The sequence below is a fragment of the Homo sapiens genome, chromosome 8 (assembly GCF_000001405.40).
Source record: "Homo sapiens chromosome 8, GRCh38.p14 Primary Assembly".
In the NCBI taxonomy this organism is placed as follows: Eukaryota; Metazoa; Chordata; class Mammalia; order Primates; family Hominidae; genus Homo; species Homo sapiens.
The window spans coordinates 73,943,144-74,231,501 of record NC_000008.11 but is presented as its reverse complement, the minus strand read 5'-3'; the positions used below and the strand labels follow the sequence as shown (position 1 = coordinate 74,231,501).

The window sequence follows — 288,358 nt, the reverse complement described above, 5'->3', positions numbered from 1 at the left end:
ATTCAAATTTTGTGTATAGAAATAGTTTTCCATTTTTACTAATAATAATCGTGTTAATTTTTTTCTTCAAAAAATAGTATTACTAATCTAAAATGCCATGGCAGGCTATATTTGGGGGTTTTCGTTGGTTCACTGAAACTATCAACAATTCCCCTGGATTTGTTTTGACATTCTAAAGACTACCTGAGTAAGTTATAAAGGAAGCACTCCAAACCTTTCTGCTCCCCTGCTACTAGCTTTCAGGAATGTTAACACTGCCTGTGTGTTCAGTACACTTTGGTCCCTAAGTCCCCTGCAAAACCTGAGCTCTCCTTTTCACCTGACCATAGCTCCTTGTCAGCATCGCCACACCAGTAGCATGCTCAGAGTTCACCAGTGAAGTTTGACAAGCAGATCAGATTAGTTGGGGATATTAATTTGAATAGAGAAGTGTAAGAAGAACTGAATTTGGGCATCCTGGTCTTCCTTTCTCAGATGCCATTTTCTGAAACCAAGTATACCCTTCCTTTTGAGTCTTCCCCATATTCCTTGAGTATGCCAGCACCAAACATCACATGTCCAATCCTGGTAAACTCTAAGGATTGTTTTGGTGTCTATAAAATGGGAACAATAACATCTGCTTCCTAATGTTTTTTTATAAGAATCAAATTAGGTAACTTTAGTAAACTCCCTGGCACATAGTAGACTGTCAACATAGAATAGATACATTAATAGTCTCAGTTTTATTAGCAAATTTTTTTTTTTTTTGAGACAGAGTTTCACTTTTGTCGCCCAGGCTGGAGTGCAGTGGCAGGATCTCAGCTCACTGCAACCTCCGCCTCCCGGGTTCAAGCGATTCTCCTGCCTCAGCCTCCTGCGTAGCTGGGATTACAGGCGTCCATCACCACACCCAGCTAATTTTTTGTATTTTTAGTAGAGACGGGGTTTCACCATGTTGGCCAGGCTGGTCTCCAACTCCTGACCTCAGGTGATTCACCCATCTTGGCCTCCCAAAGTGCTGAGATTACAGGTGTGAGCCACCACGCCCAGCCTTATTAGCAATGTTTACTTATTCCTCCATCAAACGTTTATTATATGCTTAATTGATACTTCGTTAAATTCATTGAAATAAAAAATTCTACCAGCCTTAGGTCATTAAGCATCAGGTCCTGCCCTAAGAAATGTACTCTTCATACAGAATCAATTGTAGTTTATACAATTAAATGGGTTTCTTCTCTAAAGCAAAGGGCAGATAAAATTCAAAGCTTTTTGGCCAGGTGCTGTGGCTCACGCCTGTAATCCCAGCACTTTGGGAGGCCTAGGCGGGCAGATCACGAGGTCAGGAGATCGAGACCATCCTGGCTAACGCGGTGAAACCCCGTCTCTACTAAAACACAAAAAAATTAGCCAGGCGTGTTGGCAGGCGCCTGTAGTCCCAGCTACGCGGGAGGCTGAGGCAGGAGAATGGCATGAATCCAGGAGGTGGAGCTTGCAGTGAGCCGCGATCGCGCCACTGCACTCCCGCCTGGGCGACAGAGCGAGACTCCGTCTGAAAAAAAAAAAAAATTCAAAGCTTTTTCACAGTCATCAGAAGGTACAGTGGTGATTACATCTCTCGTAAGAGGCTTAGGAATATTCAGTAACAGAGCACTCATATGCACTAGGTACAACTGTGCATTAATGTCTATTACAAGGACTGCATGATAAAAAGATACAATTAAAGTGTATAAGAAATGATCCAGACAAAGGCTTGCCACGATGATTATACTCTTCGTTGTAGGAGCGAACTTCCTGGTGCGTGTAGAGCCTCAGGATTTTCACTGATAATGCAGAAATGTGTTAATGGGCCTAGCTATTATGTTTAATCACTATGGTTATGAACACAGGCAAATGGTTTTGGCTTTAAATAACATTAATATAGTTAATCAGAAATAATAGCATGGCAAATTATCATGTCAGATCTTCCATAACTGAGTAGTCAGGGTAGCAACCATTAGTTTATAAGTTCAGTGATTCTTTTGAATAAAGAACAGAAAAGATAAAAACATATCTATTCCATTTCAGTGTAGACATCCAGATAGCTTATCTCAAATCCGGTGTTAAGCTAAACTCTTGTGCTTTTCTTCAATAAGTAACAAGAAACAATTCTACTTTAAACATGTCATTTATATTTTAAGGAAAATATGACATTAGATGAAAGTCACTTCCTGGGACTTTAAATATTAGCCGTTATGTCATTAAAACTTTTTTTTTTTTTTGAGACAGAGTTTCGCTCTGTCACCCAGGCTGAAGTGCAATAGCACACTCTCGGCTCGCTGCACCTCAGCCTCCTGAGTTCAAGCAATTCTTCTGCCTCAGCCTCCCGAGTAGCTGGGTTTACAGGCGCCCGCCACCACACCCGGCTAATTTTTGTATTTTTAGTAGAGACAGGGTTTCACCATGTTGGACAGGCTGGTCTCCAACTCCTGACCTCAGGTGATCCGCCTGCCTTGGCCTCCCAAAGTGCTGGGACCACGCCTGGCCCATTAAAACATTCTTTCACTGGCCGGGTGCGGTGGCTCAAGCCTGTAATCCCAGCAAAGAAAAGAAATCCCTTTACTGGGATTTACTGTAATCCCAGTAAAGAAAAGAAAGAGTGGAAAAGAATATGTACACACATTTAACATCTGTATAACAATTTATTATCATGTTATTTAATCCTTATAATAACCCAGGAAGCTAAGAGGTATTTCCTTTACTTTGCATATGAGAAAACCAAGGCACAGAGAGGTAGAGAGAATTGCTTAACAGAACACAGCTGATAAGTAACAGAACCAAGAGTCCTACCCAGGTACTTCTGGCTCTAAGTCCTGAGTGTTGCTTCCCCTACATTTCAGGCAGCTTTAATTCTGTCCTCTGGCCACCAGGCATTTAAAACACAAAGCCCAGTTGGAGAGTCCTTCTGCCTGCCATCAGGCAAGAGAGCAGGAATGTTGAGTCCTTGTGTTAATTGGGACATTGGTAACTGTGGTTGAAGGCATTGCATTTTCTGTTACATGAATGAGAGTCATTCTCAAATCCATGTAGTAGTTTATAGACATTTCTCTCATACCAGATATGAAATTGCACCTCATTCTTTAAGATTTGCACACTCAAATACTTCGATTTATCAGACAGTTCTCACATTTGCAAACCTACACATAACTCCCTCTGTCCATCTGGGTAGACTTTCTCGCTTACTTTTGAAAGAAAAAAACTGTTAAAGATGACGATGGAGTCTGCACGTACAGATTCCATCATGTCCTGCTGACCTCCCTTAGGAAGCCAGATTACTGGCAAGAAGGCACAGACTGGCAGGAAGCAAGGGGGCTTTTAGAAAAACATCCTGATTCTTATTTTGTCCGTAGATGTGTGTAGGACTTAGGAAATCAATCCTTCAAAGAGCAAAAGACAAGCTCCCTATCTGCCTCAGAGAGTTTATTCTCAATACTAAGATTTTCCACAAATGATAAAACTAGATGATACACAGAAGAGAAAATGCAGAGGGTCAATAAACATGAGAAGATGCTCAGCCTGACTGGTAGGCAGGAAGTACAAAGTGAAATAATTCTGAGACTATTAAAGTCCAGGGCCTTGTCACATTGATTACATTCTTAGCTGAAATGGGAAAAGGGCCAGATGTGAGATCAGGACTGGATCTTAAATTCAGATCTTCTTTACTTTCCAGCTCTGGAAAGCTTTCCCTGATCATCCCTGGCTGTGAGAAATGCCCTTCCCCATGACTCCAGACCAACTGACTCTATTCTCAGCACTCCACCCTGCAAAGCAATCAACTGCTTTTCCATCCGTCTCCACCCCTAGGCTGTGTGCTTTCTGCAGGTAGAGACTGTCCCATCTCTCTATTCCTAACAGTGCCCCATATACACAGATATTGAATAAATGTTAACTAACTGATGAGTGAATTGATGAAACCAAAATAACCTTGTCCTTGGACAACTCACACATTAATGTAAGATAGCCATTTTCCATAACACTCCCTGAGCACCTGATCCCGCAATTCTTTTGTCTCACACTGTCAGTGTTACTATGCTAAGCGGGGAGTGGGGGTTGAATATTTTGTGGAAGGGTAAGAAGTTTTAAGCATATGCAAAAGTCCTGCTGAAAGATCAGTAATTTCTATTTTTAAAAAATTATGGCCGAGTCCCTTTGTAAAATTGGTTTGCTAAGCAACTTGATAGTATCTCCAAGAAGGCCAGCAGATCATCTACCTTGGCTAAGAAAATGATTTCTTACTTCCTTAGAAAGACTCATATTAAGATCAGTGCATGGCAGAATGGATGCTAGGAGCTTATTTTAGAGATAAGAGTTCCTGATTCCTTATTTACCTTAGCATGGCAACTGTGAAGATAAGAGAAGTGGACAGATTAGAGCAACGTTGAGGAGACATAGTTAACCCTACATGGTGATCAGTTGGTGTGGAGGATAAAGGAAAAGTTGGATTCAAGAATGGCATCCAGATTTCTGGCTTGGGCAGTTGGCTGCATGGATAGAGAACGAAAGAGGAGGAGCAGGTGTCTGCAGGTGAACCAAAGACACTGAATTCACTTTTAGACATGGTGGACCTGAGAAGTCTATGAGATGTGCCAAGTAGATAGAATGTACAGGTCCAAGGTTCAAGAGAATACTGTGACCAAGATATGTACTGAGTATAGAGAGACAAGAAAACACTTAAATGCAATTGTTTGTTCTTCTCTTTACAAATTATTTACCCATTCATTGAAGCAGGCCTCTCAGCTTAACAAGGCTACATTCAGTAAAATTTTTTTAGTATGGTAAAATACACATGACATAAAATTTACCAGTTGTTGTGGTTTGGCTGTGTCCCCACCCAAATCTCAACTTGAATTGTATCTCCCAGAATTCCCACATGTTGTGGGAGGGACCCAGGGGGAGGTAATTGAATCATGGGGGCCCATCTTCCCCATGCTTATTCTTGTGATAGTGAATAAGTCTCACAAGATCTGATGGGTTTATCAGGGGTTTCCACTTTTGCTTCTTTCTCATTTTATCTTGCTGCCACCATGTAAGAAGTATCTTTCGCCTCCTGCCATGATTCTGAGGCCTCCCCAGACATGTGGAAATGTAAGTCCAATTAAACCTCTTTTTCTTCCCTGTCTTGGGTATGTCTTTATCAGCAGCATGAAAACAAACTAATACAGTAAATTGATACCAGCAGAGTGGGGCATTGCTTAAAACATACCTGAAAATGTGCAAGCAACTTTGGAACTGGGAAACAGGGAGAGATTGGAACAGTTTGAAGGGCTCAGAAGAAGACAGGAAATTGTGGGAAACTTTGGAACTTCCTAGAGACTTGTTAAATGGCTTTTCCCAAAATGCTGATAGTAATATGGACAATGAAATCCAGGCTGAGGTGGTCTCAGATGGAGATGAGAAACTTTTTGGTAACTGGAGTAAAGGTGACTCATTATATTTTAGCAAAGAGACTGGTGGCATTTTGCCCCTGCCCTAGAGATTTGTGGAACTTTGAACTTGAGAGAGATGATTTATGGTATCTGACAGAAGAAATTTCTAAGCAAACAGCAAAGCATTCAAGGGGTGACTTGGGTACTGTTAAAGGCATTCAGTTTTATAAAGGAAGCAGAGCATAAAAGTTCAGAAAAATTGCAGCCTGACAATGTGATAGAAAAGAAAAACCCATTTTCTGGGAAGAAATTCATGCTGGCTGCAGAAATTTGCATAATTACCAAGGAGCCTAATATTAATCCCCAAGACCATGAGGAAAATGTCTCCAGGCCATGTCAAAGACCTTCACAGCAGCGCCTCCCACCACAGGCCCAGAGGCCCAGGAGGAAAAAGTGGTTTGGCGGGCCAGGCTCAGGGTCCCCGTGTTGTGTGCATCCTAGGGACTTGGTGCCCTGTGCCCCAGCCACTCCAGCTGTGGCAGAAAGGGGCCAACATACAGCTCAGGCTGGGGCTTCAGAGAGTGGAAGCCCCAAGACTTGGCAGCTTCCACCTGGTGTTGAGCCTGCAGGTGCACAGAAATCAAGAATTGAAGGTTGGGAATCTCCACCTAGATTTCAGAAGATGTTGAAAACGCCTGCATGCCCAGGCAAAAGTTTGCTGCAGGGGTAGAGCATTCATGGAAAACCTATGCTAGGGCAGTGCGGAAGAGAAATGTGGGGTCAGAGCCCCCACAAAGAGTCCCTACTGGGGCACTGCCTAGTGGAGCTGTGAGAGGAGTGCCACCATCCTCCAGACTCCAGAATGGTAGATCCACCGACAGCTTGCACCGCACACCTGGAAAAGCCGCAAACACTCAACGCCAGCCCATGAAAGCAGCCAGGAGGGAGGCTGTACCCTGCAAAGCCACAGGGGTGGAGCTGTCCAAGACCATGGGAACCTACCTCTTGCAGCTGGATATGAGACCTGGAGTCAAAGGAGATCATTTTGGAGCTTTAAGATTTGACTGCCCCACTGGATTTCAGACTGGCATGGGTCCTATAACCCCTTGGTTTTGGCTGATTTCTCCCATTTGGAATGGCTGTATTTACCCAATACCTGTACCTCCATTGTATCTAGGAAGTAACTAGCTTGCTTTTGATTTTACAGGCTCATAGGCGGAAGGGACTTGCCTTGTCTCAGATGAGACTTTGGACTGTGGACTTTTAGGTTAGTGCTGAAATGAGTTAAGACTTTGGGTAACTGTTGGGAAGGCATGATTGGTTTTGAAATGTGAGGACATGAGATTTGGAGGGGCCAGGGGCGGAATGATATGGTTTGGCTGTGTCCCCACCCAAATCTCAACTTGAATTTTTTCTCCCAGAATTCCCACGTGTTGTGGGAGGAATCCAGAGGGAGGTAATTGAATCATGGGGGCAGGTCTTTCCTGTGCTATTCTTATGATAGTGAATAACTCTCACAAGATCTGATGGGTTTATCAGGAGTTTCCACTTTTGCTTCTTTCTCATCGTGTCTTGCCACCACCATGTAAGAAGTGCCTTTCACCTCCCACTATGATTTTGAGGCCTCCCCAGCCATGTGGAACTATAAGTCCAATTACACCTCTTTTTCTTCCCAGTGTCAGGTATGTCTTTATCGGCAGCATGAAAATGGTCTAATACACCATTCTAATGATTTTTAAGTTTACAGTTTAGTGGTATTAAGCACTTTCACATTTTTGTGCAGCCATCACCACTACCTATCTTCAGTAGATTTTTTAAATTAAGATTTATTAAAATTGCCTTTTAAAAAACGACTTTGTAATTAATTTCACTATTAGAAGCTCTTTTTTACTACAGAGGTGTTTGAAGTTATTACATAACTTGTTGAAGTTATTGAATATCAAATTAAATATACAATTTTTCTAATTCATTTTAGAACAAGGAATTTGATAATTAAACTACTGTTAAGTATCTGTGGATGCTTAAGCTGTCTTCAGCTTAATCATGAAGGGCGAGGAGGGTTTTTCCTTACCAGAAGGAACCTGGGCCTTGCCATCAGGCCTGAGGGCACAAGAGGAGCAGCTGCTGATCACTACTGCACAGGCCCCTTCCTGCATGAGGGGACACAGGCATCTTTTTCCTCCTTCCTGTTGTTTCAGCTCCCAGTGCAACTGAGTCTACTGCTGAACTCAGAAATAAATTTGAAAACCAACCACAAAGTTTAATCTTGAAGTCCACCAATATTTTTTAGTTATCTAATTGGAGAGGTCTTCTATTTACTTATTGAAATATGAAAAGAAAAGAAAAAAAAAGAATGAAAAAAAAAAAGGAAGCAGAATTAAAGCATCTGTAGGCCCTGGAAAACCAAAAAGGCAAAAACATCTCTTCTTCTCAAATGCCCTTTCAGTTCTCTTATCCTCTGGAAAACAGTAGTCATCTATTAAAATGTTCATTGATCTACAGTTAAATGGTAAATCACTGGATAAACCAAAATTCTAAGTTGCCAAAATCTCAGCTGCTTAAAAATCTTTCACTAGCATACAGAATTATTATCAGGCAATCTTATTCCTCTTTGCCAGATATTTGCTTTCCCAGACATTTTTAATCCTTGGTCATGACGATGTGACCTAATTCTGACCAATGAAACTCTTCTAGAAAATGTTTGCTTTGCTAAGAGGGCTAGGTATCAGAGAGCTCAATGGTGTTGCACCTTCCTTTTTTTTTTTTTTTTTTTTGTCTGTCTTGAACATAAATGTGATCCCTTCTGCTATGGCAGCCATCTTGCAACCATGAAGCAACAAGTATAAGATGAAAAACCAAACAAGAATTGGGAAAGAGCCTGGATCCTTAACAACATTGTTGTATGTTTCATGTTAAGGAAACAATAAATGTCATTATGGTTTAATTCTCTTTTTAAAAAATCTCAGCTGCTATTAAAATTGCAAAAAGAGGAAGAAAATTATTTGTACCTTATGTATGAAAGAGATTATCAACAGTATTCATGCTTGTCATTTGCATCTAACTGAAAAATAAGAGACCATTTTATAAATTGATTCATTTCTGTGCTTAGAAGAGTTGGCCTTCTAAGACCTCAAAGACCCTGAATAGACACTAGCACAACCTCTGGCTCCTCCATGAGCGTTCCCTGCACCACTCAGCTGGAATCTTTCACTGTCCTCTGAGGGTCTGACTTCCTCTACAACCTCATAAATTGCACTAATCAAACTCTACTTCAGTCACTTCCATTTATTGAGTGCCAATTTTATGCTGTCCTCTTGAAAATGTTTTGTGATGTTTTCTTTTATTCTTTGCAATAAATAACTATGAAATCATCGTCATCATCATGCCCAATTTTACAAATTAAAAAAACAACAAGGGCCAGGAGCGGTGGTTCACGCCTGTAATCCCAGCACTTTGGGAGGCTGAGGTAGGTGGATCACAAGGTCAGGAGTTCGAGACCAGCCTGGTCAATATGGTGAAACCTCGTCTTTAATAAAAATACAAAAATTAGCCAGGCATAGTGGCATGCACCTGTAATCTCAGCTACTTGGGAGGCTGAAGCAGAATTGCTTGAACCCAGGAGGCAGAGGTTGCAGTGAGCCAAGATCACACCATTGCACTCCAGCCTGGGTGACAAAGCGAGACGTCGTCTCAAAAAAAAAAAAAAAAAACACGCACACAATTGGACTCCCTAAGGTGACTTGTATATCCAGTGGCACCCACACAGCTGGTAGTAATAGGGCTAGAATTTGAAACCAGATTTATTTTTGAAGCCTGTCTCACAGGGTTTGTGAGAATTGACTTCCCAGTTTCTTTTAATGGCGTTATCAGCCACCATTCCCTTGGGCCTGAAACGGGACTTCTCTGTTTCTGAGCCATTATTGCTGCCCACACATTCTGCCTCCAGTGTGCCTCAGATGATCCCCTTTTCCATTCCCACAGCCACCATTCCAGTGCAGCTCCTCCTTATCGCCAGCTGGAGGGTGACAAGCACATCCAAACTGGTCTCCCTGCCCCCGATCTGCCCTCTCTACCGCTGCAGCTAGGACTTTCCAGAGATACAAAGCCAAATCTTTCCAAAACGCCACTCTGAGCCTCATGCTTCCTTATTCAAAAATGTGTACCAACTTCTTTGCTGTCACACACATTGGAAGAAAGAGGGAAACGGGCCTCCGTGTATTCCCAGGATCAAGTCTAACTCTTTCTGATTAAGAGTCTCAGTGTCTGAAGAATGTCAGAGGCTACCCCCACCATGGGGTCCAGGCCCCCTGCTGGGTCTCGGCTTTTCAATGGCCAGCCCTTGGACATGAGAAATCAGCGGGGGAAGGGGCAAAGAGCAGGCTCTGGTCGCTCGGAAAACTCACTGGAAACTTGAGGGCTGCATCTGTGCACCCACACGCAAGCCAGGCAGGCCTGAGACACTTTGTCAGGCCTATGCCCTCCTGTCATTGGAGTGCAAGAGGGCTTCTGAAGGACCCCCAAGTTCCCCCAAGGAGCTGCTCAACACTAAGGGGACCCCCACAGACTGGGCCAGCCAGATTTTCCAGCTTCACATACACACAGCCTCAAGCTGCTGTGCTTCCAGTGGGGAGTCTCTGCTTTACAAATGATAATTTTACATTCACTAAGTAGAATGAAGAATAACTTGCTTCTTGATCCAAACTACAGGAAATAAATCCCAATGGAACCATCTCTCCTGAGGGGATTTGCAGAAGTTGGGCTCTCCACTCTGCACATCTGTGATCCTTTCAAGCATGACTGTTTTTTCCTTATGATGTGCTATTTATTTACACCTGTGTAATTATTTTAACTCAATGAATATGTTCTTTTATTTTACTATAGTAACCATTTTATTATACTATATATACATTTCATAACATCGTGTTATATGTATATAGACAATATAACATAATATATAGTGTGTTTGTGTATTTAGAGTATGTAACACAATGTTATGAAATATATATATATTAAAGTGTGTGTGTGTGTGTGTGTGTGTGTGTGTGTGTCTCACTATGTTGCCCAAACTCCCGTCCTCAAATAATCCTCCTGCCTCAGATGTGATTACAGGCACGAACTACCAAAGTGCTGGGATTACAGGCAAGAGCCACCATGTTCAGACCAAAATATATTTAAAATATATATACCTTAGGGGGAAAAACCACTTAAGTGAAAGTACTCTTATATTAATATTTATAACTGAGAATGATATTTTCATATCCATCGAAAGTGAGCCCAGGTTTTTATAAGATTGAGACCGCCTAGGGGTCCTTCTTGGACTCTGATTCTCTTTCCTTCTCAGTGCTGGGCCTCATTCTCAGCCAGTCCCTCCCAGGTCTCCTTTCCCACATTCTGCTCCTCTCTCCACTGAGTGTGGGCTACAGACTCCTGTGGAAGACAGCGCCTCCACTTTGGAGTCCTCCCTCACCCTGACCACCACCCTACCCCACCACACACATACCCTCAGCTCTGACCCATCAGGCGTAAAAGAATGTGTCCCTCCCAGAAAAGAATGTTAAGGGGGTGGGTGGGAGGTGGGGGATGGTAGGCCCCAGGTCCTGTGTGAAAACACACTAGCAGGCTCTGGGGTATCCATCAGCCATCTATGTTGATCCCCCTCTCTCACCACCCAGCACCCAGGAGTGGGCTGCATCCTACAGACTCAGCTGCAGTCCAAAGCTACAAGCTATGATCCAGATCTGGATGTCACAGGTTGGGTTCCCTGGGAAGATAAAACAGAGATTGGCAGACATGCAGATGCCTATTAGTGCTCTTGGCCAGCACCTGTGGTGGGGACAGAGCAGGAGAGGGAGAGGTTGCCCCAGGCGCAGCCCCAAAGAGGACCTCAGCTGACTCCATGGGGACCTTGAGCTCTGAGAGAGCCTTCAGAGTTGGCACAAGTTGGGCAAAAGACCCAAGCCTCAGTTCCTGGGTGTGGAAGGAGGTGAGACTGTGGGCGAGGTAGTCCCCAAAGGACTGGCAGCTGAGGGCCATCTTCCTGCAGCACGTCTGACAGCCAGGGGAGTAAGTTCCTCATTCCTTAGACACTGGGTCCTTAGAGCAGCCAACACTCAGGGGTTCCCTCTCTGCTTGCTGTCTTCAGCAACTCCAGGGGTCCAGCTCCAGGAAGTCCCCACCACCACTTCCCCTCACTGGGACTATGCCTCCTCTAAGCCCCTCTAGCACTGCCACTGTGTGGCCCCTTCTGTTTTGCAGTCCAACCTTCATGTTTAACAAGCCAGACTGCACACTCTGAAGGCAGTGACACACGTTGTTTATACTGCCCCTCCGCACATTGTGCCTTCTCCCCACGGAGCAGTGTATTTCACGGGGCAGAAGGTGGGCTCACATCTGGACAGGAATTCTTACTTGTTGAAACAGCTTAAACAAGCTATTTCAACTCTTTCCATCTCGAATAGCCCAACTATAAAAATGGAGATAACGCATGCCTCTCTCTGGGTTGTTTATTCAGACAGCAAACCTACCCCAAGAGACCACGGTGTACCTTACACCCTGTGCATATATTATTCCTAGTTCTTACAGCATTTCTCTTTTCATGGTAACAATGCCATTGCAGAAGGTCACACAGCTGTGAGTGATAGAATGAGCCTTGAAAACTACGTGTGCCTGATGCCAGTCTTAGGTCCCTGATGCTGATTCTGTACCTGTGGAATGAATCCTCTTTCCAGCTGCATCTCCTGTGACTTCTCTCCAGCCTCACAGGACTGCACACACGGTTCCCCAAGCCCAGCACTCCTCACAGCCCTGCCTGTCCTTCCCCTCATCCTCCCACTGCTGAGACCTTTCTCATCCCTCAGAACTGAGCTGCAACAACACTTCCTCGGCAAACGTTCCGTTATCTGCCATTTAGAACTAATAGCTCCTGCTTCTATACGCAAAACACTTTCTTCCTACTTTACATAAGTTCTGATGTCATCTTCCTTTGTACCATGTCTAGTTATCCATAAGTCTGTCTTCTTCAATAGATTGTAAACTCCTCGAGAGAAGAGACAATCCCAGTCATCACTGTATTCGTTGCACTTAGCATAAGGTTTTTTTTAATACTAAGTGTTCAAAATGCATCTGCTGAATTTCTTTAAAAATTATAGTTCTTTTGTTTCAGAAAGCCTTTTTAATGCTGTGATTTCAATGCCTTAGGACTTTTTGTGATGTATTTTGTTCAAGTTCCTTTTTACCTTGTTTATGGAAAGAGCTTAGCTTTGGAGAGAGTCACCTGGGCCAGATGTCCCACTTGGCTTTCATATCCAGGGACTGTGGTTTTTGTTCATGCTTTTGTGTCCACCCCAGCCCTGCAAGCAACCAAGTTAGGCTGTTGGGGGCTTTGGCACATTGGCAAACCAGTGATGGGTGGAAGTGGACCATCATGAGCAGATGGACCCCCAAGCCAGCCAGCACACCAGGACAACACGACTGAGGCTCAGGGAGGGGGCCATCAGGATCACCAGATGAAAGTAATATAGGCAGCAGTTCTTCAGCTTCAGCCTCCATGGGAAACCAGGAAAGTCAGTGTTGCCTAGACCTCAAGGTGAGGCAAGTTCTCCTCTTCTGCTGGTCCCTCAGCCCTCTCCAGATACCAGGGAGAAGGAAATCCTGTGCCTGCTCTCTCTAGACATCTGGTGTCATAGCTCAAATGCCCACTTCAAGCCCCATTAACTCACCTGAGAATGAGCCAAGAAAGAGAGGGAATCAAAGATGAAGCCAATCTGCCACCTTCTCAGAGCAAGGCTACTTAGGTGAATCAAAGTAAACTAACTTTTCTCCTGGAAGAACACCATGCTAGGTGCTATGGGAAATACAGAAATAAATTCTACTCCCCTGTCCTCAAGCAGCTTACACTCTAGTGAAGGAGACACATACACACTGCCTCTCTGGCTCCCTTTGGATCTCCTGGCCCCGTCATAAGGATGCTCACTACCTTGCCATTGAAATGCTGCGTCACGGCAAAGGAGAAACAGAAGCAAAGAGCTGGCTCACTCACCACCCAGACAGCACCACTGACCGAACAGTGCATTCATTAGTTACAGCCTCTTAGATGACTTATGCAATTGAACTGTCTTTAGCCATCAGCTTTTACAGCTCAGATCAATGTGTTTCTAATCCCCAAAGAACAGACACTGAGTGCTGGGAGCCACAGCTGCACTGAGGAAAAGCTGCACTCAATGATGGCTTGTTTTCAGGCCAGTGTTGGCAGACAGGAAAGGAAGCATGCCAATTATCTGCATTTCCTATTCTAACAAGCAGTATTTTCTCCTTGTGAGGCATCTGCTAGTTCCATGCAATGCTTTTACGAAGGGAACAAATAGAAAAGCAAATTCTTTTGCATCCATTGGAATCTGGCAAGTTCTTCAACATGGAGACAAAACTCCACAAAGGGAAGCAGTGGGGAAAAGCAGTGCTGGGAGTCAGAACTTCTCTGTTCTTTCTTTCCCCAGCCTGTGATAGGCTAGTTCAACACAAATTTTTAAAAGAGTATTGAAAAGGGAAAAAAAAAATTTTAAGGCAGAACAGAGGTAGGGAAAGGACTATGAGCCTGATTCAGACATGTGTTAGCAATAAGAAACTCTTCTGTTTTAATAATTCAAATATAAAAGAACTGAATTCGACTTTGAAGAGTAAAGCACTTAAATGACATTATTTGGAACTCTTGAAAGCTTTGGATCTGGTTCAGGGTTACTTAAAATGTGGTAGATAAGTTTAGAAACCATAGTTAGGTCCCAAACTGAATTCATCATCTCAGTGAACTGTGCTCCAATCCCCCCATACTCCAAAGCTGTGTCCTAGGCATCTCCTTTTCACTGTCCAAATCTAATCAATTACCAGCTCCCATCAATTCAACTTTTCTAAGTATTCCTTGAATCTACATCCCCCCTTCATTTTCACTAACTCAGATTCAGTTAAGCCTTTAATAACTTCTAAACTACATTGTAGCAAAGGACTTCCTGAACAAGGTCTGTTCACTTGTGTTTTTCTTGTTTGTTTTTGTTTTGTTTTGTTTTGCTTTTGTTACCAGAACTGTACTACAACTTCCCAGTATGATGCCCTGAAAAATAACAACCCCATGTTCATGTCTGCAAATGCACCATGCTTCCTCATGGGCTCTGTGACTTTCTTACATGTGCTTTCACTTTCCTGGAATATCGTCTTTCTCCCACCACACTCATGCACCTGATAAATTTTACTCCATTCTCCAATACTTAAGTCAGTCATTATCTCTCCAGAGAAACACTCTCCCTTGACCTCCTCAAGCAGAATTAAGCACCCCTCCTATTGCTGTAGCATGCAGTAATTGTTGATTTCCTTCTCTTTTTTTCTCTTCCAATGTTAGCTCACTGGAAATAAACACTACACCTTATTCTCCTTCACACAGTATGCTTGAGCCAGGCACTAAACAGTTGCTCAACAAATCATTGCTGAATAAATGAATGAACAAATCTTTACTGAAGGAAAATGAGCTAAACCTAAGGGAGGAAGTATACTGCTTAGGTATAATAAAAACCTTCTTGTTTTATAAAAATGGTTTTATAAATGTTTCACCTTAAGCTCATACCATATACAAAAACTAACTCAAAATGAATCACAGGCCTAAATGTAAGAGCTAAGACTACAAAACTCTTACCAAAAAAATATAGGAATAAATTTTCATGATCTTGGATTAGGCAATGGTTTCTTAGACATGACACCAAAAGAAAAATAGAAACAAAAACAAAAACCAAACCCTAAATAACTTGGACTTTATCGGAATTTAAAACTGTTGTGCTCAAAGAACACCATCAAGGAATCAAAAAGAGCCCAAATAAACAAAGCAATCCTAAGCAAAAAGAACAAAGCCAGAAGCATCACTTTACCTGACTCCAAGCAAAGCTATAGTAACCAAAAGAGCATGGTACTGGTACAAAAACACTTAGATCAATGGAACAAATAGAGAACCCAGAAATAAAGCCACATACCTAAAACCAACTGACCTTTGACAAAGTTGACAAAAATAACAATGGGGAAAGGACATCCTATCAAATAACTGGTTTTGGGATAACCAGCTAGACATATGCAGAGAAATGAAACTGGACCTCTACCTCTCAATATATACAAAAATCAATTCAAGATGGATTAAAGACTTAAATGCAAGACCTCAAATTTAAAAATGCTAGAAGGAAACCTAGGACAAACTCTTCTGGACATAGGCAAATAATTTGTGACTAAGACCGCAGAGGCAAATGCAACAAAAACAAACATTGACAAATGGGACTTAATTAAAGAGCTTCTGTACGGCAAAAGAAACAATTAACAGAGTAAACAGACAACTTACAGAATGGGAGAAAATGTGCAAACTATGCATCCGACAAAGGCCTAGTATCTAGAATCTGTAAGAAACTTAAACCAACAACAACAAAAAACAAATAATCCCATTAAAAAGTGGGTAAAAGACATGAACAGACACTTATCAAAAGAAGACATACATGCGGCCAACAAACATATGAAAAAATGCTCATCATCGCTAATCATCAGAGAAATGCAAATTAAAACCACAATGAAATACCATCTCACACCAGTCAGAACAGCTATGATTAAAACATAAAGAGTAACATATTGGTGAGGATGCAGAAAAAAGGGAATGCTTATACACTGTTGATGGAGATGAAAATTAGTTCAACTCCTATGCAAAACAGGATAGAGATTTCTTAAAGAACTAAAAATAGAACTACCATTTAATCCAGCAATCCCACTACTGGGTATACACCCAAAGGAAAAGAAATAATTCTATTAAAAAGACACCTGCACTCCTATATTTATCATAGCACTATTCACAATAACAAATTCATGGGATCGACATAAGTGACCATCAATGGTGGATTAGATAAAGAAAATGTGGAACATATACACCATGAAATACTACTTAGCCATAAATAAGAATGAAATCATATACTTTCCAACAACATGGATGAAGCTGGAGGTCATTATCCTTAGTGAATTAATGCAGAAACAGAAAATCAAATGCCACATGTTCTCACTTGTAAGTGGGAGCTAAACAATAAGTACACATGGACATAAAAATGGGAACGATAGGCAATGGGGGGAGGGGAGGAAGGGGTGAAAAAATACCTATTGGGTACTATGTTCACTATTTGAGTGATGAGTTCAACAGAAGCCCAAACCCCAGCATTATGCAATATACCCATGTAACAAACCTGAATATGAACTCCCTGAATCTACAATTTTAAAAAAGAAAAAGAATACCATCAAGAAAGTGAATAGATGGCCTATAGAATGACAGAAAATATTTGCAAATCATATATCTTATAAAGGACTTGTATTTAGAACATATAAAGAACATTTATACTCAAAAATATAAGGACAAATAACCCAATTTAAAAATAGGCAACAGATTTGAATAGGCATTTCTCCGAAGAAGATATACAAATAAGCACACAAAAAGATGTTCAGCATCATCTGTTATTAGGAGAATGCAAATCAAAACCATATTGAAATACCAATTCACATCTACCAAGATAACTAATTGAAAATGACAAACAAAAAAAATGAAAATCAGTGTTCCAGTGGCCATTCATTTGGGTTTTATGCCCCTTTAACCAGCACACAACTGGTTAAGAGGGAACAGGACAAAGACAATGTGAAAAAAATGATCATATACATTAATTTTAGATGCATCAAGTTGACTACAAATTTAACATCAGGGCACATATTAATTCGGGATTACCTTACATAAAAAGTAAGTCCTGAGGTCATAAAAGTTTGAAAATTAAATGATAAGAGTAACCTGGAATGATTAGGGTATACGGAGAATAACAATAAGACAGTGGAGAGCTATGCATGACTCTGATCAAGGGATCTTCTATAAAGAGCAGACATATCTAAGAGGTGGATGATCACAGAGCATCAAAGCAAGGTGCTAGAATCTAAACATGTTGAGGAAACTCATATGTTGAAACTTGATCACCAACATGATGATATTAAGAAGTGGGGGGCCTTGGCCAGGCACGGTAGCTCACACCTGTAATCCCAGCATTTTGGGGGGCCGAGGCAGGCGGATCACCTGAGGTCGGGAGTTTGAGACCAGCATGACCAACATGGAGAAACCCCATCTCTACTAAAAATACAAAATTAGCCTGGCGTGGTGGTGCATGCCTGTAATCCCATTTACTCGGGAGACTGAGGCAGGAGAACGGCTTGAACCCAGGAGCTGGAGGTTCTGGTGAGCCGAGATTGCGCCATTGCACTCTAGCCTGGGCAACAAGAGCAAAACTCCATCACAAAAAAAGAAAGAAAGAAAGAAGTGCAGCCTTTAGGAGGTGATTAAGCTATGCAGGCAGAGCCCTCATGAATGGGTTTAGTGACCTTACAAAAGAAGTACAAGGGAAATGTTCACCTCTTCCATCATGAGAGGACTCAGCAACAAGGCACCATCTTAAACCCGAGAGGAAGCCTTCACCAGACACCAAATCTTGGACTTCCCAGACTCCAGAACTGTAAGTAATAAATTTTCATTGCTTATAAAGTTCCCAGTCTATGGTATTTTATGGTACCACAGCTGCATGAACTAAGACACAGGAGGATAATAGGAGAAAAAGGAAACTGACAAATAAGTAGTCAGGAGAAGACACTGAACAATATGGAAATACAGATTGTTTAAAGTATTGTTTTAACTCAACAATAAAAAACAAGTCGATTTTAAAAATGGGCAAAGGACTTGAGTAGACATTTCTCTGAAGAAAAAAATATGCAAATAGTCAATAATTACATGAAAAGATGCTTAACATCATTTGTCATTAGGGAAATGCAAATCAAAACCACAGTGAGATGTGGTTTTTTATATAACTTCATATATAAGCTTATATATGCTTATATAAGCTTATATAAAACTTATATAAGCTTTTTTATATAACTTCATGCCCGTTAAGTTATATAAAAAAGAATTGAAAGCAATGACTCAAACAGATATCTGTACACCACTGTTCATAGCAATATTATTCACAATAGCCAAAAGGTAGAAGCAACCCAAGTGTCCATCAACATATTAATGGATAAACAAAATGTGGTATACACTACTGAGCCACTAAAAGGAAGGAAATTTGGATATGTGCTGCAATATGAATGGTCTAGAAGACATTATGCCATTATGTTAAGTGAAATAAGCCAGACACATAAGGACAAATATTGTATGATTCCATTTATATGAGGTACAGAGAGTAGTCAAATTCATACACACAGAGAGGAGAATGGGGAGTTAGTGTTTAATGGGTACAAAGCTTCAGTTTGGAAAGATGAAAAAGATTGGAGTTGGATGGTGGTAATAGGTACACAACACTGTCAATGTATTTAATGCTACTAAACTGTATATTTATTGCTTGAGATAATAAATATTACTTTATATACATTTTACCACAATGAAAAATGAAATAAAATAAAAGAATGAAGTGTTAGTACATCCTACAACATGGATGAACCTTGACAAACATTATCCTAAGTGAAAGAAGTTAGACACTAAAGGTCACATATTGTATAATTCCATTTATATTTAAATGTTCAGAATAGGCAGATCCATAGAAAGAGGAAGTCGATTAGTAATTTCCAAGGAACATAAGGAGGGGAGAAGAATGGGAGTGACTGTTAATGGATACAGGATTTATTTTACAAGGATGAAAATGTCCTGAATTTATATAATGGCAGTGGTTGCACAACTCTATGAATATACTAAAAACCTCTGAATTGTACACTAAATTGTACACTTTATGATATGTAAATTACACCTCAATAAAGCTGTTCTTTTTAAAAAATGTTTCATGACTAGAACGGATTACACATCGAAAATCTAAATCTCCCTTTCTATAAAATTGTGGAGTAATATAAACACCCATTGATCCAAACTGGTTTGGGCTAGGAAATAGGTGGAATTGACCACTTCTATGATCATTTAGAAGGTTAATGAGACAATTCATGAAAACCAAATTGATAAGATGTAATTTTTGCTTATCATATTGGAAAATGCCGTAACGTCCAATAACTCACATTGCTATCTGCAGTGGAAGACAATAGGTACTTTTATATACTGTTGGTGAGAATGCAAATTAATGCGAGCACTTTGGAGGGCTGTTTGATAATATATAGTAAAATTCAAAATGCAGTTGCCCCTTCAATCTAGTGATTCCTCATCTGTAAATTTATCCTAGAAATACATATTCAAATGAGTAAATATATATGTCTAACAATGTTAATTGTAGTGCTGTTTATAATAGCCAAAATATCAGAAATAATTTAAATATCTACCCATAGAGAACATGTTAATTTTAGTATTTTCACACAATAGAATACAATGAATGTATTCAAATAAATGAAGTACATCTACATGCATTACTCTTGAACAATATCCAAGTACATTACATTATAAAAAAGCAAGGTGTTGAATTTGGGTAAAATGAACCTGCTAGTTGTCTACCCAATATTCATCCTTTCCTTCATTTTTACTAAATAAACTCTGATTTTATTTGGCTGCAAAATACCTGTCTAAAAGGTTCTATTTCTCACCTCCGAGCCTCCCTTGCTGCTAGGGCTGGCCAGTGAAATTGAAGTGAAAATTGTTGTGTAGGGCCTTTGAGAAAACTGCTTAAATGAGACTAACACAGCTAGAAGACACAGTATTTTGCCCTTTTTTTTTTCTCTGATAAAGTAGCTTTGAGGATAGAAACATGCTAAACATGATGAAGCAGAATGATCACCAGGGAGTTGCCATTAGTCTGCCTTCCTGCCTTCCTCGGACTTTTACATGACAAAGAACAACAAATTTCTCTCTTGTTTTAGCCACGTATGTGGGGTTTCTGTTACAAGCAGCAAAATCTTGTAACATATGATCTTATAAACATAGATGAATATTTGGTATACACAAGATGTTAGGGCAGACTACTGACAGTGACTTGGTGGTCTGAGCTGGAAGGAAAATGTATTTATTGTATACTCTTTAGTATTGCTGAAAGTTTTACTATGTCTGTAGGGAACCCAGCTTATAGGCTACCTCAGATTCTCTAGCTTCAGCCCTCTCCTTGACCTCTTTCACTTGCCCCACCCATCTGGTCCACTCCAGTGAGATCAATGGTCAAAGTCTCTGGTTCTTCCCACTGCTTCAGATGAAGTGACATCCTGTGGAGTCTGACTTCTACAACAGCTGCCAAGCGGTCAGGGGATGCAACCTGAGGGCACAGGGCCAATAACACCCCATACGGTGAACTTTAACTTATGGAAGGACAGAAAATGGGAAAGAACCAACAAATAAATGTCTTTGTCATTCATCCCTCCATGGACCGCTGCAGGATATGGTGTTTCTGCATATCTTGTCCAGAGCCATTCCAAGGGGCTGACACACTTGTGAACAGCAGTCACCTTGTATGTATATGTGCAGTAACACACCACCTGGTGTTTGCTTCCCATCCTTCCCTGCCACAACACCCCTTCCCTTGCTCCCGCTGCCTTGGCATTGTACCTCCCAAGTAAGCAGTAGCACTTCAGCTTTTCCTCAGGTGGCTTCCCAGACTAAGGCATGTATCTCTTTTTCAATTAAAAACACTAGTTAATTTTTTTTTTAGAAACCTAGTGAGCAGAGCACAAATGAGGGCACTAGACCCCAGCCAGTGGATTGGGAGGTACTCCATTCCATAAACTCTTTTATTTCTGCAGTTAACCAAAACATGAAACATAAGTCCTTTGTTTTTCTAGCACAGCCCAACATCCTTACTTTTCTTAGTATATCTCATTAGGCCTTTTACATAGCCTAACAAGCAGTAAACAATCAAAAATATTTTAAACCACAATACATAAAAGGATATGAATTTGTACCGAATGACTGAAACTCAAAGGGACAGAGCTAAAACCAGGGATGTATGAGAACACCTGCCTGTGGTGTCCTCATCTGACTTTGCCTGAAATTTAGAGACAGTCAAAATCCCATCATCCCGGAATCTGATCTGTCAGACTGTAGGATCAACATCAGAGACTCCAAGGCCACGCAGTGCTTTCTATGTTGACACCAATTCTAAAATTGACTGGCAGCCAGTATAAAAACTGCAGGCCTAGGGAGCCATGTCTTTGGAGCTAAACGACCTAAGTGAGAATCCTCATGATTGCATTTTCCAGAAGCTAGAGTAATGGTCACATTCTTCAGGCAATCTTCTGCTATAATGCAGCTTCAAAGTCATCAGCTTCTGCCTGTACAACAGGGAGCCAACACTGAGAGATGGAAGGATTATCGGCCAAACACATACACAGCATTTACAGTACCGGGTATGGAAGGCCGGACCTCCAGCTCCCATCTCCAACTCTGACTCTGTTCAGTAAACTGAAGCACCCCTGCATCCAGTCTGCAAGTATCAGTGTGACACATTATACCCAGGAACAGAGAGAAATTCATTTGCACAATTCATGTTGTGCCTGTATACCTTGGTGTCACCCTCTCCATGTTCTCTTTGTGACTTAGAATCCTTCTGTGCAAAGTGAGATGGCCTCACACTGTGAACATTCTCACAGCTCTGCCAGGGATAGCTTTTGTGTCTAGGCACCAGTGAAATACTCAATATTCCAAGCATCGTGCTAACCACAGGGGTGCCCGATCTTTTGATGTCCCTGGGCCATAACGGAAGAAGAAGAATTGTCTTGGGCCACACATAAAATACACTAACACTAACGACAACTGATGAGAAAAAAAAAAAAAAAAAACCTCAGAAAAAGCTCCAATGTTTAAGAAAGTTTGCGAATTTGTGTTGGGCCACATTCAAACCCATCCTGGGTCACATGTAGCCCGTGGGCCATGGGTTGGACAAGCTCGCGCTAACAGAAACAGAAACAGAAACAGAAACAGAGCAAGCAGGTTCCAGTGTGCTGCACCACCCCAGAGAAACATCAATGTCAACTCCTGATATGAAGTCAAAATTGCTGCTTTAACAACAAATCAAGAACATGTACACCCTTTTTCATAGCTGCGTTGTTCAATGGCCAAAAGGTAGAAACAATCCGAGTCCATTGATGGATAAATAGATAAACAAGATATGGCATACACCTATAATAAAATATTATTGAACTTTAAAAATGAAAGAAATTCTAATGATGGGTTGATAGGTGCAGCAAATCACCATGGCACATGTATACCTATGTAGCAAACCTGCACATTCTGCACAGGTATCCCAGAACATGAAGTAAAATAAATTTTAAAACAAATGAAATTCTAACATGTGCTGTGCTATAACATGATGAACCTTGAAAACATTATTTCAAGTGAAATAAGTCAAACACAAAAAGGCCAATAGTGAATGAATCCACTTATATGGGGTGCCTAGAATAGGCAAATTCATAGAGAAAGAAAGTAGAAAAGAGTTTACCAAGGGCCAAGGGAAGGAAGAATGGAGAGTTATTATTTAATGAATATGGAGTTTCTATTTGGAATGATGAAAAATTCTGGAAATGGATAGTGGTGATGGTTCAGAGCAATGTAAATGTATTTAATGCCACTGAATTGTACACTTAAAATGGTTAAAATAGTGAATTTTATGTTATGTATATAATGCAATTAATTTTTTTAATCAAGAGAAAAACATTCTGTGAATAGAGGTACCTACTTAAAAATAAGCTATGCCCTCATTAAATATTTATTGTGTGCTAAATTTTGGACCAGAACTTTTAGGGAGTATGGATGCAAAATCTCAGGAGTGGTCAATGCCTAGAATCAGTTAAGTAAATAAGAAGTCAGTATGAGAAGCTCAAATAATAATATTCACATATGTAATAAAGTTTAAAAATAATTTACATTTGGGTTATATTTACTCAGGACTCTCTTATTCTACTTAATTCAAATAATGTGTGGCGCTGAACCAAGCTACATGTTCAGTAAAACGTTAGACACTAGTACGATTGTCTGTTATTGTTATTCTACCAGTGAGGAAACTGAGACACAGGTTAATAACTTGCCCAACAATTACTATGTGGCAATGCCAAACTAGTCATTTGACATTAATATTTGATATTATTCTACTAAATTACAATTACCTCATCAAATTGTTCTCATAACATATAGAAGTATCCATCTTTACCAGGGCACAAAATATTCTTTCTCATTAGTTACTTAGTATACAACTGCTACAACACATGCTAAAATAACAGAGGCTTAAACATAGTAGGGTATATTTCTTTCTTATGTAACAGTCATGTCTATTTCCATAGGGACAGTTCTGTGGTGCTGGGAACACAGGTTCTTTTGATCTTGTCTTCTGTCATTTGTAGCATGCAGCTTCCATTTTGTAGTCGAAGATGGCTGTTACAGCTTCAACCATCACGCCAACATTCCAGCCTACAGAAAGAAAAGAAGACTGAGTAAAAATGCCTTCCCCTGAGGACACAGCCCAAGGGTTGCACGTATCACTCATGTTCACATCACAGAACTTAGCCTCCCAAGCACACATAGGTGTCATGGAGCGTGGCAGTCACATACATACCCAGCTTAAACTGGGGGATATCTGACTAAAGGAAGAAAGGAGGTTGTTATGAGTGGACAGTGGCAGCCTCTGCAATACTCACCCTTTACATCTGGACAAAGTTAGTCAAGGTCCCTGGTTCCCAATCGCTGGGCCAGGTCACTCTGGCTGGCTTCTCCTCCTTACCCCATGCCAGCAATCCAGTCTGCATGGAGCTTCTTTGCTGTGCTATCAGTCACTGACAAACGAATGCAGGTGTTAGGAAAGCAATCTGACAGGAAGATCTAAGGTAGAAGATTGGAGGTTTGCATGGGAGGAAATGAGATATTCCCTTAAATCAACTCAGTTTTTTCCATGGGTAACATAAATCAAAGGAGTGAGAGGACTAGGAAACTATATGACCTGCAGCAACTAGAACACACAAGTCAAAGGCAGTCCTGCCCACAAGGGCCTCAAGAAAACAGCATTTAAAGGTCATCAAAAAGCCAAATACTTGAGGAATGTCTCTAGATACCCTGGCTTGTTAAGAGGGCTGTGTCCTCTTCATTTTTATATCCCCAGCAGCTAGGATAGCACAAGACCTAGCACAAAATAAAAATGAACATTTGTTTGGCACTTTACAAATTGTTTTCATGACATTATCTAGTCTTTACCAAAGCCCTCCAAAATAGTTACTATTGTTGTCCCCATTTTCTAGATGATGAAACTACACATCAGTGGGCGCAGTGAACCACTGCCAAGAATACACGATCAGGTAAGGCCAGAGCTGGGACTCAAATCATTTAAGGGAAAAGTTGAATGTGAAGAATTTTCTATCTTAGCCAAGACATTTATTCTAAAACTAACAGCACTCAGCTTAACTTTTAAAATCTAATACTTATCGTACTTACATAAACTACTATTTATTCTTGAAAACTGTAGAATATAATAGCTATTGTGCACATCATTGGACATGCATCTGGTTAGCCTCTAACACTAAATTCTGTGCATTTTTGCCCAGCGCCTTATCTGGGGCTCTCCCTCCCAGCGATGCTACTGCCTCACTGCCCCAGCATGGATGAACACGTGGAGACAGGGATTTAAAGCAGGTTGGCAGTAGGAGTGCCATAGCCAATCCAGATGGGATTCCCCCATTTCTTTTCTGACTCCCCTCAAATCCACCTTGCACTCCCTGTCAGTCGCAGGCACTGGAGTGAAGTGAGAAGCAGATGTGATGATGGAGCAAATAGCACTAAACGTGAGTTCAGGTCTAATGGGTCTAATCCTGACTCTGACACTGACTTGCTAAGTGGCCGTGGGAAGGTAACTCAGTGTCTCTAGTGTCAGTTTCCTCATCTATAAATCAAGGAGGACAGCAGCTCCACTGATAATTCAATGAGAAAATGGAATCTCATGAGATACCACAAAGGTGCCCAGCACATAGTAGACCCACAGTAAATGTTTTCCTGGAATTCGGCAAATGGAGAATATTTATTCCAACACTTTTGTTTTATAAATGAAGACACTCGGGCTCAGAGACGCATGGTATAGTTTTTAATGTGACCCAGCTGGTTAATATAGAGCCAAGAATGGAGCCTTTTTACTCCTGGCCTAGTGCTCTGTTTCATGTATCAAGCTGCCCTGATGTGTGGAAGGAGAGGCTATGGAAATCCAGAGGAGTATGCATGTTGCAGGAGCAGATTTAGATAGCTGCAAATCTCAGGATTGGATTTGTACATGAATACACACATGCACGCACACACACATACACACACACTCTGGAATTCTCCTTGAAGGATGAGACCTTGTCGTCTCATTGTCTCCTATATTCCCAGTGCCTAGAACACAGCTTGGCAAATAGTAGACCCCAGACAATATTTTTGACTGACTAATTAAAACACACACAAAGCTGGGTGCGGTGGCTCATGCCTGTAATCCCAGCACTTTGGGAGGCCGAGGCGGGAAGATCACCTGAGGTCGGGAGTTCGAAGAGTAGCCTGACCAATGTAGAGAAACCCCCTCTCAACTAAAAATACAAAAAATTAGCCAGGCATGATGGTGCATGCCTGTAATCCCAGCTACTCAGGAAGGCTGAGGCAGGAGAATCGCTTGAACCCGGGAGGTGGAGGTTGTGGTGAGCTGAGATGGCGCCATTGCGCTCCAGCCTGGGCAACAAGAGCGAAACTCCATCTCAGAAAAACAAAACAAAACAAAACAAAAAACAAAAACAAAACAAACAAAAAAAACACACATGCACATATTTTGTCAAGGCAGAGCACAATTGGAACTCCACTGCTTAATCCAATAGAGTCATTCCTAGAATGTAAGCCAGACTACTTGTGCCCCAGAACCTTCTATCACTCATTAGAACACTCTCTCTACCCAATGCCCAGTATCCTAAACATTCTAAAAGCATTTATGTTCCAAACAGCTTCTCGACCATCAACACTTAGCCTTCTCTCGTCTCATTGCTTCTGGGCTTTGACCCTTCAACAATCTGTATGAAAACAGGTGGGATTTGGCTGATTTAATGAGCCAATAGATAGATTAGCAAGAATGAATACAAAATCCTCAGCACTCTAAATAGTATAAAGCAGGGTAGTGGGATACAGCAAAAGGTCAATGGAAAGTTAGCCACAAAAATCTCCAGGAGAAGAAAAATGACTGTAATTCACCACTGTTTCCCCTGACACCCAGAAAGGGACATTGAAAGAACATGAAAGAATCTTATCTAAAGGATATATGCTGTTTCTTTTTCCTTGAGGTCCTTAGGAATTATGAGTTGTTACAAAGGCAGGCTGAGCCCCATTCTTGAGAACAAGCATTTGATAAATGTCTCTAGACACCCTGGCTTGTTAACAACCAGGATATAGGATTCCTAGACAGGATGGAAAATGTAATTCAAGGAAGCCAGAAAGGAAAAGATTCTGTAAGACAGAAGAGAATTGAAAACATCCAAAAGCTGATAAGTAGAAAAGGAGATATGGACATAAAAGAGACTGTTATCGTCTATAAGAGAAAGTAGGCTTCAATCATTTATCTGTTGATCTATTTATTCACTCAACTAGTCCTTTCTGAACGCCAACTATCTACAAGCCCTGTGCTTGGCACTGTGGAAACCGTACAAGCGAAGACATTGACTGGCTCAATGACTGTGGGAAAATAACTCGACAAGACTCAGGTTCTGGCCACAAGGAGATTATGCTCCAATGGAAAGGTCAGGTTTCAATCAAATAACCATGCGCATAAATGTAAAAATCTTACTTGGGCAAGTTCCATGAAGGAGAGGCTGTGATTATAGCACACACTGCTGGTGCCCCACTCAGACCTCTGGGATGCCCTTCGCTTGTTTAGTGAGCAAGCCCATGCCTGGCTGCTGCAGCTGCTGCCAGTCTTTACCTAATGGCTGATGCCTGCAGCCTTTCCAGAGCATTGCCCATGACATTTCCTGCAGGAAGTGCTTGGAAATTCACCCACCCATGGCAGCGCACGGCCAACCACTGACTGGGGTGGGAATGCAAGAGCCCCCCACATTTGCCTCAAGGCAGGACAGATTCAGTTTACCCTCCTGCGCTCCTTTCCAAATCAGGCTGAACCAAACTCACCTGAAACCTCATTCTTGTGTGGCTCTTTCTCCTTCCCTATCTTGGTTCCTTTACTACCTTTCAGTTTTTTTGGCGGGGAGCACTCCCTCAATAAATCATGAGAACACACAACCCCTGCCCCAGGTTCTGCTTTTAGAGAACATGATCTAAGACAATGATATTCTGAAAGTATATAATTAAGAGATTTGACCAAGTCAGGGAGGCCAGGGAAAGCTTTCTGAGGAAATGACTATGTTGAAGTGAAAGGCCAAGTCAAAATTAACAAAATGGGTTGGAAGGGAGGAGCTAGCCTTCCAGGCAGAGGAAATAGCATGAGCAGAGGTCTTGTGGCATCAGAGAACACAGCTTTCTCGATTGCCTGAGAGGGACCTGATTCATTTAGCCTCTGGAGGGTAGAAATGGAAGTTCCAGGAGGAGAGATTACAGTTCAATAATTTGACCACCATAGCGAGCTGTAACAAAGGAATGGTTGCCTTGAGAAAGACAAGTTCTTGTAAATGAGAATGCTGGTACCTGTCAGGGAGATTACATGTGGCATTGGGTGGGATGTTGAAATAGAAGCTCCTTAACGTTTTTGGTTTTAAAGTTCAGTGATAGAATGTTAGACCTGGTGGGTAAGGCTTTAGTAAATAAAGCTATATCTTCAAATTCTGAGCTGGACAGTGGGCAGAGTCAGCCCCAGATGGAATTGAGGGGTGAAAAGGGTTATTTCCATGTGTCCCAAGTCCTGTTTTCCCCAGGAGTGCCACAGAGCCCTTGGACTGACCTTCCCCACAAGGCCTGCTTTCCCACTGACAAACTGGGCATGACAGCTCACAAATGTCTGGTCTCACCCAATTGTACATCACAAGCGAAGGTAGCCATTGGATGTGTGGATTTTGGAGTTAAACTGCCTGATTTCAAATCCTGTTTCCCTATTTCCCGCTTATATGACCTCAGGTTAATTCTTTTTCTGCCCCAAGTTTTATTTTTCTCATCTGTAAAATGCTAATAATAGTACCTACTCTATAGGTTTTATTAACAATAAATTAAATAATAAACACCACTTTGTGTGCCAGGCACACCATAAATGCTCATTAAATATTAGCTGCTGTAGTTTAAACTAAGGAACTAATTGCTAATAAGTCTCAATGCTGCTCTTTCTAGAAAAGCGTAGTGTTTAATAGCATGAATTTGGAGCCAGTCTGCCTGGATTCAAATCTCGCCTCTACTACTTCCTTGTGTGACCTGCTTTGGAAAAGTTCCTTCATAGCATTTCCATTTCCTCATGTGTAAAATGGGGATAATGATAATACCTGCCTCAGGCTGTTGTGGGAATTAAATGACTTAATAGCTGTAAAGCACTTAGAGACTATCATAAAGGAAATATCAGTAGGTACTAAGTATCATTAGTATTTGTAGAATTATTCCTATTTTTAATGGTCATTCATTGATAGTTTGAAACAATGAATCTGCATTAGTGAAAGGTCAGGCAGTACAGGCCTCTGGGGAAGTTATTTCTAAGTGGGAGGGCTTTTTGTGCCTACCAAATAGAACCATGTGTGTGAGCGATAGCTCTGCCTGTCTGCTCACAACCCAAACCACACCTGCGGTTCTGCATCTGAACCTTTGGGAGGTCCCCTGACCACCATGGTATAGAGATGGGAGAACAGGGACCTGTCACTCATGCAGTTATTGGGAGGGGGCTGCACAAGTGGGGACCAGGCTGGGCTTCCTCCCATACCCTTGGTCCCTGTGTCCCTGAGGCACTCTGGTAGTCAGTCATTGTGGGAAGGGCCACATCTCCTTGTGACAACCCTTTCCTCCAGACCCTGATGATACCAAACCCCTTCTGTAACTTCTACTATAGCCACAAACCATTTCTTATTCATCTTTGCCTTCCCAGAGCTTGACAGTGGACCTGACTCATACCAGTTGCTCACTAAGTCTTATCGAATGAACTGGTCTATCTACAGATGGCCTCCATCCCTGGCTGTGGTCTCCTGACCAGGACTTTTTGTAGTCATGATGCCAGCTAGCTTCTGGGGCTCTGCATTTGAAATATTCTTCAAGGATTTCCTGGATTTCTAAATCACAGCAGTGACATCTTTATCCATGATTGTCAGTGGTCTCAGAGGAACACTTCAGCAGAACATTCCAGGGCACCACCCTGGATAGAGCTGAGAGATCCAGCAAGGTGGACATCACCCCAGTCTTCATAGCTTCACCCCAGGGGATTCCATTTCAGCTCATCTAGGTTTCAGAAGAGAGGTTCTTAGACCACTTCTCTAAGACAGTCTTCTAGTATGTTCTGAATGCTCTGAGTTATTTGAAGACTGCATTATTTCCTCACAACTTCACCCAAAGTTCTTGATATGGCCTCTCCTGATCCAAAATATCATGACCAGAGTGCTATGTGATATTTGTCCCTCTTTATTTCAAGATGCATAAAGTGTAGAAATATGGGGTATAACACCCTGAAAATATTGCCTTGCATTTGATGCTTTCACATACTTTAAGTTAATCCCCACAAACATTTAGAAGAATATTCCTTCCATTTTATAAAGAGGAAGTCGAAGCTCAAGAAGGCTAAGTGACTTGTGCAAGGTCCTTCAGCTGTTTGATGACAGGGCTGGGACATGCCTTTGGGGCTGTTAGTTTCTATTCTCACTAGAAGTCATCATGGTATATCAGAGTGGGAAGGGAGCCTACAGATGAACTAGTCCAATGTACTCCTTCAGATTTGATGGAGGAGGAAAACTGAACTCTTTCTAAAAAGAAAAAAAAAGAAGCTGAAGGCAAGTCTCCAATGAATTCACATGCAATATATGATGGGGAACAATGGTGGAAGGAGGCAAAGCTGAATTTATCAACAGCTTCAATGCCCTACAGGGTGATCTAGGCCATTATCAGTTTGTTCTACTAAAACAAACACTAACCCCACTCTTCATTCAGCCAACCATTATCTATTGAGGGCCAGATGTGCTAAATGCTGGGGAATCAGAGGTGAGTGGCTCCGTGACATTCCACCCTGTGGGACTGCACATGAAACAGGAAAATCAGTAGGTTACAGTGGAGTGAGGTAAGTCATATAATGGGAATACAAGGGATGGGGAAGGACTTCCAAGGCAGGCACTTGCCCCAGCTTAGAAAGTGCAGCAAAGATTCAAAGAGGAGGTGATGCAACTGAGTACTGCAAGGCTTAAGCAGAGATTGCCAAATAGACAAGGGGAAGAGGAGGGTGTTCCACGCAACAGGAACAGCTTGGGCAAAGTTGGGGGGCTTGTAATAGCTCAGCATGTTGGGGGAACTGCAAGTGTAGCTGGGAATGGGGTCAGTTCATGAAAAGTCTTGTTTGTTAGGCTAAAGAGTTTTAACTCAATCCCAAAGATAACAGACAACCATTGAATTATCTTGTTTTTTAAGTGGAAGTGATATAATCATAGGAAGGTTATTTAAGAGAGAACACATTGAATGGGGAGCATAGTTAAAAACAACGGCAGTCACATAGGTGAGAAAAGATTAGAGATTGAATTAAGGAAGCAGCAAATAAGGTGAAAATGTTTAAAGTATATTTGGCAATTAGAAATTATTGGGCTTTGTGATATGAAACACAGGAGAGAGAACAGTAAAAACTGACTCAAATTTCCAATGAGCAACTGGGAAGATGGGACCATGCTCTAGGACAGAGGAGAGGTTGGAGGGAAGTGAATGAGTAGAGTCGGGACACACTGAAGTGGAGAAGCCCATGGGACATGTGCATGGAGATGTCAGCACTAGGAAGTATGAGCTGGAAGCCCAGGAGAGAGGCCTGGGATGGGCCTGCGGTCTTTGGAATCATTGATAGATGCTAATTGGAGTCACAGGTGTGGACGAGCTAACCCAGGGAGCACACATTAGCAGAAAAAGAGCAAGGCTGAGGACAGATTTGGGGAAACATAATAGTTCAGAAGGTGGGGAGAAGGAAAAAAGAAAAGTGTGCAAGGGACACAAAGAAGTGACGAGAGAGGTAACATAATAGAGAAGAAAGTGGAGTCACAATAAAGTGGAATAGAAAAGGGAAGAAAGCAACGGAGCTAACATTTATTGAACTCTGATTATGTACTCAGTCTTGTACCCGGAGTTTTACACATGTCCCTTACTTCATGTTCCTGGGAAAATCTCATGAATGAGATATTAATATTCTGATGTAACTAACATGGAAATGGTAACCAAGAAAGGTGAAATAACATGCCCAGAATCACATAGCTACTAAGGGGTGAAACAGAATTCAAGGCCAGACCTTTCTGGCTCCAAAGCCCACAATACTGTTTCCATAGCATAAATTGCTTCAGAAAGGTGAAGTCGAATAGGAACTAAAAAGAACTGTAAGAGTGTAAGAGGACATGGTCCTGCCAAGGGTGAAGCTTCATTGCCATGAATTACAAAATGAATAAAAGGTAAACAAGCAGAGACAGTGAAGGTTAGAGGAAGAGGACTTTTTTAGGAAAATTGCCCTTACCCACTCAGCAAACATTCCGAAATACCTTTGACTGTACTCATCAGGTGCCACGTACTGTTCCAGGCATTGGAAATACCACGTCGCTGCTCTCAAGGAGCTTGCATTTGGGTGATGGGAGACGTACACTCAGCATGTCACATCAAACACACAACATAAGTCAGTTGGTGGGAAGTGCTAAGAAAAGAAACAAAGCCAGGAAAGGGGTAGAGACTCAGCTGGGGAGGAAGGGGAGGCAGGAAGGTAGTATTTTAAATAGAGTGGTCTCTGATAAGGCAACAGTTGAGCAGATACTTGCAAGAAGCCCTTGAATGGGCAAGGCATGAAAACAACCCCAGGCAGAGGGAAAAGCAGGCACAAATGCCTACAGGCAGGATTCCACCTGTGTGTTCTAGGATCAGCCCAGGGACCAGCAGGGCTGGCATGAATTAAGCAAAGAGAAGAGGGATCAGCAGGGAATACAGTGTGTTGGACCTCAGAGAAGTCAGCAGGAGACACAGTGTGTAGACAAGAAATCTGGGTTTTGTTGTCAAGAATCCTCTGGAGGCAAGAGGTGCTGTCCTCCATTATTCATCCCAAAGAAAGAGATGACTGGGTCAGGGATCTCCAGCAAATGCGCCCATCCTCACCTCCCTTCTGGCTGGAGCAGTCCAGAGGGGGCCTGGAATGGCAGCATAGCAGTGGTTAACAGAACAGCTGGTGAGCCAGGGTCAAGCTCACAACAGGACACTAAGTGGCCTCCCCAGCCACTGTCTCAGCCATCATGCCCCTCCCTGGCCTTGGTTGGGTGTGACATTCATCATAACCACCAGGTGGAGAATAACCTTGAATATTCCTACTTGCAAGTCTGTATCTGCCCAACCCATCACCAAGACCACCCACCTCCAAGTACATCTACTTAATTAGACAACAGGAACCACAAAAGGAATGGAACTCCTCAATAGCCAGAAACTTGAACAACCTCAGAGAGATGCTATGTGCCAATGTGGCTTCAGGGAATTAAAGGCTGGTCCTCTGCTCAGAGAAGGTTTACTGGGTGTATGAGTATCAGCCCTGCCCAGTCCCATCTGCTCCTAATGCGAAGAGTTAATTATAGACATGGACTCCACGGTACAGGGATTCCCAAGGGCATCCTGCCCCGGGCCTCTGCAGCTGACCACATTCAGCCTTCTCCACATCCCAGGAAGATTCCATGTGAGAGCAACAACAGACACAGGTGGCCTCAGCCCGAAGGGCGTATTAACCCTATAAAAAAGTTTTAGCTTTTGTTTAGTTTTTGTTTTTGTTTTTGTGACAGGGTCTTGCTCTGTTGCCTAGGCTGGAGTACAGTGGCTCAATCACAGCTTACTGCAGCCTTGACTTCCTGGGCTCAAGTGATCCTCCCACCTCAGCCTCCTGAGTAGCTGGGAATACAGGTGCACACCACCATGCCGGGCTAACCTAGAAGAAAGTTTCGGAGCCGGTCATCCAGCAAAGGACCATTTATCATGACTTTGCTGTCACCTTGATATTCTTTCTTCTAAGCCTATTGGTAGTATGGGAATATCAATTGATGTCATTAATAGTGGATGCAGCCTCCCTTCCATTTCCTTAAGGGTGGTAGAGGCACAGCTGAACAGGAAGCTCCTCCCTCTGGGGGATTTTCATAGCAACCGGCTCATGGGGAAGGGCTTTGGCACACAATGAAAAACTACCATCCACGAGGAGCAGCAGAAGCCCTTGTAACTGTGTGAGTGTGATTAGCAGACATTGCCATGCACCTCTTCCCTCCCTAATTACGTCTTAAGCTGAGCATCTGATTTTTTTCACCCCAGTCTAAGGGTTTCACCCGAATCAGAAGGAACTATTTCAGAGACTGTGTTTCTTTGCTTGGTTTTCTACCACCTAGGGTACTATTTTGCCTTATCTAATGTGCAATTCTGGAGCACGTCCTCAAAGCACAGGTCCATGTAGGTAACATGATCTGCAGCAGGGCTATTTAATAATTTAGGCCATCAGCTATCTTGTCTTGTCAAAAATCTTCAAATGATTTTAGTTTTAAATAGAAATTTTAAAATATAACCATTATGTATGATAAATATTTTAAATTTTCATTTTCTTCATTCTGCTAAGTTTGAATTAATTCCATCTTAGCCAAATAGCTATTATAGTATGCTCCCAGAGCACTACAACATTGGTGACTCTGGTCTGCTTACTTGTTGGTATCTCTTATTAAACTATTTAGACCCCATAAAGCACATAATATAAATGAATGAATGGATGGATGGATGGACAGATGCATACTTCACATTGAAGATATCATATTAGCAAAATATAGTATCTAACATTATGGGTCTAATATTATCCTAAGACCTACAGATGTCCTGTGTTTGATGGGGGAATGTTTTAAAAAAGAATGCAGTTAGCCCAGCAATAGTGTCTGTCAATCATTCTAGGAATGGAAAAGTGTTAAAGGAGCGGAAAGCCCTAAAATGTTCTCAGCCTTAAAACTGAGGGGAAATGGATTCTGACCCAACAATTAGAAAAGTCAGGGAGCAGATGAAAAACTCACATTTTCTCATGAAACAGAAACAGGACTGTCTGTAATATCTTTATAAAAATCAATGCAGTATCACTTATTACACAAGCAGATACTCACTTTTTTTTTGCATCTTTATTCTTTTTATAATTATTAAGGCAACAAAGTGTGCAAAATTAAAACATACAGAAATAGATTATTAAAATATAAACATCTCCAGGTATCAAGAAGTAACCATGGTTATCTTTTAATTACTGTATGTCCAATTCATATTTCCTATGCAGTTTTAGTAAGGGAGCTCTAAAAGAAATTGAACTCTTTCTGGATGTCCATGTCCATTCACTCGTTTAAATTTTATTTTCTAATTGAATATTGACCATCTATAATTGTATATATTTATGGGGTACAAGGTGATGTTATGATTTATGAATACAACTAAATCAAGATAGTTAACATATTCATCACTTCAAATACTTAAAACATTTTTTGGTGAGAACATTCGAAATGTAATCTTTTAGCAATTTTGAAATGTGCAATACTCTATTATTAACTGTATTCACCATGCTGTGCCCCATCCATTCCTTTTAAATATTTTTTTATATGTTTAGGGGGTATAAGTGCATTTTTGTTACCTGGATATATGGTGTAGTTGAAGTCTGGGCGTTTGGGGTAACCATTACCTGAATTAATTGTACCTCATAAGTACCCATTCATTCTTTAAACAAGAGTGTTAGCTCGGCCAGTTGTGATGGCTCACGCCTATAATCCCAACACTTTGGGAGGCCAAGGTGGGAGTACTGCCTGAGCCCAGCAGTTCAAGATCAGCAAGGGCAACATAGGGAGACCACATCTCTACAAAAAATAAAAAAAAATTTTAAATAGTTGGGCATGGTGACACATGCCTGTAGTCCCATCTGCTCAGGAGGCTGAGGTGGGAGGATCATTTGAGCCTGGGAGGTGGAGGCTGCAGTAAGCCATGACCATGCCACTGCACTCCAGCCTAAACAATAGATCAAGACCCTGTCTCAAAAAAAAAAAAAAAATGGCATCAGCTCCATGAGGGGAGGAATCAGGGCGTGTCATGTTCACTGCAGTATCCCTAGCACATAACAGGTGATCTATGAATACTTATCACCTATATGCAGAAATATTGCTATCCAGGGTGTACCACACTCTATCCTCAGTAAGATCCAGCAGTGGAAACTCTGGGTAAGGTCCGCTTTCATGGAACTAGAGGATAGACATGATTACCCCACCCTCCCCTGTTTGTGAGAAGCCCTGAGACCCATGCTCTGGACTCTGTTCCTCTCTTCCCCCCCTTACCTGTCCTCCATCCCTCCAGGAAGATCACCTGGATGTACTCCAACCATACTCCAACCTGGGTTGGGCCCCCATCTCTTGTAGTCTTGCACTTATTGGAATTTATCCCCATCAAAGCACCTGTCACACTAAAATGTCATTTATTTTCCTCTCTCTACTCTAACAGACTATAAACTCACTGAGACAGGAACTATAGCTTTTTCTTATGTTTCTGTTTTATCTTTGTATTTGTAGCCCAATCCGTTATTCATAGATGTTTAATCAAGGAGTGAAAGACTAAGTCAATGAATACGTAGTCACACACAGGAATGGGATCATTCCACCGAAAGGGATTTAACCAGAATGTGTGGCTCTCATGGTGGGAATTTCAGGAATGGGGCAAGTGAGAATCTCTGGGCTCCTCATATCCCGGGAAGGCAGCTGCTCCTTTGGCTATGCCGGGGTGAGCCCTAAAAATACTGGTTCTCCTTTCTACTCCTCTCTTCACTCTCTCTTAACTAGGCCTTAAACTGAGCACCTGGTTTATGCTTCACCCAAATCTGTGGGCTCACAAAATTTTCTCCATGTAGACATGTCATTTTCTTGTTTACTTTTCTACTCTGGGCTTTATTCTTTCTATACCTGATACGCAGTTTTGAAAAAAAGCCACCAAATACTCAGATCTTGCAGGCAAAGATCACTTGTTATAAAATGATTTGGGGCAACATAGGGTTTCCTTATTAAAACTTTCTTCAAATTGTCTAAGCTTTTGCAGGCAGAAACTCCAAATTCCATGATATAGAAAACCCTGTTTTCTCCATTCACTTAAAGCTAGGTGAAATCTACATCTCTAAGTCAGTTAGAAATTTTGTTTTCTTTTGTCCTCTACATTTTGTTTCCACAAGAGAAACTTCACTCACTTTTTTAGCCACCTTGTAGAGTCATACTGGAAACCGAGATGAATCATCGAGTTTCCACGGCAGCTATAGGAAACCTGAGCTGGGCAGCTGGACACCAGTATATAGAGGACATAGAACACCCATTTTACCCAGACAGTGCTCATTTATTTTCCATAGCATTTTAAAACTGGGCCTGGTACCACTATTCATCCTATTTATAGTTTTACATGCAACATAATATTTACTCCGGACTCTAATAGGAATGCTTCTTATAAATGTCAGTGGATTATTTACTATGGAACACTAATTAGTTACATAAATGCTTTCCTTTTCAGGGTGGATAAGGAGGAGACTGTTAATGCTTCTTGGATTAACCTCACATTATTGTTGTTTGAAGTTCTTTTACATTTAAGACAGTTATCACAAGACTGCACAACTTTGCATGTATTGTACATCTGTTACTTAAGTAATGTGAAGCTTTTTCATTTTAACTCACACGGTGCAATAAAACAGAATGTGAAGGCCATATACCGTGAGTTAAGAGAAAATCACTGCGACTTGACCATGAAAAAAAAAATCAGCTTGGTGGTTTTAATTCATACCATTTTTATAGCAATTAGATCAACTATGCAAAATAGTTATAAATGAAAAAGCATTGAAAAGTCAGTGGTCTCAAAGGAATTATTACAGTGCTTGAAGTCTTGGACTTTCAGGAATTCAGACCAACAGCAACAGTAAATAGAAAATGAGATCTATGTTTGGAGAGCTGTCATACATGGGCATGTTTCAACTTGGGGAGTGGAAGAACATGTTTTCCCCAGTTCTGATCACAAAGAGATTACCAATATGAAAAAAATGTAATGACTTCTTAAAAGATTATAAGTTTTAAAAAGATTATATTGCATTCTTGACAAAGGAAGTAGCATAAAATTAAATCCTGTATGTGAACAATACTCTATCATGGACAGAAATTGTCATAATCAACTTCTGTGCTTGTTTAAACATTATACTGATGACTGTGGAGTTTTCTCTGTACTAGGTTCAGCTCTAAATGCCTCACACGAATTGTCCTTTGATCCTCACATGAACCCTAGGAGTTAAGCCCTGTTTTTCTCCCCATTTTAAAGAGGAAGAAGTTAAGACACAGAAGATTAAATAACGTCCCCGAGGTGGCACAATGAAGCTGGAATCCACAGGGCCAGGTTCTCAAACTGTGCTTCAGGGATCCCTGGAGCTACCCAAGACCCTTGAGGTCAAGACTGAGGTCAAGTCCTGGAGGTCAAAACTATTTTTGTAATAACACTAAACTCTTACTTGCCCTTTTTGCTGTCATGCTTTCACAAGTATATCAGAGTTTTCCAGATGCTGCATGACAATGCAAGAGATTGAGTGCAGAAGCAGATATGGGAGTCCAGCCGGCTTCTGTTAAGGCAGGCATCAAAGAGATGTGCCAAAATGCAACAATGCCATTCTTTTCACTAAATTTTGTTTTTGTTTTGAAAAATAGACTTATTTCCATAAAAACTGTGCTGTTTATATTAATATATAATAACTTTCTTTTTTAATGAATTAACAAATAAATGCTTAAATTTTCTTAGTTTTAATTTCTATGTACTAAATATCTATAGATGTAACCCACATAAACAAAAGTTCTTTGGGGCCCTCAATAATTTTTAAGGGTGTAAAAGGGTCTTGAGATAAAAAAAATCTTGAGAATGACTATAATACAGTCTTTTATATCCTATAAAGTAAGCACCACTACATAACATACGTTGATGACAAAAGTGGTTGCAATAACATATCAGGATCTATATCTTGTCAAAAATCTAGATGGGGGAAAAACAAAATATCAGTCCAGGATCCAAAAGGCTTTGACACCTGGATATTTGGACACCTGGCTTTGGAGCTGAGATTTAAAATTTTAATCAAAATGTGTTTCTTTGGCTTTGAAGAGAACCATTGGTATAGTGTCCCCTCTGCCTGGAATGTTTCCAGATAAGGATAGGCTTCACGTGTTCACTTTATTCAGATCCATTCTTAGATGACCTAATCAAACAGGCCCTCGCTTGCCATCCTACCTAAATCATCAACCTACCCCCAACCCCTCCATTACTCTCTACCCCTTGACCTGCCTTATTTTTTTACAACAGTCATCACATCTAACATACACATATTTTTTCTGTGCCCACACCCATATGAATTGTAAACTCTGTGAAGGTAGGAATGTTTATCGTTGTGTTCACCTGTTGCATCCCCAGTACTCAGAATGGTGCCAGAAACACAGCAGTGACTTGACAAATGATATGGTTTGGTTCTGTGTCCCCAACCAAATCTCATCTTGAATTGTAATCCCCACATGTCAAGGGAGGGATCTGTAATCCCCACAAGGAATGAAGATGATTGGATCATGGGGGCAGTTTACCCCATGTTATTCTCATGATAACGAGTGACTTCTCACAAGATCTGGTTGTTTGATAAGTGTGGGGCTCTTCCCCCTTCATGCACTTTCTTTCTCTCTCTCCGGCCACTTTGTGAAGAAGGTGCCTGCTTCCCCTTCTCCCATGATTGTAAGTTTCCTGAGGCCTCCCCATTCATGTGGAACTGTGAGTCAATTAAACCTCTTTCCTTTATAAATTACCCAGTCTCAGACAAGTCCTTGATAGCAGTGTGAAAACAGACTAATACAATGAATAATTATTTGAATAAATGAATGAATATTTTATGTAAAAAATAATATAATGAAAGAGCAGGAACAAAAATAAAACAGTTGCTTTAAGCATAAGTTATCTAAACAAATCGGCAATTGTCAGCAAATACTCGAGGGCATAGATGTGGCAGAGACAACATCGTATGCCCTCCGCATTATTTCCTCTTTCTGAGCACACATTTCTAGCTTCCCTAGTAATTGGGGGACTAAGTTCCAGTCAGTGCTTCTCAAATTTGAATGTCCATGCAAATCACCTGGAAATTTTGTTAAAATGTAGATCTTAATCCAGTAGGTCTGGGGCCAAAAAGTATATATTTGTAACAGTCTCTCAAATGAGGTTGATGCTTTTGAGGGTTTGGTGTAGAAATAGCTTCAAAGTGTGGTAAACTTTGAAGTCCCAAAAATGTCCCAGATAGAACCAATAATACCCCAGTAGCAATGAGCACGCCTAACACCCAAATCTGGGTTTCTAATACCATTCTCCAATAGAAGGAACCAGGGCTCTTTGGAGAAATGGCTGATTCTAAAGCTGGAGCAGAAAATATGAACTTGAAGTATCCTCTTGTGCCAAAAAGTAAGGAAGGGCTTACTTATGTCAAAGAAGCATAGGAGCCAGCTAAAAGAGTCCCAGTGGCCAAAGCTAAACAACTCAACCACAAAATAAGGTACTGAATTATAATCCAAAGTATAAAATAAATATCCAAGAGCCCATACTAATATAAATAAATTAATAAATGGGATATTTTCAAACCATACATCAGATAAAGGGGCTAATGTCCAAAATATATAAGGAATTCATACTGCCTTCATAATAGGAAAATAAATAACCCTATTTAAAAATGGGCAAAGGACTTGAAGAGACATTTCTCAAAAGAAGACATAGATAATATAAAAAATGCTCAAGATTTGTAATAATCAGATAAATGCAAATTAAAACTATAGTGAGACTTGTGAGAATGGCTATTATCAAAAAGTTGAAAGATAAGTGTAGCAGAGGCTGTGCAGAAAAGGGATCCCTTAAACACTTTTGGTGGGAATATAAATTAGTATAGCAATTTTGGAAAACAGTATGGATGTTCCTCAAAAAATTAAAAGTAGAACCACTATATGATTCAGCAATTCCACTGTGGGGTACATACCCAAAGGAATTGAAGTCAGTGTGCCAAAGAGATGTCTGCATGCCCATGTTCACTGCAGCATTATTCACAATGGCCAAGAAGTGGAAACAAACTCAGTGCCCATCAACAGATGAATTTTTTAATGTGATATCTATACACAATGAAATACTATTCAGCCTTAAAATACACAGACAAGTTTGTCATTTGTGACAACATGAATGCACCTAGAGGATATTACATTGAGTAAAATAAGCCCAGTATAGAGGGACAAATATCATATGGTCTCGCTTATACATGGAATCTACAAAAGTCATACTTATAGAAGTAGAGAGTAGAATGGTGGTTACCAGAGTCCGGTGAGTGCAGAGGTGTACAGGGAAAGGGAAGACATTGATCAACGGGTACAAAGTTACAGTTAGATAGGAGGAATCAGTTCTGCTGTTCTGTTGCACAGGGAGACGATTATAGTTAATAAGAATGTATTGTATATTTCTAAATAGCTGAAAGAGGATTTTAATTGTTCTCACAACAAAGAAATGATAGTTGAGGTAATGGATATGCTAATTACCCAGATTTAATCATTTTACAATGTATCCATGTATTGAAACATCACATTGTACTTCATAAATATATATCATTATTATTTATCAATTTAAAATAAAATAAGAAAATAAATGGGAAACAAGAATCAGGCCTCCCATTCAAAAGAATTTCAAATAACTTATGTAGCTATTGCCTACTACCTAGGTACAAGTTATGCTTAATTATTCTTTCCAAAGAGTCCAGTATGGGAAGACGGGAAGAGGGTAATGAATACTACTTCAGCTCAGGGATCAAGGTCAACATCAACAGCAATAAATCATGTTGATGATGTGCACCTTTGATATGACGTGAGGAAAATGGCACCTCACCTCTGTGGTCTTCCTCCCCAAAACACACAAAAATGGCTGAACTGTAAGAAAAACACAAGACAAGTTCCAAGAGAAGGGGATCCTGCAAAATGCCTGACCAGTACTCCTCAAAACTGTCAAGGTCATCTAACATGAGGAAACTCTGAGAAACTGTCACAGCCAAGAGGAGGTTAAGGAAACGAGGCAGCTAAATGTTATGTGGTGTCCCAGATGCGACCCTGAAATTTTTTTTTTTAAAAAAGGACACCTTGTAGAAACTAAGGAAATCTGAAAAAGTATAGACTTTGGCTAATGTTAATGTAGCGATATTCATTCATTAATGGTAATAAATGCACCAAACCTATATAAGATGTTAATAATAGGGGAACCTAGGTGCAGATTTATGGGGATTCTCTGTACTGTCTCCTCAACTTTTCTGTAATTCTAAGACTATTCTAAAAAATATTTTTCAAAGAATGCCTTGTGATCCCCCAGCTCTTTCTTCCCCTTCAGAGGCAGACCCTGCTGAACCTGAGTCAGGACCTCCTTGGATTCCGTGCCCTAAAGAGCTCACTTGCCTCACCCTGGTGCCAGCCCTGTTCTGCAGGAAGTTCGAGGACAGCTGATAAGGATCTAGTAGGTCTGTAAGATGAAGGAGGGCCACCTGAACTGCATACGTGTAAAATAAATAATAAACATATTAAGCCACAGAGACTTCAGAGTTTTAGAGTTGTTATTGTTGTCACCCTACTCTGGCTAATATAATAATCTACCTCAGGGGTCAGCAAACTATGCCCTGTAGACCAGATTCAGTCTGCAGATTGTTTTTCTATACAAAGAATTGGTTTGTTCCTTTTTAATGGACTGAAGGAGGAAAAAGAAGAAGAAAGAAGGGGGGATGCAGGGAGGGAGAGGGAAGTGGGAGAAGAAGGAAAGGGAAAGAAAGGAGGAGGAGGATGGGGAGGAGGAGGACAGGGAGGAGAAGGAAGAGGAACAGAGACCATAGGTGTCTGCAAAGCCTAAAATATTTATTATCTAGCCCTTTGTAGAAAAAATTTGCCAACTCCTCATCTACATCAAATAGATCATCTACTTCAACAAAGGTTATATCTACACAAATGAACTCTTCAAAGTTTCAGTTATAACACAGACCCTACCATGAGAGCTCCCAACTCCACTATGAAATGGCTTCTTTCATTTCTGAAATTTATTCAGAAAGTAGACCTTAAGAGGTTTCCAGTGAAAACAAATTAGTATCAGTTATACCTCTGTAGAAGATATGCCTTAAAAAATGAAACACGTGCACTTTGGGAGGCCAAGGTGGGCGGATCACGAGGTCAGGAGATCGAGACCATCCTGGCTAACATGGTGAAACCCGGTCTCTACTAAAAAAAAAAACAAAAAATTAGCTGGGCATGGTGGCGGGTGCCTGTAGTCCCAGCTCCTTGGGAGGCTGAGGCAGGACAATGGCGTGAACCTGGGAGGCAGAGCTTGCAGTGAGCCGAGATGGCACCACTGCACTCCGGCCTGGGTGAGAGAGCAAGACTCCATCTCAAAAAAAAAAAAAAAAGAAACACATTATTAAGCACCCAAAAACACATTTGTTCATCAAACCACATGTACCTAATTCTATTTTTGTAGCAGTAAAAGGTATTTCATTTCCCTTGTTATGTAGAAATGGGCCCTCTAAAAAATGATACACCATACTAATTTCAAAAGATAAAATTTCAGGCTGGCTGTGGTGGCTCACACCTGTAATCCTAGCATTTTAGGAGGCCAAGGTGGGAGGATCTTGTGAGACCAGAAGTTTGAGACTGGTCTGGGCAACCCCATCTCTGCAAAAAAAAAAAAAAAAAAGAAGAAGAAGAAGAAGAAGAAGAAAATTAGCCGGGCATGGTGGCATCTGTAGTCCCAGCTACCTGGGAGGCTGAGGTGGTAGGATGGCTTTAGCCTAAGAGTTCAAGGCTGCAATGACCTATGACAGTGCCACTGCACTCCAGTTTGGGAGACAGAGCAATGCCTCATCTTTAAAAATAAAAAATAAAAAGTTTAAAAAGATAAAATTTTAGCTCTATAAGCCCAAGAAAGAAGGCATTTCATAGGTGAGTGTGGCCAGTTATCTTCCTTTAGTTAAGCATTCCTTCAAAAGAGTATAACGTTTATGAGAGACGCAACAATTTAAACATGTTTTCATTTTTCTTCACCATGGGATACTTTTTTCTGTGATATAAACTCTTGACAAGTTTGGAGTCAAATCAAGTTAGGAAGAAATTCAATCCATGAGGAAAATAAAATATGTTCCATTTTGAATCTGAGGAATCGGAGATTATTAGTGCCTATGTTTTCATTCAGCAAATTATTGATAATAAAATTACTGGTTAAAGGCTTACAATGCATCTTACACTATGCTAAGTAGACATGTGCACTTGAGTTAAAAGATATTTATACAAAGTAAAAAGCAAAGCTCAATGAGTTTACACATGCAACTATTTGCGTGCATGTTTGTGTGTGTACGCATGCACCCACACACAGTCAGGAACAAACAGCCTATGTTTCAAAGCTGTGTTTGTAAATGATTTGGGGGAGGTTTAGGACGCATTTACTAATGAAAAAATAATATTGACGTTGCTTGGCAGATGCTCAGCTGGTTCACAAAAGACAAATATTGTGGTGTTGGTAGAATCTCAGGTGTTGTAATAGAAATTCTTAACTAATCAATGGCATGATTTTGTCTAAGATACAGCGCTGGCTGTGCTGAGCCATGAGCTCTGCTCACCATTCTAGTTGTCTGTGCTTCTGATTATACCGGCCAGAGAGCATCTTCTTGTCCTGAGCCCCACTCAAAGCTGGCAGCTATTTTACTGATAAGTTAGGTTGAGGGGGTGAAGGTGGCAGATGGCTAAGACCTGAGAAGAACTGGCTTCACATAGCAAGGGAGTTGCAGGGACAAAAGTAAGTCCTCTTCCCCCAAGACTTAGGAAACAGCCAAAGGCTGAATTGATATATTTGGGCCTATCATTTTCTTTCTTCAGATTTTCTAGTGCCATTAAAAGAATCCACCTTACCCACTACTCTATGATTTCTCATACTATTATTAACTTAAAAATTTCTCATACTACTCTTTCATTTCTTCATACAATTCTGTGTCAGCAGTAAAGTGGTCCCTGACATCTTGCCTTCAATGAGTGCTTCATTACAAGTGACCATGGGCAGTCATTGAATTAGTGTTCACCACTTCATGTCATGGTTGCCAGAATCCCATAACCAATACTAATGCAAATTTCATGGACCCCCTCCCAATTTTAGTTTTTCCCATCCCTAAGGATCTGTTGTCTGGATTGCACTCCCCATTATTAATTTCTGTATCAAAGTTCTTGATTTCAAGCAAGAAAAACAACGCACACACATACCTCTGAATAATTTAAGAAGAAAATAAATATATTGGAAGACACGGAGTGCCTGGAAGTCCAGAGTACATTGGTAAATGCACAGAAAGCAAATGTAGTTTCTGGACTCAGTGCTGGGGCCACAATCTTTAAAACATTTCTCTGCTGGGCGCAGTGGCTCACGCCTGTAAGCCCAGCACTTTGGGAGGCTGAGGCCGTACAGATCGTGAGGTCAAGAGATCGAGACTATCCTGGCCAACATGATGAAACCCCATCTCTAAAAATACAAAATTTAGCTAGGTGTGGCGGCACACACTTGTAGTCCCAACTACTTGGGAAGCTGAGGCAGGAGAATCACTTGAACCTGAGAGGCGGAGGCTGCAGTGAGCCAAGATCGTGCCACTGCACTCCAGCCTGGTGACAGAGTGAGACTCCATCTCAAAAAATGAAAAATTAAAAAATAAATAAAACATTTCTCAATAGTAGTCCCTGTATCTTTATTTCTCCCCGTCTGGATTCAAAATCCTTGGCAGAGCCAGGTGCGGTGGTTCGTGCCTGTAATCTTAACACTTTGGGAGGACGAGGTGGGCAGATTGCCTGAGCTCAGGAGTTTGAGACCAGCCTGGGCAACAGGGCGAAACCGCATCTCTACTAAAAATATAAAAAACTAGCCGGGCATGGTGGTACACGCCTGTAATCTTAGCTACTCAGGAGGCTAAGGCATGAGAATTGCTTAAACCCAGGAGGCGGAGGTTGCAGTGAGCTGAGACAGCACCACTGCACTCCAGCCTGGGTGACAGAGTGAAACTCTGTCTCAAAAAATAAATAAATAAATAAAAATCCTTGGAAAGAGCATGAAATTAGCTGAGCATGGTCACATCCTGGTATGTTTATTGCTGGAGATATGAAAGAACATATTCCTACAGTTTGTACGAAGTGAAAGAAAGCCCGGCCTAGCACAAATCAGCAATCTCTGCCAGCTCCTCAAGAATAGAAAGGAGGCCTGGGTGTTGGGTACTCAAAAAAATTCCAATGTCTACCAAAGTTTTGGCCCCATTCTACTGCAATTATATGGGTATTGTCCCTCTTTCTCATAAGCTCTGAACTACTCCACCCAGACACTTGCTTTTCTTTGTATTCTCCATATCATATGGCACATTGCCTGACTCAAAATAGGTGATCAAGAAATGTGTTGGATTGTTGTTGTTTGTTTTGTTTTTAATACAAGAGCTCATAGAGCTCTTGAGAGCCATAGACCAGAGGGTTAAACTAAGTAACTAAACATATTATATATATATATAAACAAGATCAATAATAGTTAAAACACCCTGGACCCAGCAGCAGGGTCATCCTGAATTCACAGGGGATGAAAGGCCAGGTAGCTAAGAATAGCAGTCATTCTGACCTGGGTTGCACAAAGGAAAGGGATCCAGGAAGAGGTACCCAGAAACTGCTGACCAAGAAAACCTGTGAATAAGTTGGGATCAAAATCTAGACTCTATAAATTAAAGAATTTTTTAAAACCTCATCCTATTTTTTTAAATAAAAATGCCCACTAAAATACTGCATTTTTCAAATGCGCCCAAAGGAGTCTAGGCTTAGTGTAGTTGGGAGGCAAGGCGAAGCTGAGTTGACAGGTTGGCTGTTTGAAGGGCTCATGGTAAGGGTAATAGTAGGTGGAGATCCCAGGATGGGACAGATCAAGAGCACAGATGGGGTTTGGAGAAGCTCAGGGCAAGAAACTAGGGAATTCCTTTCTCCTTGATCACTCGCCTAAAGGAGGAAGGAGAAAAAAGAGCCAGGGAGGGAGGCAAAGAAAGTGAAGTTCGTGTGTGTGTGTATTAGGGGTGGGGTGCAGGGGGTCGAGGAGAACTGGAAGGACAGATGCCAGGACAGCCATCTCCAGGAGAAAGACAGCAGCACTCAGTGAAGGCTCTCTGTTCCAAATTGCACTGAGGGAAATGGACCAAATATGTACAGCAGAGTGAAAGACCACCCATAACTGGGATTCCACAACTGAAAGACAAACATCTGCAAATTCCCTTCATATAGTTAAACATTTATGGTCCCTTTTAAATATGTAGGAATTGGACTTACTAATAATTAGAACACTTCCTCTGTCCCACCACCTCTCAGTTCTCAATGCTCCCATGAAGTAGATAATATTAGTATAATTATTGCAGACAGAGTGATTTGGGATATGAGAAGGTGTCACTTGCAGTCACTCCTGGGCCTTGAAGTTCAGAACTCAGGCTGCTGTGGCTGCTTCCTGGTTTGATTAAGATACATAAGTTATAGTTTTTTTTTTTTTAGATTTTCTGATTCCTTTGTTAAGTACCAGTCATTTTGTTGATTAAGATACATAAATAAGGCTAGTCGTGGTGGCTCCTGCCTATAATCCCAACACTTTGGGAGGCCGAGGCGGGTGGATCAAGAGGTCAGGAATTCGAGACCAGCCTGACCAACATGGTGAAACCCCATCTCTACTAAAAATACAAAAATTAGCCGAGCATGGTGTTGCACGCTTGTAATCCCAGCTACTCAGGAGGCTGAGGCAGAAGAATTGCTTGAACCCAGGAGGCGGAGGTTGCAGTGAGCCAAGATCGCACCATTGCACTCCAGCCTGGGCAACAGAGCTAGACGTTGTCTAAAATAAATAAATAAATGATAGCTTTTTTTTTTTTTTTTTAGATTTTATGATTCCTTTGTTAAGTACCAGTCATTTTAAATTCAAAGGACCTTTCTAATCTCAGTGTTCAACTGGGTGCCTTGGACATTCTTGCCAGGTAAGTAGTATCTTTTGGTTCAGGCATCTATTTATATTCATTCATGGACCTTTTTCTGGCCCGAAGCAAGTAAATGCTCCAGGTTTAATTTGCAATATGGAGAAATGGGTGTTGGGTGTCTGTTCATCTTGACACTAAAATATTTTTGGTATTTTATGTCTTACACTTTTACCCAAATAAGACAATTTAGAAGTTTTCCAGTGATCACTATTTCTTATGCTTTAGATTTCATTATATACAATTTCATTTATTCCTAGAAAAGAGCCCCTAAATAAGCTAGATGATTAAAAATATCAGAGTATGAGTTAGCATCAAAGAAATTTTGACTTGCAGTATGATTTTTCACTGAGTTCTTCAGAGAAGCTTAGAAACTTCTGAGAATTGAGGCATATTTTGAAGAGAAGTGGCTTAAATCAATGTACATGGCATCTCTTAGTGTGTGTTAATTTAATCCTCTGAACTACCAATATTTTGTAGCAAGGCTGTTCTTCATGATTATATTATATGCTCAATGTTGTTTTATATAATTGACATTTCCCATGCCTATTTCAACCTGAAACATCTCTCCCAAAGAGATTACAAATATCTAAAGGGCAGAGCCTGTGACTGAAACTTCTTTTTGTTTCTCTACAATATCTAGTTTGATGCCTTGCCTCAAGTACATGCTCAATAAATATCTGATCATTGACTGAACCAGCATAACCTGGAAATGATTAAGATGGTGACCAATCTAAAAGAATTGCAAGAGGAGCTTTGAGCCCAGCACCCACCCAGAGGCTTCCTGCACATCAGTCACAGCAGAGGGTGACCCCACCTGCCCACTTGAAGAGTGACTTAGGCCTCACTGTTTGGGGCTTGTCTCCCATCCCTTTTACTTTCATCTGAGAGATCTGATCGGCCATAATACTGAAATAAAAGTTCAAAAGAAATTATTTAGGCAGATAGTGAGGGTAACGAAGTCCTCAGTAAGGTTTCCCTTTTAACGAAAACCAGCCCCCAAATCATTTCTTTTCTAACAAAAGCAGCCTGTAAAATTGAGCTGCAAACATAGATAAGCAAGCTTTCCAAAGCTTGCACAGGGGAATGCTGGTAGCTGTGTCAATAGGAAGAGGCTATCTGGGGGCTAGGCATGTTCAAAATGGAGCATCCATCTTCCCTTTTCTTTGTCAACCATGTGTACAGTAAGGATCAGACAACATGGAGCTGGCCAAGTAGAAAATCCATTTGCATAATGAAAGATTAGGGTGAAATGGCCAGCTTCTTCCTGCACTATGTTAATGTCACACCTGGTCCAAACAATCTTTGGGCCCTATGTAAATCAGACACTGCCTACTCAAGCTCATCAATAAAACCCTGTGCATTTCACCACAGAAACAGAAGACCCACTGGGGTGTCCCTCTCTTTCTGCAGGAGGGAGAGCTATCCTCTTTTCTCTTTCTTCTGCCTATTAAACCTCCGCTCTTAACCTCACTCCACATGTGCCCATGTCCTTAATTTCCTTGACATGAGACAACGAACCTTGGGTATTACCCTAGATGAATGAGGCCACTTCAATACTACATGTGCTACTGTACCCACTCCTGCCTCTTTGGTCCCAGTCCTGGACTAACAGGGTGGCAAAGTCACATAAAAGAAATACTCCAAACACAGTAGTCATGCATGCAAAAGGCATTACTATCAGAAAGGATTTGCTGAATCAAAAGGGGCGCTCACCTGAGAGCACAGACTGACTCGAGTCATTGAGGCTACTTTCTGAATTTGAGCTTAGACAAGTAAAACCTGAGGGAGTCCCGTCCTTTCAAGGATGTCCTAAGAGCTATCAAGTCTGGTCCCACATTTGGCCTGATTTGTAAAAGATCTGAACAATAAATTAGTTGAAGACCAAGCCTAGGTTTAATTCCATCAAAGAGTTGACGCAGTGAACTCAACTTGATCAAATATTCCCGATTGAACCTAGCAGAATTAACTGACTTAAATAAAATATGTATTCAGAAGCAACACCGGACAAGACATGAATGAGACGGATACAAAGATGACAGCCACAGGTATAGACACCCTTGGCATACTGTCTATTAGAAGAGATAAAACCCATTTTTTGTAAATTTAAAAACAACATAAAATGTTGTAGGTGCCATAACAGAGGGGCATGAGGAAAGTGCTATAAGAATTCGGAAGTGTGCCAGGCACAGTTGCTCATGCCTGTAATCCCAGCACTTTGGGAGGACAAGGCGGGTGGATCATCCGAGGTCAGGAGTTTGAGACCAGCCTGGCCAACATGGTGAAACCCCATCTCTACTAAAAATACAAAAATTAGTTGTAATTCTAGCTACTCGGGAGGCTGAGGCAGGAGAATCGCCTGAACCCAGGAGGCGGAGGTTGCAATGAGCTGAGATTGTGCCATTGCCCTCCAGCCTGGGCAACAAGAGCAAAACTTTGGCACAAAAAAAAAAAAAAAAAAAAAAAAAAGAATTCAGAAGTGGGATTTTCTTCTACCTGTCAACAATCAGGTAATGTTTCAAGCCAACATAGCATTGATAATAGTTGGGTTGGGCCAGAGCTAGCATGTGCGAAGGGGACTAGTGGGAGATGAGTTGAAAGGGGAACTTATGGGACTTTAAATTCTTAAAGGGACCTTAGGGGACCTTATTTTTGATCAAGGAGTTTGGATCGCCTTCAGTGGACAGAAGGAGCTACTCTAGATTTAGAAGCAGAGGAGAGTTAAACAAATTTATAGAAGTCCCTTGATTTGGACTGAGCTCCAGCAGTAGGCCCCAACAGACCAAACCAAAATGGAGTCACTCATGCTAAAGTTCCAAGTTCGAAGTTATTTATCTGACCTTTTGAGAAATCAAGAGGGCAAGATATAGCCAACTCCCCACACAGGCCAGTTTTAGCTGGCAGGATAAGGAAGTCCCCTCGGCTGTAACCCTTACAGGGTGAGTAACCTAAGTAGCCTAATACTAACTGATCCACTTTTTGTTCCCTGTTCCTGCTTTCTTCAGCCTTTTCCTGCCTAAAAAGCCAAACTCCTCTGCTCAGCAACTTGGGGCGCCTTTCCTAAATGTTTCAAGGAGATGCCACCCTCATTCATGAATCAGAAATAAAAGCCAATTTGATCATTTAACAAAATTTGTTGTAATTTTGACTCTTGACAGGAGTGTCATGAATTGTTCCTGAGGATGGAGATTCATGTCTCAACGTGGAAAACAATGAATTGCAGCGGAGAGAAAGTAGAGCTGAGATAGAGCAAAAGCCAAGGTGTTGCTGGTGTGGCAAGAGGAAGCAAACCACAGGAGAGAGGAGCAGACACTGCACTTAGACAACCAGAGAAATAAATGACTTCGAAGGAACACCATGAACAACATCAGTGTGGGCTTGTCTAAGGTATTTCTAAGACCCTCATTAAGCAGGGAAAGGTATAGAAAAATGTACTTTTTAAATAAAATATCTTTCTTAATTCAAATTTTATCTCCCAAATAAACTTTTAATTTACTTTTTTGTAATGCCAAATTAGGCACTTCAGATTTGAAGTTAATCTTTAAATCTGGGTTTTTCCCCCCTCTGCCATCTTCTTAAGCACATACCAATGGACAAATCCAAAGTTTTTTCTCAGAATGATTCAAAACCAGTACTTTGTATTTCATTTACTTCTATTTAAACTTTATTTTAAAAAATCTACTGTGTTTTTCTCAGTATAGCTGAAGAAATTGTAAACATGAAGAAGGTTTTTGGCATATGTCTAAGTGTCACCATCCTGCCTCTCAGAATTCTAAGCTACTTTATTTTTTATATTTATTTATTTATTTTGAGACAGTGTCTCACTCTGTCACCCAGGCTGGAACACAGTGGCATTGAGAGGTGACAGCGTGCTGGCAGCCCTCACAGCCCTCGCTCGTTCTCAGTGCCTCCTCGGCCTCGGTGCCCACTCTGGCTGCACTTGAGGAGCCCTTCAGCCCGCCGCTGCACTGTGGGAGCCCCTCTCTGGGCTGGCTGAGGCCGGAGCCGACTCCCTCTGCTTGCAGGGAGGTGTGGAGAGAGAGGCGCGGGCAGGAACCAGGGCTGCGCACAGCGCTCACGGGCCACTGCAAGTTCTGGGTGGGCGTGGGCTCCGCGGGCCCCGCACTCGGAGCCGCTGGCCCCGGGCAGTGAGGGGCTTATCACCCGGGCCAGCAGCTGTGGAGGGTACGCCAGGTCCCCCAGCAGTGCCGGCTTGCCAGCACTGCACTCGAATTCTCACCGGGCCTCAGCTGCCTCCCCGCAGGGCAGGGCTTGGGACCTGTAGCCCGCCATGCCTGAGCCTCCCCTCCACCATGGGCTCCTGTGCAGCCCGAGCCTCCCCGATGAGGGCCACACCCTGCTCCACAGCGCCCGGTCCCATCGGCCGCCCAAGGGATGAAGGGTGCGGGCGCATGGCACGGGACTGGCAGGCAGCTCCGCCTCCGGCCCCTGTGCGGGATCCACTAGGTGAAGCCGGCTGGGCTCCTGAGTCTAGTGGTGACTTGGAGAAACTTTATATCTAGCTAAGGGATTGTAAATACATCAATCAGCACTCTGTGTCTAGCTCAAGGTTTGTAAACACACCAATCAGCACTCTGTATCTAGCTAATCTGGTGGGGACTTAGAGAACCTTTAGGTCTAGCTAAAGGATTGTAAACACACCAATCAGCACCCTGTGTCTAGCTCAAGGTTTGTAAACACACCAATCAGTGCTCTGTGTCTAGTTAATCTGGTGAGGACTTGGAGAACTTTTATGTCTAGCTAAAGAATTGTAAATGCACCAATTAGCACTCTGTGTCTAGCTCAGGAATTGTAAACACATCAATAAGCACCCTGTCAAAATGGACCAATCAGCTCTCTGTAAAATGGACCAATCAGCAGGATGAGGATGGGGCCAGATAAAGGAATAAAAGCAGGCTGCCCAAGCCAGCAGTGGCAACCTGGTTGGGTTTCCTTCCATGTTGTGGGAGCTTTGTTCTTTAGCTCTTTGCAGTAAATCTTGCTGTTGCTCACTTCTTGGGTTTGCTCTGCTTTTATGAGCTGTAACACTCACCGCGAAGGTCTGCAGCTTAACTTCTGAGGCTAGCAAGACCACGAACCCACCGGGAGGAATGAACAACTCCGGATGGGAGAAAGGAACAACGCCAGACGCGCCGCCTTAAGAGCTGTAACACTCACTATGAAGGTCTGCAGCTTCACTCCTGAAGCCAGCGAGACCACAAGCCCACCAGAAGGAAGAAACTCCGAACACATCCAAACATCAGAAGGAACAAACTCCGGACACACTGCCTTTAAGAACTGTAACACTCACCGCGAGGGTTCGCGGCTTCATTCTTGAAGTCAGTGAGACCAAGAACCCACCAATTCCGGACACAGCGTGATCTCAACTCACTGCAATCTCCACCTCCCAGGTTCGAGCGATTCTCTTGCTTCAGCTTCCCAAGCAGCTAGGACTACAGGCGTGCACCACCAGGCCAGCTAATCTTTGTATTTTTTTTTTTTTAGTAGAGATGGGGTTTTGCCATGTTCTCCTGGCCAGTCTCTAACTTCTGACCTCAGGTGATCCACCCACCTCAGCCTCCCAAAGTGCTGGGATTACAGGCGTGAGCCACTGTGCCCAGCCTTAAGCTACTTTAAATTTGCATTTTCAGCCCAGCATGGTGGCTCACACCTATAATCCCAACATTTTGGGAAGCTGAGGCAGGAGGATCGTTCTAGGCCAGGAGTTTAGGACTACCCCAGGCAATATAGTGAGACCCCATCTCTAAAGTTTTTTTAATTAGCCAAGCATGGCAGTCCTAGCTACTCGGGAGGCTGAGGTGGGAGGATCACTTGAGTCCAGGAATTTCAGGCTGCTGTGAGTTATAATTACACCACTGCATTCCAGCCTGGGCAACAGAGACTCCATCTCCTAATAAATAAGCATTTTTGTCACTGCTGTCACGAAGCAGATTCCTCCTCCTTACTCGTTACTGACTCCATATCATTTCTCCCAAATTCCTCAGATACTACGTAATGGCATTTACAAAATTCTCCAGTATTTTTTTAATGGAAATCTCTTGTATTTACTACTGATTGGATCGCTGTGAGCCAAAATAAACTCCAAGCTGAGAACATGAAGTTCTTGCAGGTATTCCCCATAGCAATTAAGAGGATATTACAAAGCTAGGAATCCTGGTTTTATTGCACTGCTTTCATTGTTAAAGTTTACCAAGTCAAATGCACAAAGCCGGGTGAAAAACGGGTTTGTCTGTTGACTTGAGGCCTTAAGAAAGTATGTGTTACAGAAAAGTTGCCAATGATTTCATCCAGGAGTAGTTGTTACAACCATAGAAAATGTTTAGATGTTGAAGTTGAATTTCTACCAAGAGTTGTCACCATATGACTCCATTGCCTATTGGACTATTTATGTGTACAAATCTCTAGGGTGTCTCCTTTCAGAAATTCTCGCCATCTATCTCATCCTCTCTCCTCTTCTGTAAATTTTAAGCATAGATATTACCAGAAAGGGGTCCTGATCCAGACCCCAAGAGAGGGTTCTTTGATCTCGTGCAAGAAAGAACTCAAGACAAGTCCGTAGAGTAAAGTGAAAGCAAGTTTACTAAGAAAGTAAAGGAATGAGGCTGGGTGCAGTGGCTCACACCTGTAATCCCAGCACTTTGGGAGGCTGAGGCGGGTGGATCATGAGATCAGGAGATCCAGACCAGCCTGGCCAACATGATGAAACCCCATCTCTACTGAAAATACTAAAATTAGCCGGGCGTGGTTGTATGTGCCCGTAGTCGCAGCTACTCAGGAGGCTAAGGTAGTAGAATCGCTTGAACCCAGGAGGCAGAGGTTGCTGTGAGCCAAGATCACACCACTGCACTCCAGCCTGGGCAACAGAGCAAGACTCCATCTCAAAGAAAAGAAAGAAAGTAAAGGATTGAAAAATGGCTACTCCATAGAGCAGCCCCCAGGGCTGCTGATTGCCCATTTTTGTGGTTATTTCTTGATTTTTATGCTAAACAAGGGGTGGACTATTTATGTCTCCCTTTTTAGACCATATAGGTTAGCTTCCTGACATTGCCATGGCATTTGTAAACTGTCATGGCCCTGGTGGGAGTGTTGCAGTGAGGATGACCAGAGGTCACTGTGGTCACCATCTTGGTTTTGATGGGTTTTGGCCAGCTTCCTTACTGCAACCTGTTTTAGCAGTAAGGTCTTTATGGCCTGTAGCTTGTGCCAACCTCCTGTCTCATCCTGTGACTTAGAATGCCTTAACCATTGTGAATGCAGCCCAGGAGGTCTCAGCCTCATTTTGCCCAGCTCCTATTCGAGATGGAGTTGCTCTGGTTCAAATACCTCTGACATAGATATATGAACATATAGATAAGCTAAATACCCATTCTCATCATGTGCTGAGGGGACCACCATTATCTGTAAATGGGACCCCTTAACCCAACTACACTCTGATTCCTGAAAAGTTTCTCCTCCCTACAATTATTTCTGGGTCTTCGAGTTGTCAAGCACAACTCATGGTCATTTCCCACATCTCTGCCCTGGCAGCACTGGTGCTGTCTGCCTGTGAGGTGTGAGTGTGAGCCTCCATTCAGCCATGAGATGGTCCCTTGGTGGGTGACCCACTGGCCAGGCACCCATGCTGGCGGGGTAAACCTAAGCCATTGTATCGTGCCAGAACATCAATATAGCTGACACTGGATGCTACTTCGGCTCCAACCTGAGAGAAAGGGTGCTGGTATCCAGGCCAAGGGTACCATTTCCCACTGCTTCCAAATTTTTCAGCCCCACTCCTTGCCACTGGCAAGACCTTCTTCTCCTCTCCCCTCACCTCACCTCCTCTCCCCTCCCTTTTCCTCTTGCCACTACAGAATAAATCAGCTGTGTTGGCAGCTGTCACTGGAACTGGTGCGCCACTGATGTGCAGGAAACACCAAAGTGCCAAAGCCCCTGACATTCAAATCACTGCACTCTGTGCCCAGGTGCAGAGGACCTCTCTCTCCCCATTTTGTGTTTTTCTGTTGTATGCCTCTCAAAACAATGCTGCTTTGTACTCCCAGCGTTTCAAAGAGAGTTTGTGTAAAAACAGCTCTTCTTTCTTTTTTTATTCAAATAGCTCTCCCCACCCCCACCCACAGATGGAGACACAAATCCTTTAGGGGTTGGGGGAGGGACAAGAGAGAAACCCTGCTATACTCAAAATCTTCGTTTCTTTTTGGTGCCTAGGGCACCATTTGACCAATGGCCTGGGGCCTCTTTGAATCTCTTCTCCTTCAGATGATTTATTTCTGATGAGTTTCTTCAGTTCCTCAATGAGACAGACACCTTCAAACACGCCCTGACATTTCTGAATCCTGAGGAAAGATTCTCCTCCCCACTTCCAACCCTCTCCATCCCAAGGCAAGGGAAGAGGACCCAGGGAAATTATCTGTAAAGATGGGGTGCCTTCCAGAAGGGGAAAGTGATTTTTCATTCTCTAGGTGGACATCAGCTGAGCTGAGAAGTCAGTAGAACCACCTCATGCTTCCATCAGAGCAAAGCAAAGCATGATAAATTTGGGGGAGCACTTCCTATAAGATCTCTAGCATTTGCAGGCACACCCAACATAGAGCACAAAGCCTGCTTTTTATCTAGAGATTTCTGAAGCTGGGAGGGTTGGAGACGTTATAACAGTGAAGTTCATAAGCCCGGAAAGAATACGAGGGCGGCCCTTCACCTCATCCCAAATCCTTGTAGCCTTCAAAGGTGTGGGAGGGAACTTCAGCAGTTCCTGTGGCTCCACAGGAAGGAGCACAGCGTAGAAAAGGAGCAGAAGCCAACAAGATGCACAAAAGGACACAAATGGAGATGACCCATCCAGAAAGATGCTTAGGAACGTGAACCACTGTCAACAAACCAAAGAGAGGCATAGCTGGACCCTCGCCATTAGAAGGGGCTGAGATGAAACTGAACTTTACAGAGACCACACTCATGAAAGAAGCCATTGAAACTGCTTTTGCAAGGATTATGATAGCAAAAGAAGTCTAGCATGGCTGACTCCATCCTGCTTCTAGCCTCACAGGCTGGCTATCCTCACTCACTCCTGAGCCTAGGCCAAGCTAATGATGGGAGGTATTTCATTTATAGTTTAACTGTGAAGCAAGGTTGATAATAGTCCCTCACTAAAACTGACCCCCTCCTTGCTCAGGGACTGAAATGACCTTTGTGAGGCTAATGAAAGGCCATAGGCCAGGCATGATGGGTCACGCCTGTAATCCCAGCACTTTGGGAGGCCAAGGCAGGCGGATCACAAGGTCAAGAGATCGAGACCATCTTGGCCAACATGGTGAAACCCCGTCTCTACTAAAAATACAAAAATTAGCTGGGTGTGGTGGCATGCACCTGTACTCCCAGCTACTTGGGAGGCTGAGACAGGAGAATCACTTGAACCCAGGAGGCGGAGGTTGCAGTGAGCCGAGATCACACCACTGCACTCCAGCCTGGCAACAAAGTGAGACTTCATCTCAGACAAAAAAAAAAAAAAAAAAAAAAGGATAAGATTAGCATTGTGGGAGGGTCCTGAATTTTGCTAAGATGTATGTATATTTCAATGACAACCAGCCATTGTTCCCTAGCTTGCTTTTCTATCATCACTTACTGCTCAGGAGCCACATAGCCAAAAGTCACAAGATTTATGACTTCCCCAGAGCTTCTACAAATGACATCACTACTCTATAAACTAAGATTGGTCTTTTGCAATGTTTTTCAGACGTTTGCATTCTGGCAACTCACTAACTCTACTTGGACCTGTGACTCATGACTCAGCAGGTCCTATGGCCCCACCCAGAGACTAACTCAGCACATGATGACCGTTTCCCTCACCCTTATGACTTCATCCCCAACCAATCAGAGGCACCCATTCCTCTAGGCCCCACCCACCAAGTTATCCATGAAAACCCTAACCTGAGCTCTATGGGAGACAGATTTGAGAATTAACTTCCATCCTCCCACTTGGCCAGCCCTGCAATTATTAAACTTTCTTTGCTTCAAAACCCTGCCATTCTTGGTAGACTGGCTTACTTACTCAGTGAGCCAGAGTAACACTGGGACTGCCTCCCTCCTAAGAAGAGTTTCTACTGGTGAAAGGCAAATCGAGTCATCACTCTTTTCCTCCTCACCAATCAATGGATATAGCTAGAGCCTAGAAGACAGCAGGGAAGAAAGAGGTCCTAGAACCAGAACAGTGCCCCTCCCTGACCACCCAACCCCAAACTACAGCATTCAGGAGAAGAATTAAAAGATAGTGGAGGGGAGGAAAAATATTTTTTCCTCACCCATCCTAGACTCATGGTGGAGGCCCCTATAACAAAAGACAGACTAACAAGAGAAAAGCATACACATTTATTTATGTTTTATGTGACATGGGAGCCTCCATAAAGTAATGGAGATCTGAAAAAACCTGAATGTTTTATATAGTAGGTTTGATGAAAAGTGGATATTTGTGAAGAAATAGGATAGGGCAAAAAGGGTGTATGATGGTAATACAATACAATAAATAATGGTAATAAATAAATGCTAAATAAATAAATTAGCAAGGCCTGTTTTTTCAGATTTGTCTCTGTGTGTCCCTGGGTCCTTAGAGATAAAGATGCTCCTTTCCTCTGTGTGTAGGGAGGGCACCTCTCACCTGAGGGTCTTATGACCTGCTTCAGGGAAAGATCAGAACATCTTTCCTAGGTTTTATGGGCTGTTTCAGGACAGAAAGGTAGGAGAAGATCAGAGAGACTTTGTTGCTTCTTAAGTTTGCTCAAATTCCTCCAGCTTAAAATTTGTGGGGAAATAAGCCCCAACAGTATACCAAGACCTCTTCCCTAAACTCAAACCTGGCTGGGGTGAGCAAAGTTTCAAATTGACTATAAGTTGGAGCTTTAAACTGGATTAGGCTGTCCTGGGTTTAAATAACTAGAAATGACTGGGAAGTTATCAAATCTGCCCAAGAGGCTTTTACGATTCTGCTATTAGGGAGAAGCAGAGATCCAACATAGCAACTGGAAAGAAGGAAAACTGTTACCCATCAAGTTCATACTGATCAATAAACAAGTTACATTTGTGATACTTTTCTCTTAAACACAGCTCTAAACACCCTTCTTCAAATCTCCCTTCCAGGTTTAAAGTTGATGTTCCAGACTGAGATTAGAAGGAAGTCTAGTAAAATGTCATGGAATTCCTTTTCACTTTGTGAATTAAAATTATTCAAACTTAAACCTGTTGGAACATAAAATGTTCTTGGCCATGAGAGGAATGTGGCTATGCAGCCTGAGTCACATGGCATGCAGTTACAAATTCTACTTTTTTTCTCTGTAAATACTTAGGAAGACCAAGCAACACCAAAGATAAGACTCCCTCAGATCACTGCCCCACCTCAGGGAGGAATAAAGTAATCTTCCTTGGAATGTAGCAATTGGTAACCAATCAAATCGCTATGGCATACACACTGATCTTGTAGGGAAAATGGGTTTTGAGGGTTTTTTTATTTTGTTTCAGCAGGTTTTTGGAGAACAGGTTGTGTTTGGTTATATGAATGAGTTCTTTAGTGGTGATTTTGGAGATTTTGGTGCACCCATCATCCAAGCAGCTTACACTGTTGAATGGAAAATGTTGTAATCTTGCTGGAACTTCTTTGTCTCTGCTGACATAAGCAAAACCTTAACTCCTCCACTTTGGAATGCTGACCTCATTTGTCTAGAGTTGGTGTGTCCTGGGTGGCTATCCTCAAGTTTTGCATTTGAATAAACTTCATACTTAATCATATTTTCTGAATCTCATCATTTAAGGTTGGAAACTTTTTCTTTACAAGTCCGAAATTGGTTTGGTAAACTTTGATAGCCCCAAGTTACCCCAGGAGGGCATTTGCCTATGCCCTCATCTCTTCTCTGTATCTCTAAGTTGAAGCTGGGGTGGTGTTGGGATGAAAGCTGTGAATACGGAGGACGTGTAAGCAGTGCAATTCTAAGACACATTATTTTTATTCCTTCTTCCTCCCACTGCAACCACTGCTTCTGCCTCTGCCTTAAAAAGGCACTTGGAACATCTAGTCAGCAATGAACAAACCTCTGTTCATGTTTTGCAGCAAATATGATCTACTTCACCAATTTAATGCACGTGTCAAATAACATCTCATTTATTACTCTGATTAATTCCTCAAAGCTGCATCTGTCTTCATCATCAAGTACTCTATGATCGCCCTCTTGAGGACACTTTCTTCGAGTATCCAAGAACCCCACAAATTTACTTAATCCAAAGGAAATGAGTCCAGATGAAAAGTGAGAAACGTAGTTGCCACTAGCAGCAAGCTTCATCCCCACCACATGGTGTCACTGTTGAACACTGGTCCTGCACAGTCTAGCAACCACGGTGTTTTACTCTTTGCCAGATCCCTATATAACCCTGGAGGCCAGCTCTCTTGCTTCAGACTCACAGCTAAAGTACCTTTCTCCAGAGCCGGAATCAAGCCAGTAGGCTTCTAACCTTGGCCACGTGTTATGCCCCAGCCTTCTCCCAAAACCCTTTGGACTTTGTGACAAGTCCAGGGTACCTAATCCCCCATACTCCAAGAGCAGAGTTGCCTTGTTCAGCCAAACAGAAGATTCTGTTACGCCCTTTAAGAATACCTTTAAAAATACCTTACATTGGCCGGGCATGGTGGCTCATGCCTGTAATCCCAGCACGTTGGGAGGCTGAGGCGGGCAGATCACAAGGTCCGGAGATTGAGACCATCCTGGCTAATACGGTGAAACCCTGTCTCTACTAAAAAAATGCAAAAAATTAGCCGGGTGTGGTGGTGGGCACCTGTAGTCCCAGCTACTCGGGAGGCTGAGGCAGGAGAATGGTGTGAACCCGGGAGGCGGAGCTTGTAGTGAGCCGAGATCGTGCCACTGCAGTCCAGCCTGGATGACAGAGCAAGACTCTGTCTCAAATAAAAAACAAACAAACAAACAAACAAAAACCTTACATTATGCACACGAGGGAGTGTCATGCAAATGACTTTTCTGAACAAAGATCTACTCCAAAATTGTTTATTGTATCCACCTGCACAGTGAATTACTGACAATTCCTCTTGCTAAAAAGAATTTTCTTGGGAACCCTGTTACACATTTCAGTCCTTAATTGATAAATTTGGAAGGATGCTGATTTTTTAAGTCTGAAATGACAACCATATTCTTCCTTGAGGAAACACAATGGTAATTTGGTGCCATGTTATTTAATCATAACCTGATATAGTGAATGTCCTCAAGATCTACTTTCTTGTGACAGGAAATCATTTTCCTTAGTTTACAGCTGGGCTTGGCCAATGAAAGGCACCTGTGGACCCCTCCTCCAGTACAATGGCCCTGTCAGTAGAGCCACCCCCTGCCTAGATTCCAGAGGCAATGGCTTCCTGCTTTTGCTACCTCCAGAGACTGCGCTATCCCTTGTTGGTTTTCTGAATCCTACCTGGGCCTTGAAAAAAGCCCCCTCTCTAGACAATCCTCACATTTCCAAGTTTTCACGTGCCATCTATTTTCTGCTGGAACCACAACTGACACATCAGGAATAAGATTAGCCAGGTGTGGTGGTGGGTGCCTATAATTCCAGCTACTTGGGAGGTTGAGGCAGGAGAATCGCTTGAACCTGGGAGGCGGAGGTTGCAGTGAGCCAAGATCATGCCATTGCACTCCAGCCTGGGTGACAAGAGTGAAATCATCTCAGAAAAAAAATTTTTTTAATAAAAAATATAATAATCTTTATTATTTAAGCAAACTATGCTTCTGCTTACAGTGACTGTGTATACAAAATGCTCCTCCGTGGCCAAATCGAAGAGGATTCTCAACCATAGATATATCCCTGGGCCGGAACTTAAAAGTGGTCCCTCTTTTAATACTGAGGTTGTCCCTGTTGAAACTCAGGTGAATTCTTTCTATAGCAACACCTGGCAGCTCTGGGCCAATTGCAAATTGATTTTCAGTCAATTGGTCTTTCAGTATATTGGTCATTTGGTGAAATGATTTTGGGAAATTGACTTTTAGGCAACTGGCCTGCTTCCACACACAAATACCACTCCTCCTCCCACCCCCAGCCCACACATTCATTCCCTTGTTGTTTTGATCTTGAACTTATGTCTCTTCCACTACTTTGTAGGATTCTTTAAGAGTAAACACCATGTGCTATTCATCTTTGTATTTTCCCCACTCCTCTCCAAGGGCCAGATACAGTGTTTTGTACTAATAGCTGCTCAGTAAATGTTTGTGAAAGAGGGTGAACAAAGTACACAGTGAAAGGCCAGAGCAGACAGGCTCCAGCAGAGACAGACAAACTTCCACACACCGGGAGGGCCTCTGTCTCAGCATGAAACTGTCACTGAGAAAGAAAAGAAAGAGGGAGTGAAAAAAAATGGACAGAAGGAAGTTTTCAGAAGAGAAAGATGGAAAAAAAGAGGGAAAGAAAGTTAAGGAATGGGAAAGAAAGAGGAAAATATCTTTATATAAATCTACCTTAAGTAAATATTTATGTGTGTGTGTGTGTGTGTGTGTGTGTGTATAAAATCAATGACATGGGCAAATAAACAGCTGGAAGGATTTTGTCACATGACATTTTGATTGTCTTTAATAAAGCCTTTTCAAAAATTGCGGCCAGGCCTGGTGGTTCACACCTGTAATCCTGGCACTTTGGGAAACTGAGGAAGGAAGATCACTTGAACCCAGGAGCTTGAGACCAGCCTAGGCAACATAGTGAGACACCATCACTACAAAAAATAAAAAAGTTAACTGGGCAAGGTAGTATGTACCTGTAGTCCCAACTACTGGGGAGGCCAAGGTGGGAGGATCACTTGAGCCTGGGAGGTTGAGGCTACAGTGAGTTGTGTGATGGCATCATTGCACTCCAGCCTGGACAACAGAGCAAGACTCTGTCTCAAAATAATAATAATAATTGCTAGTAATTACATAATGCCCAAAACATATCTTCCTTAACAGTGTTTTCAAATTTTGCTTCTCAAACTCTGCAGACTGTTTTAACTGCCCTACCCCCCACCAAAAAAAAAATATCTTGAAATTTAAAACTCAAACCAGAAGGCTGACCAGGATCCAAACATGAATATGGTGGATCTGTCTCTGATTTCTAAAATAGGACCAGAGAAATTACTTTCCCAGCAGTATTTTTAGCAGCGTGAGGGAAGGAGCTCCCTGTGCTGTTTCTTGGCAGGCTTGCAGTCTGTCACTCCTGAGCCTGTCCCCTGAATCCTCCCAGCTTCGGCACCAGTCAGCATCTTCACTCCTGCCTGGGTGCCACTCAAGTGGCGCTTACCGGTGTTCTTTTGTCTGAAGTGAGGACATTTAAGACAGCAAGAGATCAATCCCTGACAACCATGTTGAGAAAAGCAAACAAAATTCCAAATAACGAAACAGTTACAAAATTCCAGGAAAAGCCCAATTTAAAAAGAAGCTAATTCACATTTGTGTAGAGCAGGTGCTCTATATATTTAATCAGCCCCTTGGAGAAGCAGATATATGCTCCTCTTCCTATGGATAAGGAAAAGGAAGGCTTAGAAAGGTGACATAACTTGCCCAGTGTTCCTCTGCTAGTTAACAGTGAAAGCAGTGCTTCATTAAGAGCCAACATTTGGATAGTGCTCTACTGTTTATCACACGCTTCTGCTCCCTGACCCTTACAATGAACCACAAAGATAGACTGGATAGGTATTAATCATCAACCCCATTCCACAGAATGGAGAACTGCGTTTCAAAGAAAAGAAAGTAAATTCTCTAAGTTTGCACGGAGGGAAAGAAGCAGCACCAAGGTTCAAACCCATGATTTCTGACTTAGCGGAGCCAGTGCAGCCTGCTATCCATCACATCTTGCTTCTTAGGCAAGAGGGGCAGAGTGATTGGTATTTCTTAGGCAAGGAAGTAAACTGCCCAAGACAGGATGGCCTGGAGAGGATATCAGAGTAGTAAAACAGTGCATGACATTTCTATATCAAGATAATCCCTAGATACCTCTATGGCTCATCCTAGAAGAAAGGAGGGTGATGGGTGTACATAATTGACAACACCTGGCATTGGGTTTAGAGAAACCCCTTCCTTGCAAACTAAGACTCAGGAAAGCAGGGTGAGCATATGTCCCATTTCTCTGGGACAGTTGTGATCTAGGGTATTGTCTGGTATAATGAGGCAAAGTGCCCTCTTTCACTTCCAAAAGCATCCCGACTTGCACAATAATCATGTACTCACCTTCCATACAGGAATTTGTATTTCACAATTTGCTAAAGCAAAATGCTTCTCCTACCTTCTTTTACCCTCCAAAACATAACTGCAACACCAATTTTGATCAAACAGGTGTGTTACAACATACCAATGTCAGGAATCCACAAAAGCAGAGGCCAGACTGAGCCAACTCATGGGAAATTCGCACTTTCTCAAGATTTTCAAGTTAGTGAACAAAACAGTAAATCATGTTTTCTTCCGCAGGTGCATTGTAATTATGGCTCCCTAGAACTTTCCCAAAGCAAGTGTCATTACTAAGAGACTGCAAGAAAATATCTTACTGCTGGAGTTCTTTGTTGCTATAATAATGAGACTAGATCTGGAGCAAAAGATGCAACTTCACTTTTTCAAAATCACACATACTCAAGGTATAATCCAAGATGGCACCTTAAATTTTTACATGCTAAAATAAACAAAAAAACCACTAAGTGTCATTGTCCCTAGCATTACCACTACAAGAAGAATTCGCTAACCAAAGGTGTTGAATTACTTTCAGACATGGTAGCTTGTCCTTGGATGTTTTAAAATCAGCTCATGAGCTTATAGTTTCCTAAGCAGCCTTTCTGTCTTCTAATTGCCTTTAAAAGGACAAACGGTAAAAGCTGGAAGTCTTTCCAAGCCCCTGGGCTTCACCCCAGGACAACACACCACATACTTTCCTGCATCAGCATATCAGGTTGCCTGTGAGCAAGAGAGCCCTGCCTGCCATGAGTTCTTTAAGGATCCATTACTGTGTTTTCCAGGCACCTATGGGACTTCTCCCTCCAATTTCTCACTTACTGGCTTCAAAGACGACTCTCAATGTCATCGAGATTAAACCAGCTCTTAGGGAGGCAACATAATGCCGTAATTAAGAGCAGAGCATCAGAGCACAAGACTGGCATCCAAATCCCAATTCTGCCACTTACAAGCCATGTGACTTCGGTCAAGGTACTTACCTCCTCATCTGTAAAATGGGGATGACGGTGCATAACTCATAGAGTTTGTGTGGGGACTCGAGGATATAAAGTAGGAAAACCACACAATGCAATGCCTGGCACATAGTGTGTGCTCAAAAAATATTTTTTATCTCTTCTTAGAAATTGAACATGGCTTAAAATTTTAGTTTACTTGAAATCATCAGGGTAAGGGAGAGGGTGTTTTTCATAGAAAAAACATAGAATTTGGAACCAGAAAACCTAAATTCAAGTTCTGTTTTTCCCACCTACTGGCTTTCATGGCTTTGGATTAATTTCTTTGAACCTCAGTTCTCTTCCCCTATCCGGTAAAAAGATGATAAATATATTCCAGGTTGTTGAGAAGGCCCAATAAAATAACACAAGGAAAAGTGTTTTGTAAACTGAGCGAATGTTAATTATTAATCAAAATGGGACTAAGAACACATCACCTGCACAAATGAAAGGGCTAACAGGTAACTAAAATGCCCAGTTTCTTTTCTGGAGCACCACTTACTCAGGTCTCAGGACCAGGCTGGATGGCTATGGCGGGCCCCTCGCGTGTCCTGGGCCACCCTCGCTCCACTGCTCCGTCTTCCCACTCTGTTTCCTATTCTGGCAGCTTCCGTGCTGTGAACAAGGAGACTGCACCATGGGAGGTCTCTTCTGGCAACATGCAATATTCTGCTAACTCCCCTAAAAGGAAAACAGCGAGGAGAAGGGAAGGCTGGTGTATCATGCGTTTCTGTGCCCATAAACTCAAGTAAAAGGCAATATATTAAACTATAGGTAATCATCCTCCAAGAAAGCTTTGGCCATGTAAAGGAATAAGGCTAGAATGGGGCTCCTGTAGCTCACTGAGGAGTTGCTAGCCACGTGTTGTCATGTATATTTTGGGAGAGTGAAGACATTATTCAAGAGAAAAATGTGGAGGAGGAGGACAATTGTGACTATCCTTACGTGGAGCCTAAAAGCAGGGCCTAGGTAAGATGTCACATCTACGGTAATAAGCAAGCTATGACACATAAAAAGAAAAGTCATGCCAATGAAATGTTTAAAGCCAAATGCTTTTACATTTGTATTTAGAATTTACAAAGTCTTCTCGTGTTACTTATAGAAGCCTCAAGTAAAAGTATTTTCCTTCTTCTAAGCAACATCAGGTGCTTGTAGAGACTCACTCTTACATTTTTATATAAAAAAATACCAGGACATTTCTTAAACAGGAATCCAAAGCACAGAGAGATTAAGGCTGTGACAGGACCGTTAATGTGGCACTCACCAGAAGCATTCTAAGTTCTTCTCTGTGTCAAAGACAAATGAATACATAAATCTCTGTTTATTTCATAAAGAACTGTGTCAATTTCAGTTTACCTGCATTCTCCAGATAACTGGTATCATGGGATATGTTGATTCTCACCACTACCTCCTCTGAATCACCTTAAGAATAGCTAAAATATCCACCAATAACCTTACCAAGGGTTTTGGAAAATAAACATTATAAAAGTTTAGTAATAACAATTAGAAAAGCCACAGGAATTCTCAAATTTTCACAGGAAGTCCCAAATTCCCCAGGTTTCCCATTCATGTCTGTCCTCTACCTCATGCACAAGGCAGAAGAATTAATGCATCTTCTTGGGGCATCTTCTTCAGGATCTTGCTCTGTCACCCAGACTGGAATGCAGTAGTGTGTATCATGGCTCACTGCAGCCTCAACCTCCCAGGCTCAAGTGATCCTCCCACCTCAGTCTCCTACTAGCCAGGACTATAGACACACACCATCATGCTTGCATAATATATTTTACGTAAAGACAGGGTCCCCCTTTATTGGCCAGGCTGATCTCAAACTCCTGGCTTCAAGTGATCCTCCTGCCTCCACCTTCCAAAGTGCTGGGATTACAGGCATGAGCCACTGCATCCAGCTTATTTTTTAATGTCTCGTCTTCCACTGTATAATTGGTTGTCTTATTTTAAAATCTTCTACTTGTACCTCTACAGTTTCCAATAATTGGAAAGGAAGAACAAATGTAATATTTTCTTGTAGCAAAGCAATAGTTTTGGACCATTGCACCTTCTTCCTGTCTATTGCCATAACTTTCCATGGAATGCTCAGAGGGTCCCTGCAGGATCTCCTTAGGGCCTCTACTCCTCCCCTACTTACCAGCCCACACTGGACATCAAAAAGCCTCTCTGCCCTGTTAGCCTCCCAATGTGTGTTTCTGTCTTGTGTATTTCTGTGTTGGTAAAAGGAAAACTTTAGACAAAGTTTAATTGAGCAAAAAACAATTTGTAAATAGAGCAACACCCAGAACCAGAATAGGGCCAGAGCGACCTGGGGGCTATCTCGTGGTTGGATCACATTTATGGTCAGAAAAAGGAAAATGACATACAGAAAACAGAAGTAAGGTGCAGAAACAGCCAGACTGGCTACAGCTTGGAGTTTACCTTATTTGAACACGGCTTGAACAGTCTACTGCCTGTGATTGGTCTAAACTTGTCTGCTGTGATTAGCTCTTGTTACAAGAGTAGGTTGCTTGCACTTCTGTTTGCACATTGGGTTACAGTTCACTATGTATGGAGAAACCTCTTCAAACTTAAAATATGTAAGGAAGTGGCTTTAGGCTAAACTTAATTTAGCAGTGTTATAGTCTCATTATGATGGTAATCAGATTCCTACTGTTCTACTGCAGTTACCATATACAATACAAAACAACCTGGAGTTAGTGAAGGTTGCCATGTGTTCCCACTCCTCATCTCCTTATGTTTCTAGAGAGAAGAATATCAACTAGACTAACACAGCTGGTCACTTGTCCCACTCCTCAGTCCCCTTCCCATCCCCTGAAGAAGTGAATTGTCTGACGGACGAGCTCGGAAAAATGATCTGGGCATGCTCCTCTCAGCCCCTGGTTGGTTTCTCTGACAGCCAGCCTGGCTGCAGAGAGGTATGTTCCGGGCACTTTCCTAGGAGATGAGGGGTGTGTCCATGCAAGGAAGCCAGCTATCGCCCTCCTGTTCCACGTCTGGTGAAAATGCCTGTCTAAAGCAAGGGTGGCTCTTAGCATTAACCTTTCTCTTGCTTCCATCCTTCAGTTTTGAACTTAGGCAGGAAAAACAGAGGAGTTTATAATAAATTATAATCCCTTAAAACTCTAATACCAGAAATTTTATTTGCCCCTTCATACCATTATTTTCTCCATCTAAGCCAATGGGGCAGAACTTCTCTCAAATAGAAATTGCCATTTGTGTCACGTGGCTGTCTTGTCTCACATCGCACCCTTTATGATTCCTGCCTCTTCCCATTAAATGGAAGGAAATGAGCTGAAGAGTCCTCATTTGAATGTTCAATTTGGGAATTAGTAAATCTGTACAAAGATAAAGTTAATCCTACTGACTCTCATTGAGCACACAATTGGTGTTGTTTTTCCATTAATGGGATTGGAGTCATACTGAACCGTCCTACCCTCTCACTTTGGCTCCTAATGGTAAGCAGAGAGCCAGCCTTAACAGTGCAATGTAAGCAGTGGGAAAGAATGACACTAACACACGTGGAGTGGGGTGGGTGCACCCACCATCTTGCTGTCTTGAGCTCAGTGCCATAACAGTATGAGCAAATCATTTCAGGCAAAATAGTGAGTAAAAGGGATTGCTATCAACCAGGACGTAGAAATGATGAAGTACGTGAGCTCCGGAGCTGGCTGCTTTTGTTCAAATCCCGGCTCTCCACTTTGTGATTGCTAGGCTTCAGTCTTATTATTTTACCACTCTAACTCAATTTCTCATCTGTGAAATGAAGATAATAACAGTATCTAATTCACAGGTTTGATATAGAGCATAGAATTAAATCAATTAATACTTGTAAAGCATTAGAAAGTGCCAAGTGTCTACTAAACATTCAGTAGGATGTTGGCTGTCATTATTTGTGTTTGAATGTAATGGTACATACAAATATAGCAACAGGTAAGATTTCATGTAGTCATCGATGATAACAAAGAGCAAAATATTTGGTGTCTCCTAACAGCCTAATGTGGCTCTGTCCATAACAGAGCACTTTTTGAGATTAGCTATGCATTCAGCCTGCTTTTTTTTTTTTTTCATATACTTTAAGTTCTAGGATACATGTGCAGAACATGCAAGTTTGTTGCATAGGTAGACATGTGCCATGGTGGTTTGCTGCACCCAACAACCCATCATCTACATTAAGTATTTCTCCTAACCCTATCCCTCCCGCAGCCCCCCACCACCTGACAGAACCCAGTGTGTGAGTTCCCCTCCCAGCGTCCATGTGTTCTCATTGTTGAACTCCCACTTATGAATAAGAACATGCAGTGTGTGGTTTTTTGTTCCTGTGTTAGTTTGCTGAGAATGATGGTTTCCAGCTTCATCCATGTCACTGCAAAGGACATGAACTCATCCTTTTTTATGGCTGCATAGTATTCTATGGTGTATATGTGCCACATTTTCTTTATCCAGTCTATCATTGATGGACATTTGGGCTGGTTCCAAGCCATTGCTATTGTGAATAGTGCTGCAATAAACATACATGTGCATGTGTCTTTATAGTAGAATGATTTATAATCCTTTGGGTATATACTCAGTAATGGGATTGCTGGGTCAAATGGTATTTCTGGTTCTAAATCCTTGAAGAATCACCACACTGTCTTCCACAATGGTTGAACTAATTTACACTCCCACCAACAGTGTAAAAGCATTCCTATTTCTCCACATCCTCTCCAGCATCTGTTGCTTCCTGACTTTTTAATGATCGCCATTTTAACTGGCATGAGATGGTATCTCATTGTGGTTTTGATTTGCATTTCTCTAATGCCCAGTGATGATGAGCTATTTTTCTTATGTTTGTTGGCCACATAAATGTCTTCTTTTGAGAAGTGTCTGTTCATATCCTTTGCCCACTTTTTGATGGGTTTGTTTGTGTTTTTCCTGTAAATTTGTTTAAGTTCCTTGTAGATTCTGGATATTAGCCCTTTGTCAGATGAATAGACTGCAAAAATTTTCTCCCATTCTGTAAGTTGCCTGTTTCCTCTGATGATCGTTTCTTTTGCTGTGCAGAAGCTCTTTAGTTTAATTAATCCCATTTGTCAATTTTGACTTTTGTTGCAATTCCTTTTGCTGTTTTAGTCATGAAGTCTTTGTCCATGCCTATTTCCTGAATGGTGTTGCCTAGGTTTTCCTGTAGGGTTTTTATGGTTTTTAGGTCTAACATTTAAGTCTTTAATCCATCTTGAATTAATTTTTGTATAAGGTGTAGGGAAGTTTCAGCTTTATACATACGGCTAGCCAGTTTTCCCAGCACCATTTATTAAATAGGGAGTCCTTTCCCTACTGCTTGTTTTTGTCAGCTTTGTCAAAGATCAGATGGTTGTAGATGTGTGGTGTTATTTCTGAGACCTCTGTTCTGCTCCATTGGTCTATGTATCTGTTTTGGTACCAGTACCATGCTGTTTTGGTTACTGTAGCCTTGTAGTATAGTTTGAAGTCAGGCAGCGTGATGCCTCCAGCTTTGTTCTTTCTGCTTAGGATTGTCTTGGCTATCCAGGCTCTTTTTTGGTTCCATATGAGATGTAAAGTAATTTTTTCTAATTCTGTGAAGAAAGTCAGTGGTAGCTTGATGGAGATAGCATTGAATCTATTTGGGCAGTATGGCCATTTCACGATATTGATTCTTCCTATCCATGAGCATGGAATGTTTTTCCATTTGTTTGTGTCCTCTCTTATTTTCTTGGGCGGTGGTTTGTAGTTCTCCTTGAAGAGGTCCTTCACATCCCTTGTAAGTTGGATTCCTAGGTATTTTATTCTCTTTGAAGCAATTGTGAATGGGAGTTCACTCATGATTTGGCTCTCTGTCTATTATTGGTGTATAGGAATGCTTGTAATTTTTGCTCATTGATTTTGTATCCTGAGACTTTGCTGAAGTTGCTTATCAGCTTAAGGAGATTTTGGGCTGAGATGTTGGGGTTTTCTAAATATACAATCTTGTCATCTGCAAACAGAGACAATTTGACTTTCTCTCTTCCTATTTGAATACACTTTATTTCTTTCTTTTGCCTAATTGCCCTGGCCAGAACTTCCAATACTATGTTGAATAGGAGTGGTGAGAGAGGGCATTCTTGCCTTGTGTCAGTTTTCAAATGGAATGCTTCTAGCCTTTTCCCATTCAGTATGATATTGGCTAAGGGTTTGTCATAAATAGCTCTTATTATTTTGAGATATGTTCCATCAATACCTAGTTTATTGAGTGTTTTTAGCATGAAGGGTGTTGAATTTTATCAAGGTCCTCTTCTGCATCAGTTGAGATAATCATGTGTTTTTTGTCATTGGTTCTGTTTATGTGATGGGTTATGTTTTTTGATTTGCGTATGTTGAATCAGCCTTGCATCCCAGTGACGAAACAGACTTGATTGTGGTGGATAAGCTTTTTGATGTACTGCTGGATTGGTTTGCCAGTATTTTATTGAAGATTTTTGCATAGATGTTCATCAGGGATATTGGTGTGAAATTTCCTTTTTTTGTTGTGTATCTGCCAGGTTTTGGTATCAGGATGATGCTAGCCTCCTAAAATGAGTTAGGGAGGAGTCCTTCTTTTTTTATTGTTTGGAATAATTTCAGAAGGAATGGCACCAGCTCCTCTTTACACCTCTGGTAGAATTTGGCTGTGAATCCGTCTGGTCCTGGGTTTTTTTTTTTTTTTTGGTTGGTAGGCTATTAATTACTGCCTCAATTTCAGAACTTGTTATTGGTCTATTCAGGGATTCAACTTCTTCCTGGTTTAGTCTTGGGAGGGTGTATGTGTCCAGGAATTTATCCATTTCTTCTAGGTTTTTTAGTTTATTTGCGTAGAGGTGTTTATAGTATTCTCTGATGGTAGTTTGTATTTCTGTGGAATCAGTGGTGATATTCCATTTATCATATTTTATTGTGTCTATTTAATTCTTCTCTCTTTTCTTATTAGTCTGGCTAGCAGTCTATCTATTTTGTCAATCTTTTCAAAAAACCAGCTCTTGGGTTCACTGATTTTTAGACGGGTTTTTCATGTCTCTATCTCCTTCAGTTCTGCTTTGATCTTAGTTATTTCTTGTCTTCTGCTAGCTTTTGAATTTGTTTGCTCTTGCTTCTCTAGTTCTTTTAATTGTGATGTTACGTGTCAATTTTAGATCTTTCCCACTATCTGATGTGGGCATTTAGTGCTATAAATTTGCCTCTTAACACTGCTTTAGCTGTGTCCCAGAAATTCTGGTATGCTGTGTTTTTGTTCTCATTAGTTTCAAAGAACTTATTTATTTCTGCCTTAATTTCTTTATTTACCCAATAGTCATTCAGGAGCCGGTTGTTCAGTTTCCATGTAGTTGTGTGGTTTTGAGTGAGTTTCTTAACCCTGAGTTCTAATTTGATCACACTGTAGTCTGAGAGACTGTTTGTTATGATTTCTGTTCTTTTGCCTTTGCTGAGGAGTGTTTTACTTCCAATTATGTGGTCAATTTTATAATAAGTGCTATGTGGTGCTGAGAATAATGTATATTCTGTTGATTTGGCGTGGAGGGTTCTGTAGATGTCTATTAGGTCCACTTGGTCCAGAGCTGAGTTCAACTCCTGAATATCCTTATTAATTTTCTGTCTCACTGATCTGTCTAATATTGACAGTGAGGTGTTAAAGTCTCCCACTATTATTGTGTGGGAGTTTAAGTCTCTTTGTAGGTCTCTAAGAAATTGCTTTATGAATCTGGGTGCTCCTGTATTGAGTGCATATATATTTAGGATAGTTAGCTCTTCTTGTTGCATTGATCCCTTTACCATTATGTAATGCTCTTGTTTGCCTTTTTTGATCTTTGTTGGTTTAAAGTCTGTTTTATCAGAGACTAGGATTACAACTCCTGCTCTTGTTTTCCATTTGCTTGGTAAATATTCCTCCATCCCTCTATTTTGAGCCTATCTGTGTCTTTGCTTGTGAGATGGGTCTCCTGAATACAGCACACCTGTGGGTCTTGACTCTATCCAGTTTGCCAGTCTGTGTCTTTTAATTGGGGCATTTAGCTTATTTACATTTAAGGTTAATATTGTTATGTGTAAATTTGATCCTGGCATGATGCCAGCTGGTTATTGTGCAGATTAGTTGATGCAGTTTATTCATAGTTTCATTGGTCTTTATATTTTGGTATGTTTTTGCAGTGGCTGGTACTGGGTTTTCCTTTCCATATTTAGTGCTTCCTTCAGGAGCTCTTGTAAGGCAGGCCTAGTGGTGACAAAATCTCTCAGCATTTGCTTGTGTGTAAAGGATTTTATTTCTCCTTCACTTATGAAGCTTAGTTTGGCTGGATACGAAATTCTGGGTTGAAAATTTGTTCCTTTAAGAGTGTCAAATATTGGCCCCCACCCTCTTCTGGCTGAGAGGGTTTCTGCAGAGAGACCTGCTGTTAGTCTGATGGGCTTCCCTTTTGGGTAACCTGGCCTTTCTCTCTGGCTGCCCTTAACATTTTTCCTTCATTTCAACCTTGGTGAATCTGATGATTATGTGTCTTGGAGGTGTTCTTCTCGAGGAGTATCTTTGTGGTGTTCTCTGTATTTCCTGAATTTGAATGTTGGTCTGCCTTGCTAGGTTGGGGAAGTTCTCCTGGATAATATCCTGAAGAGTGTTTTCCAGCTTGGTTCCATTCTCCCCATCACTTTCACGTACACCAGTCAAATGTAGGTTTGGCCTTTTCACATAGCCCCATATTTCTTGGAGGCTCTGTTTGTTCCTTTTCATTGTTTTTTCTCTAATCTTGTCTTCACACTTTATTTCATTAAGTTGATCTTCAATCTTGGATATCCTTTCTTCTGCTTGATCGATTCAGCTATTGATACTGTGTATGCTTCACCTAGTTCTCATGCTGTGTTTTTCAGCTCCACCAGGTCATTTATGTTCTTCTCTAAACTGGTTATTCTAGTTAGCAATTCCTCTAACCTTTTTTCAAGTTTCTTAGCTTCCTTGCATTGGGTTAGAACCTACTCCTTTAGCTCAGAAGAGTTTGTTATTACCCACATTCTGAAGGCTACTTCTGTCAATTCATCAAACTCGTTCTCCGTCTAGTTTTGTTCCCCTGCTGGCAAAGAGTTGTGATCCTTTGGAGGAGAAGAGCCATTCTGGTTTTTGGAATATTCAGCCTTTTTGCGCTAGTTTTTCCTCATCTTCATGGATTTATCTACTTTTGGTCTTTGATGTTGGTGACCTTCAGATGGGGTTTTTGTGTGGATGTCCTTTTTGTTAATGTTGATGCTATTTGTTTCTTTTTGTTAGTTTTCCTTCTAACAGTCAGGCCCCTGTGCTGCAGGTCTGCTGGAGTTTGCTGGAGGTCCACTCCAGACCCTGTTTGCCTGGGTATCACCAGTGGAGGCTGCAGAACAGCAAAGATTGATGCCTGTTCCTTCCTCTGAAAGCTTTGTCCCAGATAGCCACTCACCAGATGACAGCCAGAGCTCTCCTGTGTGAAGTGTCTGTCGATCCCTGCTTGGAAATGTCTCCCCGTTAGGAGGAATGGGGGTCAGGGACCCACTTGAGGGGGCAGTCTGTCCTTTAGCAGAGCTCAAGCCCTGTGCTGGGAGATTCACTGCTCTCTTCAGAGCCAGCAGGCGGGAATATTTAAGTCTGCTGAAGCTGCGACCACAGCCGCCCTTTCCCCCAGGTGTTCTGTCCCAGGGAAATGGGAGTTTTATCTATAAGCCCCTGACTAGGGCTGCTGCCTTTCTTTCGGAGATGCCCTGCCCAGAGAGGAGGAATCTAGAGAGGCAGTTTGGCTTCAGCAGCTTTGCCAAGCTGTGGTGGGCTCCACCCAGTTCAAACTTCCATGCAGCTTTGTTTACACTGTGAGGGGAAAACAGTCTATTCAAGCCTCAGTTGTGGTGGACGCTCCTCCCACTACCAAGCTCGATAGTCCTAGATCAAGCTCAGGCTGCTGTGCTGGCAGCGAGAATGGCAAGCCAGTGGATCTTAGCTTGCTGGGTTCTGTGGGGATGGGATCTGCTGAGCTAGACCACTTGACTCCCTGGCTTCAGCCCCCTTTCCAGGGGAGTGAATGGTTCTGTCTCACTGGCATTCCAAGAGCCACTAGGGTATGAAAAAAAAACTCCTGCAGCTAGCTCAGTGTCTGTCCAAACAGCCACCAGTTTTGTGCTTGAAACCCAGGGCCCTGGTGGTGTAGGCACCTGAAGGAATCTCCTGGTCTATGGGTTGTGAAGACTGTGAGAAAACGTAGTATCTGGGCTGGAGTGCACTGTTCCTCACGGCACAGTCCCTCACAGCTTCCCTTGGCTAGGGGAGGAAGTTCCTTGACCCCTTGCACTTCCTGGATGAGGTGATGCCCCACCCTGCTTCAGCTTGCCCTCCATGGGCTGCACCCACTGTCTAACCAGTCCCAATGAGATCAGCCAGGTACCTCAGTAGGAAATGCAGAAATCACCTGCCTTCTGCATTGATCTCGCTAAGAGCTGCAGACTGGAGCTGTTCCTATTTGGCCATCTCACTCAGCCTGCTTCTTTTTAATCTAAACTATGTGCATCTAATATAAATTGTAGGTGATTGGTGAATTATGTGCTACATGCTAGTTGAGCCCAGATGATGACTTAGAAACACTTGGAATTTGCTGTTGTTGTCAGTCTCTCCATGCATTGCCTGCTGCATAATCTGCTCATCCACCTCCACATCATGCCAGATCTGTAGGCAACATCTTGCCTGTAGCTTTGGTTAGCAGCCTCCAGGTGGGATATCTCAGAGGCTAGCCAAAAATAGGTGTGGCAAGTAGAACAAGGGAGAATTTGGCAAGAGGATGTCAGGGCCAAAGTCATCACCTCAAATTCCGTAAGTGGCACAGAAAAGCAGCAAGGTAAGCTCTGATCAGTTTTCACAAGAAGGATTCTGGTAAGAAAATGAACTGAATTTCCACAGACTCAGTCAGAATTTGGGTTTCATCTTTTTTGGGGGGGGGGGGTTCTATACACAATAGATTCCATCCCTTAATTGTTATGTATTGCTTCAACTGCAAGAAACATGCTATGTTCTGTTTTTATGGTAATTGATGGTCTTGTTCAGAAAATGTAAAAGTCCACCAGTTGCAGAACCAATTGTTCAATTAAGTTGTCACTGTATTTCCCAGGCCAGGTGGCTCAGTTGTAATACAGGCAGCATCTTTCTTGCTCTCACAGTAGGAGCTTGTTTTTGCTTCCACAACTACCCACCTCACATACTGTAACTGAAGATTCCATGTCACCGTTGAAAGGAAGAATATAATTTCAGTTCATTTATTCCTGCAGAATTCTGCAGTGAGTTACAAATCCAATATTTAATAGAGATCAGAATATAACTAAGTTTTTAATAAATGCATCTGCATATGTGGTGAAAGCTAAGCAGCTGCTTTCAACTCAAGGTTTAGGAGGAAGATAAAAGGCATTAGAAAATGCAGGGAAACTTGTGTACATGGAAAATGAAATTCATGGCTGTAAGCCCAAGGAGCTGACCACTTGATTTACCAGGCAGCTTCTGCCAAAGAGTCTCCCCTGAGAATCCGTGGTACACAAGTGGATATATCTCTCTGGATCCCAAGGTAGTAGCTAAGAGAGAACTTCTTAAACTTCAGGTGATAAGGCAGCTAAAGAACTTTGCAAAACTCCTGACTCCAAGCCTTCTAGAAACAGTTAGAGAATTTCAGTGTTATGACATAGACTCCACCAATAAGAGCAGACAGGGCAGAAGGTAGTTGCTCTACTTCGATAAGTAGAGTTTTAAATACGTACAGCTTTAATTATAATTTGTATTGGACATTGATTCTAACTCTTTGCAATAATGAATTGAAGAAAGTTTTAGTGAAATAAAGAGAAATGTCTGTGATCAATTCTAACCAGATTGTTTTATTCTTTAATTATCAAGGTCTATGTCCACATCACAGTTCTGATTCTAACAGAACCAGCTTTCTAAGCCTTTGACCCCTTTCTTTAAAATCTGCCAAGGCAATTCTAGCATGTCTACCTCATTCACTGGATGCCACTGTTGTTTCCAAGCTTCAAGGGGCCATCCCATCAGCATATGAGGAATGGCTCTGAGTGTCCTTGCCAATATATAAAATTCTGCCCCATATCAAACACTATCCTATTATTTTTATATTCTGCCTTCCTTGATCCAAATTCTCAAGATCAATTTCCAGTATTACTCTTCCTGTTCTTGCTGGTTATATGAGCCCTATCCTGTAGTTCTTTTGATGAATAATCCTTTTCTTTTCATGATAGGGAAAGTGTCCCCCCTTGGGCCATGCTGGAACATGATCCTAGTCATTGGTTTAGAAAAAATGACAGGGGGCAGATCTTGAGAAAGATGAATACCATATTGTGGAGCCTCCATTTACATGGTCTCCAGATGGTGTAGGTTGAATCGTATCCCCTCGAAAGTATAAAGCCCTAACTACCAATATCTGTGAATGTGACCTTTTTTGGAAATAAGGTTTTTGTAGAGGTGATCAACTTAAATGAGGTCATACTGGACTAGAGTGAGCCTTAATCCGATAGGACTAGTGTCCTTAGAAGAAGTGTAGAAGACACATGGACACAGGGGAAAACGCCATGTGAAGACAGAAGCAAAGAATGGAGTGAGGCACCTACAAGCCAAGGGATGCCAAGGGGTACTGGCACCAGAAGCTGGGAGAGAGAGAGGCAAGGAACATATTCTCCCTCAGAGCCTCCAAGAAGGAACCAACACTGCCAACACCTTAATTTCAGACTTCTTGCTTCCAGAACTATGAAAGAATACATTTCTGTTGTTTTAAGCCATGCACTTTGTGATAACTTGTGACAGCAGCTCTAGGAAATGAATACATTGATCAATAGGAGGCTGCTCTTTTCCATTTCTGCAAGCCCAGAGCAGTTAGGGGGACCTTGGGGCTTATATCCAAATACCCTCATCCCATATCTTAGTGATTGACCCTTTCCTTACCAGGGCCTTTATTTTAGCACAGGAGACTTTCTAGGATTGTTGGTTCAGCCTCCTTTGTTACTTTATCACACTTACAACCAAAACTTTTGCCTGATTTTCAGCACAGCCTGCCCTCTTGCTTCAGGACATCAGGACACACCAAAACTGCTGCCTTAAAGGCCTTCTAGTTTTTACGCTGTGCCCTGAGTTGATAGTTGGCTAGTCTCGGCATGTCATTTTCTTCCTTCAGGGTTTCTACGGCCATTAACACCAGCCAACTGTTCTACAGCCCATTAATCACCATGGACCACATCTTTCAAGCACTAGAACTATTAGATAAGCCTATGCCTCCCCTTCTCTCTGCACTCTACCCAATCCACCCCAGGTAACAGTTTTAATACGTTTGAGCTATAAGACACCAAGGGCTATCAGTACTGTTGCAGGTGTGACTGGCTAGGGCTGGTGACACAAGTGGTAAAAGAATTTACCAAGACAGTTGTAGGTAAAGAAAGGCAGATTTATTAGAGAAAGTACAAAGATACATTGCAAGAATGCAATGGGCAGCACAGCAGAGAAGATGCTATCTGCAAAGAGACAGGGGCTGGAGGGAAGTTTTATATGGCTATGCTGGAGGGGCTACATGTGGAAAGAGGTATGTGGGAACAGAATGTTGTGCAGCCAGGTTGTTTATAGTTAGCCATTTTTCACAATAATTTTTCTCCACCACCTGGGGCTTCTCCCTGGTTGTCGCTTACTTATCTTATCAGGACTCCACAAGTGCCACATGAACCCCAGCAATGAAGCCCTTGTTGCCCACTGGCCAGCCAGAGGATGACCCAACATTAGGATCTGATCCTAAGGATCTGCCCACTAGGACCTCTCCTGATACCAGCTGCCTTACATTACGGTCTCCTGGAAGGATAGCCTGATACATGGATTGGGTAGAAGAACCTTATTTGGGAAGTGATCCCAGAAAGCCTCATAAGGGAGGAAGAAACTAGACTGAGCTTATCCAACCTGCAGCCCGGAACAGCTTTGAATGTGGCCCAATGCAAATTTGTAAACTGTCTTAAAACATTATTAGATTTTTTTGTGATTTTTTTCTTTTTTTAGTTCATCAGCTATCATTAACATTAGTGTATTTTATGTGTGGCCCAAGACAATTCTTCTTGCAATGTGGCTCAGGGAAGCCAAGAGATTGGGACACCCCTCATACTAGACAGAGAAAGAAAGGAAACTAAAATAAGTGTGTCAGTGAGCTGACTATCACTGTGAACAAGTGGGGCTCAATCCCACTGGGGAACTCTGGGAAACTTCATAGAACTGGGTGTTCCCAGCTGTGGCTCAGGAAAGCTGGGCTATTTATCCACCAGTTCCCATCTATCCCTGATCCAGGACTGCTCCTAGGAGTGTTAACTCTCCAGCACTACTTGCCTGCCCTGTGCATGGGCCAAGTATGTTCCTGTAGCCATCCACAGAGAGCTGCAGGTACTTGCAGTAAGAAGCAGTTGCCTTTTCAGGAACAGTGAGGCCAGTGGAACATGGATCACAATTGCTACACCCCCGATATAACAAACACAGGGACAATGAAACAACACACTCTGGCTCTTAGAATGAGAACCAGAATGATAGAATGCTAGCCAAAAAAAATCAAACAATCACATAGAAGTCATCTACTGTATTATTATTTCTTGGATAACACCATGAAAAGTCTACCTGTCACTCCCAGACTCAAACGCAGTATTCTAGGGTTTGTTATTTAACTATTTCTAGTAAGGATTACATTCTCATGTAGGGAATGCTGCCGTTTGGAAGCAAATAATTTACATGCTCTCTATACAATATGTTATGGTTGGTCTTGAAATAAAGAAAATACAAACTATAGTATCAATTTAGTTGCTTAGCATTTAAAAAAAAAACAGAATTTTTACCCTACTCTGTGCTTCATGCCAAAGAGAGCCAGGTCTAGACTTTCAAATATGAGGCCATAATGCCAGTCAGAATGTCATGCATCAGTGTGCCTGGGCCCCTCATGGCATAGTACCAAGGCGAGACAGAGAGGGCTGTGGTCAACAGCAACTGTCAGAAGAAGTTCCCATGCCTTCGTATTTAGCAGAAAATGCACTAAGTGTTTTCCACGATGAACAGACTCTTAGCATATTCATTTGGGCCACATGAAATTGCTGATCTTCTAGGATTTTTTAACTGCAAAAATTGCAAATTTCATATTTTGCAAAAATTGCACATTTCATAGACTAGTAACTCCCGAATCAAGTTACATTAGCTTTCCTGGACTTAGCATAGGTTTAAAAATAATGAGTGACAACTGAGAATTTTTTAAGTTAGAGGAAATTTCTGATTTTAAAATGACATAATAAAGCTGGCACTACCCCCTTCTTCTCTTAGAAACCACCCCAAAACAAAGATAAAAGAAAACACAAATAAAACCACATCTTTGATGAAACTAGAAGACATATGTGAGCCCCAACATACAAAATATGAGGAGGAGCAGCCAAAGGCAGTGAGTGTCAAAGAGGGTGCAGGAAGATGCTGCAAGAGAATGCCTGTGTGGCAAATCTCAGCAAAAGTGGCAAAGCACAGACTGCAAAGTAGGCGATATATACTAGTGGGAAAAACCAATAATTCCTGATTTAGAATAAGCTCTGATGATCAGAATAGCACCAAGGAGAAGCAAGGAAGGCAAAGCTAAATGATAAACTAATAATCATGCCATATTTGTAGGAAGCAGTGTGCCCATGAGGCAGGGTAGATACAGTCGCTCATTCTTTTTGGCTGAAAGGAAGTAAGGATTATGTTACTTCCATCTCATGGAAGTAATACTACATACTATTCCATCTCATAAGAAATGTTACTGTGAAAGAAAGAATTCTTGGCAGCCTAAACATGACCTGACCACAACCTCTTTCCAAATACATACATACATACACACACACACACACACACACTCACATACACACATTCCAGCAAATAGTGGATCCAAGAAGATCTCATCTCATTCAAAGAAGAAGGATCAAAAAGGATCCAGCTCTAACAATATAATTTACAAAGGTATTTACTGCAGCATTGTTTGTAAAGGCAAAATATTAGGAAAAAACTAAATATCCATCAATAGGCAGCTAGCCAAATAAACCATATTACAACCAAACAATAGATTTCTATTTATATTTTTAAAAGAATGAGGTAGCTGTATACATACTAATATAGAACAATCTCTATATTACCCAGAATAGCTTAGGTTATACTGCAATAACAAACAATCTGAATACTTTAGTAGCTTAAGCCAACAAAACTATTTTTCTATTGTGGAATAGGAGGATGCCCTGCACCATGTTATCCTCACTCAGGAACCTGGATTCATCCTCCAGAAATTCATAACCATAGTGCAGGTGCATCTATGAGGGAAAAAGAAAATTATGCACCTACTCTTAAATTCTTCTACCTAGAAGTGCCACGTGTCACTTCTGGGTACATTTCATTCATTCAAAGAACTCATATGGCCACCTAACTGCAATGGGTTAGAAGTGCTTTCCTACTGAATTAGGCAAGAGGAGAAGTGGAAATATGGGTGAGCAGCAATGATGTTTACCACCATCATCTCCAAGAGATATTATTAAGTGAAGGGGAAAAGCAGGCCTTATTTTTCATGTTAAAAACATATTATATATATTTTCTATTTCTGATATGCATTGAATAATTCTGGAGGAATAAACTGATAACAAGGAAATAACCCCAAGTAAGCATAGAAAGACTGGGTAGTTTAATTTTCTGGAAGGCTTAATAATTGTATGTGATTTTGTATGTTAAATATTTCATACTATGATGCATGTATCATTCAAACATATATTTTAAAACAAAAATGAAAGGCATATGCCCTTTGATCTTAAACATAAAGGGTAACATAAGGAGTATATGTAAATTTGCCTCCCCTTGAATAAAAAGATATAACAGTTTTGTAGAAGAAATATTTGCACCCAGAAGAGATTTTATTTAACTATTTAAATTTGTAAAAACTTGGTATGGCTTATAAATGAAATTTTCAAATTTTAAACTCAGAGACAAAGACAATAGATCTTAGTCTGAAACGACTTGATAGTGATCACCGTCTGTGAACAAGACTAGATCACCACACAATACAGCTATCCATTTTCAGCCAGAACAAGGAGAGCCTTGGATTCTTGATTACAGCATTCTGGATAGGACATAAATCCATCATCTGTCCATCAAAGAAAGCTTAACTATTTTCTAAAAGCAGCAGGGACTATATCAGGGAGAGAGGGATGTTCTTTCCTTATATAAACTGCATGTCTAGTACATTTCCCCAGCTGGGGATCATTTTTAATGTAAACGTCATCTTGTTATGGAACTCCTTGTTCTTTCAAAGTTCCTTAAATCACTAATTAGTTACGCTACATTAATAGCAACTTTTAGGCTCTGTATCTTTCCACACTGATAGTCCTTTTACAGGGGGAAAAAGACCAGCTGGAAGTCAAGGAAGACAGATACTTTTCCAGGCACTTGCATACCACCCACTACCCAACGTGATGGCCTCATGCCACACTTCCAATTCCAGAAGTACAAGAGCTCACAGTTCAAATAAACCACTCCCAAGTGCCTCAGTCTGGAACTATCACCACTGAGAAGTTGAAATAAAGCACTCCTAAGTGACTGTAGGCAGGACCCACGATGATCTCTCTGTGTACTGAGGCTGGGCTGGAGAGCTACTAAATGTTAACAAAGCTCCTCTCCAGCCACTATGTGCCTCCCTCAAAAGGCTACCAGTTTATGTGTGCCACAGCAAGCCTAGGATGAAGGTAGATCTTATAATTGCCTGCACATAAAAAAGAAAATTCAAAGACAGAAGGAATGAAAGGCGAAATGAGAAGAAGGAAAATGTTTTCTTCTTGTAGAATTGGCCTACAATAAAATGGTGCAAAATAATTGTGGATTCCTGGGAAGCTATATGTGAGATCAGCATCTCTACTACCAGGTCTCCTGCTTCCAGACCAGGATGGATTTTAGTCCTTCAAAGGAATAGGACACTAATGAGGAAAGGGCCTAACTCTCATAAACCCCCAGAAAACCAAGGTTCAAGGGGACCTCCAACTAAGCCCAAAGAAAGTAACCCCCTAATCAGAGTAACCAGTTTTGGAAACTTGTTCAATTCTGTGTCCTTTTATTGTTTTTCGCATAGCCAGGAGAATAATTAAAAATTAATTAATTTTATAAGATTCTACATAAATGCATTCATTAATATTAAAAAAGTGTTTGGTCAGATCATCTGTCCAGATTACTATTTAGGCAACAGGCACTTTATCTTCATTTATACAGACAGTATTTTTGACTACCTACTACATGCCAGGCACTATGCTAGATACTAGGAATACAAAATTAAGAAAGCCACTGTCCTTGTGGCTCAGAGATTTGCAGTTAGACATATGACAAATAACTCAATAGCTGCATTGATCAGATTGCTTGACATATCATGAGAACTCAGTAAGTGTTTGTTGAAAAAATAAGTTTCAAATAAATGAATGACGGAGATTTGTAAAAAAGAGAATGCCAAAGTCTGAACTAGGTCAGGGAGACATCCCAGAGGAGATGATGTATGAACTAAGAGTTCATGGATAAATAAGAATTCTCCAGGAAGATGGGCAAGTGGGGAGGTAAGCCTGCCAGACAGAAGCAACTGTGCATGGGAAAGCACAGAATTATAGAACACGGCACATTCATGGAACTGCAGGCAGATCGGCGCGGTAGCAAGGGCTCCTGTGGGGAGTGATAAAAGATGAACCTTGAAAGGTAGGTAGAGCCCAGATCACAAAACAGTCTGAGGAGCTTAGCACTTCTGCTGGAAGCAATGAGGTAGGAAGGATGTAAGCTGAGGAATAACATGATCATGGTTGTGGTTTGGAAAAAAAATCTCCTTAGCAGCCATCTGGAGAATGAAATGCAGTTCATCAAAAGTAGACACAGGGATGAGAGGTGAAGTAAGGCAAGGGAAAGAGGAAAAGGTAAGAAACTCTTTAAAAGATGGAATCAACAGGGCAGCCTTGGTGAGTAACGGAATCTGGAAAGAAAGGCAGAGGAAGGAGGTAGAAAAGACACCTCTAAAGATTCCAGTTTGGGTGACTCTGAAATACATGGAGAGTGTCTGATCTGGGAGGCAGTAAGTGTGGAGAAACAGATCAGGAAGGAGATATAGCTCATAAGGGGTTGGGTGGCAGGGTGGTAATTGACCTTGAGTTAGTCAGAACCAGATAGAAAAATCCAGTAGGCAATGGGAACAGGTTATGAAGCCAGGAGAGATAGCCCAGAAGATCAACTTTGAGAATCATAAATACCAAGAACTTCTGGTAATCCGAAGGTACAAGCCAATGTCGGCCAGGCGCTCACGCCTGTAATCTCAGCACTTTGGGAGGCCAAGGCAAGCACATCACTTGAGGGCAAGAGTTTGAGACCAACCTGGCCAACATGGTGAAACCTTGTCTCTACTAAAAATAATATAAATATTAGCCAGGCATGGTGGCACATGCCTGTAGTACCAGCTACTCACGAGGCTGAGGCAGGAGAATTGCTTAAACCTGGGAGGCGGAGGTCACAGTGACTCAAGATTGCACCACTGCACTCCAGGCTGGGTGACAAAGCAAGACTCTTTCTCAAAAAAAAAAAAAGAAAAAACAAAACCAATGTCATAATTACTCTAAGAGCATATCACATTGACTGAGTACTAACAATGTGTTTGGTGCTGTGCTTAGTGCTTTCCATGGATTACTTCATTTAATTTGCATAGCAGCTCTTCACAGCAGATATAACTATGATTCCCTTCCTTTTTTTTGATGAGCCACTGAGACATGCAGAGATTACATCATCTGGCCCAGGTCTTACAGCGAGTAAGCCACGGCTGGAGCTGAGACACTGCCTTCTCCCTAGAGCACAGAGGATCTAAATAGGAGGCCACATACAGAGGCTAATCCAAAATGTGTTTTGCTTGGCCAGCACGGTATTTTCATAAATTAGATGTCAATGATTTAGACCACAGCCTGCATCCCACCCCCCAAGTTCACCACTCTCCTCAGCATGCCAGACTGTCTCATGCCCACCTACTGTGGCGCAGGGATGAACGCGTGTCATGAATGTGTCTTGTTTCTCCTTCGCGACTCTTCCCAAACAGCTGTGAGCTCCTTCAGGGTTTGCCTCAGCTGCAGAGAGCTGCCTCCCCAAGTCACACCCTTCCGGGCAGCCCACATCCAGTGACCAATGAAGCAGGAAAAGAGAATAAAGGCCAGGCCATCTGGGCCCAACACAGGGCGACTCTGATGGGCCATTCCAATGTCAAAGCCCTGGTGAGATCAGCGGAAGCTGGCAGGCACGCATTGCAACTCATTTTCTCCTTCTGCCCAAGCCTGTTTTCCTCCACAGGTGCTATTCTCCAGGGCACTTCCCAATAAACTCTCTGCTCACGAAACTTCATCCCAGAGCCTGCTTCCTGGAAAACCAGCCCGTGACACATAACTTGGCTGTTCCTGGAACACGGTGAATTTTGACGTCTACAAAAGAATCAAGTATTGCCCTACAAGTTTCCAAATCTTTAAGACTTGGTGCACCTTAATATATAAACCAAAAAAGCTGAGTGTGTCCCAGCTGCCAGTGACCAAAATTGACTCAGATTCCTGTCCAGACAAAAAAACCCACTGGGAACTCCATCTGGGATTGCTCCAAACATGACTCCCACCTGCTTTTCCTAAGTCTTTATATTTGAATGCCTGCTGTCCGAGTCTGCAAGCCTGCCACCTCACCAGCCCCAGGCCAGTTGAACAAAGGGTAGGTATCTCGGGCTGTTCACTGGACTCACTCCTGCCCCTGCTCACTACAGAGTCCATGTAAGCAGAGGGGACAACGCAAATCTCACTGGGACATATTCATTTCTTTGGCTGAGAACTTTGGCCATCTCCTCAAGAATTCTCTGCTAAAATGCAAATAAACTTAGCATATACATGTACATGTTTTCCATATATATGCGTTGACTGAAAGGTAAGAAGGACTCACACCACAATGTAAACAATGGCTTCCTCTGGGCTGTGTTATGGAATTATTGCCATCTTTTTCCTTTCTTTTTCTACATAAATATTTTCTGAAATGAGGTGTTTTCATAAGAAAGAAAATGATAAAATTATTTTTCAAAGACGAAAGGATTGTACCCTTCTCCCTTGCAAATAACCTTGGAAAAGGAAGCACATTATACTGTGAGCATGAGAGGAAGGTATTAACGCCTTGATGTTAATTAGAAAGCCGGCCAGCTGATACCAGAGCGCTGAGGAAATGAGATGTTTGATAGGCTCGGACAGGATGAAACAGTTCTACATTAGGTGAAGCCAGCCTGGGAAAGGGGCCACAGCATTATGATGAAGGCGTCCAAGGTCACTAAAGGAGGAAGGCTTTGCAAAAATGGGCCTGGGAGACATTGAGACTCACCTGCATCTCACCTTATCCACAGTCTTGCCTGTCTCGTCCCTCACCCTCCTGTGCCCATCTCTCCCTGCCGGCTTCCCAAGGCAGGCAGAAGAAGGGGGCCTACAGCTAGATGTGCTTTTGCTCGGGGCCCAGGTGAGGCTTTTGTCAGGACCCCCGGGCTGCCTCCCTTCCTCCTCCAGTGATTTCCGAGGTCCCTTTATCTCTCACCCTTGAATTTAAAGTCTAGAACTAGGCCAAAGCTCTCAATTCTTGACTCCCCTCCTCCAAGCTCTACCCTGGCCCTTCTCATTCTCCAGAAGAGAAAGGAACCCAGGGAGGAAAATGGGACTGACAGCTCCAGCTCATCTTTTTATGCTCCACTGACACCTTCCACCAAAGACCCACTTCACCTGCGTTGCCATGCCCCCAACCTTATGACCTTGCAGCCCTCCCTGGCTGATTGACTTGTGTTTGTTTCACCTTGGTGCTCACTGGCGCAAAGATGTACACCTGGGATCCACTGACTCCCAGTCGGCATCTAACCCAGTGCAGTCCACCTGCGTGAGGGAATCCCTGCACATCTTTGCTGCTGCAAGGAGACGAAGGAGACTGAACCCCAGCTCCGTCTCTACCTGATAACTCTCCCCACCCTAACAGTGCCAGACTACCCTCAATAAAAGCTTGGCGTACACCCATGCTGTATGGTTCCCTCACATCCAGATACTCCTAGAGGCACCCTTTCCCTCTCCTTCCATTAAAGCTTGGCCTCAGGCAGTGGGGAGGCAGGGGGGAATTAAAGGAGCCCTGGCCTCTGCCTTCCTGCTCCTGGTCTGTCTCTTCCTCTCTGTAGTGGACAAGGTCAGTGCTCTCCCCATGTCCCCTTGGGTCCTTTTTTACCATTTTGTGCACGTCCACGGCTTTCATCTTTCCATATATATGCATTGACTAAAAGGTGAGAAGGACTCACACCACAATGTAAACAATGGTTTCCTCTGGGTTGTGTTATAGCATTATCGCTACTTATTTTCTTTCTTTTTCTACATAAATATTTTCTGAAATGTCCATGGCGTTCATCTTCAACAGCCAACACCTGAGAATCAACACTGGAGCCTGCTTGCCTTCATCTGTGCAAACTGGGAGTGTCTGAGAATTTGTCCCCAAAGCCCTCCCCACTCTCCCCATGGTTCTTAATCATTGGCTAATGGGGGCAGGAATATAAAAGCCTCTGCTCCCTTGCACAATCTGTACCCCTGAGTTCTTTGGTGGGGTCAGGATGAAGCTACCCACTGTGCTCTGGCTCTCCTTCCCTGTGCCGCTTGCCCCACTATCTCACTGGTCTCCCTGGCTACTATCTTTAATAGGTCACTTACATGTGAATCTTCTCTCAGGGTCTGCTGCTGGGGAATGCATGTGACATAAATCACTCTCGTTTTTCTTCTTCCTAGAAGGTATGAGCTTGAAACCTTTCTATATTCTACATTCCTTCTACCATAGTTCAACAAACCTCACCTGTTACGGTAGAGAGACCACTGGCTTTTTTTTTTATGTCTTTCTAAATAAATACCAAGAGTGATTCAGCAGAATCTTCTTTTTACAAGGCAGAAACAAAAACGCAGGTACTCTCTTGGACTTGGTGATAATGGACAACAGACAAGAGCCTTTCTTGTCTGAACAAATTTGTCTCAGAATTTTAAACCTAGAATAGCCCTGACCCCTTTATTGAATTTCATGTTAAACTTGTTCAATTATTTTCGACCAAATTACAAGTTATCCTCCAGATGCCGAATTTGACCTGCTTTTTAAAAATGGGTTAAAGACATTCAGTGGGCTCCCCATGACATCGTTCTGTAATTAACATTCACTTAAAAACCTGAGCCATCCCTTTTTGCAACAAACTGCCAATCAAATGTGTTCTGGGGAGACCTAACTGGGTTTGTTTCAGGTTGGTTCTGAAAGTTTCATATGACACAGGAAGTCCCCAACATTTAGCTAATTCCTTCTTCAAATTAATGCTGCTGATTATGCGGTGAGTAAGGAAGCCACATGAAACCTGGGCTTGGTGTAACAAGGCAAAAAGCCTGAAGTTAAACCAAGTAAAAATAAAAGATAACCCACAATATGGATCAGAGATGTCGAGTCCAAATCTCAAGGAGGGAAAGGCATGGTGCTTGTATTCCCACCAACATTCCAGGTTGACTCTAGGTAGATCATTTTAATAATCTCTAAGTGGAAATGTTCCAAAGACTGCTAAGTAACATGAAACTGACTCCAGCAAATTAATTTGCTTCCTCCTGTGAATTCCATCACATTCTGCCAAATAGAACATAGTAAAGCAGAGAACTATTACTGAAGCTATGGGTGATTTTGGAATTCAGGAACAAAATTACACCTGAAACAAGCATGACTACTAGATTACTAGCACATTTCCACCACTATTCTTCCTCTTTGTAGCCAAATGAAGAGTAATAACTAGACAGCAAATACCAAGCAACTCTCGGAAAGTAGGAAATTGCATATGTTATAGAAAGCACCAAGTGAATAATATTAGCTAAGGGTTTGGAGTGCTTATTATATGCCAAATACTATTTCAGAAGCTTTTCCACTTTAAACCATTAAATCCTCACAATGCAGTGAAAGAGGTACTATTATCCCCATTTTGCAGAACGGTAAACCGGCACAGCAGCAGGCCATTTGTTCCTTTTATACAGCTTGTAAGTGGCAAGAGTCAGAATTTAAAGTCACAGCTTTGCTCCAAAGCCCATAGTCTTGCCAACACCCAGCCCCAGTGGCCTCCGTGCTGCAGAGCTGTGTAGAGTGGGCACTATTCAGATATTACAGTGTGGATGGTGCCCCCTGGAGGTGTGCCACTCTGAAGCAGAACTAAAGCGATAAATCAGTGAGGCACTAGAGATATTTTGGGTGACAGTGAGGTCAAAAAGAGAAAAGGTAGAAGCCTGGTGGGATTCCTGGGCCAGCAAGCAGTAGCATTAAGGCCACGGCACCTGGTATAAAAATAAAACCCCAACAAAATGAAAGCTAGGAGATGGTTAAAGAAATCCTTGGGCTGTGCAGAACTTCAATAGAGTGGAGATCAGCATTTAAATTTGCTCTGATTCCCTTGCTCCTCATTGATCTCCTCTCAAATTAACCCCAATAGGGACTGGGTTAAATTATAAAACACCATCTTCCCAGACTCCCCGCCCCGCTTGCCTCTCGCTCCAATGACAGCCACCACTTGCTCTTCCCCAGGTAGTCTAGGCTGTCATACTTCTCTGCTTTTGTACATGCTGTTCTCTTAGACTTTTTCTTCTCACCTGAAAAATTCCTACATGTCTTTCAGGACAGTTACTAGATCATCTCAATTTTGATGGCTTCTCTAAGGCCCTAAATAATTCCATCTGGTTCAGCAGATGAGGACTGGTTATCTACAATGGACCAGGTGCTGTGCTGAGGATTTAGAGGTAGACAAAAAAGTGGTCCCTTGTTAATTTCTCCCTCATCAAAGTCCCCCTAATATAGAGGCTTCTAACTTGCAGTGTGCATCAGACTCACTTCAGACACTTTAAACCATACTTTTGCTCTGGGCTACATCCTCTAGAGATTCTGATTTACTGTATTTCATCAAATCTAAGATGTCATTGGCCCTCTGAAGTGCATTTTCTGTGCAACTAAAAAAGAAAAATGTTTTCAATCAAATTATGAGACAATACCTTTCTTAACACATTGAGTGTAAGAAGCATCACTTGAACCCCGGAGGCAGAGGTTGCAGTGAGCCAAGATCATGCTACTGCACTCCAGCCTGGGTGACAGAGTGAGATCCTGTCTCTAAAATAAAAAATAAAATGTAGGGGGAAATTGCATCTTAGAATCAACTAATGGTACTTGTCCTGGTTTGGGCACCTAGGCATCAATGTCTTCTAAATGAGCGTTTTGTTATTCTACTAAAAACCACTGCCCTAACACCTTTGCCACACCTCTGATTATTTGAGTCATTCTTTTATTCATTCGAGAAGCATACTTTGAACACTTAATCAGTTCCAGGTGCTATGCAATGAATACTGTGTATATATGTTGTGTATATAATGTAAAATGTATATGTATAATGACAGCAGACATTAATATGGCATGGTTCCCACTCTTAAAAAGCTTATACTCTAGTATAGAAGAGATAGGGAGATTGGAGATTACAATCTTTTTTTTTTTTTGTCTCCCACACTAGGCCATTCATGCAATGACTTTTCTTTGAATAAAATGTTCTATTTCTTTTCATTCTGTTTTGTTTTTAAATTGAGACGAGGTGTCACTCTGTCACCCAAGCTAGAATGCAGAGGTGTGATCATAGCTTACTTCAGCCTCGAACTCCTGAGCTCAAGCAATCCTCCCATCTCAGGCTCTGAAGTAGCTGGGATTACAGGTACGCACCACTGCACCTGGCTCATTTTGTTGTGTTTTTTTGTTTTGTTTTGTTTTGTTTTGTTTTGTTTTGTTTTTGTGGAGATGGGGTATTGCTATGTTGGCCAGGCTGGTCTCGAACTCCTGGCCTCAGGCAATCCTCCCTCCTTGGCCTCCCGAAGTCCTGGGATTAAACACATGGAGCCACTGTGCCTGGCCAAAAATGCTCTAACAGAATGGGGAGAGAATATGCAAACCCTCTGTCTATGAGTGAGGAGCCTCATCATTTTATGCTCTAGCACCTTGCTGCTCCCTACATCACATCTCCATACATCAGAAGAGCATGGGCAATATTGCTGTTCCAGCTAATAGGCAGCCAGACCATTCGCACTTATAGAAACAGGAAAAAGAGGTGGCATTGGCTAATGACAGCTGAAAAGGCTAAGCTCCATGATCAACAGAATTGGAAAAAAGAAAGACCACAAAATTAAAATAAAAAGTGGGACACAGAAGGAAAGGAATGGCACGCTGCAGAAGTGGCAGGCAGAAGATATGGCATTAGATGTTAGAAGTAGTAAAGATGACAAAAATTACCAGCAGCAAGAGGGGACAGTGGACAAGAGAGCTGTTAGCGAAGAGACAGGGAAGAAAGACTAGAGCAGTCTGGCAGCTTAATAGCAAATAGAATCTCAGCTGCTCTTGCTGGCACCATGTGAGGAATTTAGAGATGGACTGAACTTACTCCTACCCCAAAAGTCATTTTATTACAAAGTAGAAGAGCAATTGATATCTGAACCATTAAGATAAATGACTGTTTTCTATTGTTAAAATTGCCAACCAACCCCATTTAAAAGCTTTAGGACTTACAGGGCTAAGATTGACTCATACACAATATTTTCACTGGTGCTCTTCTATACCAGCGTTCGATGTAACAGCTTTGTTCATGGATAGATGTGATCTGTCTGATGACGTGCCTTGCTGTATGTTAATCATCACTAGAAAAATAGAACTCGCCACTTAGACTTTCCCTGGAAACCTTTTACTGAGTCTGCCTCACATATTTACACTTAATATACTTACATTCTACCTCCACCCAAAGTGTGGACTTTAAAATATATTAGTGGATAATCCAAAAGAGAGTTCATGGTAAGGTTTCATCTCTTAATTATGTTCTAAGTTATGTGTATCTTTCTTATTCCTTTGAATAACCTATTATTTGGGTGATCTATTATAGGATAAATTTAAGGGGACTTCACACTATACCACCAGAAGGTATCAGCAAACATCTGCCTCAGCATACTCAGAATTCTACCCATCAAGGGACCAACGGATATGCAAACCCATGTATCAGTGCCAAAAACCTAGTCAACAATGCATTCCATAAAGCTAAAGACATGGACGGATCCTAAGGTTACTTTTTGCTAAAAATTGGTAGACACGGCAGAATCCTCAGCTTGAGCACTGACAAACTATCCATCAAATGGCAAGTATGTTTTGAATGCCTGTGTGGGTCTAATACTACACGTCATCTGTGAGAGATTTGAAGTTATGATAGGTAGTCCTGTGTCACACCAAGTTTACATCATCATGACATCATTCATCTATCATTTATTGAGTCCCTAGTTTGTACTAGGCATTGAGAGAAAAATCACTTGAACCCTGGAGGTGGAGGTTGCAGTGAGCTAAGATTGCGCCACTGCACTCCAGCCTGGAGACAGAGCGAGACTCTGTCTCAAAAAACAAAACAAAATAAAAAAACAAATAAACAAAAACTCACAGTCCAATGGAGGAAAGAAACACATAAAGGTATAATTAAGGTTCTATTGGGCACTTAGCATAGCACCTGGGAATTCCAGATGCAGAATCCATGTCTGCTGAACGGAATGAACATAGATGTTCATGTGACCACCAGGAACTCAATTTGCCTGGAGTCAAGGACTTGTTGTCAGGAAATATAAAACACCAGGCTGGAAAGCACTGCAGGTAGCTGTAACTGGATCATTGACGACTTTCTAAGCTATGTTAAGAGGTCTGAATTGTTTTTTTCTGGCAAACAAGTAGAAATGACTGAAGGTTCTCAAGTAAAGGAGTGGCATAACCTATGATCTCTGAGCAACAGTAAAGATGATGGATTGAAAGACGTGAACCTGGAGCAAGGGTGATCTGTTGAAAGGTCATTGCAATAGTCCTAGTGAAGTATGACAAAGGCTTTCATGAGGTCAGTGGTGCCGGGAATGGAGAAGAGGATTCCCAGGTATGTTTAGGAACAGAATTGACAGAACTTGGTGACTAGATGAGTGCATTTCTGAAAGAAAGGGAAGGCATAATCAAGAGTGCCTCTGAGGAGTCTAGCTTGGGCAACTGCATAGGAGTTTATTTGTAGAAATTGATTACAGGAACAGGAGTAGGTTGGAGTAGGAAGGAGAGGTAGGTAACAGGTACCTCCTCAGACACGCTGGAGTTGTGATGCCTCTAAGACATCCAAGTTCAGGTCTCCAGTGGCCATTTGGTGCAAAGAGAAATATCTGAGCAGGAGATACCTGTTATATCTCCAAGAGATGTTACTAAGGAGACAAGACAGGATGTGCACATGGAAACAACTAATGAACAAAGCACCATGGACTGTTTTTATATGCTAAATTGCTTTAAATGGAGAAATCATGAATTAAGAGTTCAGACAGCAGGGCAAACTACATCAGCTGGCAGAATACAGGAAAAAGAGCCTGGCCTTTAGGGATGCAAAGAATTCGGACAATCAGATGAAGGACATTTCGGGGGTCAGAGCACACACAACCCAAGTCAGGAGGTTAGGAGGTGCCCAGGCCAGAGAAGGGACCTGCCTGATGGAGTGGGAAGCTTAGGTGGGAGAGTGCAGCATTATGACTGAAAGCAAAGGGGAAGCCAATTATTAACAGTCCTGAATATAAGGTCTTAAATCAGTAGAGAACAAGAGCTCTTATGCATTTTGAAGAGAATGTCATGATGGAAATGTTGTTTAACCACTCAATCAAAATGGAGTTTATAAAACTCATCCCACAGGTATTTATGTCTGTGCCCAATTCCAAGGTATCATCTCTTCACTAAAGCCCTAAGGTCACCTACATTTATATAGAGGATTCTTTTGTTGTTGCTGTTTGGTTTGGTTTTGAGACAGGGTCTCGCTCTGTCACCCATGCTGGAGTGCAGTGGCAGAATCATGACTCACTGAAGTGGCAACCTCCTAGGTTCAGGCAATCCTCCCACCTCAGCCTCCCGAGCAGCTGGGACCACAGGCATGCACCACCACGCCTAATTTATTTCCTTTCTTTCCTTTCTTTCTTTTCTTTCTTTTCTTTCTTTTCTTTCCTTCCTTCCTTCCCTCCTTCCTTCCTTCCTTTCTTTCTTTCTATCTCTCTTTCCTTCCTTCCTTGCTCCCCCCCCTCCCCCCCTCTCTCTTTCTTTCTTTTTTCTTTTTTTTTTTTGAGATGGAGTCTCACTCCCGTCACATAGGCTGGAGTGCAGTAGCACAAACTTGGATCACTGCAACCTCCACCTCCCAGGTTAAAGCAATTCTCCTTCCTCAGCCTCCTGAGTAGCTGGGATTACAGGCATGTGCCACCATGCCCTGCTAATTTTTGTATTTTTAGTAGAGACGGGGTTTCATCATGTTGGCCAGGCTGGTCTCAAACTCCTGACCTCAGGTGTTCCACCCACCTCAGCCTCCTAAAATGCTGGGATTATAGTCATGAGCCACCACACTCGGCCTCTTTATTTTTGTAAAGATGAAGTGTCACTATATTGCCCAGGCTGGTCTCGAACTCCTGGCCTCAAGCGATCCTACCACCTCAGCCTCCCAAACTGCTGGGATTGTAGGTTGATATGGTTTGGATCTGTGTCCCCACTCGAATGTCATGTTCAACTGTAATCCCCAATATTGGAGGTGGGGTGTGGTGGGAGGTGATTTGAACAGGGGGTGGATACTTCGTGGATGGTTTAATACCACCCTTTTGGTGCTGTTCTCCTGTTAGAGTTCTTATACGATCTGGTTGTATAAAAGTGTGTAGCACCTCCCCACAACCCTGCCGCACCCCACTTGCTCCTGCTCCAGCCATTTATGACAGTCAAGATGTTCCTGCTTCCCCTTCACCTTCTGCCGTGATTCACAGTTTCTTGAAGCCTCCCCAGAAGGTGAACAGAAGACTCTTTGCTTCCTGTACAGCCTGCGGAACCATGAGCCAATTAAACCTCTTTTCTTTATAAATTACCCAGCCTCAGGTATTTCTTTATAGCTATTTGAGAACGGACTAATACACAGGTATGAGCCAACGCACCCAGCCTATAGAGGATTATTAAAAGGAAACTTCGCGAAAGATATATCAAAGCAAAGAAGCAGAATAACAGTGAAATTTCACAACACCAAGTATCATTAAAATAAGTGACTCTAACAGATATTTCCATTTTCATGCAGATGGTCCATAATAACAGCGTTTTGTTGAGCAGCTTATAACATGTCTTCTGTAATGAGGGATCCTATTTAACATACGCTTTCCTTTATTCTTGACCACCTAACGCACTTTCTATGGGGACGCTAAAATGTTTATGAGCTACCCAAAATCTTGGAGTAAGATTAAATGACAGAAACAGGATCCCCCTTTTTTAAAACTAAAAATTGGGTCAAGGATCTAACAAAACAAAACTATGCTTCTTCTGGGTATGACAGTTAGCCTAGGAGACATAGAATAACAAGAGATCCAATCTCTTCTGCTCTCAGTTTATGTGACTTGGGCAGAACTGACATAATACCTCTACCTAACACAATGACCACCATTTCCACAGCTCCACAGGGAGGCATGTGAGTACGAGTGGTCATCGTGATAGGTTCAGGAATGAATACATAACCGAGTTAATCCAGTGAGACACTGGGATATGGCTGGGTACTTACCTACAAACCACGTTCCAGTTCACCCCTTCTTCTTTGCTAACTGAACTCTGATTTTCTTTAGTTCTTAAGCAACATCCATGGACACAAGAGATAAATGTTAATAAGCTTAAAATTATCGAGGTATGGGAATACCGCAGAGATATCATAAGTTCAATTTCAGACCACTACAATAAAGCTAATGCCACAATTAAGCAAGTCACACAATTTTTAAATGTTTCCAGTGCATATAACAGTTATATTTACACTAAACTGTAGTATACTGTGTACAATAGCATTATGTCTAAAAAACGTACAAACCTTGATTTAAAATTACTTTATTGCTAAAAAATCGTAATGATTATTTGAGCTATCAGTGAGTGGTAATCTTTTTTTACTGGTGAAAGGTCTTGCCTCAGTGTTGATGGCTGCTAAGTAATCAAGGTGGTGGTTGATCAAGGTTGGGGTGGCTGTAGCAATTTTGTAAAATAAGACAACATTGAAGATTACTGCACAATTGATTCTTTCTTTCATAAAAGATTTCTCTGTAGCATGTGTTTCTGCTTGATAGTATTTTACCCACCTTAGAATCTCTTTAAAAATTGTAGTCAGTCTTCCCCCAAGTTCTACTGCTACTTTACCAATTAAGCTTACGGAATATTCCAAACACTTTGTTGTCATTTCAACAGTGTTCACACCCTCTTCACCAGGAATAAATTTCATCTCAAGAAACCACTTTCTTTGTTCATTCTTAAGAAGTAACTCTTCATGCATTAAAATTTTATCAAGAAATTGCAGCAATTAAGTCACATCTTCAGGCTCTACTTCTTTTTTAAAAAAATTAACTTAGTGGGTAGAAAGGCAGTTTTGTTACATGGATACATTGCATAGTGCTGAAGTCTGGGCTTTCAGTGTATCCATCACCTGAATAGTGTACACTGTACCCATTAAGTAATTTCTCATCCCTCACTCCCTTCCTCACTCCCACCCTTCCACTTCTCTAGGGTCTATTATTCCACACTCTGTTCATGTGTACCCATGATTTAGCACCCACTTATGTGAGATTATACAGTATATGACTTTCTTCTCTTGAGTTCTTTCACTTAAGATAATGGCCTCCAGTTCCATCCATGTTGCTGCAAAAGACATGATTTCACTCTTTTTTATGGCTAAGTATTATTCCATGATAGATATATGATATAGATAGATAGATAGATAGATAGATAGATAGATAGATGATAGATAGATAGATAGATGCCATATATAATCATCCATTAATGGATACTTAGGTCAATTCCATATCTCTGCTATTGTGAATAATGCTATGATAAACATATGAGTGCAGGTATCTTTTTGATATAATTATTTCTTTTTGCAGTAGTGGGATTGCTGGATAGAATGTAGTAGTTCTATTTTTAGTTCTTTGATAAATCTCCATACTGTTACCCATAAAGGTTGTACCAATTTAACATTCCCATCAACAGTGTATAAGTGTTCCCTTTTCTCTGCTTCCTAGCCGACATCTGTTGTTTGTTGTTGTTGTTTTGGCTTTTTTGTTTTGTTTTGTTTTTTACTTTTTAATAATTGCTATCCTAACTGTTGTAAGATGCTATTCATTGCAGTTATAATTTGCATTCTCTGGTGATTAGTGATATTGAGCATTTTTCATGTTTTTTGGCCATTTGTATGTCTTCTTTTGAAAAATGTCTGTTCATCTCCTTTGACTACTTTTTAGTGGGGTTATACATGGGTTTTTTTGTTTGTTTGTTTTGGTTTTTTTTCAGATAGAGTCTTGCTCTGTCACCAGGCAGGAGTGCAGTGGTGTGATCTCAACTCACTGCAACCTCTGCCTCCCAGGTTCAAGCAATTCTCCTGCCTCAACCTCCCAAGTAGCTGGGACTACAGGCGTGCACCACCATGCCTGGCTAATTTTTGTATTTTTAGTAGAGACAGGGTTTCACCATATTGGCCAGGCTGGTCTCAAACTCCTGACCTCGTGATCTGCCCGCCTTGGCCTCCCAAAGTGCTGGGATTACAGGCATGAGCCACTGCAGCTGGCCTTGAGGATTTTTTTATTGTGTTGTTTGAGTTCCTTATAGATTCTGGATATCAGTCCTTTGTCAGATGCTTAGTTTGCAAATATTTTCTCCCATTCTGTTGGTTGTCTGTTCACTCTGTTGATTATTTCTTTTGCTATGCAAAAGCTTTTTAGTTTAATTAAGTCCCATTTGTCTATTTTTGTTTTTTGTTGCATTTGCCTTTGAAGCCTTAGTCATAAAATCTGTCAGCCTTCACTTCTAATTCTAGTTCTCTTGCTATTTTCAGCACATCTGCAGTTACTTTCTCCAATGAAGTCTTGAACCCCTCAAAGTCATCCATGAGGGTTGGCATCAACTTCTTTCAAACTCCTGTTAATGTTGATATTTTGACCTCCTCTCATGAATCACAAATCTTCTTAATAGTGCCTAGAATGGTGAATCCTTTCCAGAAGTTTTTCAATTTACTTTGCCCAGATCCATCCAAGGAATCACTATTTATGGCAGCTGTAGCTTTATGAAATGTAGTTCTTAAATAATAAGACTTCAAAGAGAAAATTACTCCTTGATCCATGGGCTGTAGAATGGATGTTGTGTTAACAAGCATGAAAATAGCATTAATCTCCTTCTACATCTCCATAAGATTTTGGGTGACCAGGTGCATTGTCAATGAGCAGTACTATTTTCAAAGAAATCTTTTCTTTAGGTCTTAACAGTGGGCTTAAAATATTCAGTAAACCATGCTGTAAACAGATGAGCTGTCATCCAGGCTTTGCTCTTCCATTTCTAGGGCACAGGCAGAGTAGATTTAGCATAATTCTTAAGTGCAATATGATTTTCTGAATGGGAAATGAGCACTGGCTTCAACTTAAAGTAAACGCTGCATTTGCCCCTAACAAGAGAGTCAGCCTGTCCTTTGAAGCTTTGAAGCCAGGCATTGACTTTTCTTCTCTAGCTATGAAGTCCTATATGGCACCTTCTTCCAATATAAGGGTGTTTTGTCTACATTAGAAATTTATTTAGTGTAGCCACCTCCATCAATGATCTTTGCCAGATGTTCTAGCTAACTTGCTAACTTGCTGCAGCTTCTACATCAGCACTTGCTGCTTCATCTTGCACTTTTATGTTATAGACATGGCTTCTTTTCTCAAACCTCATGAACCAACCTCTTCTAGCTTCCAAGTTTTCTTCTGCATTTTCCTCATCTCTCTCAGCCTTCACAGAATTGAAGACACAATTTGTAAAAAGTTCACCATCTTTTGGCTGGGCGCAGTATTCCCAGCACTTTGGAAGGTCGAGGCAGGTGGATCACCTAAGGTCAGGAGTTCAAGACCAGTCTGGCCAACATGGTGAAACCCCATCTCTACTAAAAACACAAAATTAGCTGGGCATGATGGTGGGCGCCTGTGATTCCAGCTACTTGGAAGGCTGAGGCAGGAGAATCACTTGAACAGGCAGAGGTTGCAGTGAGCCAAGATCGTGCCATTGCACTCCAGCCTGGGCAAAAAAAAAAAAAAAGAAGAATGAAACTCCATCTCAAAAAAAAAAATTATTTTAGGCAGATAGAGAGGAAAAGGGGTCCTTGGGAAGTTTTCATTTTTTAAAGCATCTCCAGTAAAGTTTCTTGTAAAGCTCCACTTAGAGCCAGGCCATTAGAAACTGGGTCCACCCAACATGGCAATTCCTGCGGCCTTCTTGCCCTTGCCCCACGTTTCTGCTGACATGGCGGCCCCCACATATCCCCATGTGTGTAGAACATCATGGTACCCTGAATTTGCATATCTTTAAAACGCTAGGGTGGGAGGGCCATTTTTTTCAAAGGTTACATAAATGACATGCCTGGTCAAACCAATTCCCTGAGCTCTATGCAAATCAAACACTGCCTCCTCCAGCCTCTTCATATACCTGGCTGGTATCCATGGCAGGTGGAGTTGGTTACCTCTCTCGGCTTTGGAGCCCCTCTCCCTCTGTCGCTGTACAGGACAGCTTCTTCCTTCTTTCTTCCCCTTTCTATCTTGCCTATTAAACTCTCTCCTCCTTAAAATAAAAAAATTTTAAAAAGTTCACCATATGCAAAGTGCAGTAAAATGAAATATACTTGTAATTGTATTCCCCTTGGAAAGGATTGGCAAAGAGTGAGCATGTGATGTAACTCTGACCCAGGAGACATAGGAGAGGTCTGTTCAGTGACTTCCGGAGAGTTTTTCCACACTCTCAAGAGAAAACACAAAGCAGGGACTTATTCCTTCCTGCCTTTGGGCATTGTCATGTGAAGATGTTATGCTGGGTGCTATAGTCTGATAGTATGAAACTATAAGGGGAAGATCAAGAAATTCATAGAGAACCTAACCAAATGCTCTAACATCCTTGGTCTCCTGAGTTAACTAACTCTGGAACTGCCCCTACCTCTGAGTTTCTTGCTATATAAGAAAAGTAAGGCCCTTTAATCCAACATCTGAATTACTTGTGGCCAAAACCATCCTAACAGATTCAGGCCCAAACCTGAGGCTTTTGTTGCCGCTCTTGGAAAGAACTTCCTCTGCTATTAGCGTGACTACTCTGGTAGAACATGACCCCAGAGATCTCACCAGCCTCCATAAGGAGGCAGCAATGAGAAAATAAAACCAACAGAGAGGAAAACAGTGCCAAGAGATGGAAAAATACAAATTGCCAATGACATCATTTGAGAACCTAGATCTGGTTGTGCAAGAAGCTACTCCCAACTCCTTTAGTTACATAAACCAAAACATTCCCTGTTTTGCTCTTGCTAGTTTGAGCTGCATCTCTTCCATTTGTGATTTAAAGAGAACTACACGTGCACTGGGAGGGAGGAAAGGAAAAAGAAAAACTGATTGAGATAGCATTTGGAAAACTCCTAGCACACAGGCCTGACACTCAGTATGATGGTGAAACCTACATTTAAGTTTTCTGTACCTCTTTTATCCTTCAGTAAAGTCATCATCAAGAGTAATACTAAATGAGTGTCAATATTCTCCCAACTCTCTCCATCTCCCCAGTCTGAAATGGTCCACAAGCTTGAAATGGAACTTATCCAAGCATCCATATTAGTCTCCAAAGCAAGTTAGAACAAAAAATGTAAGTAAGGCAGTCAATGAATATGAGCTTTTCTTACTTCCCTTCCTACTTTAAAGGAAGTTCTTTTAACATATTAGGTTATTATAATATAACTTATCTCCTGGGAGTGACTCCCAGCATTTTGTCAATTATAATCACATTCAGAGGTCACATCTGATTGAGTCCTCAGACATAGCACATTTGGTTTATATGCTAATATTTATCTAACCTACAAGATTTGGAGTCCCTGGAGACTAAGAATAGTTTTCATTGAACGCTCAGTACCTAACGCAGTATTTTACACACTGAAGACAGCCAATAATGTTTGCTGATTGAACAGGTGAATGAATTCAACCTTAAAGTCTCCCTTAATTTATTTGAAGAAATAGGATGTTATTTAAAGATGAGCCATACCAGAGAGCCCAACACACTAGATTATTTATCTATCAAGAGTAGATCTCAGTTGTAAGCAGCAGAAGCTAACTCTGACTGATGAACTGGAAAATTAGTTGATTTAAAACATACTGGGCCAGGCACGGTTGCTCATTCCTGTAATCTCAGCACTTTGGAAGATCGAGGCAGGAGCATCACTTGAACCCAGTAGTTCAAGACCAGCCTGGGCAACATGGCGAAACCCTGACTCTACAAAAAATACAAAAATTAGCCAGGTGTGGTGGTGCATGTTAGTAATCCCAGCTACTGAGGAGGCTGAGATGGGAGGATTGCTTGAGCCGAGAAGGTGGAGGTGGCAGTGAGCTGAGATCATACCACTGCACTTCAGCCTGGGCAACAGAGCAAGAGCCTGTCTCAAAAAAATAAAATTTTATATATATATGGTAGCACATAAGTTGCCCAGAAGACCAGAGAGCCAGACACATGTCTTACCTTCTAAATATAAAACTAAATTTCAAACCACAGAACTGGCCAAATGAGGAAATCCCCACCCCACTGAGCAGTGGAGGCATGGCCAAAAACGGAAGCTCACTTCCCAGCATGCTTTCTCATGTTCTTGACATCTGAATTGCAGCCCTACAAACATGCATATGATTGGCAGAGTCTGGGTCCCATACTTGCATCCTAGCTGCATAAGATCCTGGAATTTGAGTCTACATCTATACTGGGGAGGAAAAATTCATCATATGAAGACTTTTCCTAAATACATAAAGGTAATCCAAAAGATGATGAACAGTCATGAATATGACACATGTTCACAACTTTGGAACTTAGAATGTTAGAGACAAAATCATCTGCATGAATGATTCTCCTATCGTCTGGACCAAGGCCCCCAAAGGAGGCAACTACTGACTCCAGGTCCCTCAGCTGGCTCTGCAGGATCTTCTCTAATCTGCTGTCTGGCATTGGACACCTACGCTGAACCCTGGTGGGGTGGAGCAGAAACTAGAAGAAAATGTGATAAAGTGTCTAGATTTGGTGTAAAGAACTTGCCTCAAGTAGTGATCAGTAAAAATGAATCCTAAGCAATTTGCATCTATTATGTCACAACCTTGTGAGGAAGGTAGTGTATTACTTCACTCTACATCAAAGAAACTGAAGAGTAGAGAAGGTTTTTCAACCTGTAAAGCACAGTACTAGTATTCGACACCACAACTGCAGAAAACCCATGCTGCCTGCCTTCTCTGACCAACCCCATTGCACTCTGGCATTTTTATTTTCAAGTCCTCTGGCACTGATGTATTTAAAACTTCTCAATTTAAATACAAAGGATTTTTATTTCTGTATCCGTCTTTCAATTTTCCAAGTGTTTATATTAGATTTTCCAAAAATGCTTCTTGATCAAAACAACATAGATTTTACACAAGCTGAAATCATCTACACTCTCTGCCTTTATTGACCTTGAGTCCCATATATCACAATTGCTGGGAAAAATTTCTGTGAAATAACTCAAACAAATAATTATAGCATGCCATATAATACATGTAAATGCTCTTTAACTAGCATAGCAACATTTACCCTTAGAGGCTCTCGTTTTCTGTAATTACCGCTTATATGAAAATAAACCTCAGCTGAAAGCTATGAGAAAAATCAATTCAAAATAGAACCTCCAACTTGCCAACACTGCGGAGATGTTTACCAATATGTACATGCCATTTATGTGTGCTGCCCACTGAAAAAGCACCAACAGTTCACAAATTGCTCCAAGAATAAATCTTATTGACAAGGCAACAAAATGGAATTGAAAAATACAGTCAGCTCAGTGATTTGTTGACAAATTATTCATGATAATCAGTAATTACTGATTTCATGACTTCTAACAGCATCCACTTTAGTGAGTGCTAAGTGTATTTTGTTGATTTCTTACAGTGAAGACATTGTTCATTATTGTTACCTTATGTCTTTTAATGGAAGGTAGCTGTTGTCATGGCAAGACATAGGTACGAATCCTGGCTCTGTTTCGTGTTATCTGTTGGACTTTGGGTAAATTATTTTACCTCTCTAAGCCTCTGTTTTCCCATCTTAGAACTGGTATATCTCAGGATTTTGAGAGGGCCAAACTAAAGGTGTTAATAAGCAAGAATTTAATGAATATTAATATATATTAACATATTCACAGTATACATTTCTACTAGAATTCTATGATAGGAATAAATATTACTTGACAGATAAACTGATATGCTTCCTTTAATTTGGGCTAACATGTTTTATAACAGATCACAAGGAGATTGGATGAAGATTGTAAACTAAGAACATGCTAAAACCTCTCCGCCATCTCAAATTCCCATAAATAACAAGAAAAGAAATGTAATTGAAAACAGCACTTGGCTGGGCGTGGTGGCTCATGCCTGTAATCTCAGCACTTTGGGAGGCCAAGGTGGGCAGATCACTTGAGGTCAGGAGTTCAAGACCAGCCTAGCCAACATGGCAAAACCCTGTCTCTACTAAAAACACAAAAATTAGTGGGGTGTGGTGGCAGGTGCCTACAACCCCAGCTATTCAGGAGGCTGAGGCAGGAGAATCGCTTGAACCTAGGAGGCAGAGGTTGCAGTGAGCCGAGATCGTGCTACGGCACTCCAGCCTGGCCGACAGAGTGAGACTCCATCAAAACAAGGGAGGAAGCAAAGAAGGAAGGAAGGAAGGAAGGAAGGAAGGAAGGAAGGAAGGAAGGAAGGAAGGAAGGATGGAAGGGAGGGAGGGAGGGGGAGGGGAGGGGAGGGGAGAGGAGAGAGAGAAAGAATGAGAGAGAGATGAAAGAAAGAAAGAGAGGAAGGAAGGAAGGAAATGAAACAGCACTTAAAAAAGACTTGATGCTCTCAGTGGATCAGAAATTATAGAAATTCCTAAAAAAATTAAAGACACTATGTACCCCATGAATATATACAATTATTTTGTGTCAATTTTAAAAACAAGATTATTTTTAAGTATTAAAAAAAATAAAGGTAGATGAATTTATAGTGAAGGAAGAAATAATAGCCAAAACAGACATAAAAGAGAACTGATAAAGAGGATAAAAGTGTCTTTAGGCTCCAAGCTGAGAGGCAATAAATGAAAGGAGCAAAAGAGGATCCAGGGTCAATCAGAAGGGTGGTTGGTGGAAGTAGAGGAATCCAGGAACTTTGAACCCTTTGTTCCTCTCCTTCTGGTGCCACGTACATTCAGCAGAGGCTTCTGCTCCGAGACAGGAGTAGTGCATATCCACGAACATGTCAGTCCTGGTCATCAGGACGGGGCTCACTGCCATCCGGAAGGAAGCAGAAGCCTCCATTGCCCAGGAAGCCACAGGCACACCCCTGTGTGGAATCCTGGAGCGAGGCCAGGTAATCAGATAGAGCAGAGGCCGGATAACTTAGGAGCTCAGATTCCAGAGGGGCATGCAACCAAACCCAGCAAATATTTAAGGAAAAGTAATCCTCTGGAAGAAAGCACTATGCTCATTATATAGATAAACTCACATCCACAGAACCAAAGTTCATGGAACAAACTGAGGATTTTGATTTTTTTTTTTTTATGGCAAAACGCTGTCTCTACTAAAACTACAAAAATTAGCAGGGTGTGGTGGCAGGCACCTGTAATCCCAGCTACTCAGGAGGCTAAGGCAGGAGAATTGTTTGAAGCCGAAAGGCAGAGGTTGCAGCGAGCCGAGATCGCACCACTGCACTCCAGCCTAAGTGACAGAGTGAGACTCCATCGCAAAAAAAAATAAAAAAATTAAAAAAGACATTCAGACACGCAAAAATTTAGGAAGTTTCCACCCATGCTTTACTCTCTGGAAAAAACATAATAAAATCAGCTCTGACCTAAAACAAATAGATTTGAAAACCTAGTACAAGGGAAAAGAGTAACATATTCAAAATGGTGGTAAGGAGCTAAAAATTATTACTAAGTCTAAATAAGTGCTGATTATAAACAAACAAAAGTAGTGACAATTCCAAATGATCTTGACGTGGAAGATGGTGGCAGGGAACACACAGGAGGGTGGGGTTGTGGCAGGAAGGCTTAAAACAGTAGGAAGAAGTAAAAATGGGCTCTAGTTCTAGTTCTTCCCCCAGTATGGGCTAGAGGAAGAATGAAAACATTAATTCTACATGTTGATACAAAAATATGTTTATCTATAAGTGATAAAAATTTAAAGCAAATTACAGAAAACAGAAAATAGTTCACTTCTAAACCAATGGGGGTAGGAGAATAGAACCTTGAAAAAGCAATCTTCACCCAAAATCAGGAATGGGGTTCAAGGGTGGAGGTCAGGGGAGAGGAGAGAAATAAAAGAGAAATAAAAACTGGCCGGGCACGGTGGCTCACGCCTGTAATCCCAGGACTTTGGGAGCCAAGGCGGAGGGATCACGAGGTCAGGAGATCGAGACCATCCTGGCTAACAACAGTGAAACCCCGTCTCTACTAAAAAATACAAAAAATTAGCCGGGTGCGGTGGCGGGCGCCTGTAGTCCCAGCTGCTAGGGGGGCTGAGGCAGGAGAATGGCGTGAACCCAGGGGGCGGATCTTGCAGTGAGCCGAGATCACAGCCACTGCACTCCAGCCTGGGCGACAAAGCAAGACTCCATCTGAAAAAAAAAAAAAAATTAAGAGTGCCAGAATAAGTCCAATGTATAAGTAATCACAGTAAATGGGAAAGGGTAAAATGGTCTATTAAAAGACAGAGACTTTTTTTTTAATCTAGTCAAATGCTGTTCATAATAAAGGGGCCTAAAATAACATGTCTCAGGACTGAAAATAAAGAGATAGAAAATGACAGACATGGCAAATGTTAACATAAGTAAAGCAAAAGTAACAATATTAATCTCCAACAAAAGAAAGTTCAAGAAATAAAACTCTTTTCAAAAGAGAAGAAACATGGAAGGAAGTTTCATTTTTCATTCAACAAATATCTATTGCACACCTGAAATGTGCAGGCACCCTTCTAGGCTTGGGGGAGGTAGCAGTGAGCTAGACAGACAAGACCCAGCTCTCGTGGAATCCAGTGGGATATAGACATTCACTTCTATCCCTTACATTTACAGAACTCAGGGCAAAAATATAAATTCAAGCCAGCATTCTTTATGTCTAAATGACTAAAAGTCATAATTCAAACCAATGATAACAATTGACAAATTGTTAGATGAAATATTTTCTAGCCTCCTACTTTGATAGACACTCCTTCATAACAACTAAGCAGGCTTGGTTCAAATTCAGAATTCTTTGATTCCTCAATTGTAGAAATCCAGCCCTTAGTTGATACCCCCCTTTTTCTTTCACCCCCCAGTTCTGGCCACATCACAAGCGGCCTTGAGCACACATGTGTGGATTCCCCAGATTGTGTGTCTAAGTCCTATTGACATTTCCTGCAAACACCTCTTGGCTGGCTGTCCCTCAGGCCTTGGAATATACACGCTGACAGCACAGTCTACCCTTGGAAGATGGACCTAGAAATGAGCTCCATACAGGTCCTAGAAGCTAGCTTGGGATAATATGCACAGGGAATTCTGGAGTATCAGTTTCCCCTACGATGGTCTATAACTTGGGAGAAGGTAGTGCAGGCTCCAGGAAGGCATGTCCTTTTACTCTGGTGGATCCCTGGATGTGTGGAATGGGTCGGAGTGTAATCCTCAAAACAAAGGGCCCGGGGTAAGGGCCCCTCCTGCCAGGTTTAAGGCAGCACTGCTGACAATACACAGAAAAACCAATAAATAAACAAACATGAAAAGTACTATGTAAAGATTGAATACAGGATGACAGAAAAACAAGAGACTAGGTGGCGTTTTTAATAAAATAGCCAAAAACAATCTGAGGCAGGGGCAGATCACTTCAGCCAATATTAGAATTTTTAAAAAGAAAGCTGGACATTCGAATCAGAGGGAAGAATATTCTAAACAGAAGGCTAGTCGTTCACACAAAGTCCCTGGGCAGAAATGAGCTTGATGTGTTTCAGGAACTGAAAAGAGGTCCGAGTACAGCAGGGAGGGAGAAGAGTGGCAGATGAGTTCAATAAGGTAGGCACACACCAGATCATGTGGAGTTTTGTACATGAAAGTAAGGAGTTTGGGTTTTGTTCTCAGTGGGTTAGGATATTATAAGAGGATTTTAAGCAGATGGCTGGGCCCGGTGGCTTTCGCCTGTAATCTCAGCTCTTTGGGAGGCTGAGGCAGGTGGATCACCTGAGGTCAGGAGTTCAAGACCAGCTTGGCCAACATGATGAAACCCCATCTCTACTAAAAATACAAAAATTAGCCAGGTGTGGTGGCACATGCCTGTAGTCCCAGCTACTGAGGAGGCTGAGGTTGGAGAATCGCTTGAACCCAGGAGGCGGAAGTTGCAGTGAGCCGAGATCACACTACTGCACTCCAGCTTGGATGACAGAGTGAGACTCTGTCTCAAAAAAAAGAAGATTTTAAGCTAGAGAGAGCTAACATAATTGAACTTAACATATCTTGGAGCTGACTCTGGCTGCTGGGCAATATGGGGTAAAGCAAGAATGAAGGGAGAAACCAGTTAGGAGGCCACGGCAGTAGCCCAGGTATAACATGATAATGGATAGGGAGGTAGTAGCAATGAGAGCAAGAAAATAGACACATTTTGGATATGTTTTGAAAGTAGAGTTAATATGACTGGAGAATGAATGGGGGAGGGGTAGGGGGAGAGGTTTAGATAAAAGAAAGAAATCAAGGAAACTCTTGGCCATCTGGCTTAAGAGACTGGATGGATAGTGGTGCTATTTACTGAGATAAAAAAAACTGAGGGCAGAAATCCAGAGTACTGATTAGAAATATGGTCATGCGTCACTTAACGATGGGGATACTTTCTGAGAAATGCATTGTTAAGCTCTATTTTTCCTTGTGCCAACATCATAGAGTGTACTTACACAAACCTAGATGGTACAGCCTACCTCAAACCTAGGCTACAAACCTGTACAGCATGTTACTGGACTGAATACTGTAGGCAATTGTAACACAATGGTATTTGTGTATCTAAACATGTCTAAACATAGAAAAAGTTCAGTAAAAATATGGCACCTTTTCTATGTTTAGATAATCTTATGGGACCACCATCGTATATGCGATCCATTGTTGATAGAAATGTTATGCAGCGCATGACTGTATAAGCAGATTTCCACCCTGCTTAAGATATAGAAAGGGGCAGAGAGCATCACTCCTATCCTAACACTAAGAGAAATGCATTAAATCTACAAAATAATAACTTTCATAAGTGTGTCAGCAAGCTGAGAACACAAAACAACCAAGTTAACCAAATGCTAAAGAGGGGCAGGTCCCTCCAAGGAAAGGCAGTATCCATTAACTGCCTCACGTCCGGCCAAGCAGAGGAGATAGAGGGGACCACCACGCAAACAGATGAGAAAACAAACCAGCTAAACCTTTAATGAATTTTTAAAGGCCATATGTGGGCTAGTGTAGCATTTTGGAATAGCTCAGCCCCAAAACACAAGGGAATTTTGCACTCACTCCCAAGCGCTTCTCCATGGGCCTCTACTAAGAGCTCATAAGAAAGATTAGAGGCTTGGCAGGAGACCACAGAGAGCCCCCTACAGGTGAGGAGAGCCCCCTACAGATAGGCCGCTTCTGGGGGGACCCACACCTAAGTCCACACATCGACAAACACACATGCACCCACATCTCAATAAGTCACCATCAACTGCTGACACCAAAGGAGTAAGAGAAAAACCTTGAATGTAGCCAGAGAAAAAAGAAATTATAATTAGAGGAACAAAGGTAAAAATTGTAGCAGACTTCTCATCAGAAATGATGCAAGCTAGAAGACAGTGCAGAGCCATCCTTAAAGAACTAAAAGAAAAAACTGTGAATGCAGAATTTTATATCCAGTGATAATGTTATTTTTTTAGAAAAGGAAATATAAGCAAGGAAGATGTTTTTGTATGAAAAGACATACTGTCAGGAATTTATTTTAAAATACTACAAAAAAATTAGAAAAGTTTTTTTAAAAATTGGTAAAATATTGGTAATTGTTGAAGCTAGATGATGAATACATGATGGGGATTCATTATAGTCTTTCCTCTACTTTTGTGTACAAAATCCTTCTATAATTTAAAAAAAAAAAATCTGGCTAGGTGCAGTGGCTCACACCTGTAATCCCAGCACTTTGGGAGGCCAAAGCAGGCAGATCACTTGAGCTCAGGAGTTAGAGACCAGCCTGGGCAAGATAGCAAGACCCCATCTCTACAAAAAAGAGAAAAGGAATAAAAAAATTTCTAAGAGAAAAGGTGGGGAAAACTGATACATTATACAAAATTTAGGCCAGGCACGGTGCATTACACCTGTAATCCCAGCACTTTGAGAGGCCAAGGCAGGATGATCGCTTGAGGCCAGAAGTTTGAGACCAGAATGGTTAACATGGTGAGTCCCCATCTTCACAAAAAAGTAAAAAAATAGACAGACGTGGTGGCAGATGTCTGTAGTCTCATTTAGGAAGCTGAGGCGGGAAGACTGCTTGAGCCAAGAGTTCAAGGTTGTAGTGGGCTATGATCATGGCACTGCACTCCAGCCTGGGTGACAGAGAGAGAACCTGTCTCAAAAAAAAAAAAAAAGAAGAAAGGAAGGAAGAAGGAAGGAAGGAAGGGAAGGGAAGGGAAGGAAGGAAAGAAAGAAAAAAGAAAATTTGAAAGCCAGAGAAAATATTTTTGACAAGCTGGGACAATTCTTTATATTATCTTATTCTTTCTAAGATACAAATGCATCCATTTGTTTTTACAAAATTAAGAATATAAAGTGTCATACAGTCATCTAAAATTTTCACTTAGTAATAGGGCATGTTTCTTTTCCCCATATCCTTAAGAGTCCCCTAGAACATCATTTTCCATGGCTAAATTATGGCCCATCTTAGGCTGAACTATAGTTTATTTAAATTATGCAATTCCAGAAGTTTTCAACTAATCATTAATTAATATTAATGGGTTAATCATCAATTTATTGGTTTTAAGAATTTCTAGCCAGTGGGTCACGCCTATAATCCCAGCACTTTGGGAGGCCAAGGCAGGAGGATTGCTTCAGCCTAGAAGTTCCAGACCAGCCTGGGCAACAATGTGAGACCCCATCTCAAACACAACAAAAAAATGTTTTTTGTTAATTAGCCAGGTATAGTGGCACATGTCTGTAGTCTCAGCTACTCAGGAGGATGAAGTGGGAAGATGGCTTGAGCTTGAGAGTGAAGCTATACTAAGCCGTGATTGTGCCACTGCACCACTGCACTCCAGCCTGGGTGACAGAGCAAGACCGTCTCAAAAAAAAAAAAAAAAAAGAATTTCTGGAATTGTATCAGTTAATCAATCAATATGTACAAGACATTGCTGATTGCTGCAATGAAAATAAAGAAACATCAGTTTATTATTTACTTGCTATATTTGCTATGTTTAAGAGAGCAAATCTTTCATGTTATAAGAAATTGATTTCTTTACAGCAGGGAGATAAATTTTCAGGGAAAATAAAATAAAATAGGGGATAATAACATACCCAGAAAGGTTTCTAATTCCTCTGGAGACAGGATCCCACAGAATAATTTCTTTTTTCTTTTTTTGAAGTTAATTCTGAGAATACGGATCATACACTATACATACATGATTAATGTAAACATAAAAGGTAAATAAAGTCTCATAAAAAGTTTTAAATTGTTTTACATTTTTTTACTTCTCTAGGTCTCTGGTAAAGTCCAATAGTAAATAATTGACAGCAATCTACTCTCAATGTGCACACAGAGCATTCAACTATAAACTCTTTAAAAGTTGCATTTATTGCTCCGTAAAAATGGGACAAAAGGAAGAGAAAAATTTCACCAGTATTAGTACCTACATGCACATCCGGAGTCAGCTTAAACATTCATGGGTCTGAAGGATCTTTTCCCAGTTCAGGAACACATCCATTATTTCATAAACTCCAGGAGGCAAATGATCTAAAATAAATCTTTTTGCAATCTATAAATATAATTTTAAGTATTGACAAGCTCCAGAGACTTTGGTTGAATTTGCCTCAAAGATAAATGTATTATTCTTTTCCTGTGAAAAATCAATCAGAAATCTTGGGAGATTTAAATTTTGATTTCTTAATTACCCACTGACTCCGATATTAAATATTTGGCATCTAAATTGCTGGAAAGCAGGCCGGGCAGGATGGCTCATGCCTGTAATCCCAGCACTATGGGAGGCCAAGGCAGGTGGATCACCTGAGGTCAGGAGTTTGAGACCAGCCTGGCCAACATGGTGAAACCCTCTCTCTACTAAAAATACAAGAAATTAGCCAGGCATGGTGGCAGGCACTTGTAATCCCAGCTACTTGGGAGGCTGAGGCACAAAAATTGTTTGAACCCAGGAAGCGGAGGTTGCAGTGAGCCGAGATGGTGCCACTACACTCCAGCCCAGGTGACAGAGTAAGACACTGTGTCAAAAAAAAAAAAAGAAAAAGAAATTCAGAAATTGCTGGAAAGCTGAAGTGAGCTCAAAAACATTTCCTTTAATTCAAGCAACAAAGAAAGATTTACTTTCCTGGAGATCTGGGCTGTAACGGTGTGTATTCCAGTTTACATTGTCATTGTTGGATAGAAGTGCAATGAAGCAATCTTTAGCAAATCCTGCCACAAACAACACATCAGGAACATTCTAACTGTTTATCCCATAAACCCTTAGAGACACTGGAGTTGTTCAAGAAGTTTAAAAAAAAAAAAACTTCAAAAAATGTTTATTTTCAGTATATGGAAGCTACAAATAACAATCACATTCCTTTTGCTCATTCTTGCCCAAAGTTCTCCCAATTTTCACCCTGTAATTTAACCTTGCTTTCCATCCTGAAAGCTTAAAAGTTGACTTTTAAACACCTTAATGTAAAATTAAGTTGTTTATTTAGTTATAGCTATATGCAGTTCTATAGAGCTCCAAGCATATCCTTGGAAAACAATTTAAAGTTAAAAGTAAAGAGATCATTGATACAGTAACAAAAACTGCCATTCTATTTAGTAAAATAAAAATAAAAGCAGTGCAATGGCATAAATGACAGTGATGAATTCTGTTGTTGTCTTTGACAAGGGTATTAAGGATAGCCACCTTTGACTGGAGATTATTCTTATTTTCTTTCCCTTCCTATCCTGTAACTAAGTATTTATGTCAAGGCTGGTGGTTTTATAAGACACTAGATAGATGGACTGACTCTGTGGCCATGTCTTTGCATAGCACCTATTAAAGCTATTTGTAATTTTAGGCTTACTAAATATTTATAGATGATGACTGAAGAAGGCGATACATGTTTGACCATTGTCCCCCATAATGCACATTTGATCATTATCTGTTTTAGTTTTGAAAACAGAAATTCTGATTTAGGTCAGGCGCAGTGGCTCACACCTGTAATCCCAACACTTTGGGAGGCCGTGGCAGGTGGTTCTCTTGAGTCCAGGAGTTTGAGACCAGCCTGGGCATAATGGTGAAACCCCGTCTCTACAAAAAATATAGGCGCCCATGGCTCCACCTACTGGGGATTGTGGCGGGGGCGGGGGTGCTGAGGTGGGGGGGGGGTCACTTGAGTCTGGAAGGTGGAGGTTGCAGTGAGCCAAGACTGCACCACTGCACTCCAGCCTGGGTGACAGAGGGAGACCCTGTCTCAAAAAAAAAAAAAAAGAAAAGAAAAAAGAAAGGGAGATGAAAGAAAGGAAAAAAGAAGAAGAAGAAGGAGAAGGAGAAGGAGGAGGGAAAGGAGAGGAGAGGAGGAAATTCTGATTTATGTTCATGGTGAAATTTTTTTACTTCTAAACTAACATCTTGTTTGGAACGTAAAAGGGTGGTTATGGCCAGGCGCGGTGGCTCACGCCTGTACTCCCAGCACTTTGGGGGGGCTGAAGCGGGCAGATCACCTGAGGTCAGGAGTTCAAGACCAGCCTGGCCAACACAGTGAAACCCCATCTCTACTAAAAATACAAAATTAGCCGGGCATGGTGGCACGTGCCTGTAGTCCCAGCTACTCAGGAGACTGAGGCAGGAGAATCACTTGAACCCAGGAGGTGGAGGTTGCAGTGAGCCAAGATTGCGCCACTGGAGGGAGGGAGGTGGGGAGAGAGGGAAGAAGGAAGGAGGGAAGGAAGGAAGGAAGGAAGGAGGGAGGGAGGGAGGGAGAGAGGGAAGGAAGGAAGGAAGGAAGGAAGGAAGGAAGGAAGGAAGGAAGGAAGGAAGGAAGGGCAGCAGAGTGAATCTTTGTCACACACACACAAAAATCATCATTATACTGATTTTTTCAGGAATAGTACTAAAGTTTGGACAACCTTAACAGAGCTGAACATCTTTGCATTTTAGAACTATGTGATTCTCTAGAGGGTAAAGGGATACAATATGGTTGATTGGCAAAATAATTCAATCTCTGCTTCTCTCTTATTGACAGACAATATAACCAACTTTAACCCTCAAGGAACTCAATCCCAATCCCACAGAATTTGAAGCCCTGCTCAATGGTTAAACAGCATCTGCATTTTCTCAGAATGCTTGCTGAAAGAAGCTCAAATCCTGTTTTACTGGTCAATATCTCCTTCACACTTCCTTTGCAAACTTAATCATCTTTACCTTCTCTGCTGGTAACCCAGTGTTCCTCTGTGTGCCCCTAGGGCCAGTTACTTTTGTGTTCTCCAGTCCACAAAACTTATCCAGGCATGGAGTAGTCTTTGAAATCAAAGGCACGCCATGCTCAGACCTGCTGTAAACACTGCATGAGTTTCTGATCCTAACTTTTGATCTGCCATTTGTTCTCCAGTCCCTTCTCTCCCGGGATCCTGGCCCAGATGGCACATTTTGTTGGTGGTATGCCCTGCTCCTGTCACAGAACAACAAAAGTTTTAATTTCTAAATATGGGAGCAATGTTTCAGAACTGATGGTATTTCTCTAAGTAAGGTAATACATTTCTCAACGTATTTCCAAGATATGGATATCTGGTACTATCACTTTGACCATTCTTCAAGATTATGTATATTGATTAAACTATAAAAATTTTAGCAATTGACCGGGTGCGGTGGCTCACGCCTGTAATCCCAGCACTTTGGGAGGCCGAGACGGGTGGATCACGAGGTCAGGAGTTCAAGACCAACCTGGCCAACATGGTGAAACCGAGTCTCTACTAAAAATACAAAAATTAGCTGGGCATGGTGGTGCATGCCTGTAATCCCAGCTACGCAGGAGGCTGAGGCAGGAGAATTGCTTGAACCGGGACCCAGGAGGCGGAGGTAGCAGTGAGTGAGATCATGCCACTGCACTCCAGCCTGGGCTACAGAGTGAGACTATTTCTCAAACAAAAAAAAAATTTAGCAATGATTCATTCATGTTTTAAATGCTCCATGCGACAGGGCGTGGTGGTTCATGCCTGTAATCCCAGCACTTTGGGAGGCTGAGGTGGGCGGATCACGAGGTCAGGAGTTCGAGACTAGCCTGGACAACTTGGTGAAACCCAGTCTCTAGTAAAAATACAAAAATTAGCCAGGCATGGAGGCGCACGCCTGTAGTCCTAGCTACTCAGGAGGCTGAGGCAGAAGAATCGCTTGAACCCGGGAGGCAGAGGTTGCACTGAGCCAAGATCGTGCCACTGCACTCCAGCCTGGGTGACAGAGTAAGACTCAGTCTCAAAGAAAAAAAAAAAAGACGCCATTCACTTACAAAAACACAACGCTCATTATCTGTAGAATATTTTATATAGTTTAGGCAAGATACTTTTACATGTACCACAAAGGGAATACAAAAAAGTTAACAAATGGGATATATTTGCATTAGTATCTTACAGAAGTGAGGAGGTGAAATCTTTTTTCTTAGGAAGTTACTTGGCAAAGAACCCAAATAGATTAGAAATTTGAATAATGAGACTCAAATAGCAGCCAATTTTCATTTAGGTGCCCCCATGCAATCTCCTTACATGGACTCTATGCTGTACCAGAGAGATGGAGAAAGAGAGATGAGGATCTAAACAAGTCACATGTGAAATTTATTGAGGAGGATGCCTGATTTAAAAAAAAAAAAAAAGTAATTTAGCAGCCTAGTAGAAAAATGCTGTGAACCTACATGATAAACAACACAATATATAACATTTCCAATTAAAATTCTAAAACAAAAAATGCATATAATCTGCTATTGTAAGAGGCTGTGAAGGCACCAGAAGGAATACAAACATGAGTCTCTTTATTTAAAGAGATAAGACAATTCCTCTGTCTTACCTTATTCCTCTGCCTAGGAATTCAGTAACTTCCTCTACAAGGTTTGAGGCCCCCCTGATTAGGACCCCAGGGGTCCTTTTTTTTGAGATAGAGTCTCTCTCTTGTCGCCTAGGCTGGAGTGCAGTGGTGCAATCTCGGCTCACTGTGACCTCTGCCTCCCGGGTTAAAGCCATTCTTCTGCCTCAGCCTCCAGAGTAGCTGGGACTACAGGCGTGAGCCATCACGCCCAGCTAGTTTTTGGATTTTTAGTAGTGGCAGGGTTTCACCATGTTGGCCAGGCTGGTCTCAAACTCCTGATCTCAGGTGATCTGCCCGCCTTGGCCTCCCAAAGTGCTAGGATTACAGGCGTGAGCCACCGTGCCCAGCCGCTATTTTACTTTTTTTTTTTTTAGACGGAGTCTCGCTCTGTCACCAGGCTGGAGTGCAGTGACACGATCTCAGCTCACTGCAACCTGCAACTACCTGGTTCAAGCGATTCTCCTGCCTCAGCCTCCTGAGTAGCTGGGATTACAGGCATACACCACCATACCCAGCTAATTTTTGTATTTTTAGTAAAGACGGCGTTTCACCATGTTGGCCAGGATGGTCTCAATCTCCTGACCTCGTGATCCACCCACCTCGGCCTCCCAAAGTACTGGGATCACAGGAGTGAGCCACTGCGCCCGGCTGATTTTACTTTTTTTAAATTTTTGCACATGCTGTTCCATGGCTTGTCCACCCAGTTATGTATTTCTCATCCTTCAAAACCTGACTCAATGATCTCTTCTTCTGTAAGAGAATTTTCAGGAGTTATCTTCCATTGGCACTGCAAATGAGACTTCAGCAAGCCATGCACTCTTATGCCAACAATGATTCTCCATTTGAAATGCAGTTTCTGGCTTGTTTCCAAGTCCTGGTAGGTAGGGACTGAATGCCAGACATGAGGCATCAAGTAACCTGAGCTGCTTATCATGAACTGGGTTTTGATCATAAAAGGTGGTCATTACCTTGATATTTTCAGGAATAATACTAAAGTATTAAAAGATGCTAGCCTACAGGTTGCAGTATAATGTATTAAAAGTATAAAGTATCTGATCCACCAACTCACAATATTGTGCACTGTAAGTTATGAACAGCATAATAGAGAGGCGCCAGAGCATGCTGGGAAGGCACAAGCAGGAAGCTCGAATTTTCACAGTGCCTGCTCCAGTGTTTTGCTCTCTCTCCCTCAATCTACGTGTGCTGTCCTAGGGAGCTCCCTGTGGCCAGCTAAGGGAGGAGGAAAATGCCTGGGTTTGGTAACAGATGGATCTGCATGGTATGTCTTCCAGGCCATCCCTGAAAGATAGTGGTTAATGTAAATCCTCCCCCAGGCAGAACTTTGGGAGGTACATCTGGTTGTCCACCTCATGAGAAAGGCAAAATGGTTGATCTACACTAACTCATGGGCAGAGACTAACAGTGTTGGCTGGATGGTCATGGACTTGATGAGAACAAAATTGGAAAATTGATGACAAGAGTGAGTGGGGAAGAGATTTGTGGATGAATTCTTCGAATGGACCAGGTATAAAAATATTCATTAGAAAGATGGCTTTTGGGGAGGCTCTCCACAATCAGGTGGGTAAAATGACCGATTCTGTCTCCTTAGCCTCTTTCCTCAGCCTCCCCAGTGTTTGCTCCATGGGCCATGTAAAAGGGGGCCATGGTAGCGGGGATGAAGGATGCACCTAGCTACCACACCTGCTGAGTGCCCAACCTGCCAACAGTAGAGGCCAACACTGAACCCCTGACATGACACAATTTCTCAGGGGCCCAGGTACCTGGAGGCAGATAAGTTACAGTGGACTTCTTCCATGATAGAAAGTGTGTCAATTTGTCCTCACATATTTGATTTATTTTCTGGGGGACAGACTTGTCTCCTCTGCCTGAAGTGCTTTCCTTAATTGGAGTTGCAGAAAGCTTTACTTTTGCCATTGGTGTCCTACACAAGTTCTCCATCCAGGGGAAAATTTTTTTTTTCTTTTTTGAGGCAGAGTCTCGTTCTGTTGCCAGGCTGGAGTGCAATGGTGCGATCTCGGCTCACTGCAACCTCCGCCCCCCGGATTCAAGCAATTCTCCTGCCTCAGCCTCCCTAGTAGCTGGGACTACAGGCGTGTGCCACCACGCCCAGCTGATTTTTGTATTTTTAGTAGAGACAGGGTTTCACCATGTTGGCCAGGATGGTCTTGATCTCTTGACCTTGTGATCTGCCCATCTCGGCCTCCCAAAGTGCTGGGATTACAGGCATGAGCCACCATGCCCAGCCTCAGGGGAAATATTTTAAGTCAAAAGAAGAATGGCAATGAGCTTGTATCCATGTCATTCATTGATCTTCTCCTAGCTTGATGTAAAGCTAGAATGGCCTCCTGAAATATCAGCTGCTGTACCAGTTGGGGGATTGCACACTGGAGATTAGGGTGCTATCCTACAGGGTGCAGTACATGTCTTAAGCCAGTTTCCACTATGTGGTCCTGTCTCCCCCAGAGCTAGAATGCATGGGTCCAGAAACCAGAGCAAGAAGGTAGAAGTACTCCCTCTCACTATTATATCTAGTGAATTTTCTCATCTTGTTCCCACAATTCAAAGAAATGTTGTTTACTCTCAACGTGACTTTGAGCTCAGTGGGTTTAGAGGTCTTCATGCCCAAAGGAAGCATGCTTCTACCAGGAAACACAGTCACTATTCTGATGAATCCTGAGGCTGCCCTCTTGCCTTTTTGAAGTTCTCATGGCTATGAATTAACAGACAGAGGAAAAAGGTCATTCTACTGGCCAGGGTGATTGATCTGAATTACCAGGAGGAAACTAGATTGCTGCTGCATAATGGAAGCATGAAGGACTATGTTTGAAACACAGGAATTCACTAGGGCACCTCTTAGTAGATGTGCACAGTAACTCATGGTCAATGGAAAACTACAGCAACACAAAATGGAATCCAAGGACTCAGATCCCATAGGAATGAAGGTTTGGGTCACCTCACCAGGTAAAGCACTCTTAACTCAGCTGCTATAACAGAATACTATAAACTGGGTGTCTTATAAACAATGGACATTTATTTCTCATAGTTTTGGAGGCTGGAAGTCTGAGATCAGGTGAGGACCCTCTTTCAGATAGACTTCCAATTTCTCATTGTATCGTCAGGTGGCAGAAAGCAGGGAGCTGAAGTAAGCTCTCTCATTGCTCATAAAGGCACTAATCCCACTGAGGAAGGTCCACCCTCATGACTCATCTAATTTTAATAATTTCCCAAAGATCCCACTGAATACCATAGCATTTGGGGTAGAGTTTCAACATGTGAATTTGAGGGGGGACACAAACATTCAGTCCATAGCACCAGACAGGATGTGAACACAGAACGAGGGAAACAGCGGCAGGACAAAGACAACTATCATTACCAGTTAAGCCCTGTGACGAGCTGTCGAGGTAGACAAGGTAGCAGCTATATTTTATATTAATAAGTTGTCCCTCACACCCGCATTACTTTATATGAAGGACACTGGTGATTGTTGACATTTTAGTTTTCAGCTGGGAGTATGACCAGATTGATGATATCAATGTCAGTGATGTGGAAACTGATGGGATTTTGTATGTTTCCTGTATTGGAACACAACCTTTTAGCTATGTAAAGGACAGAAGTGGATAGAGAGAGGCAAGAGGAATGGACCATGCTGGATATCTTCTGTTTTCTCCTCTAGACCCACTCTCCACCCTCCTCTACCCTCCTTAACATCTGTTCTCTGCACCCCAAAGGCTGAACTCTAAAGAATATATCAATCAGCATCCTAGTCTCCTGACTTCTGCTCAGGTTCAGCCAATGAAGAACACCATTAAATAATGAGGAGATGAGAGGACAGTAGAGTGAGAATGGGGTGTTTATTCCCTCCACCCACCTCTCTCATTGCAGAGTCCCCCCAGTCCCTGCTGTAACCCTCCTCCTAAGTTTAGCTCTGGCCAGGGACCCTCTCCAGCCAGCACTCTCTCTCTCTGGGTTCCAGTAACTGCTTCCCCCACTCCACCATTTTAACCATGCCTTGCTAGCCCCTAGATCCTACACTATCCCTTGTAAGTTCCCTACACCCTGTCCTGTGAATAATCCCCTTTATTACATTCTCTTTAACTTATCCTATGACTGTGCCATCTGTTTGCTGCTGGGATACTGATTGACAGTATCCTTCACCCTGACTAAAACATGAGTTCCTTGAGGGCAGAGTCCAGGTCTTATTTATAAATCATTGGATTCTCCAGAGCTTAATGAATACCTGGTATGTAATGAGTGCTCATTAAACATTCAAGTGAATAAATTAGTAAGTGATAAAATACAAATATCTGTGAGACAGGACAAACTATAAGTAGCATAAGAACAGGTCACCACACACAAGGAAAAACAAGCAGGGCTGAAATCCAGTCTGCACAGAGCTGGCACAGAGCTACCTTAACCCAGACCCAGAGCAAGGGGTACTTTTTTGTAATTGGTCCAATCAGCAGGGTTCCTTTTTGTAATATGCACAAAGAAATGGTATATTCTAGCAGACGGCCTTGCATAACAAAAAGATATGACCTAAGTACTTTAGGCAGCAAAATTTAAAAGAGAAAGTCCATATTAGCTTGGAGATGTTAAAGAAAGACTTCAGCTAGTAGAGGTCTTCTGATTACATTTATCATGAGATAAATGCATTGCTATTCAGTTGTTTACTTACATCATCTTTACCGTTTTTTAATTTTCTGTAAGGATGTAGCAGGGTATTTTTAGCCAAGCCTACATAACCTCAGACGGATCACAATAGGATTATTTTCAACCCTGGTCCAATTCATTGAGGACTAACTTAGTCTACACAAGCAGTAATGGGAGATGCTTTCAAATTCTTAATACATGACTCAGCTGTGTAAATAAGTGGTGGCAAATGAAGCCGACCAAATTTTTCAGGTGTTCTGATTTGGTCACCTGAAGTGTACAAGGACTCATACAAAGCTTGAGCCCTTTCTATTTAAAAAAAAAAAAAAAAAGTACAAGACCAATAAATAATTGGTTTAGGTTGCTAAACCGAGATCTAAATACTCTGAGATAAACAATTAAATACATAAATAGCAATGCCATGTATGCTTTAATCCCATCTTAAACCTTAAAAAACAGTGCAGAAAAATAATGCCAAAAGCTTAAGTAAAAATTGCTGTCAATAAGACAAATCAAGGATTAACTCCACTAAAATACTTTCCTTTATTTGGGAAATCCAGTTTCATTTCAATTACTTATAGGAAATGCTGAATCTGATTTTTTTTCAACGGTAATTTAAAACAAAATCTTTGTGATAGACTAAAATGCTCTGGTATTAGCATTTGTGAGACTCTCGGATACTTAGTAAAAATTACAGGGTTTGAGGTTTAGTGAAAGGAGAATTAGTGAGCCTTCACATTCATAAAGAAGAGTTTATTTTAAGATTTCCATAGCAAAAGTGGATTACTCAATAGAGAACTCACACACTTTAATGATTGTATCTGACCAGGCCTTTCAGCAACAAATAAGGCAGCTTTTCTTACTGTGCTTGTCTGGGTTAATTTAAACCACACCTGTTAAGAAGAGTGCCTAGAGAATTTCTGCAAGTTTTGACCCGCATCTCCTCATTTAGAGCTAATTAGAGTGTTTCTATATCATATTTATGTCTGGGGTTCCAGAACCCTCTAATGGGGAGCAAAGCACATTTGCCATCTTATGGGTCACTCCCTGGAGAAAATGTCTCCTATTACCTTCTCTCTGATACTCAACCTTTTTTTTTTTCCCTTGCATAATGGAAAGAACATTGTTTTGAGTCAGGCTGTTTTGGATTCAGATTCCAATATTTCCATTTTTTTAAGCTGTGCAAACTCTAAGATCCTGTTTCCCCATTTATAAAATGGGCTAATAATAACTTTTATGGGACTGTTATCAGGTATATCAAAAATGCATATAAAGTGTCTATTTTAGTACCAGGCATTTAGTAAGTAGTAGTAACAATAAAAATAGTAGTCATCAATATCCTTGCCATTATTATTATAATTACTCCTATCCGGACTTCTAAGATACCAATTTGATTTCAAGAACCTGCAGTGGTTAGGAAGTTAAATTATTCAAAGTTATTCAGGAAGGCAGGGTGAATCACTAGTGAGTCAGTAGTATTTTATTCAATGATATGTAGACTAGTGATGGTAAGAGAGGCTTTTTGAAGCCATTTTACTATATAAAACATATGTATAATTAAACAGGATTCTTTCCCAACTGCAGTCAGAGAACTGCTACAGATCAGAATTTAAATAAGATCTGTGAAACCTAAATAACCCTCAGAGCACTGCAGAAATGAGGTTTTCATTTGTTAATGTTGATCCAAGTCTTAACATACTCTGTGAGCAATGGACAGCTTTCAATATTGCCTAAAAAATAAAATCTCCAGAAAATGATTTTTGCCACTTTGGTTGCTGTCATTGTTGCCATTATTCATTTAAATATCAATTATATCTTTTCTGTCACATAAACAAAATGTCCAAATCACTTGAAACAGCTATATCCACGCACATCTTGGGTAAACATTGCAATAACAGATGGTTTAAGGGGCCTATCCTATAGAACCATAAATCCCAACATTCCGGCCATATTATAATATCCGTGTTGGAATGAAGTCACATGAAGAATTAGAAAAGCTTTCACACAGTGATTAATACATTGTATTTTCTAACATTTCCTACCTTTCTTCTTCCCATGACTTTCTGAAACTGTTATCTAACAGCAAATAATTTGCCCCATTCTTTCAAGATGTCAGATGCCATGTTTTTTTATTTGAATGATTTGATCTAAGAAAAGTGGCTTGGAAAAGCATTAGTAATGTCAGGTTTTATAACAAACCATGTGGGTGGAAGGTTTTGTTGGGTTGGATTTTTTTTTTTTTTTTTTTGGCTGACAGCAAACAAGTCTATCTGAAAACATACTAAGCTCCAGCAGGTGCCCAGAGCTAATTTGGTTTGGAACTATTTTTAAAAACCACCAGCTAAGTTTTATAACAAGTCATACCAAATGGCTATATTGTTTTTTGTTTTCCTGCAATCCAGGGGCCAGTTTTTCAAACATGACTCTAAACCTGAGGCCGCAAATTATTCCTGTACTAAGCAGATCTAAAATGCCCAGATTTTAGATCCTTAAGCCTTCTCATCGATCCCTAGAAACAAAACATTTAGAGCTTTGCACTTAAGTTTCTACCGAACACATTCCTTCATGAGTTCTCTGCATTTCCTATCAGTAGTTTTCATTTAAATCTAGTGAGTTTGAGCTCTTGCCGGCAAAGATGATGTGAAATGCTTCCCAGCAGCCAGATGCAGCTGGATTTGTGGATTCAGCTGCCTGCTGATGGCATGTGTTTTGGCTTCAGGCTATCACAATGGATGTTTACTGTCCCTATGGAATCTCATGGCAGTCCTGTCAATTGGCATTCTTCTCCTAACGCTTCTGGATTAAACACCCACTTAGGTGTGGTGTCTGCAAAACCTTCAGCTTTGAATCTCTCTGAGACATCCATTTAGCCTGGACTTTCCTTTCTCAAATACAGAAGTGTTGTTTGGATTAAGATATAAGTATTGAATTTTCGAATCTGCTTTTTTGTTTTATCTCTACATACAGGTAGAGAAATCACTAATGTACTGCCTAGAGTCAAAGTATATATTTGTTTTAGGCCGGATGCGGTGGCTCACACCTGTAATTCCAGCACTTTGGCAGGCCACAGTAGATGGATCGTTTGAGCTCAGGAGTTCGAGATCAGCCTGGGCTACACAGCGAAACCCCATCACTACAAAAATACAAAAAAAAAAAAAAGAATTAGCCGTGTGTTGGTGGCCTGTAGTCCTAGCTACTTGGGAGGCAGAGACTGCAGTGAGCTGAGATCACACAACTGCACTCTAGCCTGGGTGACAGAGTAAGACCCCCATCTCAAAAAAAAAGAATATATATATGTATATAAATTATATACACAAATATATATGATTTGTTCTTCTATTGAGACAGCAGATGTCATACCAAGAACAAGAGTTTTGGAATCAGCCTGACCTGGATTTGAATTCCAGCCAGGTCAGTTGGCAGCGTGTAATCTTGGGTAAGTTACTTAACCTCTCTGAGAAAAAGGAGGATGATAATACCCACTTCACAGGATTCTTGTGAAAAGTGAATGTGATTATATATGAAACATGAAGTCAGGTTCATAACAAACCTCAATAAATTCTAGTTTCTTTCTGATTGCCTTTAACAACGAATCACCCCAAATCTACTTTGTGTTCTTTGTACCATAGGGAGCTCGTCAGTTGATGACACACCAAATACATCCTTCCATCCGACTCTCATAGCAGCCCTGTAACTTCATAGCGGCAGTGATTCTTAACCCCCTTTTTCAAATGAGGAAACTGAGGTGCAAACAGGTGAAGTAACTTTTCCAAAGCCAAACAAAAAATAAGTAGAGAGTCCAGAGTAGAGCCTGGATGATTGAATCCTAAGTCTAGTTCTTTCTCTCCAATTTTATCATTTGCCATTTGACTTTGTTCAATGCCACGCTGAATTATTTAAGTGAAAACCTTCTCTAGGTAGTCTCCGTTCTTGGCAGCCTTACTAAACAAGATTCTGAGCATACAATGGGGGGAATCATAAGACATCAGAGCCACATCCACTCTGGCCCAGTGTCTGGTCCTCACAGTGCAGCCAAGAATCACACTGTGGGTGGACACGGTTGCCTTCCGTGCTATTAACTTCAAAAGGCCAGGGTATTAGGGCCAGAGAGCGCCATGAAGGGGAAGTGGTGGCCTAAAGCCAAGGTCAAGAAGTGATGAGTTCAATTTTGACATTTTGAGGTTGAAGAAACAATAGGATGGCTCACTTGTTCTCTTGCCCACTCCGCCCTCATTCAAAGGGTTTGCTCCGGAACATGCAGCCCTCTCAGCTTCCCTGGGAGGCACAGAGTGGATGTACTTTCAGGCTTGTACCCCAGACTCCTGAAACTTAATTCCCATCTATGTGGTCTCAAAAAAGCTGCTTTGTGCTGTTGTAAATGCTTGTGGGGTTTTTTTCTTTAACTCATCCTTGGAGTTTTCTTGTTTCACTTGATTCTCACAATCATACTGAGCTGTAGACAAAACTGGGGTTTTTATAAGGAGTCTGAGGTTCAGACATGCTAACTGCTAGGAGGTAACAACAGAAATGGGGACCCAGGCCATCTACTTCCTCACCCTGAATTCTTTGTCCCACCTGGCGGCCTCCTGTGGTAGCCATGGGAACTCAGTCACTCTCCTTGTGGCCTCCTGCTATGAGGCATAAAGTGAATTTGGTAAACATTCACTGCATGGATGGTACAACAAAGGCATAATGAGGAGCTGCATGTTCCAGTTTTCTACTTGTTCTGCCTCTCCTTTATTGTGAATGAAACTCCCAGGAAGTTCAGCTGAAATAATCAACTCATTTTTGTCCTGTTGTGCCAGTTTTCATGTTGCCACAAACCAAAGCAGTAACTGATCCAGGTCAAAGCATCCAGAATACTCCTGAGAAAGATTCTAGATGGGAGAAGGCCTCATGAAACAGTCTGAAAGAACAAAGAGAAAGCCACAAAATTAATGTAGCCCATCTGTGCTTGGTAGGCACTCCCAGTTTCCAGTATCTCTGCTGCTGACCTATGAGAATTTGTAAATGTGATTTTAAAGCATGACTGTAATGAAATCATTTGCTCAGTTCAGTTAGAAGTCAGATTCATCATGCCTAAAAAGTTGGAACATGAAAGCATTAAAGAAAGCAAAATTATGGGAGGCCTGAGGAAGCAAAACAGAGAGAAAAATGGAGAACCAGAGGGGAAATTGACTCCAGGAATACTCCAATGATGACAAACAAAAATACCACATGTTTTAGTTATTAATAATATGTCTGTCCAAACTCAGTCAACAGAAACCTCTCAGCTCAAATACAATTATCCTTCCTTAAAATTCCTTTGACTTGTTCACATTATTATTGTTTAAAACAGATTTAAATCAAGTAGGCCAGGCTCTTCTTGGTCAAAACATTCTTAATGACTTAGAAGATCAAGTAATAGGCTGATTCTCCACAATTGCATTGCTGGTCACTCAAGCACTTGTTTATAATACTTCTTATTTCAATGTGGCAAGATAGCCTTTCAAAACCAGACTTTCCTGTTATCTGATCACATTTCTGCTCCAGATTTTGATCTAAATTCAGGGACACCAAGGAGCAAAACCTTTGATGGAACGTTAAAGACATCTCCAAATGTTGGGGGAGAAGTATATGGAAGAATTAGAGCCTTGGTTTGAGTCCTTGAAAATGTCCCTTGTCTTCCTAGTCTTAACTGAAGGAGATATTAATCTTCGTATTCATCCCCATGAAGGGGTAAATATGGTGGATCAGGCCATTTGCCACTGTTCTCTTAAACCTCAAATCAACATATTATGCATCCGTGGAAATTAAAAAGTCTCTCATGCCCAAGACCTACAAGACGCAATAGAGAGGGCTAAAGCAAACAGGTGAAGGACTAGAATATTAGGAACACCAAGGAAAAACCAACATATGTGCTTTTTGTGTTCTTGTTGTTGTTGGCAAAGGGGAGGGGCACCAGTGGTCAGGAATCTGAGCTTATGAGAGAGCTCAGAATATTGCTTCTCAACCAGTATTACCACCTCCAGAGGACATTTTGGACATTTGTGGGAGTTATTTTATTGTCTGGATGATTAGAGTATGCAAAAGACTTCTAGTGGGTTCAAACCAGAGGTATCAGATATCCTGAAATGAGCAGATTGGTGCCACACTCCAAAGAATTATCCACATCCCATACAATTTGTCAAATGTCCCGCCCAGCATCCATGTAGATAAAAAAACTATAGTTATCTAAATTTTATAGACATCTTAGATTTAAACTCAAATAATTTTTGCACTATTTTAATGTATACCAAATTCGGTGGGATTGTGAATATGGGGTAATTGAAGGAATATTTTGCACACTTTGTTTCAAATTTTACCAAAAGTTGTTCATTGGTTTCAAAAATCACATTACCAACACAATACCACTGGCTGATTCTGAGACATCAGCAGGCCACCTCTGCACATGTAGCTGTCCCCGCACCATGATTTCTCACATAGGGGCACACACCTGACTCCCAATGTATCCTCTTGTACAGAAGTGCCAAAGAATTTACATACTGAAATACACATTATTTTTATTATACATTATCAACCTTTTGTTTCTCCTTTATATTACAGTTGAAGTTATTTGTAGATAGATTATACCACCTATAAAATACATTCCAGAATAGTAAAGGAATGTTGCAGATTCTTTTTATAAAAATAGATTTTTGATTTTCTAACTTAATCATTCCTTCCACATTTATTTCTTGGCATGATGGAGTTGGGAAATTATCAGTGGATGCTAACAAGTACAGGAAAATTTGATGACAAATAGGATGTTTACATAATTGTAAAGCGTCTCCTCACAAATTTTTTACTATTTGCAAAGAGAAAAACAATTTTACAGTGGAGAAGGCTGGCAAACACCAACTCAATCAAATGATCAAGATTTAGAAAAATATTGTATATATTACATATAAGTATATTAATGTATGTGGAGAGAGTGAGAAAAGCAAAATAAATATGGAATTAAAGATTGAAAGACCTGACGTAGCGATTTTTAAATCATGATCTGACTATTATATGTGTAAGTCTTTTGGGAGTCCATGCTGTATAAATAACTTTTTTTTCTTATTGTTATTCTCTAAACCATGCAGTGTGACAACTACTTACATAGCATTTACATTGTATTAGATATTATAAGCAATCTAGAGACAATTTAAAGTATACAGGAGAATGTGAATAGATTATATGCAAATACTACACCATTTTTAGATCAAGGGACTTGAGCATTCGCAGGTTTTGGTATCCTCGGGGGCCCTGGAACCAGTCTCCCTTAGACATTCAGAGACGACTACACAGTAATATATGTTCACATCCACATTTGCTTTAAAAAACTAAGATTCTGATTCAATTTGTGCTGTTCTCTTTCTTCTTTCAATATATCACCACTTCCCATTGTTACTATCTTAGATATTTCCAAGAGTCTGTCTACATATATGAAATGGAAACTTCACAGTAATTATTTATACAGCAAGAACTCCCAAAGACTTACACATATCGCAGTTTTTTCTGAATATTTTCAATCTGCAATTGGTTCTATCCACAGATGCAGAACCCAAAGATATGGAGGGCCAACTGTGTATATCTTTTTTCTGGTTTGCAAAACTGTTCTTTTATAAATACAGGGAGAAATATGAACATAAGAGAATCTGATAGAATTTTTATACCAAACAAACAAAACAAAAATCAAATACCTCACTCTAGTTCTATTCCAATCCAACATTATGGATCCTCCCAACATTCACTGATGACAGCTTCTGCCTGCATTTCTGCAGGGCAGCCCATAGTGTTTTCTTCCTAAGAAGCCATGCAATGCAGCATGCTCTGTCCCCATCATCATATTCTCCCAAGTACACAATGTTAAGTAAATTATTCACCTACTGAAGAATTTTTTAGAAAAACAGGCAGAGAATAGACTTCAAAAATTTCAAAATCTTTATGAGGACCCCCAAACTTGCCCAGATTCTACAAAGATGAGCACAAGGTGGGGTGTCCCCTTTCCAAGACCATAAAGACCCACTGCGCAGCCCACAGCTTCCCATCTCCCAGCTAGGAGCGTTGGATCCGAAGGCAGCCGAGCATGCAGGAAAGGGTTTTCTCCTTCACCCGCAGTTGTCTTTTTCCTGGCAAACAAGTCAGGTGCCAGAAACTTGACCCAGACTGGCAGGGACAGAGATTAGAGGAAGCAGAAGAGGGAGAGGCACTAATGGAGAAAATAGAAGCAGTAGAAAAAGTGAAAAAGAGTGTCAAAAGGGTCCCGATTTGAAGCAATTTCAGAAAAGTTACTTATTTTCAAAGCATTTAAAGCCTCTCAAAGTTCAGAAAAGGCATAAGCCTGCCTGGAGGTGTATTGCCTCTGCAGGGTCGGTTCCTCGCCCAAGGGTAGAAAAACAGAAAAATCTCTCACTCAAGAATTGCAGAAGTATGCACTCTTGTGCGAGCACCGTTGACTGTTGTGTTTAATTCCTTCGTGCTGAACAGAAACCATTACCACCGGACCGGACCCCAGGGATGACTGGCCAGCATGCTTCCCAGCACATATGTCACTGTGTGCTTTCCTGACACTGGTTCTTTCTATTCATCTGTCACACAATCCTCTCCCCTTCACCAGAGCAATGGATGTAACTTCCCCTAGACAGTTAATTAACCCTTATTTTATCTTGCAGCTATCAGGAAAACACAAAGTCATTTGGGGTCATCTCTTCAAGGTTGAGAAGCCTGAGCCACCCACCTGCTCCTGCTTGTCAAAATGAAATCTGCCAAGTGCTGAGTTGCTCGAAAATGTCCCATTAAGTCATTTAAAGATATAGTTCTTCATGTATCTAGCACAGCATAACCTTAATTTGAGACATATTCCTTGTCACAATCACAGAACCTCTCCACAAAATGTTTTTCTTTACTAGAAAATAAAATGAGCTCCCATCTGAGAATGTTAGCATCCAGGTTTCTCATTTGTATTTCTTATTTCCTTAACAAATAGAGCACTCTTTCATGCATCCAACTATGTGATCTTGCTCACAGTAAGGGACATTTTAAAGTTAACCGATCACTCACATCTACAGTGCATTATAACTGGTTTTTAACCTCTTCTTCTTCAGCAAGTGACTGGGAATACCAGAATCAGCATTTTAACAGTTTCAGGTCTAGGAACTAGGCTGTCAATCTCTGCATCATATCATGGACACTTACATCACATCATGGACGTTTACTCTTCCATTGAGAGCTGCTGATTTGCCAGTATCTTCCCTGGGTATCTCCACCTCATCTATTTGACTTAAAAATTCACACTCCTGTCTGTCAAATATCTAGGGCATAATGTTATTCTACAACCTAATCCTTGAATAAATGCCATCATAAGTTATACCTTTATCATACTAGGATTGCTAAAATGTTTATGACATTCTTCAAAATGAACTTCAAAGAATCATCTGATGAAATGAGTTTGACATTATGTATAACATTCTTATTGTGTTTCTGGGAATTGTCCTGCACTTGTTCTGTCTGTTCCATCAGGTGAGCTCACTGTGATTAGTTTCTGCAAAGAAAGAAACATTGCTAGTTGCCTGCTTGCTATGGCATCTCAGCTTAGTGAAGGGGGACCCATGCTCCCACTGTGGGGCCACTGGATTCACAGTAGATAAGTGAGTCACAATTTCTTTTGGCCTCAGTTTCCTCAGGTAATATTGGGATCTTCATTATATGATCCCTAAACTCCCTTACAGGTCTAACTCCCACAGCTCTGTGACTATGACTGTGACCCCACAAGGCACTCTAGATAACTCTCAAACCAGCTCAGAAGCTTGGAGACTTTGTAGCTTCCAGAGCCCTCTCTTATAACTTACCTCATGCAAGTTTCCTAACATGCCCGTGGGGTAGGCAGCACTCACCATTTTGTTCTCATTTTGCTCATATTGATACTGAGCCCGAGAGTGGCTTACCTAAGGTATCACAGCCAATAATCAGAAAGACCTGGACTCCAACCCAATTGCAGAGGTTTAAATGCCCAGTCTTGTGCCCTTTCTACTACACAATAATGTTTCTCTCATAAAGTTTCAATAAACAATCACTAACACAATTGTATAGGAAATTCTCATTCCCCACTACATGCTCCTATGTAAATTAATCCAGAAGTAGATGTGCACATGTCACGGTTGCAGAATTTTTGTCCTGGGAAAAAGCTATTATTTCCCTTAGGAAATCTGACAGCGCAGCACTTCTGTTCATTTATTGAAGACATTTTTGAGGACTACAAACTTTGCAATATCCAAGGTTCTATGATGAGTACTTTGTTGGCTCAAAGATTCTCCCCTCCAGTGGTCACAGTCTTGGTGAACCAATGGGATGCAATTAAATAAGCTATAATAGAAGGTGGAAAGTCTCGGGAAGAGGCAAAATGTCCCCTGGGAACTTTCCCCTGGGAGGATCAGAGAAGGCCTATTAGCTTTCTATGGCTGCTTTAACAAGTTACGACAAACTTGGTGGCATAAAACAACAGGAATTTATTCTCTCACAGTTTTGGAGGCCAAAAGTCCAAAATTAGTGTCAACAGGGCCACACCCCTTCTGACGGCTCTAGAAGATAACTCTTGCCTGTTCCAGCTTCCAGCATTCCTTGGTTTGTGGCAGCATCAGTCCAATCTCTGCCACTGTCTTCACATGGCCATCTTTTCTGCATCTCTGGGTCATCTCCTCTTCTTATAAATATATGTTATTGGTCCTTAGGCCCTATTTCCAAATAAGGTCACATTCTAAGTTTCCGGGTCACCATGAATTTGGGAGAGAACTTAGGCAACCCACTTCAGAAGGCTTCCCAGAAGAGATGTCATTTGAACAGAGCCATGAAAACCAACTGATTCTTACAGCAGCAGTGGAGAGGAAAGCCATCCTAAGAAGACTCAGGAGAAAGATAAGGAAGTGGGCACCTCCTGGGCATATAGAAGGAGACAAGCACCTTGTGGGAACATAAGAAAAAAAAATTGGAAAGAGGATGCATTCAACTGCTTGGACACCCATAATAAAATACCACAGGCCAGGTGGCTTAAAATACAGACAGTTATTTTCTCACAGTTCTAAAGCCTGGAGTCCAAGATCAAAGTGGCATCAAGGTTGGTTTCTGGTGAGGCCTCTCTTGCTAACTTACAGACAATGCCTTTTCTCTGTATCCTCATGTAGCCTCGTCTCTGTTTATGCAGAGAGAAAGAGAGTGAGTTCTAGTACCTCTTCTTCTTATAACGATACCAGTTGTTATGGTTAGGCTGTGTCCCCGCCCAAATCTCATCTTGAATCGTAACTCCCACATTTCCCACGTGTCATGGGATGGGCCTGGTGGGAGGTGGTTGAATCATGGGGTGGGTCTTTCCTATGCTGTTCTCGTGATAGTGAATAAGTCTTGTGAGATCTGATGGTTTTATAAGGGGGAGTTTCCCTGCACAAGTTCTGTTATTCTCTCTTGTCTGCCACCATGTAAGACGTGCCGTTTGCCTTCTGCCATGATTGTGAGGCCTCCCCAGTCACATGAAATTGTGAGTCCGTTTTCTTTTTCTATAAACAGCCTTGGGTATGTCTTTATCAGCAGCATGAAAACAGACTAATACACCACTCCTATCAGATTAGGGCCTCATTCTCATGACCTCGTTTCACATTAATTCCCTTCTTAAAGGCTCTATCTCCAAATATCATATCAATTTAAGAATGACAAGTTTCATAAATTTAGAAAGAAGAGCTTTATTTCTCATGAAGAGTTTCAGCCTGCAGGGTGGCCATTCCCAGAGGCTGGGAAGTGTAGTCTCTGGTCAGAAGCCAAAAACAGATACTTCAAGGGAGGGGAAAAGGGAACAGAAACGTATGGTAAGTTGAGTGGTTAAGTGTACATATTCAACAGATTATAGGAGGAGTCATTAATATTTACAAAAGGAAAAACATGCACATGTGCAATTGAGCTTCATGCCTCTTCATGGGTCCTGTGTACAAAAAATGGCAGTGTTAGCATAATCCCAGGGTGGAGTTTTAGGCCCTCTGACATCAAAAGATGAAGCAGATGACAGGAAAACCTTTGCTGCACATTCTCCATAGACTGGCCAGAACCACTCCATGGTCAATTGTCTCTCATCAGGAAGAAATGCTGGTCTGTTGTTGCACCAAAACTGCAAAAGGGAGGGGCAGCATAAGGTGGTTGGTTGATATCAGCAGCAGAGTCTTTTGAGAGGGCTAGTTTCTGTTTAGCCTGTAGGGAAGAAGGCCTAATGGCTGTTAGTGAGGGAGCGGATATAACAAGATGTGTCCAACCTCCCATACCATCATGGCTGAGGACCGTTTTCAAGGTTATTCTGGGGTTGCCATGGCCAAGAGAAGGTCTGTTTACTCAGTTGAGGGGCTTAGAATTTTACTTGTATTTCCCAATAGTTATATCAGGAAGTAGGGCTTCAACACGTAAATTTGTGGAAAGAACACAGACAAAATTCAGTCCATAAAAGATTATTTAGAGCCAAATAAAAATGGGTCAAGAATACCAACCAGGCCAAGGAATTGGACCTGTATTCTGCCAGTCATAGAAACATGTTGAAAATCTTGATAGTGGTTATAAAAATGTTTTCAGGAGAGGCATCCTCCTTTTCATTTTCCTGTTCTATAAAGTAAGGACTATTTTCTAGGACCCCTTTCAGACTGTTAGGGTGTGATTACTGGCTACATTTTAGAAAATTAATCTCTTAGAATTGCTAACTCTGTCTGAATCATGGGCTATGAAGCAATTATGTCACCAAAAGTTAGATAATTTGTAAGGGTCATTGTTTTTTATTCTAAAAGGGCTAATAATAGACCAGCTGCTGTCAAGAGCAACAGAATTCTGCAAGTTCTTAGTATCATCAAATAAATACTAAGACAGAATAAGATGGTCTGGGTGTGGTGGCTCACACTTGTAATCCCAGCACTTTGGGAGGCCAAGGTGGGTGGATCACTTGAGGTCAGGAGCTTGAGATCAGCCTGGCCAACATGGCAGTCTCTACTAAAAATACAAAATATTAGCTGGGCGTGGTGGTGGGTGCCTGTAATCCCAACTTCTTAGGAGGCTGGCGCATGAGAATCGCTTGAGCCCAGGAGGCGGAGGTTGCACTGAGCCAAGATCATGCCACTGTACCCTAGCTTGGGTGACAGAGTAAGACTCTGTCTCCAAAAAGAATATAAAAAGACAGAATAAGATGAACCTGTGAGATTTTTTTTAATTCGGACAATTCTGGCATGATTAGCTTGCACCATAAGGGACATTTGTAAACATTTTTCTAAGGCCTTACTTTTTTATACAGTTTCCAAAAGAAATCCTGGGTCTTCTTTAACTCCCTGCTCAGTAAAGTGTGAATTGAGAGGCAGTATTGAATACCGAAGGGCTAGAGCTGGCAAGATACTTCTGAAATTACTCATTTCTGACTCTCACATCACAGACAAGTAAGCTGAAGCCCAGAGGTACACAGTAATTGGCCTGAGACAGTCCCCCAGCTATTTATTGGAAAAGCTTACCTGACACAAACAAGAAATAAGCCTTAGAGGTCTGACTGGTGAAAAACCATACCTGCTCTAAAATTTAACCAACATTATGTAGTACTTGTTGTGTTCCAGGCACTGCTTAAGTCAATTTCTCTGCTGGCCATAGAAAGTACCTAGGGATAGTGTCAAAAGGCAGCTTCTGATTCAGCAGGGCTGGTGCCAGGTCTGAGAGTCTGCATTTCTACTATAACAAGCCCCTAGGTATTGTTGATGATGCTGGTCTGAAGACCACACTTTGAGTAACTGGGGTCCAAGTACATTGTTTATTTATTTATCTATTTACTTATTTATTTACTTATTTATTTATTTATTTATTTGAGACAGAGTCTTGCTCTGTGGCCCAGGCTGGAGTGCAGTGGCACGATAGCTCACTGCAACCTCCGCCTGCCGGGTTCAAGCGATTCTCCTGCCTCACCCTCCTGAGTAGCTGGGACTACAGTCACACATCACCACACCCAGCTAATTTTTGCATTTTTTAGGAGAGACGGGGTTTCACCATGTTGGCCAGGCTGGTAACTCCTGACCTCAAGTGATCCACCCACCTCAACCTCCCAAAGTGCTGGGATTACAGCCATGAGCCAATGTGCCTGGCCCCAAGTACTTTATAAATATCAACTCTTCTATTCTCCAAAATAACACTACTACTGTTACAGATACAGGTACTGTTGCTATTCCAATTTTACAGAGGAGGAAAGTAAGGCACAGGAAAGTGAATTGTCTAAGAGCACACAGGCGGAAAGGGCCAGAGTCAGGATTTGTACCCAGACAGCCTAACGGTAACCTGTGCTCTTAACTACATTACCCTCAGATTCTCAAAAGCAACCCATGATCATCTCCATGCATCCACATATCTACTTTCAAGGCTGGGTCATTAACACTGTATTTTAAGTATGCTGTCATTAAAACAATCACCATGAAAATTATTTTTAAAATTAGGAAATGCTCATGATATAATGTTAAGCAAAAATATCAGAATACAAAATACATCAAGCCAGTCCAGGCTCCCTGACCACCCACCTCCGTCACTCAAGTAGGAACCACCCAAGTCATCCCTGCAACAGCAGGAAAGGTCTGCTCTCTTTTTCTCTCTCCCAGAAACTACCCCCAGGGAAACTTCATTCTTGCTCCTGCTCCCCAACAAACACTTTAGGAAGTGAGGTCTCCCCCGATCAAAGGCTTGAGAGAGAAGTATTCACATCACCCTGGGAGCAAGCCAGCCATCCTAGCATCTATAGCTTTCTTTCATTCATTCAACAAACATCCACTGAGGACCTGCTATGTGTCATATACCATCATAGGTGCTGGGGTACAAAACAGACAGAGTCCCCGCCCCCATGAAGATTACATTCTAGTGGGAAATGGCTGACAATTGTCAAAAGCATAAAAATAAGCATATTATATAATATCTTACTAGATGATAATTGTTATAGAAAAATAATAGAGCAGGAGAGTCAGCAGGGCTGGAGGGAGAGGGTTGCAATGGTACTTAGGGTTGTCAAGGTGACCTCAGCAAGAAAATGACATCAGAGATTTTAAGTGAGGGAGTTCATGATGCACATGTCTGGGAAAGAACATTCCAGGCAGAGAGAACCACAGGTGCAAAGGCCCTAAAATAGAAACACATCTAGAAAGTTAAAGGTACAGCAAAGAGGCCATGGTGTCTGAAATGGATGAGTGACAGGAAGAGGAGTCAGAGAGGGAATGGTTGGGGGAAGGGACAGATCATGCAGAGCCTCATTGGTCTTAATGAGGGCCTTGGTCTACTTTGAGAGTAATGGGGAGAATCAACCTTGGAGGACAAGGATGGAAGCTTGAAGACCAGCTAAAAGGCAACTGCAAGAATCCATGCAAGGGATGTTTGTGGATCAGACCAAAGTGGTTGCAGTGGAGATAGTAAGAAGTGGTAACGAGATTCCAGATATTAGGGTTTTTTGAAAGGTTAGATGTGGAATGTGAGCAAAAGAGAGGAGTCAGGGATGCTTCCAAGGCAATTGGCTCGGGCACTTAAACACATGAAGCTGTCCTTAACTGAGATGTGAAAGAAGGCAAGGAAAGCCAACTTGGAAGAAAGATCTAGAGTTCAGTTTCAGACACGTGAAGGTGGAAATGCAGAGACATGGAATAGATGGTTGGCTCTGTGAGTCTGGAATTCAGGGACAGGTGTGGGCTGGAGGTGCTCGTGTGGGAGTTTGCGGCACAGACAGCCATGAGACCAAATGAGATTTCCAAGAGCATGTGGAAGGCAGAGAAAAAGGAGCGATCTAAGGTCTGAGCCCTGGATGTGTCAATGAAAAGAGAAGGAAGCAGCAAGCATCTGGGAAGATGTATCCAGCAGCAGAAGAGGTAGGAGGGAAAGTGCAGAGTCTTGGAAGTCAAGAGAAGAAAATGTTTGCTGGAAGAGAGAGTGAGCGACTGTGTCGGCTGCTGCTGCAAGGTGAGATGGGATGAAGACTGAGAACCAAGCTTTGGATGTAGCAAGGCTGAAGCCATGGTGACCTTCACGAGCAGTTTCATGGAAGTAAGAAGAGAAATGTTTTTCCCCACAGGAAGGATAGAAAACTTCAACAATAAAAATGGGAAAGGGGCACCGTGGCTGGCATTAAACCTATAGGGAGGGATGGAGGAAGAAGCAACAATCCCTATGGCCCTTAAAGGACAGATCTGTGTCATCCAAGCTGAAATGCTTCTGTGCGTGTAGGAAAAGGCTTTATGTTCTCATGACTCAACAGATTATGCTGCTAATTTACTGACTCTTTGTTCTCTCTTCAGCTGTGCCCTGAATAAAGCTTAATCTCTTAAGCAGAAGAAAAAAATAAAAGGTCATTGACCAGCAATTAAGCTATCACTCAGATGAAACCTGGACCCAGTTCATTACATGAAAGGGATGCTTGCAACATTCTTTAATTTGAGATTTGTGGCTCCAACAATGGATTTTTGGCTTTGATATTGCTGCCACACCTTTGGAACAATAATATTGGGAAATTCACTGTCCTTTCTCTGTATTCAGCCCACAGAGGCCAGATTTCTGCATTCAAGGCCAAACCTGCTCTTTCTATCAACTCTGTAAAATCATCTCCTATCACCAGCATTCCTGCCAAGTTACCCATTTAGAACTGTCTCTTTCTTTTTCACACAAAGCCATATGTGAATGCATAAGAGATGATATACTTAAACCCATCAGAATCGTTCCTTTTTTACCCCAAAAATGGAAAATCTGCCTTAAAATTCCTGAACAGTAACTTCTAACTCATTAGCAATTACCAATTGCTTTTTTCCCTAGTTAAACCAGACTATAAAATATATTTCTAGGAAAGCACCTAAGACATTATACTCACACGGATGATCATATGCTTTGTTTCAACCTGATGGAAAGAACTATCATTATTACTCCTATGGCTAGGAAAAAAGACATTTGCAATCAAACCTCATCATTTCAGATGCTGCTACTCTAAAAATAACAGTAATTCAACCTTGATTGAAGGTTACCTTTGTAGCACATTTGAAAAGAAGGCATTGCAAAGAAAATTAATAACATGAATAATGTCCAAGGAAGATATTTAAACTACTTAGAACATAAAGGGTTTCAAATATCATCAATTTGTTAAAGGAGAGCTATCTTCAACAATACTAGCACAGAAAGACAGGATGCATGTGTAATTATGATAGGTATCTACTCATGAGTTCATTATGTCCCACCTTTTTTCAAAACTTATGAGGTTTTGTTGTAATTGCTGAGCTACACACACAGACACACACACACACACACATACACACACCCACTACCTCACCCACAGTCATGCAAGTATATTCAAACAACTTGCCAACCCACACATTTTATTTGCCAACACCCACACCCCACCCACAATTAGGTTTCCCAGATTCAAAAAGTAAATTGCTGGTCCTTTCTTTTGGTGCACAATAAGAAAGGACCGGCGATATACTTGAGTCATAAATGGACTACTCCCCAAACTGTGTTTTCATAATTATATAATTATAATTTTAGCAGTATAAAATTAAAAGAAAAAATATTATTTATTGCTTGACTAAGAAGTAGCCTATGAAAGAGATTTGCCTCTTCTCCATGCCTATAGATTTCAACATAGAGCAGAAATAATTAGAATCTGTGCTTAACAACAACAAAAAATACACCAAGATTCATTTATGAAATTCAAAATAAATAATATGCTATCTTAAATTATTATTTTTAGATGTTGAGTTGTATAAGCAACCTGCAGAGGGTGAAATTTGAAGGCAGCTCCACACAAGATGTAAGCATGAGAGAGGCATATATAAAGAATCTTACCAGCCCAGGACCAGCAGATGATGAAATCTGACAGATTGGCTGGCATTATCTCCCCCATTCTGGGTGCTTGTCTCATGCAATCTGCTCCCACGGGGCTGAGCCATTGCCTCACTCTAAAAACATCAACCACACACACACCACCTCCGATCCTGGAAACTGAAGAACTCTACACTGTGGTAAACATTTGTTCTCTGAAGTTTTCTTCACTAAACTTTTAGGATTCATATTTACCACATGTTAAGAATGTACCAAATGCACAACATTCAGAAAATTTCCCCCATCGCAATCCACAATAGTTCAAAAATATTTGTTCAACAAACCTCTGTTGAACATCTGCTATGTGCCAGGCACTGCAGTAGCTATTAAAGATGTAAAGCTGAATCAGAGACTGGTCCCCTCCTAAAGGAGATCATCATGCATGTAGAAAACAATGTCACAAATATGACATGAACAGTGCAACAGTAGAAAGGAAGGCAGTGTGATTCATTTTGCCTAAGAGATTGAGGAAAGCAACGTTGCAGAGGTTGTATTTGAGCTCGGCTTGCAGAAGGAGTTCACTGAATGAGAAGGAAAGAAACAGCGTCCAGACACAGCAAAGCCCTGAGACCTGTTTGGGAACTGAAAATCCAGAATGACAAGGTAGAGAGCAAGGAGGAGAGTAGGCTACAGTGATGGGCTGGGCAGGAAAGCTTTTGAATGCCATGCTTTTATTTTATACTAAAACAATAAGAAACCATGAAAGACTTTTAACCAAAGAAAAACAATCAAATCAAATTACATGGTATAATTACATAATTGTGGCAGTTCAGAGGATGGATTGAAACAGGGAGAGAAAATCAGGACTTAAAGTGGAGCTGTGGCAATACAGAGAGAGGAGGCGGCAAGAACTATTCCAGAGATAAGATGAACAGGATTCAGGGACCTTCAGATACCAGATGTGAAGAAGACAGAGTGGCACGGGATGAATTCAATGATCTCAGTGACAATGACAAGTGAGATGAACTTTCATGAGCCAGTCATGGGAAAGCAAGAGGAGGTGAAAGTTTGGGTGAAACAGTGAGTTCAGTGTTAGCTATTTAATGGGTTGCCTAGGAGGAGTGGAAGAGAGGGATGGAGGAGGTCAAGAAACTCTGTGTCCAAGTGTTGTCAGTGCTGAAGTTAAAGTCAGCCAGATGATAACAGGAGATGAATTCAGGAGAGAAATGGCAGCCCAGGAGTCAGTGGATGTGATGGAGTGACCCAGATGTTGATAGGTTATGGCAACTTGTATAGAAGAGCATAATCTGGCTGGATTGAGTGTCCCTCGGGGGCCAATGTTCTTGGATGACTGACTTAAGGAGCCATTCCCAAACCCTTTCTCCCTAAAGCCATGTACTCATTTTCCCTGTTTTCCTTTTAGCTAAAGGGGGCAATGTGGGGATACTGGAACTCTGCTGGGAGCCTCCAGAAAAACTTATGCTTCTCTGATAAAATGAACAGACTTAGTTGGTGCTTCCCCCACCATCTTCCTTGAATGCAAAAATAATGCCCAAAAGTTCTTTGAGCCAGCTTGTCACCCATGAGATGACAAAAGGCCAATATATGAATTATAGCCAGGTAAGAAGACAGAAAGCCCCACTTTCTAGCCCTAGACTATAGGGAGCTTTTAGGCAAGGCCCAAAGCAAAGCAGTATCATAGAAGGAAAATCAGGCTTTAAATGAGTCAAAAGGAAGGGGGCTTATTCTAAGGAAAGGTTGAGGACAGAAAGCGTGTCCTGCTGTTTCCCCAGCACCCAGCATGATGCCTGAGATCCAGGAGCTACACACCATGCATTTGCCGAATCAACAAATAGTAAGTGGATGGAAGGACTTCAAGGAAGGCTTGAGGGAGGAAGGGCAAGTCGAAGGGTTTGAAGGAAGGACCATGTCAAAGAAATGGGGACATACTGGCTGGTCAGTTAGAGCGTTTGCCCCTTGGACAGAGGTCTCAGATCACAGCGAGGAGGGAAGCCAGTACTGGTTGAAGGACAGTTTCAGGCATCAAGTCCCAGAAAAGAAAAGGCAGAAATATCGCTTAGAGAGAAACCATCTGAAACAACAATTGGCCTGTGTCCATTTTACAGGTCCGCTAGCAGAAGCAGTTCTCAAGGCCTTCCATTTCAGGAGAGCCATATCATTAACACCATGAAAGAATACAATTTCATCCTCAGACGCCTACAGCTCTCAAGTCCACCCAGGGACTCCTGAGGGGGGACACAAGTCATCTTGTAGGGTGAGGTTTACTCTGCCTGACTCATAGGAAAGCCAGCCCAGAATCTTTGATCTTCCACTTCTTCAGGCCTAACAATGGCAGGATTTAATCTGTAAGAACGAATTCTAACAGCAGAAAGTTGGGCACTGGACAAGAAAGAACCAGCCAGCTGCAGGGTTCCAAGAGATGCAATCTTGCAAGAGGTGGTGCCACTTCGAGAGCTTTCTGGGTGGAGAAAGATGGCCCAGCTGGTGGAGACAGCCCACAGCTGGAGGAAATATGCTATCCAAAAAGTGTTCATAGAATGTCCCACACAACCTCACAGTCTCCTAAATATTACTGTAGCCTCACTTTCTCCTCGTATACCCCTCTCCCCATGCCACTCCTTTCTGTACATCCACCCACCTACACATTCAATAAAGGAAATAAATCTAATGATGCCTTATGTGGTCTTTTTACAAATAGCAGCCAAAATAGACATATATTGACGATACACATATATACCAGAATCACATGGAGAATGAAATAAAGTAAAATGTCATCAGGCATTGAGGGCATCTGCAGCATGCGGGCACAGCTCTGTTTCTAATATTGAGATGCATTTTCTATCATTTAAATAATATCTAAATGTTCCATGTAAGGGAGAATTGACATTTTCAAATGTTAGTTTCATATATATAATTCCAAGAGAGTCCTACCAAATTGCTGGAGAAACTAATCTTATTTTCAGTAGACCCAGAATACACTCCAGCTAAGACTGCATTTAACATTTTGATCTACATCAGTAAGCCTCCTCTCACATTGCCAAGTTGGGGACGGAGCCCTAACAAGATACAGCACCACCTATTGACCACATACTAAAAATACAGACTGTCCATTTAAGCATATTCAGGCTCACATGCTATGTAGGGTTGAGACATGTAATTTATTTCATATCAACTGATCTTTAACATTTCAACAGATTTAATAGAAGCAAAGTGAGAATAGAAACTATAAAACATTGTCAAGGTATTCTGCTTCCATTCTTTTAATGTTATTTCTTATAGCTCTATTATAAGAACTTAATCTTACCTATTTGTCCTAATTATCTTATTATCCTAATCCTATCTATTTGTATTTGCTCCCTGGTTCATTAAATACATATTCACTAAGCACCTGTATATGCCAGATCTTGTGTGTGGCAATAGAATCACAGTGGTAAACAAGACCAACATGACCCCTTACCACCTGGGAGTTTATGGTTTTCCTAGAATCTGACCACTTTTCATCACCTCAGCTAAGAATGCCTTAGTCCAAAGCCACCTAGATGATTGCAGGGGTCTCCTTACTGGTCAACCTGCTTTCACTCTATGCCTCCACAATCTCTTCTTGATGGAGCATAGAGGGAGTCCTTTAAAACGTAAGTCAGACCACAAACCTCCCCTGCTCTAAAACCTCCAAAGCTTCCATCTCATCCAAAATGCAAAATCATTACTTTATAAGACCTGGCCTCCCCTTTCCACCTCTCTCCATCCTCCCAGGCCCCAATCTTCCACACCAACCATCCTGTCCTCCCCACTCTTTCTCAAACTTAGGAAGCCACGGGGCCTTTGCTTGGATGCTTATCCTCAGATGCCTACATGACACACTCCCTCAAGGTCTTTGCTCAAACAGCACATGATTCGTGAGGCCCTTCTTGACCACCTTTCCTGAAATCATAACAGCACTCCTTACGATGGCATTCCTATCCCCCCCACCCCCCATTTATCCATCATGCTTATCACTATCCGACCTACTATCTGCAGGCACTCGCCTGTTCATCTGTCGTTGTCTTCTACAACTAGAGTGCAAACTCCATGAGGGCAGGGACTTTGTTTTGTTAACTTTGGAATCTCCAGAGCCTCAAACATTGTCCTTTACACATCTGTCAAATAAAATCTCATCCACTTTCCCTGTGTATCTTTCTCATTCTCTAGACCCTGGTTCCCGAGGGCAGTGAAGGAGTCAGATATGGGAAAGTTTCATACCAAGTCTAGGACACAGAAGAGCTCGTCCTATGCATGTTTGGGGGCAGGGCCAGATACATGGATGTGTTCCATGCTCAGAGGGGCCCTGTGCCAGGTTTAATGCTCTCGGTGACCAAATTGAAATCCTTCATAATTTTTGGATAAAAGGACCTGCATTTTCCTCTTGCCCTGGCCTCCCACAAATTATGTAGCCAGTCTTGTTTTGAGGATTTGGAATAAAACATGTGTGAGTAAATAGCACACTGAAAAAATCCATCGAAAGATAAACAGTTCTCACAGGGCATGGCCCTTTTGATAAGTCACAACCACCAGCTATTTCATCACTGATCATTCCAGGAAGGAAGCTTCGCCCCTGAGGTATATGAGAGGTTTGCTCTCTTCAGCCTAGGACTAACCCTATCCTGCTAGGAAGTCAGGGGATTGTTCCCAGCAGTTCTTTCCTCTGCACCCTTCTCACCCCATCTCCCCCTCTCACCAGGCCACAGGCTGGAATTCCCCACCAGCAAGATCAATCCATGCCAAGAGAGAAGAAGTAACTTACATGGATACAATTGTTAAATTAACTCCTGCAAAGCTTACATTTAAAATAGGCAGGAGAGGTCAGGCACAGTGGTTCACACCTGTAATCCCAGCACTTAGGGAGACCGAGGCAGGCTGATCACTTGAGGCCAGGAGTTGGAGACTAGCCTGGCCAACACTGTGAAACCCCATGTCTACTAAAAATACAAAAATTAACCAGGTGTAGTGGTAGGTGCCTGTAATCCCAGCTACTTGGGAGGCTGAGGCACAAGAATCGCTTGAACCCAGGAGGCAGAGGTTGCAGTGAGCCGAGATCGTGCCACTGCACTCCAGCCTGAACGACAGAGTGAGACTCTCTCAATAAATAAATAAATAAATACTCAGGAGGGTTCCCAGTAGGAAAGGGTCACAGTCTGCGGTTTTAGCTTAGAGGTTGAGGGGAGGGAAGAGATGAGACTGAGCCCCAGAAGGGTGGATGCTTGGGGGTATGTGGTGCAAAGGAGGGAGCAGAGCGGAAAGGTAAGAAAGGGACATAAAACATCTCAGAAGACTTAGCAACTGCTTTGACTTGGCTCAGGGCACCAACAAATGGCTCCTTGTGTTTTCCTGGACATAGACAAAGAGGTGGAAAAAGGAGTAAGAACCATGGGTGCTCCACTGCCCTCTGCTGGCCCCTGCAAGAAGTGTCCAGTGTGCTGGCAAAGTGTCATGGGGTTTTCTCTTGAATGATGGCTGCACACAAAACATTCATGAGTCCTGAGAGCAGGGGAATAGTAAGATGTGGTTAAGCAACACTTTCCTTTTCTATTCTTTTCTATTCTATTCTATTCTATTCTATTCTATTCTATTCTATTCTATTCTATTCTATTCTATTCTATTCTTCTCTCAGTGAAGTACTAAACAGTACGGGTACAATGCTTTGGGAATTCAAGCCAGCAAAAAAGCCTCAGGTAGATGGGTGGTTAGTGGATAAAGACAAACTTGAATTTGTCCTTGAAGGATAGGAAGGATTCAGACAAGAAAAAGAAGAAAAAAGAGAAATTAAAGGTGAAAGGAAAAGCTTTCAGAGGAAGACCCATAAAGACAAGAACAGACACAGAAGAGAGATGGTTGAGCCCAACTAATAATTTGAATATTAAGCAATGTTTATAGCAAGGTGAGGACAAACTATGCCTTTCCTCAGACAAAAAATAAGGACAACATCTAAAAGAACAAAGGAAGTTCTTGCCACTAGAAAGCTTGGCGATGTCTTTCATTAGACTTGTTAGGAAGTCTCACTTTTCACACCTCTGTGAAATAGAAGATAGGCAGTCCAGAAACAAAAACTCCCCAAGCAAAGTGGTGACATGTTTGAGGCCCTTTACGGCAAAACAGTGAACCTTGGCCACCCAGAGGTTTGTAACACTCTCCAAGTGTAGACCACACCAAGACTGATGCCATCTCTCAGGTGGGACCCCGGGATTCCAAAGCTGATTGGAGCCTGAGTGCTGACGGCTTTGTTTTGGTGGCTTTTCTGAGGCTTCTCAGGATTAGTAGGTTGTAATAAAATACAATTTCCTTTCTTAATGACACTGGTTCTTAAACTTTGGGGAACCTACAATAAAATACAACTGGGCACTTGTCAAAATATAGAACGGCAGGCTCCATCTCCCAAGATGTCGACACAGGAGGTCTGACTGCAGTTTATTAATCTGCATTTTAAATAAGTCTCATGCACTCCCCAGATGATTCCGATACAGGTAATTTTAGGACCATGTTTTGTACTGCCCTATAAACTGTTTCTCAAGTCACTGGTTAACTCTAATGCAAACCCCTAAGCTTCAGATCCAGTTTTGTAGGATTTCAGGAGCTATTGCCACCCAACTTCAGAAGAGTATCCGCAAGGCTTTCCATTCTGTCATGATCTTCTTTCACCCAGAGGTATTCAATATTCACACAAGAAGGGAGAATTTGAAAGATGCCCTGACTTAGTCCATATGGGCTGCTGCAACAAAAAGCCCCAATGTGGGTGGCTTGTAAACAACAGAAATTTATTTCTCACAGGCCTAAACACTGGAAATTCCAAGTTCAAGGTGCCTGCAGATTCAACGTCTAGCGAGGGCTGCACTTCTTTGTTGATAGATGGCCCCTTCTTGCTGTGTTCTCACATGGGGAAGGAGCAAGGAAGCTCACTGGCACCTCTTTTATAAGGGCACTAATCCCATTCGGCAGGGCTGTGCCTCCCAAGGGCCCCACGTCTTAAAAGCATCACATTGGTGATTAGGTTTCAACATAAATTTGGGAACGTAGGGTAGGGGAGGATTAACATTCAGACCAAGCTCAAGCAAACAGCATCAGTTAGAATATGAATTATCTTGGACCTCATCCTAATACATAACCAGAATTATATCCGACCATTTTTGTCAAGCTTTGGTTTATAAATGCAAAAGGCAGGAACCCCTGACTTTTACAGAAGGAAAAGCCTGTTATAACAGCCATGGAAATTCTCGTGATTAATTGGAACCAGCAGTGATGGATTTGAGATAGTGAGACAGGCCTCCATGTAGTCTTCAATGAGCAAAGAATGCCTGAGCTAATTCATTCATTCAGCAAAGGCTTCCGGAGTGCCCACCTCTTGCCAGGCACCAGAATCCTCGCAGTGAGCAAAACTGGTACATGTTCTCCCTATAGTTTGTAGAGAAAGACAGAAGATGGTATTAAGAGCTGGAAAAGAAGTCAAGGATTGGGTAAGGAGTGGCTATGTTAGGTAGAAAGATCAGGGGAATGACTCCGATTGAGTGACATTTATGCTAAGACCTGAATGTCAAGAAGCTGGTCATGGAAAGATCCAGGAAAGATTTCACTTATATGTGGGATCTAAAAAAGTTGAACCCATAGAAAACAGAGGATAGAATATTGGTTGCCAGGGGCTGGGAGGGGGGTGGTTGGGGAGATCTTGGTCAGAGGGTACAAACTTTCAGTTATAAGATGAATATGTCCTAGGGATCTAATTTACCGCAGGGTGACTCTAGTTAACAATACTGTATTATGTATTTGAAATTTGCTGACAGTAGACCCTAAATGTTCTTGCTACACACACACACACAAATGGTAACTAGGGTGAGGTGACAGATATGCTAACTAACTTGATTGTGGTAATGATTTCACAATGTATATGTATATCAAATCAACACATTGTACCTCTCAAACTTTCACAATTTTATTTGTCAATTATACCGCAATGAAGTTGGAAAAAATTAAATTTAAAAAAAGATCCAGGAGAAGAACAGTAGATGCAAATCTCTGAAATAGAAAGGAGTCTTGGCATGCTTGAGGAACAGGAAAAAGGCCAGTGTGACTGGAACAAGTGAACAAGAGGAAGGCAGAGTTGGAAAAGCAGAAAGGAGCTGGCTGCGGCAAAGGCATCACTATTGCTGCAGTGGCAGAGAACTATTTTCAACAATGACACTCCGGTGACAAATCTTTGGTTTCGTGGGTGATTGGCAGGCTCTTCTGTACACACTGACACAATGAGTAACTTGGGTCTGTCTAGTGGAAGATTTCAACCTTGGGAAGCCATCCTCTCCCCTAAAGCCTTTTCTCCTTGTTCAAGATGTCTGAAACTATACCAAGAAGGCAGAAAAGGATGTGATTCCTCTGTGATTCCAGAATAAGATGTCTGGCTTTGAAACCAGACAATCATAGGTTTTAGTTTCAGCTCTGTCACCTTTTAGTTGGCAAGTTATTGAAACAACCTGAGCTTTGTTTCCACATCTGTAAAATGGGAATAACATAGACTATCTTACTCACAGGGTTGTTGTAGGCATTTTGTGAGACAACACACATAAATCATTTACTGCCGCAGCTGGCATATAATAGTAGCTGCATACAAATGTTATTCTTATCCAAGAAGCTTCATTTCTCTCATTTAACATGTTGATGGAAGTTAAACAGAAAGTCTATCTGGAGTAATCACACCGTAACCTGTTATTTGTCATTTGTACTTTAGTGTGAATGAGTCTGCAATTCTTTCTCCAAAGCTCTACAAAGTTGAATTTAAGAGAAAGAGAGGGCTGGGTGCGGTGGCTCACGCCTGTAATCCCAGCACTTTGGGAGGTCAAGGCAGGCGGATCACTTGAGGTCAGGAGTTTGAGACCAGCCTGGCCAACATGGTGAAACCCCATCTCTACTAAAAATACAAAAAATTAGCCGGGCGTGGTGGCAGGCGCCTGTAATCCCAGCTACTCGGGAGGCTGAGGCAGGAGAATCGCTTGAATCTGGGAGGCAGAAGTTGCAGTGAGCCGAGATTGTGCCACTGTACTCCAGCCTGGGCAACAGAGCGAGACTCTATCTCAAAAAAAGAAAAAAGAGAGAGAGAGATTGAAAGACAGACCAAGATTCCGGATTACAGATGCGGCCAGAGGAAAGAGGAGAAAACTAGTTGGGGAAGAAGGGGTACAATCTCTGAAGTCTTCAGTGTTTAAATTCCTTAAAAACTATTAATAAAGGGAAAGAAGCCAGCATTAATTCTGACTTTCCTGTACAAACTGCACTTCAGAGTTACAAATGCTTATAAGAGAAGTTTCTCTTCCAGACCAGTATTCTGGCTAAGGCGTAGGAAGCAAAGATAGAACTGGAGTATTACCACTGAGCAACCTCTAATGAGCTAAGGGACTGAGTTAATCCGTGCATCAGGACTGCTCACATCATAGAAGGAGAGAGAACTCAGCATTTTGTGTCTCCAGATAGAAGTACACACACTACCACCTATGAGATATTTCTGCCCTAAACTCAAGCTAAATGTTTACATCTAACTATCATTTTGATAGCAATACAGAGAACAGAGGAACAGGTTAAACATCACGAGGAAGCAATCAGCAAAATCCAGACTATGGGAAACTCTACTGGAGAAAACATCCAGTTTCTTCAACAAATAAATTGCAACGAAACAAAAAAAAAAAAAGAGCATGAGGGGAAACCTGTAGATTAGAAAAGTTTTGGCTGGACACAGTGGCTCACGCCTGTAATCTCAGCACTTTGGGAGGCCAAGGTGGAAGGATCATTTGAGCCCAGGAATTCTAGACAAGCCTCGACAACATAGTGAGACCCCATCTCTAAAAAAAAAAATTAGCCAGGCATGGGGGCACATGCCTGTGGTCCCAGCTACTCAGGAGGCTAAGGCAGGAGGATCACTCCAGCCCGAGAGGTCAAGGCTGCAGTGAGCAGTGATTTTTGCCACTGCACTTCACCCTGGGTGACACAGCAAGACCTTGTCTCAAAAAAAAGAAAGAAAAGATTTAAGTGGTATCCCAACCAATCACAACATAGGCACCTATCAAAAATCCTGATTCAGACAAACCAACTATAAAAGTAAAAGCTTATAATAAAATCAGTGAAATGTGACTGGATATCTGATAATATTAAGGAATTGCCAATAATTTTTTAGGTGTGGTCATCATATTACAGTTACTTTTTAAAGAGTCATGGCTTATGCCTGTAATCTCAGCACTCTGGGAGGCCAAGGCAGGTGGATCACAAGGTCAGGAGTTCGAGACCAACCTGGCCAACATGGTGAAACCCCATCTCTACTAAAAATACAAAAAATTAGCCAGGTGTGGTGGCGGGCGCCTGTAATCTCAGCTACTTGGGAGGCTGAGGCATGAGAATTGCTTGAACTGGGGAGGTGGAGGTTGCAGTGAGCTGAGACCATGCCACTGCACTCCAGCCTGGGCAACAGAACAAGACTACGTCTCAAAAAAATAAAAATTAAAAAATAAAGAGTCCTTAACTTTCAGAGATATATGCTGGAATATTTACACATATTTGCATTTATGATATGTGTATTTATAGATATATATTTACATATATAGATACATATAAACATCTGTATAATACCTGGAACTTACTTCAAATTAATCCAGCAGGGGGACGGGGAAAATGGGTTCAGGACACACTACCCCAAAATATGACACCTTGGCATTTGAGAAAACAACAGAAGCAGGAAGTCCTCTCTCACCTTTCCCTCAGCCTTCTCCCCTGAAGCAGATCACAAATCCCTCATTTGAAAAGTACCCTTCCTATACCTGGGGTGAAAGGAACATCCTTACCTCTGAAGACACAGGGACACAGAGAGGAACCTGAACAAACAGGCCTTGCTAAGTTTCCCCCTAGCTTATTATCATTCAGTCACATCCTTCTGCCCTCCAGTCATATTTCGCCATGACGGTCCATGCTCCATCAAACCTAAGCATAGCAATACACAAGTGCACCTGTTTACTTGAATCTTCATTTCCTTAAGAAGTCTCCCCTTCATATAAAACTTATATCAAATAAATGTGTATGCCTTTTGCTTGTTAATCTTATTTTGTTATAGGAGCCTCAGCTATGAACCTACGATGGGTGAGAAAAGGAAATCTTTCCGCCCCTGCAGGTGTTTGGGGTTTTTTTAAATAACAATACAATAATAAAAACTAAAATAAAATCAGAAAAGTGTTTAAATAACTTCAAAATTTTTCTTAAGTTTCTGTTACCTGCACACATTGCACTGGTAGGCAAGGGCTCCATGAGTTGGAAGCATTTGAAAGCCTTTACGTGGACATGACCACAGTCATGAGGATGGCCAGTATTTATTGATAACCTATACAATCTAAGTCCAATCTAGGAACATGCTCAACCAGAAGAAAAATGGTGCAATTGCATGAAAACCAAAATCCAGAAAGAAGATAAAGAAAGAGTCACTCACTGTGAGTTCCTTGCAACTCTGTTTTTCCCAGTTCTTTATGAGCTGCTGAAGACTGAGGGACCATGTTTTATTCATCTCTGTTCCCAGATCCTAGCACAAGCCTGGCATATAGCAGCATTGTGGACAACTGGATAAGGAGGAGCACAAAAAATAGGACTGTAGATTAAGGGAAATATTCTATAATTGAAAGCAGGGAGCAGGAAGCTGAAGCCAATCTGCTGGAATGGCCAGGGAAGAGTAAAGCTCTAAGATTGTGCTCAATCTCCCTGAAGCCAAAATGATAACCAATACAAGAAACACCAGCCAAGGGCTAGGCACGGTGGCTCACGCCTGTAATCGCAGCACTTTAGGATCATGAGGTCAGGAGTTTGAAACCAGCCTGGCCAGCATGGTGAAACCCCATCTCTACTAAAAATACAAAAATTAGCTGGGGATGGTGGTGCACACCTGTAGCCCCAGCTACTCAGGAGGCTGAGGCAAGAGAATCTCTTGAACCCAGGAGGCAGAGGTTGTAGTGAGCCGAGATCATGCCACTGCACTCCAGCCTGGGTGACAGAGTGAGACTCTGTCTAAAAAGAAAAAAAAAGAAACACCAGCCGAGGTGGGAAAATTGTTTGAGCCCAGGAGCTCGAGACCAGACTGGACAGCATAGCAAGACCTCATCCCTACTAAAAATTTCAAAATTAGCTAGGCATGATGGCTCACACCTGTAGTCTCATCATTTTGAGAGGCCAAGGCAGATGGATAGCTTGAGCCCAGGAGCTCAAGACCAGTTGGGCAACACAGGAAGAACTTCTCTCCAAAAAAAAAAAAATTTTAAATTAGCCAGGCACAGTGGCATGCACCTGTAGTCCTAGCAACTTGAGAAGCTGAGGTAGGAGGATCACTTGAGCAAGGGAGGTCAAGGCTGCAGCAAGCTATGATCACACCACTGCACTTAAGCCTGGGCAACAAATCAAGAACCTGTCTCAAAAAAAAAGAAGGAGAAAGAAAGGGAGAGAGGGAAAGAAAGAGAGAAAGAGAGAAAGGAAGGAAGGAAGGAAAGAAGGAAGGAAGGAAGGGAAAAGAAAGAAAGAAGGAAAGAAAGAAAGAAAGAAAGAAGGAAGGAAGGAAGGAAGGAAAGAAAGAAAGAAAGAAAGAAAGAAAGAAAGAAAGAGAGAAAGAGAAGAAAGAAAGTAAGAAAGAAAGAAAGAAAAAGAAAGAAAGAAAGAAAGAAAGAAAGAAAGAAAGAAAGAAAGAAAGAAAGAAAGAAAGAAAGAGAGAGAAAGAAAGAAAGAAGGCACAAGACAGTCCAAAAGACAAGAAAGGGCCTAGGAAATCATCAGTAGGCTTTAAACTGATTCAGTCTCTCTTCTGCACAAGAGTCAGCCATCGCCAGGCAGGGCTGGGAACTAAAGAGCCTTAAAGGAAATCGAGCTTTTATTCCCAGGAGTCAACAAAGAGCTGATGGTCCCTGGAGAAGGTGAAACCACATCAGCAAGGTGGGGCCTCTGTACCGCCTGCTGGGAAATTCCATCCTTTGCAATTCTACCCCGTTTACCTCTCTCACCAGGCCAGAAAAAGCACATAGGGAGCTTTTTGGAGAAAGGTTGGGAAGCAGGGAATCAGTAACAGTGTGGGAGGAATAAACATTCCTGTGACAAACTGACAGTGGAGAAGGTAGAGTGTATCATATGGACAGTGTTTCATACGCACAGCTTGAAAACCTACACTTAACTTCAATTCCAAATTCTTCTACAATTTTTTGCCTCTCAGGGCATGCACTTGGCCATGGAATTGCTGTGCAGCTCAAAGCCTGATTCCTGGCACCTCCACACTCAGCCATAAAGCAAAACCATCTGAAAGCACTTTCAGTGTCAATTAACTACTGAGGATCTTTTCCCAGGATTCCTCAACCACGGCCATGAGCAGCAGAAAGAACTTCCGATGAGGTACTCAGGGCTTGGGAATATACCAAAGTCAATCAGGCTCAACCCAAAGGCCATTATGCTAGGATTTTCTTGCATTTTGATTCCAAGCCCCATTTACCACCCCAGGCAGACCCACAGTGGGCACTGCTGCTTGGGAAGCCTCAGCTGCCTTCCAGGGGTCTTGTTTTCACATAAAGGGGTCCTGAACAACACTTCCAACATCATCTGCAATGTACGCTTTCCCTTCAGCTCAGGTTCAATGCCACCACTCCTTCGCTCTTTTCATTGCAAATGATATTAGATGTGAACTTGAGGAAGAAACTGGCCCTCCCTTACTTTTTCCTTTTATTCTGTCCTCATTGGAGTATCCCACAGCCTGGATGTAGAAAAGGATCAGTTCTTCCCCCTTCCCTGCACACATCTGCATGCACATACACACACACACACATTTTTTAAGTCTCTGTCTTTAAGAATCCACAGCTAAGGCTGAGTGCAGTGGTTCACACCTGTAATCCCAGCAATTTTAGAAGCCAAAGCGGGTGGATCTCTTGAGCCCAGGAGGTCAAAGCTGCAGTGAGCCAAGATTCCAGTCTGGGTGACATAGCGACACCCTGTTTCGAAAAAAAAAATCCACTCTCTTTCATAAAATCCACTATCTACCATAAAAACTATCTCTTTTTTGTTTTTATTTTTTAAATTAAACACTTCACAAATTTGTGTGTCATCCTGGCACTGGGGCCATCCTAATCTTCTCTGTATTGGTGCAATCTTAATACACATGCTGCCAAAGCGAACACCACAGCCATCTATTGATAAAGCTCCCTTGTAATCCTCTTCCAAAGTTGTTAGACAGCTTTTAATGGAGACCAGTATACTCCCAACATACTGGCAGACAATAAATTACAAAGGGCATTACCTGAAGATGGTGTATTAGTCAGGTTCTCCAGAGAAATAGACCTAGTAAGATACTTAGAGAGACATATAAAAAGAGATTTATTATGAAATTTTGGTCCATGAGATTATGGAGGCTGAGAAGTCTCACAATCTGCATCTGCAAGCTGAAGGCCCAGGAAAGCTGATGGAGTAATTCCAGCCTGAGTGTGAGGGCATCAGAACCAGGAGTGCTGTTGCCCAAGGGCAGAAGATAGATGTCCCAGCTCAAGCAGAGAGCAAATTCACCTTTCCTCCGCCTTTCTGTTCTAGCTGGGCCTTCAACAGATTGGATGATGCCCAGCCACTTTGGTGAGGGCTGATCTTTACTCAGTCTACTGATTCAAATGCTAATGTTTTTGAGAAACATCTTCACAGACACACCCAGAAATAACGCTTTACCAGCTATCTGAGCATCCCTTAGCACAGTCAAGTTAACACATCAAATTAGCCACTACAAATGAGCAGATAAGTGAACAAAAAAAGAGAGAGAGAGAGAAAGCCCTTAGGAAGAGGAAACGCTCAGAGCTTCTAATTAAAATTCAGAATAGTATTGTTAAAATTCAGAATAGTATTGTTCTCTAATTTTTTTAATTTTTTTCTTTTCTAATTTTTCTAGTTCCAGGAAGTTAGGCAAGAGTGTCATCAGCAGAAAGGGCCATCCCAGGCCTGTGAAGCTCTGTGGGTCTGCCCAGCAGCCATGGGAGGACCAGTGCAGCTTGCATTTCCAGGAGACACAGAATATGCTGCCCCAGGGGTGCTGCCAGATTCCCTGGCAGCCTGAGAAGTGGCCAGCTTTGAACTCCAGTGACCCAGTGCAAAAGCCTCAGAACCCAACACAACCTAACTTAGAATCCCAACCAACACTTGGATGAGTTCCCAAATATGAGTCTTAATATCCCAATCTGCATACTGTGAATCCTAGAAAATCTAAATAATAACATGGGGTGGTGATTGTGAGAATTTAGACAATGTATGTAAAGGACCTGACACTGTGTCTGGATGCTCTCAAAAATGCTCTCAGTAGTTTGCTTTCTGTCCTGTCTTACAATCTTCCTGATCTTCCTGTATCTCCTTTCCCAGGTATTCATTTGGCCACACTCCACAGGAAAATCCTCACACTCCACTGAAAGCTATCAGCTGACACTGAAGGATGCTTTATCTCCAGGGCAGATCTTCATAATACTCAAAATTGAGTTTACTCTGGATTTACTTGTTGAATTCTAGCATATGAAAGACACTCAATAATAGATACCCACTATTTATTATGATAATTCTTTTTTTTTTTTTTTTATTGAGACAGGGTCTTGCTCTGTCACTCGGGTTGGAGTGCAGTCGCACAATCCCTGCTCATCGCAGCCTCAAATTCCTCGGCTCAAGCAATCCCTCCATCTCAGCCTCCTAAGTAGCTGAGGCTACAGGCATGTGCCACCACACTCAGCTAATTTTTTTAATTTTTGTAAAGACAAGGTCTCGCTTCGTTTCCCAGGCTGGTCTTGAACTCCCAGCTTCAAGCAGTCCTCCCACCTCAGCCTCCCAAAGTGCTGGGATTACAGACATAAGCCACCACACCTGGCCCATGTTACCTCTTTTACCAATGAGGTATTATCTTAAATGACCTTTGGTATTTTTTTAATGTTTTATTATGTTTTAACACTTTTTATATATTTAATTTTTACATATTTATATATCATAATATTCATTATAATTTATATTTATTTCACGTATTTTTCTATATTTATCTTTTCATTATGTTTTGAATTTCCAAATACACACATAAATAGAATACTAAAGAGAATCTCTTTGAGCCCTTCTCTAGTTTTCACAGCTATCAACAATTTAGCATTCTTGTTTTATCTATCAGTCCTCCATTTTCATTGCTGTCACATTACTGGAGCAAATCCCTAGGCACCTTATTCTACCACCATATTCTTCAGGATATATCACTCACAAAGGACGGTATCTTACATAACCATGATTCCATCATCACACCTGTAGTGTAAATAAGGCTATCTGGTCTTCATTCCTGGTTCCTGGCACAAAACTCCTAAAACCCTTGGAATTTCCTGAGCGACAGGAGTGTCTTTTGTTATTCATAAAGCGCCTGTTTAGATCACACCTGAGTTTATGCTAATGAAGTATCTGGAAAGGGGCAGACTCAGAGTAAGTGCTATAAAAACTCTCGAACAATGAGATTTGATGAGCTTCCAGGTTGGTGAATACATCAAGATGCTGGGAGGGTGGTGTGCCCAGAGAGAGAAGAGAAGAGCCACGAACCACTCTCTGGCCCCATATGTTGCCCTATGCATCTCTTCTCTCTAGATTTTCTAGAGGTGTGTCCTTTATAATAAACCACTAAACGTAAGTAAAGTGTTTCCCTCAATTCTATGAGTCATTGTAGCAAATTATCAAACTCATCATGGGAACCCCCAATTTAAAGCTGGTCATTCAGAACTGCAAGAGCCCCAGACATGCGATTAACATCTGAAGTAGGGGCAGTCTTGAGGAACCAAGCCCTTTAACTTATGGGATCTGATGCCAACTTCAGGTAGATAGTCTCAGAATTAGGTTAAGTTGTAGTACACCCAGCTGGGGTCCAGAGATTTGGAGAATTGCTTGGTGTGGAGGGAAAAAACCCACACATGTAGTGTCAGAAGTGTTATGTGAATAAAAACAGCATGTTTTCTCAGCCCCCAAGAAAAAATTAACACTAATCCCCTACTATCATTGGATACCCAGTCTGTATCTATATTCCCACAATTACCTCAAAAGTATCTCGGGGTGGGCGCAGTGACTTACGCCTGTAACCCCAGCACTTTGAGAGGCCAAGGCAGGTGGATCACCTGAGATCAAGGGTTCAAGACTAGCCTGGCCAACGTGGTGAAACCCCGTCTCTACTAAAAATACAAAATATTAGCCGGGTATGATGGTGCAAGCCTGTAATCCCAGCTACTAGGGAGGCTGAGGCAGGAGAATCACCTGAACCCGGGAGGCGGAGGTCGCAGTGAGCCAAGATTGCACCATTGCACTCCAGCCTGGGTAATAAGAGTGAAATTTCATCTCAAAAAAAAAAAAAGTGTCTTGGTTGTTTGTTGGAATCAGGAATCCTTGGCATTTGATGGATGTCCCTTAAGTCTTTCTTAATCTATAATGGTTCCTGGGGTAGACATGGAGGGGCATCACCGAGATACCCTTCAAGAAGAACCTACATCCCAACTGCGAGATGTGGGGTCAGCAGACAGCCTCCAGCTCTCAGCTCCTTCAAGGTCAGCATCAGCTGCTGAGAGCTGAGGTCACACCCTTCTCCAAGCGACTCACATTCAGCGACCGAGAAAGGAGGGGTAAAAAGGTCCAGCTATTGGCCTGACACAGAACGACTCTGATAAACAATATTTGCTCACAGAGCCACTCTGGGTTTGCCAAGGTTTTGCCAGGACTGCGTCGCAACAGGTCTTCTCCGTCTAGCACCTTCCCTTTATAGGCACTGCTCCTTACCATCATCCTGCACCCAAACCGTGTGTCAGCATCTGCTTCCAGAGAATCCAATTTGCAACAGTTCTCATCTCTTTTCATACCCTTTACTTGTTGAAGAAACTAGGACTGACTTTATATTTAAAACATGATTTTCAGCATTCCCACAATCATTTCCCAAGAAGGAAAATTATAAGCCAAACATTCTCATTTTCACTAATAGGAATTACTAATTATTTAATCAAAAGAAATTAAAGATAAATACAATATATTTTAAAAGTCTCACTTTATCTTCTAAAATAGGTAAACTATATCGATACATTTCCATTAAGTTGCTGGTGTCACCAAAATAAGCCACAATAAGCCAGGCACAGTGGTTCATGCCTATAATCCCAACACTTTGGGAAGCCAAGGCAGGAGGATCGCTTGAAGCCAGGAGTTTGAGAATAGCCTGGACAATATAGCAAGACCTTGTCTCAACAAAAAAAATATTTAAAAACTAACTGTAGTAGGGCATGCCTGTAGTCCTAACTACTCAAGAAGCTGAGGCAGGAAGATCGCTTCAGCCCAGAAGGTCGAGGCTGCAGTGAGCTATGATTGTGCCACTGCACTCCAGCCTGGTCATTAGAGCAAGACTCTGTCTCAGAAAATAAAAAATACAAATAATTTTTTAAAGCCACAATAGAAGTCTAGATTCTCTATATAATAATAAAGGGGTCAATTCAGCCAGAGGATATAATAATTGTTAAGTATATATGCACTCAACACTGAAGCATCTAGACGTATAAAGCAAATATTAGAGCTAAAGGGAGAGATAGACCCCAATATAATAATAGCTGTAGACTTCAACGCCCCTCTTTCAGCATCGGACACATCTTCCAGACAGAAAATCAACACAGAAACATTAGACTTAATCTATGCTATAGAATAAATGGAACTAGTAGGTATTTACAGAACATTTCATCCAACAGCTCCAGAATACACTTTTTTTTCCTCAGCATATGGATCATTCTCAAGGATAGATCATGTGTTAGGTCACAAAACAAGTCTTAAAACATTCAAAAAAATTGAAATAATATCCAGTGTCTTCTCTGGCTACAATGGAATAAAACTAGAAATCAATAACAAGAGGAATTTGGGAAACTATACAAACACATGGAAATTAGAAAATATGCTCCTGAATGACTAGTGGGTCAATGAAGAAATTAAGGAAACTGAAAATTTTCTTGAAACAAATGATAATAGAAACACAACATACCAAAACCTATGGGATACAGAGAAGGCAGTAATAAGAGGGAAGTTTATAGCTATAAGCATCTACATCAAAAACGAAGAAAAACATCATGTAATTAACTTAACAATGCATCTTAAGCAAGTAGAAAAGCAAGAGCAAACCAGACCCAAAATTAGTAGAAGAAAAGAAATAATAAACATCAGAGCATAAATAAATAAAATTGAAATGAAAACAATATAAAACATCAACAAAATTAAAAGCTGGTTTTTTGAAAAAATAAAATTTTAAAAAAGAAAGAAAAAGAATCAAAAGAAAAATAATATTTATGACACAAAATAATTAAAAATTCAAATTTCAGTGTTAAAAAAGTCTAGATTTCTCTTTTTAAAACTATGGTCATGCTGGGCACAGTGGCTCACGCCTGTAATCCCAACACTTTGGGAAGCTGAGGCAGGTGGATTACTTGAGGTCAGGAGTTCGAGACCAGCCTGGCCAACATGATGAAATCCTGTCTCTACTAAAACTACAAAAACATTAGCTGAACATGGTGGTAGGAGACTGTAATCCTAGCTATTCAGGAGGCTGAGGCAGGAGAATCACTTGAACCTGGGAAGCAGAGGTTGCAGTGAGCTGAGATTGCGCCACTGCACTGCAGCCTGGGCAACAGGGCAAGACTCTGTCTCAAAAACAAACAAAACCAAAAATAAAACTATGGTCATATTTAAATTACAATAAATTCATCAGGTCAGGCGCTGTGACTCACCTGTAATCCCAGCACTTTGAGAGGCTGAGGCAGGCAGATCACTTGAGCTCAGAGGTTCAAGACCAGCCTGGCCAACATGGCAAAACCCCATCTCTACTAAAAATACAAATATTAGCCAGGCGTGGTGGCATCCTGCCTCAGCCAGGCAGGAGGCTGAGGCAGGAGAATTGCTTGAACCCAGGAGGCAGAAGTTGCAGTGAGCTGAGATTGCGCCACCGTACTTCAGCCTGGGTGACAGAGCAAGACTCCGTCTCAAAATAAATAAATAAATAAATAAATAAATAAATAAATAAATTCATCAATCTCTTTTTTTACCCCTAATCAATTAAGGGCCAACTTGAGCAGCCACAGGTTGTGGGAAACTGCATGGATTAGAACTGTAAACCTACACTTGAGTGTCTGATTATAGAAATGAAAAAAAATGCAGTCCCATCTCCATCCCTCCCTGCTACATGGCTGTGCTCTGGAATTTCAGTTTACTCACCTGTGCATTAAAAATGCTTAGACTTCTAACTTCACAGGCTATTGTGTGGACTGAATGAGATCATCTGTGAGAAAGCACCTTTCACGCTGTTGGATGCCTATGGCTGTAAATTCTTTCTTTCCCTCACATACATCTGTTGATCTACTGACTCACCTGATGGCAGGAAGCCACAGCAGAACCTGCAACTGCTCTGCCTTCCCCTTCCCTCCTTCAGCTTCTTCTCCTGAGCCAGGTGTATGGGATTAGGTTCTCGATAAAGGACCCAGGCTTCCACAGACAGAATGGCCACACTATCAAGGTCAGAGGCAACAAGACGTGACACGGATTTCAGTCTGTTTGTGTGGGTTTAGCTCATGCTTGCAGAGTCCTACCTGCCCTCGGTCTCCTCTAATTTCCGTCTGTCTTTTATGCCTGACTACCTGCATCATGGACTTCAAGCTCCAGGCTCACACAGACACAGGGATAACAGCCTTACAGAGACCACTTAACCCACTTCTTGAGTTGCAAAAACCCAAATCCTTATATGTGTATATATATCTGCTAGCAGTTCTGCTCCCCTGGTTGGACCCTGACTGAGGCACCCGCATGCTCACCTCTGAACTCCTGCAGGCTCCCGGCCTTTCTCAGAAGAGCTGTGCCGAGCGTGGCTCCTCCCCTCCCAGCTTTTTCCAGGACCTCCCTATGCTTTCAGGCTTTTCCTCTTTTACCCCAACTTTGTCAAAGGCCATAAAACAAACTGCTTATATGTTTCATAGGTTAAGAGAAAAACCTCATCAGGTAGATTGGCATTATTTCAGGAGGTAATTTTTCAGTGTATTATCAAAATATTTTCCAAAATGAGCATATCTGCCTCCTTAGCCTACTCCACTTTTAAGATTTATTTGAAAGAAAGAAATCCTGAAGGTACACAAAACATTATCAGGTCAGCTTTTCTTATAATAGCAAAATATTGGGAAAAAACTAAATGTCCAACAACAGAGGACTAATAATTATATTTTAACCATATGTTAGATTATAATGCATCAGTTAGAAGTGGAAAAAGAACAAATAAATTGCAAAGAGCAAGCCTTTCACAGAACAGAAAACAGATATGGCCCATAAAATATGGAAAATTTTTAATTTCATTAGGACTTACAGAAATGCAAACAGGCTTGCAAGATAAACAATTTTATACCCATTAGTTTGGTAAAATTTAAAATTTGTGGACATTTAGCCACAAAATGTCCACTTCACAGCTTTAATTCAAAATAAATTTTAATAAATTTAAAATTTATATGCATTTCTATATCTATTAAAAATTATATAGATCAATGGATGGTAGAGTAAAAACTGGTACAACCACTTTGGAAAATTATTTAGTGTTATCTTGCAAAATTGAACATCCACATATACTCCAGCTCAGTAATCCCATTCCTATTTATCTCCAAAAATGTTTGTGCTTGGCATTGTACTTGGCATAGAGGAGACATATACAAGACCATTAGCAATGTTTGCAATAACAAAAAACTAGAAACAACTCAAACGGACATCAACAGGTAAATGCATAAATAAATAAATTGTGGTATATCCACACAATGCAACACGATATTGCAGAGAAAATGAACCACCACTACACACAATGTGAATCAATATTAGTAACATAATGTTGAGGAAGGAAAGGCAAGAAACAGATAACTACATATTGTTTACATAATTCTCAAAACAAGCAAAGGTGAGCAATATAGTTCTTAGACAAATATTAGTGCTAAAACCATATTTTTGCTTAAAAAGCAATAGGATGGCAAGCCTCTAGGTAGGCCTGGAGGTGAGAGGCAGTGGACTTGGATAGGGAAAATATACACTGGTAGATAGAAAATTTTGGAAATATTCTAGTCTTGGGTGGAGAAGTGGTTCACAGTATTTGTGATATTACTATATTTAATAACTAATATTGATGTTACATGTAATCTCATGTATATTATCAATTTTTTTTTATTACAAAAGGCATTCTGGAGTCAGATGGGTTCAACTTTGAGGGTGGCCAGAGGAGAACTGGTTGCAGTGCCCTACATTAAAGAGTTAACTCTGCTGGCAATATAAAAGACTGAAAGAAGAAGAACTATTTGGAACTATTTTCTGATTCTACAAAAAAAACATTTTTCTGTTTCTTCTAACCCTGTTTCTTCATATTTCAAAAGGTTTGCTTCTAAAAAAAAAAAAAAAGTCCTTGTAAGACAATTGATCCTGCTTAAGGTACTTCCTGCCACGTCTCCTATAAGGAATGCTTCTGAGCAACTGAATAGCATCATAGTATGGTGCTAATAAGCCCACGTTCTGGAGTCCAGCTGCCTGGCTCTGACACCTGCCCTATGCTTGCTAGCTGTGTGACCGAGGAAAGTTACTAGTCTCTCAGTTTCATTTTTCTCATCTTTAAAATGGGGATGAGAATAAGAGCCCTAGCAAATTTCATTAGTGTGAGAATTAAATGCTTTAATTATGTAGTAAAATGCTTGACACTGGATACTCAGTAAGGAAATTATCATTTCTAGCAATATGGTGCACAAGGTACCCAGAACATTTCTGCTTAAAAAAACAAAATCATGCCATATAAAATGTTTTTAATTTTTTAAAAAATGTATCCATAAAATGTCAAGAAAATAAAAACCCCTTGTGTCCTGATTTTGGTCTCTAGTGCCATTCCCTATGGAAATAAAAATAATAATTAATTTTTTTTTAAAAAAGCAAGGCTCATTGGAGAACTGATTCCAGAGGCAGGATGGTAAGAACACGAGGTGAATCTGGGGTATTTCTGTAACGCTCAAAAACAAGGAAATTTCCAAAGATGAATGGACTCATAACAAAGGGACACAGGAGTCAGTTGAAGGGGAACTTACTGACATAATTGTGGTAACATAAGCATCAAAAAGAAGAATGATCATAGTTAAATGGCATACACTGGATATATAAAAACCCAAAAGTCTACAATATGGAAAAAAGATAAAGCTGGAGTAGGGGAGACTCATTTGTCACCATCTAAAGAAGCTATTAAACCAAATTCTTGTTTTGAAAATTGGCAAAGGGAGGCCGGGCGCGGTGGCTCACGCCTGTAATCCTAGCACTTCGGGAGGCCGAGGCGGGCGGATCACGAGGTCAGGAGATTGAGACCGTCCTGGCTAATGTGGTGAAACCCCATCTCTCCTAATATTACAAAAAGTTAGCCGGGCGTGGTTGCAGGCGCCTGTAGTCCCAGCTACTCAGGAGGCTGAGGCAGGAGAATGGCCTGAACCTGGGAGGCGGAGCTTGCAGTGAGCCGAGATCGCGCCACTGCACTCTAGCCTGGGCAACAGAGTGACACCGCGTCTCAAAAAAAAAAAGAAAGAAAATTGGCAAAGGGAAAGATTTAAGCATTCATCTTATCTTTCTAATATGAAATATATTCAGGAGAGCCAGCCAGCCCTACTTTACAGAAGAATGCCAACTAAGAAGTGTAGAAGAATAACTGAATTAATTAAAACTCATTATTTCACAGCTCCTAATTGAAATTACTGATTCATTTTCTAACAAATAAATGGGCCGGGCACAGTGGCTTATGCCTATAATCCCAGCACTTTGGGAGGCCAAGGCAGGAGGATCACCTGAGGTCAGGAGTTCAAGACCAGCCTGGCCAACATGGTGAAACCCAGTCTCTACAAAAATACAAAAATTACCTGAGCATGATGGTGGGTTCCTGTAATCCCAGCTACTCAGGAGGCTGAGAGGGGAGAATCGCTTGAATCCAGGAGGCGGAGTTTGCAGTGAGCCAAGATGGCACCATTGCACTCCAGCCTGGACAACTGAGTAATACTCTGTCTCAAAAAACAAACAAATAAAAATAAATAAATAAATAAATAAATAAATTGATTGGCTGCTGATTAATGAAGTTTAAAAGTGTTAGGTGGATGGTAGATGGGGAACTGAACATGCAAATGATGCTATGGAAACAACACATATTTCTTCCTGGTCACGTGTGTGAATATCACTGCCCATCACAGGAACGAGGCTTCCTTTCCCCAGTCTCCTGAGGATATGTGCATGAAGGGCACACTTCTGACCTATGCTAGCCACAAAATGTCCACTTCACACCTTTGATTCAAAACAAATCCCAGACCCAAACCTAAATGGATAAAACTGCTAGAAGAAAACACTGGAGAACATCTTCATGACCTTGGGAAAGGCAAAAGACACAAACCATTTTTTAAAAATAGATTAAACTTCAGGAAAATCTAAAACTTATGGTTTTCAGGGGACATTGTTTAAAAAAGAGATAAATCACAGGGAGAAAATATTCACAATATATTTATCTGACAAAGGACTTGTATCCATAATATCTAAAGATTATTAAAACTCTGGCCAGGCGCAATGGCTCACACCTGTAATCCCAGCACTTTGGGAGGCCAAGGCAGGCAGATCACTTGAGGTCAGGAGTTTGAGACCAACGTGGTGAAACCCTGTCTCTACTAAAAATGCAAAAATTAGCCAGGCATGGTGGTGTGTGCCTGTATTCCCAGCTACTCGGGAGGCTGAGGCATGAGAATTGCTGGAACCCGGAGGCGGAGGATGCGTGAGCTGAGATTGCGCCACTGCACTCCAGCCTGGGTGACAGAGTGAGACTGTCTCAAAAAGAATTATTAAAACTCAGTAATAAGAAAAGAAAAACAATTTTTTAAAGGCAAAAGATTCTAACAGATCCTTCATAAGAGAAGATATTGCATATGAATGACCAATAAGGATATGAAAAAATTCTCAACATCATTGCAAATTGAAACCACAATGCCATCCACTGCATACCTACTAATGACCAAAACCAAACCCTGACAATATCAAGTATTAGAGAGAATGTAGAGTAAGCATACACTGCTGGTGAGAATGTAAAGTACAACTAATTTGGAAATCTTTTTGAAAATTTACCAGAGTTAAATATATATTAACCATATGACCCAGTAGCTCTACTCCTAGGTATTTACTCAGAAATTATTTGTTCACACAAAGATATGTACATGAGTATTCATAGCAGCTTTATTCATAAGAGCTAAAACCAAAGACTATCCAAATGTCTGTCAAAAGGTAAATGAATAGTGTATCTTTATAACAGATAACAATTCTCAGCAATAAAAAGAAACAAACTCCCAATACATACAACATGAATGAATCTCAAAGGATTATGCTGAGTGAAAGAGTGCTTTCTATATGACTCCATTCATATGAAATCTAGAAAAGGAAAATAAATCTGATATACAGAGACAGAAGACAGACTGCTGGATTCTTGGACCCAGATTGGCAGATGCTCACTGGAAAGAGAGCAAGAAAATCTTTGGGAAATGAAGGAAATGTTATATATATATATTTTTTTTTTTTTTTTTTTTTTTTTTTTTGAGACAGAGTTTCACTCTTGTCACCCAGGGTGGAGTGCAATGGCACGATCTTGGCTCACTGCAACCTTCACCTCCTGGGTTCAAGCAATTCTCCTGCCTCAGCCTCCCTAGTAGCTGGGATTACAGACATGTGCCACCATGCCTGGCTAATTTTTGTATTTTTAATAGAGTCGTGGTTTTACCACATTGACCAGGCTGTCCTCAAACTCCTGACCTCAGGTGATCAGTCTGCCTCAGCTTCCCAAAGTGCTGGATTATAGGCGTAAGTCACTGCGCCCGGTCTGGAAATGTTTTATATCTTGATTGTGATGTTGGTTGCAAATATTTTTTTTTTCAAAACTCAGCATTAACCTCAGAATACACCTCAACGCCTCCATCTCCCTCACCATTGCCATATCCAAATGATTGTCAACTTCTGACAATTCTGCTACTGAGCATGAGTTAAATTGGGGTGGTCCTCTCTAGTCCCACTTCTGCTTTTGTGAAAGTTGTCAGGATCAAAATGGAGTCACTGTGTCAAACTCTAACAACAACAACAAAAAAAACACATGGAAGGCGGAGTGGCTCACGTCTGTAATCCCAGCACTTTCCAATACAAGAGGATCACTTGAAGCCTCGAGACCAGTGTGGGCAACGTAGCGAGACCCCATCTTTACAAAAAATAAAAAATTACACATGGTGGTGCACACCTGCAGTCCCAGCTACTTGGGAGGCTGATGGAAGTATCACTTGAGCCCAGGAGGTTGAGGCTACAGTGAGGTGTAATTGCACCACTGCACTCCAGCCTGAGTGACAGAGCAAGACTCTGTCTCAAAAAATAAATACGTACATACATACATATACACATACAGTAAATAAAGCCGGGAAGTTAAGAAGGGAGGGCTGTCATGCACACATACCTATGATAAGACTTATTACAAAGACTCTCTGAAGGGCTTTATGCACATATGCCTGTAACCAAAACTTTTGCCAAGGACTTTCCAAACTGCAGCTTGCTACATGAGTCACAAGGACGGCTAGCCGGATGCACAAGAACACTTGCCTGACACACTGTCTCCACTAATGAACTACTGTCAACTCCTAGGATGAGCCCCTGTAGCCACTGTTCTCTTTGTTTCAAAACAATTTACTTGTACTTCTCTCTTTTGCCTTAAAAGCTTACCCCTGCCTGAACCTCTTTAGCTGCATTTGCAAATCCCCTGCGCACTCCCAAATAAATCTTTGGATAAATATTTGGATATATCTTTGGAGAATCTCCCTCTGTTTAGACTGACACCTTCATCCTCGCTTAACTAGCTGCTGGTCCACCTGCCTCCAGTCTCTTGCCTTGGGTCCACCCTGCCTCCAGGGAAATCTTTAAAAACACAAATCTGCTCCTATTTCTTCCCTGCTGCAGTCTGTCAATGTCTCATCAAAGCTGACAGGTTAAAGCACAAATCCTCAATATAAGTCTTTAAAAGCCTAGACTCTACCTATTTTTTCAGCTTTATTTTATACTTCTTTTCTCCACACCCATCCCCCACAAAATACATATGCATACCTGCTTCCCTCACACCCACGTTATCCTACCACCGTACTGAATTCCTTGATAATCCCCAAAGACACCTTTATCCGTCATGTCTCCACATCTTTGCACATGTGAGTCCTCTGCTTGGGGCGCCAGCTATGATTTGAGTGTTTGTGTCCCTCCAAAATTCATGTTGAAACTTAATCTTCAGTGAAAACTATTAATATGTGGGGTCTTCAGGAGGTGAGTAGGTCATGAGGACTCCATCCTTATGAATGGGATTAGTGTCCTTATAAAAAGACTGGAGGGATTCTGCTGGTCTCTTCTACCACTACCCCTTCTGCCATATGAGGACACAGCAAGAGGTGCCATCTATGAAACCGAGAGTGAGTCCTCACCAGAAACTGAATCTGCTGGTGCATTGGTCTTGGACTTCCCAGCCTCCAGAACTATGAGAAATAAATGTCTATTATTTATAAATTATCCAGTCTAAGCTATTGTGTTATAGCAACCCAGACTAAGATGGTACCCTTCCCTCACATACAAGGTTGCCAGATTTAGCAAATAAAGACATAGAATGTCCAGATAGTTTTGAATTGTCCTGCATGTCCAAAGTATGCCATGTATAACTTGTTAACAATTTCACCTTTGTACTCACCAATATAATTCAGGGGCTTGCATTCAACTCCAAGAGCATTCCTCCATTCCCAGAGTATGGCAGAATGTTCCCTCTTAATTTAAATGCCTCAGAAATGTGTTTCTGTCTCAGTTGTGAAGATTGTCTTAATAGCTACTGTAATTCAATGCTAACTGGGTTAAGTGATTTATATACACTCTGTCTTTATCATCTCAGTTGTCCTAATGGATAAGTAATGTTAGTAATTTTCATTTATAGATGAGGAAACCAAGGCATGGAGAAGTTACAGAGCCAGGTCAAGTTTATATCATAAGTGGGGGAGCACCAGAATTTGAACTCAAATAACCTCACTACAAAGCCCACAGGATAAGTCTTTGTACTTCAACAACTACTCATGTTTGCATAATACTTTACAACTTGTGAAACTCTTTTATTTCTTTTCCTCATGTGATGTCTTAGAATAAGGTATAAGAATAATACAACCAAAATTCATGTACACACCTACAAGAAATACAATGCAAATATAGCTGAAGCCTGTTGATGAAAAGAACCAAACTCTATAAAATATTTAAAGAGGTTTATTCTGAGTCAGTATGAGTGACCGCAACCTGGGAAACAGTCTCAAAAGGTCCTGAGAATGTCTGCCTGCAGTAATCAGGTTATAGCTTGGTTTCATACATTTTCAGGAGACAGAATTTACAGGCAAAGATATAAATCATTACATTGGTTTGGCCCAGAAAGTTGAGACATCTAGAAGTGGGATCTTACAGATCATGGGTGGATTCAAGGATTTTCTGATGAGCAACTGGTTAAGAGTTAAGCTTTGTCTAAAGAGTTGAAGTCATGGCTGGGCATCACAGTTGGAAATTCAGTTTTTCAGGTTTCGCTTGGACCACAGGGGGTCCATTCAGTCAGTTGGGGGCTTAGAATTTTGTTTTTGGTTTACACCCCCAGTAACATTTTCTTCACCAAACCTCTACCCCTAATGAGTTCTTATCCTTCACACTAATGTACAGCTTATGTAGAGTGTACAATGTACAATATTACTTCATATTTTAAACATATTATTAGTGTTATTACACTGTGTGTCTTCTTCTGTGATTTACATTTTTCTCACTTTTTGCATTTTTGAGACTTAACCATGTTGATACATTATATCAGTCCATTTGTATTGCTATAAAGGAATATCAGAGGCTGGGTAATTTATAGAGAAAAGAGGTTTATTGGGCTCCCAGTTCTGCAGGCTGTATAGGAAGCCTGGCACCACCATCTGCTTCTGGTGAAGGCTTCAGGGAGCTTCCAATACTGGTAGAAGGAAAAGGGGAGCTCACATGTGACATGGCCAGAGAGGGAGCAAAAGTAGGGAGGGGGTGCCATGCGCTTTTAAAATACCAGCTCTCTGAATCTTAAAGTTGGCTGGTGAAAAAATAAATAAACAATTTTTAAAAATAAACAATCAGCTCTCTTGTGATCTAATAGAGTGAATACTTTCTTAAGGATGAGGATGACACCAAGCCATTTATGAGGAATCCGCCTCCCATGACTAGAACACCTCCCACTAGGCCCTACTTCCAACACTGGGGATCACATTTTAACATGAGATTTGGAGGGGACAAATATCCAATCTATATTACATATATAGGTTTATTTATTCATTTTCACTGCTGTATAATTTTTCATTGAATGACTATATCATAATTTAGTCATTCATTCTCTTGTTAATGGACATTGTCATCATTATCAGCTTTTTGTTTCTTGTTTTGGTTTTTGTTTTATATTGGTTTTTTGGTTGTTTGGTTTTTGTTTGTTTCTTTGCCTTTTCTTGGCTAGAAACAAAGGCTACTATAAATTATTTTAATGGCTTCTTATGCACCTGTGCAAGAATCTCTCTTAGTAAATACTTATTTTCCCTAAGCTGTAATGTATGGATTATTATGTTAGCAGTACCAACCAACAGAGTATGACAGGGGAAAAAAAGTCACAAGGATTGGAGAGGATGAAACTAAACTGCCAATATTTACAGTCAATCTAATTGACTGTATAAACAATCCAAAATTTGACAAGACAAAAATTTAATAAGAGCACAGCAAAAGTGGCTGGTCATAAACTTAATGTTCAAGTATTTGTTACGTTCTTACACTATAGCAAAAAAGGTGGGAAAATATAAATTTTAAGAATAGGAACAAATTTTACAAAAGATGTACAGGATCTTTATGAAGAAAATCATAAAAATTTATAAAGTGCATCATAGATCTAAATAAATAGATATATTATAATCATGTATAGAAAAACTTAATATTGTAAGGGTATTAGTTTCCTTCTAGGTGAACAGATGTAAATTTATTGCAATTCCAACCACAATCTCAGCAGGACTGCCACAGACTAGGAGAAAATATTTGTAATTCAAATATCCAACAAAAATGATTGTCCAGAATATATAAAAAATACCACAGGACAAATTTTTTTTAAACACAAAGGGATCATCAATATATAGGTGATTGTTTTTAAAATGTCAACAAATTCTGTCTATATTCCCTTCAAAAAGCAGAGCTAATTCTCCTCTCCTTGAGTATGATCTGGATTTAGTAACAATTTGAACAAGTAGAATAAGATGGAAATAGGATAATATGTGTGACTTCTAATAAGTCATATAAGGGATCATGGCTTCCTCCTTGCTCACTCTTGAATTACTTACACTGGAGTAAGCTAACCACTATGTCATGAGGACACTCAAGCAGCCCTATGGGTTGGTCCATGTTACAAGGAGCTGAGACCTTCAACCAATAGCCATATGAGTCAGCCATCTTGGAAGCAGATTCCATGCCCCAGTCAAGCCTTCAGATGACCCAGCTGACATCTTGACTTTATTTTTATGAGAGATCTTGATACAGAATGACACAGCTGAGACACTCCAAGATTTCTGATACTCAGAAGTTATAAGTTAAATTTTTGCTGCATTGAGCTGCTAAGCTTAGTGGTAATGTATTATGCTGTTATAGATAACTAATGCAGGAAGTTGTACATTAATAGCATAATGACTAAGAGCACAAGATCTGAGCCAGACTGTCCAAATTCAAATTCTAGCTTCAACACTGACTAACCATATGACTATGGCCAGTGACTAGTCATGCGACTAACTCATTTTACTCATCTGTAAACTAAGGATATTAGCAACATACCACATAGGACCACTGTGAGGATTGAATTGATACAGATTGAGTTGATACAACTAAAGATACTAAAAGACATGGAATCAACCCAAACGCCCATCAACAACAGACTGGATAAAGAAAATGTGGTACATATACACCATGGAATACTATGCAGCCATAAAAAGGAATGAGATCATGTCCTTTGCAGGGACATGGATGAAGCTGGAAGCCATTATCCTCAGCAAACTAATGCAGGAACAAAAAACCAAAGACCGCATGTTCTCACTTATAAGTGGGAGCTGAACATTGAGAACACGTGGACACAGGGAGGGGAACAACATACACTGGGGCCTGTCCGGGGTTGGGGTGCGGGGAGGGAGAGCATTAGGAAAAATAGCTAATGCATGCTGGGCTTAATACGTAGGTGAATGGGTTCATAAGTGCAGCAAACCACCATGGCACACATTTACCTGTGTAATAAACCTGCACATCCTGCACATGTACCCCAGAACTAAAAATAAAAATTAGCAGGAAAAAAAAGATACTAAAAGAGTACCTGGCCACCAGTACATCTGAGAGATGTCACCTGCTGTTACTAATTTACAAAAGAGTAAATCTGAATGTCAAATAGGATGTTCAGCCTTGCTATAAATCAGGGAAACAAATTAAAAGCAAAATGAGATACCATTTGTTACCCATAAAATTGGCAAAAAGTATCAGTTCTTAGCTTGAGTAGTGGTTACATGGGCATGCTCATTTTGCAATAATTTACCAAAAAGTACATGTCTGATTGGAGCGCTTTTTTTGTGTGTGCACTGTACTTCAATCCAAAAGTTTAAAGAATAAATAACAAAGTACATATAGGAAAATCCTCTCCCTCCCTCTACCCTTCCCCTAGGAATTGCTCTGTCAATATTAAATGTTAGCAAAGATGTAGAACATGAGAGCTTTTGTGGTTTGCTGGTGTGGTATAAATTGGGGCAACCATTTTGGAGAGCAATTTGACAATATAAGAAAAGTTGAAAATGCACAACTAAGGTTTTACCTGAATACCTGAATAACAAAACACAGACTTGTGCTGCCCATTATTCTATAACCTCTTTTTTTGAAAAAAATTCCACTTAGCACTTTTTGTGGTGAGACATTAAAAATTTACTCTCTTAGCAACTTTGAAATATACATTATAATTAACCACAGTCACCCTGCTGTGCAACAGATCTCACACACTTATTCCTGCTGTCTAACTGAAACTTTGTACCCTTTAACCATCTCCTTATTTCTTCCTCCATCCCCCGAAAATTCATTTCTGTTAAGAAACATGTTTCTCTCAGTTCTAGAGACTGAGAAGTCAAAGATCAAAGTGAACATCTGGTGTCTGGTGACAGCCCTCTTTCTGCAAAGCAGACAGTCATCTTGTTTTGTTCCAGTGTGCTGGGGAGCAGAGAGAGAGGAAACAAGCTCTACAAGTCTCTTCTTATAACGGCATTAATCCCATTCATATGAGGGCTCTGCCTTCAAGACCTAATTACCTCCCAAAGGCCCCACCTCCTAAAACCATCACATTGGAGGTTATGGTTTCAACATTTTAAAATGGGAAGGGACACAAACATTCAGTCTATAACAGCGATCAGGTGGCACAGGAGCCTAGAGAAGGGAGCAGGCCAGATCCTCAAAGGGCTTGATTTGGCATGCCAAGGAATTTGGCCTTCATCCTATAAGCAGTAGAAAAATTACATAGCATTATACCTGTGAACACAAACAGAGGTTCCATTCTCCAGGACACGAAGGTATAGAAATGCTCAACATTTTGTCATTGTTGAATAGGGATGGTATTTTTGATAGCAAATAACAAAGCTCAGAACCTGCTACGGCAAAACCGGAAAACTGGATTACCAGAAAGAGGTTTGGAAGGACCACGTGGGCCTGGAATTACCCCAAGTGTTAAATAAATAGATCAGTTTACTTCTCCTGAGGAAACATAATCTCCTAGGATACAGGAGAAAACTTGAGGGCAAGGAGTGACCAGACTACCCCTCAGCTTACTACCTGAAATGAATTTGGTTGTGAGTTCCAACATCCACCCTCTAGATTTGCACAGCAAAGAGAGGGCTATGCCTGTGCAGTACGCAAGGGTCAAGGAGGGACTCAGGTTTATTCATTTACTCCATCAGTCTTTCGACATATATTTATCGAACACCTATTATGTGCAAGAAGCTGAGACTCAAAAGTGGAGAGAAAAAACACCTCAGATTTGTTTCCTCCTCTCTAGGAGTTCACTGTCTAGGTGTTCAACAAGGAAAAATGATTTAAGAGTGAAAAGTATTGTGATATAATTACCCCGACTGAAAGTCAGGGTTCCGATAGGTAGTGAATTTTAAGCCAAGACCTGAAGGCTAAGAATGGCCTATTGCCTATCCCATTAGATTTTTTTAACTTTGCTAATTGATTTATAAAATTTTAAGAAAACATTTTCTGGATATCAATTGTTTGTTATAACTGAAAACACCTCTCAGACAGACACTTAACTTTTATCTTTGTTAATGGTATTTTTTTCTTTTGACAATAAGAGTTGGAAGTTTTTCGTTGTCGTCGTCGTCGTCGTCGTCGTTGTTGTTGTTTGAAACAAGGTCTGGCTCTCCCTCCCAGGGTAGAGTGCAGTGGCATGATCCTGGCTCACTGCAACCTCTGCCTCCTGGGCTCACCTCAGCCCCCTGGGCTCTCACCTCAGCCCCCTGAGTAGCTGGGACCACTCGTGCACACCACCACGCACAGCTAATTTTTGTATTTTTAGTAGAGACAAGGTTTCACCACGTTGCCCAGGCTGGTCTCAAATTCCTGAGCTCAAGTGCTACCACCTACCTCAGCCTCCCAAAGTGCTGGGATTACAGGCCTGAGCCACTGCGCCCAAGCAAAGTTTGAAGTTTTGGATGTAACAAAATTTATCTCTTTTTTTATTTCATACTTTTGTTGTTTGTGTCTTGTTTGCCTAATATTTTGCCCTGAGATCATAAAGCTGTTCTCCTAATAGTTTTAAGTAGATTTTCTTATAATAGTTTTGAAGTTTTGCTTTTCACATTTAGACCTGTAATCCATTTGAAATTTAACTTTTTTGGAAATTTAACTACTCAAAAATGTGAATTAGACATTTCATTTTATTTTTTTTCCATAAGGAAGGTGAATTTTGGCAATGCCATTTATTGAATTTACCCTTTTCCAACGGGTATATGGAAAGTCCCTATAAATATAATCTGTTCCCAGATCTAATTATCTATTCTGTGTCAGTAGTACAGTTTTATTTATACAACTTTTTAAAAATGTCTTTATATCTGATAGAGAAATCCCCACCTCCTGCTTCTTTTTTAGAATGTCTTGGCTAGAAGTTCTTAGAATCTGTTTGTTAAGTTCCACACAATAATGTTGGGATTTTTATTAGAACTGCATTAAATTCATAATTTAATTTATGGAGAATTCACATCTTTCTATCAAGCATTTGCTTCCATAAATATGTTAGATTTCTTCATTTCTTCAGCTGTTCTTTCGTGTCCTTTGTGATAGTTAATTTTATGTACCAATTTGCCTGGGCCACAGTATGCTCAGATATCTGATTAAACACTATTGCTGGGTGTGTCTATGAGGGTGTTTCCAGAAGAGGTTAGTACTCGAATTGGTGGACTGAGTAAAGATGATGGCCTTCCCCAATGTGGGTGGACATCATTCAATCCGTGGAAGGCCTAAATAGAACAAGAAGGTGGAGGAAGTTTGGATTATCCTCTCTCTGCTTGACTGCTTGAGCTGAAACATCAATTCCTGCCCTTGGCACTCCTGGTTCTCAGGCCTTGAACTACGTCACTGGCTTTTCCTAGGTCTCCAGCTTGCAGACAGCAAACTGTGGGACTTCTCATTCCGTATAATTGCATGAGCCAATATCTTATAATAAATCTCTTTCAGCCGGGCACAGTAGCTCATGCCTGTAATCCCAGGACTTTGGGAAGCTGAGGCGGGTGGATCTCCTGAGGTCAGGAGTTCAAGACCAGCCTGGCCAACATGATGAAACCCCATCTCTACTTAAAATACAAGAATTAGCCCAGCGTCATGGCACATGCCTTTAATCCCAGCTACTCTGGAGGCTGAGGCAGGAGAATCGCTAGAAACCAGGAGGTGGAGGTTGCAGTGAGCCGAGATTGCGCCACTGCCTTCCAGCTTGGGTGACAAAGCAAGACTCCATCCAAAAAAAAAAAAAAAGAAAAACTTTCTAGATAGATAGATAGGTGTAGATATGTAAGTATCCTTTTGCTTCTGTTTCTCTGGAGAACCCTGACTAATACATTCTCTAGTAAACTTAAATTTTTCTCCATAAAGGTTTTGCAGTGGATGATATTTTCAAAAGCTAAAGTTCATGAGTAGCAGAAAGTTTAGGTTTAAGGTAGAAATTAAAGTTATAATCCAGAAGTTTCCTCTGGATCAGCTTAATATAATTAAAACTATCATGAAGAAAATAAAATGGAAATGCATTTTAATAGACCACTCTGGAAGATAATGGGAATGTGTTCAGCATAATCTGTGTTGTAATATTTTAGTTTTTTTTTTTCACCCTTACAAGAAATCAAAAGAAAGTCTGTCCTAGTGTTTCTTGGAGCATCTATCTAATATGCTAGAGTCATAGGAGTCTCCCAGGCATATTTGTTCAAGCCTAGACCTGGAGAAGTATCCTCTTCAAACAGGACTACTAGCTGCCCTTAGGCTCACGAAGTATTGAAGGCCTAAGAAGGTAATCACGGCAGGCTGGATCCCAGAAAGTGAATGCATGCTTTCACCTCTAGCTGGAACCCTTTTCTACTCCACAGATGTTCACTGCCCTTTTCTATCCCTTCTATTCCGCATTTTTATACTGAAGCATAACTTATGCTAACACCTCATCCCCTGGATTACTTTAACAGAGAATAAAACGTAAGGTAAGGAAATTAAGCTGTTAGAGTAAAATTGCAGGTGTGAGCCTGGCTACCAAGTCGCCATTTTAGTGAGTTCAGACCACTCAAATTAAAACTGATACATATCAATGACCTAAAGGAAGCCTTAGCAGGATGAGAGAAACCTAAGTGGGAGTGTGAAGATATGCCCCAACAATCATGATTTCTGTGTGGCAGGGGACAGTGAAATTGGGCCTATTCCAGAGTTCCTCAGAAATGTGAGTCACCTACATGAGACATGGCTGTGTTTGAAGAGCCTCTGAGAGCTGTCTTAGAATAAGGGAGTCAGCATATTCTTTTTCTAAAAGTGAGAAAAGAATCAAATTTAAATGACCTTCCAGTTACCTTCTGAGGATGATCCAATACAAGTTAAGGTAACATTTATAAGAACATCATGATATTTTCTAAACTTTGTAATCCCTGTATGTTTGCCATTTGTGTTACGGTATCATAATCCCCAGAGTAATCAACAGTAAAATCCCCAAAGTTTTCAAAGCCTGCAGGCTTCTTTTGAGGCCATCAAAGGTAGGAGCACTTCCCAACATAGCCTTAGAAAATGGGAACTGATGAGGAGATACGCATGTTCAATTCCTTAGTGTTGCAAGGGGAAAGGTGCGCTACGTGAAATCACTGTCTGTGTGGAGAGTGTGATTTAATCTTCAAGAAGCTGAAACTACATCATGTGTTTTCCAAGACAGCTTTTCTGCATGCAAACTCTCTCCTTTTGATCCCTGCCATTTTTGTTAGCTAGGAGTCTGTGCTTGGGGCAAATGGAAGTGATGATGATGCTACCATATAAAGCTAATGCTTATATAATAACTTAGTTGTCTGTCGCTGCCATAACAAGTTACCACAAAACTAGCAGCTTAAAACAACACAGACTTATTACCCTGAAGTTCTGTGGGGTCAGAAATCCAGTGAGCTCAACTAGTTCCACGCTCAGGGTCTTACAAGACAAAATCAAGTTGTCCACCTGCCTGGACTCTTCTCTGGAAGGCTTAGGGGGAAAATCCACTTTCAAACTTATTCAGGCCCCTGTTTCCTCACTGACTGCCAGCCAGTGTTACCTTTAGCTCCTAGGGGACTCTCTCCAGTTCTCCTCCTCACACACAACAAGCAAGACTTTTGTCACCGTTAAAAGTCTGAATATTAAACAGGTTCTTGAACTGGTGGCTCATATCTATCTGCTCGTTCAACCTTCCCACCTGTCTCATCCCCAGTAGCTTTTCCAGAACTGCTCCCTTCACCGTGAAGCTCCCTGAGTTTTCTCGATTCAAACTTGGGCTTTTTTAGCATGTTTACTTTTCTAATGAAGACCTCATGGACAGGGTAACTAGACTGGCAAGGCTTTCTATGTCTTTCTAGTGCTGTCTAAAATCAATTTATTGATTGTCTCTTTTAAGACATCTGTCTGCACCTCTGGGATCATGATTTCCATCATCTTCTTCCGGATTTGTCAGACCTGTTGGTGCTGAGCATAAGCAAAATGCAAACCGATTGCTGGCTGAACACAAAACAAATGAAGCAAATAACCACAGGTAGCCTGAACATCAACATGAGCTTCAGTCATGAACTACCATGGAACACATTTTGTCATGGATAAGATTCATGCCATGAAAGCTGGGCAGGTGGTTTTTGTCCTGAACATTCTCAGTAATTAGTTTGAATTTTCTAAATGCAGCTTCATCATTCTCCAGCTCAGCAAGGCTTACCTCAATATCACAACCCTTGAGGCCAACAGATGCAGTTTTTGTTCCTTGTATCCCTGGGACTAGTGTTCTACCAATATTTCTTACATTGAACATAGCTGGTACTTTCACATTGTACCAGTCTTCTTAGAAAATGTTATCAACCACTTCCTTCTTGGCTTCCTTTTTGCTGCTTTTTGTAAAGCACTTATTCTTGCCAACCACCATCATGCTGCTCAGAGAGCCAAAAGGGGCCAGTCCTTGCAGATGGCCACATGGCCTCCTACATCTTAGGGCCGGCAGTGCTGACGCAAATGCTTCTCATGCCTGGAATCTGACTTCTCTTTCTGCTCCATCACTTTTGCTGCCAGCCAGCAAAAGTCTTCTGCTCTTAAGGGATCATGTGATTAGATTGTGCCACCTGGATGATCTAGGGTAATCTTCCCTGTCTTAAGACCTATGACCTTGATTATAACTGCAAAGTCCCTTTTGCTGTGTAGCATAACATATTCACAGACTCTAGGCTTAGGATGTGGGTATCTTTGAGGGACCATTCTGTCTACTATGCATAGTGTGTCTCGTGTTTGTGTCACATAATGTCCTGGGTGCTCTACATACAGCAATTGATTTAAACTTCACAAAAACCTTATGACTGGCACTTTGAATATCATAACAATCTTACAGATAGGGACCAAGGAAAAAAGCTTAAATAACTTGCCCAAGGTCATGAAATTTTTAACTAGCACTAGTGAGCTTCAAATGCAGAGGGACAGAGGGAGACCCGGTCTCAAAAAATAAATAAATAAATAAATAATTAGCATACAGGCTTTTCCATCTATGTATAAAAAGGACATAAAAATTCAGCCAGCCATAGTATCTGTGCCCTTAAGAATGATACATGATGGCCGAGTATGGTGGCTCACACTTGTAATCCCAGCACTTTGGGAGGCTAAGGCGAGAAGATTGCTTGAGCCCAGGAGTTTGAGACCAACCTGGGAAACATGGCAAAACTCTATCTCTAGACAAAGTAGAAAAATTAGCCAGGCATGGTGGTGCTGGCCTGTAGTGCCAGCTACTCAGGAGTCTGAGGTGGGAGGATCACCTGAGCCTGGGAAGGTCAAGGCTGCAGTAGGTCATGATCAGGCCACTGCACTCCAGCCTAGGCAACAGAATGAGACCCTGCATCAAAAATTTTTTATAAATAGAGTGGTGCATGATTTTTTTATAGTCCCAGGTTTAGAGACCAGCCTGGGCAATATAGAAAACAATTTTTAAAAAAATTAACTGGGCATGGCGGCACATGCCTGTGGTCCTAGCTACTCAGGAGGCTGAGGTAGGAGGATTACTTGAGCCCAGGAGGTTGAGGCTGTGGTGAGCCATGATCACGTCATTGCACTCCAGCCTAGGTGACAGAGTGAAACCCCATCTCAAATAAAAAGAAAGAAAGAAAGAAAGAAAGAAAGAAAGAAAGAAAGAAAGAAAGAAAGAAAGAAGGAAAAGGAAACAAGAAAGAAAGAAAGAAAGGAGGGAGGGGGGAGGGAGGGAAGAAAGGAAGGAAGGAAGGAAGGAAGGAAGGAAGGAAGGAAGGAAAAGAAAGAAAAGAAAAAAAAAGAAAAGAAAAGAAAATGAGGAACCTCGGTTCCAGGTGACATCACTGAGTCACTGAATTAGACCAACCCTGAAGCCTGCCCTACCACTTGCATAAGATAATAAGCCTCCTTAGTCCATTCTCTGCTACTATAACTGAGCACTACTGACTGGGTAATTTATTTAAAAAGAAGTTGGCCAAGCACGGTTGCTCATGCCTGTAATCTCAGTACTTTGGAAGGCTTAAGGTGGGAGGACTGCTTGAGCCCAGGAGTTTGAGACTAACCTGACCAATGTGGTGAGACCCCATTTCTACAAAAAATCTTGTAAATAGTTGGGCATGGTGACACACACCTGTGGCCCAGCTACTCAGGAGCCTGAGATGGGAGAATCACTTGAGCCCAGAATGTTGAGGCTGCAGAGAGCCCTGTTCACAGCACTGTACTCTAGCCTGGATGACAGAACAAGACCCTGTCTAAATAAATAAATAAATAAGAAGTTTATTTAGCTAACAATTCTGGAGAGTCCAAAGTCACAATTCTGAAGTCCAAAAGCACAGCACCAGCATCTGGTGAGGGCCTTCTTGCTGCATTATAAAATGGCGGAAGACATCACATGGCAAGAGGGAAAGTCCATGCAAGTCAAATCAGATTTCTCTTCCTCTTATAAAGCCACCAGTCTCACCATGGGGGTCTTACCCTGACATCCTTATTTAATTCTATACTCCTCCCAAAAGGCTTACCTCCAATCAAACTATGAATTCTGAGATTAAGTTTCCAACACATGAAATTTGGCAGACACATTCAAATCATAGCATTACTTAAATCCATTTGAGTTGGAGTTTGTGTTACTTACAACTGAACACATCCTAATACAGAAAGGAAAGGGTATTCATTCTAGGTAAGAAGAGCAATGAGAGTAAAGATAGAGAGTAATGAAATAGCATGACCCCTAGAGGAGCTGTGGATGATTCAGTATCTGAAGCACAGACAAGGAGGAAGGCACTGCAAGGAATGAGGCTGAAGTTGCAGGCAGAAGTCAGTATATGGAGCTAAACATGCTAGATCACACTGATTTTATTCTACAGGGAGTAGGGGAAGATGGGAATTTAGAAGGCAGGGCTTCAATGCAATGACTTGCTTCAATTTTTATTTTAGACAGGTCACTAAAGGATTAGAAATGGGTGAGAAGTGACTGAGATATGGGTTAGATCAGCAAAGAAATTGTGAAAATCTAAAAGACATTGAGAGTAGGAATTAAAAAAAGGGGACAAATATAAGAGACAGAGATTTCAGGAGGCTAAATCCACATGGCGAAGTCATGTATCAAAAGTAAGGAGTGGAGTAGAGGAGGAGTCAGGGCTCATGCCCACCTTCCTAGCTTGGGTTCCTGGCAGTCTGTGGCACCACTTGCTGAAATAGGGACTACAGATGGAGTTCCATTTTTGACATGTGGAGTTTCAGGGGCCGTGGGATGTGCAAGGGTTGCTTGGCAGGTACAATAATGTCCCACATGGTGCTGTTAAACTTTTAAAATCAATTGCCAACATTTTCTGATTAAATTTTCACATAAAAATCTAATTTACCCCTTCTTTTCAAAAATCAGAAGATCTGACAGCATTGGTTCAATATTCCCACATGGTAAATGTAAACTCTGCGTGTGTTCTTCTATTCACCACAATCATACCCCTCCTTACTATCCAGCTAGTATCCATCCTACTCTATCTGGTCCCCTTAGATCTGAATTTGTAGTCCTTCTAATGTATGCAATTGATGTGCTGGAATTAAGCATCATCCCCTGAATCAAGTTCCCATCACTCACATATACCTTACTTCCTAGGTGCATTTCTAGAAGCATGTGGAGCTCCTGCCACCAGCTTACCAACACCAAAATCTCTGGTCACCATGCCACCAACAGGCCCCAGTTCCCTTCTTCTATAGTTGGGCTTGCTGCTACAACTCTGTCCCAAAAGGAGTCTCCAGTTTCCAGGTCTCATGCCTACAATATCTGAGCCTTAATCTAGTATTTTTCTCTTCCTTTGTCTATTTTTCCTCTTCCTACTTCCAATAAAAGAAAAGTAGGTCTATATTAGATGAGGAAAAGAAGAGTCAGAAACAGACCAGCCTAGACAAGGCCAACGGGCTAAACTGGGGGAAGCTAAAGGTTACAGCCCTTCTTCCAAGTATCTGTGTGCACACAGGGTTGCCTGGCACCCTAACTGAAACTGTGACGGAGGAAGTTATGTCACACTTCTACTTTCTTTTCTTAGCCCCTGTTGTCTAGCACTCCCACCAGCCCCTGTGGGCCTCCCGCATGCACACTCATGGCACGTGGTGACATACACAGTCCCCTTCTACTGGCAAAAACCTTCCATCCACAAAAACCTCCTTCCCTTCTCCAAAATAACCTCTTCTCTCCCCAACAATATTGCCAAGTATTTTTCTTTTTCTTTTATTTTTCCTTTCTTTTTTCTTGTTTTACACCTTCAGCTGCACTAAACATCTGTAGGAATAAATTTTACTTACACAGCTGCACTAAACATGTATAGGAATAAATTTTACTCACACAGGAGTTGAACTTGAAAATTCAATAATTTGAATTAGGGAGTAAAATTGAACCCCACTGTCTTAGTATGTATGAACTGCTATAATAGGATACCATAGACTGGGCGGCTCAAGCAACAAACATTTATTTCTCCCAATTCTGGAGCTAGGAAATCCAAGATCAAGGCACCAGCAAATTCGGTGTCTGTTGAAGGCCGACTACCTCGTTCACAGACAGCCAACTTTTCACTATGTCCTCACGTGTTGGAGAGGGAAGGGCACTCTCTGAGGTCTCTTTTATTAGGCACTAATCCCATTCATAAAGGCTCCACCCTCACGACTTCATTACCTCCCCCAAGACCCCGCCACCTAATACCATACAGTGGGGATTAGGATTGCAACACAGGAATTTTGGGGAAGCCACACAAATGAATTTGGGGGTACATTCAGTCCATGGTACCTGCTAAAAATTTCAGCATCATGAGAGAGAAGCATGAATTACTAAGATAATTACTAAGAAGTATATATGGATTGGAGAACCTACCTACAGTCAAAAGCATTTCTGAGCAGTCACTGGACAATTTAAGAAGCTACTCTCAGTCTTTTATCTCATGCCCAAGTTACACCAAGAGCAAAACAAATGAATTCTCAAGCACTAATCCTTGGTTATCTGCACACCAAAGCCTGGTGTGTACTTTTTGCCTGAAAGCATGTTGTTCTCATTAGCAGTTATATCCAGATCAGGCCGGCTCATGAACACTAAGGAAACAAGCTCTTCACTTCCCTTGCTTTGAATTACTGCTTCCTCTCTTGGCTCTGAGAATTATAAATGAATCTTATACAGGAGAATGTGTCTTCTGCCCATTGGCCACATTCGTGCTTATGTTTAGAACAACCCCATCTTCTTTCCTCTATTACTAATAGTATCTTATGGGTCTTAGATAATTTTTATTTTTTTGAGACAGAGTCTCACTCTGTCGCTCAGGCTGGAGTGCGGTGGCACGATCTCAGCTCACTGCAACCTCCACCTCCTGGGTTCAAGCGATTCTCCTGCCTCAGCCTCCTGAGTAGCTGGGATTACAGGTGCGTGCCACCACGCCTGGCTAATTTTTGTATTTTTAGTAGAGACGGAATTTCACCACGTTGGTCCAGGCTGGTCTCAAACTCCTGACCTCGTGATCCACCTGCCTCGGCCTCCCAAAGTCCTGGGATTACAGGCATGAGCCCCCGTGCCCAGCTGAGTCTTAGATAACGTTTAAAAGAGCATTGCTAACAGGATTGGTGGTGGTAATTATGTTTTGGTGATGGTAATAGTGCTATAATTTCATTTAATTAGCAACAATATGAAAACAACGTTAAGAAATGTTAAAATAACAATAATAAAATTGAAAGCTCACCACTTTCACATACTATTTCCATTTTTCATATGGCTTCATTAAGAGTGTCCATATTAAATATATTATTTTATATTCTTATTATTGCAATATGATAATGATAAGCAAAACATCTGTACCTGGTGACGGATGGTGGAGTGGGCGGGTGGGTATGTGTTATGGGTGAGGTGGCCAGCATTCACACCAAGTCTTTTTTTTAAATATTTTAATTCATACTAAATTTATTTTAACTTTTTTTTTAATCGAGATAGAGTCTCGCTCTGTTACCCAGGCTGAAGTACAGTGGTGCTATCTCAGCTCACTGCAACCTCTGCCTCTCCTGTTCAAGTAATTCTCGTGCCTCAGCCTCCTGAGTAGCCGGGATTACAGGTGCCCATCACCAGGCCCACCTAATTTTTGTATTTTTAGTAGAGATGGGGTTTCACCATGTTGGCCAGGCTGGTCTCCAGCTCCTGACCTCAGGTGATCCATGTGCCTCAGCTTCCCAAAGTGCTGGCATTACAGGTGTGAACCACCATGCCCGGTCATACTTTATTTAATTGCATGTATTTATTTATTTATTTATTTAAAAAATGGAGTCCTGCTCTGTTGCCCAGGCTGGAGTTCAGTGGTGCAATTACAGCTCACTGCAGTCTCAAATTCCTGGGCTCAAGCCACCCTCCTGCCTCAGCCAGCAGAGTAGCTGGGACTACAGATGCACACCACGATGCCGGGCTCCACCAAGTCTAAATTAAACTTATTAATTGATCAATACAATATTAATCTCTATTGACAGCTACAACTCATGGATATTCCATTAATTAGCAACTTAAAATACCATCCTGCTAGATTCTAAACAGAGATTATAACATTTAACTCTTTGCTTCCCAACTCTCATGGAAGGCTGAGGTTTGAGAAACAGCACTCATGTAGAATTGCGTGAATGCCCTAATTCAAGTATCTATTTCACTCCTCAGCAAGCAAGTCCCTGGGTGTGCTGCCTAACTTGGCCTTTTTTGTTTGTTTGCTTTTTTCTTTTTGCACTTATTTCCTTTCGCCCTTATTTTTTGACTGAAATCAGCCGCATCAACCTCTTCATGTACCTCAGGTGATGTTATCAAAATTGACATGCTATTATGTCAAATCTCAAAATGAGAAGTATAAATAAAGACGTGAAAATGTGTATCACCTGAAAACTCACCAAAGAAATGTAAGCAACAATGAGATGACTATGTTTGTTTATCGGATTAGCAGTGATTTCTTTTTAATTGATAATGAATACATTGCTAGGCAATCACGAGTGGTATGGTCTGGCTGGAGTGTCAAGCATGACAGGGATAGCAAGAGGGAGGGACCTGATCCATTCACTCGTGTATTCAACAAATATTTATTAAGATCCTACTGTGTACCAGGCACAGGATAGATGGTAAGGATACAATGGTGGGCAAAAACACATACGGTTCCTGCTCTTGTGGAGATACAGTCTAGTGGGGTAGATAGCTATTAATCAATAATCACACTAATTAATCTAAGCTGGGCGTTCTGCTCCAGGGACCACTAGGTGTCCTCATATCCACTCACTCTATCTACAATAACAGAGCTCCAGGTACACAGCTACGCACAAGGCAGCCAAAATAAAGGCTACTTTTCTGAGCCTCCCTTACGGCTGAGTGTAGCCACATAACCAAGTTCATTCATTCGTTCATTTTTTTTCTTTCATTCTTTCTTTCTCCTTTTCTTTCTCCTTTTCTTTCTTTCTCCTTTTCTTCTTTCTTTCTTTCTTTCTCTCTCTCTCTTTTTTTCTTTTTCTCCTTCCTTCCTTCCTTCATATGGACCACATCACAAATTTGCATGTCACCGTTGCGCTGGGGCTGTAGCTAAGTTTCTCTGTATGGTTCCAATTTTAGCATATGTGCTACTGAAGCGAGCACGTGACCAAGTTCTGATCAGTAAAAGGTGAGTAAAAGTAATGAGTGCAATTCCTGAGTCATGCTCTTATAAGCAGCAGCTGTTTCCTCCCTTTTCTCTTCCTTCCTTCCACTGGCTGGAATGTGGATGTGGCAGAGCATTCTCCCAAAGCATGCTAGGGAGCCCAACAAGGCAGAAGGGCCCTGGGTTCCCAACATCGGAGCCTCCAGATAAGTCCTGGCCTGCTTAGGCCCACCCGGATTTAAAAAAATTACCTGGGCATGGTGGCAGATGCCTGTAATCCCAGCTACTCAGAAGGCTGAGGCAGGAAAATTGCTTGAACCTGGGAGGTGGAGGTTGCAGTGAGCCAAGATTGCACCACTGTACTCCCGCCTAGGCGACAAGAGCAAAACTCTGTCTCAAAAAAAAAAAAAAATAGAACTAAACGAAGACCACTGTGGCTTAGAGCCTAGAGTAAGAATGTATTAAAATAATGGTGGGAGCTGATGCCAGGCTTTGAGGACTTGAAGGCCATATCAGAGATGTGAGTCTTCATTCTAAAACCAGGGGGACTTGAGCCCAAGGAGTTCAAGACCAGCCTGAGCAACATAGGCAGACCCTCACCCAAAAGAAAAGTTAGCTGTGTGGCGGTGTGTACCTGTGGTCCCACACACTCAGGAGGCTGAGGTGGGAGGATTTTTTGAGCCAAGGAAGTCAAAGCTGCAGTGAGCTGTAAGCTGTGATTATGCCACTGCACTCCAGCCTGGGGAGACAGAATGAGACCCTGTCTCATTAAAAAATAAAATAAAATAAAATAAAATAAAACAGTGGGAAATGGTTAAAATATTTTAAGCAGGGTAATGATATTATCAGATTTGTGTTTCAGATACTTTGCTCTAGTTGGGATTAGGGTTAGCATTGTGGTTTGGATAATACTACAGCAGTCTAGAAAGAAATTCACAACCACCTGAGGTGGTAAGTATTATTATTAACTGTATTTTAGAGATGTGAAAACTCTGGCTCTAGGCACACAATTAGTGGCTGAGCCAGGACGCAAAGCCAGGTCAGAGAGTGTTCTACCAGCATTGCCATAACTTATTTACCAGTCCCCTGGCATTGCACTGGGGTAGCAGAATAGTTTTTCTCTTGTATCTTGTGCACAAGGATTATATTACTGGGCATGATGCTTTACACAACTTTCAAAGTAGACAGCCAACTTGATCTGCTAAGATATTCTTCCTCCTGTACCCTGATTCTGGTGAAGAAATGCTCCTGAACCCTCTGCCTCCACGTCTACCCATAAGTTGTGGGGACAGAAGCACAGTGAGAGAAACAGACTCCACCACACCTTCTTGGCTGTGCAAGGAAGTCAGATGATGTTGGAGTCTGTGCTACTGTGCCAGAAAGCATATTAAGGAAGAAATAGTCCCTCTAGTGCAGAAAACGGGCTCTTTCACAAATTCAGGACCAAATCTTTTTATGTAGAAAATCCATGTAGAATGAGTGGGTCAGGGCCGGGCGCTGTGGCTCACGCCTGTAATCCCAGCACTTTGGGAGGCTGAGGTGGGCAGATCACTTGAGACCAGCCTGGCCAACATGGTGAAACCCCGTCTCAACTAAAAATACAAAAATTACCTGGGTGTGGTGGCGTGTGCCTGTAATCCCAGCTACTCAGGAGGCTGAGGCAGGATAATGGCTTGAACCCAGGAAATGGAGGTTGCAATGAGCCAAGATCATGCATCTGCACTCCAGCCTAGGCGACGGAGCGAGACTCAGTCTCAAAAAAAAAAAAAAAAGAATGAGAATGAGAATGGATGGGTCAGGAAAAATGTTCACCTCCCCCAAAAAGCCATAAAAGATAAGTTCTAATTTAGAAAAACATTCATGTAGGAAAAAGAAGGGGGATTGCTGGAAGAGAAGGTGAAGGATTATGAGGATAAATTCATAGTTTACCCTTCACAATTAGCAGAGGGTGCATTATTTAAGCATAGCCTTTGTTTCTTAGTATAGCCTTCTCAGTCTTTGTTATTGATCATATGCCACCAAAAAACAAGTTCAGGATGGCTTTCTGCTTATTGTTAATATCAGAAAATATTCATATATCCTGTCCGGGGTTTTTTTGCGTGGGGGGTGGGCATATTTATATTCTGTTTTGAAAAAACACAGAAGAGTACCTTTTGGTATGCAGAATTTTCTTCTTAAACTTACACTGCCTTACTAACTTGAAAAATGTGTTCCTAATAAATAGCAAGATTTTTGGTGAGTGTGCTGTTAAGGTTTTGCTATCCACATTCAGTAACCATTAAATTACCAGTTCCAAGAGTTGTCAAATGTTGACTGCGAAGTTGTTGCAAAGGTCTTTGTGAACACTTGACTGTCAGATTCTTGGTCACTTAGTTATTCTGGGTGTCTTATTTTTTTGAGAAGGAGTCTCACTCTGTCACCCAGGCCTGAGTGCAGTGGCACAATCTCAGTTCACTGCAACCTCTGCCTCCCGGGTTTAAGTGATTCTTGTGCCTCAGCCTCCCAAGTAGCTGGGACTACAGGTGCACGCCACCATACCCAGCTAATTTTTGTATTTTTAGTAGAGATGGGGTTTCACTGTGTTATCCAGCCTTGTCTCGAACTCCTGACCTCAGGTGATCCACCCGCCTTGACCTCTGAAAGTGCTGGGATTTCAGGCACGAGCCACCGTGCCCAGCCTAGTTCTGGACATCTTCCATTCATCCCTCCAGATGCTCTCTACCCTTCTCCACTGTCCTCTGTGCTCTGGGAAGCTGACCACTATAGACTAGGTCAGCTGGCTCTCTTGTCTTCTGGTTACAGTGGGTCCAGCAATGGGGAGCCCAGCAGGAGATCTGAGGGTGTAGCAGTGCGATCCCTCCCTGTAGGGTTACTTCCAGCTGGTCTAGTTACATAAAGGAGGTAGGGGGGCGGTCTTCGCTTTTTGCTTCCGTCAGACAGGCCCCTCTGTCTCCTGGTTCCCCCACCCTTGACCCTTTAGACTTAGAGCAATAATGGGGCCCCACTGCTACTAGCCCTGGGGGACTGCACTATTCATGGTTTCCTACACCTGGTCCACACCTCTGTAAACATTCCCTTTATTAAACTCTCCTTAAGTAATCCCAGTTTAAATGTGTCTTCTGTTTTCTTCAAGGACTCTGACTGACACAGTAATAATACCTTACAGCTAAAAGCTTTTACAGTGTCTCATTAATGTATTCAGACTTGGATAACATATTTTGGATTTTTTAAACAGTAGACCTAGAACCTTAAAATGTGTCAGGGTTTGATTCCTAAATCTGTCTGCTGTTAAGTAGAACTGAACAGTGCCTTTGTTTTTGTCACTGGCATTTATTGTAGCCTTCGTGTTTTTATTTTCATCTGTTGTTCCCTGTATGGTTTTTATATTTATGTCATGTTAAGGCATGAAACAGCTTTTTCCCATTGATTATTGCTTGGTTCATTTTTTATCCTCTCTAATGCCCAGACTGACAAGCCTGTGAATGCCCTGAAGACAGGGACCAAGTGTTCTTCTGTTTGTATCCTCTGCATGAAGCACAGGACAGACATTTTGAATGAATGGAGAATATTATCTATTCTGGATTTCAGTTATTAGGGAGCAAAGATTATCAGACAGTGCTCTGCCCACCTGGGCACTACCCAGTCATGCTCTGAAGCCCCAGCAATGGCTGACAGGAATTTTATACATTCTCACAGCTTAACCACAGAGGTTGTATAATGTGAGTCAAAAATCAGAGATGAACCCAAACCTACTTTCCATTTCGAAGTAAAGTTTCTTTCATAGAGAATAAGGGATTCATGGGAATGTAAAAGAAATCCTTCAACTTGACAACCCACTGACAAGACAGCTGAAATGTATGAGACAGAAACCATTTTTCTTCTTTGCATTGAAAGTAGGTTAATGTGGTTAATTCATGAATGTTTAAATGGGATAATTTGCTCAGAGAAAAAAAATTGTTCATCTTTGAATTTTTGAAGGAGAAAAGAATGAAAAGGTAATGTGAGTCTGTGAGCCCCTCAGCTTCCAAAGGTCCCTCACCACCGTCTCCATTTGCTTTGCCCTCTTCCCATGCTCTGATCAGCTCCAATTTTTTTTTTTACCCTGCCAACATCTTGATTTTGTCTAATTTTTGACTCACATTTTACAGCCCCTCTGGCTAAGCTGTAAGAACATATTACATACATTGGGATGGGTACAGTGGCTCACAGCTATAATCCCAGCTTTAAGAGGCCAAGGCAGAAGGATTGCCTGAGCTCAGGAATTTGAGACCAGCCTGGGAAACTTATTAAGACCCCATTTCTACAAAATAAATTTTTTTTTAATTAGCTGTGCATGGTGGTGCATGCCTGTAGTCTCACTCAGCTACTGAGGAGGCTGAGGCAGAAGAATCGCTTGAGCCTAGGAGTTGGAGGTTACAGTGAGATATAATTGTGCCACTGCACTCCAGACTGGGCAACAGTGAGACCCTAAAAAAAAAAAGAAAAAGAAAATTTTTTTTATGTACAAAAAAAAAAATAACATACATGTTTCCACCTTGCTTACTAAGTGTTGTTTACCTTTCTCATGTTTGCTCTGGCACTGGCCATTGCTTTAAACTTTACAACGCTGGTCTGGCTTGGTGGCTTATGCTTGTAATCCCAACACTTTAAGGCTGAGGCAGGAGGTTCCCTTTAGCCCATGAATTTGAGATCAGCCTGGGCAACCTCCCAACTACTTGGAGGGCTAAGACGGGAAGATCGCTTGAGCCTGTGAGGTCGAGGCTGCAGTGAGCCATGGTGGCACCATCTCATTTCAGCCTGGGTAACAGCCAGACCATGTCTCAAAGATAAAAATAAAACAATATTAGAATGCTAAAACTTTCATTTTTAATTTTAGAGGCCTAAGTATCCTCCTTTAATTAATTAGGCATTCATCAACTTTTATCATCTCAATTAAATGATGAAAGAGTTAATTTATATCATTAATTTTTTAAGTTAATTTATATTAAGATCTTCATAGTATTGTTTATATTTTCAACCAGTGTATGTAATCCACGTATCCAACAATAAGTAGATATGCCAACTGAAGCAGATAAGGCCAATTAAAAAATGACAAATACACATGTGTCAACCTCCTTGGCAACTAATATGAGCAAATTCCAGTCAACCTCAACCTGCAAAAAGACCACTGGCAATGGCAGTGCCCCCACCACTGCTGCATGGTCTATCCCAACTGCAGTCCCTGGCTGAGTATTCCAGTTCATTGCTTTTGGGTCTAAGCTCGCATCTTACCTCTCAAAAGCCCTGAATAAAGCCCTACAGAATTCTGACAGCAAGAACACAATCTTCACACATCTGTGACACACAGGACTTCAGAATTAGTCCCAATTGACAACCTCTTCATTCACTGAGAATCACTTCAGCTAGCATATCTCACTGGCCCACACCTCCCTACCCCTGTTCCTGTATTGCCCTGTAGACTTATTTTGAGTTACTGATCCTAATCATTCAATATTTACTGGCACCTCTATGTGCCAGACATTAAGCGTTGGTGAATGACAGGGATGTGGTTGCTGTATCAACCCTCCTGTGGGCCTTTTCTTCTTCAAAAGGTAACAAACCGGCCAGGTATGGTGGCTCATGCCTGTAATCCCAGCACTTTGGGAGGCTGAAGTGGGTGGATCATGAGGTCAAGAGATTGAGACCATCCTGGCCAACATGGGGAACCCCGTCTCTACTAAAAATACAAAAAATTAGCAGGGTGTGGTGGCACATGCCTGTAGTCCCAGCTACTCGGGAGGCTGAGGCAGGAGAATCTCTTGAACACGGGAAGTGGAGGTTGCAGTGAGATGAGCTCACGCCACTGCACTCCAGCCTGGCAAGAGAGCAAGACTCTGTCTCGAAAAAAAAAAAAAGGTAACAAAACAAAAGTTCTCCAGATCCTAAAGCCTAAATCTTAACAAACTTTTAAGGACTACTAAAGACTAGAACCTAGACCTCTGTACAAACAGGTTTTGTTTGGTTTGTCTGAAATTAAGAAACTGCCTCTACAAGATTCCAGCACTCATTCATTCCTAACATAACCTCTTACCTCAGTGCTATGCTCGTGTTGGAAGAGTTATGCTCTTGTGTAAAAAAGCAGAATTTTGAGTGAGTCCAATCCCAAATTTTTTTTTTTGAGATGGAGTTTCGCTTTTGTCACCCAGGCTGGAGTGAACGATCTCGGTTGCTCACTGCAACCTCCACCTCCTGGGTTCAAGCAATTCTCCTGCCTCAGCCTCCCAAGTAGCTGAGACTACAGGCACCTGCCACCATGTCTGACTAATTTTTTGTATTTTTAGAGAGATGGGGTTTCACCATGTTGGCCAGGCCAGTCTTGAACTCCTGACCTCAGGAGATCCACCTGCGTCAGCCACCCAAAGTGCTGGGATTACAGGCGTGAGCCTCTGTGCCCAGCCCCAGTCTCAAATTCTGTTAGTTTGACTAGAAAGGTACACAGTAATGCATGCATGCCTTTGTTATTTTTAATTAACTTAAAAATGTTTATTTTTAGCTAATTTATGGTGGAACCTGCCCCCAATATTTCAGTGTAGGTTCTTTCTATTTTCCGTAAGTGTCAGCTGGCTGAGAAATAAAGAGAAAGAGAATAAAGAGAGGAATTTTACAGCTGGGCCTACAGGGGTGACATCACATATCAGGAGGACCATGATGCCCACCTGAGCTGCAAAACCAGCAAGTTTTATTAAGGATTTCAAAAGGGGAGGGGGTGCAAGAACAGGGAGTAGGTCACAAGATCACATGCTTCAAAGGGCAAAAAGAACAAAGATCACATGCTTCTGAGGAAACAGGACAAAAGGCAAAACAGAACTACTGATAAGGGTCTATGTTCAGCTGTGTATGTATTGTCTTGATAAACATCTTAAACAACAGAAAACAGGGTTCAAGAGCAGAGAACCGGTCTGACCTCAAATTTACTAGTGGTGGGGGGGGTTTCCCCACCCTAATAAGCCTGAGGATACTGCAGGAGATCAGTGTGTATTTCAGTCCTCATCTCAACCGCATAAGACAGACACTCCCAGAGCGGCCGTTTATAGACTTCCCCCAAGGAATGCATTCCTTTCCCATGGTCTTAATTATTAATATTCCTTGCTAGGAAAATAATTTAGTGATATCTTCCCTACTTGCACGTCCACTTATAGGCTCTCTCCAAGAAGAAAAATATGGCTCTATTCTGCCCAACCCCACAGGCAGTCAGACCTTATGGTTGTCTTCCCTTGTTCTCTGAAAATTGCGGTTATTCTGTTCTTTTTCAAGGTGCACTGATTTCATATTGTTCAAACACACATGTTTTACAATCAATTTGTACAGTTAACACAATAGTTGTCCTGAGGTGATGTACATTCTCAGCTTATGATGATAACAGGATTAAGAGATTAAAGACAGGCATAAGAAATTATAAAAGTATTAATTTGGGGAACTGAGAAATGTCCATATTAAAATGAAATCTTCACAATTTATGTTCAGAGATTGAAATAAAGACAGGCATAAGAAATTATAAAAGTATTATTTGGGAACTGATATATGTCCATATTAAAATGAAATCTTCACAATTTATGTTCCTCTGCCGCGGCTCCAGCTGATCCCTCCGTTTGGGGTCCCTGACTTCCCGCAACACTAATTTTAAGTAAATATTTAAATAATTTCAGATTCATAATAGTTTCAAATTTATAGAAAAGTTGCAAGAAGGTGGGTGGATCACGAGGTCAGGAGATCAAGACCATCCTGGCTAACTTGGTGAAACCCCATCTGTACTAAAAATACAAAAAATTAGCCCGGTGTGGTGGCACGTGCCTGTAGTCCTAGCTACGTGGGAGGCTGAGGCAGGAGAATTGCTTGAACCCGGGAGGTAGAGGTTGCAGTGAGCTGAGATCGTGCCACTGCACTCCAGCCCAGGCGACAGAGTGAGATTGCATCTCAAAAAAAAAAAAAAAAAAAAAACAGACACATAGAGTAATGGAAAAGAATAGAGAACCCAGAAATAAATTCATACATCTACATTGAACTGATTTTTGACAAGGCTACCAAAAGCATACATGGGGATAGAACAGTCTCTTTAATAAATGGTGCTGGGAAAACTGGATATCCATAAGCAGAAAAATGAAGCTAGACCTCTATCTCTCATTATGTATACAAATCAAATCAAAATAGATTAAAGACAAATCTAAGACCTCAAACTATGAAACTACTACAAGAAAACATTGAAGAAACTCTCTAGGACACTGGTCTAGGCAAAGATTTCTTGAGTAATACCCCACAAGCACAAGCAACCAAACCAAAAATGGACAAATAGGATTGTGGGTGAAAGATTACCTAGGTGCCAAGGCAAGAGCCTGAAGGCACAAACTGTTTCAGTATAATAAAGAAAATAGTTAGATTAAGAATAGTTATAATACAAATTAGATATAGAGATGATCATGGACATTATCAATCATTAGTATAATCATTATTAATCATTAGCTTTTAATATTACTCTTCGTTGCATTACTAATATAACCTAGGAATAACTGGCGGGTATAGGGTCGGGTACTGAAGGGACATTGTGAGAAGTGACCTAGAAGGCAAGAGCTGAGCCTTCTGTCACGCCCGCATAAGGGCCGCTTGAGGGCTCCTTGGTCAAGCGGTAATGCCAGTGCCTGGGAAGACACCCATTACTTAGCAGACTGCAAAAGGGAGTCTCCTTTCCTTGGAGGAGTCAGGGAACACTCTGCTCCACCAGCTTCTTGTGGGAGGCTGGATATTATCCAGGCCTGCCCGCAGTCATCCAGAGGCCTAAACCCCATCCTGTGGTGCTGTGCTTCAATAGTCATGCTCCTTGTCCACTTTCATGTTCCTCCCGTACTCCTGGTTCCTCTTTGAAGTTCACAGTAGATAGCGGTAGAAGAAATAGTGAAAGTCTTAAAAGTTTTTGATCTTTCTTATAAGTGCATAGAAGAAAACGCTGACGTATGCTGCCTTCTATCTCTGCTTCGGCTACCTAAAAGGGAAGGGCCCCCTGTCCTATGATCACATGACTTGCTTCACCTTATCAATCACTTAGAAGATCCACCCTCCTTACCCTGCCCCGCTTGTCTTGTATGCAATAAATATCAGCACGCCCAGCCATTCAGAGCCACTACCAGTCTCCACGTCTTGATGGTAGTGGTCCCCCGGGCCCAGCTGTTTTCTCTTTATCTCTTTGTTTTGTGTCTTTATTTATTACAATCTCTCATGTCCGCACACGGGGAGAACACCCATTAACCCCCCTAGGGCTGAACCCTACATAGGATCACATCAAGTTAAAAAGATCTGCACAGCAAAGGAAACAATCAACAAAATGAAGAGACAACCCACAGAATGAAAGAAAATATTTGCAAACTACCCATCTAACCAGAATATATAAGGAGCTCAAATAACTCTACAGGAAAAAAATCTAATAATTTAATTTTTAAATGAACAAAAGACTTTAATAAACATTTCTCAAAAGAAGACATACAGATGTTAAACAGGCCATATGAAAAGGTGTTCAACTTCATTGATCATCAGAGAAATGCAAATCAAAACTACAATGAGATATCTCACCCCAGTTAAATGGCTTTTATCTAAATGTCAGGCAATAACAAATGCTGGCAAGGATGTAGAGAAAAGGGAACCTTCATACACTGTTGGTGTGAATGTAAATTAGTTGGCATGAATGTAAATTAGTATAACCACTATGGAGAACAATTTTGAAGTTCCTCCAAAAACTAAAAATAGAGCTACTGTACAATCCAGCAATCCCACTGGATTACCCAGAAGAAAGGAAATCAGTATATCAGAAAGATATCTGCATGCCCATGTTTATTGCAGCACTATTCACAATAGCCAAGATTTGAAAGCGACAAAAATGTCCATCAACAGATGAATGGATAAAGAAAATATGGTACATTTACACAATAGAATACTATTTAGCCACAAAAAAGAATGAGAGTCTGGGTGCACTGGCTCATGCCTATAATCCCAGCACTTTGGGAAGCCGAGACGGTAGGCCTCCCTTGAGGCCAAGAGTTCAAGACCAGCCTGGTCAATATAGTAAGACCCCATCTCTGTGTAAAAATAAAATTAAATTAAAAATTAAAAAACAAGAGCAAGAATAAGATCCTATTATTTGCAACAACATGAATGGAACCGGAGGTCATTATGCTAATTGAAATAATCCAGGCACAGAAAGACAAACTTCACATGTATTCACTTATTTATAAGAGCTAAAATTAAAACAACTGAACTCATGGAGATAGAGAGTAGAAGGATGGTTACCAGAGGCTGGGAACGGGGGGTGGCACAGAGGAGTGGGGTTGGTTAATGGGTACAAAAAAAATAGTTTAAAAGATGAGTAATACCTAATATTTGGTAGCACAGCAGAGTGACTATAATCAAAATTAATGTAATTGTATATCTTAAAATGACAAAAAGAGTATAATTCAATTGTTTGTAACAAAAAGGATAAATGATTGAGGTGATGGATACCCCATTTACCCTGATGTGATTTTACACATTGCATATCTATATCAAAATACCTTATGTATTCTTGGAAGTCTATTTTGATTTAAAAAAATTTTCTCATGTAAACCATAAATATATATACCTACTATGTACCCATAAGAATTAAAAATTAAAAATTTTTTTTAAAACAAAACATTTTTGAGGACCCTAGGCACTGTGCTTACTCTACCTAACGGATAAGTTAACCCTGCAACTATTAGCAAGAGAAGGGCTGAAAGCAATGGGAAAACTCAGAAGGGAATGGTAGGAGGGCTAGAATCTGAAATTAGCCTAACTTATGAGATGAAGCAGACAATTTAGCTGTGAATCAACTAGAATGCTCTCAGGTGCAAGTAATAAAATTCTGACTCCAACTCACTAAAGCAATAACCAGAAAGTCCAGAAGTATGGCAAGACCCAGACTTGGGTGATTGAATGACTCCACAGTATCTGCAATTTGAGTTATTATTTTTTTAATTTTTAAAAATTATTTTAAATTTTATTTTTGAAACAGAGTCTCACTCTGTTGCCCCAGCTGGAGTGCAGTGGCACAATCTTAGCTTCACTGAAGCTTCAAACTTCTGGGCTCAAGCTATCATCTCACCTCAGCCTCCTGAGTAGCTGGGACTACAGGCAGGTGCTGCGATGCTTGGCTAATTTTTATTTTATTTTTTGTACAGACAGGGTCTCACAGTGTTGCTCAGGCTGGTCTTGAATTCTTGGGCTCAAGCAATTCTCCCACCTCAGCCTCCCAAAGTGCTGGGTTTACAGGCATGACCCACCACGCCAGGCTCTTATTTTTTTAGACTCACCATTCTTCTGTTCACAGTATCATCTTCATCCAGAGGCTAATTCCCTTTTATGGTCATCAGATGATTGTCCACAGAAATGTGGGCAACATTCCTCGTTTACATCTAGTGAGACAACCAAGGAATTTGAATCCATCCCTTCTGATTGAGCCAACCTAGTCATGTGACAAACCAGACCAATAACCATACCCTGGGAATACTTCACATGGCTGACCTAGCAAATCAAGATCCACCCTAGAGTAGAAATGTGTTGTACATCAGAACAAGACCAGGAAACAGGACATGTCTGATAACCCATTCCACAGTTCTGAACCCTGTCCTAACATCAAGCATATAAGAAGATCAAAGAATCTTTTAATCCAAGAGAAAATCTAAGAGAGAGGATTTGCAGAGGATATTTTGAGAGAAAGCTATGCTGTGAGTCCTGTTTCCAAACCCCTCCCCATAAGGAATGAAACAGGGTTGGGTAAAAACCTGCTCTACCTCAAAACTAAGTGAAGGGGTACTCCACAGAGCTACTCAGAGAGCTTAATGTGTAATCAATTGCCTGATGGGTTCTTCTTGCCTACTGCAATTCACTGAGACCATGGCACTGCAGTAAGGAAAGTTTAATATGAAGGAGAACTGGAGTTACCACTCAAATCAGTCTCCCCAAAGGCACAGATGCTAGATTTTTTATGGACAATTTGGTGGGCTGGGGGCTAAGGAATGGGTGCTGCTGATTGGTTGAAGATGAAAGTATAGATGTGTAAAAAATAATTCTCATGAGCTGAGTCTACCTCTGGGTGGGGACACAGGACCAGTTGAGTAATGAGTCATGAATCTGGGTGGGGTCAGTGTGAAAAATATCTCAAAAAACCCATCTTAGTTTCTATAATAGTGATATTACCTATAGGATCAATTGGGAAAGACACAAACCTTGTGATCTCTGGCCATGTAACTCCTTAGCAGTACAGGATTACAGAACTACACCTATCTTGTGACCTCTGACCCCACTACTCCTGAGTAGTAAGGGATTACAGAAACTACATCTATCTTTTAGCAGAATTCAGGCACCTCCCATAATTCTAATCTTGTGGACTTTCATTAATTTTACAAAGGTGGCTTCAGCCCCTGAACCAGGGAGGTGATTTGTTTTGGGGAAGGACTATTATCATCCTTACTTCAAAGTTAAACTATAACTTAAATTCCTCCCAAAGTTAACTTGGCTTACACCCAGGAATAAACAAGGACAGCTTGGAGGTGTGAACCCAAAAGTATCCCTGAGACGAGTCTCAATTTCGAAAGTTTATTTTGCCAAGGTTAAAGATGCACCCATGACACAGCCTCAGGAGATCCTGATGACATGTGCCCTAGGTAATCAGGATACAGCTTGCTTTTATACATTGTAGGGAGATATAATACATCTATCAATACATGTAAGATGTACACTGATTTGATCTAGAAGGGCAAAACAACCCAAAGAGGTTGAGGGGCTTCCAGGTCATAGGTAGATTTTAATTTTTTCTGATTGGCAATTGGTTGAAAGAATTATTATCAATAGAAGGGAATGTCTGGGTTATGACAACAGGTTGTGGAAACCAAAGTTTTTATCACACAGATGAAGCCTCCAGGTAGCAGGCTTCAAAGAGAATAGATTGTAAATGTTTTTTATCAGACTTAAGGTCTATGTTGCTGTTAAATGTTGGTTGGCATTTCCTGAATTCCAAAAGGGAAGAGGGCATACTGAGGCATGTCTGATCCCCCCTTCCTGTCATTGCCTGAACCAGTTTTTCAGGTTATCTTTGGAGTGCCCTGGCTGAGAGGAGGGAGTTCATTCAGATGGTTGGAGGGGGGCTTTAGAATTTTATTTTTGGTTTACATTCTCCCTCTTACGACCAAGATTTGCCAGAGGCAACATCGATGGCCACCAAATCTTTATTTTGCCCCATAACATTGCCAGGGCGGCGTGGCTGCCTGCCCTGGGTCCATCCTGTCCCTTGGTATGGCCAAGGGACTTAGTCAAAGGGACTCTAAGCCAAGGGACTTAGAGTCAAAAGACTTATAGCCAATTGAAGGGCCAGATGGGAATGGACGTGGACAGGCATTCATTATCCCTTAAAAAAAAAGTTTTTACATAAAAAGCCAATAAACAAAAAGCCAAAGGGAAGGTTACAAAACTGACTTATCTTTAACTTCTATGCCTTGAGTACAGTAATCTTGGGTTTAGTTACAGACTTTTAGCAATTAGCTATACAAAATATAAACATTGTTCTGAAACAAAAAGTTTTTAAATATATATCTTCGCAACTCATAACTGGGAGTTTTGTACCCAGGAGGCTTTGTCACAAGGTATCTTTATCCTGTCAGTAATTATCTTCCTTTAATTCTACGGGAATTAGAAAATGTGTCACATAACAGCTCAGTAGGCAAAGTCCCTTGTTTTACTGGCTGTTTAGGCATCTTTGTACCCATCCTTGATTTGGAGGATCTGACCTTGACTTAATTCTATCCCTCAAAACTGGCCCTTACAATCTCACATGCTCACCCCTTCTGTGACAGTCCCCGGGCCTAGAAGGAGGGTGTTTGTATAGTCTTAGCAGCGGGGCATTTTCAGTGAAAAACAAATTGGACCCAGTGTGATGCCAAATGAGGGAGATTCGCATCTCTACTCTTCAGAATACCATGATTCTGGTTTCCTTGGAGGTAAAACAAGGAAAAATAAATAACAATATTTTTGAAAATCAAAAGAGTATTTATGTGTCAGAACAGAAAAAGGAACCTATTCCATTAAGGCACCAACTAAAAATAAGAAGAAAAATGATAACCTGGCACTCTTTAGAGAATTATATAATTCATGATTCAATCTGCACTCAAAAACAAAAGTTGGGGCTGAAATCTAATAAAAAGTGTTACACTTCTTTGAAACAACCTCTTTCTCTGGTTCTCCTTTTCTATTAAAGAATTTTTTTTTTTTTAAGGCACAGAGTCTCGCTTTATTGCCCAGGCTGGAGTGCAGTGGCATGTTCTTGGCTCACTGCAACCTCCATCTCCCAGGCTCAAACAATTCTCATGCCTCAGCCTCCCGAGTAGCTGGGATTACAGGCATGCACCACCACACCTGGCTAATTTTTGTATTTTCTAGTAGAGATGAGGTTTCTCCATGTTGGCTAGGCTGATCAAACTTCTGGCCTCAAGTGATCCACCCACCTTGGCCTCCCAAAGTGCTGGGATTACAGGTGTGAGCCACTGCACCCAGCCTAAAGAGAAATTATAGTAAGACCAATGTATGTGCAAAATAAGTTTTAGGCTTACTATACTTGGCCTGATTATTCACATAAAGTGCAGCAAGAATTAATTGGCCACATAGGTTCCTTTTAAGTTGGCTTTGCTGGAAATTTGCCTAAAAATATGTTATTCTAGTCAAAGCCCTGGTTTAAAAAAAAAAAAAGTCTCCAATTGTCCTGTTTTGAAAGAAACGAATCTTACTACACTTATGCAAATAACTATATTGTCATAAAATCAGAATACCCATGAACAGTTTCTGAATTCTGGAGAGCTCAGAGAGAAAAGTAAACTTGCTCACAAAAACATTCTTCACTTAATTGCTCTAAACAATAAATAATTCAAAAGAAAAAGATTTGCTTGACTCCTCTTTAACCACAGCAGCAGCCTTCCAAACAAGATGTCCTTTGTTCACCTTCGAACTTCACAAGTGAAACAGCTCTGGTTAGATGGGAGCTGTCTATCAGGCACTGCAGAATCTAGCAGCTTCTATAAAGTTAGAATCAGTCCTAGGGGAAAAAGAGGCCCCCTGCTCATAAGTATTCTCCTCCTTGCATTCGTCAGGGAGCAAGACCCTATATCAAAAGGATATGGGCCCCCAGCAGGGGGTTGGGCCAAAGGACTCAGTCCCTTTTGTCAATCTTTATCTTAATTTGCCTCAGTATTGCCCCAGGCAACGTAGCATTCTCATTATAACCATTGTCTTTGGATTTTTCTTATATTTTCCAATCTAGGGGCAAATAGTGTTTTAAAGGCCTTTGTTTTAACTCCCTCAATTTTCATTTTATTTCTTTCTTTTCTTAATAACCATCCAAAAAATTATATCACTGTTCTGGGGTGAGCTCTTTTAATCCCTTTCTCCTTACCCATCTTTTTTTTTGTTAATTATGCCTGATATTTTATTAAGCATCTGTAAAACCCACAAGAGACAGCAAACTTGATAAGGCTGCTCAAATAGTCGTATGATTCTGCCGGAGTAATGTCACCCAGGGTGCCCATGTAAAAAGGGCCCCCTAAACCCCAAAATTTACCATGATGTGGGCAATAGAAATTTTTGTTGGAGAATATTTGGGTCATCATAAAGCCAGTCCCACATGGCTTGCATATGAAGCATATCAACTGCTTCATCTGGGGTGTTCCACTTGGCATTTTATAGGGAGAGTTGGGCAATCTCCTTCTCAGGATAAACACTAGGCTGGTTGTTCCCTCAGGAATCACCTCCTGTGTATTTGGATCACACACATTCACCAGCAATTGTTTAATAGTGAGCTGTGGGTCCTGCATCAACCCAATCAAGCTCTTTCATTCTGTAGCATTTAAAATTAAGGATTCTATCCTTAAAGTAGTTATTTTTACAATTTATTGTGTAGCAGAATGAGCTGCAGACAACAACCCCTCAGACACCAAGTTGTGGAAGGAAAGGGCTTTATTCAGCTGGAAGCACCGGGCAGACTCACGTCTCCAAAAACCGAGCTCTCCGACTGAGCAATTCCTGTCCCTTTTAAGGGCTTACAACTCTAAGGGGGTCCGCGTAAGAGGGTCGTGATCGATTGAGCAAGCAGGGGGTACGTAACAGGGGGCTGCAAGCACAGGTAATCAGAACAGAACAGGACAGGGATTTTCACAATGCTTTTCCATACAATGTCTGGAATCGGTCAGGGGTTGATCTTTACCAGGCCCAGGGCGCAGCACGCCGGGCTGTCTGCCTGTGGATTTCATTTCTGCCTTTTAGTTTTTACTTCTTCTTCCTTTGGAGGCAGAAATTGGGCATAAGACAATATGAGGGGTGGTCTCCTCCCTTAATTGTAGTAAAGGTTTCTCAGGGAGATGATGATACCAATCTACAAAATGGAACAATTCATTTACACAATCCCCTGTGGCTTTTCGGGTTTTATGTTTGGTTGGTTGGTTGTTTTTTTGTTTTGTTTTGTTTTTGTTTTTTGAGACAGGATCTTGCTCTGCCACCCACACTGGAGTGCAGTGGCACAATTTCGGCTCACTGCAACCTCTGCCTCCTGGGTGCAAGAGATTCTCACTCCTCAGCATCCAAAGTAGCTGGGATTACAGGTGTGCGCCACCACTACCAGATAATTTTTGTATTTTTAGTAGAGATGAGGGTTTCACCGTCTTGGCCAGGCTAGTCTGGAACTCCTGACCTCAGGTGACCCACCCACCTCGGCCTCCCAAAGTGGTGCGATTACAGGCAGAAGCCACCATGCCTGGCTACCCTCTGGTTTTAATGGTTGCTTCATTTTGCCCTTCCTCCACATTGACTGTCTTCTTGGTAACCACAGGTCTCAGAGGTAACTTTGTTGCCTGGGCTTAGTTTTTCTCTTTATCCATTTAGTTTTATCTGTATAATTTTTCCTTTACTCTAAAGCAACTCTTAAATAGTCACTTAACTAAAAAAAAATTACTTTTTTTTTTTTTTTGAGACAGAGTCTCACTCTGTCGCCCAGGCTGGAGTGCAGTAGTGGCACGATCTCGGCTCACCGCAACCTCCGCCTCCTGGGTTCAAGCAATTCTCTTGCCTCAGCCTCAGCCTCCTGAGTAGCTGGGACTACAGGTGCCCGCCACCACACCCGGCTAATTTTTGTATTTTCAGTAGAGACAGGGTTTCACCATACTGGCCAGGCTGGTCTCGAACTCCTAACCTTGTGATGCGCCCGCTTTGGATTCCCAAAGTGCTGGGATTACAGGCGTGAGCCACCACACCCAGCAAAATTACATTTTCTTTAGCAAAAAACACATCCTTGTGTCTTTTTGTTTTTTGTTATTTTGGAGCAGAGTTTTAATAGGCAGAAGAGAAAAGAAAGAGAAATAGTCTCCAAGTGGAAAAGACCAGCAGGCGGCATATACTCCGGATTTCATACAGAGAGGATGAGAGATATGGTGGTCATGGACAGGAAAGGAGGAAATTACAATAGGAAAGGTGGCAATCCTATTACTGACACCCTATCAGGTGGTCGGAAGCTGGGGTCAGTCCAGAAGCCTTTGGATAACACGGGGGTAGCCCCAGCCAGAAATCCTCAGTTGCTCCAAAACCTCTTCCAGCCCCATGCAACAGCTAAGTCCTCTCTGAAAGTAAGCTGGTTCAAACAGGGCCAATATGCCCAACAACCCATGGGTACTCGGGGATTCTCCATGTTCTCTCCAGAAAGCCTGTCCTCCAAGTCTTATAAGGCTGGCAGCCATGCTAATCATTTTTAAATGGCTGAAGGTGGCCCAGTAGTTGGTTTGATTTGGTTCTTAAATGGAGGCTGACAGCCTTGAAATGTAAGGACAGAGTTGGAGTCTGCTCCTCTGCTCACCGTTTCAATGAATGTTGTACTTTGGTATCCCAGATGAACCTCCAATATGAAGCTGCTACGTTGTCTGGAGTATAAACCCAGGGTTTGTCATCTTTCACCAGGAAAACTTAGGACACAAACACACACGAGGAGTTTAGGAGTGGAGGTTTAATAGGCAGAAGAGAAGAGAAAGAGAAACAGCTTTCTCTATATAGAGAGAGGGGTCTCCAAGCAGAAAAGACCCCATCCTTTTGTTTCTATAAACTTCACCAAAAACACTTCTGTCGCCAGGCTGGAGTGCAGTGGCACAATCTTGGCTCACTACAACCTTCACCTCCCGGGTTCAAGCGATTCTCCTGCCTCAGCCTTCCAAGTAGCTGGGATTACAGGCGCATGCCACCAGGCCCAGCTAATTTCTGTATTTTTAGAAGAGACAGGATTTCACCATGTTGGCCAGGCTGGTCTCAAACTCCTGACCTCAGGTGATCTGCCCGCCTCAGCCTCCCAAATTGATGGGATTACAGGTGTGAGCCACTGCACCCAGCCTTTTTAATGTAAATTCTTGGTAAACAACTCAGAAACTCCCTCTTCTTTCCCTTTAAAAACCCTCTTGTAACTGCTGCTAATTTATGGAGTATATATTCAGGGCAACTCAAGTTGCCATGCTCCCAGGATGCAGTCCTCAAGCTTGGCCCAAATAAACTCTCTACTTACACTAATTCTGTCTCAGCTTCTTCCTTTTAGGTCAACACTGCTGTATTAGTCCATTCTCACGCTACTATGAAGAAATACCCAAGACTGGGTAATTTCTAAAGGAAAGAGGTTTAGGTTGGGCGCAGTGGCTCATGCCTGTAATCCCAGCACTTTGGGAGTCCGATCACCTGAGGTCAGGAGTTCAAGACCAGCCTGACCAATATGGTGAAACCCCATCTCCACTAAAAATACAAAAATTAGCCAGGTGTGATGGCAGGTGCCTGTAATCCCAGCTACTTGGGAGGCTGACGCAGGAGAATCACTTGAACCTGGAAGGCAGAGGTTGCAGTGAGCCGAGATGGTGCCACTGCACTCCAGCCTGGGTGACAGAGTGAGACTCCATCTCAAAACAATAAATAAAATAAAGGAAAGAGGTTTAACTGACTCACGGCTCTGCAGGGCTGGGGAGGCCTCAGGAAACAATCATGGCAGAAGGGGAAGCAAACGCGTCCTTCTTCGTATGGTGGCAGGAAGGTGAAGTGCAGAGCAAAAGGGGTGGGTGGGGAAAGCTCCTTATAAAACCATCAGATCTCATGAGAACTCATTCACTATCATGAGAACAGCATGGAGGTAACCATCCCCATGATTCAATTACCTCCCACTGGGTCCCCCATGACATGTGGGGATTATGGGAACTACAATTCAAGATGAGATTTGAATGGGGACACAGCCAAACCATATCAATTACTTACCCTACCTTGCCCATTGCTTCCTGTGGAAAACATAACAAACACTCTTGCCCACATTCTTCCCCTCCCTCCACATTCTCACAGACACTGGTGCTTCCCCAGGTGGCTCTGCATGATGCACCATGCCTCCGTTTCCTAGAGATCTGTGAGGATAAGCTTCTTTCTTCATGACAGTCATTTCTGTGTCTTCCTATCCTACCATATCTGATTAAAACAAATCCTGGGTACCCTTAAAACAGGAACAATACCTTTAAATTTTTTTTTAAATACTCAATTTATTCTAATTTGAATTAGGTTGGTGTAGGATGACAAACTCCAAGCAAAAGAGCATTTCTTCTGGGCTCCCAGAAATAGCTTCAACAACACATTTGTATTTTCCCTAAAATGAAGTATAAGAAATACAAGTAATACAAAATGTTAGATGCTACTATTTCAGAGGCTTTGTAAGAACTTTCTCTTACTAGCAGAAAGCCATTTAAATTGGATTGATTTTATAGTTTTCCAATGAGACGAAATTTTCCATGTCTTTGAATTAAATGAGCATAAAGCCCATTTATTTCCCAATTATAAGATTATGTTATTTTTAAAAACTAACCTAAGAGGTTTTGAAATATTAGATATTAGTTTATAACAAAATAATGAAAGAATATGCATTATTAAATTTTATTTTAAAATGGTCACCATAAGTAAAATGCATAAAATCTCATTACTAGATATGTCACGCAAATATCTAGAATCACAATGGTATTATTCATTGAGGCAGCAATTATTTTTACAAAGGCATGGATGACCAGACTAAGTTCCCAAAAAAATCTTGAACAAAAAAAGTCTGTAATTTATGTGATTTTTATTCTCCTAAACAATGTTCACATTATATTTACATGAATAGTTATAGAGATTTACTGGCTTATACACAATGGTCATCCAGTGCTTTCATCTGAAGACTGTTCAACAGATTAGTAATGAGCACTTGCATTCAAATTACTTTTGCCCATGTATGTTAGAGGGAAAAAAAAATGAAGCGGAAAAAAATGCTATGTTTTGTGCAATTTTTCCATAGTCTACAGAAAGAAAAAATACCAAAAGACCTAATACTAAGGCTGGGTGTGGTGGCTCACACCTATAATCCCAGCAGTTTGGGAGGCCAAGGCCAGGTCTCACTAACAACTGTTTCAGTACTGAGTGGTTAAGTTAAATATTTAAAGCCAGCGCCCTTATGCAAAGGATGGGATGTAACAAAAGCCCATCAGGAGTTTTGCCCAGGCCCTTCCTTTAAGGCTTTCTTAAACCATAACAAAATAACTAAGAAATTCTTAATAGGACCCATTTAGGATCAATCGAGTTTTATTGTGGGTCCGAAGAAACTCCCCAGGCTTCCACAACCAAGTTTACTGGGGGTCTGAAGGAACTCCTCAAACCTCCATGATTTAGCAGGAGACAAGATAAAGGTAATCACCCCAGCACCCAGACCCATTTAGATTAAGTAAAGTTCCTGAGGCTCCAGATGAAGGTCTTCAGGACTCAGACCTTAATTATAGATTAAAAGAAGTTAATCACTTGTGTCTTCAGATGAATGCACACTTACACATAGACATATACCTTAGAATGTATATAAGCTCTGAAAACTTTGTAATTTTGAGTTGGTCTGGCGATAATTTCCAGACCTTCTCCCTGTAACCAGTTACAGAAATAAAAGCTCTCTTCCTCCCCAGTTCATCTGCATCTTGCTATTGGGCTGCGAGAAATGGCAGCCCGACCCTCAGTTTGGTCCAGGAACAAAGGTGGGTGGATCACATGAGGCCAGGAGTTTGAGACCAGCCTGGGCAACATGGTGAAACCCCATCTCTACTAAAAATAAAAAAATTAGCTGGGCATAGTGGCATGTGCCTGTAATCCCAGCTACTCGGGTGGTTGAGGCACAGAATCACCTGAACCTGGGAGGCGGAAGTTGCAGTGAGTCCAGAACACACTTCACTCCAGCCTGGGCAACAGAGCAAGACTCAGTTAAAAAAAAAAAAAAAAAGCTAATTCTAAATAAAAGTGAAAGAAAAAACCCTGAACATCTTAATCTCGAACTGCTATTCATGAAATTGTCAGCTGGGCACAACTGCCCATACTTGTAATCCCAGCACTTTGGGAGGCTAAGCGGAGTGGATCGCTTGAGCTCAGGAATTCAAGACCAACCTGGGCAACATGGTGAAACCGCGTCTCTTCCAAAAGTACAAAACATTAGCTGGCATTGTGGCATGGACATGTAGTCCCAGCTAGTCAGGAGGCTAAGGCAGGAGGATTGCTTGGGGTGGGGGTTGGCGGGTGGAGGTTGCAGTGAGCAGAGATCGTGCCACTGCACTCCAGCCTGGGTAACAGACTGAGATCCCATTTAAAAAAAAAAAAGAAAGAAAAAGGAAGAAGTTGTGAATTGCTTGTTTCAAATGCTTAACATGTCTATTACTGCTAAAGGTTAGACAGTACAAAATAAATCTTGAACAATACCTTAGAAAATTTTATTCCCTTGAAGGAGAATGATATTGTTGTATTCACAGTCTCTGCAAACAAAATATAAAATACAAAACGTTATTGGTCACGGTTAGGTGATATTTTTTTCTTGGTAGCATGGAGTATACCTTAACTACTGACAGACGCAGTCCCAAGCAAAACTGTAGAAAAATAATGAATCTTTTATACCCTGGCTGCTATTCTCCTGTGGCTTCCTTTCTCCGCCCCTAGAGCCTCTCTGTACACCTGCCCCTACCTTATCCCTTAGGGGACACAAACTATTAAGACCTGCTGGTCTCAATAATGAATAAACGATGAACAAGCTAGTGCTAATATGCTTCAGAACAAGTTACATATGTGCATTGCAAACTAGTTTTCAGAGATATTGATGCACATTAAGCTGGGTATAATAGAGAACAATCTTGCAAAGACAGATGAGATATTTTGGAGGCAGCCAGAATACTGAAGCTCCTCCCAATTACACCACTGAGAAGCTCAAGTTAGCTTCTGTTTAAGTGCATAGCCACGGGCCTGGCCCCACACAAGCTGTGGAGCACAGAGTCAAAAGTGCAGAAAAATGCACATCCTACTGTTCCAGTCAGAACAAAGTAGTGAATGTGGTGGGGTAAAGATAGAAATGTATGTTTTGAATCTCAAACAAAAGAAACAGTGGCCAAAAATATTTTTAATATAGTTAAATCAAAAACTATAATATTGTTCTCAGAAGTAAATAATTAATGTCTGCATGTATACTTCTAGTCTCACAAGTAAGCATTTATTTATTTACTTCTGGATGTATCCTCTTTCTGTTTTTGTTTGTTTCTTTGTTTTGAGATGGAGTCTCACTCTGTTGCCCAGGCCGGAGTACAATGGCGTGATCTCAGCTCACTGCAACCTCTGCCTCACGGGTTCAAGAGATTCTCCTGCCTCGGCTTCCTGAGTAGCTGAGATTACAGGCGCCTGCCACCACACCCGATTAATTTTTGTATTTTTAGTAAAGACAGGGTTTCATCATGCTGACCAGGCTGGTCTCGAACTCCCAACTTCAGGCGATCTGCCCGCCTTGGCCTTCCAAAGTGCTGGGATTACAGGCATGAGCCACTGCGCCCAGCTGTCTTTTCTTTTCTTTTTGCTCTTTCTTTAAAGCAGATAAAGGGTGTATCTTTTTTTTTTTTTTTTTTTTTGAGACGGAGTTTCGCTCTGTCGCCCAGGCTGGAGTGCAGTGGCACAATCTTGGCTCACTGCAAGCTCCGCCTCCTGGGTTCACGCCATTCTCCTGCCTCAGCCTCCCCAGTAGCTGGGATTACAGACACCCACCACTACGCCTGGCGAATTTTTGTATTTTTAGTAGAGACAGAGTTTCTCTATGTTGGCCAGGCTGGTATTGAACTCCTAACCTCAGGTGATCTGCCTGCCTCGGCCTTCCAAAGTGCTGGGATTACAGACATAAACCACCACACCTAGCCGGGTGTATCCTTACTAAAGGAGTTGATACCTGAGGTGTTTCTTGAGCTCAGTAAAGTGATCATGTCTTCATAATCTTATGATCTTTCATTCAAGGCCAATCCAATTCAAAATTTAACAGTTCAACAACTCACTTATTGAAAGCCTACTACCCACCAGGGCCTGGGAAGACAATGGTAGTACAACTCTGTCCCTTCTCTCAAAGAGCTAAAGTCTATTGGAGATATAGATATTTAAGAAACCATTCCAGCTGTGAGCGGTGGCTCATGCCTGTAATCACAACACTTTGGGAGGCCAAAGAGGGTAGATCCCTTGAGCCCAGAAGTTCAAGACCAGCCTGGGCAACATGGTGAAGCCTTATCTGTACAAAATATATAAAAGAAAGATGGGTGTGGTGCATGTGCCTATAATCCCAGTTACTCGAGAGGCTAGGGTGGGAGGATCACTTGATCCCAGTAGGTAGAGGCTACAGTGAGCTGTGTTCGTGCCACTTCACTCCAGCCTGGGTGACAGGGAGACCTTGTCTCAAAATAAATACATTAAATTAAAATAAAATTAAAATTTTTAAAAACCAAAAAAAGACCCCTAAAATGATAAGAAGAAACCATTCCAAATACAATATGCAATGAGAAAGATGCAGTAAGGATAAAGATAACATCTTTGTAAGAGTGATGGCTCTGGGGCCAGAACGGCTTGGGTTTGAATCCCAGCTCCTCTACTTGGTGTGTAACTTTAGGCCAGTCACTTAATTTTTCTATGCCTCAGTAAAATGCTGATGGGCGATAACACGTATCTCATAGGATTATTACAAGGGCTATACCAGTTAATACATGTTAAGTGCTAAGAACAATGCCTAGGACATAGCACTTATTAAATATTATTACCATTAAATGTTACTTATAACATTTAATATTATTCCTTCTCCCTTCTAGACCCTCCTTCCAATGGCATCTTGTGAATAATAACATATTCATACCTTGTGAATATTAATGCATTAATATATTAGTCATATATGTATATATTATATAATAATATAATAATAATAGGCTCTATCTCATTAACTTGCTTGTTTCTTTGAGAGTATTTATCACAAATTGAATCATATTTCATTTTTCTGCTTTTCTTTATTTTATTACTTCATTAGGATCTTGTTTTCTCCACTAGTCTATAATCTCCATGAGGACCGGGGTTTTGCTTTGGATATTTGGATATCTGGCACCTAGCACCTAATTCTCAGTACCCAGCTTCAGGATCAACTATTAGGTTGGTGTAAAAGTAATTGCAGTTTTTGCCATGAAAAGTAATGCAATACATCATTACATAATTAAATACATAATTTTCAAGGCCCAGCACAAAATGACAATATGAGGCTGCTTATTCAAAAGATGGGGGAAACCTGTTAAAGTTACTAGAACATAAAACTTTTTCCTTTCTTCTGTGTGTTTCTCTCTCTAGACTTGCCATAATGTTTTTATTGCAATTTAATATCATTTGTAATAAAGAGAACATTTTAAACTGTTAGTATGAATTTCACTATTCATCTTTTTATAATACAATGCCAGTTTTAAATGCAAATATTAAAGCATTTAACTTCAAGGTAGAATCACGGAGATTACATAATTTGTCTTTCCCTGCTCAACCCCAGAGGGTGCCTCGAGCTGGCCAGAGGAAACTAACACAAGCCAGAGGCAGGAAATTTGAACGGAGAAAGAGAAGGTCCCCAAGACATGGAACAGCCTGAGGGAATGACCCCTCAGCAAGCAGCATAGGTGAGTGCAGAAACACCCAGGGGCTCCTCCACGACTGGGGGCTCCTGTGCAAGCTTGGGCCTGAGAGTTGCCTGTCAGCGTCCTCCTTCCACAAACTGCCAGATGCCCCATGCTCCTGTGAGAGGCAGGAAGTCCAAGCAAGTACCTTTCTTTCCCACAGGCCTGCTATTCAACAGTGACTCTCAACGCACTGCAACCTCCATGCAATACCTCCACACACTACCTGTTTCGGGGTGGGGCAGGGGATGGTGTGCCCAACTAGTCAGCTGCTGAACAGGGCTGTGGTGCTGCCAGCCCAGGTAGGGCAGCCACTGTCATGCCCACCCAAGATACTGCAGGGCACCCACACCGGATCCTGACCCTCCCTGTAGCCAGGATTTCACCAGGAGCAGAGGGTAGCAGGTTGCACTGGACAGAAGAGGGGAGGGGATCCCATGGTGCCAGCAGGGAAGTGGGCAGCGGGAACCAAGAACCGGTCCAGGGAAGGTGGGTTCATACCTCATCATCTCATTAGATTTCACTTACACAAAACACACACTCAAAGATAAAATTATTAAGAATTTCAAGACTATGATCACAGGGCATTAAACCCCAAGCATGGGGCCCTTCCGTATATGGGGCCCTGGACTCTGGTCATAAAGCCAACTCTGTAAACTTTGTGTAAGGGGCAGGGGAGGAAGATGGATGAGACTTGAGGATATGAGAAAGAAATTAAGAACAACCACTAGACCAGGAACAGTGGCTCACGCCTGTAATCCCAGCACTTTGGGAGGCCGAGGTGGGCTGATCACGAGGTGAGGAGTTTGAGACCAGCCTGGCCAACATGGTGAAACTCCATCTCTATTAAACATACAAAAAAAGTTGTTGGGCGTGGTGGCATGCACCTATAATCCCAGCTACTGGGGAGGCTGGGGCAGGAGAATCTTTTGAACCTGGGAGGCAGAGGTTGCAGTGAGCTGAGACTGCGCCATTGCACTCCAGCCTGGGCGACAGGGCGAGACCCTGTCACAAAAAAAAAAAAAAAGAAAAAAAGAAAAAACCCTAGATTTCTATTAAGGGAGACTGTCCTAACACTTAGCAGTTCAGGTAGGTGGAAGGAGTTCTAACCTCTTCTGTTGGATAGAACCCTTTTTTTTTTGTTTTTCAATTGTTTTGTCTGTCTTAGAAAGCTATCTTTTTTTTTGGTTTTTCTTTTTTTGAGACTGGAGTCTCACTGTGTAGCCCAGGCTGGAGTGCAGTGGTGGGATCTTGGCTCACCGCAACCTCTGCCTTCATTCAAGTGATTCTCCTGCCTCAGGCTCCCGGGTGGTAGCGGGGATTACAAACATGTGCTACCACACCCATCTACTTTTGTATTTTTAGTACAGACTGGGTTTCACCATGTAGGCCAGGCTGGTCTGGAACTCCTAACCTCAAGTGATCTGCCCGCCTCGGCCTCCCAAAGTGCTGGGATTACAGGCTTGAGCCACTGTGCCTGCCAAGAAAGCTCATATCTTGCTCATACCTTCCATTCTTTTCTTTTCTTTTTTTTTTAAATTATACTTTAAGTTCTAGGGTACATGTGCACAATGTGCAGATTTCTTACATATGTATACATGTGCCATGTTGGTTTGCTGCACCAATTAATTAGTCATTTACATTAGGTATTTCTCCTAATGCTATCCCTCCCCCAGCCCCCCACCCCATGACAGGCCCTGGTGTGTGATGTTCCCTGCCCTGTGTCCAAGTGTTCTCATTGTTCAATTCCCACCTATGAGTGAGAATATGCAGTGTTTGGTTTTCTGTCCTTACAATAGTTTGCTCAGAATGATGGTTTCCAGCTTCATCCATGTCCCTACAAAGGACATGAACTCATCGTTTTTTATGGCTGCATAGTATTCCATGGTGTATATGTGCCACATTTTCTTAATCCCGTCTATCATTGATGGACATTTGGGTTGGTTCCAAGTCTTTGCTGTTGTGAATAGTGCTGCAATAAACATACGTGTGCATGTGTCTTCATAGTAGCATGATTTATAACCCTTTGGGTATATACCCAGTAGTGGGATGGCTGGGTCAAATGGTATTTCTAGTTCTAGATCCTTGAGGAATTGCCACACTGTCTTCCACAATGGTTGAACTAGTTTACACTCCCACCAACAGTGTAAAAGCATTCCTATTTCTCCACATCCTCTGCAGCACCTATTGTTTCTTGACTTTTTAACAATCGCCTTTCTAACCAGTGTGAGATGGTATCTCATTGTGGTTTTGATTTGCATTTCTCTGATGACCAGTGATGATGAGCATTTTTTCATGTGTCTCTTGGCTGCATAAATGTCTTCTTTTGAAAAGTGTCTGTTCATATCCTTTGCCCACTTTTTGATGGGGTTGTTTGATTTTTTCTTGTAAATTTGTTTAAGTTCTTTGTAGATTCTGGATATCAGCCCTTTGTCAGACGGGTAGATTGTAAAAATTTTCTCCCATTCTGTAGGTCGCCTGTTCAATCTGATGACAGTTTCTTTTGTTGTGCAGAAGCTCTTTAGTTTAATTAGATCCCATTTGTCTATCTTGGCTTTTGTTGCCATTGCTTTTGGTGTTTTAGTCATAAAGTCCTTGCCCATGCCTATGTCCTGAATCATATTGCCTAGGTTTTCTTATAGGGCTTTTATGGTTTTAGGTCTAACATTTAAGTCTTTAATCCATCTTGAATTAATTTTTGTATAAGATTTAAGGAAAGGATCCAGTTTCAGCTTTCTACATATGGCTAGCCAGTTTTCCCAGCACCATTTATTAAATAGGGAATCCTTTCCCCATTGCTTGTTTTTGTCAGGTTTGTCAAAGATCAAATGATTGTAGATGTGTGGTGTTATTTCTGAGGCCTCTGTTCTATTCCATTGGTCTATATCTCTGTTTTGGTACCAGTACCATGCTGTTTTGGTTACTGTAGCCTTGTAGTATAGTTTGAAGTCAGGTAGCATGATGCCTCCAGCTTTGCTCTTTTTGCTTAGGATTGTCTTGGCAATGCAGGCTCTTTTTTGGTTCCAGATGAACTTTAAAGTAGTTTTCTCCAATTCTGTGAAGAAAGTCATTGGTAGCTTGATGGGGATGGCATTGAATCTATAAATTACCTTGGGCAGTATGGCCATTTTCACAATATTGATTCCTCCCATCCATGAGCATGGAATGTTCTTCCATTTGTTTGTGTCCTCTTTTATTTCGTTGGGCAGTGGTTTGTAATTCTCCTTGAAGAGGTCCTTTACAACCCTTGTAAGTTGGATTCCTAGATATTTTATTCTCTTTGTAGCAATTGTGAATGGGAGTTCACTCATGATTTGGCTCTCTGTTTGTCTGTTATTGGTGTATAGGAATGCTTGTGATTTTTGCACATTATTTTATATCCTGAGACTTTGCTGAAGCTGCTTATCAGCTTAAGGAGATTTGGGGCTGAGATGATGGGGTTTTCCAAATATACAATCATGTCATCTGAAAACAGGGACAATTTGACATCCTCTTTTCCTAATTGAATACCCTTTATTTCTTTCCCTTGCCTTATTGTCCTGGCCAGAACTTCCAACACTATGTTGAGTAGGAGTGGTGAGAGAGGCATCCCTGTCTTGTGCCAGTTTTCAAAGGGAATGCTTTCAGTTTTTGCCCATTCAGTATGATATTGGCTGTGGGTTTGTCATAAATAGCTCTTATTATTTTGAGATACGTTCCATCAATAGCTAGTTTATTGAGAGTTTTTAGCATGAAAGGCTGTTGAATTTTGTCGAAGGCCTTTTCTGCATCTAGTGACATAATCGTGTGATTTTTGTCTTTGGTTTTGTTTATGTGATGAATTACGTATATTGATTTGTGTATGCTGAACCAGCCTTGCATCCCAAGGATGAAGCCAACTTGATCTTGGCGCATAAGCTTTTTGATGTGTTGCTGGATTTGGTTTGCCAGTATTTTATTGAGGATTTTCTCATCGATGTTCATTAGGAATATTGGTCTAAAATTCTCTTTTTTTGTTGTGTCTCTGCCAGGCTTTGGTATCAGGATGATGCTGGCCTCATAAAATGAGTTAGGGAGGATTCCCTCCTTTTCTATTGATTGGAATAGTTTCAGAAGAAATGGTACCATCTCCTTTTTGTACCTCTGGTAGAATTTGGCTGTGAATCTGTCTGGTCCTGGACTTTTTTTGGTTGGTAGGCTATTAATTATTGCCTCAATTTCAGAACTTGTTATTGATCTATTCAGGGATTCGACTTCTTCCTGGTTTAGTCTTGGGAGGGTGTATGTGTCCAGGAATTTATCCATTTCTTCTAAATTTTCTAGTTTATTTGCATAGAGGTGTTTATAGTATTCTCTGATAGTAGTTTGTATTTCTGTGGGAACGGTGGTGATATCCCCTTTATCATTTTTTATTGCGTCTATTTGATTCTTCTCTCTTTTCTTCATTAGTCTTGCTAGCAATCTATCTATTTTGTTGATCTTTTCAAAAAATCAGCTCCTGGATTCATTGATTTTTTGAAGGGTTTTTTTGTCTCTATCTCGTTCAGTTCTGCTCTGATCTTAGTTATTTCTTTCCTTCTGCTAGCTTTTCAATGTGTTTGCTCTTGCTTCTCTAGTTCTTTTAATTGTGATGTTAGGGTGTCGATTTTAGATCTTTTCTGCTTTCTCTTGTGGGCATTTAGTGCTATAAATTTCCCTCTACACACTGATTTAAATGTGTCCCAGAGATTCTGGTACGTTATGTCTTTGTTCTCATTGGTTTCAAAGAATATCTTTATTTCTGCCTTCATTTCGTTATGTACCCAGTAGTCACTTAGGAGCAGGTTGTTCAGTTTCCATGTAGTTGTGTAGTTTTTAGTGAGTTTCTTAATCCTGAGTTCTAATTTGATTGCATTGTGGTCTGAAAGACAGTTTGTTGTGATTTCTGTTCTTTTACATTTGCTGAGGAGTGCTTTACTTCCAACTATGTGGTCAATTTTGGAATAAGTGCAATGTGGTGCTGAGAAGAATGTATATTCTGTTGATTTGGGGTGGAGAGTTCTGTAGATGTCTATTAGGTCTGCTTGGTGCAGAACTGTGTTCAAGTCCTGGATATCCTTGTTAACCTTCTGTCTCATTGATCTGTCTAATATTGACAGTGGGGTGTTAAAGTATCCCATTATTATTGTGTGGGAGTCTAAGTCTCTTTGTAGGTCTCTAAGGACTTGCTTTATGAATCTGGGTGCTCCTGTATTGGGTGCATATATATTTAGGATAGTTAGCTCTTCTTGTTGAATTGATCCCTTTACCTTTATGTAATTGTCTTCTTTGTTTCTTTTGATCTTTGTTGGTTTAAAGTCTGTTTTATCAGAGACTAGGATTGCAACCCCTGTTTATTTATTTATTTTTTTTATTTTTTTTTGCTTTCCATTTGCTTGGTAGATCTTCCTCCATCCCTTTATTTTGAGCCTATGTGTGTCTCTGCATGTGAGATGGGTCTCCTGAATATAGCACACTGATACGTCTTGACTCTTTATCCAATTTGCCAGTCTGTGTCTTTTAATTGGGGCATTTAGCCCATTTATATTTAAGGTTAATATTGTTATGTGTGAATTTGATCCTGTCATTATGATGTTAGCTTGTTATTTTGCTCGTTAATTTATGCAGTTTCTTCCTAGCATCAATAGTCGCTACAATTTGGCATATTTTTGCAGTGGCTGGTACCAGTTGTTCCTTTCCATGTTTAGTGCTTCCTTCAGGAGCTCTTGTAAGGCAGGCCTGGTGGTGGCAAAATCTCTCAGCATTTGCTTGTCTGTAAAGGATTTTATTTCTCCTTCACTTGTGAAGCTTAGTTTGGCTGGGTATGAAATTCTGGGTTGAAAATTCTTGTCTTTAAGAATGTTGAATATTGGCCACCACTCTCTTCTGGCTTGTAGAGTTTCTGCCAAGAGATCCACTGTTAGTCTGATGGGCTTCCCTTTGTGGATAACCTGACCTTTCTCTCTGGCTGCCCTTAACATTTTTTCCTTCATCTCAACCTTGGTGAATCTGACAATTATCTGTCTTGGGGTTGCTCTTCTCGAGGAGTACCTTGTGGTGTTCTCTGTATTTCCTGAATTTGAATGTTGGCCTGCCTTGCTAGATTGGGGAAGTTCTCCTGGATAATATCCTGAAGAGTGTTTTCCAGCTTGGTTCCATTCTCACCATCACTTTCAGGTAACCAATCAAATGTAGATTTGGTCTTTTCACATAGTATCATGTTTCTTGGAGGCTTTGTTCATTTCTTACTACTCTTTTTTCTCTAAACTTCTCTTCTTGCTTCATTTCACTAATTTGATCTTCAATCACTGATACCCTTTCTTCCACTTGATCGAATTGGCTACTGAAGCTTCTGCATGTGTCATGTAGTTCTCGTGCCACGCTTTTCATCTCCATCAGGTCATTTAAGGTCTTCTCTACACTGTTTATTCTAGTTAGCCATTCATCCAATCCTTTTTCAAGGTTTTTAGCTTCCTTGCGATGGGTTCGAACATCCTCCTTTAGCTCAGCGAAGTTTGTTATTACTGACCTTCTAAAGCCTTCTTCTGTCAACTCATCAAAGTCATTCTCCATCCAGCTTTGTTCCGTTGCTGGCGAGGAGCTGCGATCCTTTGGAGAAGAGACACTCTGGTTTTTAGAATTTTCAGCTTTTCTGCTCTGGTTGCTCCCCATCTTTGTGGTTTTACCTACCTTTGGTCTTTGATGATGGTGACCTACAGATGGGGTTTTGGTGTGGATGTCCTTTTTGTTGATGTTGGTGCTCTTCCTTTCTGTTTGTTAGCTTTCCTTCTAAGAGTCAGGACCCTCAGATGCAGGTCTGTTGGAGTTTGCTGGAGGTCCACTCCAGACCCTGTTTGCCTGGGTATCACCAGCGGAGGCTGCAGACCAGTAAATATTGCAGAACAGTAAATATTGCAGATCAGCAAATATTGCTGCCTGATCCTTCCTCTGGAAGCTTCATCTCAGAGGGGCACCAGCTGTATGAGGTGTCAGTAAGCCCCTACTAGGAGGTGTCTCCGAGTTAGGCTACACAGGGGTCAGGGACCCACTTGAGGAGACAGTCTGTCCGATCTCAGAGCTCAAACACCATGCTGGGAGAACCACTGCTCTCTTCAGAGCTGTCAGACAGGGACCTTTAAGTCTGCAGAAGTTTCTGCTGCCTTTTGTTCAGCTATACCCTGCCCCCAGAGGTGGAGTCTACAGAGGCAGGCAGGCCTCGTTGAGCTGTGGTGGGCTCCACCCAGTTCGAGCTTTCAGGCCTCTTTGTTTACCTACTCAAGCCTCAGCAATGGCGGACGCCCCTCCCGAGCCAGGCTGCTGCCTTGCAGTTCAATCTTGGACTGCTGTGCTAGCAGTGAGCAAGGCTCTGTGGGCATGGGACCCACTGAGCCATGCACAGGATATAATCTCCTGGTGTGCTGTTTGCTAAGACCATTGGAAAAGTGCAGTATTAAGGTGGGAGTGTCCCAATTTTCCTGGTACAGTCTGTCACAGCTTCCTTTGGCTAGGAAAGGGAAATCCCCTGACCCCTTGCACTTCCTGGGTGAGGCAATGCCCCACCCTGCTTTGGCTTGCCCTCTGTGGGCTGCACCCACTGTCCAACTAGTCCCAGTGAGATGAACCAGGTACCTCAGTTGGAAATGCAGAAAACACCTGTCTTCTGTGTCGATCACGCTGGGAGCTGCAGACTGGAGCTGCTCCTATTTGGCCATCTTGGAACGGACCCTTCCATTCTTTTCTTAGGAAGTTAGCTTGAAGCTTTGCCCACATTGAAGAAGGCAAGAGGGAACTGAGGCAGGGCGAGGGAGAACAGAACCCCTTCTTAGGCTCTCCTCTCCTCTTCTCAAAAGGTATCCATGCAGCTCACTCATGGTCCAGTCTAGTTTTCCTGGCAGCTATGCAGGGGGCGGGATCTGAGCCTCAGATGGTATTGTACATTGAATTGTGTCCCCCAAAAAGATATGTTGAAGCCCTAACCTCCAGTGCCTGTGAACATGACCTTATTTAGAAACAGGATCTTTGCAGATAATCAAGTTAAAATGAGGTCATTAGGGTGGGCCCTAGTCCAATATGCAAGTGTCCTTATTAAGAAGGGGAAATTTGGACACTGAGATAGACAAACATAGGAGGGAAGACCACAGTGAAAGGACCCAGGAAGAAGATGACCATCTACAAGGCAAGACATGCCTTAGGCCACCAGAAGCTAGGAGAGAGGCCTGGAACAGATCCATGCCTAGCTCCTACAGAGGGAGCATGGCCTCGTTATCTTGGTTTCAGACTTCTGGACTCCAGAGCTGTTACATGATAAATTTCTGTTTTTCTAAGGTATTCAGTTTATGGTACTTAGTAACAGCAGCCCCAGCAAAATCCCGGTAACAGAACTTACAGGCTTATGAATTTTTTTTTAAACAGGATCTTGCTCTGTTGCCCAGGCTGGAGTGCAGTGGTGCAATCACGGCTCACTGCAGCCTCCACTGCCCAAGCTCCAGTGATCCTCCCGCCTCAGCCTCTCAAGTATCTGGGACCACAGGCATGCACAACCAGACCCAGCTAATTTTTGTATTTTTGGTAGAGACGGCATTTTACCATGTTGCCCAGGCTGTTCTCAAACTCCTGATGTCAAGCAGCCCACCTCCCTTGGCCTCACAAAGTGCTGGGATTGCAGGCATGAGCTACCGTGCCCAGCCCAGGCTTATTAAATTTAAGATGCTTTGAAATATCCATCCATTGATTCATAAATGTGTTTTTGAGAGAAACAGATATATGTGTGTGTGTGTGTGTGTGTGTGTGTGTGTGTGTAAACTGGTGAGATTATGGGTAACTTTTACTTTATAATTGCTTGTCCATATTTTCTAAATATCATATCATAAAGATGTATAACTTTTATAACAACCAAAAGGAAAATTATTTTAAACATAGATATGTATGGTACTTGCAAATTCGACTCCCAAATTTCAAGGGTCTCTTGATACGTCAATGCTTCTTAAATCAGAAAGTCCTAAGTTCTGGGCCCACATACTCAGCTGCCAGATGGCCATGTTTATTTGAATATTCCAAAATTACCTTGAGCTTAACATGCCCAAGCCAGAACTCATTATGTTTCCCTTTAAAAAAAAAAAAAAAAAAACCTGCCTGTTCTTTTGTACACATCATCTCAGATAATGGCACTTCCATACATCCAGTCACTGGCCCTCAAGTGTGGTGCTTTTTTTTTTTTCTTTTTTTTTTTTTAAGTCAGGGAGTGCAGCGGTGGATCACAGCTAGCCAAGACCTCCTGGGTGCAAGTGATCCTCCCACCTCAGTCCCAAGTAGCTGGACTAAAGGCTGGTACCACCACACCCAGCTAATTTTTTTTTTTTTTCAGAGATGGTGTTTCACCTCCTTGCCCAGGCTGGCCCCAAACTCCTAGCCTCAGCCTCCCAAAGTGCTAGGATTACAGGCACCCAGCCCAAGAGGGTCTTGATTTTACCTAATCCTTGCCTGCCACATTAAATCAGTGTATCCTGCCTATTCTGTCTCCCAAAAATCTCTCTTTCATCTCCTCCCTGCTACTCCCTGGCCGCCGTCTCGTTCAGCCCTCATGGTCTCTCACAGAGCCTCCTGGATGCTCTTCCTTCCACCCAAGTTTCCTGCCTCAGCCTACCCCCACCTCCTGCCATATGGATGCTAGTTATCTGTAAAAATGGAAATCTCAGTGGGTCATCCCTGCCCACTGACTATAGGATACCGGCCAATATTTTGCGCATGAGTTACATGCTCACACTGCCCCCTTTTCTAGGCTCATCTCCAGCAATTCCCCACAAGCACATTCTGCTCCAACTACAAAAAAACTACTCTCCAAATAAACCATACTCTTTCATGACTAGATGTGTTTGTACATGCTGTTTCCTCTCCAGGGAATGTTTTTCCCCCTCACCCTCTGATGTTCTCAGATTCAAGACCCTAATAAAATACTCTATTGAAGGCTTGTCTGACCAGCCTGGGCAACATAGTGAGACCCTGTCTCTACAAAAAATTTAAAAATGTCCAGGAGCAATGGCTCACACCTGTAATCCCAGCACTCTGGGAAGCTGAGGCAGGAGGATCACTTGAGCCCAGGAGTTCAACACCAGCCTGGGCAAGATGGTGAGACCTTATCTCTATTTTTTAATTAAAATAAAATTAAATTTAAAATTAGGGCCAGGTGCGGTGGCTCACACCTGTAATCTCAGCACTTTGGGAGGCACTTTGGGAGGCCGAGGCAGGCAGATGGCCTGAGGTCAGGAGTTTGAGACCAGCCTGGCTAACATGATGAAAACCTGTCTCTACTAAAAATACAAAAATTAGCCGGGCATGGTGACACACGCCTGTAGTCCCAGCTACTCGGGAGGCTGAGGCAGAATCACTTGAACCCGGGAAGTGGAGGTTGCAGTGAGCTGAGATTGTGCCATTGCACTCCAACCTGGGTGACAGAGTGAGATTCTGACTCCAAAAAAAAAGAAAAAAAAATTAGCTGGACATGGTGATCTGTGCCTGTAGTCCTTGCTACTCAGGAGGCTGTGACTAGATGATGACTTCAGCCCAGGAGTTTGAGGCTGCAGTGAGCTATGGTTGCACCACTGCACTCTAATCTGGGTGACAGAGCCACAAGATAAGATCTTGTCTCAAAAAAAAAACTTATCCCAGTTTTTCTGCCACAGTTATTTAGTAATTATATAGTTAAAACCAATAACATATAGTTCTATTGCTAATAGAACTATATGTTATTTACATACACCTTTTTACAATAAATTTACAAAAAATTTACAATAATTTTACAAAAAAATTATATGTAAATATAATTTTATTGTATGGCAATGGCTCATACCTATAATCAATTTACAATAAAATTACACATAATTTTATTATAAATTTTGTTCTTATAACTGTCTTTCCCAGAATGGAGTGACTTTTTTATTTATTTATTTATACTGATTTACCAGGTACATGTGCAATCTCATTACCTGCATAGGTTGTGTAGTGGTCAAGTCAGGGCTTTTAGGGTGCCCATCACCCAAGTAACATATACCCATTAACTAATTTTACATCATCCACCCCCTCACCCTTCCAACTCTTCACTATCATTCCACTCTGTAGTACATGTGTACACATTTTTTAGCACCCACTTATGAGTGGGAACATGCAATATTTGACTTTCTGTGCCTGGTTTGTTTCAGTTAAGATAATGGCCTCTAGTTCCATCCATGTTGCTGAAAAATACATGATTTCATTTTTTTAATGGCTTAATAGTATTCCATTGTGTAAATATACCACATTTTATTTACCCATTTGTCTGTTGATGGACACTTAGGTAAATTCCATATCTTTGCTATTGTGACTAGTGCAATAAACATATGAGTGCAGGTATCTTTTTGATATATTGATTTCTTTTCCTTTGAGTAGATACCTAGTAGTGAAATTGCTAGATGGAATGGTGGTTCTATTTTTAGTTCTTTGATAAATCTCCATATTGCTTTCCATAGACTATACTAATTTACATTCCCACCAAAAATGGATGAGTTCTTTTTTCTCCATATTCTTGCTAACATCTGTTACTTTTTGTCTTTTTAAGAATAGCCATTCTGGCTGGGGTAAGATGATATCTCATTGCAACTTTAATTTGCTTTTCTCTGATGATTAGTAATATACCTATTGACCATTTCTATCTGTTCTTTTGAAAAGTATCTATAAGTGTCTATTCATGTCCTTTTCCCACTTTTTTTTTTTTTTTTTTTGAGATGGAGTCTCACTCTGTCACCTGGGCTGGAGTGCAATGGCATGGTCTCGCCTCACTGCAACCTCCACCTCCTGGGTTCAAGCGATTCTCCTGCCTCAGCCTCTCAAGTAGCTGGGACTACAGGCGCATGCCACCACACCTGGCTAATTTTTGTAGTTTTAGTAGAGATGGGGTTTCACTATGTTGGCCAGGCTGGTCTCGAACTCCTGACCTCATGATCCACCTGCCTTGGTATCCCAAAGTGCTGGGATTACAGGCGTGAGCCACTGCGCCTAGCCACTCTTCCCACTTTTTAATGGGGTTATTTGTTTTTGTTGTTGCTGTTGAGTTGCTTGAGTTCTTTGTACATTCTGAATATTAGTCCCCTGTTGGATGAATAGTTTGCGAATTTTTTCTCATATACTACAGGTTGTCTGTTCACTCCGTTGATTATTTCTTTTGCTATGCAGAAGCTTTTTGATGTAATTAAATCCCATTTGTCTACTTTTGTCTTTATTGCCTGTGCTTTTGAGATCTTTGTCATAAATTCTTTGCCTAGACCAATGTCCAGAAGAATCTTTCCTAGGTTTCTTCTAGTATGTTTGTAATTGCAGATCTTATGCTTAAGTTGTTCATCCATCTTGAGTTGATTTTTGTATGTGGTGAGAGCTAGGGGTCCAGTTTTATTCTTCTGCATATGGCAATCCAGTTTTCCCCAGAGTAACTTTCTGAGGAAGGAGATCCTACCATTCAACTTCAGATAACCAGAACGTAAATCACGATTTGCTCAAATTAGGTTCAATAGATGTTTATGGAAGAAAGTGGGAGGAGGGAGAGAAGAAGTAGACAAGCTGATTTGAGTCTGACACCTCTGAGGTCTCAAGAAAGAGAAACTTTGAAGATTCAGGTAAAATATCAATGTAATTCCACAGAGATTGTGTAAAAGAAATGCACAATTAAAAAAAAAAACAGTAATCTGCTAAGGGATTTTTTTTTTCCAAAGAGAAAGCATGACACAGTAGGAGAGTCATGTCTTAGAGTTAGGATGCTGCTCTGTTACTAGTTCTCCAAATGACCATGGACACATTACTAAGCCACTGCAAACATCAGTTCCCTCATTATAAAGATGACAGGACTGGAAAATTCATAACAAAAGAAGGATTCTTATTCTGAACACTGTACTAGGCTTTTTTTTTTAACATACATTCTCAAATTTAATTCTTAAAACTATGTATGATGTGTTTTACTTTCCCATTTTATAGCTGAGGAAAATGAGGCCAAGAAAGGTTAAATATTAATAACATGCCAAAAGTCACATTGCTGGTAAATGGAAAAGCTGGAATATAGCTCTAAAGTGGTAATTCCTTTTTTTTATTCATTTTTATTTTTTATTTTTTTATCCCTTGGTGCAAGATCTCTGTAAGGGTCCTAATTTCTGAATGTTATTATTCTGTAAATAATTCCAAGGAGGAACATAAAGGCAGAAGTCACTAAAGAAACCAAGGACTGTATAGAAAATCTGGTGGGTTACTATGAAAAATATTAATAATACAAATCATGTAAGTGTCATCCTAACAGTTCAAGTATATAGTTATAAAATGTTATTTAAGCTGCTAAAGTAAAAACTTTGGATGGAAAAAGAATTATTAGCAGAAAAGGAACTTCCCATTTTCAATGTATTTAATTTTCATAACATTTTCATAAAGAATTATTTCCTATTCTAAAAGTAATATGAACTGAATACTTACCTCCCTTCAGAGCTCTGCAAAAAGAGTAATCGTCATCAGATCCTCGGCAAATAACTTCTTTGCGCTTTGGAAGATTCATGGTGTTGACAGTTATATAGAGATTGAAATATAATTGCTTTAAATCTCTCCCTTTAAAAGAAAAAATCCCATTAGGCCCTCAAATAGTAGATTCTTTTATACATAGTAATTAACATTTATTGTATAGTTAAAAGGGGCCCTGTGCTTTTCTTACATTATTTCATTTAATCATCACAACTATCTACAAGATGTCAATTATTACTCTTCTTCTGCAGATGAGAAAACTGAAGTTCTGAGAGGGCAACTAGTAAATCATAATCAAATACAATGTTCCACAGTAAAACTATGCATGCTCTGCCTAAAAACAGAAGAGCCTTCATAACTTCATTGAGAAAACTATCAAATAAAGACATAAAATGTCTAGTTCTATGGTTCTGCTAGAAAATTCAAAAGAAAAGAAAAGGAAAGGAAGGACAGTGAGACAGTCAACTTTCTAGGAGTTCTGATGAAAGATTTCTTGAGAATAAAATAGAATCTTTTGATGAAAAATTAAATGTATGCCTATTTTTTAATTTCCTCATGATCTCCCTATTTCCAGCTACCATGAAAAATTCCAGTAATCAATGCATTTTTCTCAACTCTTCCAACTTATTCAGTTGGCCCAAATGAAAAAGATGCACAATCCTTTTCTTTCTTTTCTTTTCTTTTCTTCTTTTTTTTTTTTTTTTTTTTTTTTTGAGAAAGACTGGAGTGCAGTGGCGTAATCTTGGCTCACTGCAACCTCCGCTGCCCAGGTTCAAGCAATTCTTCTGCCTCAGCCGCTGGAGTAGCTGGGATTACAGGCGCCTACCACCGTGCCCAGCTAATTTTTGTATTTTTAGTAGAGATGGGGTTTCACCATCTTGGCCAGGCTGGTCTTGAACTCCTGACCTCGTGATCCACCCACCTCAGCCTCCCAAAGTACTGGGATTACAGGCATGAGCCACCATGCCTGGCCAAAAAAGATGCACAATCCTTTTCATAAAGAAAACAATTTTGCAACCACTACCTCACTGAAAATATTTTCCTAGTAAGATCACCATGACTCATTGTAACCATAATCAAAAGACAACTTTTCTAACTTTAATTTGAACTTGGCTATGCTTAACAGAACTGCCTGCTCCTTTCCCTAAACCTTCTTTGGTGTTGGTGCAACCACTCCCTTCCAGGTGTCCTCCAATCTCTCTGACTCCTCTTCCTCAGTCTATTTCATCGACTCCTGGATTTCTCCAGGATCTATCCTCAGTTCTCCTTAGTTTTCACTCTGCACACTCTCTCAGGCCAAGTACCACATAAGGTGACAATTCTCAAGTCAACTTTAGTCTCAACCTTTCTCCTGAGCATTGATCCCATGTATTTATTCAATATCTCTACTCAAATGTTGCCCAGTTACCTCACCCAACAGATCTAAAAGTGATTTCCTCCTCTTCATCACCAAGTTGGCACTAGAATTCCCAGTCCCAGTAAATCTTTCTAACCTCCTTTTCATCCCCATTACCGCGCTGCCTTCATGTAGGCCCTCATTGCTCTGAACCTGAAGCACCACCAACTTTCCTAATTTGTCTTCACTTCTCAACTTTCAGGGTAGGGTGTGGAGAAGAATATCATGGCGTCTGTTTCAAACAGTGATCCCATGGCCTACTCCATGGACTTGGGCTTGAACTTCTCCAAAAGCAGTGCTGTGTGTAGAAGTTGAAAGACCATTTTCATAAGGAATTCCTGGAGACACAGAAGCACAAGACAGCACCACTGTGGTGTCCAGTGACAATGCAGGGCAAAGGACCTTCTTCCATTTCTTCGTGAAACACAGCAAGATTCCAGTCTTCAATAACTCCAGGAAAGGAAGTCCTGCTTTGACAACTCAATAGTTTAAGTTGTGAGAAACTCCTTGTCCTTGGACACCACTGTGGTCACGTTAAGAACATGAACGATGGCAACAATGAGACACCACTTTTGTGGCTCAGCAGGCTGGGGATGTCAATATGGGTGTTGGAGTGAGAGACAAGAAACATGGGCTGGGCGCGGTGGCTCACGCCTGTAATCCTAGCACTTTGAGAGGCCAAGGCGGGCAGATCTCCTGAGGTCAGGAGTTCGAGACCATCCTGGCCAACATGGCGAAACCCTGTCTCTGCTAAAAATACAAAAATTAGCTGGGTGCAGTGGCAGGCGCCTGTAATCCCAGCTACCAGGGGTGCTGAGGCAGGAGAATCGTTGGAACCCAGGAGGCAAAGGCTGCAGTGCGCCGAGATCACGCCACTGCACTCCAGCCTGGGTGACAGAGTGAGACTCCATCTCAAAAAAAGAAAAGAAACATGGAGGCTGTCATGTGGTATAAAAGAGGACTATTTTTTAGCTTACCAAAGACAATTCCAGGAACTTCCAGAAATAACCTTGAAGGAAGCTTATGCTCCAGTTTGATTTGTCAATCAGTTAATAATATACAAATAATTTACTAGCAAGGCTATGACATCTCAAAAGATATCATTTCCATTCTCAACCTATTTTTGGTTCAAGTTTGTACTTGTATCTCTTCCTGAATTCAAGTAGAAATGAGGCCATAAAAATAAGGTTGATTTCCATGAATGTGGCCTCACACTTTATACCAACATTATAGTATATTCTATGGAAACATAATTGCGCTATAAAAATATGACTGAATAATTATTTTGTTAATGAATTAATATAATTTGTTATATAAATGTCATATTTAGTGAGAAATTATAAAACACTTGTGATGGCCATTGAGGTATGTCCCTCAAATTTCCCTTCAAAAGCAGCTGCTGTGAGAAGAGTAGCTGGCAGACAGCCTGCAGCTGCCATACCTTCACATCTATCTCAGCACTCAGCCAGAGGCCACCCTCTCGTAGGCTGCTCCTATAATGATCCAGCACTGCAAGGACCCTAGAGCCAGGCTACTCCCGCCTGTCATGGGTCTCTTACAACAGGCATTCTGCTCTGGGGCTTCCTATTTGGCCCAGCCCAAGAGTGTCTCAGGGATGCATTCTGGTCTGAGGATTATCCTACTTAATTCTCCTTCCTCCCTACTCTCTTTTCAAAGGTATCAGACCTGCACCCCAATCTGAATTTTCTCCTAGCCTACTCTGGCTTCCTCTCCCCTTTACTGTTCACAAGCGTTTCCTCCAAGAAATCTCTAGCCTAATTCCTTCTTAGTGTCTGCTTTTCAGAGAACTCTAAATGATTTCGTACTGTCTTATTATCTTGGCCTGGAAAGATACAACCTGTTTCCTGCGAGTAAGGGCAAGGGATTCACTTGAAAGTGAGATTATTCATTATGTAAATCATCCTTTATGCCAATTGTGTAGGGGTAAAACCTGCCAACAGACCAGAAAACAGAACCTAGGAAAAAAGAAGAAACTGTAGAGCCTTAGCCAAGCAAAACTTTAGATTATTTATTTTATCTTTGGCCAGGAAAGTGAAGGAAATAGAGTTAATCATCCTTTGCTCTGTGCTGTCACTAAGCCCTGTTGCTGTCACTTCACTTATACCATACTATCTGCAGTTCTGTCTCTCCTATTGCACTGATGGATTCCTGAAGATCAGGAGAATGTCTTATTGGCTGGGCACGGTGGCTCGCGCCTGTAATCCCAGCACTTTGGGAGGCCTAGGCGGGTGGATCACTTGAGGTTAGGAGTTCAAGACCAGCCTGGTCAGCATGGTGAAACCCCTTCTCTACTAAAAATACAAAAATTAGCCAGGCATGGTGGTGGGTGCCTATAATCCCAGCTACCCGGGAGGCTGAGGCAGGAGAATGGATTGAACCCGGGAGGCAGAGGCTGCAGTGAGCCGACGAGATCATGCCACTGTACTCCAGCCTGGGCAACAGACAGAGACTCCATCTCAAAAGAAAAAAAGAGAGAGAGAGAGAATATCTTATCAATGAATTCACAGTGCCTAGCATGATACTTACAATTTACTAAGCATCTTTTTAGTGAATAAATGAATGCAGATACAGAGTGTCAAAAAAACAGGTTGAACAACTAGAATCATGAAAATTAAAACACAAGTTTGTTGTCTATCATTCCTGGGTTCTCAGTTTTGGGGATTTTGTTGTTGTTGTTTTTCATTTTTCTGGTAAGCCAGAGAACTAAAATCGGGGGAAAATGTTTAAGCTTATTCATGTAAAACTACTCTGTAAAGTATTAATCTAAAACAAGCTCCAAATCTAAACTAGGATGTAAATTATGTGATAATGATGATGATAAAGATTAAAACTAAAGTTTTCTGGGATTCCAGAGCTTACAGGCAATAAACAATGTTTGGTAACTGGTAGGAGAGGAAAAAGTTTTGTGTCTGCACAGAGACTGAGATACAGCCCCATGCTATCACCCCACCTGCGTTAGTTTTTTCTAAGCTGATAACAAGCAAAGTCATAGAGAGGAAAACCAAGACACAACACAAAGCAAAACAAAACACATGGCCTTCTGTCATCCCATTATTACTGTATTTTTCTCTAGAAAGACCATCTTTAAAAAATATTGAAGTCCTGGCTTGCTGACACACAGATCTTTGACTAATGGAAACCCAATATTACTTATAGCTAATGATTGATGAAGGATATACCTGTAAGATTGTTGGACAGCTGAAGTTATTCCCATTTCTACCCACATGTTCTTGTGTAATCCTCTCCCAGTAGTATGGGCTAGCCTAGTGACTTGCTTCTAACCAATAGAACACAGCAAAGATGATGGAGTGTTACTTCCATGATTATGCTATATAAGATTGTGACTTGCCTAGTTAGCTGACTGTCCCCCTCGCTGGCTTTGAAAAAGCAAGCAGCCATACTGAAAATGCCCATGTGGTAAGGAACTGACGGGTGGCCAACAGCCAGCAAGGGACTGAATACTAACAACTGAATACTGACAACAGCTACGTGAGCTTAGAAGTATATATTTCCTAGTTGAGCCTCAGAAGGGACTCCAGCCTGGCAAACACCTTGATTGTAGCCTTATGGGAGACCTTGAAGCAGACACAGGTAAGCTATGCCCAGAATACTGATCAACAAAGATGATGAGATAATAAATGTGTGCTGTGTTAAGCCACAAAGATCGTGGTAATTTGTTACGTAGCAATAGATAACGAATACAAGTATATTTGAAACACAATCATTTATCACTGATATTTCTTAACTCCTTTGATTGGTCTATAAAAGCAAAAATTTGAACTTACTTGGAATGTAGAAAATGTGCAATAATCCTTTGGATCTTTTCAATTCTATACAGGGGTTAACATTAATTGAAATTGGGTATTGCATTTTATCTAAAAGCAATAAAGATAATGTCAATAAATTACTACAAATCATCTCCATTAAGTATAGTATTCTGAATATCAGCCTTTTAAGATGAATCTTGCATTAAAATTATAAAATAAGAAAAATTGATGATGATTGAAAATATCTCCCCAGAAGAATGACATCAGCAATGTGGCAGAATCAGAAGCCCTGAACTCTTCTTGCCTCCACTAACACAACAATTTACAGAAATATTCCCTTTATGAAAAATCAAACTAATTGAAAGACTCCTGCATGCAAGGAGAACACAAAACCAGATTCAACAAAGCCAGTAGGGAGACTTGGGACACTGTCTAATCAGAGATTATTACCCTGGTGTGGTGTCATACAATCAGGAAGAGACCCCCCCAACCAGCTCCTAGCTCCACCCATGGGAGGAGAGAAGTTGTTTCACATGTCCAGAACACCAACTTTTTCACGAGGGCTCCCCAGAGGACTGGCTTCTGTCTTGCCAGTCTTGGAGCTCTGATGAGTCTGGCACAGTCTACCACCCAGGGGAGAATAAAGGCAGTGGCTTGGGCAGATAGGCATCATTAATCCTCCCCTCTGCTCAGCACAGAGTGAGAAGATGAAAAATCTTAGCTCTCAGCTTTCTCCCGGGGAGGGAAAGAGTTAATCCATGCATCCAGCATCCCAATTTCTCTGGGGATCCCCAGAAAACTTATATCTGTCTCATCAGTCCTAGAGTTCTGACAGGTCTGGCATAGTCTAGCTGCCTGGCAGGGGAATGGAGACAGCAGCTTGGGCTGGTAGATGCCACAGTTCCCTTCACCACCCCATCTCTGGCTCAGTATGGAATAGGTGGACAAAAAAACACAGCTGCCTGCATCTCCCTGAAGTGAGAAAGAGTTGGTAGAGGACCCCAGAATCTCTAACCAGGCTAATAGTGAAGTGGGAAATTAAAGAAAGAAAGAAAAAGAAAATTAAAAAGAGAAAGAAATAAGCTTTCCTGTATTAGGCTGACTCATCTCAAAGGCAGTAGCAGGCAAGGCCCAGACCCAGGAAAAGTCTTGATAAACACTATCTGAGAAGATAGGACACAAAGAAATGTGCTCTGGAGACTCTTCCAGCACTCCCTCAACATAGGGAGAGGAAAAACAAATTTTCCTTTCTTTTATGATATGAGTTTACAGATTCTTGTTCTCTGTAACTAGGAACTTCAAGTATTCTGTTTTACCTAAGAAGTACAGCGAAGGTCGTGAGAAGCCTGAGCAGGCCTGAACTACAGCCGTCTGGGCACCATGGTGAAGGTTATGAGATAAACCAGTGCAAGGCTCTTTTGAGCAAAACCTAGATAACAGACATCTGGGTTGCATAGCAATGTTCATGTATAGTCCTGAGTTATGAACCTGTCACAATTGGATTAATTGTTCTGCCTCTATATCCTTGCTTTTGTGCCACTGTAAGCCTGCTTCAAGCTAGCCCACCCCCTTTTAGAAGTGTGTATAAAAGTCAAGTGCTGTCCTTGTTCAGGGCCCAGTTTTTGGATGTTAAGTCTGCTGGGTCTGAGTGCATTCAATAAAGATCCTCTTGCTTTCCCCCGAGGTCTCTCTCGTCCTCCTGATTCCCACAACAATAGGTGTGGGTATGTTCCTGTGTGAGGCCAATCTGTGAAGACTGAAAAAGATGTCTGCTTTGTAATGTGTAGATGCCAAACAGAGAGACAAGGAAAATGAAAGATCAGGCAAAGATGTTTCAAACAAAGGAGCAAGACAAATCTTCCTCACTTACACTAAGGAAATGAAGTTATATGATTTACCTGACAGACAATTTAAAATACCTCCATAAAGATGCTCACTGAGGTCAAGAGAACAATACATGAATGCAGTGAGAATTTCAACAAGAAGAAAGAAAACATTTTAAAGGACCACACAGAAATCATGGAGCTGAAGGCTGGGCACGGTGACTCATGCCTGTAATCCCAGCACTCTGGGAGGCCGAGGCGGGCAGATCACCTGAGGTCAGGAGTTCTAGAACAGCCTGGCCAACATGGTGAAACCCCACCTCTATGAAAAAAATACAAAAATTAGCTGGGCGTGGTGGCATGTGCCTGTAATCCTAGCTACTTGGGAGGCTGAGGCTGGAGAATCACTTGAATCCAGGAGGCGGAGGTTGCAGTGAGCCAAGATTGTGCCACTACACTCCAGCCTGGGCAACAGAACAAGACTCTGTCTCAAAAAAAAAAAAAAAAGAAATAAATAAATAAATCATGGAGCTGAGGAACACAATAACTGAACTAAAAAGTTCACTGGAGGGGTTCAGCAGCAGACTAGACCAAGTAGAGAAAGGATCAGTGAACTCAGAGAGAGATCACTGGAAAAGAATTCAATCAGAAGAGCAAAAGGAAAAAATAATTTAAAAGAGTGAAGAAAACTTAAGGTAATGGTGAGACACCACCAACCAGAACCATATATGCATTATGAGAGTTCCAGAAGTGGAAGAAAAAAAGAACAGACTACAGAAAGTTTATTCAAAGAAATAATGGCTATAATCCCAGCTACTCAGGAGGCTGAGGCATGAGAATCAGTTGAGCCTGGGAAGCAGAGGTTGCAGTGAGCTGAGATCACGCCACTGCACTCCAGCCTGGATAAAAGAGCAAGACTCTGTCTCAAAAAGAAAGAAAAGGAAAGAAAGAGAGAGAGAGAGAGAGAGAGAGAGAGAGAGAGAGAGAAAGAAAGAAAGAAAGAAAGGAAGGAAGGAAGGAAGGAAGGAAGGAAGGAAGGAAGGAAGGAAGGAAGGAAGGAAGGAAGGAAGGAAGAAAGGAAGAAAGGAGGGAGGGAGGGAGGGAAGGAAGGAAGGAAGGAAGGAAGGAAGGAAGGAAGGAAGGTTGGTTGAAAACTTCCCAAATCTAGGGAAGAAAATGGAAATAATGGAAATACAAATCCAAGAAGCCCAATGAAATAGTTTTGTTTGTTGGTTTGTTTTTAAATACGGGGGTCTGCTCTGTCACCCAAGCTGGAGTGCAGTGATGCAATCATAGCTCATTGCAGCTTCTAACTCCTGGGCTCAAGTGATCCTCTTGCCAATAGCTGAGACTACAGGTGTATACTACCACACTCAGCTAATTTTTTTTTTTGTAGAGATGAGGTCTCACTATGTTGCCCAGGCTGGTCTTGAACTCCTGGACTCAAGTGATCTTCCTGCCTCAGCATCCCAAAGTGCTGGCATTACAGGCATAAGTCACCACATGTGGCCTGTTTTTTGTTTTGTTTTTAATTAAAAAAAAATTTGTAGAGGCCAAGTGTGCTGGCTCATGCCTGTAATCCCAGCACTTTGGGGAGGCCAAGGTGGACCGATGGTTTGAGGTCAGGAGTTCAAGATCAGCCTGGCCAACATAGCAAAACCCCATCTCCGCAAAAAATACAAAAATTATCTGGGCATGTCAGCACAGCACGTGCCTGTCATCTCAGCTATTCGGGAGGCTGAGGCACAAGAATCACTCAGACCCAGGAGGTGGAGGTTGCAGTGAGCTGAGATCACACCTCTGCACTCCAGCCTGTATGACAGAGCGAGACTGTCTCAAAAAAAAAAAAAAATTTTTTTTTTTTTAGAGATAGAGGCTTTCTTTGTTGCCCAGACTGGTCTCCAACTCCTAAAGTGTAGAGTTGTTATATGTGATTCAATTTAAGTTGTCATTAGCTTAAAACAGACTGTCATAACTATAAGGTGTTGCTATGGTTTGAATGCATTGCCTGAAGTTCATGCATTGGAAATTTAATCCCCAGTGCAAGAGTGTTGAGGGGTGGAACCTCTAAGAGGTGATCAGTTCATGAGGGCTCTGCCCTTGTGAATGAATTAATGCTGTTGTTGCAGGAGTGGATTAGTTATTGTGGGTGTGGATTCCTGATGAAAGGATGAGTATAGCCTCCTTCCCCACCCCTGACAAGTGCCCTTTCGGCCTTCTGCCCTTCTGCCATGGGATGATGCAGCAAGAAGACCATTGCTAGATGCAATGCCTCAATGTTGGATTTCTCAACAACCAGAACCATAAGCCAAATAAATTTCTGTTTATTATAAATTACCCAGTCTTACGTATTCTGTTATAGCAGCAAAAAACAGATGAAGATAGAAAATTGGTGCCAGAGAGGTGAGGTGTTGCTGTAACAGGTACCTAAAAATATGGAAGCAGCTTTGAAACTGGATAATAGGCAGAGGCTGGAAGAGTTTGGAGGAACAGGCTAGAAAAAAGTCCATATTGCCATGAACAGAGCATTAAGGGCAATTCTGATGCGGGCTCAGAAGAAGGGAAGAAATGTAGGGAAAGTGTGGAAATTCCTAGCGATTACTTAAGTGGTCATAATCAGAATGTTGGTAGAAATGTGGAAGGTAAAGGCAATTCTGATGAGGCCTCAGACACAAATGAAAAACAAGGTATTGGAAACTGCAGTAAAGGCCATCCTTGCTACACAGTTGCAAAGAACTTGATGGACTTGTGTCTGTTCCCTAAAACTGTGTGAAAAATGGAACTTAAGAGCAAGGATCTACTCTATCTGGTAGAAGAAATAGATAAGCAGGAAAGTGCTCAAGGTGCTGCATGGCTTCTTTTGGCCACTTATAGTAAAATTCGATAACGAAATTAGTATGGATAGAAGGGAGCCAAGTGTTCTTCTACATCAAGACAATGGGAGAATGACCTGAAAGGCATTTCATAGATCATTAAGATAGGCTAGGACTTTGAGGACAAGGTCATATGTGAAAAACCCACAGTCAACATCATACTCAGTGGTGAAAAACTGAAAGGTTTTACTTTAAGATCAGGAACAAGGCAGTGATGTCCATTCTCACCACTCTTGGTCAACATAGTACTAGAAGTCCTAGCCAAAGCAATTAGTCAAGAAAAAAAAAAGCATCCAAATTGGAAGGGAAGAAGTAAAATTATCTTTTTGCAGATGACATAGTCTTATATATAGAAATCCCTAAAGACTTCATTAAAAATTGTTAGAGCTGGCTGGACATGGTGGCTCATGCCTGTAATCTCAGCACCTTGGGAGGCAGAGGTGGAAGGATCACATAAGGCCAGGAGTTCAAGACTAGCCTGGGCAATATAGCAAGACCCTGTCTCTATTAGAAACTTTAAAAAATTTTAAAGAAAATAAAAATGTAAAAAAGTTGTTAGAACTAATAAATGAATTCTGCAAAATTGCAGGATATAAAATGAACCTACAAAAATCAGTAATGTTACTAAATACTGTCAACAAGCTTTCAGGCCTGGTGCAGTGGCTCACACCTGTAACCCCAGCACTTTGGGAGGCCAAGACAGCAGAATCGCTTGAGTCCAGGAATTCAAGACCCGCCTGGGCAACATGGCAAAACCCCGTCTGTACAAAAAATACAAAAATTAGCTGGATGTGATGGCACATGCCTGTAGCTACTCAGGAGGCTGAGGTGGGAAGATCACTTGAGCCCAGAAGGTCAAGACAGCAGTGAGCCAAGATTGTGCCACTGCTCTCCATCCTGGGCAACAGATTGAGATCTTGTTTCAAAAAAATTAAAATTGCCAGGTGTGGTGGCTCACACCTGTAATCCCAACACTTTGGGAGGCTGAGGAGGGTGGATCACCTGAGGTCAGGAGTTTGAGATCAGCCTGGCCAACATGGTGAAACCCTATCTCTACTAAAAATAAAAAATTAGCCGGGTGTGGTGGCGGGTGCCTGTCGTCCCAGCTACTCAGGAGGCTGAAGCATGAGAATTGCTTTAGCCCAGGAGGTGGAGGCTACAGTGAGCTGAGATCATGCCACTGCATTCCAGCCTGGGCAACAGAGCAAGACTTGGCCTCAAAAAAAAAAAAATTATAACAAGCTATCTGGAAAAGAAATTAGAAAAACAATCAAATTTACAATAGTACCAGGAGGAATACAATAAACTTCACTAAGGAAGTTAAAAACTTTTATAGTAAAAACAATAAAATAAATTGATCAAAGACATTAACAGGACAAAAAGAAACAGAAAGATATCCCTTGCTCATAGATTGGAAGACAATGTTGCTAAAATGTTCACACCATTCAAAGTGTCCTACAGATCCAGATTTGAAGCAATCTCTATCAAAATCCTAATGGCATTTTTCCTTTTTTTTGAGAGAGAAGAGACAGGATTTCACTCTGTCACCCAGGATAAAGTGTAGTGGCACAATCATAGCTCAGGGCAACCTCAAACTCCTGGGCTCAAGAGATCCTCCCACCTCAGTCTCCTGAGTCGCTAGTACTACAGGTGCATGCCACCACACCCAGTGAATTTTTTTTTCTTCATTTTTTTGTAGAGATGGGGCCTCACTATGTTGCTTAGGCTGGTCTTGAACTCCTGGCCTCAAGTGATCCTCTCACTTCAGCCTCTCAAAGCACTAGGATTATAGGCATGAGACACCATGCCTGGCACCAGTGACATTTTTTACAGAACTAGAAAAAAAAAACTATAAAATGTGTACAGAATTTGTGATACTGTGATATAATAAGAAACATATATTTTGTCTCTGCCCCAGTTTATGGCACAGAGATCCTAAAACCCTTGTAGTTTACAGAACAATGGGAGTGGTAAGAGAATTTTTGGTCCTAACATTTGGTTTTTGATCCCAATTTCTTGCCCAGAGCTTCTAGTTCCTTAGACTGTCCTGGGCAATAGCAGCATCTTTTTTTCTAATGGTAACTTTTGGTGGGTTCCTGGATAAGGGCCAGTTATGAGAAAGACCAAGCCATGATGAGAAGCTTGGAACTTTTAGCCCCACCTCCCATCCTGCAGGAAGGGGAGAAGGGCTACAGACAGAGTTAACATTCGATTATGCCTACATGATGAACACCCCATAAAAATTTCTGGACGACAGGTTTAGGAGAGCTTCTGGGTTGGTGAACACATGGAGATGCTAGGAGGATGGTGCACCCAGAGAGGACATGGACACTCTGGTCCCCTTATCCTGCACCTTACCTTATATATCTCTTTCATCTGGCTATTCGTCTGTATCCTTTGTATTAATAATATCCTTTATAATAAACCAGTAAACATAAATGAGTGTTTCCTTGTGTTCTGAGAGTTAGTCTAACAATGATCAAACCCAAGAAAGGGGAACCTCCAATTTATAGCCAGTGAGAACCACAGGTGTCAGCCTAGGGCTTGCACATGGCATCTGATGTGGGAGGAAAACTTGTGGGAAGGACCCCCTAATTAGACTGTAATTCTAGGTAGTCTTAGTATTGCTTCAAGATCCTGAGGAGTCCTGGAGGTCTTGGTATAAAGTTGAGATTTCACTCTAATTGTAGTGAAAGCTACTGGAGGATTTTCAGCAGGAGGGGTCACATTATCTAACTTATTTTCATTTTGCAAAGATCTCTCTGGCCTCTGTGTCAAGAATAGATTGTATGGTGGCAAGAACTGAAGCAGAGGGAGGGCAATTTAAGAGGTTTTTGTAGAGGCCAAGGAGAGACAAATGTGGCATGAGTGTTAGAGAGCAGTGAGAAGCACTTGGATATAGAATAGAATCTGGAGATCATGAAAACAGGAATGACTAATACAATAATGTAATAGGTGAGGGAAAGAGATACTTAAGGATACTTCTGGTTTGGGGCCTAAGGAATTAGGTGGATGATGAGATGGAGAAGACTTAGACAGAAACAGGTTTAAGGCCGGACACGGTGGCTCATGCCTGTAATCCCGACACGTTGGGAGGCCAAGGCAGGCTGATCGCCTAAAATCAGGAGTTCAAGATCAGCCTGGTCTCTACTAAAAAAATACAGACCAGGCATGGTGGCTTATGCCTGTAATCCCAGCACTTTGGGAGGCCCAGGCGGGTGGATTGTCTGAGGTCAGAAGTTCGAGACCAGCCTGACCAACATGGTGAAACCCCGTCTCTACTAAAAACACAAAAATTAGCCGGGTGTGGTGGCGCAGGCCTGTAATCCCTGCTACTCAGAAGGCTGAGGCAGGAGAATCACTTCAACCCAGGAGGCAGAGACTGCTGTGAGCCAAGATTGCACCACTGCACTCCAGCCTGGGCAACAGAGCAAGACCCCATCTCAAAAAAATAAATCCCATCCCCCAAAAAATACAAAAATTAGCCGGGACCAGGCGCAGTGGCTCACGCCTGTAATTCCAGCACTTTAGGAGGCCAAGGTGGGTGGATCATTTGAGGTCAGGAGTTCAAGACCAGCCTGACCAACATGGTGAAACCCCGTCTCTACTAAAAACAGAAAAAAATAGCCAGGCATGGTGATGCATGGCTGTAGTCCCAGCTACTTGGGAGGCCGAGGCACGAAAATCGCTTGAACCTGGGAGGTTGCAATGAGCTGAGATCGTGCTGCACTCCAGCCTCAGTGACACAGCAAGACTCTGTCTCAGAAAAAGAAAGAAAGAAAGAAAGAAAGAAAGAAAGAAAGAAAGAAAGAAAGAAAGAAAGAAAGAAAGAAAGGAATGAAGGAAGGAAGGAAGGAAGGAAGGAAGGAAGGAAGGAAGGAAGGAAGGAAAAGAAACAGGTTTTAGGCCTAGCGTGGTGGCTCATGCATGTAATTCCAGCACTTTGGAAGGCCAAGGCAGGAGAACTGCTTGAGCCCAGGGGTTGGGACTGGCCTGGGCAGCACAGCAAGACACTGTCTCTACAAAAAATTTAAAAATTAGCTAGGTTCAGTCTTGCTCTGTTGCCCAGACTGGAGTGCAGTGGCACAAACATGGCTCACTGCAGCCTTGACCTCCTGGGCTCAAGCTATTCTCCTGCCTCAGCCTCCTGAGTAGCTGGGCTATACTACTGGTGAGTGCCATCACATCTGGCTGGCCATCCTGATTTAAAATGCAACCCCCTAGCTTCTCCATTTTTGCATCTTTGCACCCTCTACCCCGCATCCCCCAGCCTTATTTTTCTTTCACAGCAATTACCACCATCTGACATGCTGAATATTTTACTGAATCCATAAGGGCAGGGACTTTTGTCTTTGTTGTTAATTCACTTATCTCCTCAGTTCCTAGAGTAAGTGCATGCTAAATGCTCAGAGAATATTGGTTTCACTAAATAATCTATTAATTCCTTGGATTTTCTAACCATCTGTAGCAAAAAAAAAATAAAGATTAGAACTGAGACCAATGACTCAGGATCATAGGAAAGCATGTGCCTAAGATCCTAGGAACCAACTCACACACCCACATTTTTTGCCTTTTCCAAAACTGGGAGAATAAATCAGTCAATTTTTGCCATTTTTGTATGTTATGGACCGACAGAAATGTGTCCTCATTCCTCTCGTCCCCATTCACATGTTAAGGCTCCAGTACCTCAGAATATGACTGCATTTGGAGACAGTGCCTTTAAAGAGGTAATTAAGTTAAAATGAGGCTGTTAGGATGGGCCCTAATCCAATCTTGTTGGTGTCCTTATAAGAAGAGGAAATTTGGACACACAAAGAAACGCCAGGGATGTGCACACACAGAGGAAAGGCCATGTGAGGACACAGTGAGAAAGCAGCCAGCTGCGAGTGTCTTAGTCCACTTTGTGCTGCTATAACAGATTATTGGTGTCTGGGTACTTAATAAAGAACAGAAATTTATTTCTCACAGTTCCGGAGGCTGGTAAGTTCCATGTGAAGGTGCTGGTATCTGACAAGGGCGTTCTTGCTGTCTCATCCCATGGTGGAAGAGCAGAAGGGCAAGAGGGGGCAAAAGCAGGAGACATAAGGGGGCTAAACTTGTCTTTTTATGAGAAACTCACTCCCTCAATAATGACATTAATTTATTCATGAGAGAAGAGCCTTCATGGCTTAATCACCTCTTAAAAGTCCCACCTCTTAATATCATCACAATGGCAATTAAATTTCAACATGAGTTTGCAAGGACACAAAATTCAAAACACAGCAGTAAGCCAAGGAGAGAGGCCTCAGGAGAACCCAATTATGCAGACACCTTGATCTTGGACTTCTAGCCTCCAGAACTGTGAAAAAATAGGTTTTTGTTGTTTGAGCCATCCAGTCTGTGGTATTTTGTTATGGCACCTGAACTAATTAAGACACTGTAGCCCGGAATCAGTGGCTCAGGCCTGTAATCCCAGCACTTTGGGAAGCTGAGGCAGGAAGATTGCTTGAGACCAGGAGTTCAAAACCAGCATGGACAACATGGCAAAACCCCATCACTACAAAAAACTTAAAAATTAGCCAGACATGGTGGTGCACGCCTGTAGTCCCAGCTACTTGGGAGGCTGAAGCGGGAAAATCACTTGAACCTCAGAGTTTGAGGCTGCAGTGAGCCATGATTCCACCGTTGCACTCCAGCCTGGCTGACAGAGCAAGACTCTGTGTTTAAAAAAACATACACTTAGATGCCCAGCAGCTTGACCAAATGGAAATCTATCTCTTCTTTTTCATGGAAATCATCACAGTGAATCAGAGGTTGTTGTCACCAACACCCTCACAATGGTACCTAGAGGAATCAGTGCTTCCCACAGGTGATGCATTTTTGGCTGGGCAGGATGGATTCTCTCAGGCCGGGAAGGCAGTCATATGGCAGTGGGGATGGCAACAAGCAACATCTTGCTGTAGATGTGTATTCCAGTGGCTTGCCCACAGTCCCTTTGTCAGTGGGGCAGCAGGAAAGGACCACAGGGTTTCTCAGAGAGAAGGAAGGAAGATCCTCCTTCATAAAGTCAAATCAAATTAGCCAGGCATGGTGGTGCATATCTGTAATCTCAGCTATTTAGGAGGCTGAGGCAAAAGAATCGCTTGAACCCAGGAGGCAGAGGTTGCAGTGAGCTGAGATCGTACTACTGCACTCCAGCCTAGATGACAGAATGAGACTGTCTCAAAGTAAAAAAAAAAACTAGAAAGTCAAATCAAAAGATACACCAACGGTGATGGTTTCACAGCAATGTGCATATACTTAATACAATTGAGCTAAACACTCAAAAATGATTAAAATGTGAAATTTTAGGCCAGGTGCAGTGGCTCATATCTGTAATCCCAGCACTTTGGGAGGCCAAGGTGGGAGAATCACTTGAGCCCAGGAGTTCCAGACCAGCCTGGGCAATATAGCAAGACTCCATCTCTACAAAAAAATTAATAATTAGGCCAGCTGCGGTGGCTCACGCCTGTAATCCCAACACTTTGGGAGGCCAAGGTGGGCGGATCACCTGAGGTCAGGAGTTGGAGGCCAGCCTGGTCAACATGGCAAAACCCTGTCTCTACTAAAAATACAAAAATTAGCTGGGTGTGGTGGTGGGCACCTATAATCCCAGCTACTCGGGAGGCTGAGGCAGGAGAATCACTTGAACCCAGGAGGCGGTCGTTGCAGTGAGCCAAGATCATGCCATTGCACTCCAGCCTGGGCAACAAGAGTGAAACTCAAAAAAAATTATTTAATTAATAATTAGACAAGTGTGGTGGCATGTGCCTGTAGTCCCAGCTACTTGGAAGGCTGAGCTGGGAGGATGGCTTGAGCCAGGGAGGTGGAGGTTGCAGTGAGTGGAGATCATGCCACTCACTCCAGCCTGCACAACAGAGCAAAACCCTGTCTCAAAAATAAATGATAAAATAAGATAAAATGTGAAATGTTTTAAAAAGACAAATTGAGTTATTGTTAAGAAAAGATTGAAAGCTAAATAATAATACAAAATGTTACATCCATAAAAACCATATAAAGAGTGGCATAAACCGGGCAAGGTGGCACACGCCTGTAATCCCAGCACTTTGGGAGGCCGGGGTGGGCAGATCACAAGATCAGGACATTGAGACCATCCTGGTCAACATGATGAAACCCTGTCTCTACTAAAATACAAAAAAAAAAAAAATTAGCCGGGTGTGGTGGCGCACACCTGTAGTCCCAGCTACTCAGGAGGCTGAGGCATGGGAATCGTTTGAACTTGGGAGGCAGAGGTTGCAGTGAGCCGAAATCGCGCCACTGCACTCCAGCCTGGCAACAGAGCAAAACTCTGTCACACACACACACACACACACACACACACACACACACACAGTGGCATAATTAGCACATGGTACAAAAGAGCCAAAGGAGGAGAGGGAAGTGGGGGCCAAGTAGAGTAGGAGCCTTGCTGGAAGAGGGGAATGCAAAAGGATCTTGCAGCATGGAGAGATTTTAGACATACGTTTGGAGGGAATTCAGTGCAACCCACCAGGAGAAGGGCCATGGTGTGTGACTGGCCACACTCCTAAGTCTCCTCCTCACATGTGGCAATTATCCCAATTTCCCGAAAGTCACTTTATATTAGCATTTGGCAGAGCATGTTTCTCAAGAGAGTTAACATACACTCCAGACTAAAACACAAACAAACAAACAACAAATGAAATTGAAAATGTGGTTAAACAGGTGCCTTTATTGCAGAACTTCTCAGAACCCAAAGTACATCTGTAAATCTCTCCCAGATGATTAGGTCATAGATCCTATTTTCCCAAAAGAATCTCAAAGAACTGGTATTTTGGGAAGCACCACTTTAAACCTCCCAGCTATTGCTAGTGGGTGGAAAAGGGCAGCCAACCCATGGTAAGCAGCACGGTGGAAAGTACCGAACCAAAACAGCTGTCAGGCCTGACACTGTGCCTTCAGATCCCAGGACACTTGCTAATGAGCAGCTGGGGCAGGGGACAGTGACACAGCCAGTGAATAGTATTAGGGTATGGCTGACTCCAAAAAAAAATTAAGAGTATTATTGTCTCTATGTGACCCTATGCTAAAAAACTTCACCTCACAACACCCTTATCAAGTAGACTATAAAATCACTTTCACTTCAGTGCTAAAAAGGCTGGAGTACTTTGCTTAAGGTCACACAGCTAGTGACAGAACCAGGCTTTCATCCAGTGAGGGGGATGATTCCAAGAGCACTCAAGAGTCACAGCTTAGAGCAGAAATCAACTCCAGGAAGCAGCTGGGACTGCTCTACCATCTCAAGAAGAAGAACTAGTAAGTGTCAAGGCTGAGGTGAAAGCTCAGAAGCAGATGGTTTTATTAAAAATGGGCAGAACCAAAAACTGGGCTCAGGGTAGAGAAAGATGACGCAGGGAACAGAAGCACTTGGAGGTCAAGCACAACACAGTTTAGAGACTCACAAGCTCTGTGAGTGGTCGAGAACATTCTCATGGGGCAGCTGCCAGCTATTGCTTTTCCTGCTGGCAGCGTCCGCCACAGCAGCTGGAACACACTGATGTTTCGTGTGTTCCAGCCACAACAGTGTACGGTTCTCGTGAAAACTTACCCTCAAAATAGTTGATGCTACAATTATTTGTTTTGCGGTTTTACTTACCACAGTAGGTGTATGAAATACTTGCATCGGATGAGTTGCAGACCCAATACTGCTTCTGAGCTTCAGTAAATATGGAAGAAAACAGGGTGGAAAAAAACAGAAATGGTAACATGATTCAATATCTCCAAAGCTTTACAAATGCAAAGAGGATCAGTAACTAATCATCAGACTCTTCCTTTTCAGTAAGCAGAAAAGATTTAACTTAGTCATCAGTCACATGATTTCTGAGTTCCTATCCAACTGTTTCCTCTTTTTTTGTGTGTGTGTGCTCAACATTTGAGCACTTCCTGTAAAGGAAGAGAGAAAAATGATTTAGAATGTACTCTTCAAACACTTACTGTAAATGAGAGTGATCAAAGACTTAAAAATAAAACAAGACACTTTGGCCAGGCACGGTGGCTCATGCCTGTAATCTCAGTATTTTGGGAGGCTGAGGCAGGTGGATCACTTGAGGTCAGGAGTTCAAGACCAGCCTGGCTGACATGATGAAACACATCTCTACTAAAAATACAAAAATTAGCCAGGTGTGGTAGTGCATGCCTGTAATCCCAGCTATTCAGGAGGCTGAGGCAGGAGCTTCACTTTATCTGGGAGGCAGAGGTTGCAGTGAGCCAAGATGGCACCACTGCTCTCCAGCCTGGGCAACAGAGCAAGACTCCATTTCAAAAAAATTTTTTAAATGAAAAATAAAATAAAATAAACAAGACAATTCCCAGTCAACTGTAACAAAACCAGTCCCTAGGTCCCCCTGAAAGTCTCAACAGACAGGCACTCCTTTTCCCTCTGCATTATTCTTCTCTCCTACAGCTCTGTATAACAGCAGTCCCCAACATTTTTGGCCTCAGGGATCAGTTTCATGGAAGACAATTTTTCCACGGACTGAGGGGATGGGGAGGGATGGTTTCAGGGTGAAACTGTTCCACCTCAGAACATCAGGCATTAGATTCTTATAGGGAGCACGCAACCTAGATCCCTCGCTTGTATACTTCATAACAAGGTTCCTGCTCCCATGGGAATCTAATGCTGCTGCTGGTCTGACAGGAGCTGGAGCTCAGGTGGTAATGCTCGCTCACCTGCTGTTAACCTCCAGCTGTGCAGCCCACTTCCTAACAAGCCACAACCAGATTCCTAACAGGCCATGGACTGGTACTGGTCCACGGCCCCCAGAGGATGGGGCCTCCTGCTTTATAAAACAAATTCTCAGCTGGGCACGGTGGCTCATGCCTGTCATCCCAGCATTTTGGGATACCAAGGTGGGTGGATCACTTGAGGTCAGGAGTTCAAGACCAGCCTGGCCAACATGGTGAAATTCCGTCTCTACTAAAAATATAAAAATTAGCCAGGCATGGTGGCACACACCTGTAATCCCAGCTACTCGGGAGGCTGAGGCAGGAGAATCGCTTGAACCCAGGAGGCAGAGGTTGCAGTGAGCCAAGATTGGGCCACTACACTCCAGCCTGGGCAACAGAGTGAGACTCGGTCTCAAAAACAAACAAACAGGCCAGGCGCAGTGGCTCACCTCTGTAAATCCCAGCACTTTGGGAGGTCAAGGTGGGCGGATCACCTGAGGTCAGGAGTTTGAAACCAGCTTGACCGACATAGTGAAACCCTGTCTCTACTAAAAATACAAAAATTAGCTAGGCATGGTGGCAAGTGCCTGTAGTCCCAGCTACTCAGGAGGCTGAGGCAAGAGAATTGCTTGAACCGAGGAGGTGGAGTTTGCAGTGAGCCAAGATTATGTCACTGCACTCCAGCCTGGGAGACAGAGCGAGACTCCATCTCAAAAAACAACAATAACAACAACAAATCAAATTATCATGGCCCAGAGAGCTGCACCTATAGATCTGAAGTAAACAGTCTCATGGAAACTATTTCTTTTCAGCAGCAGGTTTAGTTACAGGACAGAACAGGGCCAGATAAGACCCCAAACAGGGGACACTAGCTGTAATTCTGTGCTGTGGGCAGGGACTCCACCAGTCTTAATAATGTATTCACCTACAACAAGCTAGAGCTCAAGAGAACATTTTGAGTCCTAATAATGAAATGTCATCCTTTTGTTATGACATGTATTTCATTTCAAAACTCTCACTCCATTTTAGAAAGACAGCTATTCCTTTAGATATCTTGCTACTTGAAATCCTTTACAGGATATAGCTTAGGGTTAGCAGCCAAAAATGGCATGGAGTTTTGGCCTAAAAATCTGCACACTTAAGAAGAAAATAATCATACGTTGGTAAAAATATTTTACAACAGAAGTGTGATTTTTTCCATTTTTTTAGAGATAAAGTCTCACTGTGTTGCCCATGCTGGGGTGCAATGGCTATTCTTAGGTGTGATTATAACACACTGCAGCCTCAAATTCCTGGGCTCAGCTGGGACCACAGGTTTGAGCCGTGGCTCTTGGCCCTGCCATTTTCAAAAAGGCAAAAGTCCAAGGGAGGAGGGGGAAATGGGGAGTTGTTCAATGGGCATAGAGTCTCAAGCTGACAAGATGAAAGAGTTCTAGAGATCTGTTGCACAACAAGGTGAATATAGTTAACACCACTGAACTCTATGCTTAAAACTGGGTAAGATGGTAAATTCTTTAAAAAACACAATTTTAAAATAAATTTAAAAGATGGAAAAAAAAAAGACAACCACCCATGAACACCCTTAGTGGTCTCAAAATACCATTTCCCACTATAAGCAACCAGGACTCCTTGGAGTCTGGGGTAGAAAATGTACAAAATGAGCCTAAAACACTTTGTTATATTAGATAACCAATTTGAAGACGGTTCCACTGAGCAAAGATAGGTGTTTCTAGTTTCCTATAATGGCTGTAACAAATTGCCAAAAGATTTTGTGGCTTAAAACAACATAGGCTGGGCACAGTGGCTCATGCCTGTAATCCCAGCACTTTGGGAGGCCAAAGCGGGCAGATCACCTGAGGTCAGGAGTTCAAGACCAACCTGGCCAACATGGTGAAACCCCATCTCTACTAAAAATACAAGAAATGAGCCAAGCATGGTGGTGGGCATCTATAATCCCAGCTACTCGGGAGGCTGACGCAGGAGAATTGCTTGAACCCAGGAGGCAGAGGTTGTAGTGAACCGAGAGATTGCACCACCACACTCCAGTCTGGAAGACACAGCAGGACTCCATCTCAAAAAACAAACAAAAAACTGTAAATATATTCTCTTACAGTTCTGGCGGTCTGAAGTCTGAAATCAGTTTCACTGTACTAAAGTCAAGGTGTCAACAGAGGTGGTTCCTTCTGGAGACTAAGGGGAAGAATCTGTCTCCCTGCTTTTTTCAGCTTTTAGAGCTACAATCCTTGTATTTCTCCATCTTCAAAATGCATCGCTTCAGTCTCTGCAATCTCTGCTTCCATCATCCCATCACCTTCTTCTTTTTTTTTTTTTGAGGTGGAGTCTCCCTGTGTCGCCAAGCTTGGAGTGCAGTGATGCGATCTCAGCTCACTGCAATCTCTGCCTCCCGGGTTCAAGTGATTCTCCTGCCTCAGCCTCCTGAGTAGCTGGGACTACAGGCACGCACCACCACGCCCAGCTACTTTTTGTATTTTTAGTATAGACGGGGTTTCACCTTATTGGTTAGGCTGGTCTTGAACTCCTGACCATGTGATCCACCTGCCTCCTCCTCCCAAAGTGCTGGGATTACATGCCTGAGCCACTGCACCCAGCCCATTTCATCACCTTCTGCTCTGATTTCATGCCTCCTTCTTATAGGGACCCCAGTGATTACAATGGACCCAGCTGGGTAATTCAGCACAATCCGAGTTAAAATCCTCAATTTAATCACATCTGCAAAATTCCTTTTGCCATGTAAGGTAATATTCACAGCTTCCAGTGATTAGAAGGTGAACATTTTTTGCCATTATTTAGCCTATCTCCATAACTATGTGAACATTAATAAGATAGTAACTGCAATAAGTTGAAATACTTTAATATATTTAAATCCATAAGCTCATAACATTATATGTATTTATCGTTTTGTGAGACAGGATCTACCTCTTTCACCCAGGCTGGAGGGCAGTGGCATGATCACAGCTCACTGCAACCTTAAACTCCTAAGCTCAAGCAATCCTCCCTCCTGAGCCTCCAAGTAGCTGGGACTACAGGCATATACCCCTATACCCAGCTAATTTTTTTAGTTTTTTCTTAGAGACAGGGTTTCACTGTGTTGCCAGGGCCAGTCGCGAACTTCTGGCCTTAAGCAATCCTCCCCTCAGCCTCCCAAAGGGGTGGGATTACAGGCGTGAACCACCGCGCCCCGCCTCATAACGTATTTTTTAAGTCTACTTATCAATAGATGATGCTAGGAAACCAAATCTATTTTTAAAACTGGCAAATAAAAGGACAGAATCAAGCATTTATACTGACTTTTCTATACAAACTGAACTGCTCGGTTACCAAATAGCAGAGACGGGCAAATTTCTCTTGCCTTCTTGTGCTTTTAGCTCTATTTTTAGAAGTATTTCAGTTAATAAGTGAAAAGGGAATAATAGAATATAACCATTTTTCAACATCGAATGAATTGGTGGACTTAGGCATTGAGCATCAATGGTTGCTACCATCACAAAGAGACAAAACAATATTACGTACCTCTTAATGGGAGAACACTATGGTGACTGGCCTCCAAATAGCTCCCAGTGAGCCTTACCTCCTGGTGTACATGTCCTTGTGAATCCCCTCCAACATCAAATAAGGCTGACTGTGTAACCAATAAAGTATTGTGCAATGACAGTGTGCAAATATCATGTAGGTCACACAACACATTGTATAACCTTGCTCTCTTGGATCACTTACTCTGGGAGAAGCAAGCAGTGCTAAAGAGAGATCCATATGGTGAGAAGCAGAGACCTCCTGCCAAAGAGCTTGTACCACACTGTCAGTCATGTAAGTGAGCCATCTTGGAAGTGGGGGTTCCTCATGCCACAGTCCAGCCTTCAGATGACAGCAGCACCAACTACCTCCTGAGAGAGCTAAAGCCAAAACCACTCAGCTAGGCCACTCCTCATTTCCAGACCTACAGACACTGTGCAGTGTTAGAGATGTTTATTGTGGCTTTAAGCCTGTAAGTTTCAGGGGTAATTCATTATGCAGCAAGATAACAAATATGATCATCTATAAAAGTAGTTTTGTCCAAAATAATCAAACCTCACTCTGATGAAGTTTTAAGATCTACTTACCTATTTATAGGAAGTATAGAAGACAGAGAAACATGTTAAAATACAGCTCAGGGATACAAGTAGAAAATCTAGACCATGAGAAGATCTAAGTGACAAACAATGATTTCTTCAACAGATAATTTGCAAGGGAAAAAAAAATGAAAATGGAAAGGCCTGGCCGGATGCAGTGGCTCACATCTGTAATCCCAATACTTTAGGAGGCCAAGACGAGTGGATCACTTGAACCCAGGAGTTCAAGATCAGCCTGGGCAACATGGTAAAACCCTGTCTCTACAAAAAAATACAAAAATTAGCCAGGCATGGTGGCACGCACCTGTAGTCCCAACTCCCCTGGAGGCTTCAGGTGGGAGGATTGCTTGAGTCTGGGGGGTGGACTCAACATCTAAATGTCTTCTAAATGTCTTTTAGAAGAGCCTTAAAAACCATTTAAACAATTGGTGTGTGTAAGATATGAAACTTATTTGGAGATATATATATATAATTTTTTTAACCAACTCTTCATTCTGTTCTGATTATTTGAATCTTAAATCAAACCAAATGTGGGAAAAAATTATGAAGCAATTGGAAATTTAAACAGACTGATAGATTGATGACATTAGGGCTGTGAGGTTGTTTTGTTTTTGTAGATCTGATAATGGTATTGTAGCTACATTTTAAAATAAGTCCTCATCTTGTAGAGTTACAAAAGTAAATATTTAAGAAAGAAATATTATTATGACTGGAATTTGCTTTCCCCAAAAAGTAGAGGGCAAATGATTAGGTCTAGATGAAACAATAGTGACTATAAATTGGTCATTGTTGAATCTGGATGATAGAGTCATGCAGGTTCACTGTACTCTTTTACTTTTGTGTTTGAAATTCTCAATAAAAATAAAAGCAAGTTCAAGGTGTTCTAAAAGAATCAGAATAAAATTTTTACAAATACATTCAAGCTAAGACTGCCATTCATATCTAATGGCCATCTTGTTACTTTTGCTTCCAAAAGCCTTTCAGTACAGTGAAATCTACATTAGAGAAAAGGATTGCAATATTTTATTGTTAACAGGGTTATTACCTGATGTAACCCAGATGTCAGCTAGGATCACCTTGCCTTTTCACATGCAAATAGGTGACTTTTGTGATGCAAATAAGTGATTCACCTTTGCTAGACAGTGAGAGATTCATTACCTTCCCAGTCTTCCTGAGATTACTCTGCCTGGGGTAGGATAGCAAAGTGGCATGAGGGAGGTGCCTATGTTTCTCCTCCTAACCTTGGCCTGAGTTGGTTCTGCTGATTATTTCAGTGATGAATCATCCTGTTATCCTATGCATGCTGATCCTTTCTCTGTCCTAGATTCTCACTCCATATCATGCCCTTGAGATGTCACCTTTCCCACTTAGTGAAAGCATATTTTTCCCCTAGACTACCAAGTTGCCTTCTGAAGAATTATTCTGATATCAACCAATAAAAACAAGTTTTTCACTCCACTACACACTGATAAAATGCCTTGAAATTTCTTTTTCATTGCATCCTTGGATGTTGCACAGATCATTTTACTTTTCAGAGGTGCTAGTTCTCATGCCTACAAAAAAAAAATCAACTCTTCTGTACTGGATTCTTTTGTTTCAAAGCTTGCATCATACAAAGCACAGCGACAATCTTTTTCAGGAAGCATTCCCACAAAATGCTTGAAAGGACCAGTTATGGTTACACCAACATCTCCAACCAAGATCTCTTTGCCTTCTTCTACAATGATGCACTTTTCGTCTGCACCGAGACAAAAAATGACAGCCTTCTTTCTTTTCTTGATTTCTTCTGGTGTGGAGCATTTACGAACTTTCATGTCATAAAAAATGCGACATACTTCATCAGCTACTTGCACTCCTGAGGCCATCTTCGCCTCTGGGGTTGCAGGGATGCGGGGGAGGGAGCCGGTGGGCAGTGAGTCTGCAGGGCATCCTCTTCACGGCTGTGGGACCGAGAGCACAGTCATAAAATGATCACATGGATATAGAACATGTAAATGTTAGATATGAGTTCTAAATTTCTCTTCAAAGAGTCAATATGTATGTTCAATTCTTTGCCTTCTACTTTTAAACTTAACTTCCTCGTAAAGCAACCTTTTCTGATTACCTGCTCCACCCTGACTCATTCCAATTACCTGCTCATTCTCCACAACCATTTTTCCCGCCAAACCACTCACCCTATCAGTCTCTTTAAATTAGCCAGTCGGAATTAGTTTAGCCTGTGCGGTCTAACCCTAGCCAATAGGAGAACAACAGAGCAGCAGGGGCCACATGTGTCAGGAATAAGACCCCCTTTTCCTCCCTTGTCCAAGTGTGCGCTCACCATTGCTCCATCTGTGAGGGCGCCCCCTTCTATAGAAGTAAACTGCCTTGCTGAGAAGAAAAAAATAAAATGTTATATTTGAGTGCTATTTCTTTTGCAGCACCAAAACTTTATTTATAACATAAAGAAATATATTGCACTTAAAACAAGTTATGAAGAGATGTAATATTGGAAGAGATCTTTAAAATGTAAACAATGCTATTTTTTCTAGGGGGAACTAGGAGTGATTTTTTCCTTTTTTGTTTTTGAGATGGGGTTTTGCTCTGTCACCCTGGATGGAGTGCAGTGATGTGATCCCAGCTCACTGCAGTCTTGATCTCCCAGGTTCAAGCGAGTCTCCCACCTCAGCCCCCCAAGTAGCTGGGATTACAGGCAAGAGCCACCACACCCAGCCTCTTTCTTCCTTCTACTTTCTAATGTATCCATAATAAACATTTGATCATAGAATAACTTTCTATAGAAAGATATCTCTTATCTTAGGGGTGTCCAATCTTTTGGCTTCCCTGGGCCACGTTGGAAGAATTGTCTTGGGCCACACATAAAATATACTAATGATAGTGATGAGCTTAAAAAAAAAATCTCAAAAATAAAATTTAAGTTTACGAATTTGTGTTGGGCCACATTCAAAGCCGTCCTGGGCTGCAGGCTGGACAAGCTTCCCTTATCTAGTAGGTTGCTATGAAAAAAATAGAAACACATCTCTCATTCATTGCTAGGATACATCTAGGGGACAAAGGACAGAGAAGCAAGCAGGCAAAAACCCACCTTGAGCAGAAGATGGCACAGAGGAATGGCGGTGGGAATTCTCAGTCTGGTGAGCTGGACAATCCAAGCAGAGGGCAGGCTCTACGTCTCAGAAAGACAGCTTTTCTGTCTTATCTCCTATGAATAAGTTTCGAGCAGCCTGGGAGTTGAATGATCTCTTTGAACAGATGTTCCTGCTGCTTCCCCATCAACCTCCCTCATACACATGTACGCCATAAAGTTTAAATTTACTATCATGGTGGCCATAGACAATGTTAGGTAGCTCCATAAAGACAGACGGGGTGTTTCATTCTTAACTGTGATCTTAGTAACTAGCACAGTACTGGGCACTTAGTAAATATCTACTGATCTAAATAGTGTGGTTTGAGGCCTCTTGTTCCTGGCTAAAAATCCTTGGCAAGAGTCAATCTCCACTTTACAATAGAGGTAAAAATCTTACAATGGATATTCTTGACAAAGCTAGCATAGAGACAGCAATTTTACACAAGGTATTTTTCACCTGTTTAATAACAGTGGTTTTCCTACACCCATAGGGTGCCACCAAGGGAGGAGTGCACAGTTGCAGAAACAAATTAAGATACTGAAGACAACACTACTTACCATTTCCCGTATAGCTAACCACCAGTTCAACTGTACATGTATGTTCTTATGGGCAATCATGCCAGGGGTTAGGCAAAAACCTGTGTTCTGAACCAAAGAAGACTTAAAACTGCTCCCATAATTTGTGAATTTCTTGAAATTTTGCGGTTTTTTGAAAATTTTTTAACAACTGGTAATCAATTTATGAAAACAGTTGACTTAAGCATTTGCAATGGTGACTTCCATCTCAACTCCTGGCTCAATACTGATGGAAGTAATCTGCTTAACTATCTGAGGACTGCGCAAGTCAATGAGTCGCTTGTGGATTCTCATCTGGAAACGATCCCATGCCTTAGAACCTTCACCGTAAGTTTTTCTTGTAGTGATTCTCAAAGTCTTGGTAGGCATTCAAACTGGTCCTTTCACTGATTCTTTTCCTTTGCTCCTCAGATCAAGTCAGCACACACCTTATCCAGGGATTTTACGTTGCAACTCGTTAGAGTGATATGAATTCGGTGAATTGCCACCTCTGACTCCACGGGTGTTTTTCTGGTATGTTTAAAAGCCATGGCTGCTGCAAGGCTTCCTAGCCAGCTTCCTGACAGACTTGGTCCTCAGGCAACAGCAAAGAGCAGTGAGTCAGGAGCAGGAGCAGGTGGACCACAGCTCCGCACCACCTATGACTGTGTCTTCCTCAAAGAGAAAATGTCTTTTAATGTCGGAAAATATTTATACACTTAGAAAAATCCATACACAAAGAATAAAGCAACTCTCCCATTTGCTACTGACATCAGATCCCCAGTTTAGAGTCAACCACAGTAACACAGAACTCTTATACTAGCATGAACATATTTATTCACATACCTTTCTAAAACACGAATGGTAGATACTACATTTTGGTTTTCAAACATAGCTTGTTTTATTATAAACAAACATCATTCTCTGGAAATTAAAAGCTTTGATAATTTCAAATTATTTTTAACAATCAGTCACTAACGGAATGCAAAAGGCAATTTTATTATTATACATTAAAACGTAAATCACATTTGAGCACGAACACTAACAAATAGGCTCATTTGTCATCTTTATGCCGTTTCTCTTCACTGGTTTCTTCCATATACAAAATAAATTCTTCTTTGTCATAACCCATTAGATGGATATAGTCTTCACGGTTTGGAAAGAGCACTGGATTAACTAACAGTGATTTTGTTTTAGCATAAAATGTGGTAAATACATGTTTAGCATCTGGAATCTTCACATCATTCTGGTGAAACACTGTACTCGTTTCTGCAAGCATAGCATTGTAGGTAATGGCTTTATAAGTGTCTGTTGTGGCCTCATGGTACAATCGAATGACATAGCCTTTTGTAATAAAGTGAAGCAGCACTGGGGTGATCACCGTAAAGCTTCCCATGATGCCATAGAATATGATTTGAATAGGCAGAGGCACACTTTCAGAAATAGCATTATTTTGTGTAAAAATGTATGGCAGAAATGTAAGGCCAATCAGACTCGTAGAATAAGAGAAACATTTCACACCTAAATGGGAAAAAAAGAGAGAGGATCAATACTTTTAAATTTTATAAAAGAATCAATCTATCCCACTAATTCTTCCATTTTTCTTCTTACTGTATCAGCTCAAGACAACAAAATCAAACCATAAATACAGTGCTTATTATATTCTAAGCTCTGTTTTAAGGACTTTACATATTTTGACTTCAATGTCCCTGCTACTGACCATTAGAATGCACTGCCTCTCCAGGCAGGAAATCTGCTTTAGGGTTTAAGTGGCCCTACCTCAGTTCCACAATAAAGTAGTTAATATTACTTAAAGATCCTTACTAATATTGTACTACAAAAGTTGATTCAGATAGCAGATTATCAAACAAAACTCTCTATTAACAAGCACTCCAGTATATCTAACATAAAATATTCAAACATGGGAAATTCTATCAGGCTAAGTGCCCAGGATTAAAACAGCAAATCACCAGAGAAATAAAACCAGTGGTTAAAAAACATATCGGACGGCCAGGCGCATTGGCTCATGCCTGTAATCCCAGCACTTTGGGAGGCTGAGGCAGGTGGGTCATTTGAGGTTAGGAGTTCGAGACCAGCCTGGCCAACATGGTGAAACTCCCATCTCTACTAACAATACAAAAATTAGCTGGGCATGGTGGCAAGTGCTTGTAATCCCAGCTATTCAGGAGGCTGAGGCAGGAAAATCCTTGAACCCAGGAGGTAGAGGCTGCAGTGAGCCAAGACTGCACACTGCACTCCAGCTTGGGAGACAAAGCGAGACTCCATCTCAAAAAAAAAAAACAGAAACATATGGGAAAGGTATTCAATTTCTTTAGTAAGGAAAGACATTCAAGTTAAAACAATGAGATAAGCAGCCTGGCCAGCATGGCGAAATCCTGTCTCTACTAAAAATACAAAAATTAGCCAGGCTTGGTGGCATGCACCTATAATCCCAGCTACTGGGGGTGCTGAGGCAGGAGAATTGCTTGAACCTGGGAGGTGGAGGTTGCAGTGAGCCCAGATTGTGCCACTGCACTCCAGCCTGGGCAACAAGAGCAAAACTCCGTCTCAATAAATAAATAATAAAAAATACAAAAAAAACACTGAGATACCATTTTTACCTATTACCTTAGAAAGATTAAAAATAAATGACTTCTAGCAGAGTGCAGTGGCTCATGCCTGTAATCTCAGCACTTTGGAAGGTGTAGGCAGAAGGACTGCTTGAGACCAGTTTGAGACCAGCCTAGGCACCATAGGAAGACCTGTCTCTACAAAAAAAATTTTTTTTAATTAGCCAAGGCTGGTCTGATGGTAATGAGTTATCAGAACTTAACACTGGCATCACTAAAGTTGGTATACAATGTCCCCACTGCTAAATTTGACTAGCTTAAAAAAAAAAAAATCAGCCAGGTGTAGTGGCACATGTCTGTAGTCCTAGCTATTTGGGAGGCTGAGGTGGGAGGATCACTCGAGCCCACAAGTTTGAAGTTGCAGTGAACTATGATCACACCACTGCACTCCAGCCTAGATGACAGAGACCCTGTCTCTAAAAAATAAAAATTATTTTTAAAAAATGGCTTCTAAACTGTATACTTCAAAATGATTAAAGTGAAAAATTTTATGTTTATCTAACCACAATAAAAAATGACTTAAAATGTAAATTTACCTTACCTTTAATTTATAATTTTAATACGATCCTAATAAAAAATACCATCTGTTTGGAAAATAAAGTTGAGATCCTAAACAAGTTGATTATAAAGTTTATTTGGAAAAACAAAAGCAGCAAAAAATAAAAAAATAAAGCAATGAGGGGAAGTTACCCCTTCGAAATATTAAAACATAATAGAGGCCGGGCGTGGTGGCTCACGCCTGTAATCCCAATACTTTGGGAGGCCGAGGTGGGTGGGTTACTTGAAGTGAGGAGTTCAAGACCAGCCTGACCAACATGGTGAAACCCTGTCTCTACTAAAAATACAAAAATTGGCCAAGTGTGGTGGTGCATACCTGTAATCCCAGCAGGAGGCTGAGCCAGGAGAATCGCTTGAACATGGGAGGCGAAGAGTATGGTGAACCAAGATCATGCCACTGCACTCCAGCCTGGACAACAGAGTGAGACTCTGTCTCAAATAAAAATCTAAAAATGCAAAGGTCTCTACATCTTATCAACACACCTCAAGAAAAAAAAATGAAAATCTAATTTTCCTTACGTCTTGTAATTAAGGGATGCCATAACAACAAGTAAGATATGGTAAGGATATTTTTACAATTAAAAGAGAAAAAAACAAAGTAAGTACACCCACCTCCAATTACTTACCAAACACTGCTCGGGCCATATTGCCAGTATAAATTAGCCTTCCATCTTCTGATTTGTCAGATGGCGTATTTAAGAATCGAACATATCCTTCCCAATAAACAGGGATCTATTGAAACAGGGATCATTATGGTCAACTAACCTTCTTAAATTTTTTTAAGTTTTTTTTTTTGAGACAGAGTCTTGCTCTGTCTCCCAGACTGGAGGGCAGTGGTGCGATCTCAGCTCACCATTGCAACCTCTGCTTCCCGGGTTCAAGCAATTCTCCTGCCTCAGTCTCCTGAGTAGCTGGGATTACAGGTGCCCACCACCACACCCGGCTAATTTCTGTATTTTTATTAGAGACGGGGTTTCACCATGTTGGCCAGACTGGTCTTGAACTCTTGACCTCAAGTGATCTGCCACCTTGGCCTCCCAAAGTGCTGGGATTACAGGCATGAGCCACCATGCCCAGCTTAAGTTTATTTTTAAAATTGTAATGCAGGTGCAGTGGCTCATGCCTGTAATCCCAGCACTTTGGGAGGCCGAGGGGGGCGGATCACTTGAGGTCAGGAGTTCAAGACCAGCCTGGCCAACATGGTGAAACCCCGTCTCTACTAAAAATGCAAACAATTAGCCGGGCATGGTGTCTGGCGCCTGTAATCCAGCTACTCCGGAGGCTGAGGCAGAAGAATCGCTTGAACCTGGGAGGCGGAGATTGCAGTGGTCCGAGATCACACCACTGTACTCCAACCTGGGCAACAGAGCACGACTCCGTCTCAAAAAAATAAAATAAAATTGTAATGAAAAGAACTTGTCACATGAGGTGACATAAGGAATTCTCCCAAATAATCTACAGAGTTAAAGAAATAAATTGGCTGACAGAATGGCTTGCCTTAATTCTAGTCACAAGTAGAAAACTGCAGAGCTGGAGTTTGTTAGCTTAGCATCCCAGCTCTCAGGTTTCTAGGTCTAGTGTGACCTTGAACAAGTAAAAATAGTAACAGTTTCTTCTACTCCACTGTTAATGACGACATCATTTCCATTCTATTTAAATGCAACACCTTTTCAAAAAATAAATACATTTAGCTGGTGTAATGGAACACGTCTATAGCCCCAGCTACTGGGGAGGCTGAGGTGGATCACTTGAGCCCAGGAGTTTAAGGCCAGCCTGGGCAACATGGCAAGACCCCATCTCTAAGAAATAAAATTTAATTTTACTAAAATAATTTAAGTAAAATACTCCGCAAACTCACATTATATTTAAAGTCCAGGCCTTTTACAAATACTGCTAAAATATTTATATGATAGTATTAAAGAGATCAAATCTTTCTCTAAAGACCTTGTAAATACCGTGTATCCCCTGGTCCTCTTATTTCTTGACAAGAAATAAAATTTGGCTGGGCACAGCGGCTCACGCCTGTAATCCCAACCCTTTGACAGGCCGAGGCAGGAGGATGATTTGAGGTCAGGAGTTTAAGACGAGCCTGGCCAACACGGTGAAACCCCGTCTCTACTAAAAATACAAAAAAAAAATCAGCCGGGGTGTGGTGGAGCGCGCCTGTAATCCCAACTACTGGGGAGGCTGAGGCAGGAGAATCGCTTGAACCCGGAAGGCGGAGGTTGCAGTGAGCCAAGATCACGTCACTGCACTCCAACCAGGGTGACAGAGCGAGACTTCACCTCCAAAAAAAAAGAAATAAAATTTACTTGAAATCCTACATCAAATTTCAAGGGAACAGAAGCGTTCCCCATACATCTGAAAATGAGTTTCACAGTGTATACACTTCAAAATGTAAAAGGCATGCCTAATTCCTCAATGCTGAAATGTAATTAGATTCCAATTTCCATTTTAAGCATTTCTTCCAAGTTTTAACCAGGTTTGCCAATCCTGATATTTTACAGAGTAGAATTAGAAGACAATTTATTCAGATCAAAATAAAAGAATTAACATCTGCATCCCCCTTTTCCCAGGGACCAAAGTAATTCTTAAAAGTACAGCCACCTCATAAAAGTAGAACAAGCTCAAAGTCAGGTTAACCTGGCTCTTTCGGTTCTATTTCCAGGTGCTGCATCCAATTTTTTGCAAATTAACACTTCTAAGCTTCTACTCAAGGGCAGAAAAGGAACTACATATAGTTGTCACCACAAACCCTCTGGATTTGGAACTACCATAAAAGTAAGCACTTTCCAGCCGTTCTCCTGGACTCGCGGAGGCTGAGGACCCCGGGGCCCTCGGCCTGCTACTTCTGCAAGCCCCGCAGAGGGGGCTCCTCCCGCGCTCCAGCCACGGACACCTGGGAGAGGTCGCGAAGAGCCGCTGGGGCTCCCCAGGCCCGACACGACGCCCGCCCTCCCCGCCTCACTTGGGACACCAGACCTCGGACGCCCTACCTGCGCTCGACCCGGACGCCGGAGAAGGCGCGCGGCTCCCGAAGGCCCCGTACTCCAGCCGGCTACCGGCCCCGAAGGCCCGCTGCTGGAGGACGCCCGGGAGACAGAGGCCCGGGGACCTCGGAGCGCGGCGGCCGCACACAATGCAGTCCTCCTTCCGCAGAGAGGCAGTTCGACCGCCCACGGGCTGCCCAACGCCAGAAACAGCATCACGCGGGTGACGAGCGGCTGCGGACGCCCCAGCTGCACGAGTCCACGACTGCGAGACACGGCTTCCCACCCGACTGCCGCACAAGTGGCGCATGCCCAGCCCGGGACGCCTGACTGGCAGCTGGGCTGCCTGCGCGTGCGCAGAATCTGCCGCCCGCCTGCCGCCCGCCTGCCGCCCGCCTGCCGCCCGCCTGCCGCCCGCCTGCCGCCCGCCTGCCGCCCGCCTGCCGCCTTCCCGGCCGCGCGCGTTATCCGCCAGCTGAGCTGGGAGCCCGCCGCTCTGTCCTTGGCTCAGCGGCTCCTCCTTCCTAGAATTTTACCTTCTTTATAACAGTGTGGAGGGGCAGAGGGCTGTACGAGAATGACAATGCCCAGAAGCCAGGGTTAAATATTTTTTTTTCTCGTGGACGACATCACTAAAAACTGTTTCCTTTGCGGAAAATGATTCTAGCCTGTTGGCACAGAAGAAAGAATATACGATTTGAACAAAAATGAGTGATAACTTAATTGAATCATCGGGTTGGAGGAAAATAAATGGAATTGTTCATGTAATATTGATAGGTGTTACCAGATTTGTCTTCGGAAATCATTCACATCCATATACACATTGATTCATTACTTGTTAAAGAGGTACTGAATCTATTGCCAGGACTGAGCTAGGAGCAGAGGATACAAAATACTAGATTAAACTGGGAATCCACAGTGCTTAAACAGTGGAGGAAAATACCTGAAAATTGGCTAGAATATAATGTAATACAATTGAGACACCGCAATATACAAAATGTGGCTGGCCGTGGTGGCTTACACCTGTAATCCCAGCGCTTTGGGAGGTTTAGGCAGGAAGATCTCTTGAGGCCAGGAGTTTGAGACCAGCCTGAGCAATACAGGGAGACCCCGTCTCTACAAAAAAAAAAAAAAAAAAAAAACCTAAAACAAAAATAAGCCACACATGGTAAGTGTGTGCCTGTGGTCCCAGCTACCCAGGAGGCTGACATGGTAGGATTGCTTGAGCCCAAAGTCGAGGCTTCAGTGAGCCAAGACCACACTACTGCACTCCAGCCTGGACCACAAAGTGACACCGTGTCTCAAAAAAAAGAACAAACAAATGCCACAGAAGTACAAAGAAGAACATGATTAATTTTGCCTCAGAATGTCTTCAGACTGGCTTCACATTTAGCTCAGTCTTGAAGGATGAGCATCTTAGTAATAGAAACACACTTTTGTTTACCACTGCAGAACTATACATGTTTTTGATTTGACATGTTATTTGCACCGGAGAGGAACAAATTCATAGTCTAAAATAATGTGTGGCCAGGGGCGGGAGCTCACGCCTGCAATTCCAATACTACGTGGAGGCCCAGGTGAGAGGATCACTTGATTCCAGGAGTTTGAGACCAGCCTGGGCAACAAAGTGAGACCCTGTCTCTACAAAAAATTTTTAAATTAGCTGGGCATGGTGGCACCTGCCTGTAGTCCCAGCTACTTGGGAGGCTGAGGTGGAAGGATCACTTGAGCCCAAGAGGTTGAGGCTGCAGTGAGCCCTGATTGCACCACTGCACTGAGTGACACAGCTAGACCCTGTCTCAAAAATAAAAATAAAAATAAATCAATAGAATATGATCATGTTGGCAACTCCAAATACTGTCTATTGGGGGGAGTATTCAGAAGGAGATAATGATAATACCTCTATATGGATAACTTTATTTTATAAAAAGTTAGCTTCTACTTACATTTTGTTTATTTTTATTTTAATATTTGTTTTAATAGTAGAGATGGAGTTTCACCATATAGCCCAGGTTGGTCTCAAACTCCTGAGGCTCAAGCTATCCGCCCACCTCAGCCTCCCAAAGTGCTGGAATTACAAGGGTGAGCCACTGTGCCCACCTTTTATTTTGTTTTTGAGACAGGGTCTTGCTCTGTCGCCCAGGCTGGAGTGCAGTGGCACCATCATAGCTCACTGCAGCCTTGACCTCCCAGGCTCAAGTGTTCCTCTCACTTCAGCCTCCCAAGTACCTGGGACTACAGGCCACGTCACCATGCCCAGCTAATTTTTGTATTTTTAGTGGATACAGGGTTTCCTTTTGTTGCCCAGGCTGGTCTTGAGCTCCTGGAATCAAGGGATCCTCCCGCCTGGGCCTCCCAAAGTGTCACAGAACCTGAGCTACCACACCTGGCCTATTTACATTTTAAAAACTCTTCTGTTTAGGGTAATTCACTCACAATCAATATTCACTCTATTATTTTGCTGATATATTTAAAATTTTCACATAAAAATGTTTTTCTTAACTATATTAAGAGAACTCAAATTTTTTATCTTCTGTAAAGCTGTTCCCCCTACAAATACTGTAAGTAAATGAAAATAAAAACTTTTGTTTGATCTATTTCTCAAAATTTCTAAATAGATAAAATCAGATTATAGTCTGAAAACTCTGTACCATAGATTTACATAGAATTGTTATTTATGTTAGATGGATTTTCCAGTTCCAGTAAGTTAGAGACATTTGTTAAATATAAACTAATGGGATTTTAGAATGATTTTAAGGATGTTTTTAGGCCGCGCGCAGTGGCTCACGGCTGTAATCCCAGCACTTTGGGAGGCCAAGGTGGGCGGATCACTTGTGGTCAGGAGTTTGAGACCAGCCTGGCCAACATGGTGAAACCCCGTCTTCACTAAAAACACAGAAAAAAGTCGCCCGGCGTGGTGGAGCACACCCGTAATCCCAGCTACTCAGGGGGCTGAGGCACGAGAATTGCTTGGGCCTGGGAGGTGGAGGCTGCAGTGAGCCGAGATTGCGCCACTGCACGCCAGCCTGGGAGACAGAGCGAGACACCCTCTCAATAAAAAAGAAGGAAAGAAAAGAGAAGAGAAAAGAAAAGGGGCCTACAGCCTCCTCATCTGCACCTCCATGCCTGTCCTCCCCACCAAACTCTACTTCGAGCTACCATTACAGCCAAAAAATCTTTGTTCTGATTTCTGTAAAGGCTTTAAAAAATTTATCCAAGACAATCTCCTTGATTATTGCAACTAATTATAAAAAACCAATGTCTTTTATCTACCAAATTAACTAAATTAAACAAAAAAAAAGCCTTTCTGGCAAGTCCTCAGTTCAACAAACTCTAGATAGCCTGTTATCTATTTTTTGAGCACACAAAGTGCCTCGTTGAGCACCTTGTAATGTTGTCTTGGCCCTACATACATTCTCTTCATGCCACACTCCTGGAAAACAGTAGAAGGTGAACTTTATTTAGCTGTTTCAGCCTTCCTGGAAAGGTGCCTGTATATCTTACCATAGGAAACGCGGGGGGGTGGGAAGCGGGGCGTGGAATGAGAAAGAAGTTCCCAAAAACTGAGTAACGGTTTGGCAGGCGCCTGGATTTTCTGTGCGTGAGCTCCGGATCCAGGACAGCTGAGCTAACCCAGAGGCAAAGGCAGGACCCTCGCGGGTGGAGTGGGGGACGTGGTTAGTTTTCAGTTAACATTGAATTCTACCGGGAAGAGAGGAAATGAGGCCAGCCGATTGCGCTAGTCGTTGCTGTGCTGGCTCTTCAGCACGCACAGCAACTTTTCACCAGGGACAGATGCTGCTTCATAAAGAGTACGATCTCGTTAGCAAAGAAACCGCCCTCCCACGTTTCAATCTTTCCTCAGCAGTCTCCCACCTCCAGGCGTAACCCTAAATGAGAGGTACGGACAGTCTCTGTAACCACCAAAATCTTAACACGCAGTGCGAGAAACTACAAGTCCCAGGATGCAGGGCTGCCTCGGTCCCAACGCCGACGGTATCCACCAGAGAAACTACAAATCCCAGAATGCAGTGCTCTCTCGGACTCCCGAGAGCCTCTCTAAGGATGCGTCTTTACAGCAATTGGATCAGGGTCTGCGCTGCATGCTGGGAATCCAGAAGAGCTAGACTCGGATTGGTCGAAATTTGCCGGTTGCGTTCATAGGCTGGCCTACTATAGGGGAAAAGAGTAGGGCGCTACGCCCTACCTCCAGACGGAAGTGAGCGACACACTCTGCGTCCTCGCCTCACCAGGTACGGATCTCCCGCGCGTCGCCGAAAGCGGCTCTGACCCAGCGGAAGTAATTCTTTCGACTGCCCCGGAACCCACCGGAGCAGGCAGCTGGGGGTGGGGGGGCGGCCCTGGGATAGGGGCTGTGGCAGTACGCGGGGACCCGGCTGCGGTGGCTGCGGGACTGACGAGTGAGTCTCGGGCTGGGGCGGAAACGGAGCTCCGGGTAAGGGTGGAGGGCGAGGGAGGCCGAGACGGGACGAGCTCGCAATCCCACTTCCCACCCCTTCCCTTCTAGGCGGGGAAGGAACGGAAGCTGTTAACCTCCTTGGGCCTCCCCAGCCCCTAGTTTGGGGGAGGGGAGAAGAGGGCGGCGGGACCTTTCCTGGCGCCGCTCGGTGGGTTTGGAAAGAGGTGGAAGGAGGGGCAGCAGCCAGCGAGACTGGGCCTTCTCCGGGCTGAGCGCGGGAGGGTGGAGTTAGGAGCATGGTAGCCCTGTCGCTTTTCCTTTCTGCTTGTTCCTCGTGTCCGCTCAGATTAGTTCTTTTCTTGAAGTCAGTCCCTAGCCCAGGGAGAGGTCTCTCGCTTCTTCTAGCTGCAGTACCCGAGAAGTTTACCTTCTGGGTAACTTGTTGGGTGATTCTATGCTCGACTTCATGAGTTGGGGGTATCGTGCATCTACTGGCCGTCCAGTCTTGTCTGAAAGGAGGTATCTAGTGTGAAATACTGTGCCCATTGAGTTTCTCTTAAGGAACTGAGATCTGTTAAGTAACATATAACTGTGGAGTTTGTGCCATTTAGCGTGAGCATTTCTACTCCACATTGCTTTTAGTGTAGAAAACCGAAATTCTTTTTTAAGGGGCCGGGGGAGACAGACTTGCTCTTGTTGCCCAGGCTAGAGTGCAGTGGTTCGTTTTCAGCTTGCTGCAACCTCTGCCTCCCAGGTTCAAGTGATTCTCCTGCCTCAGCCTCCCACGTAGCTGGGACCAAGGCGCATGCCACCACGCCTGACTAATCTATTATTAGTAGAGACGGGGTTTCGACATGTTGGCCAGGCTGGTCTGGAACTCCTGACCTCAAGTGATCCGCCCCCGTCGGCCTCCCAAAGTGCTGGGGTTACAGGCGTGAGCCACCGCGCCTGGCCTTGAAATTCTTTAGTGTCTTAAAACCTCACTTTCTCACTTTTTAACTGCCATATTTGCTTTTTTTCTTTTTCTTTTTTTTTTTTTTTTTTTGAGACGGAGTCTCGCTCTGTCCTGAGGCTGGAGTGCAGTGACTTGATCTCGGCTCACTGCAACCTCCGCATCCAGGGTTCAAGCCATTCTCCTGCCTCAGCCTCTGGAGCAGCTGGGATTACAGGCGCGCACCACCACTGCCGGCTAATTTTGTTTTTTTTTTGTTTTGTTTTGTTTTTTAGTAGAGATGGGGTTTCACCATGTTGGTCAGGCTGGACTCCTGACCTCAGGTGATCCGCCCGCCTCCACCTCCCAAAGAGCTACGATTACAGGCGTGAGCCACCGCGCTTGGCTCCATATTTGCTTTTTGATCCCCGAAAGTTGTTTCCTTTTCTATTCAGTTACCTAAAATGACATATGTCTGATCTCATTTACATTATAATCATGTTGAAACGTAGCAGTTTACATGTGGATTTATTCATTCTGGAGATACAATGGCAAGGAAACAGCTGTGGTACGTACTATAATGGATATTTATTGTTTCTTGCCAATGATGATTTGGGGTCCCTGTTTAATATTAAGTGACCGTTCCTCTTTTTCTTAAATATGAAATTTGATAACTACCATTCAAAAAATACACGTGTATGCATTGCCAGATGGTAATTCTGTAATATAATAGGCACTAGTTTACAGCCAGAAGTTATAGTCAGTCCTATACATCAAGTTCTAAAGTGATATTTAATTGTTTAAATCTTCTAAAATGTTTATCTTGGTTTTTTTGGTAGATTTTTTAGCACTGGAAAATAATCAGGGAAATCTTTGCTATTATGCTCATATTTATTTTTGAGTCAGAGTCTCACTCTGTTCTGCACTCCCAGGCTGGAGTGCAGTAGCACTATCACGGCTCACTCTAGCCTCAACCTCCTGGGCTCAAACCATCCACCTGCCTCAGCCTCCCTAGTAGCTGGGACTATAGGTGCCCACCACGACACCTAGCTAATTTTTTGTTTTGGGGGCTCAAGTAGGCTTCCTGCCTTGGCCTCCCAAAGTGCTGGAATAACAGGCATGAACCACCAAATCTGGCCAGCTATGGTCATATTTATGTGTTAATGCATTTCAGCTAAACTGCTGTCCTAAATTCTTTATTGTTGTTATTAAGTAAGAGCAGAAAAAGCCCATCCAGTAATGCCTGAATTTCAAGCCTCAGCGATTAGGAAAATAATAGTACATTCACTCAAGAAATATTTATTGAGCATCTACTAAGTGCCAGGCACTATTCTAGGCCTGCTGTCAAGAAACTTGAGGAAAGAAAGGATATGTGTAAGTAAGCAAGTATAGTTTCAGGAAGTGATAAATGTGAAAAAAATATAGCAAGGTTAAGGGTTAGAGTGACTGGGATGGGGTGTCTAATTTTGGTAGGATCATCAGGGAAGGAAGACCTCTCTGAGGAGTTGATGTTTTACCTGGAGACCTAAATGATGAGGATTTAAAAGCTTTTCGGACAACAGCAATTACAAATGCAAAGACCTTGAGGTAAGAGTGAACTTGACCGATTTCGAGGAATACCAAAAAGGCCAGTGTGACTGGAGCATAGTGAAGGAAGAGTGGTGGGAGACAAGATCAGAGTGGTAAGTAGGGAAGTAAATCAAATGTCCAGTTGAGACATGGTAGCTTGAACTAGAAGTGTGGAGTTGAAAGTGAGTAGTAGTCTGATTTGGAATGTAATTTGAAGCTGGAGCCAAATGGGTTTTGCTTTCTTCCCAGGAACAAAACGAACAAAAAAAAATGTTTTTTGAATAACGAATCACTTTTCCAAGAATCTGGGTAAACAGCAGTGCATGTACTGAAATGGGGAAGACAAAGGAAGGGAGTATCAGTTTCTGAGATTGATAAATCAGAAGTTCTATATGGGACTTACTGAGTTCGATAACTAGTAGACACCTGAGAATATGTGCAGTAGAAAAGTTGGATATTCACGACTGGCACTCGGGAGAAAAACTAGGGAGATGATCTGGGAGTCATATTTTATAGATGATAACCTCTGGTCTGGAGGACATCAAATAGGGAATGTTAAATGGAGAAGAAGGCAGATGACTGGGAGCACTCCAGTTAGAAGAGGAGCATACAGTAATGGAAGCAGAAAAGCCAGGAGTGTGTGACATCTGGAGTACTAAGGAAGAAATGTTTCAAGATGGAGGGAGTAGGCAATTGTATAAAACACTGCTAAATGAGGATTAAAAATTGACCATGTGACCAAGTGAAGTAGTTGAAATTTGATAAGAACCCCTAAAATGGACTGGTGGGCCAAAGGCTGATCAGAATAGGTTAAGAAGTGGATGGGAATAATGGCCATAGCAGAGTCTTTAGTTAGGTGACGGAATATCAATCATTGCTTAAGTGGAAAGGTTGACCTTTAGTAGGAAGGACAGTTTTTATTCAATATTTGAAATAGCAGGGTGGACAAAATATATAAACACAGGAATGCTGAAGATGGAGAGACAAGGCAACTGAAGTGATTGGTTTCAGTTTATTTTTAGCCTATCTTTCGAAAGGTTCTGTTAATATGTAGAATCTATGATTAATACACATTATATGTTGGGAATATCTGCTTATAATTTTAAAACTGAAACAAGGGAGTTTGGAGATATTATTTGAGAGAATAATTAGGTCGTTTGCAGGGGTGAGGCAGACAGACTCAGAACATGCAGCGCTCTGCAGCCCTTAAGTTCTGTGTTGTGGGAGGGCGACTCTGGGTAATAAACATGGGAAGCTGAGTTATAGGTGGTTGTCTGGGAAGGATGAATTTCAGATGGATTTAGTCATGAAATAGAGCCAGAATGGACTTTTGGACATAATTGAGTCCAATTGTCTCATTTGGAAGATGAAGAAACAGAAGTCCTATCACTTAATTTATCCGAGTCTCAAGATAGAAATGTCAAACAGAGTAGAAATTCAGATGTGGAGATGGATTCGGGTCTATATAAGGTAGCCATTGATTTTCATTCAACTGGGCTAGTTCTTAATTTATGATAAGAGATGAAAGCTGTGGACCTTCTCATGCCTCTTACTGTGAACTGCACATAGGCACAAAATTGTGCTTACAGATTGAAGGGTTTGGGATTCTACTGCTTATCTGTGAACCTCGAGGAATGGGGGACTGCAGATTAAGAACCTGCTAGAACAGAGTCAACAAGTTAGAACCACAGGCCACATCTGGCCCACTACCTGCTTTTATACTACCCGCAAGCTAAGAATGGTTTTTAAATGTTTTAATAGTTGGACAGAAATTCAAAGTAAATGTGTATTTTATAACATGAAAATTATAGGCCGGATGCAGTGGCTCACGCCTGTAATCCCAGCACTTTGGGAGGCCAAGGTGAGCGGATTACCAGAGGTCAGGAGTTTGAGACCAGCCTGACCAAATGGTGAAACCCTGTCTCCACTAAAAATACAAATAATTAGCTAGGCGTGGTGATGCATGCCTGTAATCCCAGCTACTCGGGAGGCTGAGGCAGGAGAATCACTTGAACCTGGGAGGTGGAGGTTGCAGTGAGCCAAGGTTGCACCACTGCACTCCAGCCTGGGTAACAAGAGCGAAACTCTGTCTCAAAAAAAAAAAAAAAAGAAAAGAAAATTATATAAAATGTACCCTTTTTTGCCCATAAATAAAGTTTTGTTGGATCATAGCCACACTCAATCGTTTACATCTTGTCTGTGGCTGCTTTTGCACTCCAGTGGCAGAGTTGGAGTAGTTGTAACAGAGACCTTACAGCCTGCTAAGCAAAAAATACTTATTTTTTGGCCCTTTAGTGTGTCAACCCCCACACTAAAAATGTAAATTCCAGGATACGGGTGGAGGAGAGGTTGTTGGATTTATTTTGTCCACAGATTCCTCCCAAGCATGTAGAGCAGTGCCTGGCACATGGTAGGCCCTTGATACATATAGAAATGAACCTCTGGTTCAAAAATAGAATAATGGCCAGTGTTTTAATGTGTGCTAGGCAGTATTCTGAGTGCTTTTATATGTAAAGCCATTTATTCTTCAGAACAGCTCTGTGAGGTAGATGCTGTATTATCCTCATTTTACCGTTGAAGAAACCAGGCAAGGAAAGATTAGGTTAGTTCTCCCGCAGTGACATAGCTAGGAGTTGACTGATTTTAAGCACTACATTATATGGAGGGCTGAAATCAAGTCTTCAGAAATGATAGCAGCAAAAGGATAGATAGGAGTGATGAAACAGGATAATGTAGCAAAGGAGGAATACATTCTTATGTAGTGTTGTTTACTATTATATTAGGCATTCAAGACCCATGTCTTGGGCTATGTGTGGTGGCTCACACCTATAATCGCAGCACTTTGGGAGGTCAAGGCAGGAGGTTTACTTGAGCTCAGAAGTTGGAGACCAGCTTGGGCAACACAGGGAGACCTCCACTTAAAAAAAAAAAAAAAAGAAATTTTAGCCGGGCTTGGTAGCAGGCTACTCAGGAAGAAGGTGGGAGAATCCTTTGAGCTCTGAAGGTTGAGGCTGCACTGAGCCAGGATTGCACAACTGTACTTCAACTTGGGTGACAGAGCAAGAACTTGTCTCAAAAAAAAAAAAAAAGACCCATGGCTTGGTCAGTATCTCAGTATGTGTTCCTTATGTGTCACTGTTCCCCTCTTTGATAAAGTCCAACTTCCCAAACTCTCACCTCTTTTCCTATCTTCCTACACTCTCTTCTTGACTCACTCATCTGGCCAGACTGTTCTCCTTGCCATTCTCCCTCCATAAAAAGCTGTTCCTTCAAATATCTGTGACTCATTCCCTTGCTTTCTTCAGATCTCTGTTAATGTTAGTTCTTCACCATGCCGTATGTATTATTTTGTTTTGGTTTTCTGTCCCCACCATTCTTCCCATTAGGTTGGAATGTTTGTTATGTTCATCTCTGTCCCCAGTGCCTAGGTGAGCATCTAGCATCCTAACCCTTGGTAAATATTTATTGAATGAATGAATCTGTAAACTGATTTCCAACAACACTGAGTTACATTGTGTGCCCCAAGCTGTCTGACTGAGGTCATACTGTTCACTTTGCCTGGATCTCCCTCCTTTCCAGTTTTGCCTGGTAAAAATACCTCTACCCATCGAGACCCAGATCAAAAGCTACTTTCCTTTTATAACTGTTCACTTAACAGATCTTCTGTTGTAGATTTGTAGTCTCATATTTCCTTTCTTTGGGACGACCAACTCTTATTCCTCCTCTGTTAGCATTTGCATAGCTAGAAAATTTGGGTTAATTTTATTACCGATGTCACTTTCAAAAGCTTAATTAGGCAGAAAACCATCCTAGAGTGATGATATCTTTGGAGTTAAGGTAAAATAAACTTCAGAAATGCTATCTTTTTTTAAAATTCTAGCTTTAACCTACATACAGTGAAATGCTAATTGTACCATTTAGTTTTGACAAATATATAGCAAGACATTTTTATCACTCCAGAATGTTCCTCTCTAATCACCTGCTGAGCTGTCACCATTGGTTTGTTTTGCCTGTTCTATAATTTTATATAAATCGGATAATACAATGTATACTTTTTTGTTTGGCTTGTCCACTTAGTGTAGTATTTTTATATTCTTCCATGTTGTATCAGTAGATCATCCCTTTTTGTGAATAGTACTGCTCTGTATGAATGTACCACAGCTTATTTATCCATTCTCCTATTATGATGGACTCCCCATCAGCAGTGTATGAGAATTCATTTGCTCCACATCCTCTCCAGCCTTTAATGTTCACAGTCTTTTTAATTTTAGCTATACTCGTGGCTGTATAGTAGTATTTCGTTGCAGTTTTGAGTTTCACTGATAAGTAATAATGTTGAGCACTTTTTAATGTGTTCATTCAATTCTTCTGCCCAACTTTAATTGGATTTTTTTTTTATTGACATACAGGAATTTTTTAATTTACTCTAGATGCAAATCCATTGTCAGATACGCGTTGTGAATATTTTTTTCCAGTTCGTGGCTTGACTTCATTTTTTTCATTTTTCTTTTTGGTTTTTGAGAGTTTTTTTTTTTTTTTTTGGTTTGTTTTTGAGACAGTGTCTTACTCTTGCTCAGGCTGGAATGCAGTGGAACCATCATGGCCTGCTGCAGCCTTACCCTCCTCGGGCTCAGGTGATTCTCCCATCTCAGCCTCCCAAATACCTTGGGCTACAGGTATGCACCACCATGCCCAGCTAATTTTTCTATTTTTTATAGAAACGGGGTTTCACCACCATGTTGTCCAGGCTGGTCTCAAACTCCTGGGTTCAAACAGTCAGCTTGCCTTGGCCTCCCAAAGTGCTGAGATTATACGTGTGAGCCACGGTGCCCAGCTATGGTATTTGATGAACAGAAGTTTTGTTTTGGAGAAATGCAGTTCATCAAGTTTTTCATTTACAATTTGTGCTTTTTGCATCTTTTCTGAGATTTTTGTTTTGTTTTTTGAGACAGAGTCTTGCTGTGTGGCCCAGGCTGGAGTGCCCGGCTGGTCTCAAATTCCTGACCTCAAGTGATCTCCCTCCCAAAGTGTTGCGATTGCAGGTGTGAGCCACTGCACCTGGCTGCTGAGAAATCTTTGCCTACAGTGAGGGTATGAAAATAATTTGTTTTCTTCTAGTAGCCTTATTTTGCATTTTAAGTTGAATTCTGTGAACCATCTGAAATTGATTTTTGTGTATGGTTTAACAGTGAGCTTCTTATCCATATGGATATTGTTCCAGCTTCCTTTGTTGAAGAGACTGTCCTTTCTCACCATACGCTTTGACCTTTGACTCACTTTTCCATATAAGGATTCAGGAAATCTGTGCTTATCTTTTTTTTTTTTTTTTTTGGCCATTTATAAGTTGATATGAAACAACTGTAGCCCACCAAAATATAAACTACAGAGAACCATCATTCACTATCCAGGGACCACTTAACATACTGTGATTACCTGTTGCAATCCACACTACTATATGTAATACTTTTTTTTTTTTTTTTTTTTGAGACGGAATTTCACTCTTATCGCCCAGGCTGGAGTGCAGTGGCGCAGTCTTGGCTCACTGCAACCTCCGCCTCCTGGGTTCAAGCCATTCTCCTGCCTCAGCCTCCCGAGTAGCTGGGATTACAGGCACCCACTACTACACCCAGCTAATTATTGTATTTTTCGTGGAGACGGGGTTTCACCATGTTGGTCAGGCTAGTCTCGAACTCCTGACCTCAGGTGATCCACCCCCTTCGGCCTCCCAAAGTGCTGGGATTATAGGCGTGAGCCATCACACCCAGCCCCATCAAGCATTTTTATACCTGTCTAAGCTAGTTGTATTCTTTTTTCTGCTATTTTTCCAGAGTTCATGGATTTTTATGGATATTTTACATTTGGCTCTTTAATCTGTAGTGTATTTTTGTGAGTGATCTGTTCTAACCTTATTTTATCCAAGTAAATAGCCAATGTAAAAAGACAAAAAGATATGAAGAACAGATTTTGCAGCAGTGTCTGTTATCTACTTAGGTAATTCAAGTAAGTCAACTGAAAAACTATTAAAACTTATATGAGTTCTGCAAAAAAAATGACGGGATGCAAAATCAACTTAGGACATTTTAAAGCTTTTAACAACACGAGCAATAGCCTTTCAGAAAATATCATAGTAAAACAGACCCCATTCATAATGGAAACTTAAAAGTACCTAAAAGTAGACCTAACAAGAAACATGTGAGAACAAAATGGAGACTTACCCAACTATTCCTGTACAGAATATAGTCTAGAATTTCATGTAGCAATATAGAATATGATAAAGGTAATATTTCAAATCAAAGGATAAGCTATTCAAATATCTTATAAATATTCACTGATACTAGATTCAACACTTAATTTCAGTGTAGGCCCTAGGCTCACCTAGATTTTTTAAGTATTTGTTATTAAACACAAACATACACAAAAAAACTTTAAGAGATTAATATTTATATGTAACACCTTAAAAGCATAATGACGTCTCAGGCCATTGTTCATGCTCTTTCTTCTGCCTAGAACTATTCTCAATCCAGCGGTTCCCCTACGAGTGGCTTTTACCTGCCCAATTCATATTTCCAGAATTCAGCTCTGTGATGGAATACATGTTCAAGCTGAAATTTTTGTCTCCTCAAACTTATATTTCTTTAGATAACTTATGGATTGGGTCCAAACTGAATCATATTTTAAATATTTCTAACTTCTACCTAAGAATTAGGAATTTTAACTCTTAATGTTGATTTTCCCTTTCAAAGGTGGGAGAAAGGGTGGGTCTCCTCTTCTCTCCTTAATCTCTGTTGTATAAAATGATGGAATTGATTTACTACATTAACTCTGTAGAGAAACTGTTGCTACCCAAAGGGCTCCTAAGATGTGACTTTGCATTGTTGCTTAGCTACTGCTAGTTAGATAAACATCCTAAATGTTTTATTCTAGGGATTTTCCAGATAAAAGAGTTGGCCCTTGAAATTCTTGTACTTCAAGCTTTCTCGCATTTGTTTTGTTTTTTTTTTTGTTTTGTTTTTTAAAAGAGTATTTACAAAGCAGTATAATGAAAAGAAAATAATAATGGCTCTCATGAATTTTTAAATTGCGTAGTATCATAAAATGACAGTACTATTTTTAAATTTTAGAGAACTATTTGAGGATTTACATCAGTAGCTGTTGGGAATTGTGGCAATTAAGTTTAACTGGAGCCAGAATTTTTTACTGTGGTAGTAGGCAATAATGGAAGGAGTGGAATGTGGGCTGTGAAGTCAGACCTACCTAGGTTTAAATCCTAACGCTGCCACTTAAGCTGTAGAAGCCTTCAACAAGTAGCAGACTCTTCCAGTGTTTCTCATCTCTAAAATCAGAATAATTCCCTTGTGGAAGAGTTGTTTTTAAATAAGATAGGCCAGGCACAGTGGCTCACACCTGTACTCCCAGCACTTTGGGAGGCTGAGTTGGGTGGATCACTTGAGGTCAGGAGCTCAAGACCAGCCTGGCCAACATGGTGAAACCCCGTCTCTACTGAAAATACAAAAATTAGCTGGACATGGTCCCATGCACCTGTAGTCCCAGCTACTCGGGAGGCTGAGGCACAAGAATCGTTTGAACCTGGAAGGCAGAGGTTGCAGTGAGCCAAGATCACGCCACTGCACTCCAGCCTGGGCCAAAGAGTGAGACTCTGTCTCAAAAAATAAATAAACAAGATAATGTATGTAAGGCATTTAGTACAGTGTTTACCGCTTCTTAGGCCTGCAAAAGGCTCATCAGATTTAATTGTTAGTGCTGCCTATTTTCTCTGCTTTATCTCAAATTAGAAATGGTACTTTGGGAGGCTGAGGCAAGTGGATCACCTGAGGTCAGGAGTTCGAGACCAGCCTGGCCAACATGGCGAAACCTGGTCTCTACTAAAATACAAAAATTAGCCAGGCACGGTGACAGACGCCTGTAATCCCAGCTACTGGGGAGGCTGAGGCGGGCAAATCATTTGAACCTGGGAGGCAGAGGTTGCTGTGAGCTGAGATCGTGCTTCTGCACTCCAGCCTGGGCAATAGAGCAAGACTGCCTCTCAAAAAAAAAAAAAGAGAGAGTGATGGTACTTTGAATATCTGTCTCCATGCCTAGCAAGTGTTCTAGACTAAGATTTGATTTCTGCTCCTGCTCTGTCGCTACCTGAAACAAATTATTTATCCTCTCTACATGGATGACATTATTTAAACCTGAGGCATTAGAGAGGTTACTTGCAAGTTCCTTTTCTGCGTTGAAGTGTTATGGTTCATTTTCTTGACCCTTCTCTTAAGGCCAGAACTAAAATTTGTCAGGAATTTCTTAGAGCATGATAGTTAGGAAATGCTTTTTTCCTGTTAATGACGTAAAAAAGAGTATCAGTATAAATGAGATCCCCTGAATAAATGCTGTAGTATGTTACTAAAATACAGTTACTGAGAAAGTGAAACCATTTCCTTTAGCAATCATCTTGTTATTTTGTCAAATTTATAATTTCTCAAAAACTTGTACATTTTTAACCACTTTATTGTTAAATTTCAAAACTTAGCCTGTATATGGAAGAGATGGAAGCATAAAAATATGTATGTGTACTTATCTAAGTAAAGAGCAAGACTTCTCTTTTTTCTTATTTATTTATTTATTTATTTTAGAGATAGGATCTCACTGTGTTGTCCAGGCTGGTCTCAGTCTCCTGGGTTCAGGCAGTACTCCTGCCTCAGCCATCCAAAGTGCTGGGATTACAGGTGTGAGCCACTGCACCCAGCCCTGTCTTTTTTATTCTCATGGAAGTTACTTCATGTCCTTGGTTATATCATGCCATTCATTCAAGCAAATATTTGCTTATTGTCTACCACTGTGTACTAAATACAAGATCCAGAACTTGCTGTGTCCTCACTGTTTTAAGTCAGTATGCATCATCCTTCCAGCATGTGTACCATAGCAAGGTGTACAGAGCATTGCTAACCTCAAAAGCTCACTTGAGCTTTGGTGTCCAGGGATTTTCTTGGGGTTTCATTCTGTAGACATGATTGATGAGTCATAAGCAACAAGGCTGAGCTGAGTCTTCAGCACCCCTCCAACTGGAGGTCATGTTGATATCAAAAAAGGCACCTCAAAGCTTTTTGTCCTGAGTCCTTTTGTTAGTTTAAACTATCCAAAGGCCCATTATGAGTTACCTGGTTAACATAAACTACCAGGACCCATGAAGAATAGCAAGGACTTGTATCACTAGGGAAATTCCAAGGATTTAGAGGCCACCTCTCAAAACGAGGATCAAAAACCAGCCAAATTCTTTATTATACAACAGGACCCATAGTTTTGTTTGGATTTTCAACGGAGGCCTTTATCCAGAAAAAGAATAAAGGACCTCTGCCTTAAAACACCTCAGTATGGCAGTTTTTTCTCGATAATTATGTTCCGTGTATGTATTTTAATGGAATGAACATTTTTACACGTCTGTTACTTTTAACATGTCACATTTTACAACCTCTTCAACAACCCCACCCCCAATCAATTTATAATGATTATATGTTATGTTTCTATTTTAAGTAATCTTTCTCTGATTCAGAAGTGCCAACTGATCAAGCTCACAAAGCATTTTGGTATTCTTCAATTGATTTTATAAAAGTACAGTGTTTTTGTTGTAGGAATGGTGAGCTCGTAATGTAACCAGGAGGGAGAGTTCTTAAACTTTTAACACCAAGGACATTAAATAACAGTGAATGAAAACTTGTCTCTTGCAACATTAATCTTAATATGATATTGTTATATTTTCAGGAAACTACTAAAGTTCCTGGGGAAGCAAAGTAGAATTTCATAAGAACAAAATGGGTAAGCTAAAGATAATTAATTTTGTGTTTTAACTAGTAGAAACTGGACTTTGTTTCAAAGATCTTTAAAATTCAGTGAACACAAGTAAAATTTCAGTAGACTGAAATTAGTTGTCCACATCAACAGCTTATGTTTACTACACAGTCATGCCCTACATAATGATTTTTCGGTCAGTGTTGGACCACATGTGTGACATGGTTTCATAAAGATTATAATAGAGCTGAAAAATTCCTGTGGCCTACGGTGACATCTTGATGATCTTGTCCTTGTATAGGCCTAGGCTAATGTGTGATTGTATCTTAGTTTTTAACAAAAAAATTTAAAAAGAACAAAAATTACAATTTTTTAAAATAGAAAAAAGCATATAGAATAAGGATATAAAGAAAAATAGTGCTGGGTGCAGTGGCTCACGCTTATAGTCCAGCTGCCTGGGAGGCTGAGACCAGAGAGTTGCTTGAATGAGCCCAGGAGTTCGAGGCAGAAATAAGCTATGATTGCACGACTGCGCTCCAGCCTGGGCAACAGGTAAATTTACTGTAGCCTAAGTGTACAGTACTTATGAAGTCTGTAGTAGTATAGTAATGCATTAGGCCTTCACATTCACTCACCACTCACTTACCAACTCACACAGAGCAATTTCCAGTCCTGCAGACTCCATTCATCGTGAGTGCCCTATACAGGTATACCTTTTTAACTCTTTTATGCTATATTTCTACTGTACCTTTTCTATGTTTAGATACACAAATACTTACCCTCATGTTACAGTTGCTTATAGTATTCATACAGTAACATACCGTACAGGTTTGTAGCCTAGGAGCAGTAGGTTACACCATATAGCCTAGGTGTAAATACACTCTAGATTTAGTAAGTACACTCTTAGGATGTTTGCATCATGATAAGATTGCCTAATGATGCATTTCTTGTCTTGGAAGGTATCTCCATCGTTAAGCAATGCATGACTATATATTCCCGACAGGCAGATCAGTAATAATATCGTGCTAACCCCAATTTGTGATTTTTAGTGAGTAATTTTACCTTAAGAAATTTGAAACTCTCCTGACAAACATACAATGTTTTCTGTTGCCAAAAATATTAGAAGCATAAATTGAAATAATAACCATTTTTATTTTTCTTTTTTGAGGTTGGCAAAAACTGCTAAAAATCTATATGCTTGAATAGTCTGTAATTTAGAAGCTACTTACATCTTTATGGCTCCTCCCGCTTTTTATGAAAAATTAGACAAAAAAAGATACTAACATAGCTTTCACCAGATTGTTAATGTTTTACCAAATTTGCTTTCGTGTGTGTGTATGTGTGTGTGTTCATATTGTAGAGTTGGCAAAACTCCATTCTAGTCTTCTTAGGGTCCTGGCTGGGTCTGAGAATTAAATCAATGTAACATAGATGAACATTTATTACATAACATAAGATGATGACATAACATAGATGAATATTTATTACAAGTTTTACATGGAACAGAAGCCATTTTTTAAAAAACAAAGACCAAAGCCAGGCATGGTGGTGCACGCCTATTTCCCAGCTACTTTGGAGGCTGAGGCCAAAGGATCTCGAACCCAGGAGTTGCAGGTTACTGTGAGCCATGATTGCGCCACTGCACTCCAGCCTGGGTAACAGAGCAAGGCCCTGTCTCTTAAAAAAAAAAAAAAAAAAACCATAAATAAATAAGTAGTCCGGGTGCAGCGGCTCATGCCTGTAATCCCAGCACTTTGGGAGGCCAAGGCAGGTGGATCACTTGAGGTCAGGAGTTCGAGACATCCTGACCAACATGGTGAAACCCCATCTCTACTAAATACAAAAATTAGCCAGCCGTGGTGGTGGGCGCCTGTAATCCCAGCTGCTCGGGAGGCTGAGGCAGGAGAACCTCTTGAACCTGGGAGGTGGAAGTTGCAGTGAGCCGAGATTGTGCCACTGTACTCCACAACAAAAGTGAGACTCCATCTCAAAAAATAAAAATAAATAAACAAATAGTTGGGTGGGTGGATGGATGGATGGATAAAAATTTTAAATGATCATAATGCATTAACTTGTCTCTTTAGTCTCCTTTAAATAGTTTTCTACTTCAAAGACTATTCCTCAATTTTAATTTGTCTGGTTGTTTTCTTGTGATTTGATTCAAATTAAACATTTTTGGCAGTGGGAGCACATGAGTGATTTTGATACTAATTTTAATTTTAGAGATTTCTGAATTAATTGTTTAACAAATGGATATTTGTGGCTGAACAGTACTTCAGCTTCATCCTTTCTAGGGCTTCCTGAGTTTTTAGAATAAACCTTAAGCTATTTTATTTCACATGTTAATAATTATAAAAATTAAAATTCTGTTACAGTACAAAATTGTAAAAATTAAGGAGATTTTTACTTGCATATGTAACTTTTACTCTATATATATCTGGCTACTGTGACTGAAGCCAGTACAGCAGCAATGGCAGTAGCAGAGTAACATCTGTGCACTCTGTCTCCTCATGTCAGCTTTGGGTTTTTTTAAAGACCAATATTTTGTCCATATTAATTACTTTTAATGCATGCATTTAAACCGAGTATTGTTTAAATGCATACTTTTTTTTTTTTTTTGAGACAGGGTCTTTCTCTGTTTCCCAGGCTGGAGTGCAGTGGCGCAGTCTCGGCTCACTGCAAGCTCCGCCTCCTGTGTTCATGCCATTCTCCTGCCTCAGCCTCCTGAGTAGCTGGGACTACAGGCACCCGCCACCACGCCCAGCTAATTTTTTTTGTATTTTTAGTAGAGACGGGGTTTCACCGTGTTAGCCAGGATGGTCTCGATCTCCACTGTGTTAGCCAGGATGGTCTCGATCTCCTGACGTCGTGATCCACCCGCCTTGGCCTCCCAAAGTGCTGGGATGTGAGCCACCGCCCCCAGCCTAAATACATACTTGATCATTATTTTTAACCATCAAGTGTGAAATGCTGAGTAAAAGAAGTCTTAACTTTTAGAACTTAGGACTTGTCAAAGGAAGTCGAGCTCTCATGGCATATAAACACTGATTTATAAATCTGCTATGCATCTTATTTCTAAAAATGAGTATTTCAGGTGATAGAATTAAAGTCATACTATTTAAATATTTGTCTTAGTCTTCAAATTTGAATGGGCTGCTTTGGTTACAAAACAACTGTTAACACCTCCTTGAAAAAACTAGTGAATTTTCACTGAAGTAGCATTCTTAAATCTACAGTTTATTCTGATAATGGAAGATGTTGATAGAGAAGTATAAAACAAGGAGTTAAAAACTGTTAATGTCTTGGTGACTATTATAATACCTTCCAGAAATGTTTCTGGTATGAGTTCTTCAAATATTAACCTTGTTAATAAATCTGTTTATTTTTTATTTTTATTTATTTTTTTTGAGATGGAGCTTTGCTCTGTCATCCAGGCTGGACTACAGTGGCGTGATCTCGGCTCACTGCAGCCTCCACCTCCGAGGTTCAAGTGATTCTCCTGCCTCAGCCTCCCGAGTAGCTGAGATTACATGTGTGCGCCACCACACACAGCTAATTTTTGTATTTTTAGTAGAGACGGGCTTGTTTGACCAGGCTGGTCTTGAACTCCTGACCTCAGGTGATTGGCCTGCCAAAGTGCTGGGATTACAGGCGTGAGCCACTGCGCCCAGCCAAACCTGTTTAGTTTTAGTACACTGTGTGACTCAAAAATTGTTTCACTACTTACTTTACTTTAGATGGAGAGGAGAAAACCTATGGTGGCTGTGAAGGACCTGATGCCATGTATGTCAAATTGATATCATCTGATGGCCATGAATTTATTGTAAAAAGAGAACATGCATTAACATCAGGCACGATAAAAGCCATGTTGAGTGGCCCAGGTAAGCACAGTTCTGTCTTTTTCTTCATATATTCACTTTTAATGTTTGATGGATGTTTTTAAGTTGAATTAATGATTCAGCATTTAAAGAGAAAATAAGTCTTCTAACATTGTTGTATGATTATGTTTTTGTTCTTTTGTTTGAGAGAGACAGAGTCTCATTCTGTTGCCCAGGCTGGAGTGCAATGGTGCGGTCTCAGCTCACTGCAATCTCCGCCTGCTGGGTTCAGGCAATTCTCCTGCCTCAGAGTAGCTGGAATTACAGGTGTGTACCACCACCCCTGGCTAATTTTTTTTTTTTTTTTTGAGACAGAGTCTTGCTCTGTTGCCCAGGCTGGAGTGCAATGGCACAATCTTGGCTCACTGCAACCTCCACCTCCCGGGTTCAAGCGATTCTCCTGCCTCAGCCTCCTGAGTATCTGGGATTACAAGTGCCTGCCACCACGCCTGGCTAATTTTTGTATTTTTAGTAGAGACGGGGTTTCCCTATGTTGGCCAGGCTGGTCTCGAACTCCTGACCTCAAGTGATCCACCCACCTCAGCCTCCCAAAGTGCTGGGATTACAAGAGTGAGCCACCACGCCCAGGTTTAACTTTTGTATTTTTAGTAGAGATGGGGTTTCACCATGTTGGCCAGGCTGGTCTTGAACTCCTGACCTCAGGTGATCCGCCTGCCTCAGCTTCGCAAAGTGCGGGGATTACAGGCATGAGCCTTTTGCATGCCTGGCCTTTTGCATGATTATGTTGCATTGGGGAAAAAAAATTGATTTCTGCCATGTTCTGTTTTCAGTTATTTATCCTATAAGTTTCAACAAGACTGAATTGGTTTTCCTACATTAGGTTCCATAGTCAGCCTTTTTTTTTTTTTTTTTTTTTTCCGAGATGGAGTCTCACTCTGTCACCCAGGCTGGAGTGCAATGGTGCCATCTCGGCTCACTGCAACCTCCGCCTTCCAGGTTCAAGAGATTCTTCTGCCTCAGCCTCCCGAGTAGCTGGGATTACAGGCACCTACCACCACGCCTGGCTAATTTTTTGTATTTTTAGTAGAGACGGGGTTTTCACCATATTGGTCGGACTGGTCTTGATCTCCTGACCTCAGGCAGTGCACCCGCCTCAGCCTCCCAAAGTGCAGGGATTATAGGTGTGAGCCACTGCGCCCGGCCCATAGTCAGCCTTTTAACCACAGACTGGTGATTTGTGTTCCTAGCTAGATAAAACAAGTTGCTACCTTCCAAATCTCTATTCTTTTTTTTTTTTTTTTGAGACGGAGTCTTGCTCTGCCGCCCAGGCTGGAGTGCAGTGGCACGATCTCGGCTCACTGCAACCTTCGCCTCCCGGGTTCAAGTGATTCTCATGCCTCAGCCTCCCAAGTCTGGGACTACAGGTGCCCACCACACGCCAGGCTAATTTTTTGTACTTTTAGTAGAGACGGGGTTTCACCGTGTTAGCCAGGATGGTCTCGATCTGACCTTGTGATCCGCCTGCCTCAGCCTCCCAAAGTGCTGGGATTACAGGCGTGAGCCACCACACCCAGCGCAAATCTCTATTCTTAAAATTTTTTTCTTGAAGTAAAATTCACATAATGTAAAAGCAGCTGTTTTAAAGTGTACAATTTAGTGGCGTTTACTGCATTCACAGTATTTTGCAGCCATCATCTCTATCTAGTTCCAAAACATTTTATTACTCCAAAAGCAAGCTCCATACTCATTAGCTGTCACTATCCCTTCCCATTCTCTACCCTCAGTGTCTGACTACCACCAGTCTGCTTTCTAATTTACCTATTCTGGCCATTTTGTATAAATTGAATCATACAGTATATGGCCTTTTGTATCTGGCTTTTGTTATTTTTCATGTTTTCAAGGTTCATTTATGTGGTGCATGTACAGCACTTCATTCTTTTTTATGGCTGAATAATATTTCATTCAGCCAGATGTGAATACACCACAATTTGTTTATTCATCAGTTGATAAATATTTGGGTTGTTGACACATTTTGGCTACCATGAATAGTTCTGTGAACACTTGTGTACAAATAATTGTTTGAATACCTGCTTTGAGTTCTTTTGGGTGTCTTCTTAGAAGTGCAGTTGCTTGATCATATGACAATTCTCTTTAACTTTTGGAGGAGCCACAGAACTGTTTCACGGTGGCTGAATTGTTTTACATTTCTACCAACGGTGTCCTAGGGTTCCAGTTTGTATACATCTTGGCCAATATTTGTTATTGTTTTTTGTTTTTTGGTTTTTTTTTTTTGAGACAGAGTTTCACTCTCGTTGCCCAGGCTGCAGTGCAATGGTGCAGTCTTGGTTCACCACAACCTCCACCTCCCAGGTTCAAGCGATTCTCCTGCAGCTGTGATTACAGGCATGCGCCCCCACGCCCAGCTAATTTTGTATTTTAGTGGAGACGGGGTTTCTCCATGTTGGTCAGGCTGGTCTCGAATTCCCGGCCTCAGGTGACCCGCCCGCCTCAGCCTCCCAAAGTGCTGGGATTACAAGCGTGAGCCACTGTGCCTGGCCACTCTTTTTTTTATCACTGCTATCTTAATGGGTGTGAAATGGTTATCTGGTGGGTTTTAGGTGGTTTGTTTGGTGATGGTGGTTGTTTTTTGAGATAGTCTCACTCTGTTACGCAGGCTAGAGTGCAGTGGCACAGTCTCCACTCACCGCAACCTCCACCTCCCAGGTTCAAACGATTCTCATGCCTCAGCCTCCTGAGTACCTGGGGTTATAGGTGCACACCACCATGCCAAACTAATTTTTTGTATTTTTGGTAGAAATGGGATCTCACTGTGTTGGCCAGGCTGGTCTTGAACTCCTGGCTTCAAGTGATCAGCCCACCTCGGCCTCGCAAAGTGCTGGGATTACAGACGTGAGCCAGCACACCCAGCCTATCTGGTGGTTTTGATTTGCATTTCCTTAATGACTAATGATGTTGAACATTATTTAATACACTTCCTAGACATTTTTGTATCTCCTTTGGAGAAATGTCTATTCAAGTCTTTTGCCCATTTTTGAATTGGGTGGTTTGTATTTTTGTTGTTGAATTGTGAGAGTTCCTTATTAATTCTCAGTAGTAGACCCTTATCAGATACATGATTTGCTAATATTTTCTCCCATTCCATAGATTTTTTTTTTTTTTCGAGACACCTGTTGCCCAGGCTGGAGTGCAGTGGCGCAACCTTGGCTTATTGCAAGCTCCACCTCCCAGTTTCATGCCATTCTCCTGCCTCAGCCTCCCGAGTAGCTGGGACCACAGGCGCCCGCCACCACACCCAGCTAATTTTTTTGTATTTTTAGTAGAGACGGGGTTTCACTGTGTTAGCCGGGAAGGTCTTGATCTCCTGACCTCATGATCCGCCCATCTCAGCCTCCCAAAGTGCTGGGATTACAGGCATGAGCCACCGCACCTGGCCAGTCTTTTTTTTTTTTTTAATGGTGTCATTTGAAGCACACTTTTATTTTTATTTATTTATTTTTTAAATTAATTAATATATTTATTTATTTTGAGACAGCGTCTTGCTGTGTCACCCAGGCTGGAGTGCAGTGGCTCAATCTCGGCTCACTGCACCCTCCACCTCACTGCACCCTCAACCGATTCTCCTGTCTCAGCCTCCTGAATAGCTGGGATTACAGGTGCCCACCACCACACCTGGCTAGTTTTTGTGTTTTTAGTGGAGATGGAGTTTCACCGTGTTGGCCAGGCTGGTCTCGAAATCCTAGCCTCAAGTGATCCACTGACCTTGGCCTCCTAAAGTTTTAATTTTGAAGTGTGATTTATTTTTCCTTTGGTTTTTGTGTCATATATAAGAATCTGTTGTCAAATCTAACCCTGTGTTTTCCCTTGTGTTTTCTTATAGGCGTTTTATGGGTTTGGCTCTTAAATTTAGGTCTTTGGTCTTAAGTTAATTTTTGTTTATGCTGTGAAGTAAGAGATCAGCTTCATTCTTTTGCATGTGGCTATCCCACTACCATTTATTGAAGAGACCGTTTCCCCATAGCACCCTTGTTGAAAATCAGTTGACTGTAGATTTGTGTATTTCTGGGCTCTCAATTCTATTCCATTGATCTATATGTCTGTCCTTATGCCAGTACCACACTGTTTTGATTACTGTAGCTTTGTAGTAAGTTTCAAAATCAGAAAGTATGAGGCCTCCAACTTTGTTTTTCTGTTTCAAGATTGTTTGGGCTATTTGGGATCCCTTGCAGCTCTTTCTGGTTTTGTCTGTTGTTTTGTTGTTGTTGTTGTTGTTGTTGTTGTTGTTGTGGGGTTTTTTGTTTGTTTGTTTTTGAGATAGGGTCTTGCTTGTTGCCCAGGCTGGAGTGTAGTGGCACAAGCCTTCCTAGGCTCAAGCAATCCTCCCACCTCAACCTCCTGAGTAGCTGGAACCACAGGCATGCACCTTTTTTTAAATTGTATTTTCTGTAGCGATGTTGCCCAGGTTGGTCTTGAACTCCTGGCCTCAAGCAGTCCTCCCAACTTGGCCTCCCAAAGTGCTGGGGTTACAGGTGTGAGCCACTGTGTGTGGCCACAATTCTTCTATGTTTTTACTATGGAGATTTTAAAACCTACTCAGAAGTAAAGAGAACTGTGTAATACACCTCCATGTGCCCATCATCCAGCTTCAATAGTTATTAACATTTTGCCAGTCTTTCGCTCTATCTCACAGGCTGGAGTGCAGTGGCACAACCTCAGCTCACTGCAACCTCTGCCTCTAGGGTTCAAGCGATTCTCCTCCCTCAGCTTCCTGAGTAGCTGGTATTACAGGCATGCCGCCACCACGCCCAGCTAATTTTAGTATTTTTAGTAGAGATGGGGTTTCACTGTGTTGGTCAGGCTGTTCTTGAACTCCTGACCTCAAGCAATCCACCTGCCTCGGCCTCCCAAAGTGTTGGGATTACAGGCATGAGCCACCATGCCCAGCCCATTTTGCCAATCTTAAGTTGTGTCATTATCCCTACTTTTTTGGAGTATTTCAAGCACATGCCTGATGTTGTGCCATTTCACTTGGAAAATCTGCAATAGTTCCCCTGCACCTTTTCTTTTATTTCCAGGCAGGCCATTAATTTTACAGAGAAGCAAGGTCATTTGTATGCTGTCCATATTTCATATTGAATTACATTTGAGCTTTATTCTGTAAACTCATAGTTAAAATTCCAGAGACTTGATTAGACTCTGATACATTTTTCTAAGCAAAGGATATTTGTAGGTAGCACTCTTGTATTCCTGTTCTATCATGTCTTTTAGCAGTGTCAAGCTTGATCAGTGGGTTCCAGGTTGTCAGGCTGATTCATCCATTAAAAATTCCCCACTATGATTTAGCATTCATTGTGATTATTGTTGAGATTTACTTTGAGATTACAAAACAGTGACTTTCCAATTCTGTAAAATTTTTTGCATTTATTAGCTAAAATTTTCCTATAAGATATTATTTGGTTACATTGAAATACAGTCTATATGGGAAAGATGATAAAGACTTGATTTTTTTCCTTTTAAATATAATTTTTCAGAGTAATGAATTGGTTCTTCAGCATCATCTAATAGTAAAGAGTGTTTTGTTTTTGTTTTTGAGTGAATGTCATCATGAATTCATGACTATATTTCATGTTTTTCAGTCTGTTGCAGTCATTCTTACTGGTGCTCAGATTGTTCCATTTGCTTCATTTTTATGTCAGAAAGAGCCACATTGTGTTAGCTTCTGTGTCCTTTTGACATGGCTCCGTTAGTCTTGAATAGTTATACTACTTTCTGTAATAAGATTTCTTAGGCATGTCATGAACATTGTTCCCCGATCCCGAAAACAGCTGTTTCTCCAAAAATCCCTGTTTTTAGTAGAAAATGGTATTTAGGGGCCCCAATCTGGGTGCTGAAGATACTCATTCCTCCTTGGTTGAATTGTACCCCCCACTCCTCATATACACACACAACATGGCTCTGATGAATCTGATGAATTGCTTTTGGGCTTTTCCACAGGACAATGCAAGGAAGTACTTTAAGGGGAAAAAAAATCACAAATGCCAACAGAATTTTAATTAAAATTAATTTTATTTTATAACAGCAGGCTAGAAACAAAGAGCTTTTGCTTTTTATAAATTTGATCTTTAGTTTAAACACAAGATTTTTATCTTGGAAAGATCAGAAAACATTCAGCCTCAAACTACTGTTTGCATGAAAAGGAGTGAAGTACTGATAGCATGCTACAGTCCGTATGCACCTCGACAGCATGCTAAGTAAAAGAACTCAGACACAAAATGTCACATTTGTATGATTCCATTTTTATGAAATATCCAGAGTAGGTAAATCCATAGAGACGGAAAGCAGATTGGTGTTTGCCAGAGGCTGGGGGGATGGGGAAGATGAGGAGTAACTGCTTAATGGATTATCGGGTTTTAATTTGGGATGATGAAAATGTTTTGGAACTAAATAGAAGGGATAGTTGCACAACATTGTAAATATACTAAATGCCACTGAATTGTACACTTTAAAATGGTTGATTTTATGTTATATAAATCTCACCTTTTAGAAAAATCACTGATGTTTGTCTAGTATCAAAGTCTTAATAAGTGCCTATAGGCAATATTTTCAGGCATGTATTTAAGAAAAGGAGTTCTAGTTATTGGCAAACCAAAATTTACCTCATTGTTGTGAATTATTTGCTGAGTCCCGCAGTACTCCTTTCTCCCTGCTACAGTATACCCCCAACCAACAGATATATAAAAGGCATTTTGTATATATTTTAGTATTTTAAAATACTATATTCTCAAAGTATATTTGTAGATGTGAAATGCCTTTTATATTCAGCATACAGTGCTAGTACTAGACTGCTAAGAAAATATTTTATCTCTATGTGTAAAGGCTAAATGATACAACCTTTGTGTAGCTACAGAAATTTTGAAGAATGACTGAAAAACTGTTTATGAAATGCTGTTAAACAAAGGAAAATGTCTTGTGAAGAGATCTCGTTAACATGATCATATTTTTAAAAAAACTAAAGGAGGAAACAATGGAATTCCTTTCCTGAAATGTTTCTTTTGCTTGCTTGCTTGCTTGCTTGCTTGCTTGCTTGCTTGCTTGCTTGTGAGTGACAGGGTCTCTGTCTTGCCCAGGCTGGAGTACAGTGGCGCCATCATGGCGCACTGCAGCCTTGAACTCCCGGGCTCAAGCAGTCCTCCCACCTGAGCCTCCCCAGTAGCTGAGACTACAAGTAGGTCTCCCAAAGTGCTGTGATTACAGGCATGAGCCACCATGCTCAGCCCATTTCTTTTAAGTAGTATTTTTCTTATTATTTTAGGTAAACAGTTAAATAGTTTAAATAGGTTTTTTGTTTGTTTTGTTTTATCTTTTAAGACGGAGTCTTGCTCTGTCACCCAGGTTGGAGTGCAGTGGTATGATATCAGCTCACTGCAACTTCCACCTCCTGGATTCAGGTGATTTTATATATTCACTAATTCTCAGAAAAGCCAAATCAGAAAACCTGTTATTTGCCCTGACTTTATTTTTACATGGCAATTCAGTACAACACAGGGATCCTAATGATCCATAAAGACTTGATTGCCTGGATTGATCTTTTTTAAAAATGATTTTACTTTTTCATCCTGCTCGCCAATCATACCACCAAGATTGTTAGGAAAAGCTACTTAAGTTTCCAACCCACAGGGAGAGAATTAGAATTTTAAAATTCAGTCTTGATGAATCTCAAGTACTATCTTTTTTTTTTTTTTGAGACGGAGTTTCGTTCTTGTCGCCCAGGCTGGAGTGCAATGGCACAATCTTGGCTCACTGCAACCTCTGCCTCCTGGGTTCAAGAAATTCTCCTGCCTCAGCCTCCCGAGTACCTGGGATTACTGGCACTCACCACCACGGCCAGCTAATTTTGTATTTTTAGTACAGATGGGGTTTCACTATGTTAGTCAGGCTGCTCTCGAACTCTTGACCTCAAATGATCGCCCACCTCAGCCTCCCAAAGTGCTGGGATTACAGGCATGAGCCACCCCGCCCGGCCCTCAAGTACTATTTTAGTAAAGGTTTTTTTTAATGTTGGCCAGGTGCAAGTGGCCAAGCCTGTAATCTTAGCACTTTGGGATTCTGAGGCAGGGGGATCACTTGAGTCCAGTAGTTCAAGACCAGCCTGGGCAACATGGCAAAACTCTGTCTCTACAAAAAATACAAGAATTATCCAGACATGGTGGCGCTCACCTGTGGTCCCAGCTACTCGAGGAGGCTGAGGTGGGAGGATCACTTGAGCCCAGGAGGCAGGGGTTACAGTGAGCCACAACCATGCCACTGCACTCCAGCCTGGGCAACAGATCAAGACTCTATGTCAAAAAAAAGAAAAAAACTTAGGTTAATACTAAAAAAATCAGAATTCCATAATTCATTTGGTGCTAATTGAGGTTATTTTAATGATGATTAGTTTGCTAGGGCTGCCATAACAAAGTACCACCCCTAGATGGCTTGAACAACAGAACTTTATTTTCTCACAATTCTGGAGTGTAGAGGTTGAAAGTAGAGTTGGTCTCTTCTGAGGCTCTCTTTTTGTCTTGTACATGGCCATCTTCTTCCTGTCTTCACACAGTTTTCCCTCTATGCCCATCTCTGTCCGGATCTCTTACGAGAATACCAATCATGGCCGGGCGCGGTGGCTCATGCCTGTAATCCCAGCACTTTGGGAGGCTGAGGTGGGTGGATCATGAGGTCAGGAGTTTGAGACCAGCCTGACCAACATGGTGAAACCCCGTCTCTACTAAAAATACAAAAATTAGCCGGTCGTGGTGCTGCACACCTGTAATCCCAGCTACTCAGGAGGCTGAGGCAGGAAAATCGCTTGAACCTGGGAGGTGGAGGTTGCAGTGAGCTGAGATCCCGCCATTGCACTTCAGCCTGGGTGACAGAGCGCGACTCTGTCTCAAACAAACAAACAAAAAGACACCAATCATATTGGATTGCCACCCTAATGACCTCTTTTAATTACCTCTTTAAAGAACTTATCTCTAAATACAGCCACATTCTGTGGTACAAGGGGTTAAGACTTCAACATATGAATTTGGAGGACACAATTCAGCCAATAACATACATAATTCTTTTGTTTTACAGGTCAGTTTGCTGAGAACGAAACCAATGAGGTCAATTTTAGAGAGATACCTTCACATGTGCTATCGAAAGTATGCATGTATTTTACGTACAAGGTTCGCTACACTAACAGCTCCACCGAGATTCCTGAATTCCCAATTGCACCTGAAATTGCACTGGAACTGCTGATGGCTGCGAACTTCTTAGATTGTTAAATAAAATAAATTATAATAAACTGTTAACTCTTTTCAGTATTTAATACCTGTAGTTCAGTTAGTAACTTTTTCATATATAGCATGTTGCCTGTATGCAGTTGAACTATATAAAGTTCATTGCAAAGCAGATTATCTTGTTTTTTTGCATAGCAATCAAAGTTGAAATTTGTTTGCTACATCAACAAATTAAGGACATTTTCACAAACTGAGAAATAAACAAATATGCCAATTCGTAGGTGGTTTTGCCTTATCCTTTGAATGTGACTTAAAATCAGCAATGATGATATAGTAAATACTGAAATTTAGGTGTAAATCAATACGTTCTACAGGGAAATAATGAGGCTAAGTATTTTTATGTTTTTAGTGGTTTTTTAGAAACCTAATCTTATAGCCGCCATTAGCATTACTAGAGTTATGCAAATAATTGCATTATAAACATGTTTATAACTTAGCCAAAACATTGATTTTTATAACTCTCCAAGTATGAGTTGAAATTTCTTATGTCTTTTGATAAACTGCAGTATTCTTTAAGTGTACTTTGTCCTTTTGTTTATTGCTACAATTTAAGAACTTTATTTAAAAACAATTTTGGAAGGTTACTAGGTACAGCTTTTGCAGAAGAAACTGAACTGTAGCCAGATGGTCAGCAAGTAAACTACATGACTTAGAGTTCTTGTGCATTATACATTTTGGGTAATTCAAAGTACTGTATTTGCATTGACTATAAAGCGTCGTTTGCAATATTTATTCTTCCTTCATAGTCCCTTGTTGTGATTATACTTCCAGTTGTTTAAATGTATTTTAAAAGACTCACTATTAACTTTATTCAGATCTTAAAAGCTACACCTTTTTGAACTATTCCAGTCTTTCTCCATCCAATTAGAATGTTATGGAATAACATGTGAAGAGATACAGTGAAAATCATATTATAATGCATTGAAGATATCCTACATGAATTATCTTCTATTAAAATATGTCCCAATAAATATACCCATAATCAGTGGGTCTTCTACTGAAATCAAGCTCATTCAGCTTTTCTATTAAGCAGCCAAAAAATTTTTTGAAAAAATATGACAGCATCATTCCTTATGCATGGGGAAAGAAGCACTGGAGATGGGTTTAGTATTGTCTTTATCTCAGAGGTGGAACAAAGTTGTCATTATAGGGTCTATAAACTTAAGTCTCCAGCTTATTTGAGACTGGCTTAATATGGCTGAGCCCGGTGGCTCATGCCTGTAATCCCAGCACTTTCAGAGGACGAGGCGGGTAGATCACTTGAGGCCAGGAGTTTGAGACCAGCCTGGCCACCATGGCAAAACCCCATCTCTACCAAAAATGCAAAAATTAGCTAGGCCATGGTGGCACACGCCTGTAATCCCAGCTACTTGTGAGGCTGAGGCATGAGAATCGCTTGAACCTGGGAGGTGGAGGTGGCAGTGAGCCGAGATCGCACCACTGCACTCCAGCCTGGGTGACAGAGCGAGACTGTCTCAAAAAAAAAAAAAAAAAAAAAAAAGACTGGCCTAATATGGACCAGCTTTTCTGGAAACTGCAAAAACCATACACAAAAGTAATTTTTCCTCTTATACCTAAACATTATACATTCCAGCTTATTGAAAGAAGTTAAATATAAATTATATATTTTTAGTAACTTTTTTTTAAGCTGCTCCTTGCAGAGCAGGGCTAACTTCCAGGCAGCGCGCCCAGAGCCGCCTTAGTAACTTCTTAAGCTATACTGGTACATATTTTAATATAGAAGATTATTTATCAAGTACAAGAATTATATTCTGCCATGTGGTGACAAATGATGCCAAGTATAAACCTAAATAGTGATTTCAAAAGTCAAGGTCAGACATGGTGGCTCATGCCTATAATCCCAGCACTTTGGGAGGCTGAGGCGGGTGGATCACTTGAGGTTAGGAGTTCCAGAGCAGCCTGGCCAACGTGGTGAAACCTCATCTCTACTAAAAATAGAAAAATTAGCCGCCTGTGGTGGCACGCATCTGTGATCCCAGCTACTCGGGAGGCTGAGGCAGGAGAATTGCTTGAACCTGGGAGGCAGAGGTTGCAGTGAGCCAAGATCGTGCCACTGCACTCCAGCGTGGGCAACAAGAACAAAACTCAGTCTCAAACAAAGAAAAATAGAAATAAAGTTTAACTTTGACCAGTTTTCATAGGTTATTTTATGTATTGGAATCAGAAGTAACCTTAAGTTTAAGACATTAAAACTGAATCAAAGACTAAGCAAGCCTGTTTATCTTGAAGCACATGGTACTTGCATGTTAATAAAGGCTGAGGTATGATGAACACTTGGTGTTTGATTTTTTTTAGCCTTAATTTTCTTTTGCCTTAATTTTCTGTTTTTTTTTCTGTATTTTAGCCATTTTTTTTTTAGCCTTAATTTTCTGAGGATTCGTTAAACTTTGCCTCAGGACATTTCTGCCATGTGTTTGAATATCAGAAATTTTTACTTGGTTAAATTTAAGATATAACACTGAGATCTTAACAGTTTTCTGACACTTGGTAATTTACTTTTCAAATTATGTGCAGATTCTATATTATTTTTTCTGCATAAAAAACATTACCACAAAATTCTTTGTATTATTCAGTTACTTCATTTTTACACTAGGTTATGCTTTTTAAATTGCTTATCTTTCATGCAGTTATTATCAAGATAATCTTCCTTTTTTAATTTAATTTTTTTCATTTTGTTTTTTAGAGTCTTGCTCTGTTGCCCACACTGGAGTGCAGTGTGATCACTGCTCACTGCAGTCTTGGCCTCCTGGGCTCAAGTGATCCTCCCAGCCTCCCAAGTAGCTAGAACTACAGGCATGCCCTACCATGCCGGGCTAATTTTTTTTCTTTTTAATCTTTTGTAGATACAGAGTCTCACTTTGTTGCCCAGGTTCATCTCAAACTCCTGGGCTCAAGCAGTCCTCCCGTCTCAGCCTCCCAAAGTGCTGGGATTACAGGTGTGAGTCACCATACCCAGCTAATCTCTCTGCTTAGAAAGTGGGGACATACTTGTTGATACTGTGAAAAAGAATTTATCTTAGGTGGCAAATTCAGCTCATGCTAACAGAGAAATACATTTAGAGACATCTTACTATGCATGGAGCTGTCATCTTAGTGTAATTTTGCTAAGCTTATCAATATTATTTGAAAATAGTGCACATAGTCTAAGAAATAATATAAAATTGTTGTTTAATGGCCAGGCGCAGTGGCTCGTGCCTGTTTTCCCAGCACTTTGGGAGGCTGAGGTGGGAGGATCACTTGAGGCCAGGAGTTCAAGACCAGCCTGGGGAACATAGTGAAACCCCATCTCTACTAAAAATACAAAAATTAACTGGGTGCAGTGGCATGTGCCTGTAGTTCCAGCTACTCAGGAGGCTAAGGCAGGAGGATCACTTGAGCCGCAGAGGTGGAGGTTGCAGTTAACTGAGATCACACTGCAGCACTCCAGCGGGGTGACACAGCAAGATCCTG

The 288,358-nt window shown here is 41.6% G+C and overlaps 3 protein-coding genes, 1 long non-coding RNA gene and 5 pseudogenes across 32 annotated transcripts, besides 18 other annotated features; 1 reads left to right on the top strand and 8 right to left on the bottom strand.

Annotated features, from left to right (window-relative positions):
- Nucleotides 22,267-22,376: an enhancer, noted in NCBI's record as "active region_27541". NCBI's record gives its function as "activates an Ori minimal core promoter by ATAC-STARR-seq in GM12878 lymphoblastoid cells {active_cell/tissue: GM12878}" and the evidence as "EXISTENCE:reporter gene assay evidence [ECO:0000049][PMID:35858748]".
- On the bottom strand, nucleotides 23,221-32,120 carry LOC105375903 (uncharacterized). 3 transcript variants are annotated; one of them, XR_001745956.1, is made up of 3 exons: nucleotides 31,970-32,120; nucleotides 24,009-24,143; nucleotides 23,221-23,781 (listed from the first exon to the last, which is right to left on the bottom strand). It is a non-coding gene; the product is annotated as an uncharacterized LOC105375903 (long non-coding RNA). The 3 variants fall into 3 exon arrangements; XR_929052.2 differs by lacking the exon at nucleotides 24,009-24,143; XR_929053.2 differs by lacking the exon at nucleotides 24,009-24,143 and having other exon boundaries at nucleotides 31,995-32,120.
- Nucleotides 32,121-131,644: 99,524 nt separating this feature from the next.
- On the bottom strand, nucleotides 131,645-240,110 carry LY96 (lymphocyte antigen 96). 6 transcript variants are annotated; one of them, XM_017013299.2, is made up of 5 exons: nucleotides 239,948-240,110; nucleotides 226,617-226,706; nucleotides 221,373-221,501; nucleotides 204,661-204,713; nucleotides 131,645-132,083 (listed from the first exon to the last, which is right to left on the bottom strand). In XM_017013299.2, exons 1-5 carry the CDS (start codon nucleotides 240,057-240,059, stop codon nucleotides 131,892-131,894), a joined length of 576 nt encoding a protein of 191 aa, XP_016868788.1. In that variant the 5' UTR covers nucleotides 240,060-240,110; the 3' UTR covers nucleotides 131,645-131,891. The 6 variants fall into 6 exon arrangements, with proteins under 6 accessions (XP_016868788.1, XP_016868789.1, XP_011515810.1 ...); XM_011517508.3 differs by lacking the exon at nucleotides 131,645-132,083 and adding an exon at nucleotides 198,844-199,183; NM_015364.5 differs by lacking the exon at nucleotides 131,645-132,083 and adding an exon at nucleotides 202,423-202,546.
- RNU6-1197P (RNA, U6 small nuclear 1197, pseudogene) lies at nucleotides 151,859-151,965 on the bottom strand (annotated as a pseudogene).
- Nucleotides 152,332-152,832: an enhancer, noted in NCBI's record as "H3K4me1 hESC enhancer chr8:74990905-74991405 (GRCh37/hg19 assembly coordinates)". NCBI's record gives its function as "activates a minimal SCP1, AML or CMV promoter by ChIP-STARR-seq in primed H9 embryonic stem cells {active_cell/tissue: H9 hESC(primed)}" and the evidence as "EXISTENCE:reporter gene assay evidence [ECO:0000049][PMID:30033119]".
- Nucleotides 152,833-153,333: an enhancer, noted in NCBI's record as "H3K4me1 hESC enhancer chr8:74990404-74990904 (GRCh37/hg19 assembly coordinates)". NCBI's record gives its function as "activates a minimal SCP1, AML or CMV promoter by ChIP-STARR-seq in primed H9 embryonic stem cells {active_cell/tissue: H9 hESC(primed)}" and the evidence as "EXISTENCE:reporter gene assay evidence [ECO:0000049][PMID:30033119]".
- RPS3AP32 (RPS3A pseudogene 32) lies at nucleotides 174,812-175,644 on the bottom strand (annotated as a pseudogene).
- Nucleotides 177,934-177,983: a silencer, noted in NCBI's record as "silent region_19298". NCBI's record gives its function as "represses an Ori minimal core promoter by ATAC-STARR-seq in GM12878 lymphoblastoid cells {active_cell/tissue: GM12878}" and the evidence as "EXISTENCE:reporter gene assay evidence [ECO:0000049][PMID:35858748]".
- RNU6-1300P (RNA, U6 small nuclear 1300, pseudogene) lies at nucleotides 182,718-182,825 on the bottom strand (annotated as a pseudogene).
- Nucleotides 182,916-183,055: an enhancer, noted in NCBI's record as "active region_27540". NCBI's record gives its function as "activates an Ori minimal core promoter by ATAC-STARR-seq in GM12878 lymphoblastoid cells {active_cell/tissue: GM12878}" and the evidence as "EXISTENCE:reporter gene assay evidence [ECO:0000049][PMID:35858748]".
- Nucleotides 239,329-239,398: an enhancer, noted in NCBI's record as "active region_27539". NCBI's record gives its function as "activates an Ori minimal core promoter by ATAC-STARR-seq in GM12878 lymphoblastoid cells {active_cell/tissue: GM12878}" and the evidence as "EXISTENCE:reporter gene assay evidence [ECO:0000049][PMID:35858748]".
- Nucleotides 239,769-239,868: an enhancer, noted in NCBI's record as "active region_27538". NCBI's record gives its function as "activates an Ori minimal core promoter by ATAC-STARR-seq in GM12878 lymphoblastoid cells {active_cell/tissue: GM12878}" and the evidence as "EXISTENCE:reporter gene assay evidence [ECO:0000049][PMID:35858748]".
- Nucleotides 245,960-246,542: an enhancer, noted in NCBI's record as "OCT4-NANOG hESC enhancer chr8:74897195-74897777 (GRCh37/hg19 assembly coordinates)". NCBI's record gives its function as "activates a minimal SCP1, AML or CMV promoter by ChIP-STARR-seq in primed H9 embryonic stem cells {active_cell/tissue: H9 hESC(primed)}" and the evidence as "EXISTENCE:reporter gene assay evidence [ECO:0000049][PMID:30033119]".
- Nucleotides 246,262-246,462: a silencer, noted in NCBI's record as "peak7073 fragment used in MPRA reporter construct". NCBI's record gives its function as "represses an SCP1 promoter by STARR-seq MPRAs in K562 erythroleukemia cells {active_cell/tissue: K562}" and the evidence as "EXISTENCE:reporter gene assay evidence [ECO:0000049][PMID:32103011]".
- On the bottom strand, nucleotides 246,618-247,099 carry DSTNP3 (DSTN pseudogene 3; annotated as a pseudogene).
- Nucleotides 248,719-255,307, bottom strand: TMEM70 (transmembrane protein 70). 3 transcript variants are annotated; one of them, NR_033334.2, is made up of 4 exons: nucleotides 255,011-255,307; nucleotides 252,641-252,746; nucleotides 252,331-252,423; nucleotides 248,719-250,347 (listed from the first exon to the last, which is right to left on the bottom strand). NR_033334.2 is itself a non-coding variant. In NM_001040613.3 (3 exons), the coding sequence occupies exons 1-2, from the start codon at nucleotides 255,218-255,220 to the stop codon at nucleotides 252,633-252,635; spliced, it is 324 nt and encodes a 107-aa protein (NP_001035703.1). In that variant the 5' UTR covers nucleotides 255,221-255,307; the 3' UTR covers nucleotides 248,719-250,347; nucleotides 252,627-252,632. The 3 variants fall into 3 exon arrangements, 2 of the variants coding, with proteins under 2 accessions (NP_001035703.1, NP_060336.3); NM_001040613.3 differs by lacking the exon at nucleotides 252,331-252,423 and having other exon boundaries at nucleotides 252,627-252,746; NM_017866.6 differs by lacking the exon at nucleotides 252,331-252,423.
- On the bottom strand, nucleotides 248,992-249,510 carry RPS20P21 (ribosomal protein S20 pseudogene 21; annotated as a pseudogene).
- Nucleotides 254,959-255,008: a silencer, noted in NCBI's record as "silent region_19297". NCBI's record gives its function as "represses an Ori minimal core promoter by ATAC-STARR-seq in GM12878 lymphoblastoid cells {active_cell/tissue: GM12878}" and the evidence as "EXISTENCE:reporter gene assay evidence [ECO:0000049][PMID:35858748]".
- Nucleotides 255,174-255,389: a silencer, noted in NCBI's record as "fragment chr8:74888348-74888563 (GRCh37/hg19 assembly coordinates)". NCBI's record gives its function as "represses an EF-1alpha promoter that drives an FKBP-Casp9 reporter gene in an ReSE screen in phorbol 12-myristate 13-acetate-treated (for megakaryocytic differentiation) K562 erythroleukemia cells {active_cell/tissue: K562(+PMA)}" and the evidence as "EXISTENCE:reporter gene assay evidence [ECO:0000049][PMID:32094911]".
- Nucleotides 255,439-255,518: a silencer, noted in NCBI's record as "silent region_19296". NCBI's record gives its function as "represses an Ori minimal core promoter by ATAC-STARR-seq in GM12878 lymphoblastoid cells {active_cell/tissue: GM12878}" and the evidence as "EXISTENCE:reporter gene assay evidence [ECO:0000049][PMID:35858748]".
- Nucleotides 258,323-259,211: an enhancer, noted in NCBI's record as "H3K27ac-H3K4me1 hESC enhancer chr8:74884526-74885414 (GRCh37/hg19 assembly coordinates)". NCBI's record gives its function as "activates a minimal SCP1, AML or CMV promoter by ChIP-STARR-seq in primed H9 embryonic stem cells {active_cell/tissue: H9 hESC(primed)}" and the evidence as "EXISTENCE:reporter gene assay evidence [ECO:0000049][PMID:30033119]".
- Nucleotides 258,323-260,100: a biological region, named in NCBI's record as "H3K27ac-H3K4me1 hESC enhancers GRCh37_chr8:74883637-74884525 and GRCh37_chr8:74884526-74885414".
- Nucleotides 258,860-259,319: an enhancer, noted in NCBI's record as "active region_27537". NCBI's record gives its function as "activates an Ori minimal core promoter by ATAC-STARR-seq in GM12878 lymphoblastoid cells {active_cell/tissue: GM12878}" and the evidence as "EXISTENCE:reporter gene assay evidence [ECO:0000049][PMID:35858748]".
- Nucleotides 259,212-260,100: an enhancer, noted in NCBI's record as "H3K27ac-H3K4me1 hESC enhancer chr8:74883637-74884525 (GRCh37/hg19 assembly coordinates)". NCBI's record gives its function as "activates a minimal SCP1, AML or CMV promoter by ChIP-STARR-seq in naive H9 embryonic stem cells {active_cell/tissue: H9 hESC(naive)}" and the evidence as "EXISTENCE:reporter gene assay evidence [ECO:0000049][PMID:30033119]".
- Nucleotides 259,215-286,383, top strand: ELOC (elongin C). 20 transcript variants are annotated; one of them, XM_047422160.1, is made up of 7 exons: nucleotides 259,594-259,632; nucleotides 260,871-260,923; nucleotides 261,829-261,942; nucleotides 266,877-267,015; nucleotides 271,684-271,737; nucleotides 275,448-275,591; nucleotides 284,682-286,383. In XM_047422160.1, exons 5-7 carry the CDS (start codon nucleotides 271,734-271,736, stop codon nucleotides 284,870-284,872), a joined length of 339 nt encoding a protein of 112 aa, XP_047278116.1. In that variant the 5' UTR covers nucleotides 259,594-259,632; nucleotides 260,871-260,923; nucleotides 261,829-261,942; nucleotides 266,877-267,015; nucleotides 271,684-271,733; the 3' UTR covers nucleotides 284,873-286,383. The 20 variants fall into 20 exon arrangements, with proteins under 20 accessions (XP_047278114.1, NP_001191789.1, NP_001191786.1 ...); XM_047422159.1 differs by having other exon boundaries at nucleotides 260,868-260,923; XM_047422158.1 differs by lacking the exons at nucleotides 259,594-259,632; nucleotides 260,871-260,923 and adding an exon at nucleotides 259,215-259,257.
- Nucleotides 259,620-259,769: an enhancer, noted in NCBI's record as "active region_27536". NCBI's record gives its function as "activates an Ori minimal core promoter by ATAC-STARR-seq in GM12878 lymphoblastoid cells {active_cell/tissue: GM12878}" and the evidence as "EXISTENCE:reporter gene assay evidence [ECO:0000049][PMID:35858748]".
- Nucleotides 260,101-260,990: an enhancer, noted in NCBI's record as "H3K27ac-H3K4me1 hESC enhancer chr8:74882747-74883636 (GRCh37/hg19 assembly coordinates)". NCBI's record gives its function as "activates a minimal SCP1, AML or CMV promoter by ChIP-STARR-seq in naive H9 embryonic stem cells {active_cell/tissue: H9 hESC(naive)}" and the evidence as "EXISTENCE:reporter gene assay evidence [ECO:0000049][PMID:30033119]".
- Nucleotides 286,384-288,358: the final 1,975 nt, after the last annotated feature.

Bases quoted from the DNA above. Each gene is read 5' to 3' on its own strand.
- ELOC (NM_001204857.2), top strand. The intron at 275,592-284,681 runs GTAAGCACAGTT...TTTGTTTTACAG, and splicing joins AGCCATGTTGAGTGGCCCAG to GTCAGTTTGCTGAGAACGAA.
- LY96 (XM_047421662.1), bottom strand. From the start codon at position 240,059: ATGTTACCATTTCTGTTTTTTTCCACCCTGTTTTCTTCCATATTTACT. The intron at 226,707-239,947 runs GTAAGTAAAACC...TATTGCTTTTAG, and splicing joins TATTTCATACACCTACTGTG to ATAAAATGCAATACCCAATT. The intron at 221,502-226,616 runs GTAAGTTCAAAT...TTTCTTTTAAAG, and splicing joins GCACATTTTCTACATTCCAA to GGAGAGATTTAAAGCAATTA.
- TMEM70 (NM_017866.6), bottom strand. From the start codon at position 255,220: ATGCTGTTTCTGGCGTTGGGCAGCCCGTGGGCGGTCGAACTGCCTCTC. The intron at 252,747-255,010 runs GTAGGGCGTCCG...CTGTTTCAATAG, and splicing joins GGCGTCCGGGTCGAGCGCAG to ATCCCTGTTTATTGGGAAGG. The intron at 250,348-252,640 runs GTAAGTAATTGG...TTTCCCATTTAG, and splicing joins TATGGCCCGAGCAGTGTTTG to GTGTGAAATGTTTCTCTTAT.